Source organism: Pezoporus flaviventris, unplaced genomic scaffold (genome assembly GCF_033815535.1).
Source record: "Pezoporus flaviventris isolate CSIRO_AGI_PZ_B2104156 unplaced genomic scaffold, CSIRO_AGI_Pfla_v1 ptg000031l, whole genome shotgun sequence".
NCBI lineage: Eukaryota > Metazoa > Chordata > Aves > Psittaciformes > Psittacidae > Pezoporus > Pezoporus flaviventris.
Window position 1 is genome coordinate 67,081,502 of NW_026892579.1, and position 246,201 is coordinate 67,327,702.

The following is a 246,201-nucleotide window of genomic DNA, read 5'->3' on the forward strand; positions in this document are numbered from 1 at the left end:
ATACAGGAATCACTTGGAAAATACACAGATGAATGAGATCACAAACCAACTATAAACAGAACTATAAGGTATTAAAATCCAAAGAGTATAAATCACAGCAATGCTCAGAAAATTAATGAAAACCACCGTACCTAATTGTATTTTCCATTTACGAAGCAACTTTCCTCACGTGGGAGTCCAAAGGCCCTGACAGAAGCTGCTTGTGCTGGGTCTATGCTATTCCAGCAGCACTGCACTCTGATCTCTGCAGAGAGCTGTTCAAAGACACAAACATGATATAGCCCAGGGGGTGCAATATCTGAGAACAGTTCTGCACTCCAGCCTCACTTTCCTTTTGGATTATTACTTTTTATTAGACTAAAATGGGAAGTGCAAGCTCAAGTCGGGGAGCACATCCCCATTGTGAGAGCGCAGGGCAAATTCAGACCAACAAAACTACAGAGCTGAGACCTCAGTGGTGCCCAGAGCTGTTGCCAGGCATTTGACAAAGGAATGCACCTCCCTCAAAATGACTTTCCACAACTGGATAATCCCTGCAAAATCAGTGGGAGTTTTCCACAGGATTTAAGCTGCTCATGGAATTTCCAGCATCCAGCCCAAGGCCCCAGCAGCTCGTAGGTGAGGTTGTCTGAGTTTCTCTTATAGAATCATAGAATAGTTGGGGTTGGAAAGGACCTTAAGATCATCCAGTTCCAACCCCCCCAGTTTCCAGAGCTCCTCCAGCAGGATTGGGCCTACCCCAGAGAACAGCACTTACAAACAGCAGTGCCTGGAAGGCTGAAGAGCAGCCACCTGGGATCCGGCATCCTCAGCGGCAGCAGCAGCAGCACACAGGAAGGCTTGGCTGAAGATAGGGAAGCAAATGCCACACATAGATCTAATGCGACAGGATGCAGCCAATTCCCACTGCAATTTGTTCAGTAATTATTCTCCATTCCCTGCATACATTTGAGAAGCCAAGAAGATTAAAAGCCAGTAGGAAAACTTTTCTCCCTCTTATTTCTTTGGTAAAATCCTAATTTTCTCCTGCTTATGGCAGTTTTACTAAGCCAAAACCCCTTCGGAGTTCAGTTCTCCTTAGAAGTAAGTAATCTCTCCTCTGACCCAGCTCTCTGCCTCCCAGGCTGTTGAGTTTATTATCAGGTTTTGATACAATGGGAGTTATGTTTCATAGTGCAAAGGGTTTTCAGCTCTGCAAACCTTGTTGCTAAACATGCATTAAGGCAGACTACAAATCAGATTCATAGAATCATAGAATGGTTTGGGTTGGAAAGGACCACAGGATCATCCAGTCCCAACCCCTGCCACAGGCAGGGACCCCTTCCACTAGAGCAGCTTACTCTAAGCCCCTGTGTCCAACCTGGCCTTGAACACTGCCAGGGATGGGGCAGCCACAGCTTCTCTGGGCACCCTGTGCCAGTGCCTCAGCACCCTCACAGGGAAGAGCTTCTGCCTTATCTCCAACCTGAGCTTCCCCTGTTTAAGTTAGAGCCAAGCAAGTTAATAAGAGGATAAGACAGGGTTTTTCAGTGATTCAGATCTGTGTTTGGTACAGGTTGGCTCTGCCTCTGTTCTTCTCAAGGTGACAGCTCACATTTCAGCATCAGTCTGCTGACATGACAGAGGAGAGGGAGAAGCACTGATGCTGTGATCCTGATGGTTACAGGTGTCAAGAAACAGATGTTAAATTTCAGGCTAAGATCCCTCCAAGCTGTGTGCAACAGATTCTCCAACAAAGGAGCAAGTGCTGTGGTGTCCTCCCCCCTCATCCTTGCATACCACATGGGAAGAGAACATGAAATGAGATGTTAGCTCTTGAAACCAGATGAGCTTTGACAGGTGAGTGGGTTCTTCTCTTATTTGACAAAAGAAGTTCTATATGAACCTTGGAGTTTTCTCTTCGATGCAGACAGACTATAAATAATGGAATGACCAGGCTACAGAGACAATGGCTTTGCCCTACCTCTATTCACGTGTGACACAACAGGCAGGATGGAGCCGAAGGAAAACAATCCCTATGCAGCTTGCCACCATTCACTTTCTTCCTAAGTTTGGATGCCAGAGAGGGACTCTTCCTCAGGGGCTGCAGTGACAGGACAAGGGGTGATGGGTTCAAACTGAAACAGGGGAAGTTCAGGTTGGACATAAGGAAGAAGTTCTTTACTATGAGGGTGCTGAGGCACTGGCACAGGGTGCCCAGAGAAGCTGTGGCTGCCCCATCCCTGGCAGTGTTCAAGGCCAGGTTGGACACAGGGGCTTGGAGCAAGCTGCTCTGGTGGAAGGTGGCAGGGGTTGGAGCTGGAGGAGCTTTAAGGTCCCTTCAACCCAAACCATTCCATGATTCTATGACTCTAAGTTTGCCCTCCCCACCTCTCCCTTTCTTGTTACCAGGACACAGAAATTCCCATCTATGACATAACTGCTTCCTCTGACTCAAAAAAAAAGACGTTTTGTGCTGAAAAAAAAAGACTGAAGAGGGTGAAGGGATGGAAGCTCCTGTCTTGATGGGTGGGGACTGTTGGTCTGGGGCTTTAACAAACATATACTCAAAGCCAAAAGAGCAAGGTAGGCTTTAAGAGCCTGGGTGTACTGAGAAGTCACCTATCTGTTGGTCAATCAGCTCTGACTTCCTTTTATTGAGGAGCAAGAACTGCAAACTGCAGTGCTGGGGACCTGCGGCTGCCAGCTGGTTCAGGATCTGGAAATGAGCTGCTCCGCACTGGCCAGCACTGTTTTGGTTTATTTTTTCCTATTTTCAGCCTTTGACTATATGAAAAAAAAAGGAACATTTTGGCAAGCATTAAGAGCGCAGGAACTGCTGGTCAGCAGTCTCGCTATTCCAGCATCCTGGCTCTGCCAGCAGCTCTCAGGAAAACCGTCCTTCCTTTGGTCAAGCTTTACAGGTTCCTGTTGTCACCGGGGCCCATACAAACATTCCCTCATGGCTATGCCCCTTGGCTAAGCACATCAAATAGCCTTTCCTCAACTTTGAAGGCGATCCAAACAGTGGTCTCATCAGCCTTCTTTACTGCACACTCCTAACCTTTGAGGAATGTCACTGTTTCTCAAGGAAAACCTCATGATTTTCCACTGACACGTTTCCACCTCTGAGCAGTACTTCTGTCCTCATGCTGGGTCACAACACATGAAGAATAATAAGGTCTATCCCCAGATGAATTCCTCACCCAGTTTGAGCTGTGACACCTATAGGCACATCCTAAACTCTATTATACTTCCAAATCCTAGGCAAGCTGTAACACATTCTAACACTTCTTTTTTCCTTCCCTCTCCTTACGCTGCCATCCAGGCTTTCCAAAGGAAACACAGCAGTTCTTTTCATGAGCTTTTGAGTAGTTCAGAGGCTGACACTCAGCCATGCAGTAATTCCTAGAAAAAGGAAAGCAGAACAACTGAACATTTGAACTCCCACAAATAACCTCCACAATGATTTTCCACATGACCCAGAAGAAGTATTTTTAGACCCAGCAAAGTAGCTTGATTCTCCATTTCCCCTCAGTGCTGGTGATGTTGGAAAGGACATACAGCAAGGATGAGTATTATTCTTTCTCCGTGATGTGTATTCGCTTGGAAAAAGCTCTAATTCCTAGAAGTACCAGCCATGAGGAAGACACGCTGTTCTAAGCACTCTGTAACTTATGGTAAGAGCTTCTGCCTCCTGAGAGTTTACAATCAAAACAGATGGAAAGGAGAAAACAAGGGGATAAGGAGTGTGGTTTGCAGGCAGAGGATCTTCCCTAGTTTCCAGTTTAGCCACTAAACTGGTGTGTCCTATCCTTGTGTGAGACAGGACAAGCCATCAGCCCTTCTAGACTGAACCTTTACTGCCTGTTCAACCACAAGTATCCTCTGCCTTGACTATTTCCCTATGAACAGAGAGGTTCTGGCAGAAGCACTCAACTGCAGCCCTTCTGTGAGGCATCCAAGATCCAACAGGGAACTTCCCTCCATCCCTCATTCTTGTTTTCAGCCCCTGGTGGGGTATGAGGTGCCACTGGGTACTCACAGAAGAGGCTCAGTGGTGCCCATCAGCCCACTGCATTTCCAGCTTTGACTTCAGAGCCCACTGAAGTTCATGCTATTTCCATCACATCCCTGTTCTATCCACTTCTCAGCCAATACGTGCTGCTCAAAACCTCAGCAAACAAAGAACACTTCTAACCAGCTTATAGGACCCACCAGCTCCTGAATCCTATCAAACCTCCAGTGCTAAGGGGAGATACCCCATGTGCTGTCTTGCACCATAGAGCAATGCTTCCTACACAGATTTACTTATTTGCTAAGCTCTTACTTCATTTCTACAGCCTGAGGCCAATGAAAGGTCAGTGCCAAATGCTGTGCAAGCAGCTTTCTCAGCATGAAACTGCACACCAGTTTCATTTGCATGCTGCAGTAAATGAAGCCACACGTTCTATTTACTCATTATATTACAGAGCAGCACAAGTGCTGGTGCATGGAACTGAAATGTGCTGCAGCAAACGGCTGTGGAGGAGCTATGGCAGTGTGTGACACATGAATTCCCAGGAAAATGCGGCTGCTGTGCACAGATGGGTGATTTTTGTGCCCATTATATTCTTTCAGTGAGACAGAAGAGGATCTGGGCATTGACAGCTTCTGAGATCAAACAGGAAAAGAGAAGAAGTATAATTCCGAGATCAAATATAAAAGCTCCTGCAGCTGCTTCAGCAACTGTTTGAATCCCTGTTTAGCAGCTAATAGCAAATGTAATCCAAACCTGGTTTTAAACCACCCATTTATTTCTCACAAACCTTCTAGAATTGGTACAAGAGCACTCATTTACCCCCATTGAACCAATTTCTGCTGTTAAACAGATTCCATTCTTACTGCTTTTTCCTGAAGGCTTAGCTTTTCCACATGACACTCCCATGGGATCTATGAGCTCCATTTCAAGACCCTGAAAATCAAGGGGATGCACCAAGTGGTTACAATAGGTTTGGGATTTGGGTCTAGGATCCCAGCACAGGTGAACCAGGACCTGGTTCATCTCTGGGCTCTTCCTTCACAGTAAAAGCCCATCACAACCTCCCATAGCACTTAAACTCCTATTTCTCGGAATAAACTCGTCCTCACAGACCTTTTGGTGCTGTGACACAGCTGCAGATGAAACACCTTGGCTCAGCAAAGGGTTCTCTTCAAAGCCTTCACTTCTGCAGTTCCTCCCTTGTGATACCCAGCAGACACATCAATAGCAAAGCTGATATGGGTTCAGTATCTATATTTAATACACGTTTGTTTCATCTTAGATTTATTGCAGATCCGTAGAACCTAAGAACAAAAGAATTTAAGGCGGATCAGAAGGAAAAATTCCAACTATGGAATTTTTAACTTAGGAATTTTGTACAGTGGATTTTGAGGTCTCATCCAAGATAGCACAGAAGCACTTCAGAAACTCATGAAACTCCGTAAGTCATCTGTCTGTTACATGTAGACACACCACACAGCACGATACTTACTTTAAGCAGTTTGCCAGCCTCAGAGAGCGGGACTGGGTCAGCCTGAAGAAGAGAAGGTTCCTTAAGGGGAGACCTTAGAGCAGCTCCAGTGCCTGAAAGGGCTGCAGGAAACCTGGAGAGGGGCTTGGGACAAGGGCCTGTAGGGACAGGCCAAGGGGAATGGCTTTGACCTGACAGAACAGGGGAGACTGAGCTGAGCTCTTAGGCAGAAGCTCTTCCCTGGGAGGGTGCTGAGGCGCTGGCACAGGGTGCCCAGAGAAGCTGTGGCTGCCTCATCCCTGGCAGTGTTCAAGGCCAGGTTGGACACAGGGGCTTGGAGCAAGCTGCTCTAGTGGAAGGTGTCCCTGCCCGTGGCAGGGGTTGGAGCTGGAGGAGCTTTAAGGGCCCTTCCAACCCAAACCATTCCATGATCCTATGATTCTATGTACTAATTTGCACTTTATAAAAGGTTATCTTGCTTTTATCCTCATTTTACAGTAGAAACAGTTACTGACAGACTGTAGGCATGTCACGGGAGAGACCTGTGCCTCCCTCCCCAACGTGCAGGGCACAGCTCAAGGTTTGGACCTACCCAGAAATCCATTTATTGTGAAAACACACACAGAACTATTCCCAGGAAGCATCTGACAGACGAGATCAAGCCACCTCATCAGCCCTTCCTCATTTACCCCCACGCACGAGCCCTTCTCTGCCCTGTTCTGGAGAAAATGAGATTAATTTTAGTACAATGTGCTGTGACATTACTGTTGTGTTATCTCAGCGGGGAGCAGGCTGCTGGGAGAGCCGCTCTCGGCAGGGACCTAGGGCATGATCCCACCAGGTGCTGCACTGCTCTCAGAGGGAAAACTCACTGCTCGTGCTTAGAAAGACCTTGGAGAGAAGTTAAAGAGTCCAAGGGGAGTGGGGAGGTGAAATACATTTTGGGGCTGGGCTCCAGCACCTGGTGTGTAGCACATCAAAGAGGCTGAGGGTGTCTCTCCATGGCAGGAGCATGCTGCACCCACAGCACAGGGCTCATGGTACCCTGGGCGAGCAGCAGCAAAGAGCCAGATGTCAGTGCCTGTACCTCCCACTGCAGGCACTGGAGTGCCACTAAGCTCACAAGGTCTGTCCCCATTGAATCCACAGTGACCAGACCCCTGCACAGGGGGAACTTGGCATTAGATACAACATCTTTATTCTCTTTGGGATCAGTCTATGAATTGTCTCCTTCCAGTGAGAACCCACAGTGGGATGAATTTGCATGTAGTTGCTCTTTCAGTCTGCCGATCAAACACAGCAGTTCAATCTGCAAAAAGCAGCAGCAGCAGTCAGACAGAATTTAGGGAGGCTTTGGGGATTTTTTTTTAGAGGGTTTTTTAGTTGGTTTTCCTTTTTGTACCTCAGTGAATGAAAACTCTGATTCTGGAGAGCCCAAGAGAAAGAACTCAAGCAATCGTATCCACATCTCCGTGAGCGTGCAGGGTCAACACGCCAGATTCTGTTTGCTTAGGTGGCTCTCATCATTATCTGATTCCTCTCTCTCCCCATGGTTAATGGCCGTACCAAGCAGCACGTTCCATTTATACAAATAGCATTTTAGTTCTTTAATTAAATCACAGCGTAATCAGAAACAACTGAAGAGGCATCACCGAGGCACAAGACGGAACAGCTTGTAACACACAAGCCACGGTATTAAGGCTGTAGATGATTTTCATTTGTTTCCTTATTAAGGACCATAAATGAAGCCTTATATTATTTGAAGATGCTTAGAGAACATAGGTATGAGCACTTGGTGGTTAATCACTTCCAGGCAGGAGACTAGTGGTAATTTCTTTAATTACAGTACAACTAATCAAACACAGAGAACTCCAAGGAATCGGCCGGTTCCTATGGATTAGACTGCAGGGGTCCCATCTAATTTCAGCGCCTTAACCCATGATTTCAACTGGTGTAGTTCAAGTCTCTCTGCAGAACAAAACCCGAAGCTGCACAGCAGATGGTGAGGTGACCAGGCCATTTTCAGGGGGTTTATTTAGTACAGCTACAGCTGAGGTTTGGTGGGAAATGGCTGTTAACAACAAAGTGAAGTTATCGAATGAAGCCCCTTTCCATGGAGTTCCTATAATCGTTTTGAGCCTCCTGCAAAACCAGAAGCTTCATAAAGTCTTAAAAGTCACCTAGTTTCAGCCTCTGTTCAGAAGAGCAAATACAATTGTCCAAGCAAATGCAATGGTGCAAACTGCTGCTTTTGTCTGGTTTGAGGTATCAGTGTTTAAGGCTGGAATTTTTCTTTATATTGCTATTTAATTACATCTATTTAGGGATTTTTAATGTATAAACTAAATATTCAGCTGTCATGAGCTCAAGTTTTCCTGCATTTTAAACTTGCTAATTTTCTAATGATTTTTAACATGTATTTTCACATCTTTAACAGTCTGTTCTAAAGTTAAGATGTTGATCCTTGGCTAATGCTGACATAAAAAGAGACCAGTGCATCAGGAATCAGAGAAGACCTAAAGAATCTTAAATGTACTCCCAGTGACACATGGAATAATAATTACTTTTACATGGTGCTATAATAGAGGAGGTAATAGAGGATATTACAGTGCATGAAAATAATACCCTGCCTTTAATCCAACATATGGTTTTCATGAAAGATGAACTGAAATTACAGAGCAACCAGGGGAAAAAAGAAAGGGAAGGCAAGCGAGTGAACACAGGGACAGAGAATTTACTACCTTAATATTAATGCAGAAGGAAAAATACCTCTCTGTCAAAGCCTATTCACACAAAGATGAAAAGTTAAGTTTCAGGGAAATTCCCTTCATCAAATACAGGAGTTGGAAAGAATGTAAGTGGGATCCTTTATTTTCCCCCCCCCTTAAACCAGACAGGAATCACCCAAAGGCTTTCAGATACCCCTAGAGTTTTTCCCCTGTGAGTTTGCAACATGTATTTCTGCATCTTGATTCTCCAGAGAACTTGGTACCTTCCCGCTAAATCTCATTTATAGTCCAGCCCATTCTCACCTTGAATATTCTAGGAGCCTTCTGACCTCAGGTGCACACAGTTAGTTCTTGGTAGTAATTTATCTTCTCCCTCTTTCCAGCTAATTCAATTACTTCTTAATTAATGAGACAAGACAAAGAAGAAAACAAACCTAGTGTATCATCAATGGGCAGAGTCAGGGAATTCACCTGAGAGGGCTCTCCAGTGGACCCCAGTGACATGAGGGATGAATGGGGCATCTCAGTGCCAGCCTCCACAGTGGCCCTGATGCAACAGGACTGGTTATATGCTACCAGTGTTCACTTGAGCTGCTCTTAAGCTTATAGCCAGTGGGATGGGATTCATTCATCCTCCACCACCTCTGCAGTAGGACACCCTGCACAGAACAGTGTACATCTGCTACCTCTGCTGCTTGGGGCAGCCCCTGGAGTGTGACTTCCATTAGTGCCTCACCTCAGCACACTCACTGCCATGTAATACCTGGGCTTTACTTCTCCAGCCATCAGTCCTCTGCCCTTTTTCTGGTCTCTGGTGTCACCACAGAGCTCCCTCTCCTACACATTTTGCTGTGGAGCAATGCCAACACCCAGATACCCACCAAATCAAGCTTGCTTACAGACAACACTGCCTTGCAAGTCTGCTGACAACCTTTCACCACTCCATATCCATTAAATATGGATTAGAGACGCAAGCAGAGCATTGAAGAAGTAATTACTGTGTACTGGTTTCTACAAAGGCAGGAGACAAATTAGTTGTGAGGTAATTATGGGAGAGATCTTTTCAGGACTTCTGTAAAAGGAACAGCAACAACTGTAAGGATTGATTTTAAACACGAGTTTCCAGCCCACCCTGTTACTTCATCTGATTCTCAGGCTAAAATGTTCAAATACCAAGTTAGAATAACACAGTTCAGCCTCTAGTAAGCACAAGAAAGTCTATTTCATAGAATCATAGAACCATGCAACTTGGAAAAGACCTTTAAGATCATCAAGTCCAACCATTCCATTTCCTATTATAGAAAGAGTTTGATAGACTCCAAATAGTTTGGCTTAGAAGGGACCTTTACAGGCCATCTACTCCAACCCCCCTGCAATAAGCAGGGCCATCTTCAACTAGATCAGGTTGCCCAGCCCCACATCCAGCTTTATTCTTTTACATGCTTACTTAGTAGCAGAGAACAGAAATGACGTTTCTGCACTAAAGAAGTTTCACTTCTACATCCCTTCTACATCCCTCATCCCTTCCTGAGGAAGGCCAACAAAAGCACTTGTTTTGCAACGACAGCACATGTGAGAGCAATGGGCTATCAAATTGAAGACACACGTGTTATAACACCAGGGGTGATGTGCACACACAGCAGAGCTACAAAACTGAATCCACTGCTACAAAACATCAGACAAGAGGATCTGAACAGTGTAAGCAAAGGGAAGTTGCCACAGAAACTACAACTGATCAGGAAAAGTTCCATTCCCAGGTTATCACCAGCAATTGGGGTTTCAAAAGACTACCAGAAAGTTGTGATAGGCTCTTTAAGATATGAAAGGACATCTCCTCCTCAGCCTTTTGGGGACAGCAATACAACCCAAAGCATACAAAGGATTCAATACCTGGCATATCAGAACCCTGCTTTTCGGGGTTACTCAGAACTGCAGCACAGTGGCAATGTTCAGGGTCAACTAGACTTTTAAATGTCCTTGGAGCAAATGAAATGAGGAAGACGACTGATCTGTGACTGAAGAGATGGACTAGGAACTAAACACCTCTTCCTCTTGGGAGAGCAGGGCAATTTTCCTGTGTCCCAATTCCCCAGTTAAATATAGGAAGAATGACACTTCGTTATCTCATATAGATGATATAAAACCACAGACAGCAGCAGCTCAGCATAGGCTGGGAACTGATCACTGAAGTCAGAACTGAGAGTTAACTCCGAAATCTGCTTATTCCAGAAACGTGGATCAGAGTTATCCAAGGGAAGATGTAGCACTGCACATGAGTGCAGTGAAGCACACTGTTCTCCAAGGCTGTGCAGCCCAGAGGTAAGGAATGATTTGCTGAGAAGCTCTGCTGACTACTGAAAGGTTTCATCAGATACGTGGAGGGTTCCCAAAATGCTTAAGCAGATATTGGACAGAACATTCCTTCCACTATCTGCACACTTCACAGCTTCTGCTCCCTGTACTCTTCAAACAGCCCACTTTGCTTTAGTTCCAGCCAAATAGGATATGAGAGGGAAGTGGAAGGCAAATTCCACTGGTCCCAGAGCTCCAGGGAGTCCTCCTGCTTTGTTCGATTGCTCCAGTAAAAGACTTGCTCGCCTGCAACTTCAGAGCTGCTCAGCAACTATGCACTACATGAAAACAGGTTTTTCCTAGATTATATTTCCCATAATAAAATGCATGTCCTTCAACATCATAAACAGAATATTGTTATCTCCAGTGCAACTGAATGATGGTAGAAAAGGTGATTTCAGATAAAGGGTAGTAGAGAAAGCGGATGAGCCCTACAGAAATGAACCTTCTGTAAGGAGGAAGATGTTGCTGCTATCACAGATTGATTTAAGTGAAAATTACTCTCAGCCAGAGCACTGTATAATCCAAGTTATTCTACAGAGGTTGCCATAAGGTGCCACAGCTGTAAATACATCAGCAATCACCTGGTGTCATGCACAGACTCATGGAAGAGCCCTTCTAGTTGCTAGCTCAAGAACCAAGTCAGTGTCAAAGACTGGGAAGAGCTGAGCTCCACAGTAAGTCTCAAATGAACAGTTTACACCCTGCTTCAAGACCCCTTGTTTTTCTCAAGCAACAATTAAAGATACCCCAAGTTCTCCACTACCATCACAGCTCCACTCTCTGTGGAGCACTCTCTGGTGCTACCATATGCTTGGCTTAAAAACAAAGACAACTTTAATCAAGGCTTATTTGGCCACTGTACTATTGGAATTAAGAGATCACCAAAGGACCCAGTTTAGCATAACAACAATGAATAGGAACCATTTTGGCATAACAGGGAAACATCAATTCTGACTAATGAGGATACATCCACCCTTTGCCAGCTGGTTAAGTGGTGCTTGCCCAGATGTTTAATACATGCAAACTACTCAAATCCCATCTTTTAATTAAAAAAAAAAAACATAAAAATGGGGATGCTCAGCTAAAGATGTCTGCTTCATCTGCTTGTTCAGCCTGCAGAAGAGAAAGCTCAGGGCAGAACTTAAAACAGTCTTCCAGTGGCTAAAGGGGGTACAAGAAACCTGGAGGGGAGCTGTGGACAAGGGCCTGTAGGGACAGGCCAAGGGGAATGGCTTTGAGCTGACAGAACAGGGGAGACTGAGCTGAGCTCTTAGGCAGAAGCTCTTCCCTGTGAGGGTGCTGAGGCGCTGGCACAGGGTGCCCAGAGAAGCTGTGGCTGCCCCATCCCTGGCAGTGCTCAAGGCCAGGCTGGACACAGGGGCTTGGAGCAAGCTGCTCCAGTGGAAGGCGTCCCTGCCCCTGGCAGGGGCTGGAGCTGGAGGAGCCTTAAGGTCCTTTCCAAATCAAACAACTCTGGGATTCTGATTCACCCAATGTCACAGACATTTTATTGTTTCATTTATATCTTTGAAGCGTAATTCTGAGCAGTGTCTTCTCTGGTCACTGCACTAAAGGGGATCCCATTGTATTCATACAGTGTCACATACTGGGTATCAGATGAAGCAAACCAGCCTGGTCAGTGTTGAGCTGCCATTGCCACGTCTTGGTTATGTGCAGCAGTAGAATACTCTCTGCTGCTAGAGGCAAAACCACAACCAAAGGAATTGCTCCATGTAAAGCAAGGAAAAATGATTTGTTTTCCCTTGATCCACAAGAACAGGAAACCTTTCCAGGGAGGAACGAGCCCACAGCCAGCAGCAGACTATTCCCTCCCTGTGCCTGCTCGCTGCTGGCCAGCGCTGTGGGTCAGAAAGGAAATAGAGCACGGGCCTTCTCCTGGCAAAGAGGTGGATTTGAGACAGCCCCGATGTCCATGCTCCTCCTGCACCGTACCTGCCGGGCAAGTGTCTCCCACCAAAGATAAGCCATGCAGCTATTTTGGATGCTCTGCACTCATCCTGCATGTGTATGTGTATTGCCTGTAGGAATAAACTCAGCGACCACTGTCAGGAAATTTGTTGAAGGAGCAGCATTTCCTAGCAAACTCACATTCATAACTCTCCCCCGAAACAAGGCTTCCAGTATAACTGTGGTAAGAATCTGGTCCAAAGGAAGCTATGCTTATTTATATTCTGGAGACAGATTTGAGCCCTTAGTATCTTGTTTTCCATATTAACTTGAACAAAGCACGCCTTTTCCAAGGCTTGCTAATGAGCCTAGCATACTTAGGGAAAAAATGTAAAATATACAAACAAACTCACTGTCAGATGGGTTTTTCCAAGGCCTGGCCTGAAACACAGAGAAATAAGAAATAAATGTTGTGTCCCTCCAAATATCTTACAAACTCTGACGAAGAAAAAAACCCCAGCCTTGATTTCCTGGCCAAATCTCCCAGCTGCTTTTGCAATCCATAATGGGCCTGGCTGAGAAGCTGCTTCATTTTTATAAACCCAGTTCCTTTCCACAAGAATGTTACTTTAATAGCATCCAAATCCTGATTAGGTTGTGCTTCAAAAGCAAGCGCTGTGAAAAGACGGTGCCTTTTCCTGCAACCCACTTCCACCCAGCATCCACGAAAACACCTCTGGGGCTCTTATGGAAATAGCGTGTCCCTTCCAGCACCAACTTTGTTACTCAGAGATTGGGGTGAGTGCATTTGAGAAGATAAATAATAGATCAAGATGGAAAGCATCTAAAATGCTGGGGATCAGTAAAGCTGTCAGAGCATGCAGGGCACTAAACCTTCACAAACCACATAGCTTCAGAATTCAATATATTGATGAACAATCGATGCCAGTTCCAAACTGACAATATCACTCCAAAAGCCAGAACACACAAATGTCAGGTTTGGATGGGGAGATTTCATTGCATTTCCTATATTTCATCAGTGATGCTCAGCATTGCATCCTCAATATTCTTCTACCTTCTTGCAGGTGTAGCACTTCCAAAGATTCACTTGCTAATGGACTTTTACTCATAAATTCATCAGTAGCAGGTATTTTGTACCCGAAGTGTTGTAAGCAGAAATCAGACAACATCTTTACTATATATGCACAGTTATTCAAGCACTTGTATAACTTCTGTGTGCAAATACCCACGTTGCAAATACGCGCGCGTGTTGTGCTCCCACTCACCTGAGCACATTCTCCTCAACATTAGGTTCTTCCTGTCAACCTACACAAAAATAACCATATAGGGACAGAATGCGTTTCTCAGAAATGCATCTCCTAGCCTTGCCACACAGCCTTTTTCCACTTCCAAGCTCCAGTCCTCAAAATAGCTCTGAAATGGCTCCAAAAGGCTGGCAGGACACAAAGCAGCTTTCACATGCGACTTGCAGCCACTTGGTTCTCACCTACCAAGTGATGGTGAAGGAGTATGGAGAAGTCTTGACCAGATTAAACCTTTCCTCCACCATATGCACCACAAGTCTGTGTGTAGCTACTTCTCATCATGTGCTTTTCTTCAGCACAGACACCACACTTAGTGAACACTGTAAATTCTGATGCCTTATAAACATTTTCTGAAGGGCAACACAACAGATCTCAGCCAGGGTACCTCTAATGTTTTTTGCATACAAGAAACAGCCCTCAAATATATAATCCATGGAAGTTTGCTTGATGAAGTTAAAATGCATCACATTCAATCACACCTGCATTTGCAGATTGTCCTTCAAAGAAGCTGCCTACCAAGGTTAAAAGCAGCCACCTGAAATGGGATTTAGGTGGAGATTTAGCTTCCTCGGATTAAGTTCTCCAGTCAGTCCTTGCTGGGAGGAGCACTTCTTGCCACACTTCTGAGCACATCCTCACTTTCTGCTGTAGAGCACAAGCCACAACCACCTTCCTGTTCACTCATCGTTAGACAAGAGGCCAGCTCAGTAAACCAGACCTTCACAAACCAAAGGGAGAACAAAGGCAGGGCAGACTCTGGCATATAGCAAACCTCATGAAGTCTCCCATGGTATGATTTGAACTGAGTGCCACCAAGCCCTTAAAGGCACCCATCACCAAAACAGTGAGACAGCAGCAACCTGGAGCTCAGAAGCTCCCATCTCCTCACAAGTGAGCCCTGTGGTACTTCAGGGAGCATCAGCAGATCTATGGGATGAGGAGGGCTTTGAGAATTCCAGCGTTTGCTGCTCCAAAAATACCCTGTTTGACCAGGCTGCTGTCAGAGCCCATTCCTACTAAAACAAACATTTAACATGTGCAAATACTAAAAGATGAATTTCCTGTTTGAACAGTCAGCACAACAGAATAGTGCCAAGAGAATCATTGCAACATCTGTCAACGTAACCAACCAGCTACCAGCCAGAACACAGGACAACCGTGATCCACCATCGAGAGACAGACAGAATGTCCCAGCAAAGTCTTCCTATAGCAAATTCCACCTTGGAGATGAATGACTAGCAGGAAAAGGGGGGCAAGCAGGACAGTTGCTGTGATCTCCTACCCTTCCCTTCAGCTTAGGAGTGAAAGCACCTTTGGTACTCTCTAGAGATACATGAGAGAAGGAAAGGAACCACCCTCTGGGCAGTGACAAGTTTGGGACTTGTCACTGCCCCAGGTTGCTTGTGACCACGATGCCACTTCCCCCCAGACATCACAGAATGGTTTGGGTTGGAAAGGACCTTAAGATCATCTAGTTTCAACCCCCTGCCATGGTAACATCACAATAACATCAGTCACCAGAGCTTACAAGCCTGGCCAAATGCCCACAGTAGATATGTACAGACATTGATTGCCACGATGGCAATAACAAGTCATTAAGATTAACAAGACTATGCTTCAATTTTTGTTATTTTAAATAAATATTTTCAAGGTCTTTGCTCAGTTTCAAAGCATTCACACATTCATCATCACTCTCTTTGAACCAAGTGATAATAAAAGGGTTTAAGTTCGGAGGGAAAAGGTGTTACTGTTGACAGCTCATTGCATGCTTCTGCTCAACAGAAGTACTGTGTGCTGGTTCCTGCAGCTGGGTCAGCGTCCTCACCATTGCCTTCCTGCAGGACAGCATGGGCTCACTCTCAAAAGCTGTCTGTACGTGCAGTGGGACACATTCATGCCAGGGGAGATGTCACTTCATCAGGAGAAATGATGCTGATGAAGCTGTGGGGGGGTTTAACCTATTTCAGGAACCAAAAATCCCTCTACATCCCGAGTGCCTGAGCAGTTAGTACAGTCGCGTGCAGCAAAAGGGTAAATGTTATCAATCTGGCTTTACAAATGATGTAAAAACCCAGAGGAAGCCAAATTAAAGCTTCTCTAACTTAAGAGCTAAAGAACCCTCCAGTGCCAAGGAGGAGGATTCTGGCCACGTAAGGCCAGGGGAGTATTTCCTTTGTGAACTTGCTGCCAGTGGAAAGCTGGTGAAGGATTTTCTGAGCCAGTTCTTCCTATTGCAGCATGTGGAACATGCTGGGCGGGGGGGGAGAAAAGAAAGAAGAAAGAAGGAAAAGAAAGGGAAAAAGAAGTGTGGCAGAGCAGTTTATAATACCTCAACTAGGATGTGCTGTAAGCAATACATATGCTCATAGTAGTAAAACACAGCTGATTTCCAAACACTCTCGCCCTGGATACCTGCAGGGAGAACCCAAGCTCTCTGCAATTCCAGCCCCAGCTTGCATACTTGGGATTTGTAAATGCAAACGGAGCCCTTAACTTCCCAAAAGCTTTTTCCTGTTTCTATTTTAAACTAAAAACAGCCACTCAGAACTTGCCATCAATCTCTGCAGGCTCAGGGCACCTGAAGCACCAGCATAAAATGTTGTGTTTGTGATCTGCTGCAAGTTTGCTGCCCGCGTCTGTAATGTGAGAAAGCCATAGGAAGTACAAAGAAGCAATTGCCATTGCTCAGGACTGACCCTGCATTAGCGTAGGTGACATTTGCAGTGCTTTACACTGTTCCCAGCTTGCTCCCACACACTGCCAGTGGGAATTTCCCTTGCTTCCTTTGGGAAACCACCCCCAGACAAAATCCACCTGATCATAAAGAAGTTCTTCTCAATATCCAAGCTCAGCTGTATTTTTTCCTTAATTTTACCTTGCCCGTCTTCATTGTGCTTTTTTCCTGATTTTAAATTACTCCTTTATTAATTTGATATTTAATGCTCTCCCTCTCACTGATCATAGAATCCCAGCCTGGTTTGGGCTGGAAGGGACCTTAAAGCTCCTCCAGCTCCAACCCCTGCCACAGGCAGGGACCCCTTCCACTAGAGCAGCTTGCTGACCACCAAAAGAAAATGCAAGAGGCCCTGATCCTCAGTGGAAGTTACATTCAGAAAACCCCAAAATGAACAAAATTGATGAATGAGAGAATTCTGTACATCGCCAGCAGGATAAACAACCCCCACCCCTCCCCTGCCTGACAATTACCCTTCTTGCCCAACAGCAAAACCTGCCTTGATTCTATGATCTTGAGAGTCTGGATGCAGTGATGTGACAAGAAGTTTGGAGGCTGGGGACCCAAATGCACCTTTAAACCCAGAGCGGCTGCAGAGCAGTTTCTCGAAGGCAGGCCACGCAGTGTGAAGCAGCTCAGTCCAGCTGGCTGAGTGATCCATACAGCTGTGGCTTCCCTCAGCTCTTCAATAAAATATTAGGGTGTGTTTCCATTGTTTGCTCGCTGTCATCAGCCCATCCTTCAGCTGACGGAGGTTAAAGGCTATGGAGATTCCTGGGACAGCTGTTTGGTAATTGTCACAGCCAGTTCCTTGGTAACCCACAATCTCAGGAGGTAGATTCTTGGTTGCTAAGCGATAAATTCAGGTAAAAAAACCTTTTCCTGGGTTTTATTACAACAACAGGCTCCAACTGTAGAGTCTGGAGCTGTTTCCTTTTCTTTTCCTTTCTAATTCCCAGGGATGGGATTTAAAATTATTGCTGAATAACTTTCCTGGGCTCTGAGGCAGCGTTCAGCACGGATTAAATGAAGTGGCACTATATTCTGCTCCTATTAAACTGCATAAACCCACAACAGACGTCCTGCAGCGTGATGCAGCGCGTGTAGTTAATTTGCTGGGTGTAAGAGAGGCACTCCCACAAGAACAGGCTGAGTTAAACAGGCCTTCCCGCAGAAAGGACTCTGTGTTCCTCTTTCCTTCCCTTTTCCAGTTTGGGATCTCATTCCCATCTTTAGGAAAGTGCAGCATACAGGTTTGAGCTGAGCCAGATGCTCTTGTGACTAACGCTTGCTAAGCAAAGCAAAGACCTTGCTGCCCTTGGCAGCATTAGAGGGGTCAAACCTCCACATGTTCCCTAGCAATTTTTCCCACATGTGTGTCACAAGCAGGAGCTCTCAAACATCCTCCCAGCTTCAGTGCCAGCTCTCGGTGTTCCTTAATGTCCCCACCTATGAAACAGAGATACTGGCAAGCCTTTTTAACATCACAACCTTATTTATGAAGGCTTTTGAGGATGAAAACCTGCTCTTACCCAATCTGCTGATGTTTCATTAGCAGAGCTACAGTTGTGCTCAGTGGGGATGGCAAGTGGTGGGTGAGAGCGAGATGGGGTTAACTTGTCCCTGCTGTCAGCAGCTCATCCTCACGGTCCATGTGTGACCCCAGCATGGGCTGGCTCCCAGGGCAGGCTGAGGGCTCTCTGTCATGGGGAAAAGGGCAGCTGCTCTGCCCTCACTGCTCAGGGGATGGTTAAGGTCCCTGCCTGCCCCAGCTCCATCTTTCACAAACAGGCTTTGCTGCTCTGTTCTTCTCACGTGTGCTTGCCACAAGGATATTATTATTGGTTGCTCCAGGAAAAAAAGCCCTTCTACCTCTTGTCTTTGTTATTAGTTCTCATGTCCATCTTCAAGGAAATTAATAAAGCAACACTTGCCTTCCTCCAAAAGAGAGATGCAGGCAGAAGTTGGCAGTATTGGCTACACTAACCACAGCTTGCTAGTACAAAGCAGGTCAGAAAAGGGCTGTGATTAGGGTTTGGCTGCTGGGTGCACAACGATGGTGCAGCATGGGCTTTAGGAGCATGGTGCAGATGTCCACAAGATTTGTGCAGCCATTTACATGCGTCTACCAGCAAAGCACCAGCCTCCACCAAAGACAGTGGTGACAGTCCAGGGAGTAGCTGACTTCCCTTTCTGGGGCTGTCTGACCAGTGGGAAGAAACATAGAACCACAGAATGGCTGAGGTTGGAAGGGACCTTAAAGCTCATCCTGTTCCAACCCCTGCCATGGGCAGGGACACCTTCCACTGGAGCAGCTTGCTCCAAGCCCCTGTGTCCAACCTGGCCTTGAACACTTCCAGGGATGGGGCAGCCACAGCTTCTCTGGGCACCCTGTACCAGCGCCTCAGCACCCTCCCAGGGAAGAGCTTCTGCCTAAGAGCTCATCTCAGTCTCCCCTCTGGCAGGTTCAAGCCATTCCCCTTGGCCTGTCCCTATAGGCCCTTGTCCAAAGCCCCTCTCCGGGTTTCCTGCAGACCCTCTTTAAGTACTGGAAGGCTTTTATAAGGTCTCCCGAGAGCCTTCTCTTCTCCAGGCTGACCCAGCCCAGCTCTCTCAGCCTGGCTCCACAAAATCCAATCATACTTTTTGTAACTGCCCATCTCCCTGCAGAGCAGCAGGCATGGCCTCTGCTCTAATATCTGAAGGAGGATGATGTGTTGGTCCATGCTGTTGATATTCCACTTTCTTCTGGAAAACCCTGGCAACACTGAGATGGTTTCCCAGACACTGGAAGGACTGCTGCAGGACTCTCGAGTGACTCATGTTCCTTTCTAGGACTAAGGTGTTCTGACCCTCACACAATAACCTCTGATATGGGAACAATTAAGCTTTCCAGAGTTAGCACTCTGACATCAGGAACTTTCAGACAGGATTTCTGCAGCCAGTTCTGCTATAAATCCCCAGTGAATGAGACCAGCTCTTGCCTCGCTGTCAGACTGCCCTTTTCCCTTGACAAGTGAACTCCTCAAGCCATACTAAAAAGCTACTTCAGCCAGTACCTGAGTCAGCACCGTGGGGACCAGTGTGATGCACGTGTGCCGGCTACACTGAGCGCAGCATCCATCCTTCCACACAAAAGACGGGCAGCAAACACAGTGCAGCATCTCAAAGAAAAGGAAAACCACAGAGTGGTGATGGTGAGGAACAGGTAACCTGTTTCTCTGTTGTATGTGTGCAGTGTCTGCCAGGCTTCCAACCAAAACACCCTGAGCTGTGATGCAAATACACCTTGCTTCAAGAGGAGCACAGACTACAGCAGAACTGCTTTAACCTAGGTAGGCCAACTGCCTTGTGAAAGCCCAGACCTCAGCCTGGGTGGCTGCAGTAGAACATGTACAAGGAACCATGCCCCTACAGAAGATGAGTCCTAAAAGCCTGGGAAAAGCTTGGGATGAATTCTGAAAGCATTTTGTGTCCTGACACTCTGTAAGAAACCAATGAAAGACACTTGGCAGTATTCAAATTTAGACTAGCTTTTCTTTAGTATTTCTTCTTTGTGTTATAACCACTGAACTGCTGGTGCTCGGCTGATAAAGGATACCTCACTTAGCCAAATGACCCTCCCTTTTTACTACTAAAGGGTAAAGGAGTGAACTTAGATCAGAAAATTGGTTTGAATGAGTAATACAGAGACACATAACGAACCCTTCTATACATAGTCACTGTCACAAAGATTACAGAAGGAGGGTTCTCATTCCAATTACTACCAAAGTTACCATCAAATAGAATGAAGAGCTGGCCTGTGTGCATACAAAAGCAGTAGGAAAGTTATGCTTTACAGCGAGACAAAAGGCCCAGTTTTCAGTGATACATTCCTGGGGAAGCCAGCAGCTCATTTGCTGATGGCATAACAAAAAGGACAGAAATGATTTTGAATCCGAAATTCATGTTTCCACTGGTCTTACTTGATTTCTTTATTTTTCAATTGCATATTCCAATCAGCTGTAACACGCATCTGGAGGAAGAAAGCGCATTACAAATTATCCTTACTGATCATTTTAGCTTTGTGCTCAATTTCTATAGCCCCAGGAACACGACAGCTCTAAAGCTGTATTTCTGTTTAAGGTGTTTGATCTGCATGCACGCAGCAGATAGAAAATGTCACCTGCTTTGGATGTGCAATTGGCAGAAGTCAGGTGCAATGACTTCAATGGAGTGCCCACAGCACCTGGTGGCACACTGGAGCCTAAAGATAGTGGAGGTGAAAGGAAGAGTGGGCAGCGGCTTTCAAATGCAATAAACCAGCACAGAAGCAAAACACAGTGATTGGGAATGGCACAGGGTGGGCATGGGTCACATTTTGCATTATAGGCATTAAAGAAAATACACACACATTTCAATACATCTCATTTAACAGTGTTAACAGATCTGATTAAATATAGTCATATTCTACAGCCACCTATAAACCACCATCCTGAGCCATTCCACCTCCTCTGCAAAATGGGGGAAAGTAACAGTATTGACACATTGACATATTGATTCTATGATCAAAAAAAAAGGGAGAATACTGGCTTCTGTGTAACCTGAAGCTGATCCAGCACCTACAGAGTCAATGAAAACATTCCTGTTGACTCCAGTGTGCTTTGGATCAGGCTTTTAGTAAGAGAGAGTCTTATACCAGGGAATCCTCTATTACTGAAGGAGAACAGCTCAAACCCTGCCTCACCACCTCATCTTCCTATTCCTTAGAAACACTTTTTTGAGGAAACAAGGTGCCATCTTTTGTGAGACATTTCCAGGCAGCTTTGAATGCTGAGGAAAATTACCTGGATGCAGCAATCACACTGCTAAGGGGACAGTAAACATGTTTCAAAATGCCACGAAGACCTACCTCAAGAATTAAGCACAATATTCCAGCTCTGTGCTATGCAGGATGGAAACAAATGTCCATTTTCCTCAGCGTGTTACCCTCCTGTGCTTCAGATTCATTCCTTCCCTTGAAATGGCATTATTTTCACGTTATTCTTTGGCTTTTTGTTCCGGTTTCAAACCTAATTAAACTTGGAATAATTAAGCAATGCCTCCCTCAGAACAGCCAGGCCCTGCTTCTGTTTGCTTATTCTCCTGCTGCTTAGCCCATAAGCCTACCTAACGCAGTAGTGATTTAACAAGCCCCGACTTTTTGGGACACAGTAGAGTGGAACAGAGAAGGGGAAGATTTTTCAGCCTCACAAACCTTACAGCAGCACCCTCCTGCCTTGTCATTTCTGTACCTTGACAAGATCTCCAGCAAGAAAATTTTTGCATTTTCAGCCTCACAAAAACCATGGGTTCTCCAGCAATGAGGCAACGGAAAAAATCAATACTTGCCATGTACCATGTAACCAATAGAATAAGGGCAATGATTTATGTATGGATGGATGCAGACTGAATCAGCTGGGGCCTCAAACAGAGGGAGAGAGAGAGAAGGAGAGAGAAAGAGGTGTGGGGGTGAGCTGGACTGCAGTGATTATTCCTACACTATGGCCAGATATTCTTTTTCTTCTGCAGCAATAATCCCCTTCTCTAGCACTGCAGGACATAGAGGAAGGACTTGCAATGTGTGGAATTATCTGATGGACCAGCTTTTCTCTTTTTGCCTCAGAATAATGATGCTATGTTGAATATTAAGGTACAGTAAAAATAAAGAAGAATGTGGTCTGCAGTCCTTCAGTCTTCCAGCTACCTCCACCCTAATAAAGACCAAGCCAGTGGGTCAACAAGAACTAGTTTAAAGAGAGTCAAATTATCAACAGGATAAAATTGTACCATCACTGCTTCCTGACAAGAAAAAGCAGGAAGGGCTTACTGAAGAGAACTACTGTGTACCCCAGGAGTTTCTGCTGAGGATGTAGTTGTGTAAATTGGATTACCAGGGATACAGCACTATAAGGTATTTAATGACTGTGGTAACTTTTAGGATATCTAATGCTGCTGTTGATTTAAAATCAAAACCTTCAAACTAAAAGATTTACTTATGTGTCTGTGTGATGCAGCTACCAATAAACACTTATCCAAACTATTTTCGATGCTTTACTGCTGTACTGTTAATGAATATCTAGTAAAATGACTTTGAAGTGACAGTAATGTGCTACAGAAATGTCAGATGATTTTATTAAAAACACCTCCTGTCTAGTTTAAAATAACCTGTACACATTTTGCAAGGCTTTGGCTGTTCTGACTGTATTTACATTTCTGAGAATCAGACGTTCATTCAGTACTTTCAATATTGCACTTTGCTGAGAAGTAATCTTGTTATAATTAATATTTCTGCTGCAATTACCACCGATGACCGAATCGATTCTCTTTTCTTTCTATAACATTTGGACAACATTTAACCCGTGGGATTGTCAGTTTTCCTCTTGGAAGGCATAACATTTTTAGATAATGCTATAGAACAATAGGAGGCCACTAGTTAAATACACCAGTTCTGCAACGTGAGATCAATTAAAGCTTTAAGACTCGTGCTATGTTTAAAAGCTTTGTGTTTTATAGATGTCTGTGAATGTATGAGGTCAGAATAACACAGAAATCATTCCATTTCTGACTTCCCCCAATGTATGTCTGATAATGCGCTGGCGAGGTTAATCAGTAGCTACCAAATTGCATGTGGATGCTTTATGGTGAAAATAACAACGAACATACAAAGCCAATATTTAACTGCAGTATAAATAGGGGCTTGCTTTCTAAAGAATGTCACTGTATGTCACCAGACTTTGCACCTGAATTTACATTTCTGACTATTCTGCTTTGATATTCCCTCCCTAGTTCTTTCACATAAGTTATACTGTGCCTAGCAGAACATACACTTGTATGGACATATCAAAATAACAGTAATGCAGCAAAATAATACACTAGAAATAGAGTTTTTATTTCATTTCCCATTCAGTTGGCAATGGCAGACAATATATTTCAGAGAATGAAAGTGTGGAACCCATTATAAAGCAGAATAACTACATACAGCTCGCTCCGAATTCAGTCAGAAAATTCTTCTTGTGGCAAACCTGAACAACAAGAACAACCAAAGGGTCCTACACCCCTCAGTCCTTTGTCTTTATGAATCCCACAAATTAAAATCTTAATAAATTAAAATACTTAAGGCTTTAGAATTATGTTAAGCTAAAAGGGGAAGAGATGCAGCCCATGTACCAACTAAAGCACGACAGAACACAGTCCACAAGTGAAGATGCCTTAACAACTTCTAACGTAGAAATAATATGATTTAAGGGGGTTTCTCAAACTCCTCCAAGCACTGAGGACAGAGGAGGTTATCAAGAGGCTTACCTCTGAGCAACAACTGTAATTCTTCTCCTCCTGTTTTTTCTCTCTCTTTATTCAACAGAGCATCAGAAACTCCATGGATGATGATGACTTTCTTGACTTTTGTTGTGAGCTTCAGCCAGAATCCATGGACCTACGGCATTTGGAAATGGAGAGGGAATACCATGAAAACCTTGGCAACAGCAGAAGGGAAAAGGTGGGAAGATCAACAGAACAGGTACCAGCTCTCCACAGCACCACGACCAGGTGAGTTACACCAGCAAACAATGCTTCAGAGCCAGGGAGATGTAAATCATTGCTGAAAATGAACGGAAGCATGTTGTCTTCTCGCTGGACCTACACTGCTTTGGTAACTTGAAATACAAGCTCAGGTAGCTAAAGAAATCTGCCCAAGGCTTTGGTCAGTTACAATTCACAGTTGTACATGTATATAGAGCAGACAGTTCACTTTAAAGCGACAGACAAGTTTATGGGTTATAAACCAAGGGCAGGGTGCACTATCACTAGTGCAACTCTGCACCCAGACGTAGTGTACTCTGTGCTCAAAATGTCAAGTGGCAAAGGAATTTTAAAACCGGAATAATGTTGTTACAATTAGGAAAAATGAAGAAAATGACCGTATTTGCAATACAGAAAATGATTTTAATGTCCAAGTCTTTCTGATGTACAAATCAGTGTTTGTTTCTACCAGCTTACTATGTTCTCAAGTTACCATTTGAAACTAAAGTTGACGAGTCCTCTCAGGGTGAAAACCCAGAGCTGCATTAATAAAAGCTGACAATAAAAATATTGGAGAGGAAAAAATATCTCATTTACCATTGTAAAAGAAGGAGAAGACTTTAATACCATGTTTACTGCAACTCATTTCCTTCGCATGCTTTCAGCTTTGATTAGAAGAAACGCACAGTCAGGGCACAGGCTTGCTCCCATTTACACCAACAGTGAGATTATCAGTAATACTAATCAAAGGATTTCACTTGATACCTTCTTAGTATTTTCAAAACTTGTGCTTTGGCAACAAGACCAGAAAAAGGAGGCTGGTGTTGTAACAAACATGTTAGTTTGAATTCATTTTCAATGCCAGGATGCATACGACTGTCTGTTAGTACAGAATCACAGAATGATGTCTTAAAACGAACGTGCTGAAATTGCTCCTTTCTCTTAAAATCAATACAATGATTTAAAATTGTTTAGAAGCCCCCATTGAAAACTTCTTCCTACATCAGTTACACCACTGTGATTTGTCACATGAATAAGGAAATGTCACAGAGTTTACCTGATTGAAATGCTTTATCGTGCCTTAGAAACTGCGACGCTGTCCATCAGCAATACGTATGGGTTTGATGTCTTCCCAGTCTTTGGCTTTGTGTGGTCAAAGAACCAGGGATATTTGTTAGGGTCTGCTAAACTGCTTGTGAAAATGTGCACACTGTCAGACCCAGCTGAAACTGCCACTGACTGGGGTAATGAACAGCACCAGCCTCAGCCTAATGCAGACCAAGGGGAGCAGCGGATTTAACCAAATGCGATGTGTATTGCGAGGTGTCAGATGGAATAAACAGCAAAAGAGGGGAAAAATTCAAACCAAAAAAGCATGGTAGAACCTGATTTGCAAAACACCAGCTACACAAAAGCAGCCCCCACTCTGCAGATAACCTGGTGATCTCTAGGCAAGGCCTCAGTGCTGTGAAAAGAAATGCGACAAGAAAAACGAAGCTTGTTATTTGCTATAGAACAAACCCAAAGTGCTTGTGATCAACACACTTGCTGACCAGTTGGAGAGCTGGTGGTTATCACCTGCAATTACTGGACCTGCATTTCTTCCTTGCTCCCGTTTCCCATACTTACAGTGTGCAATGTCTAATCGCTTCTTTTATCTCATGGAAACTATCCCAGCTCTGTCAACAGCTCCTGAATTTTTAACGCCGTACCCCCTTCCTCCCTCCCGCTTTTATTCCTCCTGAAATTTCCTGACCCCAGATCTTAAGATAGAGCAACTTCCATGGATTAAACAGTTCTATAGGAGCCACCTAATAAAACACTATTAATTGTAATAGATTTTTGTTTCTTCTTCCAATGATATTTCCATGGCAACATTTTCCCATTCTATTGTGGAGGGTGTTCTTCATTCCCAGAGCAGGTTAACCACAGGGCAGGAAGGGCAGGCTCTTGGTCAGCCTTTATTTTCTCTGGTCCTTCAACAAAGGTTAGTTGAGGTCATCAGAAGCCAAAGGGTAATTACTTTTCCTCAACAGGGTTAAAGTCACACAGATTGCTATTGAGACAACTGTATGGATGACCTTCAGGTTTTTATGCTCAATCTGCTTTGCTTTTAGCACAGCAAATGCTCGTAAGGATAACAGAGAGGGGGAAAGCCCAAAGAGCTCCACACCGGGTACATCTCCCCACTTTTCAGCTGCGCTGCTGAATATTAGTGCAATTCTTAATGAGAATGCAATTAGGTGAGCCCAAACCACAAAAGGGGTGAATAGTGATTAAACATGAAAGCTATCAATTGCCAGAAAGGACCTGTTCCATGATTTCTCTATTCAAGGAATTTTAATAATTTTCCTACTCAAATGTTTAGGAGAGCAAACACCCCCATGTTCTCTGTTTCACTAGCTTCAAATTCATCACTCGTGTCACCTGCTTCACTCAAAAGAATGAACTGGGATTGCAGGATTTAACTGGGGAAGACTTTAGTGCTTGGTGTGTCTGGCCTATCTCCTTCTTTAGGCTTCCTATGGAACAGTGTCAGCTCAGGAGGGTGGTGGAGATGGGGGAGAGAAAGCCAGACCTGAACTGCAGAGAAAGCCAGAGAGATGATTTGGGTAAAGAAGGATTTTACATGGATTTAAAGGAATAAAGCAGGCTGGTGGTATACCAGTGTCTCCAGCAGAATGTGCTTAGCTCTCACCCTACATAAAGAGTGGAAATGCACTCAAATTGTAAACCAGCTTACAACAGATAAAAAATCCCAATGTCTAAGAGCAAGAGCAACCTCAGTCAGTGGATCTGCACCGCTGGTTTGAATCACCAGGCATCAGGCAGGGCCCTGGGGTGTTTGCTTGGTCTCTGGGTACATGGGCCACCCAGACCACTGGAAGCTGGTGTGCCCTGGTCCACAGCCCCTGCCCCAGCACTGATGGTCAGGCAGAGCTCTCTGCTCCTTCCACTGGAACCTGAACATCCCCTGTGGCTTCCTGGGCACCACTGATCTCATTACTAAAATTAACAGCACTGGGTTGACTTTTTGTGGTACACTTTTAAGTAAATATTACAATAATAACAGTCAATAATGCAAAGAAAGAGGGGTGAAATGGGGGGGTGTCATCTTTCCCAGCCTTAGCTTTAGCCTCCTGTGTTCTGACTACTCTTTCCAAGCTCAGTGTTGACCAAAATAAATAAATAAATACTAAAAGGATCAGGTACTGATCATTAAGATGTCCATTATAAATCAGGGAAGTGCAGCTCAGCTGCTTGATTGATGGGTTACTTTGTAAACTCAGCAAAAGGTATAAATAATCACAATGCTGATAAATGACAAAGGGAAGATTTGGTAATCAATCAATTCAGATGGGGCTAAATGGAAGAATAATGCATCATTTATATTTGGCCATATTCTACAGTATGTAAATTATTGAATACTTGCTATACCACTACGACATCAAAGAGGTGGTAGACAAATAGACGATCATAAGACACAGCTCTCAGACTCTAGCCCTGTCACGCTGTTTAACCATCTGCACTACAGTGTGCTGGGGGCAAGCCAAAGGACCTCAGAAACTTTCTTCTCTCCAGTTCTTAACAAGGGCAGATCTTTCTTTGTTCAGAAGCTACGCTTTGCCAGATACAGCTACTGCTGTAATTCCTGTAGAGAAATCACATTAAAAAGCACTACAAATAATATCATTAAATTAAGGATAAATGCATTTATAAGGACTGTCCATCAAGAAAGAGCTTAAAACACAGGAATCTCAGAGTTAAAGGCCTATATATATTACATCCGTAACATGTATGTATAAGAGAACCAAACATGTTATGTTATGGAAAGCTGTTTTTAAAAGACACTATTAATATTAATTCCACTATGAAATGACTCTATGTGGCAACCAGATAGTTACAATGTGTTCTTAGCTCTGTAATCTTGCACTTCACTAAATTAATTAAGATTCTGAATTTGTTGGATTGTGACACTGGAAGAGTGTCATCCCAGACAGAACAAGGCACAGGTTTCACTAGCACCAGATTTCTAAGACGGAAATGCTTCCCCTTTCTATGTCATTCCTATTCCCATCAGTTACCAGCCTCCCTGCAGCCTGGGAAGCAGCAGTGGGTCTTTTTCCTGTAAGGAAATGAGGAATTTTCAACTATTTATGATCCAACATTCTGAATGTCCCAAATTCTCACTCTCACTCCAGTTATAAGTGTTCAGGACCCCTCTCCCTTCAAGCCAGCCTACGGGAGCTGATACAGAGCAGGACAGGCACAGGAGTCGTGAGCATCCTTCTGTCTTTCTGTCCTATCTGTCTGAAGAATCTGGGCTTTCAGGATAACATGTAACCATTCAGGGACAGACTGAAAGATCCAGGGAAGTTCTTGATCCCGCTGCCCTGGATTAATCTGCTTCCTCACGACTCCTAAGCAACGACAAGGACCACAAAGTGCTGACAAGGGCAGGCCAGAGAGCCAGGGAACATCTATTCACTACTTTTTCATCATTAGTTTAGACTATATCCTATCCAATATCATTCAGATAACATCCTTACAGCCAAATGCAGGCTTTCTGAGTTGGTACTGAATCACTAAAACCCACAGTGACGCAATGTACCTACAAGCACTTTTATAGATTTAAAAGAAATGGTAAAAAACACTACAAAAATAGGAATTTCAGCTGCCTTTTCCATTAGTAGATAGCAGGGTACCAGAGTCACTAGTGATTTGTGAGTGGTTATTTGGATTCACTTTGCATCTACAATGACTGAAAATGGCACAGCCTTGGAGAAGACAGACTGCACAGGCATTTGTTTGCTTTGCAATCATCCTCTTGGGTTTCTGTTGTTGTTTTATAACGAGCAGAGACTGCAAAACAGCATCTCTGAAAACCATCTGGTCTTCAGAAATGTGGACTTCTCTCCAAAGAACAGCCTGGATTTGTCACTCTGTATCTGTGCCCATGTAGCTCTAAAATTATACAGTGTTTAGGTGAAAAGAACAATTGGAAACCCCCGAATATTGAAGCTGTTTCCTGATGTTTTCTCCATTTCCCCTGCTTCTCCTGTAACACCTGCTCATGACCTCAGAGTGCAAGTATTTCCCAGGTGGGACACCTGAAGTGTAAAGCTCTTTCATGTCATCAGGCAGCAGAGACCTCGATGCTCAGAAGGCCTTGCACAAGTGTGAAAACATTCTTCACAACACTGAATGCAAAAGAAATTATTCTTTCTATAACACAGAAGGAAAGAAGAAATCCTGCTGGGACAGTGTGTGTGTGTGTGTGTGTGTGTCAGGTGCCTTCCTGGTCTCTGTCTTATCCATGGCTACTGGAGAGGGACTCTTCATCAGGGATTATAGCGACAGGACAAGGGGTGATGGGTTCAAACTGAAATAGGGGAAGCTCAGGTTGGAGATAAGGCAGAAGCTCTCCCCTGTGAGGGTGCTGAGGCGCTGGCACAGGGTGCCCAGAGAAGCTGTGGCTGCCCCATCCCTGGCAGTGTTCAAGGCCAGGTTGGACACAGGGGCTTGGAGCAAGCTGCTCTAGTGGAAGGTGTCCCTGCCTGTGGCAGGGGCTGGAACTGAGTGATCTTAAGATCCTTCCCAACCCAAACCACTCTATGATTATATGACTACTCTTAAACTCTCTCTTTTCCATTAGTTCTCTTGGGTGTGTTGACTTCCTTGTCACAAATTCTATAACCAACAGATGTTATTAGGAATGATGCCTTATTCTGAATAAAATACCATAGAACAGGCCTTCCAAAAACTGAAGAGCAAAGCAAGTTTGCTTCTCCAGACTTGGGCTCTAAATGGCAGCTGGCCATGTAGAGGTAGAAGCCTGAAGTGAATCACTATAATCAGTACCAGAGGATCACCTTCCATAACATGCACCCAACAGCAATACACTTCTCTTAAGAGAGTATTAATGTATTTTAGGTAAAAACTACTGTTGTGTGAGTCATACAAAGAGAAGTATATTCCAACTGAAGTGCTGCTGCTTTCAACCTGGGCTTTCAAAAAGCACATTTATGGTGCTCTCAGAGCAGAAGACGTGTTTTGTATCTCACAGCTCTTAATCTGCAATGCACAGCTCCATCTGCATCACCAGTGCAGGTGATTGCTGCTAGCACAGTGGAAAAAAACAGCTAGGAAACCTGGCTTGGAGCTGACGGAGAAACTGTGGCACCCAAAGTGTCATAAAGGAAAGGTAAATAGGTTTCCCAGATGGTAAGAGTGGAAAACGTGCAAATAAAGCAAGCTGACAAATTCACATTATCTCAGAAATAACCAATCTTCCCATTTAACAGTAAGACTTGGAAATATTCATAATGTGCCTTGGGATTGACTACTGCAGTCTCTGACTATCACAGGCTTGTGCCTAATGGAAAGGATGTTTGTTCCTGAACTTTCTCAGAGCTGACTTTTGCTTTTCCTGGCCTTTATCTGAGCACAGTGCAGATCAGAGAGGCCTAGGATTCCCACACGACACACAGGGAGCCACAGGATACACTGCTCCTCTCTCATTCCCGCTTCATCCCTTCAAGGTCTATCCTATAGCCAACAGAGCTGTAGTGTCACAGGCTGGATAACTCCCTCTCACAACAGGCAAAGAAGAGATCACTGCTAGCCTCATAAGCTACCTTCTTATCTTGAAACCTTGTGCCACAAAGGCAGATAGATAGGGAGTGGACTGTGGGATCTGTGTGCTTATTTGACTGTCACCTGAAAAACCACATGCAGGAAAGCCCCATACCCTAGTACAGCAGTTATCTGGTCACCTATGACAGATATCTTCCTTCAGCTGCGACCCTCAGCATCTTGATTTTCTGTCAGCTTTAAATCCCAGCTCATTAGAAGAATCACTACTCCTCGTGATTCTTGACTTTCACAGTTTCTAATTAGCCTTCATAGTAGTCTATTACCCAAATGAATTGTGATATTCCACTTGGTACGTTACATGAAAACAACCGACATTCCCATTTCTCCTTAGCATCATTTACCTCACAGTACTGCTGTCCTGAGGGTAGCACATTTTAACTGCGCAGTTTAGTCATTCAAATGAAGAAAGGTGAAAGGAAACAAAGCCAGGTTGAATATTAACTCCAACTTTCCTTTCCAAAGTTATTCCTCCGATTAGGAGTCTTAATTGGGAAGATCTGTTCCCAAAGCCGTACTTCCTGAAGGTCTGTACACGAGATAGGCCCATGGGAACTGCCCACACAGCTTGGCACAGCCCTCACTCACGTGGCAGTGGTAACAAGAACAGTTCTCCAGTCCACACTGCAGATCTCTGCTCTCTATTCTGACTGCAGCAGCTGTGGGGTCATTCAAGCAGAACTCACCGAGAGGTAAGAGATGCACGAAGATGATCCCTAAGTTTAGAGGAAGTTACTTCCAGAGGGAAACTAAACTATGAAGTGTAGGATGATGAGGGCTGGCTTTCATTGCAGGAGATGAGTGAATGGGGTATTTCTTCCAACTAATGTAGGTTTCTGAATGTCATGGACCCCCCAGGTCCACATCTGTTCAGTAGCACAGCAGTTCACTGAAAACTCCAATATCTAACAGGTCACCTGTGGAACTGCTCAGTTATCCATGCTGGAAAACTGACAGCAGGCTTGAGTGTTATCTGGTTTGGAACAAAAGTCACTTTTGTCTCTTTTTGTGAGCTCAGCCTGAAGACCTGAGATTGACACACCACTGATCTTCCTCGAAATAGAGCACCAACAGCTTGTAGAGGGTGGTTCCCTTTAGCAACCATAACTTGAGCAACAAATCGTAACTATTGTTTCCTCCACCTTCATCCAGTGCAGCAGAAACAGTGTTCTTAATTTGAGATTCACAAGTTTAAGATCAACAAGCAAAATTTTAATCTCTTTGTTCATTTTACTGCATTATAACAACTCATTCAAGTTGCATCACTGATGCAACCAAGGTACACTACAACTACTATCAGTAGTAATTACTAGACTGTGCAGTCTTACAGCCCCTGCACCCAATTTCAACAACATCAGGAAGCCTTTACTGGCCACTACCTGTAGCCTCTCCTAGGGACTGCAGCACATCAGCACAGCCAAACCAGTCAGACCAAACCTGGAGTCCTGTCTCTGGCAGTGGCACAGAGCAGATGCCAATGGGCAAGGATAATGATCATAGAATCATGGAATGGTTTGTGTTGGAAGGGACCTTAAAGCTCCTCCAGCTCCAACCCCTGCCACGGGCAGGGACCCCTTCCACTAGAGCAGCTTGCTCCAAGCCCCTGTGCCCAACCTGGCCTTGAACACTGCCAGGGATGGGGCAGCCACAGCTTCTCTGGGCACCCTGTGCCAGTGTCTCATGATGTGGCAAAGACATGGTGCAGCCTCCTGCAGTCTGTGGTTCTGGCAGTGCTCTGTTCACAGTCACCACTGTATCCACCAACTCTCTCTTCCCCCAGTCTTTGTCTCTGTGCTCACTGTGCCTTGCAGCACTTTTTAAAGGTTTATTTTTCTTGTCTTCTCACTCTAATCACCCTTCTTGAAGTGCCCTCTCTGTTTCCCCTTCTACTACCAGCTCATTACTACATCCTGCCCATCTCTTTTCTGCCACACCTCTCACTACCGCACTGAGCCAGGTCAGGTAACCTGCCTCTAATAACACATCTGAGTGGAAAACATGGCTTTAAAATATAAAATCCTCTGAATGACCAGAGTTGCTGGTCCACACTGATGATCCAAAAGGCACTAAAATACGTATTATATTAGATTTTCTTCTTGCTGCTCTTACTAGAATATTCACAATACTAAGATTCACAGAACTAAATCAATCTCATCCCTGTGTGCAGTGTTTCATGCATGTATTTCTGCGTACAAGAGGCATTTCTGCCTGCAAAGCAAGGTTATCTCAACAGTTCAGCATCATGCGCACATCCAAAATGTCCTCTGAGGTGCAATAACACAAAAGCTTGCTTAAACAGCACCAAAACATTAACAGTCTTTTGTGAAATTCTATGGTAATGTATATTTGCAATGGGGCAGATTTCTTCTCATACCCACCACCAATCATCTGTCAAATAACTGCTTTAGGAAAGCAAACTAGCAGGATGCAAAAGCATTACTGTTTAACAATCAAAATTAACCTCAGATAGGGATAAAAAGACTTTAAACTGTGACTTTTATACATTATTAACTGCGCATGACTTTCCTATGGCTGCTGTCCTTGCCCACAGAAATAGAGGATTCAGAAAATCAGTTATGTCTTCATCCTGTAGATCCCAAAGCGTTCTTACAGAGTTCTTACACATCCCAAAGAGCTCTTCTATAGTTCTGAAATCAAACTTGCCCATTTTAGTGCCCACCAGGCTTCTATCGGCACTCAGCACTGTACAGGAAAGATTCTCAAAGCAATACCTCTCTAATTTCAGGACTGAAATATCAAGATCTAGATTAGATTCTGTGGCATGGTTAATAACTGCCTTAACAAAAGCTTCCCCTGCTCCATTAGGCTTGTTGTCAGCTACTCCCCTGGCAGCAGACAAAGAGTTAACGTCAAAATGCATCTCCCGATACCCCGATTGCCTTTCCTCATCCATTGTTTCCAAACTTCTTTTGAATGGCCAGAAATTTTCTGCCTGAATAAACTCCCAACAGAAAACAGGAGCAAACAGCACAACGAGGCAGAGAAAAACTGCATTGGCAGCACAGAAAGGAGACCTGGTGCTAAAACCACAGAGTTCCAGCACAGCATTCATTGTGCAAGTAATGTAATTACAAAATGCAAATTTCACCCTCTTGAATCAACGTTAGTTAAAGCTAGCAACATTCTGTGCAATACCCTGAATCTGGCAAGTTTAGGGGATTTGGATGACTTAATACTCAGAATGGAAAAGAAATGAGCCCAACTCTTTGGAAAGCTGGGACAAAAAGGCTTTTAAAAATAACAAACCCCTCTTTTCATAGCACTCCATGTCTCAGCTTTCCTTTACACTGAAATCTGACGCTGGAAGTAGTATTTGTCACTAACACATAAGAGCTTCTCATTTCAACCTTCTGTTTTGATCACTCGTAGCATTCTCACATGACTATTGGTAGTAAAAATATATTCTTACACAAACCAAGAGCAGTGCATTTCAGTTATGCTTATCTATCGATTCAGTTACACTTGAATTGATCTCAAATTGTTTCAAGCAACTGTTCTGCACCCAAAACACCACATGAACCACAGAAACCAGATCAATAGATTTCAAGTGAAATAATTGTTTTCCTTTGTAAGACCCCCATTACTTCTTGAATGCAGAAGTGTTTGATTGACCTCCAGGAAAGCAGCAGATGTGAATAAGCCAAGCACCTCAGGCCTTATCATTTAAAGTCAGGCCTTGAAAATTACAGGGAAGTACACTGAATGTGCTTGGGTTGCTGTGGGAAAAGCACAGCTGGAAAAGCTGCAAACCTGCATTTTGCTCTGATAACATGAGAAGATATACATGGTAAATCCAGGCTTTTAGAGTTAGTCACTCCTGAACACACAGAAAGATATTTTATTAGCTAAGAAATGAATTCAAGGATTCGTGACTGACTGGTTTTATTTTCCCAGTATCAGTGGTAGCGAGGTGTTTGTCCTGTTCTGTGAGATTTCACACAGCTGTGCCACTCAACTCACTTTTCATAGTGTCTTACTACATAATGTTGAGGCTTTGTGAGTGCAGTCACTTCCAGATTGCCCTATTCAGACCTACAAGGAAAGAGGCATAAACCAGCGCAGCAGCTGAGGAAACTAGGGTGACCCCATTAATTCTGCTGTGCAGATTTATTCCAGATAAGCAATTTATTGGGGTGCCAAAAGCGAGATCTTAAGTGGTACTGCTAAACAGAGGGAGACGGGCTCTTCTAGGGGCTCAGGATAGGTTTAGACAGGGCGCTGACCTCCGTGCAACACAGGCAGCCCTAGGAGATGAAATGATAATGGTATCCCCAGGCTCTCAAATCTTCCTCTGCGTGGTCAATGCTGCTCCCTTTACCTCTCTTTCCTACCTTTCTCTGTCCTCCCTACCTGGAACATGCCCTTTTGCACAGAAGAAAGTGTCCAGGGACCATCATCTTTGCCCGCAGCCATGGGCAGGAACAAAGTGCCTGCAGAGAACTGAGGGAGAGTGTGACTGGAATGTGTTGGAGTGAGTGGTATCTGGGGATGTGGGTTGGTGGTACAGGACCGAGCAGCTGGACAGAGGGTTAGGACATCCTGTGATGGTGATTATGGGAAGGCCTTGCTAGAAGTCACAAACTTGATGGGCTTGACCTGTCAACCTCGGCCCAATATATGCACACTCCATTAGACAGACTTAAAGAGCACACAGCAGGAGCAAAGTTACTGCTTAGGTAATGCAAACATGGGTGTTCCCCCAACAGGCATCAACAGCAAACAACAAAAACCATATGTGAGCCTACTCACAAATTGTAGTTTTAATACCCAATTCTATTTGTAGGTAATTTCTACCCTCAGCTGATGCTTTCCGCCACAAAAGAAGTAGGAACTGGGAGTACAGTGGTGTGGTTGTGGTCTTGGGATGAGCTGCTGTCCCTAGCACCAGTCCTGCTGGAATGGGAAATTGTTATTGCTTTTCATTAGACTGCAAATAAACTAAATACATTCTAGCTTAGGGTATTTTTGTAAGGGAGCCTTGGTTAGCTCCTTGCACATATTAGACCTGATCTGAGCTTTACCCTTTTATGAGTGCCATAAACTGCAAACACCTTGTCATAAACATTTGCAAAGGTCAAAGCAATTGCAACAATTTTGCTAAAGAGATAAATGGTCAAATAAAACATTGAATTGTTAATTCCCAGGTGACAAAAAGCTGCAGGAGTCAGATCAATAAGAAGACACACAGAACGGATTCTGGGATAAAGGGCGGGTCAACCTTGAAGTGTTAATAACTTGCTCCTATTATTTTGCTCTGGCACATCATGTGTTCTAGCAGGTAACATTGCTGTTAATAGCAAATTAATGTCCACGGATACACAGAAGGAAAAATGGGAGTCGGAGACTGTTGAGACAAAAAGTTTGGAAAGGATTTAGTTCCATTAACACAAGGAAAAACAGTGACAGGTGATAAATGACAGGAAAGCACAGTTTTACTGTTATTTCTAATCTAATGTGTTAGTCAATTCTCTTTCTCTCTGCAAATATTCTCTTTCCGTCCTTGTTCTTAATGCGTGGGCTTTATTAAACAGTCACTGTCAAAACCATACAGGCTTATGTGAGTTAAGAGAATTGTAAGTATATTAGATGACAGCTGAGTATGTTGAAGCAGATGCTCAGCTGGTTTGTACTGCCTGAGCTGTTGGTATGGAACTGGGGTGATTTGTATTGGCCTAAAGTCTGCCCCCCGGAATACATTAGTGTTTGTGGAAGGGCAGTATGGAAATTAGCATCCTTGGCAGATATGTTTGTCTAAGAGAAGAGAGAACCTTTCTTAAGTACATAAAAGGGTGACCATAATGTTCAGCATTTCTCTCTGCTGAAAACACAGCTACTTCAGCAGTAACTCCTCCTTTTCTTGGGGAATTCATGCCTTTCTGCCCACACTGGCCATTCAACTCAATAAAATGCAGGTTTGGAATTGCAAACGTAGAATTGATGCTCAAGATTGACTACATTTGCATAAAAGGTCTCTCAGGTCAAAACAGGGGATATGGAAAAGGGACTTAGAGAATCATTAGAAGGCACTGTCTGTTCTCTCTAGTCCACCCCATTCAATATGGTTTTATCGAATACTGTATCTTTTATTGCAGCCCAGCTATCGAGTTAGCTGGGCTACAATAAAAGTCAGATAAACCACACTTTGTTATGAAAACTACACCCCCCCCAGTTTCATGACTGTCTTTAGATGAGATGATTAATAGTTCTCTCAAATTGTTAAAATTCCCTTTCCATCTTATTCACAAAATTCCAACAGGAGCATGGAAGTGTCAAGTATGTTGCTTGAAACTGTGCACTGAGTGACTGCAGTCTAGCAACTGGCTCTTAGTTACCAGTGCAGTGTCCCTGCTTCAGTGTGAGGTGTCCCTGCCCATGGCAGGGGGGTTGGAACTGGATGATCTTAAGGTCCTTTCCAACCCAAACCATTCTATGATTCTATAATGGGCTCCTATTTTAAGTTTATTTTGAGACAAATATTAAGGGAAATTTCAGGCTGTTGGAAGGAAACCACCTGAAGAAGCTACTTCTCAAAACTATTGCATGTTTAGACCCTTCCAGAGAAGATGACAGGTTTAAAAGTTATATACCAAGGAAATTACCTCATTACCTAATTAAGAGACTTTTCTAAAGAGAACTGTAGTGATAGGATAAGGGATAATGGGTTTAAACTGAAACAGGGGAAGTTCAGGTTAGATATAAGGCAAAAGTGCTTCCCTGTGAGGGAGCTGAGGCGCTGGCCCAGGGTGCCCAGAGAAGCTGTGGCTGCCCCATCCCTGGCAGTGTTCAAGGCCAGGCTGGACACAGGGGCTTGGAGCAAGCTGCTCTAGTGGAAGGGGTCCCTGCCCGTGGCAGGGGTTGGAAATGGATGAGCTTTAAGGTCCCTTCCAACCCAAACCAGGCTGGGATCCTATGATTCTATGAGTAAGCAACTCCTGGAAGTCAAAGCAGGAAAAATGTCAAAATCTATCAGAAGTCAGTAACTCCTGATACGCAGTGAAAAATATCTCCCAGTATCCATGGGAAGGAACCGAGATACTCCAACTACCCCAAAGCATTTTGCAGTGGTATAAAATACAGCCAGCAATGGCTGCATCGATCCCACTGGACACGTGAAGGCAAACGAGCATTTGAAAGGTCAGTAATTTTACTTCTGCCAAATTGGATGCCAGTAATTTGTGTAAGTCTGAAAGCCAAATATCAGGGTAAATTCCCCCACTCATATGTAAATGTAATCACCTCTAACAGCAACCTCAGGGCATCTGGCATGAGAAATGCAGAGAGAGTGCTTAATCCCATAAAGCACGACAGACTAAGGAATACACAGAAGATGCTACATGACAAACACCTATTTAATGTGCTATAAATGCCATGAAAATATACTTTGAGAGGAAATTTTAAGGTTCTGTTAACTACTTATTAAATGAAAATAAAACTCTCCTTTTCTAGTGCACTTCAGAAACGTTAGATTGCATAAATCCCATTTTAATGGTTAAACAAAAATTGACTCATTCTCCAAGTCAACTTTAAGGTGTCATTTTTCGCCTTAAAAAGAGAAAAACACATTAAAGGGTTTTTCCAGAGAAGATATTTTCACTTTCTGTCTTCTAAAACCATCACTTGATATATATACAGCATGAGGCCTCCTGGCTCACACAATTAATGGCAGTTATGCCACTAAAATTAATGGCTAAAGGATCAGGACACGGTTAGGTTTTTCCTAGAGTATTTAAAATTTAAAGAGACTTCCACAATTCTAATCTAATAGTAATAAATAATAACCACTAAGTGGGTCTGTCCAACATGGGGAAGGAGATCTGGCAACAGGAACGTAATTCAAGCTACTGCTAAAACAGTATTGCTTGTGTAATCAACAGACATCCTCTGAAGACACATGAAGAGCACAAAGGGACCTGAAGTGACATCCTGCCCCGCAGCAGCTCCTCAGGGGGTTATAGGCATTGCAGCAGAAATCCCACTGCTTTCCAGCCCTATTCTGAGACTCAGGCACCAGGAAGCTGCCCTGATCCGTAATTTTTCCATTGCCATAATTTCTTTCACCATCCTTTCTTATGAAGGTGGGGAAAAAAGACTGAAGGAAAATAATACACTGGAATCTGCAGGGCAAACCCCACCGTCCTCCAAGGAAACACCACACATGCAGTGACTACTGTGTGGACCTTCCTCTGTCCACAACCATTAGGAAATGAGCAGACAACACTGACAGGCTCAGGGTTAGCAGGATGTGAGACCTGCCAGTAACACTTCACTCCTCTGCAATATCACAGGCACCCTTGACTGCCTTTTGCACTCCAGGGTAGAGGAGAGAATGTAAAGTTCGAAACTCCCTTTGCTTTTGTGTTGCTGTTACTGTAAAGACATCCATGTCATGGGCCTGGATTTCAGGCTGATGCGAGGAGCACGTGCTGTCAGGCCTACAAAGAAAGGAAGAAGGGTTCATTTGGGTTGCCTTAACTGAAAAGGTGATTTAAGAACAGGCCACTGTTGAAGAAAGAACCTATTAGGGTGAGAGTCTGTAGGTTTCACTATAGTTTCACCCCCCTAGATACAAGACAGATCTGTATAGCTGTTATTAAAGGGCTCTGTTTCATGTCTCCCTTCTAATTTTGATAATTTGATTACATTGTATGACACTGAAAACATATAAATGGGGTGCTTCTACCCCAGATCCATCCTAGCATCTCCACACAGTACTACCATTTTGATGCAGTTTGCTTTGTTTTCCTATGAATTTCTAGGGTTTTGACTTTCATTAGAAATCATGTGCTTTAACCTTGTATTTGTAGGCTGACTCAGCCTCTATCAAACCAAACCTGACTGTGTCAAACCAGCCATTGAGCCAGTAAGTTTGTGAGAGGTTATGGAGCCACGGCAGTAGAGAAAGTTTTCTCTGGTAACAAAGGAGAGAATAAGCTGGTTTTACAATCACATCTATTTACTAATTTCAAGTTAGTTCAGACGTAACATTAGTAGCAGCAGTACTTGTATCACCTGAGACACACATGGAATACAATGGTCTATGTTTTGCCTGTCACTCTTTTCACCCACACAAGCCACTGATTTAAATATCTATTTTAAATCAACGTCTCTTTGCCCTGCCAAGAGAGGCAAATGAAGAGCACTTCACACACACCATCTAGTAATCCTGATGGAATACAAATGTTAGCTTACTGAAGTAAATGCCACTTCCTAAATAACCACAAAATACAACATACCCCTGAGTGATTGCTGCACCAGTTTAAATGCTCCAAAATGCTAACACCAGTTTTTAGGAATGGAATAATATGCTCACAGACTGTAGTAGCTTACACAGAAGAGCTCCCGTCTCTCACAATGGAGCCTGGCATGCTGAAGTGTAACTAGTTCGCATGCAGTTCTATTAATTACAATCAAAAGAACGTGATTTAACCTCGTAACTGTGGCCTTTTGAAGAAGAGAAAGGCAACTGCTGTGAAAGTGCACATCTTGTGCTCTCCCAGCTTTTCCTGTTCCATTAAAAGGCCCCCGGATCTCCCCTGGGACACAGCACAAACCAGCAGGAGCACGCAAAGACCAGGTGCTGCAGCTTATTGCAGCTGCAGTGCATGTAGAGGGGGAAAAGCTACTGCTGATGCTCACCATGCCTGATAGAGCCACTACCTGGAGATGTTCCATTTCCCCCCAGCAGCACCTCTTTAAAGCAGAGCTGGTCAGATGTAACAGTCACTCATGGTTAAATTACTAGCAAGGTTCTTTCTGGAGAGACGTGGCCTGAAGCCCATTTGTGCTTAGACAGAATCCAGCCCACAGTACATCACAGCAACAGTGTTCAGGGCAAAAACAAATACATAAATGTGAATGTTGCTCAGCAAGTGTCTGCAGAGAACAAGAAGCCAGAGCATCACGCTCTGTGATAGTACCGCAGCTACAACACGATGGGAAAACACACACTTCACACTGCACCACTTGTGAACAGTACAGGTGAATGGTGAGATAACAACTACATGTATAATTAAACCCGTCAGCTTTGACTGGACAATGTTGGGAACACATTGTTCACTGCCCCTATCTTGTTCTCTCTTCCTCTCACTTTCCTTTTCCCTTCTTTTCCCCTTTCTCCTTTCCTTTCTTTTGTGCCCTTCCTGCTTATGCTGAAGCCCCTCCGGAAAGGGGCTTTCTCAGTACCAGAGACAAAGGGATTCAGCTCTGGTTTGTCCTTGTGCAATACCACAGCAAACACAGGCAAGGTGGATGACAGCAATTGTTGTAAGGAATCTGTAAAAATATGTACTTAACATACAACCATAACAGCCCCCTGATGTTAGACAAGTCATGACATCAGCACCAGCTTTTGTTTGAATCGTATGGAACAGATGCATGGAATCCCAGACTGGTTTCTGTTGGAAGGAACCTTAGAGCTCACCCAGTCCCAACCCCTGCCACGGGCAGGGACCCCTTCCACTAGAGCAGCTTGCTCCAAGCCCCTGTGTCCAACCTGGCCTTGAACACTGCCAGGGATGGGGCAGCCACAGCTTCTCTGGGCACTCTGTGCCAGCACCTCAGCACCCTCACAGGGAAGAGCTTCTGCCTAAGAGCTCAGCTCAGTCTCCCCTCTGGCAGGTTCAAGCCATTCCCCTTGGCCTGTCCCTCCATCCCTTGCCCCAAGCCCCTCTCCAGGTTTCCTGCAGCCCCTTCAGGCACTGGAGCTGCTCTTAGGTCTCCCCTTCAGGAGCCTTCTCTTCTCCAGGCCGCCCCAGCCCAGCTCTCTCAGCCTGGCTCCAGAGCAGAGCTGCTCCAGCCCTCGCAGCATCTCCATGCCCTCGCTCCAACAGCTCCACGTCCCTCTTGTGCTGTTGCCCCAGAGTTGGAGGCAGGACTGCAGGGGGATCTCACCAGAGCACAGTAGAGGGGGAGAATCTGCTGACCATGCTATAACAGTTGGCATCCAAAGACAACCATATCTACAGCTACAGCCATTAGAGTCACTACTTGATCTGCCACAACAGTCCTTTGTAGACCACCTACTTGTGCTAAAAGGGTACCTTTTAATAACCCTTATCAGAAAAAAAGGCAAAGTGAACATCCGAGTTCTGAATCACCTCCCTACTTCTGCCACCAGCCCAAGAGCTTCCTGGTGTATTAAGCAAATTGCATGAGTATAAAAGTGCAAGGAGACCAGAATTAAGAGCTCATTAAAACTGAACTGCTGACCTTTTAAAATGGCAATATAGAATTGCTGTGCCTACAGAAACTGTAAGGGGGCAATAAAATTGCATTAGAACATTTTCAGTCTGTGCTCACAGTTAACCACGGAAGTCTTCTGCTAAATAAAAGCAAATTGAAATAATGGCATGCCACTCAGTAGAGGCAGAAAAACATAATATAGTCAAAGGAGGCTTAGGCACGTTGTTTAAGATATGTAAGGGTTTCTGCCTTCAGACACTGAACAAAACTTCATGCACAATTATACAGCCTCTTTCTATGCTTGGTTACAATCATGTGATGTGAAACCCAAACATTCCTGACACAAACGTCCAGCTGGAGTCACAAAGGCAGCTTCTTGGAGGCAAAACACCTCCAAGAGTTTATGAAGTAGTGGGAGAAAAGACAAGAAGGCCACTAAACATCCTCATTAGGAACTGCTGTGACATGCTAGGTTGTTAATAGTATGGAGCTAATAGAGCTGACACTGCAGGGTCTAATACAAGGTGAGAGGAGCTTTTAGGCAGAAGCTCTTCCCTGTCAGGGTGCTGAGGCGCTGGCACAGGGTGCTCAGAGAAGCTGTGGCTGCCCCATCCCTGGCAGTGTTCAAGGCCAGGTTGGACACAGGGGCTTGGAGCAAGCTGCTCTAGTGGAAGGGGTCCCTGCCCATGGCAGGGGTTGGGACTGAATGAGCTTTAAGGTCCCTTTCAACCCAAACCGTTCCATGATTCTGTGATCTCAGTTCCACTGTTACCCTAAAAGGCACAGGCTGGTGGACAACCAGCTCAAAAATCAACAACAAGAACCTTTCCACTCCTTTCTCCTAAGTATTAGCAACCTCTGTGGTTCAAGAGTCTGACTGTAAAGCAGCAGTTTGGGCAGGCAGGAGGTATGGGTACCTGCACCAGAGAGACATGGCAACCACAGTTGCAGAGCCACACAGGTAACTGCAGATGCACCTCATACGGCCCTGTGCACTGGAAATCCAGGACACTCCTTTTGTTATATTCTTATTTCCATGTGCGCACTTATGTCTGCAATAACCACTCTGCCTTGATGAATTATCAGTAACACTTCAAAGAGAAACACTCACTCGTGTCTAAAGTTCCAGCAAACTTTGCCCAGGTGCCCGTTTAGAGCTGAATATAAACTAATGAGACATAAAAATGTCCCCTTGGCAATTCTTTCATACTGCAAGGGGGGGCATTTCTTCTCTGCCAGCTCCTCTTATTAAATGTCCATCAATGGGAAATTTGGAGTATCCTTTAAGTGTGTTTCTTTGGGGAAGCAGCTGAAACCTCTGAACCGTGCATCACATCAACCCCCTTTGCTAATAGCACCGTTCATGTAACTTAGTTTTTCCAATCCATCTTTTCAGTTTGGGGTTTCAGCTGTTTTCCCCTACTTCCCGAGGCAAGTTATATACCTGTTGTTAAAATCTTTAGGAACACAGAATAATTTGCTCTCTGCCCAGTGCCCACCGAGTTTTTTGCAAACAGCAGGATTTCTTTAATGCTTCTGATTGAATTTCCCTACTTTCTCATTTAAGTGTAGAAAAGCAACTCCTATTCCGCACCCCTCTTAGCAGATTGTAGTAAAAGAGGAGAGAGGGGAAGAAAAAAAAACCCTCACTAAAGCTCTGACAGATGGTACCCAGCGTTTGACTCATGCTGGGCTCAGCAGGACCTATAGTTTAGAAGGTTAGAACTGTCAAAAAGACTCTGCTTATCAAGTGAATAACAAAGTGGGGACTGCCAGGCTGTTTCCTATAGAAAACTCGTGTTTTCCTTGTAATTCCCAGCTATCTTCCTGGTGCTTCCGAAACTTCTGAGGAGCAGATGCATGCTTTTCTATTTAAGAAACAACTTGGAAGCTGACATCCCAGGAGCAGCCGGCGGCACAGTAGGCCTGACTTTAAGAAGTTGTGCCCCCGTGCTAAGTGTCAGCGCTGCGGTTTGGGGACCTCAGAGGGGATTTGAGAGCAAGGAGAGAACTCTTCCTTCCCATTCACCTTCTTTTGCAGGCGGGGAACAATCACTCTTTAATTCTTCTCTTAGATTACTGCCCCAGCCTGAGGCTGGCTTTAGCCAAGTGTAAACTGTGAGCAAAGGCAGAAAGGTCTGAGCTTCAAGCAGGCTTTCCTTTTGAAGTCACTTCCATCAGTCAGCATCTATCCCAGTACAGAAGTACCTAAAGTGACCGCAGATGTTAGCGAGCAGACTGAAAGCACTGCTGAAGTCTGGAGCAATGCAAATAAACAGTTAACAGCTTGTGCCCGTGCTATCTGGTAAGTATGGACTTCTCAATTCGGGGGTAGGGGGGGAGCTTGCTGGTAGCTGTAGTGTTACTGTGGATATGTGACAGGCACTGTTATTAATCACTGCTCTAGCACTGTAAATATTCTTACTGCTTTCCGAAAGTAACAGCAATTCAGTTGTTAAACAAGGACATTGTTTTAATCAGCAACTGGTACCAAGTTAGCAGCTGCTATTCAACAGTTAGAATTAATGAGATAGTAATTATACAGCAAAATGCAACCAGCACTCAAGGCTCTGTCATTGCCTCTTTTGCTTTTTATTCTCAGCTATGAAAAATGAAGCAACTGAGCTGAGATTTGAACTTTACAGAACGTAATTAATTCAATGTGGATTCACTGCTGTGCCTGGAATCAAAGCCGGGTTAGAAAAGACTTGAAACTAGTTTGGGACTGAACGGGGAAAATCCTGGGTTACAGTGAAACGGAGTCACAGGCATGCAGAGCGGTGTGGCTACACACAGGGTACTGGCTTGGGTTACCCTGCTGCCAGATAACCTGCAGCAGAACAAATGCATGGTCAAAGATTCTCTCATATTTACTTATTAATTGATATCACATTGATCTTAAGGTAAAGCCATAACTAATGTGATGATCAGAGCCTTCTGAATGTGGCAGTCTGTGTTTCAGAATGTTTCTACCTAGTTTGTGTATTAAAAACTTGCTTTGAGCAAGGGAACAAACAATCAGGTTAATTCTTGCAATGGTCACTGTAAAGCAAAACTTCTGGCCTGAAATGTGGCTAATTTATTTAAGTGCTTATTTATTTAAGGCTCCCCCCCCCCAAATAAAAAAAAGAGAGGGGGGAACACAGTAAGCTTTTCTCTTTTCTTTCTTTTTCTGTTGCTTTTCTCCCTGCCTTACCTTGCCTCAGATCAGTCCCCATTCCCCAATTCAAATGTCTGCTAACGAATCATGCAGAGATCATGACAAGAAATATATCTGTCCAAAAATGCTTGATTAAGATTTTATGCAGCTCAGTCACAAGCTCAAGTGAAGGAATATTAAGCCATTTATTTGTGAAACATATGTAAAAAATGAGCAAAGTTCTCATCCATCACTCCAGGGCATACATGCTGTTCCCTTGCAGAAGCTGCAATTCCCATCCCCTTATTCAGCACAAACCCAATGACCTACAGAGACATCTCAGGGAACAAGGAATTGTTCTTCTGTCTCCTGGGCTCCATGCAGCCAGGTAGTGAGATTCCCACAGCTCCCTACAATGTCTCCTCCAGGAGCTGACTGAAAAGCCCCTGGGCTGCATCAAACTGCTTTGTGCTCTGCACAAGGAGCCCTAGTGCAGGAGCTGGTTTTCTGCCCTTTCCCCTCCCTGCAGCAGGTGCCAGAGAGGGACTTTGCCAGTGAGTTAGCACTTACAGAAGGGACACTTTGTCCACATCTGTGGTTATTTACTAGACTGACCTTTGAAGCAGCTCTGCTCTGGAGCCAGGCTGAGAGAGCTGGGCTGGGTCAGCCTGGAGAAGAGAAGGCTCCTGAAGGGGAGAGCTGAGAGCAGCTCCAGTGCCTGAAGGGGCTACAAGAAACCTGGAGAGGGGCTTGGGACAAGGGCCTGTAGGGAAAGGCCAAGGGGAATGGCTTAAACCTGCCAGAACAGGGGAGACTGAGCTGAGCTCTTAGGCAGAAGCTCTTCCCTGTGAGGGTGCTGAGGCGCTGGCACAGGGTGCCCAGAGAAGCTGTGGCTGCCCCATCCCTGACAGTGTTCAAGGCCAGGTTGGACACAGGGGCTTGGAGCAAGCTGCTCTAGTGGAAGGTGTGTGCCAGGGGTTGGGACTGGATGAGCTTTAAGGTCCCTTTCAACACAAACCAGTCTGGGGTTCTACGACATTTCCTGCGTTGGTGATGAGTGATTGCTGCTGTCATGAGATGTCCACCACAAAGACTGAGCAAGCTATATAAAGACTAATACCTGTAGCAAAAATGTGATGTGCAACAGAGAGAAGACAAGCAAAACCACTTTCATGGACAGATACAGGAGGGAACCTGCGTTAAGTCTACAAATAAAACAAGAGCTAGTAATGAAGTCACACTGGCTACTTCACACAGGAATGCCCAAATTCCTCTGGAAAAAAATCAATTCCAAACTGAAAAATCAGTGTTCTAATAAAGAGCCACAAACACCATAAGCCTCAGAAAATTCATAGTCTTACTCACACTTGTATTTCAGTAAAGGATGTCCTGGTTTCAGCTAAATTACATACTTGCTTTCTTCTGCTGAAATGATTCAGTCACCAGCAGCCTCACTGCTCCGTACCTGTTGTAAATCTTTGGGTACAGCTCAGCTGGAGCAGCAGGAACTTTGTCCTCACTCTCTCCACATCTGCCTGGGATACAGCTAAAGCCCAGGGGTATCCAAGCTGCAAGAGAGGTATGTACTTTGGAACAAAGGGAGCAGATGGGCTGGCCTAGAACACCTACCACTGCTGCACCTTTAAGGAAACTGTATCTGTGAAATGGGACATTAAATACATTCCATGAAGGCCCTCAATTCTTTCATTGTTCTCCAGATCCCCAAAAGTAAACCCCAGAATCAATCATTAACCACAGTCCTGAGGGCTTGAACCTGCCCTAGGCTTGAGAGTTAATGTCATCTGAATCAGGACGGTTCCTCGTACAAGCTTGCGATGCTTTGTTTTGTGCCTATTTTAGATCACACTGCTCAAAACAGGTTGTCTGCTTTGTTAAAGCATCTTTGTTAAAGCAAATTCCCACTGGCAATGCAACAGAAGCATTTCAGAATGTCTCAAAAAGAGGATAAAGGCAGGTTTAACACTCTTTCCAAGAGAGGAAAGGGAGCCTCTAATCACAAGCTTCCCAGCAAGTCATTTAAACATTATTTATATTTATACCTTACCCACAGTAAACATGTAAATAGCTCCTATACATGTTATCAAGCAGACAGGAGAGGGAGCTCTCTCTTCATCCCACCCGATCTCGAATGGATTTTGCTGAAGTGATTAAAATCCATCCCCATTTTTATCCTATGTCACATGTCACTCCTGTCCTGGAACTTTCTCCTCTTAACAAACAGCTCTGTAACACAAAACGTTCCTGTGTCCCACAGAACAGGGCTTGGGATGGATGCAGGAAGTACATTTTTAAGGCACTTTTAATTTTGGTATAGGAAAAAATGAGGATGTAATTGTTATTTACAACATTCTCCTTCCCTACATATGGATACAAACGCATACTCTGCATGTATGTGTGCGTTGTAACTATACTACTTATATATGCTTATACCAGAAGTATACTACTACACTTTCCAACTAAAATACTAAGTTATTTTTCCTTATCACCATCCTTTACGTGTTCACAGATAATTTTGTATTTATCCTGAAATCCATCAGACCAATCTAAGAAATCTGATAGATCCAAGTGTATTTTTAAGATAAATCAATCTGAATCAATCTGAAATATCAAACGCAAAAGAAATAGAGAGAAACAAACCCCAGCTAAAACAAAGACAAAAGAAAGTCACAGTAACCTTAATATCTGCCTATTCTCATTGTGTTTATTGGAAATCTTTTTTACATGGTCTTAATTCACACCCTGGCAACAAAACTTTGTCAGCAGAAATGCTTGTATCAGCATCTGGATATAATGCTAAAAATCAAACCGTGGGTTACATCTGCCTCGCAAAGGCTTTCTAATCAGATTTACTTAATCCGTTTGAAAGAAAAAAACCCTGGTTTTGTCCCCCAATTTGTTGCAACATCTGAAAGTTCACGAGGTTACGACCCCTCTTTAAGACAGCATCTTCCACCACCTGCAAAGAGCCCAGGAAAGCAGTCTGAAACAATAAAACACGTGCTAGTTAAGCGTTGCCAGGGAAACAGTTCTGCTTCAGCACGGGGAGGGGTCAGCCCCACGGTGGCTTTGTCTAAAGAAGACATGGCCCAGCTGTTACTAAAGGACCATTGTTGTAGATCATCAGGAAATAACAGTCCGGGCACCAGCTCTGCCCTATGGAAGCTTCTGTTTTCCTCACTGCCAGAGGTACAGCTCAGTCAAACGATGGAGGAACAGGCCTTTAACAACCTAAACTGAAATGTAGTAATAGTAAAGATACTACAGGCAACCCATCAATAGCAAGTCATTGTTAAATGCATACAAATCCATTCTTTCCCGCTTTCAAGGTGGTGATTTTACTAATGCATCACCCTCAAGTCACTAGGTGGCAAACACTAACTATCCCATCAGAAAGCCTCAGAGCCTGAAGATTAAGTTATTCTTTATGCGTACAAATGAATCAGCATACAAAGACAGTTCTGGCTTCCTTACATCAAAGGGGTAGGAAGGGCTGCAGCAACAGATTGGTCTCCAGTTCATTCTGGTTTCTTTCAAGGATGAACAATACTTGATTTCATTGTCTCAAAACACAGCATCACCATCTTCAGTCCAAAGTCTCATCTCCCTTCAAAATGGAATTTGGCTGACTACACTCATTAGAGGAGTGTTGTGCAGGTTCTGTCAGTTGGGTTTTATGTTCCATAACCTCAATTTATTTCTGCCCAAGCTCATTTCTCTGATACTGAGGATGTGGTGAGGGGGAAATGTGTGTCTCTGTGTTCACTCCCACTTCCCCAGTGCTTCACTGGCATCATCAAAAATGACAAGAATTACTTGTTCTCTAGAAAGAACCTTTTCAACCTCTCCTGATAATCTGCTTAGCAAGGCCACAAGCTGGTTTGCCTTTGTACTGTAGAAGCAGTTGCTGTGAGTCACCTCTTACAGAGGCTTTTTTTTGCATGGATTTTTCAAGGATAGGGTACAAAACAGCCTTTCACTTCCAAAACACAAAGGAGAAATAAATAGTGCTCTTTAGGCTCCTCCTAAAGCACACTGAAGATTTGCCACAGCAAAAGACACCAAAGATCTGCTCCTCGTCCTTCAAATTCTTTGGATCACTTTGCATTGGCAAAACCACGTCTCTTAAAAGGAAAGCTCCGCAGCAGAACTGAGTAAATTCATCTGAGGTTTTTACAGCTGCTCACAAAAGGAGTATTAAAGTAGGTTAAAGAAGGGCTTTTTGTCTTCTTTATTTCTTGCACTTACTGTCTGGAATTAGCATAAGTGTTAGGGTACAGTCCAGGATTAATCTCTTCTCATTTGTTTGTGTTCTTTTCATTTTCTTAACCACCCGCTCAGTACAAGTCTATTCATAATCTGGGCCTCAAAGAATGCCCGATTTACATGGAAAAATGCACAACAAGACATAACAAGTGGGAGAGTCAGAAATGAGGCGAGAACTACATCGGCTGAAGGGGAGAGTTTTGTACCAGAGAGCCTGCACAGGGCTGCAGCAATCAAAGGGGTGGTGGTGACTGAAGGAGACTAAAACTTGTCTCTTTCTTGCCCAACACCAACAACTACACAAAAGAAGGACAGAGAGAAGTGTTCACAGAAGAGGAATTGCTGCCATTTGATCACCAACAGATTGAGTGTTGAGAAGGAAAGGGGAAAATTACTGTTGCTACAATAGAGACCAAGAAAAAAACTCATAGAGGCAGGGGCAAGAAGTTCACAGAAAGTCAGAGGAAAAGTGGTGTCCTCTGGTACAGCCAGACCAAGTCCCAGGCGATTGTGAGGCATCCAAAAAACAACCTTTGGAAGATGGGGATCCACACAGACTGGGAATGCAGTGTCAGGACCAAACCATGTTTCAATTATTATTAATAGAGTCATCTAGTCTTGAAAACTAAGGAGTTACATATGGTCTTTCCACAACAGAGCCTCCTTCAACAGCAATCCAGTGTAAAATATCCCATGGACTAGTAGAAAGAAAAGATTTCTCTCTCTTCTTCAACCTGGATATAAGTCGCAGACTGGGAAATCTCTGCAGGCAAATGTGATGTCTTTATAGCAATCTCACAATTACCCGTAGAGATTCTACAATCTGGCATCTTCGTGCACTGTAATTATAAAGTTTGCACTTCATGCTCAGCACCTCTGCTGAGTTGAGCTGATTTCAGTCCAAATTGCCTCAATGGCATAGAGCTGACTGCAAGCTATTTTCTTAATACTTTTCATGAGCCAAAAGTTGAAACCAAAAGCATAAAAGCCACATAAATTAACCCACTGGGCACTGGAAAACTACTGCTAACATCTGTCTACTAAAGGACAAAGTTGTTATAGGTTCTGTTTCAACTATATGGGGTTAATATTCCAGTAGTAGGCTACACCTACTGTTAACTGAACCTGAATCACAACTGGGTTTTCATGGGTTAGTTCATGCACTGCTGGATGGGCTCAGCTTCTTAAAAATGACGATGCTTTGAAGAGCTGTTGGGTTGATGAATGTTCTGAAATCCAGCTTTGGGCACAGCAACAGCAAGAAAAAGTCACTTTGAAAGAAACTGCTCTGTTTCAGATAAGGGAATACCAATGCAGGCCTTCAGGAACAGAAAAAGGTTTTTTCCTCACTTAAAATGTTCCTAGAACTATCTGATATTTGGGAAGTTTTAGCTCATCTTACTTGAACGACATTCAACAGATTCATAGTTGGACAAGTATTTACGATGGCTCAGGAAAGCAACAACTCTTAAATGTTCCTGAATCATCCTGCTCAGAAATGCATTCCTAAAAGCTTATGTGTGCACAGAAATATTCCTATGCCATACATACACATGGCTTTATTGTCATCACTGCTTTCAGAAAGCTGATGACACCATGAGCTACACAGTGGAGCTGCAGAAGGGTTGTGCAGTTTTAGGAGAACAATACAGATGATACAAATAAAGCTCACAGAAAGCTGACTCCACACGTTCTGTTGGTGCTCCAGAGTTAACATAACACTGAACTGAATGGGCCCAGCTCACCTCCCAGTGACTGTACCATCATTTGTGCCAACTTACTCCAGAAGATAGACCTCTGGAAAATTCACTCCACCTGAACAAAGCATATAAAAGCTGGACAGGAAGAAAATTTGGCCTGAAAGGACATTGATGGTGATGCTGAGCTGTTCCCGCAAGAAGAAAGCAGGACTGCAGCCTTTATCTGGGTTGCGAGTTAGATAAAAAGACTTTGATCTTCTTGGTTGCTGTTATGCTAGAGGACTTCCAGAAAACACTCATGATTTTGAAGACCCATCATATCCACTTGCAATCCTGCTGAGAAGTCAAATGCCTACCTGGGCTATAAGGATGTCACTTAGGTTTAACTTCAGCTACTGTGGACTTAGGCAAAGTCGAAGTGCCTCTTCCTCTGATCTTGCTGCTTTGCTACTACTAGCTCCAGTGGAAAGGAGAAGCAGAGAGGATGTTGGTGTTTTCAGTGCAGGGCACTATTCCAGCAGGAGGGCACATAAAACAAATACTACTTAGATAGAAGAACAGTCAAGAGCAAGACATGAAGGCAGGGAAAAGACATGGCTGGAGCTCTCATTTTAAATGTGTGATTCTCACACATTTTATTACTTCCCCGTTGTACACCTCCTCTGTTCTCCCTATTTACAAGAGCTGCATACTTAGTCTGCACAACAGCCTGGCTATGTGACTCTCTAGTTCCCAGCACTTCCCAACAAACCACTTTTCTTCCAGGAGAGTCACCACCTTTAGTCTAGATTGGAATGTACATAAAGACTGAAATCAAGGTATGAGTCTAATCTATTCTTCTCAAGCAAGTGTTAACTGACAAATGATGAGGGCAAGCATGTGCAGCTACCACGATTACAGCTGATAACTGTGCGTGCAGCTACAATTGGCATGTCAGCATCTGCAAATAAAACCTGCGCTGTTATCCCAGAACAACTCCGAACAATAGCAAAGCCCCATTCATTTCAATATCATGATTGTTTCAACACAAGCCTTAAACACCAGTTTTGGGACTGGAGGCAGAATTGCAATTGGAACTGACGCATTTTCCCCACGCAGATCCTTATAAATTATCCTTACTTTTATTATGTTGTCTACTATGTCTTCACAGTCTCTTTTAATAAGCCATAAAATGTGTTGGGCAATAAAAACATCAGTTACCTTGTATGATTCTCAAAAAAATTATCTGACTATTCCACACTAGCATTTTAAATCCATCTTCAATTATTCAGTCAGCCCAAGCCCTGCAGAGATATCAATATAGTGCAATGTATATCCAAAAATGCTGTTGATGAATAACATGCAGCCTCCCCATCCATTCAGATTCAGAAAGAAATGCATCAAAGAGGAGCTACGCTGACAAATCCAGCCCTGAGAAAGAAATCAAAGCCTGATTGCAAGAACTGACTCAAAAGGGTGCTACCATCACTTTGGGCTAATCTAAAGTTTTAATCCCTTGATTCTTCTCATACCATTTATTTTGTTACTGTTCTGATTAAGAGGCTTTGGGGGTTCATCTGGTATTTTTAAGTTGCTGACATCATCCTAAATACTTCTCGTCTTCTTGTGCTGCCAGCAGTAACTGTGCTTTCACACCTCTAGCCTCAGAATGCTCCCATTGTAGCAAGTGAAATATCACATGTGAAAGAGAAAAGCAAGCTTTTCTGCAGGTTTTCAGATCTTATCATAAAACTGGAGTAATAATGCCAGTAATGTACATTTATTGTTTTCTGGATAAAATCTGGGTGAAACCAAACCAGGCTTTCACACTAGATTCTTATGCTCTGGATTCCTCCCAAAGCCTTTCACCCTCACTCTAATGACCTCTTTCTATCTACTTGTTTATTAGCTAATATTTTTAAGCAAGACAAAGATTTGTCAGCCAGCACTAAAGCTATGGAGCTGTTTTGAGCCCATCATGATGAAAGAGTGGAAAATGAAACGGGACATGTTAAAAATTCCCTTTTTACAAAAAAAAAAAAAGAAAATTCTTAAAGACTTGCCACCAGTAAGGGTAATGGATGAACTGGTAACACAGCTCTTCTGAAGCTGCACCCAGTCAACATCGTGATGACCAACACCAAGTCCCAGGGATCTCTTTCCCTGTAGAGTGCCCAAGTTTCGATACTGACTATCTATTAGTTATTGTTGTTATTGTTTTACTGTTAGCACCACACAGAATGGGATCTCTGCTTACTATTTAGAATCATAGAATCATAGAATCGTTATGGCTGGAAAGGACCTTAAGATCATCCAGTTCCAACCCCCCTGCCATGGGCAGGGACACCTCACACTAAACCATATCACCCAAGGCTCTGTCCAACCTGGCCTTGAACACTGCCAGGGATGGAGCATTCACAACCTCCCTGGGCAACCCATTCCAGTGCCTCGCCACCCTAACAGGAAAGAATTTCCTTCTTATATCCAATCTAAACTTCCCCTGTTTCAGTTTGAACCCGTTACCCCTTGTCCTGTCACTACAGTCTCTAATGAAGAGTCCCTCTCCAGCATCCCTACAGGCCCCCTTCAGACACTGGAAGCTGCTCTGAGGTCTCCACGCAGCTTCTCTTCTCCAGGCTGAACAGCCCCAACTTCCTCAGCCTGTCTTCATACAGGAGCTGCTCCAGCCCCTGATCATCCTCATGGCCCTTCTCTGGACTCATTCCAACAGTTCCATGTCCTTTTAATGTTGAGGACACCAGAACTGCACACAGTGCTCCAGGTGAGGTCTCACAAGAGCAACTCCAAATGTAAGCAAAACCTTCCTTGTATCTGGACTTCTCATTAGACATTTTCACTGCAAGTTGTAATACAAAAAAAACTGAAACCTGGTCATTCGATCTTTGAGTTGCAAGTTCTAAACTCTTTTAGACACTCTTACACTCATTTCACAACCTTCTTACATCCACGTATAAAGAGATGACAAAGCTGTGCCAAAAGATCATCAAGGTTGAAGAATCAAGCAGTTAAAGATTAGGAAGTGCCAGAGTGACGGTTGTCTATGTGAGATAACTCTGTCCCCTCTGTGCCTTTGCAGTGTGAGATAGATTTTAAATGACAGGATTACATGTGCCAGAGCAAGATAAATGTTATTCGACCATAAGGTTTTCGTGCACCACAGAAAAGTGAGAGGACCCCAGTCTTTCAGGAACTTGGAACAGTTTCTCCTTCATAGAGAAGTTAGGAGGCAGAAAATGGATGTTTAACCTTGGAAAGACATCTAACCTCTCCAGGTACCTTCTGTATGTACCATTAATCCATATTTACACCATGTTGTAGTAATACTTGCCTAAATTCCTACCCAGATGTGGTCTCCTCCTGTTCCTTTGGAGCTTTTCCTTAATGAAAGTTCTACAAATACACATTTGAAAGCCTTAATGGCTCACACTGAATCATGATCTAACAGCCACCCTCCATCCACTGCTATTTGACTACGATTTCAGTGCCATGTCAAAATTGTCTCTGCATAACAGTGAGCACTGCACACAGGGATGCAAGAAGAGTTGCTACAAGAATTTACCCACATGGTTTGGGTTTTAACTCTTCTATCATCAGTGGAAAACAGTTTAAGTACTACAGGAGAAACACAAAGAAATCTGCATTCCCAGTAGTGCTGTGTTTAGTCACCTGCTATACAAGAAACAACAGCAGAGATATACCTTCTGGCTCTTGTGCTTCTCCTTTAGCCACAAGTTTTCCTCCACTTCCACAGATCTACCACAGATGAGGAAGTTTGCTCAGGCCTGTATTCATCTGGAACTTTGTTTGGGACTTTCTGTATCACCTGATGCCTTCTTTTGTCCAGCAAATACTGTTGAACTGGCTCAGCAAACATAATCAGACCTCCTGCTAAGCCTACCCCGGGTTTGTTCCAGTGGAAGCTGTTTTCTCTGAGGATTTCTGAGTTGTTCCCCTGCCAGCATGCTCCAAGGCTGCACAATGCACAGAGAAAAAGCAGCACAGCTTTACACCACTGATGGTACAGGCTGTATGCTGTGGGCCTCAAGGTAAGGAAAGCAGCTCAAGCTTGCAAAAGCATCTATCCAATTACATACCCTGCTGCTTGCCAGAGGGCTTGTGCAGGGGAAAGATTCCTTCAGGACTTGCCTGTGGCCATGGAGTCTGCCCTCCATCAGCCAGAGGATGCTATTACCTCAGAGGAGCAACCCCATGGAGCAGATGTGGTGTGCATGTGGTGTCTGGACTGCTGCTTCACCCGCTCTGCAGCTCTCCTCAGTGCACTGCAGCCCCAGGGATGGGATGGGGTAGGGTGACCCTCATTGTCTTTATGATACCACGAGCAGAATATTGCCCACAGGGCCTGCAGGGAGAAAAGCAGTTCACTCTCCTCGCTAGCATGTTCTGCTGGTGAAAACAAGCCACGATGAAATATGAAGTGAATGATCTTGTTTATCATGTTCTGCAGGTAATCAGTTCCATGAAACAAGCTTATATGTGACTTCATCCTTCAGAAAACTTTCGTACAGCTATTTTCTGAACACTCGCTCAATATCTACTTCTAACCTCATCAAATGTCTCCAGTACATCTAACGTCTTTGATTCCTGCCTGTTCTCCTGCACAGTTCTGGCATTTTATTTCTAAACATAGGAGATTTACTGACAGAGCTCCATGACGAACAAACACAAGAGCAAGGTTTGGCCATAGTTCTCTGCTCAGATGGGCTCCCATGGTTTGAAAGCACTGATGAGCAGAGTTACAGGAGCACGGAAGGAGGTAAGTGCAAGGAGCTGAAGAAACATGCACAGCATTTTTCCATGCTTTACATAAATGCTTTTTGCTCACAAGTTAGAATTCCCTTGAATTTATATTTTATTATATTCCCCAAGAATACAAGAGAAGCCAAATAAGCAGAGGCTGAACCAGAAGGAACAAGTCTGCTTTATCAGTTTACACACAGATTGGGGCATGCCAAAGATCACCAAATAAACTAGTTCTCAGCTCAACAAATGGAGTTGCTTAATAATACTTCTCTCAGAGAAGATGCACAGAGACCCTAAATGTTTTAATGACAGATCTTCACAGTTCCAGGTGTTGTCTGTGGAATTATGCCATTTTTTCCTGTGTAGGACATTCAGGGAAGGAGCTTAGCTGACATGAATCCACTTGCAGGCCTAACCTGGACGGCTGTGAATTGGCTTAATCTCAGCTGGCAACTGTGAGCAGTTCATAACTCTCTCACAGTTGTACCTGGGATTATGCTAAACACAGCAATTTCTTTGCTCTAATGGATTAGCAGACCTGTGTGGCACCTTTATCACACAGCCAAGAGATACTGTTGCAGTACACAAAACCCAAACACACCATGCACACAAGATGAACCTCATGGTTTACTCAAACCATTAAGTACACTGAGCTCCAGACCTTGCTTTGATAACTCCTACCCTCCCCGCTTCACCACTGCAGCACAGTACCTGTGTTAACTGGGTTAACAATTTTTTCTAGCATCACATCTCATTTCAACCCCAGTGAACATGTTACAGGTAAAAATACCTTCTGAAAACACTGCTCTAGCACCAACCTATGGGGCACACAATGGCTCTTCAGTGTTTAATCCGTCACATCTTTTTCAGATAAACACAGTTCTGTGCCCAGGCTTTGCACCTCATCCCTGTCTTGTCACAGGTTCAAAGATCCATGTTCCACCATAACCACCATCTACACTGAATGTTCCATTACCCAAAACGACTGCAATCAGTTTTCCCCACATTTATGATCTTCGTAATGTCCCAGCTCAAACCAGTTAGGATCCTTGTGACTTTTCAAAGCTGAAGTTCACATGCTGGAGAGGAACAGATGATTACCTCCCATCTCAAGAAACACTGCTATCATGTCTGTATGTACGATACCAAGCATTACTGTGATGTGTGGAAACTGAGTTGTACAACTTCCTTTATGTAGTTCCCATTTCACTCTTGTTTGCCTTTAAAATGTAATTAGAGATACCATTACAAATAAGGAATTAAAGCAGTATCTTCTGTCTCTAAATCAACCCCATTAATTTAAGAAATCATCACAGTTCCACTATAAAGTCACCACAGACTCTGGCTGGATATCAAAGATGATTTAAGTTTGCAAGCTACTAAGTAATCAAACACAAATCCTGTTATGCTGAACCCCAGATTCAGTATCATGTTAAGCAGAGACACTCCAAATACCATTCCCATACTTTCCTACGCTGTTAAGCTCCTTAGCCACAGTTAAAATATTATCATTCGTGTTTACAGTGCTTGCAACTTGCAGCCCAGCCTAAAGATACAAAAATCAGTGCAAGGTTCCCATTAACATTAGATGGCTTTAGTCAGCCTATGGATACCCAGCAGAAAGGAGTATTATATACATGCACACGATGATATTCATTTCAGCACAGTTTTACGGCTTAAAGCTCCAGATGGCCCATCCTTAGGGATGTCTCCCTCAGTTTTATTTCTTTGTGAGGTTTCAGGGAACATCTGTAGTCTGCCAGAAAGTATTTATGTCCCACTAAGGATGAAAGGAACCTGACAAAAGATGGCTCCCTGATGTGCAGAAGTTGGTACTCAGGAAAACACGGGTATGACACAAGTTCCTTTTAGTCCTGAAAAACTAAAGAAGAAAATCATTCTGAGATGAAAATGCCCTCTCTGGAAGAGCCCTGGTGGAGTGATGCCATTTCTAACCCAGTAACTGTTAATGGAAGTACCTCTGATGTAAAAGTGTTCCTGATGTTTATATGGACTCAGTTATCACTCTCATTAGTCACCAGATGTCACCAGATATGTTTTCCCCTACAAAATGTTCTTTACATTCCACCATTCACTGTAAGCATTATCCTTCCACAAGTTCATTGAAGTGTCTAGAACACTGTGGGACACAGAGGGCAGAACATTTTAAGACAGACCTAGCAGACTGCATGGCATCTGTGCCATGGAAGCAGGAACAAAATGAGTTACAAGCTTTTATATATATGCTCCTGGATCTATGGACTGACACTCTTAACAGCCGACAAGAAAAGACCGCAACCTGAAGATGCATTTCAGGTTCATTTTGCTGATTCTTACAAATAGATTTGGAGGTATTAGAAAAAAATAACAAAACATGTGGTGGCTAAACATGGCTTTTGGTCAAATGTTTGATTACTGTTCAATCAGGCCTCATTTTCAGCCTTGAAACTCAGGAGACACTGATTTTAACTAAAAAAGAATTAACTACGTCTTAGAACTGATCTATGGTGTGACAAAGCATAAAACGCACTCTGAACGGGGCAGAGTGGGAAGAGTTGGCAGATCAGAGGCACAGGACGATGTTGATGTGTCAGCCTCTGTTGTGGCATATTACAGGGAGCTCTAACCTGACTGACCCTCCCTATCAGTGTAACAGAAATACAAACCCGACTATCTCCAAAATCGCTGACTTCATTCTTACCAACAGAAGTGGGTGAAAGCAGAAATCTTGGTGTATGAGGGCTGTAATGACCTCCTAAAACGCTCCTTATATTGTGTGTGTTTCTCAGTACAGTAACTTCTACAACAAATGGGCAGACATACCTGGCACACACTCATCCAGAGGAAATATAGAGGCTCCTTATCAAGACTCAGGTCTGAAACAAGATTATCCCTTTCAAATGTAGTGTTTTTTCTAGATCCAGAGAATGGGTGAGAAGTAGGACAGTAACATTAGAGCTGTAGCTCCCAGTGCCAAAATGCTGCACGCAGAAAGCCCATACACTGTGGCATAAGGTTATAGTCTCTCGTGAATTTCACAGCTCATGCCTGCCCTGCTGCAAGCATACATCCTTTCCTGCAGTTTGAGAAGCAGAACACACTTGCTGACTAACTTGTATTAAACTATTCAACCAACCAACCACAGTTTTTAATGAAGTAAAACTTGTGTAAGATGCACAATGCTCTCCAGAGTGCTACCGAGAATGGTTCTTGGTAATACTTAATTCTTGGATGAAAGATGTAAGTTTCCTACAATCCTGAGTGGTGCAACTGAGCAGTTTTCTTCCTCATACACTCGTAAAGCTTCAACATCTGAAGTTTCAGATTTAAAGAAAAGACATTAAATGGGAGCATTGCAAGGCTAAAAATTAGGATGCAACCAAAACCACTGCAGAGTTTTTGATGTCGCAGATACTGCATCAGGAACTGATTGGATAATAATCAGTCACCATCAGTTCCTAATGCATTGCCTTCAGCATCTAAACAAGCATCTCAGAGGTTCCAACACGAATAGCTGCAATACTGCAATGAGATATGTGCTAAATGTCCACCTACCAACAACTTGGCAGCTCTCTCACAACCAGTATTAACTTCAGAGGGAAATCTAAAGGTACTAGTGCTGTTCAGTGGGACACCTCACTCCCTCCCACATAAGGGCAGTGCAATTAGAACCGGATTGGAAATGTAAGGAAGAGACTGTTCTTGCTTGAGGTGGTTACCTCAACTGTGTATTTCTCTTCGTATTTATAAGCCATACCCAAAATATAAAGTTAATGACAACAACAGTCACTTACACCTTATTTAAAAGTGCTGCAAAATTATTTACAACCTGCTTTGAATTATGATTATATCTGCACAAAATATACATACTGATGTATAAGACCAAATGAAAAAGTAGAGAGAGGAATCTTTTCTTCACTGATGAAACAAAAGCCACGCTGAACTGGAACACAGCAAAGCACAATTACCTCAGGAACTGAATGAATTATATCCAATCTTAATAGCATGTGACATCTGGGTAAGTAATAGGCCACTTATTAAATATTAAGTTGTCAGATCTTAGCAGCTCTGTGGGTTCTTGCATCCTCAAAAGTAATCTGAGCCTTGACTTGGACCTCACCTGAAGAACACAGCCCTCACAACACAGTTTCTATTAACACCACAACTTGTCAGCTGAGCACTGGCTCAGAGCAAAGCATCCAGACCCTCCAGTACATCCATGGATATGTTGGAGGTCTTGTATCTCTATCTTGAGTGCATCTCATCCCATGTGAAACTGTGATCACCAACCTACAGCAGGAATGTGGATAAGTGAAGAAGGAAGATGTACAGCAGGATATCAAAACTGTCAGTGAACGTACGTGTATTAACAGCTCACAGAGGAAACCTGGCAAACCTCACCTGCACTCTGACAGGAAGAACCTCACCTCCACAGTTCTCTGAGGGGAAAGTGGATGCCTAAGAACTTAATTATGATACAAGAGTCAACTGACATTGCTTACTCATTATTCTTATTCAGACCTGAAGCTCAAAGACTTTAAATACAACTTCCTGGCTGTCTCCTCATGAGTTTTATTCCTTTTTTCTACTTAGAGATTAGCTTGGCCACAAACTTTGAATAAGAACAGGGATCTGGAGCTCAGCTCAGTCCCTACAAATGGTGTTTTATCACCCAAAGGTGTGTTTCATTATGTTACATTTGTAGGAAGCAAAATCTATATTCAAATCCTCAATCCAGAATCCATGTATTCAGAGACGAGAAGTGCTGGCACAGGTCCACAGGTTAAATCCTTGGAGTGAACCATTCCACAGAGAGAGAAATTTGCATAGCACAGCAGCAGTCTAAAGGCGCCATCGTGCATGCAGAGACACGGAGCACCTTCAGAAAGGCAGGAAACATGGCTTGTGGCAAGAGTAATTTTAGGAGTAAGACAAGAAGCCTGAGTAAGCAGATGTTGTCTACAAGGTCAGAAAGGTAAGCACCAGTTTCGCAACGCTGCAGTTTATGCAGTGACACAGAACTTATTCCAGCCCCTAAGGGGAACCAACACCACCTGTGGTGGTTTGTAGCTGGGATCAGATTCAACTGTGGCCTACAGTCTCCTCCCTTCATGCAGATCCCAGATTCCTGCACATGGAGACGGCACTCAGGTTCTGAGGGAACAGGCTGAAAGAAATCAAAGCAGTTCCTTAGCCTTTTTTTCCCCTTCCTAGGGAAATATTTCAAGCCTACCAAGACTTAAACCCACTGTCCTTTCATGTATATTCTCAATATTGGCTATCTTTGTTTTAAAACACTTGTGTTCAAGGGGGAATAAACCAAACATTTGCATTTATTACTTTATTCTGACCTTTTCTAGCATCAAAAAAGTATCCAGCACATCATGTGTGAGTGAGGGCGCAGTTCCATAGGCCAAGCATACACAAAATGTATATGTGCTGCAGAAAGAAGCTAGCAATGAAAGGATGAAATAATTAATAGTAATAATTAATAGTCATATATGCATTAAGTATTTTATCTGGAGAGGGGAGAAATGGGTCCCTTTTATTATGCTTATTGACTCACAAGCTATTTCTGCAGGAGATACACTAACCTGGGCAGCTGGCACTGTGCAGACACAGGAGCAGAAGTGATCCATCACCACACGCACATGCAGAATTACATGACAGACACTGGAGTAGGTGCTGTGGCCATTTTAGTGGCTTCCCCCATGTCCATACATCAAAGAGCAGGTATATTTGAGACATTAGAAAGAACTGAGCTGTCTGTAATCAGCAATGCCTGGTGCCACTCACGCTCTGAGCTCATGGCACGCAGTTACAGACCTCTCTTGTCCAAGACTGTCATTTAGACAGAGGCTGTGCCAACCCTAACCAGTAAGAGTCCATCCTGCTCAGAAATGTTACAGCCACAAAGCACACAGCTGCTTTTCCTAGCTCTATGAAGCCACTTTTCCTTTTCTTTGGTCAATCTTTAACAAAACTTGTATTTTTAAACAAGCCATAAACTTCAGTTTTGCTAAATGTGAATGCACTCTGTGAACTTTGTGGCCATATAGCCACAAAGAAAGGAAAGGCAGGGGGAAACAGAGAGAGAGAGAGCTCTTACAACAAAAGCTCTAAAAGTTATTAGTCCTTTTAGGTTTTATCTTCATTTACTAGTCTTCAAGGTGACTATATCCCTTGACAGTAGACCTGAAGTGCTCTGAAACCTAGTGATATGGGGCTGTTAACATCATCAAGTTATCTGTGCAGCACAACGTGAAGTTCCTATACTCTAGACTTTCCAGTACTGGGGAGTGGGACTGGCAGATCCTTTCCCTTTGGTCCCAGATACCCACTAAGGACTCAGCCTGGTATTATAGGTACCTTCAGGTCCTGGTCAGCCTAAAGAGAAATTCCGTGAGAGAGCAAATGGGTGGGAAGGCTGAAGGGAGCTGATGTCATTGAGCTCATACTGTAATCTAATTCTAGATTGTTTAGGCCTCCCATCTCTCATCCTCTTCTTCTCTTCCTGTTTCTAGGAAAGAAAATAGCCTCCACCCTGCTAATGATCCCTCAGGGGAGGCAGCATCAAGAGGCAACAGTTGCTGCAGCAGAGAAAAGCCATGGCTGCTGCTGCACACAGCATCAGGCTGAGAGCATCCAAAGCCTGCAGAGAGCAACTGATCTAAGTGGGTGAGGAAGGAAGCCTCCCCCATGGGAACTCAGCTGATTCAGGGAGGGAGGGGAGCAGCTTTACAGTGAAAACAAACCACAGAGCTTCTCAGAACCCCAATAATGCCTATGCATCCCCCAGAGAGGATTTGCAGAAAGACAGAATAAACATACTTAACAGAAAGATGCATGGTTGGAAACATCACTTAAGCATGACGTTTCACAGTGTAAACACAGGGCAGAGGGCCTGAGAAGGTCTCACTCTGCATCCCCACCAGCAGCCAGCGATGGACTCCTCTCACTTTGCCTTTTCAGCACTTCTTTGCCTTCCTCCTCCCTGCTGAATGCTTAGGGCCAGCTCCTGAGCTCCCTCACTGAAGCTCCTGGAAACATAAGGCAGCAAAAAGGAACCATCTACTCTTCTTCCATTACTCCTTTTCCTCCCCTTTCTCACTTCAATCCCAGCTCAGCTACCATCCCATCAGCCTGCAGTGACAGCCACCAAAAAATGGCATTAACTGTATTTCTCCTTACTTATCTTTATCTCACTGTCAAGAGAGTACCCAGTACTTCTTGCCCTAGGAATCCTTCTTCTCAGAGAGAAAGAGAGCCTTTCCATTACTTGCTCTCACTCCCTGGGTCAGCCTCAGCCAGAGGGCAGCAAGCAAATGTGATGCTCCACCAGGTTTGTTAATCACAGGGCACCACATTTGTTTGTGACAGGTATGACCTGGGAGCAAAATGAAGAGGGAAGGAGGAGGAAGTATTTGATAAGCCAGAAATTACTAACGTGTTGAATCTCCCACCCTGCTCCCACTGCTTTTGGAGGCAATAAAATCCAGGCTGGAATTTCCTAGGAATCTATACAAACATAAAATGAGGCACTTACTGTAGGCACGTGTTCCCTACAATAAAAACTACTGCAATGGTGTCAGACCAAAGATCCAGCTAATTCACCTGTCAGTAACTAAAACAAGGTGCAGGAACACTGGTGCTTTCCCAGTGTTCTTCCAGGCTCCAAGAATTTGTGGCTGGTGAACTCCCCAAGACATACATTCCCATTTAGCACCCCTAACAAGCCTTTTTTTCATGAACTATCTTGTATGTCTTTAAACCCATGTAAGCTTCAGCATTCACAATATCAAGTCAAGGAGTTCCACAGTTTAACTCTACATAGTAATGAAGAATCACTTCATTTTGTACCTCTGCTCAACAGAGTTTCTTTCAAGCATATATATCAAAAGCAGTGCTTGTTCCTAAAAATCTGTGTAGACTTTACCACACTATTCCACAATTCCCACTGCAAACAGGAGAAAGAACAAAGAAACAAAAAAGCATAGGGATAAGAAGAAGAAGCCCAGGCAATGAGCAAAGAAAAGGTGACTGTTGAAACAGGTCACTGTATCAAAAAAGAGAATCTGTAATTCCTACTTTAGGGACACAGAGAAGCCTTCCAGAGAAGTTTACACATCTCTTGAATTTCTGCCCAAGTATCTCAGGAAGCAGAAAGATGTTTTAAATGACAGGCCCCTCTCTCTCCTGACCACATACTTGGAGATGTTTAGATGCCATATTTATTCCATCAGGCTCATGACATAAGTTACACCCAAGAACTGTGCTCCAGAGATGCCCATTTCACAGTAGGGTATGAGTAACTAGCACGGAGGTCCTCAGCCTCCCTAGTTTTGGTCAATCCACCTCCCACTTGGACCATTTCTCAGCACAGGCAGGGAAGGAGCACAAAGCTGTCCACCCTTTTGGATGACTCTTCAGTCCTGATGGAGCAACAGCTTGGGGCACAAGCTGCTGCAAGCCACCCACACACATAGGTTAATGCACTTTTTGATGATTCATAAACCCAAATCTAACAGCAGAATCAGGCCTTTTGCTCATTATCCTGGAATGAAACACCAGCTCACATTTTTTACAGATGACTGTCAAGGCAAAACCCTGGACTGAAAAGTCCTGCTTATCTAAAATGATTTTCAGCTACACCCTTTAAGGCAAAGCCATGGCTATTAAAAGAAGTAGAGAAAATCCCAGAATCATAATCCTGGAACATTCAGCTGTGCACTGTCCTCTGTGCAGTCTGTTATGTCTAGATTTTGCAGGGATTCTCTGTACAGCAAATGCTATCACTGTGCTACATAACCCCTACTCACTGCGGACTAGTTAAGGATGGATTTGTATAGTCTTTACTGCAAGTTCTTCTGCTTTTAGGTGTTCTTGCTGAGTCTGTAATAACATAGCTTTGAAGTTTAATTACTCTCAACAGTTGCAATCATTATAGTTGAGAGACAGATATATATTTGTATATATACAATAAGCTTGTAAAGTGGGACTTAACTTCAATCAAAAAGGGAAAATATGAGACAAGTTTTATCCATTGATAACTTCAACTAAATCAACTTTAGTGTCATGCACATCAAGTCCAAAGCTCAAATCACTGGAGAGCTGCCTTCCTGCTCCTTTCAGCAAATTCTATTCACTCACTAATTATGAAGGAGAGGAAGAGTTGCCAGTCAAGAGAGGGGGATGCTGAAGATTCACAACTGCTGGTTCATTTACTACTAATATAATGGAAAAAAGATGTGCAGAGCAGCCACCCAGGAGATGAGGTGATTGCCCACAGTGTTTGAAAGAAGGAGTTACATCAGAAGACGGCCACAGAAGGTTACAGTGGCACACAGCTCAACTAATCCAATGCACAGAGCCACAATGAGAGAGCCTGTGGACACAGAAAAACTGCTCTGCCATAAAGATATATTGCCACATTCCCTGTTTTAGAGGAAGGAGAAAGATTAACAACCTGTGTGTCAGCTAACAGAGGACAGCTCTTTATGAGGGAAGCATTTCCAGGAGATTTTATACGATCAATCATTTTCTTTGCTCTCCCCACAATGCTGTGATATCCTTGGAGCTGCCCTATTCTTATTGCAAGAACACAAAGGCAGACACTGGAAATGCAGATCCAACCAGCAGTCTCCTTTCTGATCTTTACTGTTGTTTGCCTGATGACATAAGCACAGTTTTAGGAATAATGTACATAGAAAAACGTGTGCATGTGGCAGTGTGTAACTCCAACAGTGCCTTTGGCAGTGTGTAGTGTAACCACACTGTGGCACACACTTCATGGAGCCAACAGCAAACATAAAACTAGACACTTCCCAGTTCTGCAACTGTGTTTACTCTGAAAGCACCATTTGCTCAGTGAGCACACACCAGCAAACAGGACCACAGGATTTATTTTAGCTGTAATATTTAGTAAGATAAAGGAAATCATTTTTTATAACATAGGACACAAATCTTTCTCCGGCACTGCAGGTGCTGACAGATGCAGAGACACATCCCAGCACTTCTTTGTTTTAAGTCGTGGGCTCAGGAATGCTATTCCATGTCACTGAAGGCTCTAAATCCTTAGCCTGATATAAATAACATCCTGTTCTGATCAGTTTTTCTTACTCTGTGTATAAGTTTCTTATTTTCTCCTATCATTTTCCAATCTATCCTGGCAGCCATATTATTTCTATATATGTAGCAAACTCTGCTGGTTCACATCAATTTATACTGTATATGAACACTTACATACATAACCACACACACACAAAGCAGTGTTTTGAATGTTAAAGTTGCAAGTCCAGACTCCAAATCTCATGAAAGAGCAAGATGCAACTTACACAGTTTTACACACTTAAATAAACAGTTGTTTCTACCTCCTGATGGTGTCTACAGAATAGGAAGGGAAAAGGCATCAAGATTATGTGGGATGCTTAGATCCAAGCTGCTGCTGTAATATAGTGCATGCTGTCCATAGGAAAGTTCAGCATCTTTCCATTTCTTTTGCTAGAGATTCTTCAAATGTCAGCTCTGATGAGGAAACTGGAGTGCTACTTCTTCCTGAAAGCAATACTACAGTTAATAAGTAACTTCTGAATTCTGTGAGACAAAACATCAGGGTAGCACGTGTTTTGACCCAATTTACCCTAACCTTATAAAACTGAAAATCCCCCTCTTTGCCATCTAAATACAGCATGTCTGGTCTCACCAAAGGAAAACCCTCTGACAAAAGCTACAAACTTCTGTCATCTACATCCTTCCGCAGAAACCTCACAGAATTGATATTCCCATTCACAGATAACGACTTTTATATTTCCATTCTGCCCCAGCAAGACATCACTGAGAGGCTTCAGAACTTGCCAGTTGAGAGGCAGAATTTATTGTCTCCATGAATCACAGTTTCAGGCTCCAATAAAAGCAAAGGTCATTCAATGATGTGATAGATTATACCCCATCCCTGAAGCCCGAGGATCACAAGAGCAGCATCTCCTCTGCTAAATCAACAGGAGGGGCAGTTTCAGAACTGTTCTGTCCAGAGACCACCAGGTTTACAAGCTCTGCTGAGAAACCGTCAGCACTGCAAATTCCCCAAGGGCTGCTTAAGCACGGTGCTGGCTGAGCCTGTAACCACCAACAACTCCAGCTGTTTGTGCCAAAGTCCTTTACGTAGATGCACAATTGGAACTTGTAAATTACATGGAGAAACAGCTCAAGCTTAGGAAACTCCAAAACATTTCTCGTTTGACCAGTGTGGCCAGCAGGGTTGTAATTTCTGTGAATCCACTATGTGGGGTTCTTGGAACTTACCAGCTCTGCTGGCAAAGCAGTCACAGCTTGTAATGTCCATGGGGGCAGGAATGAGGTTCAAGGAACTTACAAGCTCCCCAGGGCAGCTGGAGGAACTTGCAAATTCAGTTAGACAGATACCTGGTGTTTGTGGAGACCTGCCAAGCCTATGCAGAAAACAAATCACAGCCCATGACGCTGACAGCTCTTTCCCTGCTGTAACCCACAGTGAGGTCTACTGCAGAGGTGATACCCCCCACTGAATGCCTGAACGAGACTGTGCCTTCCCTTGGAATCTAAGTTATATTCTTGGCTGTTTATCTACAGGGCAACATGAGCTTCCCTAGGGATTCTGCATCTCCTGCCATACGCCTGAAGGATACTCTAAGTGATGTTCTCATGCAAATAAACCTCCACAGGTAGTCTGGTGAAGATACAATCTGCATCAAGTATCTCACACAAAGTAAAACAGACACCAGAGGAGCCAGCAACTGCTTCATGTTCCAGCCTCAGAGCAGTTCTGGAAGGCTTGATGAAAGGTGAAGATGTTCCTAAGCACAAAGCAGTTGCTTGCTCCTCTGTTGACTGTTTTCTTTTGTTTCAGATATCCTAAACTACTTTCTTAACTTTCATCAATGAGAAACATTGAAGCACAGTAACAGAGGGGGACCACTGAAACCAGGGTGTCAAGTAGCTATGCATGGGTGATGGCAACAGATGTGAAAAGCAAGGAAAGCAACACCTGCTCCTGGATATGTTGCATTGTGAGATGGGAAACAAAATATCCCACGTGAAGGGACAGAGGTAACACCATATTATGGAACTACTGTTCCAGGAGTGCCCCAAGCATGTGCACCAGCTTCAACTGCCATGTGCTTGAGCCTAACCCAAGCACAGAGACTGGTAAGTTTTAAAGACTGAGGCTGTTAATATAAGAATATGACATGTGTATCAGTATAGTGCATATGAATTAACAGATACTCTACTCTCTCATCATTACCACAGTCTAACTTGGACTTAGTTATCCCTGGAAGTGTCCATCCCGTAGCTGCCTCTAAGTGCCTGGGAAATCACTAAGTAGCTTCTGTGGAGCATCTGCATCTCCCCACATCAAAAATCAGTGTTAGATACTACCATCATCCTCTTCCATCAGATTCAGGACAGGCCAAAGAACATTCTGACCAACAGGACTGAACCAAGATGTCCATTCTTACATTAAAAGCAAAAGAGGAGCCTTTGGAGGGGACAGTCACAGACATTAGTCAACATCAGCTCACTGAAGAAGAGATTTTGTCTCACTTGAAGTGATTTAGAGAAGGTCAGGACTTTCTCGAGAGTTCTTTGCCTGCGGCTTCCAGCACCACACTCTGACTTCCAGTTACACAGCTCCATTAGAAGCACATTACAAGGGATCCTTTTAGCTCCTAATCCCAGAGATAACCTGGAGCAACACCATCTTCAGTAATTACGGTTCACAACATGGGGGAAGGAGTAGCCCCATTGAGCTACCTAATCCTTCAGCTTTCTCCAAATCTTCTTTGTGTAGTTTAGCACAGAGAAGTCTCTACAGAACCCATGGAGACAAAGAGAGCAAAGGCCCTTACACAGCTGCATGTACTCTTTCTGTGTGTAGGCATGTATGCATGTGCTTTACACAATGTGTACATGTATGTTCACACGTCTGTCCATGTCTTCAGGACTTCTGCACCCAGAAAACTGATTTTTGCCTTCTAAGCATTGTATTCATTAAGAAGAAAACCAAAGAGGCTGTAGGAAACATGAATAAGAGGGAGATGTACCCAGTAAGTGTGGATAAAGGAAAACCTGTTTTATCAAAGCTCCTTAGACTCTGCTTTTCACACTGACTCCCCTTAGCAGAAGCCCTTCCTCTCATTTTGATCTTTTGAAGGCTCTGCATAGGGAGTAACCATTGGTTAAAACAGTTTGTAATCAATTATCTTTACTTCTACTTTTATGCACACCGATATTAATACACACAAAGAAACTTCCCAACAAGAGCCTTCCATACCCTTCTCCTCTGTGTCTCACTGTTCTCTTGCACATATATCCATTGTCATCTCAAAACCCACACTGGAGTAATGCACCTACTCCCAAATCCCCTTATGGCACGCTCTTTGTGAATTTGAAACACTCTGTTATTCCCAGAACCTGAACCTTAAGACATTGCATTGCATTTAGCATTCCTGGTCTTGCCAGGTTGCCAAATCGAAACAGAACCCCCATTTTGCACAGAAATGAAGGTCCAACAGCAGCTTCAGAAAATGCTGTACCAGGACAGAAAGGTTTAACCTTCACTAACCAGCCACATGGAAAGACACCCCTGAAACCATTACAGAAACTCACAGGCTTTTCCAAGTAACTGTATCATAGAGGGTTAGTTAATTGCTCTGACAAGGCAACAAATGAAGCTTCCCAAAGGACACGTTTGTATGCAAGAGCTTGCTACATCACTTATGTAACTTACTCTGATTCTTTTTCATGCAATTTTAAAGAAGTAAATTGACCTAAGGGGGTGGAGTAGTTATAACCACAGTTTAAACAAGAGGAAAATTAGTTTAATTGCATATACCAGGTTAGAATATGCTGGCACTCTCCATAAAGACATTATCTTCCTTTTTAAGGTGAGTCTGTTCAGAGGAGTCATACTTTTGGCTCATTTCTGCATGAAGGTTCCTTTCTTCATGAACCAGAACAGAAGACTATGCAAACTAGAAGTGAAGGAGATTAATGTAGCATTCAGGGAAGAGGTCTTTCATCTAGAAAAGAATAACCCTGGACAAAGCCATTGCTTTCAACAGTCCCAGATTAGGGCAACTTCAGCTGTGAAGCTCCATTCCAATTCCACAGGAGATCTCTCTGCCCAAAATGAGCTCAAGCAAACATCTAAATTCAAACTTCTTTAACACATGGAGGATTTTTGGAACAAGCCCTGGATATAAAGCTTATGGAGCTCTTCCGTACTTCATGGGGTATGAGACTTGTGAAAGACCTCCCCAGAAGGCACCATGCCTGTGCTCTGTGTCTAATACTACACCTTCCCCACTGCTGGTCTGACATTTGAATTGCAGCTATAGAATCCCTTCAAAGATATTTGCACGTTTTGCTTTGCCTTCCAGCACACATTCTGCTTCCCGGCCAGTTGAGCACACCTTATACCGCCATAGCGACACTAGAGGGCAGCTCTACATCTCCAGATCTCCATTATCTCAAGGAGGAATTGATTTCATTGCATTCCTACATTATGGATCCACAACCTATAACTTCGGCTCAGGAATCTTATCAAAGCCGCCTTTGTTTTAAAGCAAAGCACAGTAGTTACCATCTAATTCACCAGTTTATCATGCATTTCTCTTTGGCAGGTATGTGGATTTCAGAAGGAACTATGCCGAGTTGACTTTTTAATGGAGAGCACCATGGAGGAAACAGCTCTTTATTTTGCCAGGGTGCTGTTTGTTTCCATGGTGCATTCCCAATCCAATAGGCTTATGGTATTTCTGCTGCTTATAAGTCCATATGCACTGAACAGCAACAATAGCAATTTATAGGAAACCATGGTTTTAAAGGTCAGCATTCTTTTAATGCGCACATATACTTAAAACCACAAATCTATGTTAAGCAATTTGCATCAGAACAGAACTGCCTGCTTCAAATTTCCTCTGGCTTTATCCTTTCTTATTCTTTTCCCTTCTATCCACTGGATAAAGCTCCACCAGTGTCAGACCATGCCCTCAAATCAACATCTGCATTTAGATTTGCTTGTTTGTATGTTCTCCCCTTTAAGGCTCAGCCATCAGCCAACAAATGATTGCTGTCAATCAGCTCACAGGAGCTCTGCCACATGGGGAGAGCGGTCCCACTTACCTCATACTCAGCTGCATTCCTTCTATGAGCTTTGGGAAAGGGCTGGCTCCACAGGAACTTCACATATAGCTTGAAACAAAGTCTGATTTCCTCAGGGCTCTAGCCACAGATCTGCATGGACAAAAACCAAACGCATCCTTCGAATAAGCCCCACAGAGGTTTGCCATCCCACCCTTTTCTTTTTAAATGATTAAAATGCATCTTTCATTGCCTTTAACTGAGAAGTTCCCCTCATTTGGTCCCTTTCTTCACGGAAAAACCAGTCAGGAGCTGCAAGGATTACTGGTAGTATTATGCCACCACAATCACAGGAAGCATGGATTGAATTTCCAGCTTCACTCAGGGACCTAGTCCCTCTCCTAACCCCACCGACAACACACCTCAACCACACCACACTTAGTTCAAGGGAAAAGGGAATGTTTTCTGGAACTACTATATTAAATTACTATGAGAACACCCCACTAATAACAATAATATGTCGTACAAGTTCCTTTTCCTATTAGAAGGCCTACAAGTCAAGCCCTATAACTGAATCCTTGTACTGGCTATCTTCCAACTATGAATGGAAAAACACACTGACACAAAAGTTGATTTAAAAGACACCAGAGGGGTCACTTCCACATTAGGCCAGATTGAATTTTCCTCACATTTTGTGGAACTCTTCAGGAGATCTGTTATGGCATTCCATAGGTGAAAAACCAGCAAAACATACTCTATAAGAGCCTGCAGATGCAAGAGCTGAACACTTCTTTTCACAACAGACCAACCTACAATAACAAATCCTGTTGCTATTCACAAGAGAATCATTGAGTATTGCAAAACTTGATCATTACTGATTCATGACAGCTTGAGGAAAAACATCAGCTTAAGTAATCAGGTCAGGGCACTGCTGGTGACCACAGTGTTGGCAAAAGAAACCATTTCTGTCTTCGAATCTTTCATCAAAGTTTAACATTTCACAGTATTTATCTTTTAGCACTTCATTGCTGCAGATCAGTAAACAGCTAATAGCTTGAGAATGAGATGTTAAATTGTGAGCAAACATCTCTATTATCTCCTAATTCACTTACACTGTTCATGCTTTACATTCAAATTAGTAAAATTACTGTTAGGATCCCTAACAGTTATAAAATAATCTATTACTGCTGTTAAGAGCTTCACAAGGTGATTAATGCCTTACATAGCCTGACACTCAAGGGATGCTGTGTCACATATCACCAACTGGGAGTAAAGATCTTGTTCAGATCTTAAAGTGGACAAAACCCCTACTTTTTTTGAGAAGGAAATCGATGTGATCTTCATTTCCTCCTGGAAAATGAAGGAGGAAGTCAAAGCTTTTCTCTACTAAGGATGACTGCAAACAAATCCATCCCACTTTCTCCCACACCTTCATGATATTCTTTCTCTAATCATTCTGAATAGGCAGCAGTGTGGTGAAAGACCTTCTGACTCCAAATGAAGTATTGCAATAGCTCTTACTTACCTTCCTAAGGTGCACACTTAAAATAACCTAAAACCTAAAGCTGACAAACTGTTAATCCACCCCAAGTAAAGATCTGTTCTGCTGCAGAGAAGATGCTCTCCTTACCCTGCACCTACCTATGCTAAATGGGACTTATACAACAGAGTGTGTTCTGGCAATTTAAACCCAGCCCATAGGGGCCAACTTTCAGGCATCATAACTTGCTACACCTCAGGCCTACATCACAGATACACTTCCTGCATCACAGGAGGCTTTTACTAAATAACAGCAGCTATGTTGGAGACAGAAACTGAAGTTAACCGGATGAAGTGCGTCAAGAACTAATTCCATCCAAATTAATGCCCTGTGCAAAGGCATAAGCTGTGAGTTTCTACACAGAATTATTTGTTATACAGGTTTGCTCTAAAATAAATGTTACGTGACTGTTAACTTTGAATCATTATTAGCTCTAAAGGCACATTGTAAAACCACTCAGCTCCACCTTCAGAGAACAAGATTACACATCTCTTACAGTTTTCTGCTAATTATGGAAGGAAGGAAGATCTTTGATGGAAGGCAGGAAGCTGGAGGAAGAAGAGCTGGTAAGACTGTTTTACAGTCTTCTTACAGCTGTCACTAGAAAGTTTTCACCCATTCATAGGATTATTTCATAGTTTCAAGAAAACTCATTTTCCTCTAGTGATACCTGTAAGATTTAGGTGCTGCCTTCACAAAAGCAACATTAAACAAGACAGAATTAAATGTCATATTTGCAGACTTTCTAAGTGGACAGACTGTATTAAACACAAGGAACTCCCTTCTAAGACATGTCCCTGTAGATGAAGCGAGGACTCAGTGGCAGAGCAGTCTCAAGTGCTTGGATAGTGACTGTCAGAGTTCAGAGTACATTGCCTGTTACTTGAAGCCCCTGTCCTTAGTTTTCACTGACCTTGTGATACATAATAATCCACACACACTCACAGACACCAGTTACATTCTACTTCCACACAGGGTGAGTGCCAGTCCTGAACTGATGCTTCTTTTGAATCAGCATAACAAAGGGAACCGAATAAAAGCATGGGGAAAATAAGGAAAGGTCCTTCTTAATAGTTGCAGTGCCACAGTCTTAGGGCCGAAGTCACCTCCATTGGTTTAGCACTTTCCCCTTTAAGGAAGCAAGGAATTTACCAGCTAACAGTAACTACAAATGTCCCCCAAAGCCATTTTGCACAGTTACAAAAATAGAACAGGCTCTTAACCCACCTCAGTCAGACCACACAAGGTTCAACACATCTCCAGTACAAGGCAGAGACAGAATCTGACCCCTGCCCTAAAGCAACAAGTGCCAAAAAAGGAGTTTTACAGCAATCAATCAAACAATCTACAGCAACAGGCTTAATTCATACGTAGAATCATAGAATGGTTTGGGTTGGAAAGGATCTTAAGATCATCCAGTTCCAACCCCCTGCCACAGGCAGGGACACCTTCCACTAGAGCACCTTGCTCCAAGCCCCTGTGTCCAACCTGCCCTTGAACACTGCCAGGGATGGGGCAGCCACAGCTTCTCTGGGCACCCTGTGCCAGCACCTCAGCACCCTCACAGGGAAGAGCTTCTGCCTTATATCTAACCTGAACATCCCCTGTTTAAATTTGAACCCATCACCCCTTATCCTATTACTACATCTTCAAGATGACACGTTTCTTAGTGTCCACAGCTTGCTGAGAGATAGCAGTCAGGAGCTCCATTAACAGCCAGAGATTTGTATATTCAATGCCTCCCCGAAAGATTTATAAATTCCAGGTACTTAATAACTGAGACAGATTGTTAATAACTCAGCCACAATTTGCTGACAAGATGCTGAACTAAGAGTTCTCCTTTGATTTGAGGAAAGCACAGGCAAGCTCAATCGGTTTTGCTTTTCCTGCTCAAGTGGTTTCTTGCAGAAGCTGAATTTATATGGAAAAAGTCTGTTCCCTCTTAGAGATACACATTTGAAAAATGAGTGATGAATATGAGCATAAATAACCAAGGCCTAAACTTCTGACAGACTGTAATTGTTACTTCTAGAAGTGAACATTTCTGCAGGCACAATTCACTGTTTAAAGTGCTGTCAAACATTGCATTTTTCAAGAGTAAGGGAGCTGGAAAGCAAAAACCTTTTGACATAGAATAGGATAAAAGAATCTGGAAGTAAGTATGAGTAAGACAGTGAGTAGGACCCAGGTAAACACATGCGCCTCCTTTGCACTGGTGCAAGTGATTTTTTCCACCTGCCCCCTTCTCTTTTTGTTACTGTTGTATGAATGTGTGGAAAGACACAAGGACAGGCTCGTGCTCCAGCTGTGTGTGACTTGGTCTGCACACAGTGCTTTTCTTGAAGCATGTACCTAACCTTTACCTTCTGTACACTGAAGCCATGTTCAGCAAACCACTTCAACCAAAGTCCAAGAGCCTTCTGGAGGAAATCATAGAATTATAGAGTGGTTTGGGCTGGAAAGGACCTTAACATCATCCAGTTCCAGCCTCCTGCCATGGGCAGGGATGCCTCACACAAGACCATGTTGCCCAAACCTCTGTCCAACCTGGCCTTGAATACTGCTAGGGATGGAGGATTTACCACTTCTCTGGGCAACCTGTTCCAGCGCCTCATCACTCTCACAGTAAAGAACTTCTTCTTTGTATCTAACCTGAACTTCCCCTGTTTCAGTCTGAACCCATCACCCCTTGTCCTACCACTACAGTCCCTGATGCAGAGTCCCTCTCCAGCATCCTTGTAGGCCCCCTTCAGACACTGGAAGGCTGTTACACTCCCTGGCTAACACAGGAAAGGGCAGAAATATGTTTGTGAAGAAGTAATCCCCATGTGGGAACCTCTCCAAGTGTGCTCCACACTGCCACCTGACAGCCCTGGGAGCAATCAGGCTCCTTGGAGGCAGGAGGCAATACCTCAGGCATTGCTCTGCAGCCTCCAAAAGGGACACTTTAATATCATAATCTCCAGAACCGTATTTACGACCTGCAGCTGTGGTGCCAAAGAGGCCCCCCGGCCCCTTACACACTGAGACTATTGTTGGCAAAACAGAGCTCTGAGATTTCTCGAGTGACATAAGCAAGTTAGCTGAACTACATTGGGCTGCTCTGGATGGGGGTGGAGAGGGGTATTTGGTCTTCTTTGTGTTGATCAGATTATTAGGGGCTTTTATCACTTCTGGTGTTAGCAGTCTTCTAACTTTTAATAGCTCTTAAAGCACAGTAAGGTGTGAATGAGCAGGAATTCATTTGTCAGGGCTTTGGGCTTCCAGGGAATGAGAACTTGAACTGATTAGTAAAAAAAGAATCCCCATGTTGCACATAACGTAAAATAAGTATATATTGTAAGTTATGTGTGAGCTTATTACGCAGATGAAATGTTTGGCATTGCTCTGCAGCCACTTAAAAGGGATACCTCAATGACTTAGAGCAGTGGTGCTCCCTCTGTCTCACTCCCAGAGCAAAGCTTTTCCCTGATGTGGTTAAACTCCTACAGAGCACATTTTGGGAGCATACAGGGATATGGACTTCTCATTGCCAGCTTTCAGCTGTATCATCTTCCAGTCTTCTTGCCTTTTCCAGCATTCTGATGCCTTTCTACAGCATGTATCTGCAAAGAGGGGTGAGAGGATATCGCCTTTAATCTCATCTAAAGGAACAACCCCACTATTATTTTTCTTCTGCTTTCTGTACGACAGCATGCAGACCAGCACTAAGTTTAATATTCTAGGGAATTAAAGTGCTCTGACATATATACCCTTTGGTATTAACATGAAGATATTCACCAGAAACGTTGCGTCTCTGGACAGCAATGAACAGGTTAACTGGGCAGGTTGTTTGCCAAGTTCACCCCCACACAACAGGAATAAGAAATGCTGCTGCTTTTCTGGTATTAATAACTTCTTCTCAAAGGGAAAGAAAAGCAAACTCAGAGAGTTCAGAAGATGCTTATGAGACTAAAATACTGTTTAACCTATGTACTGATGCTGGTGCAGCAACTCTGCCCTACAAATCTGTTCTTCTGAGGTCTTCTTCCACAGCAGCTTTTCTGAGGTGGCTCATTTTTGCTGTGCTGAAAGATCACCACACTCCTACACTCCATTCTAGGTCCCCAAGGTTCTGCAGAAAGCATTAGGTTCAGGTTTTGAAATACAGATGTCTGCTTTGAAGGTGTTCAGCACTTTCTGAAACTCAGGAGTGTTCTATGTCCTATTCCAATAAGCTCACGTTTGCCTTTCTCAGAAACAAAAAGACTATACAACAAGAAGAGGAAAGACTGTAAGACAAGAAGAGACACCTCCTGCTCAGAGGAAGGGGAAATTGATGTCCTGTCTGGAGGGAAGATAAAGAGAAGACACAGTTTTTAGTTATCCACACTCATTTTCCTCTCTGAAACATGAATGCTGCAGTAGATGAAGTTCTGCCTGATTCTACTTTCAGCTGAGTCAATGGCAAGGTCCCTAAGACAGGCCCCATCACTGCTGCCTGAAGTCAGCCTCACAGAGAAGCGTTCAAATCGCACTGACTTTGAAAGGGATCTGGGTACCTAAGACAATGAGCTGCCTGGAAATCCTGGATATGTAAAGTGAATGTATTCGCTTCACTTCCCTGTGAGATTTTCTTCATTTCACAGAGAGTGTACCAAGAAATAGAATCATAGAATCCCTGAGGTTGGAAAAGACCTTTAAGATCATGAAGTCCAACCATTACCCCAGGATTGCCAAGACCACCACTAAAGCATATCACTGAAGGGCTTGCCTACAAGGTGTGTTAACACTTAAATAGATTGAATGGTTTGCACAAAGCTTCACGAGAAGCCAAAATGAGAGATGAAGACTGTCTCTAGCATATTCTGGGTAATACTGGATCTGAATTCTGGCGTTCCTATTTTGCCTCTTAGCCAGAGCAAGGAACTGCACTGACAGAGCTGAATCAGAAGCAAGCTCTATGTTCCAGGTACTATCCTGAATATCAGGAAGATTTTCTGTCCCTCAGATGGGTTGCAGTCCTGTGAAGAGGTTCTAGACAATTCTCATTTTAACCAAACTGGTTGAATCCCAGTTACAGCAACAGAATTAAACTCCTGCATGCAGCAATGCTGGTCTTCCAGAAAAAAAGGAAAGAAGGAACAGTGACTGGTGTTATAAAAGCCACATATCTCTAATGATGCAAGTTTCCCTGTCTGCTGTTTCTCTTTTCTGACATGAGAAAAAGAGAAGGAAAATCACTGGTAGAGAGGGCAATGGAATAGAGCTGCTACATGGAGTAAAACGATTGAACGAGTTAATAATACCCATACAAGCAAGAGATCATAGAATCACAGAATCCCAGACTGGTTTGGGTTGGAAGGGACCTTAAAGCTCATCTAGTTCCAGCCCCTGCCACAGGCAGGGCCACCTTCCACTAGAGCAGCTTGCTCCAAGCCCCTGTGTCCAACCTGCCCTTGAACACTGCCAGGGATGGGGCAGCCACAGCTTCTCTGGGCACCCTGTGCCAGCGCCTCAGCACCCTCACAGGGAAGAGCTTCTGCTAAGAGCTCATCTCAGTTTCCCCTCTGGCAAGTTAAAGCCATTCCCCTTGGCCTGTCCCTACAGGCCCTTGTCCCAAGCCCCTCTCCAGGCTTTTTGTAGATAGGGAGACTGCTAAAATTCCAAGTACAACTGCTTTTCAAAATAAAACCTTCACACCGATAGTGCTGCAATTTAAGTTAAGGCCCATATTTGTCATACCTGAAACTCTCACCACATTTAAACATCTTGACCTGTACGGTTAATCCATGAAAACAGACATTCTGAGACTGTGAGTAAACTTTTGTTAAGTTGGACCTCAAAGTTTTGCCTTTGGAAACACTGAGAAAACCCTTGTAAACCATGTTCTCTCATTTTTCAATGGGAAGCCTGAAGTTAACACCACACAAGTACAAACAGGAGTGGTTTATGGCCACAAAAAATATTAACTACTTAAGACACAAGAGGTGATGAGCCACACATGCAAAGTAAAATGGACTCCTACCTCCCCACACTATTACATCCTCACTTCTTAGGTTGCTTCCAGATAAAACTCACACTTCTGATTTACTGATTTATTATAGCTGTACAACAGAGGAAGATGGACAGGCTCTGGGGAGATGCCTTTCTCATTCACTCACTGTCACTCGCATTTGTTTCCACTGTCAAAGGACTGGTACAAACACAACCACCCCATTCTCTGGGCATTCCAATTTCTGCTGGAGTTTACAGACATACAGAGTGTAAGATCACATCCCTATAAACTGCAGCAGCAAAGCAAACTGCATGCTTGAGAAATTGCAAACAAACCACATGCTGCTTCTTTAGGAAAAGTTCCAATTAAAAATGGCAGCAACATTGGACTTGAATATCCTCCGAGCATTGCTCAGCATTTAGAAATGAAATCACAGGTTAGCCTAAGTTAGCCAAAGGCCTCAGCACAACAAAACTCATACAAGAGCTCTTGTACAGGAGATAACCTGAGCGAAATAAAGGCTGAAATTCCAGGCTACTAAATTTCCTAATCCGACCTTTGTATATTTTTCTTGACCAAACTGCAAGAATTACGGGGCAGGAGTTTTCTTTGACGATGTGTTTGTATCACCCATGTATCACACTATGGTAATACAAAGCAGCAAACAAGTAATAACAACAAACATATATTTCATTTTAAGGAGAGGCTTAAGAAGGAGGGACTATGTTCTGTCTCCTTTGCTTCTGACATTTTGGTCCATTTTATCTTCTTGTAATTTCAATGTCTATGACCAGAAACTGATATGACACATTTTTTACCTCTCACTGTTAGTTTTCTGTGAAAGGTGAGAGTAATCTGCTGACACAGTTCTTTCAAATGAAGCCTGCAGTACAGTTAACACCTCACACCACATGCAATATGCTCGAGGTACCTCCCTGGAAGGTAAATAAACTCACAAAATCTTACCTCAAATAAAAGTTCAACATTTGTCATATTTAATCAGCAATAAAGTCAGGTACTTAATTCTTCACAATTTATCCTTCACCAACACTATGTCATTTCCAAGTCGAAACGTGGAAAACATTTTGACATTTGCAGGCAGTGTGGCAGAGAGGCAGCCTGTCATGTTATCAAAATAATTTATGTTCGAGAGTTCCTGTGAGTCCAACGGGAAAATAACATCTCCACCATTCCAGCTCTTAGTTTAGACAACTCCAGTGTTACTCGATACGACATGCTCGGGAAAAGAAATCATCTTAAATTGACAATGATAGTCCCCTAAGCTGACAAATACAAGTTGCTTAAATTCTCTGTGTGCTTCATTTTGTGTTCTTGCGAGCTCTGTTTGAAACAGGAAAAGGGGGTCAGATCTGGGAGTAGAAGAGATTAAACTGCAATTTTGTTTTCCTCATTTTCGGGCTTGCCTCTAATATCAATCTCAGCCTTCTCTAAATTATGTCCAGCTGTCTATGGCCCCCAGGGACAATTCTAGCAGCCAGAATTAGTTGGAGTGCAGTGACATTTTAACCACACACAGTCTTCCTCCAGCCTACCTATCCTTGGGTTTTTGAGGACAATGGAGGGGGCAACAAGCCCTGCAAGGAAGAAAAAATGTGAACATTTAAGTCATAAACACATTGGAGTTAAAGAATGTACGAAAACTGTGGGGTTTAAGGAAAGCAAAAACTGAGATGTGACAGAGAGTTCACTAAAGCAGCAGGGAATAGAGTGCACCATTTGTGGAAGGAGCCAAAAGCAAGTAATCAGGGGCCAGCCTCGCAGGGCTGCCTCAACACACAGCACTGTCAGTGACTGCTGCAAAGGGTTGGCCTCAGCAACACCATGTTGTGTGTTCAGCAAGAAAGGATGGATGGTTTGACTGCTTCCTACATGACATCTTCAGACATTTCAGGTATGTAAATAAGTTGTTCTGCTGCTGAGCAGCTCATTCACATACCTCACACCCTTCTCAACGTTTCCAAGGGTCTAAATCCTGCTATCTTACATCAGTAAAATTTCCAGTGGCCTCAATAGGAAATATCTGAGCTACAACATCATGAACCGAGTCCACTACCTCCATTTAAAGGATTGAGAACTATCCCTGGCAGAATATGGTACTTCAGCGAATGTACAAGTGTGTCTGAAGCCAAGTATAGGATCCATGCTCACTGGCTTTCATACACCCTCCAAAATGATGTTACTGCCCTTTCCTGAAGAACCCATTGCAGTTGTGTGGCAGAGACAGTGTTTCTCTAGGTGGCAAATTAAGACAAATTTTGATTTAATCCATGATCCAACAAGTTAAATTCAGTCCTCTCTGCATGGCAGATATGGCAATGCATTCAACACTCACCAAGTGCTGCTGTCAGTACATGTTAAGTAATGGACGCTACTATCTGTATTCATTAGATTATTAGAAACGTCTGTGTTGCTTCCTGTAAGCATGAAACAGTCAAATTCCAAAATACACTAGGGGGCACAGATACAGATTTACAGTAATACAAGTCAATAACTTAGAGACAATCTAACACTTCAAAGTTGTACCTGCAAAAAATGACATACAGGCTTTAAAGGAACCTTTTTTGGAGCAGGAGAGTAGGTATCAAAAGGTAACTTGTTACATAGGCCAGCATGAAAAATGTCCTAAAAACGTAGCCAACCTAAATTTTCTCTATCACACCATGTTGTTGCTTCTGTACTTCATAGAATCATCGAATAGTTAGGGTTGGAAAGGACCTTAAAATCATTCAACCCCGCTGCCATGGGCAGGGACACCTCACACTAGACCATGTCACCCAAGGCTCTGTCCAACCTGGCCTTGAACACTGCCAGGGATGGAGCATTCACAGCCTCCCTGGGCAACCCATTCCAGTGCCTCACCATCCTAACAGGAAAGAACTTCCTCCTTATATCCAATCTAAACTTCCCCTGTTTAAATTACCCCTTGTCCTATCACTACAGTCCCTAATGAAGAGTCCCTCCCCAACATCCCTATAGTCCCCCTTCAGATACTGGAAGCTGTTCTGAGGTCTCCACGCAGTCTTCTCTTCTTCAGGCTGAACAGCCCCAACTTTCTCAGCCTACAGTAGGTGCTCCAGTCCCTGATCGTTCTCGTAGCCCTCCCCTGGGCTTGTTCCAACAGTTCAGTCACCAGTGAGGTGTGTGGACTGTAAATCCTACATTTTAGAGTCCCACTTACCTGTACACATAGAAACAGCAGTGGGAGAGGAAAAACACTGTCTTCTCTCATCACTACCTAAGAAAAAAGACAGGCAACATACTGTTGTTAAATGTATTCTGAAACGACCAACGTGGCTGTTTCTAAAACAGGTAAGAAAAGAAGCAGTTTGGTTCAGAGACAAAATTAATGTGACCTTCCAAAAAAGAACTGACACTTTACAGATGGGAGATCAAATACAATTTAGCATTAAGAATTTAAGGGGTGATATAGGGAAGCCATTCTCTAGGCCAGCAGTGCCAGAGGCCTGCAACCTAATATGACATTTTCTCAGGAGATCTCAAGCTCTCCAGGCTCTCCTTGGCCAACATTAGGGTGGCAAAAGGGTTCTTTATTTAAAGAACTCATGTTCAGCCATAGGAAGAGAGCTGCGCTGCCACGGCACAGTGCCCCCAGACACAAAACTGAGGTCCTGAATAAAGATCCAGCTTATCCCTCTGTAGAAAGAGTTCCCTGGCACACTGCTCCTCACCAGCACCATGCTACCTATGAATGCTTCTACATCTCTGACATGCCTCTTCATCCTCCCTTCAGCTTTCTCACTGGGTAGGGAAATAATGGTAATTCACGCGCAGAAGTGGCTTTAAAAGTAACGGCTGCTGAAGCTACATGGTGTCTAATAAAACAGGCGTTCCCCTGTGAAGGGCTCTGGGGTTTTATTTACCAGATCCAGAATGGGAGGAGAACACATCAATCCCGCTGTTTAATCCCAGGTATCTTGCCTAGCTGGATGGACGCTCCATACTACTGCTTGCAAAGCCACAATTCAGCCTAAATTAAAAGTATACGTTTATTACACAGGCTTTCAAAACATGCTCCAAGGAGCAAGCCCAGCGCCCAGCATGAGCCCCTTCATCAAGATCTCAGGTAAGGAGATGGCGAAGCTCATTTATACAGATCAACATGTCCCCACACCTCAGTGCTCCGGTATCACAGCGCTGCTCCACACAACGGGGCAACCACACCACAGACGCTACTCCAGAGTCAGGTTACTACCGACCTACTGCCGCCTATGGCAGGTAAACCAACATGGACCGCACCACTTCCCTCCTTCCCACCTCCGCCTCATGGCGCTCCTCAACAGCCGCAGCCCTCGAAGGCCCACAGCACCCCGAGCGATGCCCGCGCTCCCCTCACGTCCTGCCCCGGCCCCGCCGCCCTTCCCCGCCAGCGGCTCCCCTCACGCACCCAACATGGCGGCGCGTCCCGCACCTGCCCCGCCTCAGGGCGCCCCGGCGGGCAGCAGCGCAGGGCCGTGCCGAGCCCGCCCCTCCCCGGCCCGGCGGAGCGCAGGGCCCGCCGCGGGGTCGGTAGGGGGCGTGCGGGGGCTCCGATAGGAGCCGGGGCCGGTTCTATTTAGCTGAAGGCCCGCGGGGTGGGGGGAGAAGAGACGAGACCGAGCGGGCGGGCGGTGGCACCGCAGCGGAGCCAGCGGACGGACGGACGGTAACGCGCCGCCGGGAGCAGCGACCGCCGCCGTCCGCGCCGGCCCCGCCGCAGGTAAGGAGCGGGCAGCGCGGGGTGGCTCCGTGCCGCGGTGCCCCGGTTCCTGGGGCGGGTTTGCGGGGCAAAGCAGGTGCCCGGCGAGGTTCTCGCCCTGCGGGGCTCCCCTGGTCCCCCCTTCACTGCATAGGGCGAGCTTGCACACCAGAACGGCTTCGGCACCCGAAAGGTGCGCTGACAGCGCTGAAACAGCGGAGCGGAGCTGAGCCGCCTCGGCCAGGTAGCGGCCGGGCAGGAGCCGGTCCCGGCGGTGAGACCGGTACAAACACCCGCCGTTCACTCGCTTGTCTTTCTTTGCAGGTTCACGATGTTGACAGCTATGTTCTTGGCTGCTCTCATCCTTATTACAGTGCATTCGCAGGAAACGGAGGAAACCATAACGTACACGGTAAGGTGGAACAGAGCTCGAGGTAATTGCTGCTTTGCAGGGATTCTTTGCTAAACGACCCTTAAGCAAAACCAAATTCCTTGCCAATGTATAGCATGCAATATAAAGTTCTTCGGGCTGCGATGTTAACCATAAAATAAGCCGTTCCTGCACCGAAACGGTGTTTTAAAGCTGAAGTTGACAGGATAGAGCGAAAGAGGCTACAACTGCCTGCTCTGAAAGCTTGTCTGTGCACCGAGCTTGATGAACTGAACGTTATGAGGCTTTAATATTTGTTTAATCCACTTTCCTCAAGACAAGGTCCCTATGGACCTGAATTTGAAATGGATGGAATTTGACAGATAATTAGGTCAAACATTCTTTGGTGTTTTCTTTCGGATATTTGAAGCTGCTTTTAACAAAATGTAAGTGCTTCAGAACTCGCTGCTCTCAATGAAGCATCCGAGCCCTGCAGTGACCACAGGACTTAGTTTCTGAGCTGGTTTTGAGCAGTGCTTCTGCATGGCTTGATAGATTTGCACAGGGACACTGGAAATAGGTTTTTCTTGCAACCAAGTGATAGAGTAAGAGGTTTAAAGGGCTTTTTGTAAAGCTTCTTTTGAACTAATTTGCCTGTGTTCTGCCTTCAGCTTGCATAATACATGTCGTAGAAGGAGTGGCAATTACACGGGCTTGGGCTGGGGAAAAACCCACACTTTCACATCTGATTTACAGTTGTAATCCCTGCAACTTGCTTCATATGGGTGGACCTCTGAATATGTGTACAGGCATTAGCGCAATGCCACACAAGCAGAAAATTCTGCACACATGCAGAAAGTCAGAGAACCACAGCCAAAGGCTGAGATTGTGTCTTACACAAGTAATCCCACTGAAGTCAGTGGGATGGCTCAAGCAAGTCAATATTGCAGAGTTGGACTTTAATGTAGAAGATGGGGCTTAAAGAAGCCTCAAGTGAGCATCCAGAAGCCAGCCATAAAACACTTTAACACTGGGCTTTAGAAGCAATAGAGTTTTGGAGGTTGGGAGTACTTCTCTTCAGAGGCTTCTGTGATTATTTTATAAGTCCCTATATATAAGTGGAAACTGCAGATTTGATTACCTTTTGCAAATCCAGCCTAACACAGGGATCCCATCCCCCTGCTTTGGCTCACTTATTACGTGGTCTTTTTACAAAACTAAGTAGCATTTTCTGTTAAATCTACATAGTTCTGTTAATACCAATGGGAAATGTCTGGCATGCTTATAATTTGGGTTCCTCTACTCCATTTTCAAAGAGGTCTTAGCATTTAGGTGCTTCAATGATCATCAGACTCCAACCATATACTACTACTTAAAAAAAACTTAGCCTTTGGACATTTTACTCTTAGGATGCTACTGTTTCTCACATGTGCATTGTATTCATTTAGAGCCAAATCCTTTTTTATCCCTTTCTATCCCTTCAGCTGCAATAATAGATGGATTTGGCTCCTTGCAGTTAAATAGACAGTACTTCTGTTGTGCATTAGCAGGAATTGGGCAATTCAGTAAGTGCATGAATTAGCTGTTTTCCTTTGGGCTTCCATTCTCATAGCTACAGTAACTTTAGTGTTGTCACCTCGGCATGCGGTCATCCCCTTAGAGATGGAGAATTGTGATACAATTTGCTGTGCACTTACCCCTTTGGAAGTAAAAGCCTCCAAAGCTGCAGATCACTGGTGTCACCTGCAAAAGAAGAACATATTTTCAACCCTGTTGCTGAGTCTGTGTCCTTTAGTAACAAGTTCCTCAAAATAACTTGAGGCTAGTGCATGGAACAAGTGGATCTTGGCATTGGAAGAGCAAATTTATCCCTTGTATAGCTCCTCTGCAACAAGATTTAGCTCGCTTGACTGTGACTAATTACATTAGCTGACTGCATTCTTTTTTCTATAGGACCATTAAAGCAATATCCTGAGCAGCACAAGATGAGTATGAACCTACATAGTATGGCTCAGTTGATTCATTGATACAGCAGACACATTTAAAGTAGCCGGTATCATGTTGATACTTAGTTAATCAGTTTCTAAATGTCACTTGTGATTAAAATTGGCTAGAAAATGTAATGGGTTTTGGCAGAGGGATAATGAAGATGCCCACCCAACTGCAGGGCAGAATAGTTAAAATTCTTCCTCAGTGCTCTAGTCTGCATTGATATGAATAGTTACTGAGTATAGTCTTGTTTGAATTTTGCAAAGTCTTATTTATACAAGTAGTCCTGTTATAAACTCTAAGTCCTGTTATAAACTAACCGTTTATTGTATGTCTCCCAATATAAATTGTTCTTCCTCGACTGCAGCTCCTGGAGTCATGTGATTGCAAAGCATGTGAATGAATTTCCAGCTGCCATGGGATCCTTCCCCATTGCTGGAGTGCTAATGGGAAAGGATGGAGCACGGGGGTCTGGTAGTCCCTCTGGTGAACTGGGAATTAGAGCTGTTCACCCATTGGAAGGCAGGGGGGTTGGAACTAGATGATCTTAAGGTCTTTTCCAACCAAATTCAGAAAAACTTGCTTTTTTTTGGATAACATTTTCATACTGCTCAGCTGGATCCAAAGGTTCATCTATTCCAGAATTCAGCCAATTACGCTTTAAAGTAGTACATAGAAAGAAGTCAAGGGGGCAGTGATGCTTTCCCACTTTGTTCCCAGCCCCAGTAAAACCTACCTACTCACCACAAATGATATCTCAGGAACTTCCCAAAATAGAAGCTCTCTCTGTATATATTTGTTGTTCCTGCCCAGCAGTGCTGTACCAATAGCTGTTTTTCTAGCTTACCAAGGTATGCAAACACTGCATTTCCCTTAGTGTCCAACTTGGAGTTTATTGAAGTATGCTTGATTATTTTTCCAAAATAAGGAATCCCAAGTAGCCTAATATTTATTTTTTCTCTCTCTAGCAATGCACAGATGGCTATGAATGGGATCCTGTTAGGCAACGGTGCAAAGGTACAGTAAATAATCCTTAAAGAATACCAATGGCAAGTCTGTCTTTGCAAATTATCACTGCACCCCCCTGTTTCGGACAAGGAGGCGTGCTTGCATGTCTCATTGTGTTCTTTGTGTTAATGGCTCTTGCAGAAGGTTCGCCTGTTAAAAGCATGACTTGTGTTGTTGCTAACCACAGATATTGATGAATGTGAAATAGTCCCAGATGCATGTAAAGGTGGGATGAAATGTGTTAACCACTATGGAGGATACCTCTGTCTACCCAGAACAGCGCAAATTATTGTAAATGAGAGAGAAGAAGCAGCAGCAGAATCCACTAGTGGTCGAAACAACGTCATTCGACGGACCCCAGCTGACCCTCACCGTGCCCCTCCAAACCCAACTCATCAAATCCAGTGTGCAGCTGGGTATGAGCAAAGTGATCACAATGTGTGCCAAGGTAAGCAAGCTGCCCTATGTTTTCTTTTCAGGATGACTGGAGTGTGTGTAATACCAAATGGAATACCTGGAAAACGATAGCCTAGAACTCTTGTATTCACTAGAATGTATTGTGGCACCATCAAACTGGACATGTAGATGCTTAAGATGCATAAATAAAATACATGTATGTTGTTATATTTCAAGGTACTAGAACTTGCAGTTTGTTTCATCTATTTCACAGTATTGAGTAGAATTAGTTCTGTTCTCTGTAGAGCCTCAAAAGGATAACCCCTTAATGCAAGTAAGCAACTCCAGTCAAACACTTTGGGTTGAATTAATTATGTCCAGGAGAGGCAGTGCTTTGGCTAAAGAGGCAGCACAGCAAGTCATGTTCTAGACAATTTGTAAAGACTTGCAAAACTATGTATTTTTTAGTAAATGAATGCTGAATGGAACAAAAAATTACCACTATGTGAGCATTTGCTTAGAGCAGACTGTAATGCAAAAGAACAGAGTGCTTTTACTATGTATGAGGAATATTGCTCAAGTAGTAGGAACCAAATATCTGAACAGCTTGTGCTCTTCTGATCTCTATAGAAGCAGCTCTGTGCAGACCCTGCCAGCTTCCTTCCAGTCATAATCGAGCCAGCCTTTGAAACTATGGCAATGAAGAGCTTTCATCTGCATGTACATACACCACACACAGTGCCAAAATGCTCAGGGTATTAGCAATGTTAATTGTATGCATTCAGGACCCAGCCTCACAAGCACTACTGTAAACTAAGGCAGTTTCATTTATTATTTTATATAAATAGTTTACTCTTCTACTTGCTGAAGTAACAAATGCTTCATCCGCTGTTTTGTTTCCTTTCACAAAAGATAGATTCTACCCCTTGCTCACAAGCTGGGGTTTCAGGCACGTTAGTGGGATACCCGTGCAAACAGAGGGCAAAACGTGACCCCATGGTTCATCTTTTCCACTTTGTGGCCTGTAGCAGTATAATCATATAAAACAGTACTTGAGTGACTATAATCAGGGCAAGCTATAATATACAGTGGTAGTTCCTTTCTCCCTGGTATTCGTGTATACAGAACGTTATTTATCACTAGTAAGTAAATTCCCTGTCATTCTGAAGCACAGTAATCATCATGGAGGCTGGCAAAGTTATTTTTGTAGGCAAAGCCTCAGAGTTGCATTTCTGGCTTATCTGCTAATGTTCAACATTTCCGTCACTCCAATTCAAGAATGTCAAGCCAAGAACCTACCGCAGGAGGTCAGTGCCGTGATCCCCTTAACCCTGAGCGTTCACTTTGGCTTATCAAGGGAAAAAGCAATGCCAAGGATGGCAAATAGGGTTTATTTCCTTACTTTAACATAGTGAAGTAGCAGCAGAACCAGGAACCTGTGTTTGATCTGAAACCTGGGTTTGATCTGGCACTCCCTCCTTCAGGTGATGCTGTTATGGTGGCTGGCACTCATCTTCACTGGTGAATTGCAATACATGCTTCAACTTTAGTATGTAACAACAGCTTTGACTAAAAAATGCCAGTAATGCTAGCAAACATGAACATCACTTTTTCTTCAATGGCTTTAGGTATATAAATTTGGGATAGCATAAGAAAGGTTAACAACATGTAGTACTAATACCTTACATTCCAAATAAAGGTCAAGAGTTAGGGTTAACTCAGATACCAACAACTGGTTGAGGTTTCTGTTTTGTTGGGAAGACTGGTGGTGATACATTACTATTACTTTACTCTATGCTCTGGCTTCCTGAACTTGCAGCTAAATATTTATATCAAATTCACAAATCTTTGGTTAATTCATAACAACAACTCACTGTTGTTATAGTACCAGAACTTTTAAACCCTCAGACACACAAACTATGGTGAAATCTTGGGCTCGAGTGAATCAGAGTTTTGCTACTAATTTCCTCATGCCAAAATTTCAATCTGAATGCAGAAAGCCTGGGAATATTAATGTTTAAAAGTTGAAATGCATTGTACTGAATGAATTCCAGCTGGAAAAAGGGTAGTGGACAGTGTGCTTGAAAGGAAGGATAAAAGACTTTTGGAGCACTTAAAGAGTGCATTCGACTTCATGATCTTCATGCTTTGCACTGCTGAAAATATCTTATAAAAGATAATCTTGATCAGCAATGGTCCCACTGTGGATTTATTTAATTATAGTTAAAAGACTGTGCTATGATAACTGCTTGAGGCTCCTAGGGAGTGTAACTTACACATATAGTCACACTTAAGCTTGTTTTATTGTTTAGTAAATCAAATATGAAGTCCAGCTCCTTCTAATTGTTTGCAGATGTATGACATTTTCCTTCCAGTCCAGCAGCACTAAGTATTTTATAACCAATGTGAAAGTGTGGAGACCTCTGGTTAAAACAATAACATGCTCTGAGGAGCTGTATTACTGACATCATAGGAGAGCATGAGGGGCCTTCTGTTTAATACAGATGTCCACTCCCTTTTTAAGCATCGGATAGGGAGGGTATGGTAGGCCAAACACATGCATGTTGGTTTGGAATAAACATGCATAAATGACACTACTCCTGTTGGGCTTTAGGAGGCTTCAGTGATGTGCTGAGCTCCACTGTTGGGAAAAGCACGGTGCAGCGTGGCCGGATCCTATTTCTATTGACAGGAATGAGAAACATTCAGAGAGGCACATGATTCTCTGCACTTCTTAATCTACCAAAACATGGCCATGTGCCGAAGTTACAAAAGATACTTAATACCTTCTTAACTTCTGACCTGAAGAAAACAAGTGACAACTCTGATACTTATCAGTGTTGAGAGTTTTCTGCCTGCAGTACATGCTGTTATTTATTGGAGACCACACAGCACATGAAAGCCCCATTCAGGTTGGATAGGGCTTGGAGCAACCTGCTCTAGTGGAAGGTGTCCCTGTCCCTGGCAAGGGGTTGGAACTCGATGAGCTTTAAGGTCCCTTCCAACCTAAACCATTCTGTGACTCTGTGAATAGCACAGATGCAGACTGATCACAAAGCACGGTGCCTTGCATAAGACAATTCCATGGAAATTACTTCAGCTTCCTACGATATAAATCAGTTTTACAACTATCAGTGATCAGAAACACATTCTTGTGTAAGTGTGTTGATGGCAGAAGTTTGGGTAGCCAAGATTTCCTGGGAAATTCTTAGGAATACCACATGTGAGCACTAAGTGCCAGGAACCCCCCAAACTGATGAAAAGATGAGGGGAGGTTATTCTGGAGTAAGATCTCTTATGCAGAAAATGTGCAGAGCCCCGAGTCTGAAAACAAAGCTTCAAGTTAAAACACTTTAACTGTATCTTAAATTCCGAGTTTATGACCTTAACTAATCCCCCCTCTCCCCATGGTCAGTTCCCACTTCACTGCCACTTCTCAATTTGCCTTTACCTCTAAAGGGCTGCTGAACTGGTCCTTAAGTTAGAGTCCCACACGTGGCAACTGCCATCACTAGGGAAGCAACTCGAATGTTCTGACCTGTCATTGTGGGAGCATCATTCCCACTGGGAAGAGCAAAAAAACAGACTAAAAAATAGTTTTAAGCAAATTACTGAGTTAGCTAATATTTGCAGCCACTTTTTTGCCTGATAAAAAGTCCAAGAGCTGCACTCTGTTGCCTGCATACAAGGTTGAACTGGAGTTCTAGGGTGTTGTTAGGCTCTCTGTGATTGGAGTCTGCTCCTATTGAAGTCAAATGAAAATCACCCAATTAATTCAATTTTGTCAAATCCAGTCTGCAGGAAACCACTCCTAGAATGTTAACGACACTTGAACGAAAATAAGACCAAGCCAAGGTACCAGATAACCTGTAAACTTGAGGAGGGAAAAGAACTTTCTTTTCTTGCCTTCCTATCACGCTGGCATTACAAGCAAAGTAGCAAGCATTCTTGCTCCTCAGTTGGACCAGCTACCTGCATTTCTCCGGTCTCTTTATAACCCCTTTGTGCTACTGTGACTGTAAAATACAGGTGGGAGACAGATGGTAATACAGCATATCAATGATTTCTTATAGAGAGAGAGAGAAATGATTTTTTTTCCTGATAGTTCTGCCTAGACTTGGTGGATGTTGCCTGCTTTTTTCCTTCTCTGTTGGGGGAGGAAAGGAATGAACTTGTTTTCTATGCTATGGTTATTTGTCCCCTCAAAATCATTTCAGGGGTCTCTTCATTGGTAGGTCTTTTTTAAGATTTCCAGTACTTTCCAAGCAACTTATCTAGGCTTTTACCTTAAGAAGTTAACTTACTGTGAAGAAGTCAACTTCGTGTAAGTAAGTTAACATTGTTAACTTAGTGAAAATAAGTTGAATAAGCCTAAAATCTGCATCTCTAGATCCCTCCTTTTTTAAGGAGGGAGACGCAAGGCTGAGCAATTCGTATTTTGTTTTCCATACAGAAAACCCTTTCTATTATGTGTATATGTTAGGGATGTGCAGCTAGCAGATAAAGGACATAAAAACTGGGTAAGTGCAGGTGCACTCAGCCTGGCTCTCTGCAGAGCTGCCTCGGGTTCAGGCTGGAGAACCTGGTATGCCTGAAGCAGGGTGCTCACCACTGATGTCTTGGCTGGGTGCAGACTGTGCTTCTGAAGTGCATGGCCTAAAGAGCTCCACTCAACGCGCTTTGATGTGCCTCACTGAGAGGTCTTGGCACATGCAAACCAGATCCCCTCCAGAGGGGGAACTGCACTGCAGGAGGGATGCTAATACATGCAAGCACTAACAAGCCTTCAGGCTCCGGGACCAGACTAGAGAGACTCTCAGAAATGTAGGTGCTGGGACAGTGGAGCCTCCACACAAGCTTCTGTTGTGCTCTTATGAACCCACACTGTTTCCTAATGTAGAGATAACCTAAAATCACAGAATGGCTAGCATTGGAAAGGATCCTAAGGTCATCCAGCTCCAACTCCCTTCTCATGGGCACATCACACTAGACCATGTCACCCAAGGATCTGTCCAGCCTGGCCTTGAACACTGCCAGGGATGGAGCATTCACCACTTCTCTGGGCAACCCATTCCAGTGCCTCACCACCCTCACAGGGAAGAACTTCTACTTTATATCTAACCTGAACTTCCCCTGTTTCAGTTTGAACCCATCACCCTTGTCCTATTACTATGGTCCCTGATGAAGAGTCCCTTTCCAGTATCCAAAATACACCTGTTTCTTACAGGAAACATTTTGGAGAGCCTTTCATATTTCATATTGCACCAAGTTTTCCCCCTTCTTGTATTTAAGGAGAACTTTAGAAAACGCTTTCAGGGCTACTTTTAAAAGAGCCTGAGTTGTGACAAGTTTAGTTCCAGAGGTGTTATTCCCAACAACACGAGACCTGCTGAGTTTGAGGATAGGGTGGGGAGTGAGGCTTTGGTAGGAAAAATAAGCTCTAGTTATCTGGTTTAGGACTCCGTTAATTCACCAAGGTACTTACTTGAGCACAGTTCATAGGTACGTATGTTTGCTCCAGTACTTCAAGTGGAGAATACTTGTGGCCAGCAGTAGCCACGTTAAGAGACTGACCATGCCCTTTGAATAGTAATTCCTGGGAAAAGCCATAGGAATTTTGCAGGTCTAAGAGAATCCACCACAGAAGGCTACAAACTGACAGTTCACAGCTCTTGGTACTGAGTGTTCATAGAAGCCAATTAATTCCTCATACATTTGGGTGCATCCTGCAGAGATCATTTTTCATCAGCCCATCCTGAACCAATTGTTCAAGCTGTTAATGTGTGAAACTGCTGCCTTTTGCTGCAAAGAGCCCTTTCTGGAGCATCTCTTTAATAGTCTTGAGGGACCTGAAGGGAGGTCACAAAAACTCATCTTGTTTTGAGGGCCTTAGGGCCTGTTTTGGGGCATTTAAAAAACTTTGGCCACTCTGAATCATCTCCCCATCTGTGCTATTTGCACAGCTGTGAGTGTCATGTCAAGACCTTGGATAGATCTTCTCTGTTCTTGTCTGACCATTTTACTGTGAACATCCATCACGAGCATAAATACTAGCAGCTGCTTTACTTCCTTGAGTTCCTTACTCCTTTTCCATTATCCTGACCCCTGCAGGAGTATGCTCAGGACACTGCAGCTCAAGATTCATACCATATGCTAACCACACCGAGATTGAGGCAAGCTTCTGAAAGTTGTTTACCTCAGCTTCCTGAACTGTGATTATCCAGGCAAGCCTAATCTAGACTTGAAGTTTAAGTAAACTCATTAGCAGCTCTCATGGCTTCTTCTTCAAGACAAATGGGATTGTGCAGTAGCCCCATTGACTGTCACACTTTGGGGTTTGATTTGTTGATTGTGAAAAGCCTGTTTGCTTAGTAGCTCTGATGAGGCTAATGTTTTGACAGGCAGAACATAGCAAATGCATTCAGTAGGCCTGAAGAAAGTCCAAACCTTCAGCCATCTGTCCTCCTTCAGAATCTCACTCCCTAAGCTGGAGGTCTTTTTCATGATGCAGTCAGGAATAACACCAGATAGCAAAGGAGAAGAATGTGCTTATGTCTTGATCCTGACTGGGCATCCCAGTATACTTAACACCCCATTAAAAGGCACAGAGTATTTATATCTCCCTTCATGGAATTCCCTGTCTCTGTTGCAAACACTGACATAAGCATCCTAGAAGTCAGCAAACCCTACAAGGAGCTATAGCTGTCATCTGTTGCATTCTATACCATCAAAGAGCTTAAAACTTGACTTGTGGGAGCACGAGCTGGCTTCAGTTCCCTGTTTCAATACCTGCTGTCAATGAATTGTGGTTAACAGCATTGCACTGATACCAAGCTTTCCCTAGCAATAACAGCAGAGTGACAGCACCCTGGCAGCCTCTTTTAGCACCTTCCTTGGATAATTTTATAGTGATACAATTGCCATTTTGTGGATAGATTCTTTCTCCCCTACTTCCATGAAAGAATTGCAGCAATGTTCTCAATGTGTTTGCTTTGAGCTGGTCTGCAGTTATTTCATCCTGGGCTGCCACTGCATTACGTATAGTTCTTGAGCCTGCTGAAGAAGGCTGGGTGTTCCTCCTTTCTCCAGTTGTTTGCCCAGGGTAATTTCCTCTCATCCAACCCTTTTTGCTCTGTTTTCAAACCTGATTCAGATTATTTAATACAAAATGAACAAGCTCTTACCTGTGTTTTACTTTCATTTTTGAGTTTGGGTTACCGAGTCATCTTTTCTAACCCTAGAACATTTCTGAGGGATCTCAGCATTACAGACACACAGTTTTTCAAGCTCCAAGACATCTCTTGAGCATTTTTACTGATAGGGCACTAATTTAGCAAACTAGAAAACTGGTTCAAGAGCTGAAGTTTAAAACTGTTATTTTCCTCATTTTATTCTCTTTCCAAGTGATTTTCTTCATTTCTTTCTAAGGAAGATGATAGCTACTGTTTCTCCTCGCCTTTCTGTCTGTGCCAAAATAGTCCTACAGGCAGAACAAAGCTTCCCACAAATACAGAAGTGGTCTGTTTGATTCTTCACTGTAGCACATAGCACTTAGTGAGATGTTTATGTTTCTTTCATATCCTTTACTAAGGAAGAGTATCTCCTGCACTATAGCCAAGTGAACCAGTGTCCACCATTACCTGTTTTTAAGCTTGGTTTCATACAAGTTGAGCTTGGCTGTCTCCTTTCATTATACTTACAGAAAACTTACTCCCATCTTCCCTCTGTGATGCTTTTTAAGCTATTTTTTTCTGGGCTATCACCATTAATGCATGTTCTGTAATAATTCAGACAAGATTTAAGCATCCTTTCAGCCGAAGGGTTCTTATCAAAGAGAAGTTCACCACATACCTGCCAAAGTTCAACTGCTTCTGTGCACCTGCTTGAAAGATCTAAACTTGGCTGTTAAAACCTCTTCTCTCTGTATATGACAAGAATATATTGAATAGGTAATCAGCCATATATGGGTCATGGGTAAAAAGCATGAAATTTCACAAAGATTCTATCTGTTTTCATCTTTAAAGTACTACATTTTGGGTTTTGTAGCAACCAGGCAGCATTAGTTTTGGAGAGAAAGCTATTTATCATAATTCAATATACAGCAAAACATAACCTGAATGAACATATTAAATGCAGAAGAATCCTGCTTGTACCTTCTTTCATTGACATTTTAACTTTACTAAAAATACAAGAGAGTTTGGCAATTACATGTAGCTCGGCATACATGTAGTTACTGTAAATACCTTTTATGCTCATTCACATTTGTGTTTTATTTGTTGATCTGAAATCATGTTAAAAGTTGGTCCTGTTGTAAGTATAGAGGAGAAATCTCATCTTTGTTATGTGTAATTATATAGTAAAACCTGTAGCTTTGAAGCTGAAAAAGTTACTAAACAAACAACATGTGTGACACGCACCTTTATAAGCTACAGTGCTAAGAAAAGGTTCTTCATGCCCGCAAAGGAATTAGACATTTTCTGGCATAATGTGTCCCAATCACATAATTCAACATTTTTAGAACTAGATATTCACTAGACACTTATCTGTTGCTGCTATCAAATACCTGAAATAAGTAACTTCTGCCTGAAAAATGACCCAATACTATTCTGCAGTTAGGTGGTGGGGTTTCATTTCATTGGGGGGGGGGGGAGTTGGTTGGGATTTTGGAGGCTTTGGGGTTTTTATTGCTCAGCTTTCTTATTTTCATTTCTTAATGTCAAAACACAAGTTTTCAGAGAGTGGGCAAAATAGTACTTGCTTGGTCAAGGTGATAAATAAATGTCTAGCCACAAGTAAAATTCATAAACGGAATGATAAAGGATCCAGCGTATGAAGGTGTATCTATATCCTGGGTAGAGATGTTTCTTTGGGAAGCTTTGAATCTGTCTTTATTAACTCCCGATTAAAGAAATCACGCCTTTGAGTGGACATATCTCAGTATCTTTTAAGCCTATTTAAATGGGTTCTCAAAGGGAGAAGACATGGCTGAGCTTTCCTTCACAAGCTGGATTTAATGTGAAGGACACTTCTAGTCTAGTCATGACCCAGGATGACATGATAAAGCAAATCTGACGTTGCACTTGAGCGTGTTCAGTCCATGCCTGAGTGGATGTTCTGTGTGGTTTCCTGAGCACAAACAGAACTTGTTCAAGGATTTTTATCCCCATACGCCTGCATGGGTGGGATTTCTGTTAACAGGTAACTGCTCATAATGTGTGCAGTCAGCCCTCAGTGGGGAGTGAAAACAGCATCCCATGCAGTGATTTGAAAGGTTCCAGCCTGAATGGGTTTTGTCCATCAACACCAGTAAAATCTTCAGCCTGAGGTTTCAAAGTAATCTGTCACTGTCTACCCATGAATTTTTACTGCCAAAAAAAGTGGTGTTTATAAAGAACTGGCCTTCTGCTGGCCTCTGAGTAAATAATCTCATCTATTTAGAGACTACTGACACCTAAATTCCACTCTCAGCTGTAGCTTGCACCAGAAGAACTTTGAGTCAGATTGCTGTGTAAAAGTGGCGTTTGTACAAAGACTGAAGGTTGGGTTTCCATACTTAAAATTCACCAGAGTTAAAGAAATCCAGGGTGGGGGAAATAAGACAAATTACGGGATGAAAATATACCGTAATGCCAGAGAAACAGTGATATCAATTATGGCATACCTCTTAGCGTCAACATCACTACTGTAACAGCTGCCTGTTCTAACAGAAGTAGCTAGGATTGGAAAATGCAAGGATTTTTGAGGTGTAATAGTTTTCTGTATGGTTTTAAAGAGGCTGCAAATAAGCTAACATTTAATAAGGGACTGGCACAGAGGAAAGGAATAAACCATGGCAAAGTGAGCAGAGATTTAGCTGTGATTTTAGCTGCCTTTTGCCCTCGCTGGTAAAACTATCTTGATCAGAAAGATGGAAAAAGCAATCTCTTTCTTGTCTAGATGTACTCCATGGAGATTTTGGGGTACCTGGGCTGCACTAGAAAAGAGATGGAATCAAACACACATTTAGAAGCAACAAATACAGTTCAGGATTGGGAGCAGGTTCACCTAAGTTGATAAAGACAGCATCGTTTCAAGAAATAGATATTACTGAGTGCCTTAAAAAATACTTACTGAATTCTACATCAAATTTGAAGCCATTTTGCTTTGCACCTGCATTACCACGTCTTACTTGTACTTTTATATCTTGTATTTAAAGCACTTTCTTAGTGGGTTAATTTGTTCTCAAGAGACTTTCTTATCAGGAACAAGTTCTCCACTTAACTTTTAGATGATAAAGGTGAACCAGATAAGACAATGTACTGCCTGTCATGCTTAGGGCTAGTTAAAAGCAGTAATATTTCAATGGGCAGTGTTGTGGTTAGTGCATGGTCACATCAGAAAGAAGCAATGCTGTGGAACACCCACATATCTGCCCTTGTAGGCTGTGAAGATATCTTCCTTACTTCATATCTCCCAAAAGTTGTTGGAGAGGGATCAGAAAAGTGTGCAGAATCCAAATGTCATTCCCAGGGGTAATATAAAAGCTCATTTTTATCTGAAGTCATCCTGCTTCTATTTACTCTGCCATCTAGATCTTCTTCAATCTTATCTGGCTTAACGTAAAGGATCAAGACAGACCCTTCTTCCAGCTGGGTCCATCTTCCAGCTTGCTCCTTGAGTAGAAAAGAAGTTAAAGGTGGTTGCAAGACCCCAAGATATTGCCAAAGTTTTAGGCTCAGTACTTTTTACCTAGTGCAGAAGGTACTATATAAGCAGATAAAAATCATAGGATCATAGAATGGTTTGGGTTGGATGCACCTTCAGAGTTCATCTGGTCCAACCACCTCCCTGCAATGAGCAAGGCCATCTTCAACTAGATCAGATTGCCCAGAACCACATTCAGCCTTGAATGTCTCCAGGGGAAGTCAAGTCAACACCACTGCACTGGCTGAGCACCTCTTGGGCTGCTGGTGTTAGAAGTGTGAGAGCCTCATGATGGGGAGAATTATAACCATCCTGATACGGTCTGTGCACGTCAGAAAGTGGGTGCAGGAGAAAACCACCCCTTTTTCCCATCAAAAACACTGTTTGACCATTATTTAAACAATTCAGAAAATATATTCATGAGTTTTAATCTCTTATTAGGCATGTGGAAAATGATGATTTTGAGGATGGGGCTGCTTTTGTTACTGTGTGTGTTTCAAGTTAGAGTATTCCTCTACCAGAAACTGTGGTTCTGCGTGGCTAAAAAAGGGAAAAATCCCCATTTCTAGAAGATATTTTTATGAAAAGGCTGCCTCATTATGTATTTAAATCAAAACCTTCTCTCCATTATGATTACACTCAGATTTCAGCATCCACCACGAACAGAATCTCTGCCTTACTATGTATGCAGATTTATAAGGCTCCAGGCACCTTTGAAATAAATTGAAAGCACAGCCATGTAATAAAGCCAAACCCAGACACTAGCCAAGGAGATCCACCCAGCAACACCCTCGAACACCCTCAGCCTCTTCCCCTAAGCACAGCTTTAGAGCTCTAGTCCTGATCTTGTCTCCGCTTTCTCCACCCTCCAAAAGCTTCCTGGGGGATTCCCCAGCAAGCGGAGCAGGAGCAGCCGGAGCCTGCGAGCGGCTCTTCCTCCTGCACAAACACTTCACTTTGCTGGGCTTTCTTACCTGGGAAACAGCTCGGGAGTGGGGCTGTTTGCAGTCTGCTCAGCCTCTTTCAAGGGGGATATTGTAAAGGAGGAGCAGCTCACAGCAGGAGGAAGCAACAGTGGGGGGGTGAGGAGAGATTTAACAACCGAGGGGAAAGATGTGTGGCAAAACCACACTGAAATAATGGAAGGGTTGGAGAAAGCAGGTTTGCAGCTGCTGTTTCCCACTTTGAAACACAATTCAAAGCTTCATTTATGATGCTGAAAGGTACAGAGAACCCCAGGAAAGGGAGTGCTTCCTGAACTCACTGCTAGAGGGTATCAGCGAAGCCAACAAGCTAAGAACCTTATTAAACAGAAGTCTAGACATTTTATACAGTGAGACCAGAAGTTAAAGAGCAGCAACTTCGAATAGAAAACCTGATTGATATGTTTAGGGCAATCTTTAATTATGAAGGAATGTCAGGATGTTGGAGAGCGACTCTTCATCAGGGACTGTAGTGATAGGACAAGAGGTTCAAACTGAAACGGGAAGTTCAGCTTAGATATAAGGAAGAAGTTCTTTACTGTAAGGGTGCTGAGGCACTGGTACAGGCTGCCCAAAGAAGCGGTGAATGCTCAATCTCTGGCAGCATTCAAGGCCACGCTGGACAGAGCCTTGGGTGACACGGTCTAGTGGCAGATGTCCTTGCCCATGGCAGGGAGTTGGAACTGGATGATCTTAAGGTCCTTTCCAACCCAAACCATTCTATGATTTCATGATGAGGGTAATTGTAAGAAAGTGGACTGGCAATATCTGTACCCTTCCGAGGTATCACATGCTGCCTGATTTGACAAAGCATATTGAGTTCCATTTTCTGTCTTTCAGCATGCGGTGACTGCTACAACCTGTGATTGAGCATAAATTCCCCAAAGCTTTCATTAATCCATCTAGTGGACATCAGATGTTCAGTACTGCAGTGGAACCATTCCCCGCTCTGCAGGCTGCAGAAGGTTGAGGCTGGTTTTAGAGAGCACAAACCACTAAAGTTCCATTGAAAGTTAAAACCATTGGGAAATTTCAGGCAGAAGTTTCAGTAATTCTGACAAAGTGATGTACAAACGATCTGATCAGATTGTCAGCCCTCAACTGCATTTAAACACTGCTATATGGAAAAGAAACCAGGTCTTAATATCAGAACATTTTCATCATAGGAATCACAGTTTGTTATTGTAAGTGTTCAAGGCCAGGTTGGACAGAGCCTTGGGTGACATGGTTTAGTGGGAGGTGTCCCTGCCCATGGCAGGGGGGTTGGAACTGGATGACCTTAAGGTCCTTTCCAACCCTAACTATTCTATGATCCTATGAAGAGCATGCAATACTGCAATTCACTGACATCCTTTTGTGCTACCACAGCTTTCAGGGTCCTGACTTAGGCTCCATTCTGGAAAACATGTGCCTGGAGAAGGAAATCTGTCCTGCTCTGAACAGCTCAGTGGTGCATGGGTTTCCATACTTTAACAAGCACATGCTTTCCACAACACTACTGCTGTGTTTAGTGCTGTATTTGCGACAAAAGCAGCAGCAGCAGCTTATAGCATTCTTTGCATTTACTTCTTTGTTTTAGTATCTCTCATGTCCAACCTCGCCAAAAACTGGCCTCAGCAAATTCTGGCTCGTGGATGCTGTGGGAGCCCCGGGGGCTCCATACACATGCCTCATCTGTGACCAAACAGGGGCTAAGGAGCCATTTCACAGCGCCTTGTCCTCAGGGTGGAGTCACACTCCTCCAACAGCTATGATCAGTAGGCTGAAAGCAAAGTATTAAAGAGACCAAAGGGACCAGTTGGGATTTGCACTGACTGAATGGCCGTTTGGGGGGTTCAGCCAGAAAGAATGATTCTGAGTGTCTAAAAATATGAAAACCAGGAAAAAAAGGCGACACAAAAACGTTGTTTTAATTTGGCTGTAACATTCCAAGCGGGACAGCCGTGGGATCTGCCTGGATCAACCGGAGGCCATCGCTGCAGAGCACCGCAGAAGCTCACGCAATGCCCCAGCTCACACGCACTCCAGCTTTATGGCATGAAGTTCCAGCACTGTCTCTGTCACACAAGTTCAGATTCAAGACAGCATTACTGTTCCGCTGGGATGTGGTTGGGATGGGCTGGGTAGACAACAGCCCTTAAAAACTGGGATGATAATATGCAGGTTTTTCCATTCCTATCATTTGTCCTTAATTTGAGAAATTAAATGCTTATGTGCCATTGTTAACTATTCTTAGCACTAATTTCACAACTTAGCCCAGGGATGACCAAATGGCTTCTTTACAGGGTTTTTTTCCCCTCTCAGTTCACATCTGTCCTGCATTTATTTACTTTGGTGCTTAGGTTGCATAAAAAAAAACCTCTTGTGACTCAGCCTCCATAAATGTTCTAATCAGAAACCTCACTTTACTCAACTACTGCCTGAAGAACACTATCTGAAAAGCCAGAGGGTAGAAAGGTAGTTCCCCATCCTGGTTAATAGCTTCGAGTGTATTTACAACATCATAGAATGATTCAGGTGAGAAGGCAGCTCAGGAGGTCTCTAGTCCAGTGTTCTGCTCAAAGCAGGGTCAGCTCTGAGCTTAGAGGTCATCAGACCTTTGGACCAGGAGGTTTATCAAGTCAGGGCTTGAAAACCACTGTGGATGGAGAGGGCACAACCTTTCTGGGCAGCCTGTTCCACTTCTTGGCTGCACTAATGGTGAAAGAGGTTTTTCCGTGTATCCAGTCAGAATATTTCCTCTCAGTTCACCCTGGATTGATAAAGTCAGACAAGTGAGATGTGCTAAAGATACAGATTATTTTTCCCCCTTCATTTTTCATTATACCTCTAGCTGGTCTGCATCAATCCCTCAATTTTACCTATCAAACTATTTAGACTTGCTTATTCTTTCATCTGGCTGCAGCACAGAGAGGCTGTCAGTCACTGGGGAAAGCTTCCTTCTGCAAGGCACTGTATGCACAGATGCAGTGAAAAAGCTCACCTGAGAAAACTTCCCAGGCTTGTACTTCCACTTGGCTTGCTTTCCCTCTTGATTTTCTTCAACAAGATTATATTGATATTATATAAAATTTATATTAATACTATAAATACCCATTTGGGGTTTTTACCTACTGCCAAGACTACTTCTTAGTGTACTTTTCAGAACAGAAAATTGTATAAAACTGCTGTATTTGTGGGGAAAATGGGTTTGTTTTCTTACTAAAGATGAAGGTGAGGAAGTGCTTTCCATAAGTGAACGGAACACAGTCCTGGGGCAGCTCTAGGTTTGAACACAAACATGTTCAGGGGGAGCAAACTAGGGAGAAGCTGAATGTCATTCCCAGCTTCCCATGACCCGACTCTTGCTACAAGGGAATCTCAGTTTCAGTTTGGGAAAAAACCAACAAACAGGAATATCAATGTGTATCCACAAGCCAGGACAAAACAGGAGAACATACAGTTTCACTGGTTGGTGTCTTTGCTACTCAACACACAAAGCTCTGAATAAATGCAAGGATTTGTTCATACCTAATGCCCACCAAACCTCTTAAAGTACTGGAAGTATATCAAGACTGATTTTAATAAGCAAAACCACTGTTTATACTTTGAAGTATCATATTAAGACACACTTAGTTGTGTTCCAGCATTTAGAGCACATATGGATCCCAGCAATTCCACTGACATCTTTGCACGCACCTAAATTTACACAATTCCTGCACGCTGTCCTGAATAGGAATGAACTGATCCTTCACCTTGTTGCTACGAATTTTAAAGAGCCTCACTAAAATACTTGCCAGAGCAAGCCTGTAATGCCAAGCACAGACTAATCCTACTCACGGGTGGGTAGGAAATGCTTGGAAGTATAGGAGGGAGTAGCCTTGATCTGAAGGAATGGTGCTGTTTACTCAGCTTGCAGTTGCATTGCTGGGAGTGAGTTTGCAGCCTATTCTGCTGAGTATCCATCTGGTCTCACATCTAATAGCACTGTCCCTTTTAGATACTCTTCGCGTCATTTCTGTATCTGCTTCATTCTTTATTCTCTCCTCCTCTTTACTTCAACTGGCAGCAAGTGCCAAAAAGTGACTGAAAACAGCAATTCACACTGTGCTCCTGGAGAAATTACTATACAATTAGCAGCATTGCAACGTGAGTTTCAAAATGCTAATGAAATAAAGCTGCTTCTTTAGGAAATGAGATACTTTATGATTTATGGTGACTCTGAGCAGGATTGTGAGCAGTGCACAGTGCCAGATGGAAAAACACTGTTGCTTTTACTAACCAGATACTTCATGCTACTTCTGTGGGAAGTGATGCCTGGCTTGACTGAAATAATCATATCCTCTGCATCCCCTCTGTAAAAGCTTATCCCTTCTAGAAAGTGGATTGTTAGGATCTGAAAATCAGGTATATTTTCTTCGTCCTGAGGAGCAGAATGATGCAGTGGACATGAGTGGTTTGGGACAGCATGACACGTAGCTGTGTGTTCACACAGTTCTTTCCATGAACTTCTCAGACTCATTTTCTGGCTCGAGAGGCTTTGCTCTCTACTACTGGACATTTTGGGTGAGCACATGTACATGTAATGAGTATGAAGCCTTGTGGGACAAATAAAAATTACTGCACAAATAAGAGTCCTAATAAATCAAGCCCAAGAGTTTGAGGTCAATATGCAGAATTAACCCATTTACTGAACGTTCTGGAGATAAGAGATCATTGTTCTTTGCTTTGAAAAGATTTCTGGGTTTAATATGTACTCAGCCCTTACTTATCTGTTATGCTTTGCTTCCTTTTTATTTTCCTTTCATTGAAAATGAGACCTAACTCCTTAAAAATAATCTGGACTTGATCCTAAAACACATTGAACACTTCCCAGTCCTTCGGAAAATAACAGAATACAAGAACTTTCATGACTTAGTTTTTGTTTCTCTGAAACCTTGAAATCAGTTCAGAAGATCCTATCTTGCTATTTCTTTTCTTCCACAGTGATCTTTTTGCCAGTCCATGAATTCTCCAAAGCATACTAAGAGTCTCTTAGATCCTAAATAAGTTTAGATGCAGATCCAGGTACAGAGGATGTTCAGCGAACTGCTGGAAACCAATCTTGTCATTGGTCTTCCACCAGTTTTTTGCGTATCTATTGGTAGCATGATGAATTACAACCAGCCTCTAAGTCGATGGAGTTGGTTAGGTGCTATATATGAAAGTTTTCAAGCTACTAAAGCCTTCACATTTAGAGTATGTTAAAAATCTTGCCCTCCTCTTCAGTAGTCCCTGTGTGGAAATCTTCTATTTTGCTTATAAAGATCTTTACAGGCCACAAACATCATCACCTGCCAGACTGGTTCTTGCTCTCCTTTGAAATCCTCTATTCTGACACTGTGGTTGCTTGCAAGTGGCCCTGTCTTTGAGTTCAGGGTTTGCCTATCAGCACAACAGCGGAGTCCTTATCCATGACCTTCTGTAGGCCAACGGCACAGAGAAATACAATTACTATGTTAGATGTCTGAAGCTTACACAATAAATGTGAAGTTGATTAGCCTGGGAGAAGTCTTAATGTTGCAATAGTTTGGGTTATTCGAGGTAACACAAACTATAGTAGCATAAATAATAACAGAAGTGGTAAAATTACCAAAACACCTTACTTTAAAACGCTTTAGCCTCAGAGTTTTGAGCAGTTCTTCCCCTAATCCTATTGGTAACATGCTTGTAGATGTTTACTTTTCCTCCACTATAAACAGAGCATCTTATTAATACTTATCTCCTTGCTTTTCCTTTTAATTCTATTCTTTGCTCTTGCCATTAATTACTTGGAAACAATTAGTCTCCTCTGGAGTCATCCTCTGTCAGTTCACCTCTTGCCTCAGCAGTTATTAGAAGATAGCACTTCCACAAGGAAAAGTCATTTATTTTGCCACCCAGCAGATGCATGGGCATGGCATGGACTTTTCCCTTGTACTGCACAGCTGCAAAGCCAAGTGGACAATCAGACATACTGGAATTAAATCCATCTGGAAGGCATTTGAGGCTACAAGACATCTATGAAAACCTTGAGTGTGATTGACAGCTTTTTCCAATAGCTTTGATGGAAGTTCTAAATTGAGAAATCTCTTCTCCCATCCTGCAAGAATTTATGAGCAAACTTTATTCTGACCAACCAATATTGGCCTGTATTCAGCAGCACATGAGGCCCTCATGCTCCCCTGTGGCTCGTGCTCATCAGTTAACCTCTGCAGTGGTCATGGAAAGGCTAAAGTAGATTTTAATCAAACATTTATGACTGTCTACTTAGAGAGTTGTGCTGAGCAATGTGCTGATAATGTTCTGGGCATCCCTCAGGAATGCCAGGATGAGACAGGCTACAAATCCTTGGCAATTAGCTCATACACTCAATTTGCAAGAAGATCAAAACCTGGGACCTTGGGCCTTTTAAAGAGGGAATGGAATAGACTGAAAACCAAGCAAAACACCTGAAGAAAAGACGAAGGGAAGGAAGTGCCTCAATGCTGCCTTTCCAGGAAGGATGGCTAACACTTCCCACTCTTCTTTCTTCCTGGATCCAGGAGTAAGAGAAACATCTCAAACAACAGCGTTAAACAACTTGTCCAGTGAACCCATTAGGGTCCATTCATTTCCTTCCCCAGATTAGCCACAAAGCTAATTCCTATTTATTCCTGCAGGTCTCTGGAGGCACAAAGCCTGGTCTGTATGGGCATCTGTACTAACAGGTGTCCTGCAGTAGATCTCCTTCTACCTGCACAATAGGCTCCGTGCTGCTGGTGCTTTTCAGTGCCTGCCAGTGACCCAGAGCCAAAAGACTTACAGAATCATAGAACAGTTTGGTTTGGAAGGGACCTTCAAAGCTCACCTAGTCCAACCCCCTGCAACGAGCAGGGACACCTTCAACTAGATCAGGTTATAGAATCATAGAATAGTTAGGGTTGGAAAGGACCTTAAGATCATCCAGTTCCAACCCCCCTGCCTGGGCAGGGCCACTTCACACTAAACCATGTCACCCAAGGCCTCGTCCAACCTGGCCTTGAACACTGCCAGGGATGGAGCATTCACAACCTCCCTGGGCAACCCATTCCAGTGCCTCACCACCCTAACAGGAAAGAATTTCCTCCTTATCTCCAATCTAAACTTCCCCTGTTTAAGTTTGAACCCATTACCCCTTGTCCTGTCACTACAGTCCCTAATGAAGAGTCCCTCCCCAGCATCCCTATAGGCCCCCTTCGGATTCTGGTTGCCCTGAACCACATCCAGCCTGGCCTGGGACCTCCACCACCTCTCTGGGCAACCTGTGCCAGTGTTTCACCATCCTCAATGTAGCAAATTTCTTCCTCACGTCCAGCCTGCCAAACATCGAGCAATGGCTAATAGCAGTGCACCCCTCTGAGGGCTGAAATGGTTAATGCCTCCATGTCCTTGGCTCCATTGCCTATGTACCATCATCATCATGCTCTGGGGAGCGCTCGCACTTTGTCACAACCACAAACAGTTTCAAAAACAGCAATTTTCTTTCCTTAGGTTGTAAAGTGCTCTTTCAGGCATTTCAGGAGTAGAAGGGATTGCCAGAGGAGCCTCTCCTCCTTCCATGATCACCTTGCAAAGCTGATTTTCTCACCAGAGTGTGTTTTGCCAACCTATGTTTCTCTCTCAGCGCTGCCTTACCTGTGTTCTGTACATTTGAAGATCGTCTCGAGACTTGCACAGGGCTGTATCTATTTTAGCTATGTTTTTATTGGCAGCTCATGTATACTACCATGCACCCACGTGAACGAAATTACAGAGCCCGGACAACTTTTGTACAGAGTTCCTCTGGCCACAGCTTCTCTGTGGGTTTCGTTTGGCAGAAGTGATATCAAGCAGAAGTCTTTTCCCTCAGCTCCTGATGTAAACTAAAATACACCTTATAAATAGAAAATACAGGCACTGAGAGCGTTGCCTTTGGGCAAACAGCCACCTTTGGGCTATGGGAAAAATCCAGTTAGATATGATTCATAAATATAATGAATAGGGTGCCATAAACTCGCTTTGCTCTTCACAAACAAAGGCACATTCTCCACCTTGAAAACTTAGAAGGGCAGAATGCAGAGGAATAGGGAAAGAAAAACAGAAGGCAAGTCAAAGTTGGGGATTTAAGGGAAGAAAGAAAAATGGGGGCTTGAATCAGAGTGGAAAGTGTAATTCTGAAGAGCATCAGACATTGTGTGGAGTAAACCAAGGGGCTTTGTTGGGCCCGGGATCCCTCTGTGCCTGACTTGTGATGAGCTCCAGCTTTCATTTAGCAAAATGCAAAGTGTAATACATTTCAAGAAGTTAGTTTGTTCTTTTAAGCTTCAGTTGAGTTGAAGGCTCCTATTGATTACAGCTGGAGCTGGATCAAGCCTGAGCTGACTGTGTTCTCCTGGCAGACTCTCACTTGTAAATACCTTTCATCTCATCCAGCAGTGATAATGATGTGCTTAGATGATGTGGCAGCAATTATTTATCTGCTGCGTTAGGCTTTCTCCTTGATGCTGGCCAAGTACCCTAAAGTCAGACCATAGAAAGGGATGCTTCCATTTTCATCAAATCTTATGAGTTCTTCTGAAGAAATGGTAACAGCTCTGGTGTAGTTTAAGTAGTCATTTGTTTCCTCTCTCTCACTAATAAATTTGGGAGCAAAGGGCCCTATTCCACTATATTTAGCAAGTTGAAACACGTTACAAACAACCTTGTTATCTGATAGCACACCCCAAAGGAAAACCCCTCAAACCTCCTGCTTTCCCAGCTTTCTGAGCATCCTCCCTCCTAACCAAAGAGGAAGCCGAAAACAGGGAGCGGTGTCGACCTTGGTTGCTCTCTGACTGGATTTACACACTTGCTTAATACTGTGTAAATACTGGAAAATAAAGCATGGATCTTGTCAAACTTAAGAACTTTGCAAATAAGGAGCATTAGAAACAGCACTAACAGCAAATAGAGCTGAAGTATCTACTGCCAAGTCAGTGAGAGATCCCACGTCCTGCCTGGCAATCAGTCTAAATACATCCTTTCTCCCACTTCAAGTGACCTTTTCAGGTCAGCAATGTTGTGTGTTAGCTTAATATTTTAAAACTGGAACTTTACTGGTATTTGGCCTACTTTTTCCTATTTATTTTCTAAACAAATGCTGGCCACTCCCTGCTCTCGGTAACCTTTTAAGCTTCGCCAGAAGGCTGTGAAGATCACAAGGTAGAAAAAGAAAGCAAAGGAATAAAAATCACACGCTCAGGCAAACAAAAGCAGGTTGCTGCATTCCACCATCCCCACAGCCCTGCAAGCAGGCTTCAGGAGGACTCTCCTTCCTCTAGGAAACACTGCTGAAACCTCAGTTGCAGTGAAAAGCGCCAGGGTTATGGTAGCACAGCATCTATTCCGAGGCAAACCTATGTAACTTCCCAGCCAAAGGGAAAAAAGAGAAGAGCTGTCCCAGTTGCTACTTCTACTTGATTGCTTAAGGGCAGCTGGGAAGTGAGATCCCAAGCCTGAGAGCAGAGCCCATCATGGTTTTAAGGCAAAGTAATTTTGGACGAAAAAATAGCTCTCTCTTCCCAAGGAAACTTCTGGGTTTAAAATGTTCAGTTTTATTTATTACAGGCGCATTGAAAGAACAAAGTCATTTTTTGGTGTCTTTTTTTGTTCCTGAACACAGAAAAAAAAAGTGGCAAAACCCCAGAAAAATTTTAGTTTGGGGCCAGAAATAATAACAATTTTCAGTTTTAAGGTTTTTGGGATTTTTTGTCAGGTTTTTGAAGGAACAACTGCTTCCCAAGCACCAACTTACGATCTTCAACAGACTGCACACCCTCAACTTATTTCAGTTTTCCTCCTTGGCCATCCCCACATTGCCACAGCCCATCATAACATCCCTTGGGCTCATGTGTTGCTCTTGTCACATCCCATATAGCTGCACCCGCAACAGGACATGTTCTTCAGGGCTACTCAGGGTGCACGGTACCACCTCGGCACTTGCTCTTTAGGCCTTCTTCCAACAGCTCTGATTTTTGGACAGGGCCTTGGGTGACATGGTTTAGTGTGAGGTGCACCTGCCCATGGCAGGGGGGTTGGAACTGGATGACCTTAAGGTCCTTTCCAACCCAAACCATTCCATGATTCTATGATTATACTTTGAATCAGAAACAACAGCAGCAAGAGACAGAGGTAGGCAGGTACATAGGAGCTCTGTGGTCAAAAACTGAGCATCAAATCCGATGGTGATCTGACCAGATCACACTGCTCATCTGTGGATAATTAAAACTATCACTGCAAGTGAAAAGCAGCTATGTTTGTAGGGCTCTTATGTATGTGCCTTGCTTTTCCCTTTCAAACAAAGAATGTATTAAAACTTCATTTTAAGCCCTCTTCATGTTAAGAATGACATGGAAAATTGGATTTTCCACTTCTGTTCAAACGGAGAGCCAGCTAATGGGACTTCTTAAGGCCAGGCAGAAGTTTACAAGACACTGTTCCTGATGGGTTTGTTAGATCAGGACTGTACAGCACAGCTTATTTGTGGCATACTCCAACTGATATTGCCACAGAGATCTGAACGTTTGCACATCCACTTTACTTCACTTGAACTGCGCAACCTGAACATTGTGTTTTTCTATCCCAGCTCTTCCAATCCCCTCCCATCCCTAGAGTCTATTTTGGACCAAACCAACTGATGTGTCTTATTTTAAGTACTATTTCCATGCTTTGCTTCTATTGTTCTCTCATTCAAAAGTTGTAGAAGGCGTGAACATGAATTTCTTTAAACCATTTCACTTCATATTTCACAAGATGATAAAATAGAGACCAGTGGTGCCAACTGTACTTTGAAAGTAAACAGGTTTTAAACACATTTCTTCAGAGCAAAGCATCTGTGGGTACATACAGCAACATGCTAAAAGGATCACATAACCATGCAGGAAAAATTCATAACTAAATAATGCCTTCAAAGGCATTTCTGGAGTTGGAACAGCCTCAGGAATCTGCTTATTTATGTAGGGAACTGTGGAGATTGCAGCATGTTGGTACTGCCAACAGATAGGATGATTAGTGCTAAAAACAATATCATCATTTAGATAAGCCTTCTCCTTCTGATAGTTGCTATTGAACTCGACTTGAACTTAAATGTTCTCAGCTAGGGAAATACAGTTATAATTCCTAAACCAGCTCATTCAGCCTGCAAAATCTGAAGGAGGAGATTTTATTGATAAAATTGGTCCCTTTTATTAAGCATTTTAACTCTTTTGTCTTGTATCTTAGGTCCCTTATACCTTAAGGTCCCCTGTTTAAGTTAGCACTGTGTGCAGAAGTTCACTACTCAAAACCATCAAGCTATTGTACTTCAGGCATGGGTCGGATATCACCTAGTGTCTGCTCAGTGCATGGGTTTGCTTGCTGTGTTAGTTAGGTTTTGTTCAGTTGATAACTAGCTGCCCTTACTGTCAGAAGAACATACAGACTATGGTAGTGGCAGACAGACCAACCAGGCTTTCACCTGCCTGCATCCCCCATTGCAGGACCTTTGCCAGCAGCTCCCACACGGAGATACCTCCCTCACCATCAGGAGTCTTGTGCTTCCTCACAAGAGGAATGCTCTGATTAGGACTAAACCACTTGAAGCCATGCCAATGTACCAGAAAAGCAAGATTTTCTGCAGGATCAAAGATGGTTTAAAGCATACTCTGCAGCACATAGTTTGAGTAGAAGCTGGTGTTTTCCTTTGCAGGGACCCAGCAGCTGCCAGTGCAAGTGCTGGGAAAAGGCTTGCAAAGATTTAATGAGCGATTCTTCAACTTCCTAATTAAATAACCACAAGGAGCTTTCAGGCCTTTATTTCCCTAATATTACAGGTTGTAGCAGTAATATTTTGTTCAGTCAAGCCTAGCGAAAGGAAAATGCTTATGAGGGTTTCCAAGGAGAGAAATAAACAGAATGGGAATGAATAGAGAACTTGGAACTTTTAAGTGTATGTAATTAAGAAGAAAAAAAAAAGACATCCTTCAGATAATTCTGGAAACTATTAGGAGATATTCATAATTCATAACCAGTTGTTTGGTTTTCTTTCAAGCAAGGGGGCAGCTTTACATGAAACACTGACTAGCTTTTCCATTAACTTAAATAAACAAACCAGTATGCTTCAAGTTAAGTGAACATCTTTCTCTCTTCGTCCCCCCCCCGTCCCGTTCCCCCCCCCTTCTTTCTTTTTAATAACTGGGTGAATTAGAAATAAGAAAGAGACATTTACTTTCAAATAGGAAATTGGTTTGCATGCTATTTCTTCATGTTAAAAATACTTTGGAACACTCACAAAAACAATGTTAAGCTGAATTTATGGAAGTGTTCCATATCAGTTTTGAAGATGCTATGCCAGATGTCGGGGAGAACTCTTTCATCTGCAATAATGGAATAGTTTAATCCACCCTTGTTGTTTTTGAGTATAGTCCAAGTGTATTGGTCATCATGGGTGGGTGATCCTCACTTAGGCAGGCATGAACCAAAAAGCACAAGTTGTTAGACCTCTAGCATCAAGTCACAAGAAAGCAACAGCAGGAAATACTCTACTGAAAGTAAAAATAAGCCATTGCAATGTAAATCACAAAGTTTACCATTGTGACCACTTGCATTGTGAAGCACTCTGAGACTTGGAGATATATTGCACTGAATTACCGGGTTGTAACTTGAAAGCAAGTATGGCTCCATTTATGGTCTCAGCACAAATAAAGCAAAAAATACCTATTTTAAATTAATATAGATCAAACCCATGGAATATTTTTCTTTTTGATGAGCAGGAGGACCAATAGTTAACATTGTGGTCTTCCATTGGGAGAAAAGTATCCTTCCCTTTGAGCAACTTTAAACATAGACATATACATTAATTTCTGCTCTTGTTTTAAGCATACATGTTGAAGTAACGCTGGATAGAAAATCCTACTGCTGAATGTCTTTGAGGAATAGCTTTTGTGGCCTTGTATCATACTAACACTGTTGTTATAGGAACCATACCACTTCCATTTGGAATAATCACTTTAATTACTGTATTGCTTGAATGGTGTTTTATGTGTCACATTCATTTGATCTCCTATGGTTGTGATTCTATAATGAAGAATATCTTTCTATCAGACACATTCCTACAAGCTGTGTTTAACCATGGCTGTACTGGTGGAGCCTGCAAAAGAGCACGGCATGAACCTGTAATACAGTGTTTAGTCTTTCTCACTTGCCATACACACCACTTCAAGCACGGACAGCTACTGTGCATGAAGCAGGGAAGCAGAATACGTGTTCAGGCACTGATTCAGGTTAAGCACCTCAACTGGTCACCACTGAAATGCTATGCTGAATGTAATGGTTCTAAAGACAGTTTTATGTTAAGATACAGGATAGAAAAAGCATCTTATGCCATCTCTGCCTTCAAAGTCAAAACTCTCTCCTAATTAAAAGCCATTTCCCTTTTGCAATGTGATTTACAGCCTGTGGGGCATGCACTAGAGAAGGCAGGTAGCATCACAGATGAGAGGAAAGGAAGTCATGCATCAATTCAAATCTTCATTCATTTCCCTCCCCCCTTTTCAGCTGCCTGCCACTCCCAAACATGTGGGAGATGTTCTAGTGCTGAAAGCTATGGCTCACTCCTCCATTTAGCTATTTTCTATGCGATAAGTCAATTCAGTTTGGACATACCAAAGACAATACATAATGGTGACAAAGTACTGCAGTCCAGACTTGACTATTACAGCTTCATCCCTTCTTAACTCTGTTGAGTGACTAGAAGGATGCTTTTCCTGTACTTCCATATTCATGAAGTCACTGTGGTTGGGTAACTTGCCTCATGGCAGTTGCTAACAGTTCTCCAAAGGCAGAAATCATGCATCAAGAAACTCTAAGCTGCACTTTGTTTGATCTTCTTTATACATTTTCTACGTTAATGCTTTGCATGACTTCTATTTTGTTGTGCCATGATATCCAGGAATACTAAAAGACAAATCCACAAGGAGCTTGCCTTGCTGTGCTCTCGCACTGCAGAGGGGAAGTGTTCCAGCACGCCAAAAGCAGTCGTGCCGTTTTTCATGAAAATCTCATTCATTTCAACCTTCTACCTCACATATTTGCTTAAAATGTAGGTCTTGGCTCTCACCATCTATTTTTCCTGTGCAAACAAGTATTTGTGCAGGTTACCTTCGCTCAACTGTGACAACTTGTTACCAGGGCAATCGGTCCAATAGACTTCACATCAAAGAGCCAAAGGAAAATTCAAAGGGGAAAGAGAAACAGAAGCAATAAAGAGGAAGTTTATGGGCTGCCACGGAGTTATATAGAACTAGAGACACTACCTCATGACACTACAGGGTAGTGACTGCATTTAGAGCTCAGGTCTTGCTATTAGGAGGTTTTGCCACTCCAGAAGGGAGAGATTTCCCTAAATATTGAGTCTTTTGGTACCTGCTGACCTGGAGCTCTGTAACAGATTCTGTGCTGGTATTTCCCACCGCAAAGCGCAGCCTCCCAACACCAATGAGTTAAAAGTTGTCTGGGCATCCAGCCCAGATGAATAACATCCCAAATGTTGAAGGAAGTAGCAAGGGAAATAGAAAAGCCTTTGACAGAAATTGTTGATAGCTTGCTAAGGCTGGGGAGGGAACCAGGGAATTTGGAGGTTGCTAATGTTGTTCCTATGTGTAAGAAAGGATCAGGGAGGATCCAGGAAACGACATAGCAGTGAGTTTGGCTTCAGTTGCAAGAACAATGTAAGAAACATAAATAAGGGACAGAATACTTGATCTGGTAAAATAAAGTGAGCCCATACTCATAGAAGAACCAGAAGGGTCTGATTTCTCCAAGTAATTTACCTTTAGCTGGTTAGCTCTGAAAAACACTGACATAAAATGCCTTACAGACTGAGGGAAAGCTACAGAGGTGGGAAAAGTGGAAGGTTTTGTAGAATCCTGAGATGAATTGTCCAGGATACCTGCAGTCCTGTGCAGATCACTGTATGCCTGGTATCAGACTTGCTGGTGCCATCTCTTATGTGGGAAGTGGTGTTTGGAGGTCAGATGAATCTATTAGAAAAATAGACCAAGTCATTTTCTGGTGTCTTTCACACTGAGAACTCAAAAAATTTAAACTGATTAACTAAAATATTTATTGTTTCCATTCAAAACAAATGGAGAACAGCTTGGCTTGAGCCAGGGACAAGTGCAACACGGGCACTGGTGGGCTCATTCTGGGATTAGATTGGTATAAAGCATTCAGAAGCTGGTCCATCAGTGCTGCAGTAGGGGCAGAAACAAGAACTCAAATCCCATAAGTTTATTTGAAGAGTCCTCTTTTTGATCTGGTGGAATATTCTGCTTACAAGATTGCTACAGACCAGAATAAAGCAACCTACAAACACTCTGTGACTTGTCTGAACAGATGAAAATCTATACAGACAGGGAGAGCATGAACATGCTGTAGGAAACCACTATATGTTGAGAGCAGTGAGCAGCAAGAAGCTGAGCGCACTTCACACATTGGAGTAAGATAAACAAGTTGTTAACCAACTTACCTAACAAGTTGTTAACCAACAGGAGTAAGACAAAGATACAGTTATCCCTGACTAACAAGTTGTTAACTAACAGGAGTAAGATAAAGATACAGTTATCCTTAACTAACATGCTGTTAACTAACAGGAGTAAGATAAAGATACAGTTATCCTTAACTAACAAGCTGTTAACTAACAGGAGTAAGATAAAGATACAGTTATCCTTAACTAACTCTTGTTAGTTAAAGGCACAGCTCTCCAGCTCCAAGCAGGACACACAGGTATGCACTAGAGGAGAAAAGCTCTAAGCGGCTAAAATAAGACGAAGGATAGATGGGGATTGCATTTTCTTTTCCCTACAAAAGCTTGCAGCAGTGGGGAAATGCATCTCATGAATTTATGTCCTTCTCATAATGATACGAAGCAAATTACAGAGATTAAGCTGTTGCATAAGTGAGCAAGCAGCATGAGTCAGGGGGTTTGGGAAAAATGAGTCACAGCGGGAAGGGAACGGAGCCAGGTTTGGAGCTCCAAGAGGGAGACTGGGAAAGAATTTTATGGATGTAGATAAGAGCCTGACAGAATGGATTGCAGTGGAGAAGGAGAAAAACTAACTAGCTCTAACCAGGGAACCATACACTAGATGTAGAGAAAGCTATAGCTAAAAAGCAGGTCAGGAGAAACGTCTGTACACAAGTGGTGGTTGGAGTGGAGAAGAAGCTGCCAAAGTCAGCAGTGGAAGGACATAATTGTGTAAATCACTTCAAGAGGGAGTGCGGGTACATTTTTGGAAAATGAGGGAATCACTGGGTATAGCTATTAGTGAGGCTTGTGGAATTAAAACTATGAAATGCAAGTTGATTTATATTGTGAAGGAACACGGGAGCAAGCTCTGCTGCCCTCCAGGGTGCTCACATTATTGCTGTAGCACCCTGCAAACTTCAAACAGTAAGTGATGCACATCAGAGCGTTACCTTCACCTGCAAATAGTTGCCAGTATCATAGAATCCCAGACTGGTTTGGGTTGGAAGGGACCTTAAAACTCCTCCAGTTCCAACCCCTGCCACAGGCAGGGACCCCTTCCACTAGAGCAGCTTGCTCCAAGATCCTGTGTCCAACCTGGCCTTGAACACTGCCAGGGATGGGGCAGCCACAGCTTCTCTGGGCACCCTGTGCCAGCACCTCAGCACCCTCACAGGGAAGAGCTTCTGCCTAAGAGCTCAGCTCAGTCTCCCCTCTGGCAGGTTAAAGCCATTCCCCTTGGCCTGTCCCTACAGGCCCCTGTCCACAGCCCTTCTCCAGGTTTCCTGGAGCCCCTTTGAGCACTGGTGCTAAAGGTCTTCCATTAGGAGCCTTCTCTGAACCATGACTGAACAAGCCAGCTCTCTTCCAAAATGAACTTCTAGAATAACCCTGCATAGTACTGCAAGCAGTGGTATTTGTGTTAGGATGAGTCACTGGGGTCTGATGGCCGTATGTACCATGGTACAGTTGAGGACTTCCATAAACAGTTCTGAAAAAGCAGCGTGGCTTCCATGTAATTCCATTGAGAGACCAGTGCCCTCAATTGCAATGTTCCTCCCCCCACTGCTCTATTGCCTCTGACTTTACATCAATTTAAGGTTTTTAGATAGCAGTAATCATTACAACTTGATAGAGGCCCACACCACCTCACCCATTTGGGGAATGGTATGGTTTGACCGAGCACAAGCCTGCGGGAGAAGCAGAGTATGAGATCCATATAATTAAAGACTGTGTCATGACGCTTCATGGATCTGAATGCAGACTGGTCAGAGAACCTGAATGCTGTGGTTTGCAATTCCCAGAGTACTTTGAAATGATCATGTTCTTACAGTGTAGTATTCTGGATGTAACACCTATAAACAACATATGGGGATTAAAGTAGTCAATCCAAACTCATTTTACAAGTTCTGTTAATATTTCATAACTATTTCAAGTACAAATAAATCCCGTAAGAAGCTTGTTTTTGAGTGGCCTATTGAAAGGCTGAATCATTATTGGAGTTCAATTATTACAATGCTCAAAACACGGAAGGTAGCCCAGCTCCATTTCCAAATCAAATTAATCTGCAAAAGGACTGTTAGAGATGCTCAGGCTATTTCAAAGGAAATTTTCCAACTACACAGGTTATAACTGTCCAGAGAATAACTATCTGGGAATAAAAATCTCAGCAACTTCTTAGATCAGACCCAGAGCTACAGTGAGTGTAAGGATTGATCTGTATTTCACAGGTTGCATGAATCAATAACCAAATACCATTCAGGTTGTTTAACGATGTAATACAAACTTCCAGCTCTTTTGTGCTGCTCCCTCCAGATAAACCTTTTAAATGTTAGCTGAGATTTGAAAATAGAAAGAAAAAAGGGTAAGGTTAAAAGACGGACTCTTCATTAGGGACTGTAGTGACAGGACAAGGGGTAACGGGTTCAAACTTAAACAGGGGAAGTTTAGATTGGATATAAGGAAGAAGTTCTTTACTGTGAGGGTGGTGAGGCACTGGGATGTGTTGCCCAGGGAGGTTGTGAATGCTCCATCCCTGGCGGTGTTCAAGGCCAGGCTGGACAGAGCCTTGGGTGACATGGTGTAGTGTGAGGTGTCCCTGCCCAAGGCAGGGGGGTTGGAACTGGATGATCTTAAGGTCCTTTCCAATCCTAACTATTCTATGATTCTAAGAGAAGTTCACTTGCATTACAGGTTACCAGTGTGATTTTACCTGGGTGAACATAGGTACGTTTAACATCTAGAAATGAAATCTAAGACATGAGAAAGGATGAGGAATGAGTTGAGGGTGTTTTCAGGCATCACTTACAAACTACTTGCTTAAGGTAGAAGCCTCAGCTATGTCATCAGCTTCTGAAACACTCATGGGAACAAACTTTATCATGATGACACTAAATTTGGACAAGAGGATGCAGAGGAAAGATGCTCAAGAATGAGCTTGTAAAAGCCCATTATTTTCTTTCTAGATCTGTTTCTTATACTGCACTCATCACTGTGGTATCTTGAGCGCTTTCCAGTAGTGCATTAAGCAACATGACAAACATCTGTCACATGTTTGTTCTCTCACCCTCTCCCCAGAGACACAAGTGTGTGCAGTGCAGTGCCTTGTTTTAATTTTTTTAATTATTATAAATACACATGCACGTAACACACATGATTAAACGCTGGTGCTGGGGAGGAGAGGGCAGACAAATTTATCTTGCTCTTAGGATTAAAGCTGGTGACCTCTGTGATCTTCCTGTGGGAGTTTCTATCACACCCAGATCCTTCTGTCTTCAGAGATACCAAATCAGGCTGCTCACGGGTGTCTGCAGCAGGCAGAAAACAAACATATGGATTCTCAATACCCTCATTTACTGTTCACACTGAAGTGCGGGGATTTTGTCAAGAAAGATCAAATGGAATGAGATGGTAGAATTTAAGGGAAAACATGTGCCTTGTATATCCATCATTTCATCCCTGCATGTAATGCAGGCTAAAAGCAGGAATTGATGCAGCTTCCAAACCACTGTCACAGAAGCAGAGGGCACTGTGCAGGAATCTAATGGACTGGGAAAGTCTAATTTAAACTGGGAAAATAATCCTTAGAGTAATGGAATGAAGACCTGGGAGTTATGGATTTCCACACAGAGAGGTCATAACTGGGAAAACAATCTGAAAGCTTGATACCAGAGTGCAGTCAGACCCTGACAGATAAGACAGCCTACCCATTCAAGAAGCATGGACATGTAAGTGGGAATCCCAGATCAACACTGGCACCACCAGTGTAAGGTTATGCTATTTCATATGGGGAGAGAAGTGTGCATGTGTGTGTATTGGTAGACAACTCTGCCTTGGCCACCTCAGAGAAAACTGGAGCTGATCTGCCTCATCCCAAGACCTCCAACATCGAAGCTGCTTCCTTCCTATGACTTCCACTCCTCTATTGCTCCAGTAACTCTCAGGACAGTTAGAAAAAAGACTGTTTCTCTAATGGAGGATGATTCAGGTCACATCGAGTGCCAAGAAGCTGAAGACTTCTCTCTGGGCCTCACTCAAAGGCATAGATGCAGATCTGTGCAGCAACATCACATTGCAAAATCCACCAGTGCTGCTTGCCATACTCCACAAGGGCTGGGCTGCTTCTGGTATCCCACCAATACAATTCACATTTGGCATCGTTTTCAGTGCTGAAAACTTCCACTCGCTTCCTCACCCTTGTATCACTCACAACAGTAGACATATCTGTAATTATTGCAATACTAGAGATGTCAGAACTGAATGTTCCAGCACTGAAACCTTTCTCGCTGCCTGCAGTTCTCCTCCCACTATATTTTACTTGAAGCACTTTAAGAGGATCTTTAGGCCATCAGGTTTCCTCTAACAGCATTGTTTTCTTTGCACAGATGTGAGCAGAACTCCTCCGAGCATGGCAACCTACTGCCCTTCCCCATGCAGGCTAGAGGCTGCTCTCCTGTCCACCTTTACTTCCCACCTTGAGTAAAGTCCACAAACAAACTCCCATCAATTCCATGTATCCATTTCCCCAGCTTGCCTAGGGACTTGCATCTCAATGAAAGCCATCCAAAGACAGAAAAGCCAGCAAAAAGCACCACGGCCATGCAGAGTGACAGCACTGACAAAGCTCTTCTGAAGTCCACCAAGAACACACCACATACTACTCTGTAACAGACAGGGCAGTCACAGCTAATACACAACCCAGTTCAGGATCCTAAATTGAGTAATAAGATTAGGAGAGCTCTAAAGGATTCCTTGAAGCCAGTCTCAAATGTTTGTTCTAAACACAGGTCTCTGGGGCCATAGCATCAAATTCTGCAAGTTTCCAGATCAGGACACAGCCAGCAGTCAAATGCTGCTTTTCAATAGTGGTTTTTCTTTCAAACTGAACTTACCACTGGGACAAATCAAAGCCCCTCAGTGCATAAGTCAATCTAGTTTGCTTTCTTTTAGCTGGAGTGCCTTATTACTCCATAGAAGTTAAACTAAATGGAAATCAGGCCATAGATACAAATGGCAACATAAGGACTTACTGCATTTTAACTGATCTATCTTAAAACGCAACTCGTGTTAAGTTTACTCATATATGAAGTTCTTAAAGATCAAACAGTCTTTGTTCCTGCACACGTGCACAAGAAGGATTTGAACTCTATGACTATCATAGCCATCTAACTCAGCTTTTGTAGAAACGAGGAGTATATGCAAAGCCCAGTGATGTCCTTGCAAAGACTTGCACGGAACTCCACCGTGCTTGAGTGTTTAATGATGTGTCAGGTTGGTATGAGGCAGCAGCTCTAGTCCCTGAAAGTCTTTACACCTGAGAATGTGCTTTTCAGCTGTCAGGACAAAACAACACAGTCAGCAAGTCCTGCATCAACACAGCAGCTTCAGGTATTACACAGAAATGCAAAGAGGGGCCTAACAGAAAAGGGCTTTATTTTCCCTGTGAGATAAAGAGAAGATAGCTGTAAAATATTTGGACATTTGGGGGAAGGGCAAACATTGAGAATTAATTCAAACTGTTGATGGTTTATTTTTTATTGAATCTTGTGGTCAAAATTGTTTTCCTTTGCTATGAGAAAGAATCCATCATTTTTTCCAAAGCACCACCCAGAATCTGCCACTGGTGATGTTCTAACATCCCCAGTGCCTATACAAATAGAGAGGTCAGCTGAGATTTGTAAACTGGAGATCATAAGTTTGAAGGAATTTGTTTATTCAGCCTAGAGTCTCCAAATGGTGTCCAATGCCAAAACTAAAAAGTCCTCTCACTGTACTGTGTCAGGTTACACTAAAAAGCTCTCCAACATTTGGGATGTTCAGATGAGAAAGCAAACTGCAATGCCATTTTCAGCAACCTATTTGTCAGCACATGCAGTTTAATTCTAATTAAGTACCTCCAGCAGTTATAATGAATAGGCAAAATCAGAATGGTGGGGTTCTACTTGTAGAAACCTGCATTTAGTGTGAATTACCCTGAAAAGTATCAGTCTAGTACTTGTATTTTTAGCTATGCTGTTCAAATGCAAACATACCTGAACTCTTTCCAAAGGCTTTAGCAGATTGAATTAGGGAAGTTTTCATGGGAATGACAAGAGGCAGATCTCTTCCTGAGAAGGCCACCACATACCAAGTTCCAAGTCCCTGTCCAAAGTATGGAGCATGGGAGCCATGCAGAAGAGATCACCAGAGTCTCTTTAGTATCAGCAAAACAACATTTCTAACTCATCCTTGAGAAAGGGCTGAACTATGTTTGCTGAAGTTTTCTGCAGTGATTCAGCATTCAACAACCAACCAGCATGAGAAACAAAACACAAGGCAAAAAAAGTCAAATGATTAAATTATGATAAAGTTGCAAGAAGTTTATGGAATGTTTTATAGTGCTAAGTACAAAATATTAATGGTATTTGACAAATAAAAGTGTCTAAATGTTTAAAATAACCATATCTGAAAATAGTTACAAATGCAGTAAATCAGAATCAAGAGTTATTAGAAATCTGATAAGATTTTACATCCTGCAAGTGGAATAAGCCCTGACATTACATCTTTGGATATATCTGAACTTTGCTGCCTTCACTTAGAGGAAGCTAGAAGATACATAAAACATTTCAATAGGCTAAAATCTGTTTTAAGTAAACTTTAGGACTAACATTGCATTTGTTTTGCCTATAAAGATATAGATGAATGTGCAACTGGAACCCACAATTGTAGAGCTGATCAAGTATGTGTCAATTTAAGAGGCTCCTTCAGCTGCCAGTGTCCTCCAGGCTATCAGAAACGAGGGGACCAGTGTGTTGGTAAGTGTTCCTCTGGACTAAATGATTTTCTGTCATTATCTACAGTTGCAAACTTTATATCGATTATAAAGTATATGGGTAAAATAGCTATGTAACTGTGAAATGCAATGGAGTAGTCACTTTATCACAAGGATTAATCACTAAACCATGGAACTAGAAACTATTTTAAGTACAATCAACACTTGGAGTCGATATTCACAAGATTAATTTTGCTAACAGTTACCATTGTGTTTATTGTTTGTATTGGGGTATTGCCTAATGGCCCGGATACAGTCATAAGTCTACTGTAGCAGCAAAGCAGAGCATGTCTTTCCACTGACCTCAGGGAGACTTGAGTCCAGGTCTGGAGAATAAAGCTCTACCTTCACACAGCCCTAATCCCAGCTCTGCAGAGCCCCCTCACACAGTCTGGTTCAGTGCTCAGCTTTATGAGTACACATGAAAGAGATGGAAACTCTGAATGCAGGTATATGATATTTGCAACTTACAAACTGCTGCACTTTATTCTTTGTGCCAAATAAACTATTAGCACCCTTGGGACCTATACAAGTATAGCATGAAATGAAATCCAAGTGCAGTACAAACACTGCATCTTTCCTATTCCATCCTCATTTGGGGACATTATGCAAAAGTGCCATTACCCTGTTCCTGCAGTCCTCCTTCAGCCATTATTCAACACCTCCTTCATCATGATTTTGATGGATGAATTGCTTTTATAGGCACTGCAGCCTTAAGGCTTTGGTTTGTCAGAGATAATAAAAACACCTATGAAATAAGAGAAGCAAATATATACACCATGAGGTGATAGTCAAGACTGCCTCTTAGAAGACACAAGACTGTTTTTATGCAGCCTAGGAGAAAAGCGTTTGGGTTTTTATGTCTTCAGCAGAAGAGGAACAACAGAACTTCAGGTTTTCCTCTTTGTGTTCAGGATCTTGCACTTGAAAGTGTTGAAGAATTCTTTGATTTTTATTTATATTCTCTTCCCAAAAGCCTTGCTACAGCTGTAGGTAGTCACTGCAGGAAGGAAGCAGGGGAAGCTTCAGTCCACATCTAGACTAACTTCAGTTTCTGGGCATGGCTCTTTCTGCAGAGTTCTGAGCCAAGGGCTGTCAAAATCAACCCAAAAATTCTTATCTCTTTCCTAAGAGACAAGGATCAGGCCCTGAACTGTCAAACTGCTGTAAGCACAGATGGGTCTAATTTCTCTCAGTTCTCAGTGCAAGAGTCAGGCAGTTCAAAATGTAGGTAGAGGAAGAGTTTTGATAGGGCTTTTTAATAGCTGGGGTTTATCTCATTATGTTTAGAGCAGGTAAAGCATATCACTGCTGTGTAACAGCACTTTGAGTGGCAAGACCCATGGTACTCACTGAAAGTCTCACAGGACATGTTATAGCAGGTGTTATAGATGAAAAGCAGCACAACAGCACACCCTTACATCCCCATGTGAATACATTTATGCCCCCAAATCTATTCATGAAGATGTCTGGAGAGCAAAAATTCCCTTCTCCCATTTAGGTCAAAACCAAGAGTAACACCTGTGTTACATATTACACACTGACCTAAATTCTAGGTCCATCTGTACTCTTTGGGCTGTCAGTGTTTCAGGATAAAGGCTGTCTTTGGGGATTTTATAACCACTTTGCCAGAAGATGTTCTTGGGGCCAGATCTTGATAGAGGTTCTCCATATGGGAGGAAATGTTCCTTAAATTTGAAAGAAATTTTTCCAGACTATTTTGGCTTCAAGGTAAAGGGGAAAAAAAAAAAAAGTTTATTTCTGACGATTGATTCTGGTCTAAATTCACTATTTTTTGATTCCTTTTTGCTTGTTCACATATTGCAAAATTAATCCTTTCTAAAATACAAGGCTGCAGATAGAAGGAACTTTTCCAACATTACTTCAAAGTGAAGATTTGGCTGAATTGATTAGATAATGCTTAGTATGGATGTGCCTAATCCCGCCAGGAAAACTCCCACTGAATTACAGTCAGATCCTGGAAGCATTTCTGTGCAGAAGTGCAGTGCCTGAGCAGCAAAGCATTGCTCATGTCTGTACTGTATAATCAGGGCTTCAAACAGATCTCAGTCCTGTAAAAGTCAAGGATGGATGAGACCTACTGAGCCTCCTGATTTATTCCTTTTCTACTTCCAAATATCCCTCTGCAATAAGAGTTACAGACAGTCGCTACTGTACGGAGAGGCAGGAATGTTCCAGCATGAGCCTTTTCATTCAGAACCATCCAAAAGACTCCTCTGCTAAGTTCAGCCCTGAAGAGTGACTTCAGCTCTGACAGAGAAAGGGTTAACTTCTAAAGATTATTTTTTCACTTGATAGTAAAACAAACACTTTCCTCATCATATAAAAAAAAAGCCTTGGCCTCTTTTTAAACACATCTATGGTGGAAACAGCTGGAGGTAGGAAACTCAAGATCTGGCATGGATATGGGAAGTGCCTGCCTTTGTTCCAGTGCAAACTGGTCTTATTTGTCTGAGGGTTGAGCCTTTGAAATCTCCCATTGTGTACATGTACAGAACACGGCCTGGATTTCTTCACCAAACTCAAGCAGGCCACAGCTAAAGAAGGCTGCTGCACATACATGAACCATCAGTGCCCTGAGAAATAAGATGCTTTCCGGGCAAAACCGGAGGCAGCAGCTCCTCCAGAGCACAAGGAAACCTTGTAGAATGGAGAGAGGTAAAAGAATGGGCTGTTGCACATTTTGTATGGTTCACAGGTGAAAACCCTGCTCCAGTGCACATTAGGAATGCTGAAACTTGGAAAAAGGCAGCATGCTCCACCTCATCTCCAGGCTAAGCTGCAAGGAGAGGCTGGGAAAGTTCATCCTGCCTCAGACAGCACTAGCTTTAATCTGACCACCTTCCCCTGCACCAGGAGCACAGGCAGGAGGTGTGGCTGCTGCACGGGAAGGTGGGCAGGAAAGGCAGGGAGGGGAATGGGAGCAGAGGCAGCCTCTTGGGGAGCAAACCGGTTTCTGTGGAAGCCCAAAAACCTGTTTCCTTTTCAGGCCCATTAATCTTCTGTCCTCACCATTCCGCTGTTCTTGTACAGAAAACTTGGACTTTTCTTAATGGAGCTGAAAAGATTTAGTACATGTTAAGAGTTCTGTGGGGGAATTCTTAGGAAAAACAAGAGCTGCAAGCCACACTCACTGTGTTGGTTGGTGTTACGTCTGATCAGGAGAAATCTTGGTTGAAAAGTAGAACATAGTGGGGTTTACCTATGCAAAATAAACCAGACTAAGCAGTACTGTGGAACTGAATAGAAAATGAAGTTGGAATGTGGACTGATCTCATTGGAAGACAATCATCATAACACAGATTTTATAAAAGAGAAATTAAAGTTATCATAGAATGGTTTGGGCTGGAAAGGACCTTAAGATCATCCAGTTCCAACCCCCTGCCATGGGCAAGGACACCCCACACTAGACAGTGTTGCCCAAGGCTCTGTCCAACCTGGCCTTGAACACCACCAGGGATGGACCATTTACCACTTCTTTGGGCACCCTCTGCCAGCGCCTCACCACCCTCACAGTAAAGAACTTCTTCCTTATCTCCAACCTGAACTTCCCCTGTTTCAGTTTGAACCCATCACCCCTTGTCCTATCACTACAGTCCCTGATGAAGAGTCCCTCACCAGCATCCTTATAACCCCCCTTCAGATATTGGAAGGCTGCTCTGAGGTCTCCACACAGCCTTATATTCCTGTTAATACCCATAGCAGCAGTACCTCACTCACATAAGCTCCCCCCCAGCCCCACTTTTAATCAAGTGCCATCAACTTTCCAGTTTCTTTGGACACCAGACAGCAGCAGTGAATTGCCATGATTCCATCTGAACTAATGTCTCTCCTTTGGTAACTCAGACATTGACGAGTGCACCCTTCCTCCGTACTGCCATCATCGATGTGTGAACACCCCGGGTTCCTATTATTGTCAGTGCAATGCTGGGTTCCAGTTAGCATCCAACAACCACACCTGTGTAGGTAAGAACTCCTCTGTGTGTACTTACACTCAGTGTAGAGACAAATGCTGACACATGCCTTGTCACAGTTGAAATTTAACTATCTTCCTCCCAACTTAGAGGAAATACCTATCAACAGTAAGACATACCAGCTGCTGTATTGAGAGGCTGTCCTGCAGGTGATCCAGTACAGGAGGGTTAGAGAGTAAATTGGAACCTTAGTGAAAAGCTGTTATTTTGTTGGTGCAACAGTTTTCCAAAGAGCATGCAGTTTGGCAACTGGAACCCTGGAGGCTTATATTCATTATCTAACCTTAGATTTATTCATTCTTTCAGCTGAGGTGGATTGCTTTGCATTGTCATTGGCTTTCACGATATTATTCCCAGTTCATGCAACAAAGGCTGGGACCGGAAACCAGGGGAAGCAGTGCTATACCTCTGCATTAGTGTAATTATCCTCAGCACATGATAAGCATTAGTGATGAAAGAAAACATCTAAGTCACATTAGAATATCTATAAGGTAATGTTAAAAATGAAAACCAGGGTCACTTTTAGTGACCCTTTAGAACTGATCCTCCCTTTAGTAGTAAAACACTAAGGGAAACCTTGCAGAGAACTTTAAGACTGCTGTTAAGTTTGAAATCATAAGTTCTGTTCTAGAAGAATTAGAGTAATAATAAAAAGGTAACTAGTGAAGTGCAGAGAGAATGGCCATAAAACACAAAGAGATTAGTGATGGAGATAGTTCTTTATGGCTATATCTAAAAGAAATCTATATTATATATGTATTTTTATATAGATAGATAGAAAAATTGATCTGGGTTTTCCAGCTTTTACCATTACTTCCAAGTGTTGCCATATCTTATCCTTGGCACACAGCATAGGACTAAAAGAGGAATTGCTGGTTTTCACCAAATGATAGGGTACAAAATTGACCATGGACACTACATAACCATGTGGCCTGCTGTTACTTATCTGACCCTTTCCATAGCTCAAATACGTAGCAAGGTATATCCTTACAGTTAGACTCACAAATCCATGACAGCTCCAAGTTCACCAAATGCATCACCAAAACACCTCTTCTGTGATTTGCTGGCCTCACAGCCTGATAATTCATGCTCCTAGTAGGAAAGGTGAAGTAAATCTTAAGAAGAAAATTTGTAAATGAATGGCTATTGCATCAGGACAGACTTTGACATCCCAACAGTCATCTGGCAGAAGTGGTACTTGATACTACACCAATCGCATTGGTGTTACAACTTCAGCATACATTGAAAGCAGGTCTATATTTCACAGAAGGAAAACAGAGCTGTGGCTTTGGCTAGCTTATTTAATTCTTGACCAGCTTATTTATTCCTTCTGGTAGCATTACCATGATGAATACTCTTTGCACTGTTGCCAGAAATTAACTAAAAGGAGGAAGAAAAAAATCCCTTTGTAATCAGTTTTGCCCTATTGCCATTCATTTTCAAGACTAGGAGGTTCAACATATAGAGAATCCTCCTTATTGTTTTAGTGCCTGATCTTAGTCATCTTTGTCAGTCTTTAGCTGTATCTGTAAATAACTGAGGGATGCTGACATCAATAAGCATTCACAAAACCCATGAGCTCAAGACCTTTTAAAATGCATCTCTCCTCTACTGATTATATCTGATACACACAAATATGAATGGAATATGGGAGGAATACATGGGAAAACACAGAATAAATAACAGAGGAGCAGCAGTTAGTCAACAGCCTGTGAAAACAAGTGTTATAGATTCCAGAGTTGATTCCAGTTATATAAACTTCCATTAAAAATTGCTTCTCATACCAGTGTTCTCACATATGTTCATAGGATGGGCACATCATGGAAAAAACCCAGCACAGAAACATACCTTCCCCCAATATGGTCTAGGTCTTTGAGCATTGCAAAACTCCACTGGCCTCAAAGGCTCATGTTATAATTGTAATGGAATTTAAAAGAACAAATTTTAAGAGTAATAAATAGCTCCAATAAATCCTAACCACTGCATGCTGAGAGCTCTTATCAGTATGTGTTCCTTATATCAATTATTTATAGAGACTTGGCATTTCATACCTGAAAAAAAGAGCCTGGAATGTGGAGTTTAATAGCCACACTGAACATTTTTGGAAGAACCCATCACACATTAGAATAACTCTCATTCCTGGAAAAATACTCTTTTTGTTACATGGAATGTAAAGCATAGATCTGACATTCCAGTGATGCAGAATCTATATTGATACAGCCAACTGAGCTCCTGCTAAGCACTAGACCCAGACTAAGGACTAACCCATTTAATCAGCCTTATACCAGCTACACAGGATGAAGATCTGTAACTTCTCCTTTCAGACATCAACGAATGTGATGCCAATAACCCATGTGCACAACAGTGTTACAATATACTGGGTTCTTTCATCTGTCAGTGTAATCCAGGGTTTGAGTTGAGCAGTGACAGAATCAACTGTGAAGGTAAGCGATTTGTGTGTCTTGGAAGAGGGATTTCTTGGTTTAAATGATTTTCCCAGAGGTCTTTTTGTGAACTAAGAGATAATTCGAGTGGAGCCACCCTGCAGGTGCAGTTTATAGCCAAAACCTTAAGATATTTAGCTTTTCTGTTATAAATGTGGTTGTTAATGCACATCTTAGTAGCTGCACTCAGGTACACACAGGTACAGGTATCTCTCTTTAACAGTAAGTGCAAAGCAGGACAGACATTACTACGTTTCAGACCACAGCTGGGAAGAATAAGGCTTCTGAATGCTTATTTCACAAACTCATTGGACTTGTGTGTGGTCTAATGCTGATGACCATGAAATGAATCGGAAAGGAATGCAAACCAAAAACAAGTGCAAGTTTGTGTGTTGTTGAGCTCCTCTGAAAATAAAACCTCCCATTTCTGATTTTAAGGCAGCGACAATTGTGCTTTTGAGGGGCTTTCAAGCCTGTGTATCCAAACAGCACGTCTCCTGATGATTATACAATCAACACTTTATTTCCTCTGCCAGAGTCTCCACAGGGGTTCTCTAATCTCCTTTTGGACACATGATGATCTCACCCGTAAAGCCAATATCCCTTCTACCAGTCTTTGAGCCAAAGAGGGCTTTTTGGTTTACCACTGCCCTGCTAAACAAGCTAGCAGAGCTATTACAGATGCTCCCACTCCAAGCTTCTTAAGCTAATCCTATTTGCAAGTGAACAGAACAGGGAGCAGCAAGTATGCAGCCTCCAAGGACAGCCTTGACATGGAATCAAGAACTGGGCTCAAACCTCAGAGGCAGTAGGAGGGAGTTGGGTTGTTTTCCAAGCCATTCCCTAGTTTTGATAGGTTTAATTTCATTTCCAGTTAATGGCATATACTGTTCAATTCTGTTTCACATTACACTTTCTAGCAAGGGACTGATGGTTACACAAGGATTTAAACAAGCAAAAGAGAATGGTACGCACTGATTGTAATTTGAAGACAAAAAGAGGCCTTCCCCTCTTCCCCAAAGAGCTACTCCGTTAGCGTAGGGCACGAGTACAAAGGCAATATTTTTGCCTTACTAACTAATCTCCCATCTGTGGGGGTTTGTGAAAGTAACCACATTTTGGAATACTGAAAGAATAAATTCCTTCAAGACTTATTTTCCCAAATCTGTTCTGAAGTCTAAACTTAGCTTCTGCCTCCTCAAATCCAGAGTTCTCAACGTTGTTGATAAAACACCAGCAGAACTTGCCCTGCTATTTGCAACTTTATGGTGTTAAGCAGTACATTTCTGCGCTTTGCTAACTCCTTCCTTTTAGACAGAACTCTTTTCTTTCCCTGTTACCAGAATTCGGCCACTATATTTAGTTCTGTAACAAGGTAAAAGTTAGACAACGATACCTTTAAGCTCTTCTGTCTCTGCAGACACTGACGAATGCAGAACTTCAAGTTATATATGTCAGTACCAGTGTGTCAATGAACCAGGAAAATTCTCCTGTGTCTGCCCTGAAGGATACCAGGTAGTAGGAAGCAGAACCTGTCAAGGTGAGTGCCCTCAGCTTAGCAGCCTCAATACTGCATTAGTAACACCACCATTTCAGGCAAGGCTAAGAATGCTTGCTATCTAAATATTTATATCTCATGACATTATGCTAGCAAAAGATATGTTGATAAAGCATTTGATGATTAATTGCATCTCTTGTATTAATTCCTGCTTGAATCTTGCAGCTCAAACTCTTAAGTCCTTCAAATTCCTAGGACAAAGTGTCAGTTCTTGCAACCCTTGGGTAAAACTGGTGTTGGATATCTAAGTAGAAGTCTAAGTTTCAGAGATGAGATAAATGTCTCTGGAAAAGGAAATTAGAGCATTTTTTACAGACATTAAATGTGCCTTTATATGATGTTTCATTTTATAGAGATTCCTAACTCCAGCCACAGTAGAAATGAAAGATGTTTCTTCTGATAACAGGAGGGAAAAATAATACACAAGACTTGAGCAGCTTTGATAATCTGTGCTTAGAAACTAAATGTTCTGGTGCCACCAAAAGCCAGGATTTTGAAGTCTGGGTTTTCTTCACTGGTACTAAATGTCTCTGTATCTTACGAGAGAATATTGCAGAACATACTAAGTGCAAGAACTATTGCTTCTGTCATCCAGAAGCCAATTTAATAGTCATTATCTATAGAAAGAAATAGGTGCTAATTGCTGGCAGAAGGGATGAGAAAATAAATCAGGGTTTATTAACATTTTTTATAAAATCCAGATTAATTTGCTAATACTAAATATCATGGGGTAGCATGACCACGTACATCAGTTTGTGCCTTCCATAACTAAACCCTTTCTGTGACTGTGCATTTCAGGAGATCATGTAGGTAGATACTAGTGGGGTTCTGGCACTAGCTGGATAATAGAGCATTAATACAGTGTGAGTCTGACAGTCCCGACCTCCATTCAGGGTTATTGTCCCAGGCACAAAAGGAAGCTCTGCTTGGGACAATGAACAAGTTTTCCTTATTCCTTTCAAAGCTATTTTAGTTTAACTGTAGCCATTAACTAAGCATTTATACCATCAAACGAGAAAAGGTGGAAAAACCACAATTTTTCCTCAAAACCTTTTTCCTCTGTCTGCAAGGTATCTTCTGCTATGAAATCATACTTTGCTACTTAAAAGCTTTATAGTATTTCCACAGCTGTATTACGGTTAAAGCATACCTTTAGTCAGCAAAAAAAAAATCTTCAGACTTAATTTGTCAATAGACACATTTAATGTGTTAATAAACACATTTATCCCATTTCTGCATAGGGAAAGCCTTTCAAGCCAGGCCTCAGAAGAGCAGGTAAAGAACAAAGAACACAGGAACCTGTTGGGTTTCAACAGACAGGCAGGTGGTTGTTTTGAAGACACTGTGTTTGGTTTTGCAGCAAACTCATTTCCATCTGCTTTGATATGGTCCCTTTTCCTTCCTCCTAGATATAAATGAGTGTGAGACCACTAATGAATGCAGAGAGGATGAAATTTGCTGGAATTACCACGGAGGATTTCGTTGTTACCCAAGAAATCCTTGTCAAGAGCCCTATGTCCTCACATCTGAGAAGTAAGAGGAGACAATAGTCTTTTGTAGAATGATCCTCATCAGGCAACATGAGGAGACACATTAGAAAGCAAATACCAAGTGTCTGCAGCTATCAGTTTCATCCTTTTGTGTCTTCCAGCCGCTGTGTCTGCCCTGTATCAAACACCATTTGCCGGGAGCTGCCCTACTCTGTGGTGTACAAATACATGAGCATCCGCTCCGACCGAACGGTGCCCTCCGACATCTTCCAGATCCAGGCAACCACCATCTACCCTAATACCATTAACACATTCCGGATCAAGTCTGGGAATGAAAATGGAGAGTTTTACCTGAGAGTGAGTATTGGTAGGAGTAGGACCCTCAGCAGGGGATAAAAACCACTGGGTTATAACACCAAAAGTTGCGCTAGTGCCTGGCCTTTTGGCAAAGCCATCAAATGGCCCTGAAAGAGTATCACTGCATCCCAAAGTTGATCAAATTTTGGGTCTTCCTTTTCAAATGTGCTTGGTTTCCAAATTTTAAAAAGCCTTTTACTTTTCTACCTAAAAACGCTACATTGAGAATCAGCCTGCTTCTTTCAAATGAACACAATGCTAGTAATGATCATGAATATTTACCAACCTTGGGATACCCATGTCAAATTCAAATGAGGTACCTCCATGCTTTTCACTCTGAACCAACAGCCACACGTGTATTTAGCAGAGGATTATAGAAATATTCTGATTACAATAATCACAGAATCCCAGCCTGGTTTGGGTTGGAAGGGACCTTAAAGCTCACCCAGTTCCAACCCCTGCCACAGGCAGGGACCCCTTCCACTAGAGCAGCTTGCTCCAAGCCCCTGTGTCCAGCCTGCCCTTGAACACTGCCAGGGATGGGGCAGCCACAGCTTCTCTGGGCACCCTGTGCCAGCGCCTCAGCACCCTCACAGGGAAGAGCTTCTGCCTAAGAGCTCAGCTCAGTCTCCCCTTGGCCTGTCCCTACCTGCCCTTGTCCCAAGCCCCTCTCCAGGTTTCCTGCAGCCCCTTCAGGCACTGCAGCTGCTCTCAGGTCTCCCCTTCAGGAGCCTTCTCTTCTCCAGGCTGCCCCAGCCCAGCTCTCTCAGCCTGGCTCCAGAGCAGAGCTGCTCCAGCCCTCGCAGCATCTCCATGGCCTCCTCTGGCCTCACTCCAACAGCTCCACATCCCTCTTGTGCTGCTGCCCCAGAGCTGGGTCAGGACTGCAGGAAGGGGGGGGGGGGTTCTTCCCAGAGGGGAAAATCCCCTCCCTTAACCTGCTGCTCATGCTCTGGGGGTGCAGCTCAGCACATGGGGGCGGTTCTGGGCTGCAACAGTATTAACAATATAAAATATGCAATTTAAATGTCTCATTTCTCAAAAAAAAAGTAAGGAAATCAAGAGCAGCTTGGGATGAGGCACTGGTTTGTGGAGTGCTAAGTTCAGGGTAGCTTACAAGGGCTTTGTGTCCTGATTTACTCCAACCTTCACTTTCCCATAGTGCTGCAACTATTTCAGAAAACCACAAAAGTTCAAGTGACTGACGACAGCAGCATTTCCTGTTGGTATCATGCAGTCAAGCAGATCCACATGAATGAAAGTGTCCCTAACATCTGCTCTTTGAGCTTTTTTTGGGGGGAAGAAATCTGATTTTCTTGAACGCTTGTAATATTTGCAAATCCCTGGAAAATCCTTTTTGCTTCATATATGGGCTTTTCACTTAGTAGAAGAGAATCAGCATAAAAAGCTTCAACCAGAAATACATCATTGGAAGGTTTTTCTATTTTAACTCAAATCTGAAGATGGAGGGAATGATAGTAAATTTCAAAAGTATACCTAGAGATGGCATTGCCTATTTATGCCATGTTTCCCCAAGACAGGAATATGGAATTACTCACCGATATCTCACTTGTGGTATAACCTATAACCCAATGCTTTTCCATGGATGTACTACACATCAAGCCCTCATACCTACCCCCCCTTAAAAAAGAAGAAGATATCACCAGCTCTAGTTTTGGGTTAGATCTCAGTCTAGCCTTTAAACTGAGTGTCAGACTAACAATTCCAACCTTCTGTTGCCACCCAACAAGAAGTCACAGGCCTTAAATAAGGAAGCGTGTGTTTATTCCTGGCAAGGGACTCTGGTAAACAAAGGCTTACTTGGAAGTTATTGTTGTACAAAAACTTGGAGCTGGGTCTGGGATACAGCAGATGGACTGGATTCAGTTTGATACGTAGTAAGTGAAGGGAGAGATGGAGTTTACCCTTTTACTATCACCTGTAAATGATGAAGCCGTTTAACAGACTGGCAGCATGCCACAGACAAGGTCTGTCAGTGCTCCCTGGCAGCACTATCCCAAGCTGGGAAAAGAGCTTTGGAGCAGTACAAGATGGGGATGGCAACAGGCACACCGGTTGCAAGAATTCCCAGTGTTTACAAGAGGAGCATGACTTCTAGAGCGCAAGCATTGAGACAGGCTTAGTTTCTCTCCACTGAACAAGCTACATCCCTGTTAAAGACATTAGGTCTCTCTTGTTTTACTTATTCTCTCTCTGTTTTAAAAGCTGATAGATGGGGCTAAGAAATAAAGACCATCCTGGGATAGATTACCAATTCCCATGTCCTTGAGGAGAGTCAGCATAACCAGGAACAGATTTTGCAGTGCAGTTTATTCCTCTGAGCCCTGGTCAGGTAAAGCTTTCCCTGCAGCAAAGCCAGGTGTGAGATTAGTCATGGCTGTTTCAAAACGTTAAAAGAATACTTGCATTGTGTATCTCTGTGCTGAGACAGAGCATTTTTACAGTGTAGTAACACCCCAGCCCTCTCCTGATGCAACAGGGGACTCGTTTTAGGTTGGACTGAATTAAACTGAGTGGTTTTCTGTTGTTCTTTCAGCAAACAAGCGCCGTGAGTGCAATGCTTGTACTGGTGAAATCACTCTCAGGACCAAGAGAACACATTGTGGACCTGGAGATGTTAACAGTCAACAGCTTGAATTATCGTACCAGCTCGGTGTTAAGATTAACAATAATAGTGGGACCTTATGCATTTTAGTGGTTTTCAATAACCCTTCACTGGCACTTAAAGCAGCCAAAGAATATTCTCTTAAAGAAAGCACTTACTATTTTATTTATAGAGTTTGCTCTCTTGGTTTTATTTTCAAGATTTGTTTAGTAAGTTGATACCTGTAATCCACACATTACACCTGTAATTCAAAATTAGTAGATGTGTTCCATAGTATAACATGGGCATTGTCACTTTCTGTATAAAGATTTAAATCTTTTTTATTACCTTTCTTGGACTAGATACATACCCTGCTTTTGTATGAGACCTGTATGTTCATACTCTCCTGTAAAGCTTCACACCCCCTCCCTAGGCAAATAGGTCATGCAGTTAAAAGGTGATCTTCTGTGTTGTTCCGATTTTAAATTCTAATGCAGCTACACTGACAATCTCAACAAGAATAAATGACATAGTATGAATGATACACAAGGAATGGTTATCTGATAAGCTAAAATGTATTTCTTCTTTTTAACTACTTTGTAACAAAAGCTAACAGTCAATAAAAACCTCTTTCTGTAGACATTTATGTGCTATCACAGTTGGTTTTTCTAATCTGGTTTGGAGGCGAGATGGTAAGAAATGTTTGGCATTGGGTTTTTCTATGCAGATTGTGCTAACCATACCATGGAATAACATTCTGCTCCCTCCAAGATAAACAGACCATAGGAAGAAAACTCCAAGAAGGAAAGAAACTCCAAATGGAAAAATCACCGCACAAGGCACGTGTGTCTGTACTTTCTCCTGAGAACACTGTTGGTAGTTACTGGTTAGAGGGACACAGCGTTTGCAGACAGAAGTTAACATGCTACTTTCTCCAGCAATATTATGTTTTATACTAAGAATTGAGTGCATTTGCTTAGTAAGTTATATCATTGTCAGGCACTCGGTCCTATTTCTGCTCTTACAACTCAGATGTATCATGTACAGTGTTCATAAAGTTTATTTCTAATTCAAGAACTAATAACACCTTTTGTAATATGTCAAATCGTATTTCTTGTTTAAAAATGTACTAGTTATTCCTTTGATGTACAAAATTTTTAATAAAGATCTCTTACCATATTGAATTCAGTCTTTTTTCGTGGTAGTTTATAAGTACATTAGAGGGGTGAATTGGCAGCTACTGGGGAAGTCAGCAAAGACCCATTGAGTTCTCCAGAGTCAGAAGGACCCAGATGTTGGTCCACACAGTGTTAGTTCACGGAAGACTAAAAACACAATTCTGACGTAGAAGGACAAAGGCATTTCCTAGTGAGTTTTAGTTTTACTGACATTAAAAGAGGATAAATACACAACATTCACACATAGTTGCTGATTTACAGGAAGGAGCCTCTTTTCTATTTAAAATTCATTTTCTATAGAATTTATTTGTGAATAGCATCTGCATTAAACACAAAAACATGCATTATACACAAAAAAATCTGTGGGTGCAGACCCACAGTTTCAAACTGAGTATGTCAATCACCATCAGCGATTGCTTTCAAGAGATGTGCCCAAAGCAAAAAGCTTGGCTGGAGGACTTGGCACCCAGAAGTCCTGCAACAAGACAGCCAAGATTTGCTCCAGTGTATAACTTAGAACAGGCCACAAAGGCTCTGGTTTAGGGTGACACATCCCCCACGCTCAGACAAATTGCAGAGCAGGACCCCATTATCCAATGATTATTCCTTCAGGCACTCATTTGTGGCTTTAAACAAATACGTCTTCTGCCAGAAGGGACAGAGCACATGGGTGTAACAAGCCAAAAAACCAGTGCTGGCTCTGGGTCACATTTGCTTTGCCTGGGGCCCCGGAGCTGTGGGGTGAGACCCCAGGTAGCCTTCACCCCCTTGGCAAAGAGAAGCTCAGCAATGCAAACCCAGTTGCTTTGTAGAGGGATTTAACTGGCATTTTCCATGGTGAAAATTCTGTGATACGGAGAATTTGGCTTGTAGGAAGCTCCTTCCTCTCCCCAGAGGGATTCCTCCCCATTCATCATCGTTACAAATCTGCTCAGTTTGAAAGGCAACTCCTCACCCCGCACATGTACTAAGCAAAATGCCTCCAACCTCCTCCTCCCTGCAGTTCTTGTGGCAAGCAGGGAGGCTGTCAACTAACATTTTCTCCCCATGTAATCTGTCCTCACAGAGGAGCAGTGCCTCAAGCATCCCCTTCACTCCCCAGCATCAGCACTCTTCTTTTACACCGACGTTCAATTCCCCAAACTGTGTCATTCAGCTTCTCCCATTCCAAGAAACTATCAATTTTGTTGTTTCTATTTAAAATGGGCAATTTTCTCTTGATAGGCACCTGGTGGCTTTGCCTCCTTCAGTCCTGGGACCTGCAGAGCACCAGGATGGTCCCTGTAGCGAACTAAGCAGCCACAAATCATCCCCAAGCTGCCAGACTCTGCCTTAAGGAGTTCATGCTTTTGTTCTACGTTCATGCTTTGCCAGTATTTATACCAATTACATCACCAGCACTTTTAAATCTGTGCTTAACTGACAATCACCCAAAATTGATCATTCTATATATATAAAAAAATATCTATATACTTCTCAAACAGCATGAACAGCAGAGGTATTGTAGCTTGTACATGTGCCCAAGCCATATTCCGCTCACTGATTCCTCCACATCTCATCGTGCTCATAGACTTGGCTTAACCCATTCTGCTTTCACACATTGTCCTGCCAAGCACCTCTCTCGCTATCTGTTTGCAATATTCATGTCTATATAAGACCACTTACAGCCCAAAACAGCCAAATCAGAGCTTTTGTCACACAGCTCAGGAGCACAGATCCAGCCACTTGCCACTATGGTGCTGTGGGTTGGTAGAGACCTAAAGGCAGTTGCTGGGTGTGGGCACCACTCTCTGCACATGCCTTTAAATCATGGTGCTCTTATGGAAGCGGGGAGCTGAAATAACAGCAGCCCCTCCAAAGCAAAACACAAGCAGGCAAGCAGAGCAAGCCAGGCACTGCAGCACAAGTTGGAAGGGGGTGCCTGGTATTGTTTTGGATAGGGGTGCGGTACATGATCCAGTAAGAGTGTCCAAGAGAATCCCATAATAGCAATGAGAAGATGGTTCAGAGCCCGAACAAGGAGCTTTTGTACATCACACCCTGCCAGAAAACCTGCATGTTGTTCGGAGGAAAACCCACAGGTTCATCCCATTCTCCAGGAAAGCAGGACTTGATGTTCCTTGCAAAGGATATTGAGCTGCAGCAAACATGCAACATGAGTTTGAATAGCTCCTTGGGTTAAAAGGGACACTGCAACACCAAGAAATCATATGAGAGCAAAGTGTTTCACTGTATCCTACTGGCATGACCATCATCGATAAGACACTCCAGGAAAGATTCCCATATAAATCTCTGTCACTGCTGGAGCAGAATCTAAACTAGGCTCACATGCAAAGTTTAGTATCTTCTGAGAAATAAAAAACAGGGAGAAAAAAAAAAAAAAGAAGTAAAAATAAAAATAGGACTTTGAGTAAACAGAACTTAAGGAAATAGAAATGCACTTCCCCGAGACCACCTGAACAGAGTGCAGTGGGATTATTTTGTTTGGAAGGCTCACAAATGCAAGTTTATTGTTGAATCCCGTTTCCATGGCTGCAAAGAGTTGCTTGTGTTTTGAATGATCATCCGTGTTTCTAACTTTATAACTCTCCTATTAAAATATAGAACAGCTGCTGCCCCACTCAGCTGTTCGGCACATGGAGCCCACCAGGGACAAAGCCCACTGTTAACAGGGAGAATGATTCTTAACGCCCTCACATTTCTAAACCTCACCATCATCCCAGAGAAATGGCACATTTCCACACTTCCCAGCTGGGGGAACACCTGCGTAATGCACAACTGAACTGTGCTGCATCTGGTACCAAACCCAGTTTGATTTCATCTGGCCAGCAGAAAAAGTTATCAGCCCCAGCAAACAGAAACAGGGCAGAGGGAGCTGTGTTTCATATCTAGGGAAAAGCAGATGTGTAGTTAAGATGTTTATACTGCAAACATTTCTGTATATATTAGGAGGAAAGAGAGCTGTTTAATAAAACAGAGTTGGTTTACAGTTGCCAAAGCAAATTTGAAGGACAGTACAACAGCTTTTGTCATTTCTGCATGGGAAAAAAATACAGCCTGCCTTTACACTGACATAGAGCATGTACATTGGACAAGTAATTCTATTTTTTCTCAAGTAAAAGGTTTTCTTAACTCTTTTTAAAGCCTCCCATTTACTGTGTGTACTTGCTCAGCAGAAAATGCTGCAAACATTGTGTCACAACAACATGACAAAGTATTATTAAAGGCTTCCCCCCATTTATTCTCTGGTATCTCAGCAAACACCTTGCTACTGAATAAAGGGCTGTGTGGCCAAGGCCCAGCAATGCTTCCTGGAGATCACAATACTGGACTTAGGTGAGCTCCAGGTTTCTAAGAATCATGGAATGGTTTAGGTTGGAAGGGACCTTAAAGCTCATCCAGCCCCAACCCCTGCCATGGGCAGGGACACCTTCCACTAGAGCAGCTTGCTCCAAGCCCCTGTGTCCAACCTGGCCTTGAACGCTGCCAGGGATGGGGCAGCCACAGCTTCTCTGGGTACCCTGTGCCAGCGCCTCAGCACCCTCACAGGGAAGAGCTTCTGCCTAAGAGCTCAGCTCAGTCTCCCCTCTGCCAGGTTCAAGCCATTCCCCTTGGCCTGTCCCTCCATCCCTTGTCCCAAGCCCCTCTCCAGGTTTCCTGCAGCCCCTTCAGGCACTGGAGCTGCTCTCAGGTCTCCCCTTCAGGAGCCTTCTCTTCTCCAGGCTGCCCCAGCCCAGCTCTCTCAGCCTGGCTCCAGAGCAGAGCTGCTCCAGCCCTCGCAGCATCTCCATGGCCTCCTCTAGACTCACTCAAGCAGGTCCAGGTTTGGTTTGTAACCAGTCACACAGTCCCAGTTTGTGCTGTTTCTGCTCTTGCTTGAGAGAGACTATTTCACTTCTGATCCAGAATCCCAGCAGCCCCAGAAGCTACGTCTGTGCTCTGCATCCCTGCTCCCTCCCAGAAACACATCTGGATAATTAATATTTTTAATTTTCATATTTCTAACATTTCTCAGTCACTACACGCTATGTATATACCCAAACAGGGGAAACATTGCTCCTAACATGCTTCAGATCAGATCTTTGACAGAAAAAGGTGCAGCCCTCCAAGACTTCAGCAGCTCCTGCCCTGCAAACACACACTCGGGCTCACTCATTGCACAGCTTTAATGAAATACCTATTTGTTTTCTCCCCACCCCACCCCAGAAGATACCCCCTAAAGCCTCTGCAGTTCTGGTCTATAAGCTCACTGTGCAAAGGCATGTTCCATTCCCATACACTCAACACAAGCATACAGAGAGGCTCTCACATTAAGCAGCCTGCCAGCTGGGGTGACAAAAGTAACATATTTATACTGTTCAACTCTCAAACCACAACTACGAAAAGCCACAGAGGCACCTCAAGGTCCAAACCCTGCCGATGCCACTCCAGAGACATCTGAACCTGCGACTGCCTCCTCTTGAGGGTCACGTTTTCTTCTTGCACTTGGAGTGTTTCTGGAGTATCTATGTGCAATATATAGGAATGTTTCCTATACAGAATATATACAACAAACACCCAAGTGGGAAGTCAAAAGAGCGGAATTCTTTCAGGCGGCATGGAAACTAGGAAAACAAACAGATTTGGGAAGCTTGGAGCACGGGCTGCAGAGGGGGAAGCCAACATACCAAAACAGCAGGGTAAAAGGCATTATTAAAATCAATAAGTCATCCTCGGAGAAGCCGAGGTTGTATACGAATGAGGAAAATAGAAATGTTCTTGAGATCTGGAAGGTCACACGTAAAAGCAAACAAGGGAGGCCAAAAGGAGCGACTTGCAAATGCCTGGACCAGCAAATCAAACCTCCTCCAACCACAGCAGAAGCAACCTCCCTGGAGGCTGGTGAGGCCAAGGAGTGAGCCACACATCACAGGAACGGGCAAAAAGGTTAATGCCATGGCAGGAAAACGAAATGAAGCTTTCTATCATGTTCCTGGAGGAGGAATTTGGCAATACCACTATGCCAGAGCAACATACCAAAGGACCTGCCTCCAAGTAAGAAGTGGATAGAAGAGGGGGAACAGCAGATTTTACTAATGATATCCAGTTATTCAGGTAAAGATGAGCATCCTCTGCCTTTATATGCTCTGAATATTGAGCAAAAAGTGCCAAATAAAACCAAAGCGGATAAATGCAAAGTAATGAACGTAGGGGGGAAGTTATCCCAGCTTTATTTGAACAGCAAAAGCCTCTGGATTGACCAGCACCTCTTGGAATAGTATCAAAGTCATGACAGACCATTCAAAGGAAACCACAGCTCCAGAAAGCTATTTCAGCATCAGGAATAACTGGGATGTAGCAGGGAATGAAGTTGAACATTTACAGAGTCATACAAATCCACTACATCTTAAGCACAGCATGCAGTTTGGGTCCCATTTCCTCAGCCCCTTCTTAGGGCAGGATGTTGGGGATGACAAATCTCAGATCAGCCTGAAAAAGAACTGAACGAATTCAGATCCATTAAATGTGTGGCTGTCCTGAGCAGCAGCTCTTCCTCTGGCACCTGCAGGCACAGGGGAAGCATTTTGATGCTACATCCATCATTTGCATTAGTAATGTTCTTGTGTGGTTGGTGTATTCAGCCCATGGTGACCAACCATCGCACCCAGCACAGAGGTGGCCATAAAGCCACTAAAGCAAACTGAGCAGCAAATGTTTACAGCAGAAATCAACTTCAAGGGAAGAAAACTTAATTTCTGCCCAGTTTAAAGGCACTGCCTGGGGGAAGGAACCAGATCATTGCTAACAGTGGTGTTTCCAGGAAAGCCATTTCTGGACACACCTATTAGACATCAATTGACCCTTGAAGTGATTTGAAGTCTGAGGCTGAAGTTGTGTTTGCTGCTTTCTCCTCCCCAGTGAACCAGTTTCCAGTCAATTCTGCAATGCACGGGCAGCCTAAAGACTACTCCCAATACTGAGTAGGGCTGTTTTGCTTCACGAGAGCTTTGAACACAGGCAGAGATGGGAAGGCAGTGGAAAACATGAAGCAACATGCTGCAAGGCCAGTGATTTTGTACTAGAAACCAAATCACAAGAATCAAAACAGCAACATGAAACTTCAATGGGGTCAGAAGATTTCTGCCTTTGCCGAAGAGGGAAAACACAAATTATGCAGTGAATATCTCCAATAAAGTGCTAAAATTTCATGGACAATCAAGCAGTAATTTCTTCTAATGTATCACAAAAGGCCACAGCTTCTTCTGTTCTCTGCAAACATGGAGCAGATCAAGCTGACATATGCTCATGTCCTATGAGCCAGGCCTGTGCATCACTGTCCCCACTAGTGCTGGGAAATAGACAGAAACCACACTGAAACCTTTGCAAAAGCATCACATTTTGAGAGCTCACTCTGTCTCTAGGCAAACTGGCTCCGGTTCAGCTTCCCACTTCCATCTGGAAGCTTCCCCCCTCTCCCACAACCCTTTTTCCCCTTGATATAGATAGAGGCATCACTGGTGTTAAAATTCCCACCATACAGGTTTGAAGCTGCTCAGTTCCATCACAAGTAGATGTTTTCAGGAATACGTTTCCTTGCTCAGTTTAAGAATCTCTTCCCTCCCCCCCCCCCCATTTGTGGAGTGGGCAGAAATTAAGAGGCCACAGTAACATTTGTGAAGCTTCAACACATGCTTTGCATAAAAGGCTGCTTGCATACAAGCGTAAAGAAAAGCTTCATTCACATCATGGCCATCAAGGTTGAAATTAAAGCTCCCCTAAAAGATCATGCACACATACACATTACAGATGTATGATACATACATGCAGTGCTGATACGTAAAGAAACAAGGATCCAGCCAGTACCAACATCCTGCTTAAATCCACCTGCCTGTGAGGTACCAACATAACCACGTCTATAAGCTGGCAGCTTGTTGGCACAGCCTTCTCCTATCCGATTCAGCAGCTAAGTCACTATTCACCTTGACATCATTTGATGCTTGTACCTAGGCCAAAATCCCTAAACCAGGTTATTGTCAATGTTAAGTCCAGTAGCTTGGTGTGTATTTCTCTTCCTCTGCTGTGGGAGATGGCATCAGTTCTAATCAGCTTAGGGAAATCACACCATACACATGTATCATTTCCAGATTCTGGTTTTAAGTTCTATGTAACTCTATTATTGAGTTCCCAAGATATTCAGCCTGAGCACCAAGTGCTCAAGGCACATTTTGGAGGGGCTGGGACACCCTGGACCCACTCTCGCCCATCTTTACCTTGCCTCTTCCATAGGCTTTGAGCACCATCCCGACACATTTGCCTGCAGCCTTTTCTACCTGAATCCAACCCTTCCACTGCTGTGACAGTGTTGCAGGGATATTTTCCTTCTCTGGATGGTCACATATTTCTCCACCTTTGGGCTTACCCAAATTTGCACACACTCAGGCACTTGAGGTCAAGGCTTTTGCTCGGATTGCTCTTGACCACCACCGTCCGAGCTGAAACCACTGTGCTGGGTGGAAATACTACCTAGATGTTTAGAAAGATTAGCCTGACTCTGAAAATGAGACAGTGCTTTCAAGCAGTGTAGGATATGTGGTGACAGGGGGGTGCTTTCTCACACCGCAGGCCCCCATATCCCCCTGCTCAGCTATGCAACCTGGGCTATTTCAACAGCTGTCCTCAGCAGATGCTTCCTGAGGTTGCCTGGAGTCTCAAAAAGGATGTAAAATATTTGTAGTAATTCCCTGAACAAACCCAAGAGGCTTCCTCGAAGCAGAGTCCTCAGTTCTGTTGACTTGTGTTTTTAAAAGGTAATATAAATTCCACTTACGCTGGTTTGTTTTGATGTTGAAAATTGGTCTCCATAGACATGGTTGAAATCATGCCCTGAAGCGCTGAGGCCGAAGCCAACAACCACACAGGCCTTCGCCAGGACAGAGCTGAGGAGGCTTTAAAGGTGCAAATGCCATCCTTGCCTGTCACAGCAGGACTGGGAGGGTGCAGGGGAGACCAGGCAGGGACAGGGTGCCCCACCACAGGGGGAAAAGCCACAGTGGTGGCCAGGCAGACACTGGGAGAAGTCTATAAGGATCCCCTCTATGTTATCCCCCAACCCAAAGCCTCATCTCACTACTCGCATATTTCCTTCAGAAGGGGGCAAAAAGCCCTAGAGAGCCCATAGAAAGACTAAAAACTATATTTGTATTTATGTCACATATATATGTATATATGTGCCATATCCCTGCAGAAGCTCCCTCTTCTAGGGACCATGGTGGTGCTTGCCAAGCAGAAACAGCAATAAAAAGAAATAAGGGTGAGACAAGCAGGGGGAATATATGGAGAAAGGACAAGTCGAGGGTTTTATATGGAAACTTATATCAAGGGTAACATTCCTGTCTAACACAAGCATTTTAATACTTCCGAATGCAAGCCTCAAGCCAAAATCCAGTGAGGTCTGATGTTACGATAGTGTTTAAGTTCAGGGATGCTGAACGTTTTGCAAGAGCTACAGGTTTTCTCAGTGCCAAAACCCATCCAGAAGAACAACAAAAAAGCTTTTAATTCTCCCCCAAATAACCCCACTGCAATGTCCCAGCATGAAGCAGTCACAAAGCAGAAATGAGTCCTGAGGCACCAAACCGCCCAAGTTGATGTGAATATTGGGATGCGCAGACCACTGCAAAACCTGCCTGCCCCATCCTGATCCCAGGGGAGTGAAAATAGAGACAAAAAGCAATAACCTATATTTGAGACAAAAAGCAAGGAATAACTTGTATTTGAGAAAAAGTATTACTTTTATTAGACTCTTTTCTTCCCTCTTCTAGCTCTAAGGCTGCTGCTGCCTGCTTCCACCACCCCAGGGGCACTGCTACAGCCTCCCTGGCACCTCAAAGCGCAGGGAGGAAGCAGCCATCGAGGATTTTCTCTGAAAGCCCAGTTCAGTGGTGAACAAAGCTCAGGATTACCCTGCTGAGGGCAATATCAGGCTGAGCTCAAACCAGAAGCCACATTCCCCAGGTCAGCAACGCAGCGAGCGTGAGCTCACGCGAGCGATAAACTGTTGGGAACAGCTTGTCCCAGAGACGCTGCTGCTCCTTGCTGCTGCCAAGGCCCATTTCTGCTTGGTTTACGTACCATGCCAATTCCTCCCAAATAAGATTAAGCTGCCTTGAGGCAATTTCAACTTACACAGCTGATATTTGGAGCATTTTCTCTGTTCTGCAGCTCTGGCGGCACAGTCCGTGTGCTGCCGCTTCCCCTCTTCACCTCGTGTCACCCTTGCAAAGGCATTAGGTCCCATTTAAGAGCTCACACACCTTTTGATTAGTCCCTTTTGGGGCTTTGAAACATCAAAAGTAATTCAAGGGATTCAAGAAAATAATATTTCACTGAAGAGCAGAACTGAGCCATCAGTACCATACAACTCTGCAGGGGCATCAAAGGGATAGCAAAGTAGAGGACCTCTTCGCTTAGATATGGCCAAACTAATGAACAGCTCCCCTTTACGAGACTGTTCTGGGTTCATTAAATCCCATTAGGTTATTACAAGGTTATAATACATCTTAGAAACAAACAAATGAGCTTCTAAGCGTAAAAAGCCTCATTTCAAGACCATCCTGGGTGGCTTCAAGTTAAAAAGGCAGATACCAAATGAAAAGAAAAACTCAATAATCCAGAAAGTCTCCAGATTCCTTATTTGTTTACTTATGTGACTGCACATGAATAATTCCAGCCTAGCACAGGCCTGTTTGGGTGCCAGATCTTGTTTGTAAGTCTGCTCAGTGAAAGGCAAAGGTACAGTTGAACTTGGACTCTATGCAAGTACCAGCCAGCCATTCGCTTCCATTGCTAACCAATTCTTCTGAAATTGGATTAGATGTAAAGCTCGATCCCTGTAGTTGTTGCTGGTTATTGCTGTGAGGAAGAGAGTTATTTATACACAACTGCTTGGGCTCAAATCACAAATACAACTGCATTTTCTGGCCAGAACAGTAACTCTATTTGATGGAGATGTGTTTTTCTGCATTAAATCCAGGTTCTATACTCACCAAGAAGATAGAAGATCTAAAGGGACATTTGTGTGCACAGTGACCACGAGCATCGTGATTCAACTCAACAAAACACCAAGAAACTGGGCAGGTGCATCTCCAAAGCCAATGGTTAAGCCATTCAGATGAAGCATAGTTGTATAACAAAGTAAGTTACAAACAAGACTATGGAAAAACTGAGGAAAGAAACTTCCAAAGGGTTTGGCATCATTATTCTTAGTATTCTTAGCTGAATGCATTTTGCTTCAGTTCCAGTGTAGTCAGATATTCAAATACAACTTGAACACCATCTGTTTGCCATGATCCAGAGACAACAAAGGTTGGAGAGCACAAATCACGAAGATGGCAACAGCTACACACAGTTTTTGCCTATACAATCAGTTTGTACCAGACCAGGTCCAGGATCCACAAGAAAGGCTGTTGTCTACCTGTAACACTGGAAGAGTTTCCTCTAAAAGCAGACACATTTATAACAGAATCAGCACTAGGTTGGTGCAAAGAATAGATTCACAAGGAAAAACATTTACAAGAATATCAACGTTATCAATTCCTCCATGTGAAGAGTCCATGCTCAGGTCTCTGGACCAGCACAGCAGAAAGCACTGGATTTACAGCAACTGGTGAGGAATAGCTTGCAAGACATCTGCATGTGAACCTGTGCTACAGAGATCATTAGTTTACTCAATAACATCTCCAGTGTCTTCACTACAAAGTAAGAGTGCTGTTTCCTGCATTTGTGAAGCTCTCAGGCCTCAAGATACCTGCTGAAGTTCTTTTGGAAGGTTGGCAAACCAAGAACATTAAAACTCTGTATTCAGGAACTAAACTTCAGTAAATCAACTGAATACAACAGCCAATAAAAGCAAGAAAATCTAAAGCAAACTCTATTGCAATAACCAATTTTAATGTTGTTAATATGGCAAAGCTCATCGCAACAAATCACAACTGAAACTTTCCTCCACAGTATTATTTAGGGCAGGTTTTGCTCCACCTAACTCGGACAATGGGAACAAGGTGCATGTTTTCATGGAGTATAGGCAAATTTGCAGGGAACAGGAGGCTGAGGCAGTGTATCCATAAATCAGCTCAATCTGGAGGCACAGTTGTGGTCTCACAAGCATTTGTGCTCCTAATTTTGTAGCCAAGACTTGCACATTTCCCTGAATGAGAATAATTCTACACAAGGCTTTGCTCAGCATTGAGACCAAAGCCTACGCCAGCCCAAACCAGCACAACCAGGCACATAGGGTGCCCCATCCCATCCTTCTGCCATCAGCAACATAGTCAGGGAACACAGAGATGGACACCCAACAGCCTCCTCAGGCATTTTGGGATTGCAGTATGTGTCCTGCTGACCTGATTGCAGTATGTGTCCTGCAGGCTAGGAGGTGCTATCACCAGCTGCCTGGTCACGGAAGAGAAATTCCCTCCAGGAAGCATTAACTAGCACCCAGGAAGAGGCAGGTACTGAACACAGACCCCAAAATGTACCTTTAACAGTATTTTACTGCAGTCCTCAAAAGCATAATCCCTCCTGCATGTAAGCAAGGCACAGGAGCCACTGGTGATCCGGGCCAGCCCTGGCCAGGGATCCCATTGCAGAGGCCAACAATCCCCAAACCTTGCAGACTCAGCCAAGAAATTCAGTTTTGTTCCAGCTCAGCCACTCAGGGTGAGATGCTCACAACCTCATGGAGGCTTTAAACCCTTCCCCAGGGGTGAGAACTCAGCCCTAGCCCCAAAACTGTGTGGCATGGCAAGCCAAACTCCTTCACAGAGCGCAAAGCAGAGGCAAGAGAGGATTCTTTTCACCCTTAGGGGCTGCAAGTTCACTGGTGCCCATCAGCATCTTACACTGTACCACTGTTCTATGTAGAAACTGCCGTGCAAGTACAACTGGCCACATGCTACTGCCAGGCAGGCATCAGCTTCAGTATGGTATGCAGAAAGTGAAATAGCTCAAAAGAAGAGATTAAACTCAAGCACTAAAATGCTGATTCTGGTGCATTTGAGAAACATTTTGCAGCCGTGCAGTTAAAGCCTCTAACACAACACACACCCACAAAGGCAACATCAGAGATACCCTGGTGGGGTTTTTAACATCTCCTTCTGCACACTTGGCCACAAAACCCAAAGCTTCAGGGTCACTGCCACAGGGAAGCTAACATGCGCGTGAGTGATGGGAGTGGGTTACAGCAACAGCCAGGAGATAGGTCTACATGGCATGAGCTTTTGATACAGCAGACTAGAGGTTTTATTAGCAGACTTGTACAGCTAGTCCTGTCAAAAATACAAGTATCAGCCCAAAGCAGGTTCAGAAAGAAAATACAAGAGATTTCCAGATGACAGCTTGTTTGTCGATCACGGCAGGGGCAGAATTACATCTGTGTGAGGATTTGGCAAGTAGAAACTACCCAACAACTGCTTGGAATTGGAAAAAAATATATCATTGAGAAGATTAAGTAAACAAGAGTACATAGCTAACATGATACACCAGGTATTGCTGCCCTGAGTTTGTGTGTTTATACTTGCCTGGACGCCCACAATCATTTTAATATCTTGAAAACAGCAGTAACAATTAAAAAGCATTTAATAATAGGTGTGTTTTTCAGAAGTGGAGTGTAATCTCGCAAGCCAAAGACAGTGATATAGATCACCTGCCCTAGGAATAATATGTTGAGAGTTGTTAATAAAGAGCAGTCCAGTGACACAGAGTTAAAAATCAGAGCGTAGCACTGAGAAGCTCCGGCCTTTCCTTTAGATGCTCTTTACACCCACTACACAAAGACTTACAAACAACTTACAAAGGTTAAATTGGGAGTTTAGGATGCTTTTAGGACAAGGCAACACCTAAAATAAAGCTCACAGCCAAACACACAGTATGAAGTTAAAGGAGATAAACCAAAGGCTGAAGTGGAATCACTGGAGTGTTATCAGCTGTGGAGCAGATGCCACCACGAGCTGAAGTATTCCCTCTGTCTCTACTGCTTTGACTTCTACAGCTGCTACTACCCTATCAAAATGTTATATGCTGTTCTACACATTTCAGGTCCTAAAACACGTTAACTATACTTAGTTTTAAATGGCAGATATCCTTATAACTATTAACATCATCACTATTCTACTACTAACAACACTGGTATTTTTCAAGCTAGTTGCAACTTGTGTTAGTAACCATATTAATTCCTTTACCAACCTTGCTTTCAACAGCACAGAAACGTGCAAGTATAACTACAGTAAGTGTTGATGGGATTTATAACTGGGTCCTGACTATAAATCATGCTTTTTATCAGCCTTAGAAACTTTTTATTGCTTTTTTCATCCTTCATTTTAAAGCAGGGCCTATACCAAGGTGTAGCTCTTACTATGTGCCCCGAAAGATAAAAGATATTATGTCTCCTAAGCAAAAGTAAAAATGAAAGTAAGTATTTAGGGATTCCAAGGAGTCATTTTGAAAAAATAAGTGTATTTTGAGGCTATATTTGTGTTCATGGTAGAATTGGAAAGCTCAGTACAAAAGGCTTGACCGGCCCCACTGAAATCAATGACATTTGTCACAGCAGAGGATGGAGCCAATGCACTGGAAATAGATCAAGGGCATGGCACGGGCTGACAAAGTGCTCCATCATTAGCTCTTAATTTAAGCTTAAACCTCCTTTATAAGGTGAGTGGGTGAGAACAGCAAACAAACCCCATATCAATCACTACATCCCCACAGTTCTCAACTCCTATTTATAGTTTGACTTTGAAATTATAGGGGAAAAATGCAAACCAGCATGCCAACAGGGAACGAGAGGGAACAGATACAGCCCATAGGACTCCAAGCTGTAAGGCTGCTGCTTTATCTCAAGTGTGCTGTCCACCGCACACAGCACTGCTGCAAGTTCAGACTTTGTCAATGGCCAGCTTTTGACGAAGCTGCAAAGACTCTTTCCTTGAGTTCCACAGAAAGCAAAAATAAAAAGGATTCAAAGGATTTCATGCCTATTTTAATCATTGACAAACTGTAGGCAAGCCATCATTTCTTGCCTTCTTTCTGATTTTCACATTACATCTTCCTTCTCTGACACTACCAAAGCCTTTCCGCATGGCACCACCAGCACCTTTGAGGCTCCTGAGCTTTGCTCTGTTAGAGATGCCCTATTAATCACTGTCTTTTTTATTTTCTTACTTGAAACTGCTTTTTAAAGTGAAATCACTAAGCTAAAAGAAAGTATGTCCAATGTGAAAGTCTAAATAATCATTAAATAGCTAATTCATATGTCACATCCACAGCTAAATCATCACAACCAGCTTTTCAACAAAGGATTCTAAGAGTTCCAAATGTACCTTTTTGATTGTGCCATCACCTGACAACACAGATCAATCATTTGGCCTTTCAATCACCCGTCTTCACTCCATGCTCCATTGCCAGCTTGAGCCATGCCATCAGTCCTCATTGCTGCCTTCCTCCATCCCATCATCTTACTTACCTTTTACTCATCCGTTTGGTTCACTAACCCTCAGCCTTTCCGCATTGTCTTGCCCCAAAACAGGCAACATCCTCACAAAGTGCTGCAGGACAGGCGCAGACCCCAAATTCACATCCACACTCCCAAGTGAGCAGTGTCCAAAAGGATGTCAATCAGGCAAATGCCTCCTCACATGATAGCAAGGGACAGCTCATGTTTCTCCCTAACAGAAAGAGGAAAGCAGTAACGGAAAGACATCAAGCCTTAAGGTGTAATTCCTTTAAAATTTGTGAAGGATTTAAGGCAATAGTGAGTGTAGCCCCACTGGTTTGTGGGTTACCACACAGGAAAATCCCAGACTATGACAGGTTTTTACTTTTTCAATGCATAAAATAATATTTATTTCATTTTACATGCATTTTCTTTGCACTGCATGCTGGACCAGACAGCTATTTGCCCATCAAACAGGGATCTCTGTTTCAGAAACCACCTTCCCAAAAGGATGCCCACCCTCAGTCTGCCACTGCCATTTGCTCAGTTTTCAGCCCATGGCAAATAATTCAGGGCCTCAGGTTGTTTCAGAGCTATTTGTATCCTTGATATTTATCATCATTCCTATCATAATCAGTTAAAATCATACCTTTGGCTCTTCACAGCCAACAAAGGTCTGCATGGCTTCACAGGTTTGTACAGAGAGGAGCCCTAAGCCGTGCTCAGCCCTTGGTTGGAACACTGGGGGAGAAGTTGCCAGAGTTCAAATCATTTTAACTTGGGCACACAAGAACTAAATCAAAAGCAAACCAGCACACACATCTGGAAGCTCTGTGCATTGCACATGGCGTTCACTTGCATTTCTTTCTAAATCAACTGAAGATACAGGTCACAAAAGTCATTTGTCATGTTAGAAGTGGTGCTAATTCAGTTTTGAGAACAGGTATCTAAAAATCATCCCTATCAGGCAGTGCTTTTGCATTTATGTTAAACTCTGGCTGTTTTGTTAAGAATACAGCGCTGAATGCTTAGAGGTCATGTAAATGCCTGAAAAAAAGCTTAAAATCACACCTCTAGGTCCTCCTTTTTAAACCAGTGGCTCTTCATCCGCTCTTCACTCTGACTGCCCAAAGGGGACACCACTGTCCCTTGTAAACGTTGTAGAATTCACCATTTGTGCAGATTTCCCCCTTCATTTCAAATAAAAGAATTGTTTTCTGTGCCACTCATTCATCCCTGCAAGTGAAAAAACTATCCATGTTTCATTTGATCTCACTGAAGAGCCAAGCTGGGGGGTTGTGTAAAGGATTAGAGAGCGGTGTGATAATATGCAATGAAAAAACAAACTTATTTTCTAGGGTTCCACAAATATTCAGTCTATTTTCTGAAGTTTCCAAGCAAGCTGTGGAGGGGTTGTGTGGGCAGAAGCTGCACTCTGCAGGAATCACCACAAAACAGCCCTAGCACCGCTTGGACTGCACCAGAAGCGAATCCCTTGGTCAGCTCACCAGTGCCACCCTACGGCAGAAGATTAAATAGAAAGAGATACACGAAATAACCAATTTTAGGGTCTTTTTCTGGGCAGGGAGCTCGCTGCAGATGTGCCCAGGGTAGTATCAATTTCTTCACCATGGAAAGCAACGATGAGACCCCTCCAAGGGTCTTCCAAAAAGACTCCAGCAAAGACACGTAGCACAAGGGACAGTCTCTGGGATGAAAATGGGAATCTTCACAGGCTCTGGAGGAAACATATTGTAACCCAGAGAACTGTTTAAAACCAGTAACTCTCACTGGAGATGCTCATCCCTCTGATTTTCTCCCGAAGCCAAAGATGAGTAAGCAACACATCCAAAGATAAGAGAAACTTTGTTGTCAGATGAGGTAACTTCTAAAGCCTTTTACTGAGCTTTGCAGGGCACTTCTCAGCCAGGAGTTGAGAAAACAAGAGAAAGGGACTTCTAAACATGAACAATAGTGCTGCCTGAGACCTCCAGGACCATCACTGCACTGCTTTGAGAGATGCTCTTCCTGCTTGCAGGCTTTTCTTTATTAAAAGACTCTTTCCCTCTATATTGTTCCTCCACCCTCACCAGCTGCTGCCTCAGCTAAAGGCACTCTCCCACACTCATTTACACCTGGTAGTACTCACCCAGCTTTCAAAAGTTACTCCAGTTATACCTCTCCCCCCACTTTATGACATTCCTCCTATTTCCAACCCAAATGCCCTCGTTTATGACAACATAACAAATTAAAAGTGTTTCAGGTCCATCTACTCATGCCTTTCCTCTGTCCATGAGCATCTCTCAGCACAAGCCTTAGCCCCAGCTCAATACCTACCCCCAAAGCATATTTACCACTTCAAAAGAGGTATTTACTTCAAAGATACTATATAAATACTTAAAAGAAATATTAGCAGATTCTCAAATGCTACACCAAATAGGCCTACACATTTAGTAAGTAAACACACATGTATACAAATACACAAGTAGTAAGTAAATACACACATACTTACAAACAGGGCACCCATACGGTACCACTGCCTGTCCCAAACACTGACCTCAAATATTCTTGTTTCCAGGGAGCTGGGCAAAGAGAAAGCAGTTCAACAAAAAAGTAGCATGAAATATGAGGGTAACTTCTTGGAGAGACTTTGTTACAGAGAATAGTTTTCCTTTAAGCAGGGGATGGAAATACTCATTAATACAATCTCACAGCATGTGTGGATAATGATTTCAGAGGAACATGGACTTAAGGCATCAGATCAATGAACAGGGGTGGTTTACCAAACCAAAAAAAGACCCAAATCCAGGGCTTCCAGAAGCTGCTACAGCTCCACTTCAATACCTGGCCAAGGACATTAATGTTCCTGGAAAGAAGAACTACAAACCATATCCTTCCTTCCAAGTAGTATAGAGGGGTTTCCATCAGCATATATAACAACTGCTATTAGAAACAGACACCCCCCATCATCCCACAGAACTGCTCCTGCCAGCTCACATTAACACATTTTAGTCAAAGCCTGTGCACAGTAAAGCCCCTGCACCTGCATTTACAAGCTTTCACTACAAACCCTCAGTTTTAGGACTGCTCCCACTCAATGCATCTGCTGAGGCTGTTTCTAACCTGCCAGGAGGCTGCAAAAGACCCAACTTCCCAGTTGTTGTCTTTTTCTCCTCACAGAAAGTGTATCTTAAAGCTGACATCCCATACACCAGCAGGACACCTTGGTTTAAAAGTTTGCTAAATATCAAACCAGTTGATCCTCAACTTAATACAAAAGATAAGACGAAGATAGCCCAGACAGACATGAAGAAGTCTCTCTTGTCTGTGTCGCTTTCTACCACAACTAGGGGGGAAGCAAGTGCTTTCCTCAACTCTTCCACTAGTTTCAGATTTCTCAGTAGTAACAGTCATGACTCAAATGTCTTGAAAGCTTCTTACTCAACAGAAACATTATAGAGTGTGTCTATTGCAAGTGTGTATATTGGGTATAGTAGATAGGATGTAAACACATAAGCTGTTTATATGCACACTCCTAACTACTTTTCTTAAAGAAAAAAAGAATTTCCTCTGACAATTGTTCAATCCTCTACCTTAGCTGCACTTTATACAGTGCAAAAAATATAACTTACTTCAGAAATCACAGCACTGGTCTAGGAAAAAGGGATTTTCATCTGTAACTGGTTTTCACAGATTCAAGCACCCACTTTAGAAAATCCTTGGTTGTAGACATCTACAACTTAGTCAAAAGACCAGCAATGCTTAGGATGATTACAGGTTCAAATTTACCTACATCCTCTGCTTGAATTGATGCTCCATTCCCATAAGTAAAGCACACACTGAGCTGCTACATCACACCTCCTTCCTGCTCAGGAACACAGCAGTATGGAACTCCCAACTACCAAAAGAAGAAAGCACCTTCGGTGCTGTCCTAAAATAAGATGAGACACAGGTGCCCCACAAAGATAACGCAAGCCAAGAGTCAGACGACTGTGGCTGGGTAGTTTACTTGATGCAATCAACCTACCTTCTTAATTTTACTCTGAAACCATTTAAATCAAAGATTTCACCTGCCACAGAAGCTTTGATTACTCCTCAAATTAGTTTTCTGAAGAAAACAGTAAGATTTAATCAAGTAATCACTGCAGCTAATGCAAGTTTAATGAAATTCTAGCAGCATCTGAAAGCTATCACAAGAGATACAGCAGGGAATTCAGGTAGAGCTAAACATGACAAGAATAGGGGGAGAAGAACAACTGAAAGAGAAAAGAACTTTCTTTAAAATCATGCTATTCCAATGTATGTTCTTAAGGCTTCTTTACAAAATCAGAATTAGAGAGATATATCCTACTAGAACAAGTTTACTAGTTCAAAATGTTACTGGCTCAGGCATCGCATGTGAACAAGCACCTGGGCTATTTAATGCTGGCCCTTGTCACATCCCTAATTATTCTTCAGAGCTTGTAATGAAATCAGTAGCTTGATATATCCTACCTGTGTGTGGTGCTATGGCTGGGGTACTACTGGAAGCTTTGTTGGAGCAGTAACAGGCACTATTTCTTTCCAGCATTGTCCTTGTCTGCAATAATAACAAAAAGAGGAATATTATTATTAAGAGGGTTTATTTTATTTTAAGGTAAGTGCTATCTTTATCATTCCCTATGAGTTGCTTTCATAGAGCCAGATTTGTGTAATGGGTTCCACTTAAACATTAAATACAACAAATAAAATAGTAAGTGCATGTAATTTCCCATCAAAACCATTTAAGGAGCACAATTTAAGTTTATGTTCTATTTTATACTATAAGATTAAGCCCAGGAGAAATTAGGACAATGAGAAGGCACCCAGTGGAAGAGTGTATGCCAAATGGTAGCTGCTTCTTGCCACAGAATTTGACTAAATGGATCATAACTAACTTCCACACAACTTGGGAAATTTAACATAAGCAAGTTTGCTGCTGCTATCACATAAGTTGCACCAGCATGCTTGGCGAGCTGGAGAGGATGGGGCACAGATGTACAGGCTAAAAGTGAGCTGCTTAAGCCCATGATGGTTACAGAACACGTACACTCCAGGATTCTCATTTTGGTGAGTGTGGAAAAAGCTATCTAATAATTTTGGTTTAAGTCAAGAGCTCTATTTTCAATGCTCATGGCTGTTTGTGAACTGTTTAACTCTTCTCATGCATGTTTGAATGGAAAAAATAACAAGGTTGATCATCATTTTTAAAAGCATCATCTGAAGAACATTTTGTTATGTTTATTCTGGACTTTTTTACAACCATACATAATCTCAGCTATAGAATTCAGTCTTTGGTATGAGTCATGTGGATGAATGGCTTTTTTTTGAAGCTGAAGCATATATTTTGCATGGCTGCTTCTCAAGAGTTTAAAAGTTATGGCATTTCTTTAAGAACTCGGAACAACATCAGAATAGTTATGATTGTGTAGTATCACTGGTGACAGAGCCAGGAGGACAACACGCCTCAGTTTCTTTTACCTGGACAAAGTGTCACATATTTATAGTAATGCAGAAGTGTTGTGTGCTAGTTACTGTTGACAGCAGAAGTGTTCAAGAAAAACACTTTTCATGCTAATTCTGTGTGGCTTTGTCCTTTGTGGTGAATGCACAGTGCCTGTTAGAAAGATCTTCACTTATATATCACTTTTAAGTCATCCCCATGTATTTCTCTACACCTTTGTTTCAATTCTTTCTAACTTCTGCAACCTCAAGATACATACATAGCTTTGCATTCTCCATGAACTGCTGCCCTGCTGTCTCTTCTTTGCTTGTCATTTATATCATGCAATTCTCTGCTTTAAGTATGTTGGCTTCCCCATTGAATTTGGGCTTTAAAAGCTCCCACTGACCACCTCTGTGCTTAACAGAAGACACCACTTGTGTTGCTCAGGTCTCTTGTATTATATGAATGCTTCCAATCACTCCTTTACCACTTCTAGAAAATCAAATACATTTTAATGTATTTGAACAGTATAGAGCTTTGAAAAGTTATTTGCCATGAGCTAGAGAACAACAATTTTAATAAGTAATAATGACAAAAATCTTTCCAAGCAAATCCTCTGTTTGTCAGCAGCAAAGCAAATGTGAATTCAGACACACACAGTGAACATGCTTGCTCTGCCACCTAAAATATTTTTGTCCCAAACAAAACTGCACCAATGACTTCTAATCTGGCTAAAGCTAACAGCCCTTTGACCAGGTCAAATCCTAAGTTTCTGGATCACTCATTTCTCTCTTCTGTGTTTTGCCAAAAAATAAGAACCACATTGGCACAGAAGTAAAATGATTACTTGGACAGTGCTCCCAGCTAATGATGTGTTTTCTATACATGCAACTTTAATAGAAAAATACAGTTAACAGATTGCTATACAAGTAATAGAAAAATAGCATTAGAAACAAACTAGTAATAAATAGCATCAATTTTATATTAAATATCCCCCAAATTTAAACTGTTAACTCCAGATGACAAATGAATTTAGGGTGAAGTGTGACAGTTTGTATTCATTTAATCCTACATGGCTCTCACTGTTGGAGTGATCAAGTCTCCACTATCGTGTTACTGTTCAGTTATGCTCCCAGACATAAATAACAATAATTACTAATCTTTTTTGCATTGTGCAACTAAGAAATAATGTCTGAGAAACAATTACTGTAAGGAAAAAGCACTCTCCTGTAAGTGTAACCTTTGGATACACTCTGAGCATGTAACAGGGCAACAAATACTTTAACTGACAATTCTTTGTGATAAGCACTAACAACGGATGTAACCCTCCTCTTGCACTTCGAAAAATAAGGCAGAAGCTCTTCCCTGTGAGGGTGCTGAGGCACTGGCACAGGGTGCCCAGAGAAGCTGTGGCTGCCCCATCCCTGGCAGTGTTCAAGGGCAGGTTGGACACAGGGGCTTGGAGCAAGCTGCTCTGGTGGAAGGTGTCCCTGCCCGTGGCAGGGCTTGGAGCTGGAGGGGCTTTGAGGTCCCTTCCAACCCAAACCAGGCTGGGATTTCTGACCTGTCACATGTAACACCGTCCCCACGCCAGGCCCTGTGGCTGCTGTCACTCAGCAGCAACACTGAGGTGGTGGCAGCCGGATGAAGCTTCACGGGTGTGAAGGTGCCACAAGGTCTCCTGAGGCACCAGTGGCGGGAAGGAGGCTGCAGCCATGGTGCAAGTGTGCCCTCCCTCAGCCTGACCCCCATTTGTGCTCGTGGCCACCCACATTTTAATTAGTTTTAGCTCTAAAGCTGTCTCTTTAGAGACAGGGGCCTCCGTGGGGCTTTTTGCGTCACTTTTTACCTCAGACTTCCCGGGCCGACTCCGATGAGGAGCCGTGCGCGGGCTGACCCTCCTCAGCCGCCGTCGCCGGCAAGGCTCCGCGCTGCGGAATCGAAACTCTACCACCGGCACCAAAGCCAATCCGCTTCCACCTTACTGCGCGGAATCCCCCTCCAGCCGCTTCCCAGAACCAATCGGATGGTGGCTACCGGCGGGGCTTGTCTCGCCATGGCCGCCGCCACCACGAGCTGCCGCCGCGCCGCGCTCCGCGGTTGGGCCCTTGGCGGCGGGGCCGCGGCGCGATGGCGGCGGCCGCTGCTGCCGGAGGGCTGCGTGCTGCGGATGGCGGCCGGGGCCTGTCGCACCCTCACGGTGGAGGTGGGAGGCAGGTGAGGGGGTCAGGAGGCGGCTCTCGGTACCGGCTGTGGGTCGGCGGGTTCAATAACCGTGAGGAGAAAGTGCCGCCGGCAGTGCTGCTGCGCTGTGGGAACGGGCAGGGGTAGCTCCGCACGGAGGAGGGAGTGTTCTGTGGCTGAGGTGGGGAAAGGGGCTCTGTGGGTGCCCGAGTGGATTTCCCTGTTTGTGCGGGTACAGCGGGTGCGCACTTTTGTTTTGTAGCGGTAACACAGGCTGAGAGAGCTGGGCTGGGCCAGCCTGGAGAAGAGAAGGCTCCTGAAGGGGAGACCTGAGAGCAGCTCCAGTGCCTGAAGGGGCTGCAGGAAACCTGGAGAGGGGCTTGGGACAAGGGATGGAGGGACAGGCCAAGGGGAATGGCTTGAACCTGCCCGAGGGGAGACTGAGCTGAGCTCTTAGGCAGAAGCTCTTCCCTGTGAGGGTGCTGAGGCGCTGGCACAGGGTGCCCAGAGAAGCTGTGGCTGCCCCATCCCTGGCAGTGTTCAAGGCCAGGTTGGACACAGGGGCTTGGAGCAAGCTGCTCTAGTGGAAGGTGGCCCTGCCTGTGGCAGGGGTTGGGGCTGGAGGAGCTTTAAGGTCTTTTCCAACCCAAACCAGGCTGGGACTCTGTGAAGACCAACCTCCACCTAGAACAAGTGGATGATTCATCTTTGGTATGATCAAAATATCTTGCCTCTATGCCATACGTGTGAGTTCAGGTGAGATCCAGTGTAGCTGCAGGTCTTTGCTGCAAGGTGACGAAGTAGGACGTTTGAGCCAAAAGCACTTTTAAGGGGACTTTTGGACAAAGAGTTCCAATTTCTGTATCTATTGGGGATTTTTGTGTCCAGTATGAAGTGTAGCCTGTATTCTATACAGCCAGTGCTGTAGATGAACACAGAACTTACTGGAAAATATGTTTGGATTCACCATGAGTAATAGTTTATTTCTTTCCAACAGAAAGATGGAATTATCTTCTGGAAAACTGGCGAGGTTTGCTGATGGATCTGCTGTTGTTCAGGTAAAAAACAGTCGAAATTTGGGCAACTTCATTATGTCTGCATCTGAACAGTCATTGTTAGAACATCAGAGCCTGTTAAAAAGATAGAGAGCCTCAAGTGGCAATTTAATCCCTCATTAACCAACAGCTGTGTTTTGGAAAGCAAACAATGGTTTGAAGCATGGATTTATGTGGTTGTTTTTTTGCAAAGAATGTTCAGGAGTTTTAGTCTGAATAAGTTTAGGGATTCAGGCATTATTTTGTTTGCAGGTCATTTCATTTTATTTCTTTTTTCTCAATCCAGCTAGGTGACACAGCAGTAATGGTCACAGCAGTCAGTAAAACCAAGCCTTCTGCATCTCAGTTTATGCCATTAGTGGTAAGTACTAACGACAAAATGAGTTTTGTGATCATCAGTGGTAACCTTAGCAGTGGTAATGATTGAGTAGTGGAGTTCAAGATGCTGGGGGAATGGGGAATGCAAAGAGCAGATTACAGACTCTGGACCTTGGAGTAGCAGTCTGATAAAACGACTATGTCTGTTTGTGAGGGATGAGTGTGGATGTTGTCTATGTTGACTTTAGCAAGGCTTTTCACAGGAGCCTTATGAACTTCATAGAACAGTTAGGGTTGGAAAGGACCTTAAGATCATCCAGTTCCAACCCCCCTGCCATGGGCAGGGACACCTCCCACTAAACCATGTCACCCAACATCCAAGTTCAGCTCTTACATTTCAGATGTGTGGAAAACTGGTTGGGTCATGAGGCTCAGGGGGCTGTGATTGTTAAGGGTTAATGACTTATGCTCAGGCTGAATAATAGTTCCTCAGGGATCTGTCCTGGAACACGGCCTGTTTCGTACTTGTAGCAGTGCCCTGGAATCCCTCTGAACTTGGGGTGCAGTAGTGCTCTGCGCAGCTCAGACTGGGAAATGACTGGCCGAGCAGTCTATATTCAATGTAGAATGGGAGGGTCCATTTGAGCATCAAGATAGAGCTTGAATAATGTCATCTGAATTCAGAACTGACCTGTTCTGAGCATTACAGGCCTTTGGCAGTGTCCCTTCTAAACTGAATGAATCTGTGGCTCTGAAATAAGTGATCTGTTGCCTTTAGGAATCCCTGTTTTGTTTTTAAAAGGTTGACTACCGCCAGAAAGCTGCTGCAGCAGGGAGAATTCCTACGAACTATCTAAGGAGAGAGCTTGGTTCCACTGATAAAGAAATTCTTACAAGCAGAGTAATAGGTAGGCTGCAACATTTCATTTACTATTTATTTTAACTGTTTTGGAATAGTTAAATAATATGGGTGTTTGAAAAGGTGGTGATTTCTAACTGCTGGTTGCAGAGTTGATTTTCAGTAATGTCAGAGGGAAACAAACTTGTGGTTTCTTGTTTATCAGTACTGATTTTCAAAACAATGCATCACATATGCTGTGTGCATATGACTTTATATGTAAGCCTGGATCTTGAGAAAGCTTGTTGTCATGTTTGTGGATATTAAGATGTCATCCTAACTGTAGAGATGTTACCTCTGCCGTTGCCCATCTCTGGATGGATGGAAGAGGCAACCAAGCTAAACTCTGAAATACAGAGGCAGACTTACTGATTGGTATACACTCATTCTCTTCCTCATGATCCTGCTAGAAAAGTTATTTTCATCATGGCTATTTCCATTCATGCATAAGAGAGCTCTTTGGAATCCAACATTTACATATATATGTATCAGCATCTTAAGGCAGCAATGAAAACAATTAGGAGAGGGAACGGCCTATAAGGCCCAGGCTGTTACACAGAGTCCTGTATGCTTCAGACTGAAATAAGATTAATGGGAAATCATGGAAACATGCCTTTGTTTTTCTTTGAGGACTGTGTCCCTTAATTGAGGGTACTTCTGACTAACAGGTTGTGTGTACCCTAAAGCATAGACTTTTCCAATGGTTTGTTTGCTCACCCAAATACCTCTTATTTCAGTGGCAGAGTAAAATATTAGACTTGATTATATGTCATGCTACATTTCCGTCCGAGTTCTCTGCCTTTTTTGTTGGTGTGGGTCTCATTTAAACCATTTGTCAGCTTCTCATGAGGTTATTACAGTACAAACTGAATACTAACTACTGAAACCCAAATAATTCTTAGACATTGACTATTTCTTTTGCAGATCGGTCAATCAGACCACTCTTTCCAGCAGGCTACTTTTATGATACACAGGTAGGTCGTGCTCATTGTCGTTAACTATAGTTACCTTCAGAATGGAAATCTTGGGTATAGCCAGTGAAAATTACATGACCTAGGCAGTGTTTTAAGTAAAGCAGTTTCCATGAGCATCAAGGAAGGGTTTATACTTTGAAAAAGTCTAATAGAGAAATGCTGCTTTTTAGTTTGTTGTTTCCTTGTCTCAAATTATTTTTATTACATACTAGTTTCCAAATTTTGTTGTAGAGGAACAACATTCAAATATCCTCTGTACAACAGACGAAAGAAAAGCTAATACTCTCTATTGTATGATATGATATGCATTTACATTAGTGAGTTTTCTGTGAGCTTTCCAGTTTAAATACCTGATCAAATTTTTACTTGTAATATAGATTTGTATAAATCTGTGGAAAATTTTGCTTTATTGTCCTTTATTGACAGCTAATAAAAATGTGTAGGTCAAAATGATTCATTGTCTTTTATCTTATGCCAGATCCTTTGTAATCTTTTAGCAGTAGATGGTGTAAATGACCCTGATGTTCTGGCAATTAACGGAGGTAAGAGGACTGCTAAAAATTGCCTGCTTGTGTGTGATTTAATATGATCCATTATTTCTAATACAGATTTTTATCTCTCCATTCCAGCTTCTGCAGCACTTGCATTATCTGATATCCCATGGAATGGTCCTATTGGTAAGTGACTATTTTGAAGTGATGGATGATTTGAACATAATGGAAGGCTTAAACCACAGTTCATGCTTTCTTTTTTAATAAGACTCTGAATCTGAAGTCCACTATCTTTTGTTTCAAGTATTGAAAATAATTTTGCAATGGGTAGGGTTATTGCAATTCAGAGCATTATTTTTCCTGTGCTACATGTATTTCTGGATGGATTTATAGTCCAGAAATAGTATAATATAGAGACCATTCACTTTAATTTTTCTTCAGAGAAACTTGGTCTTGAAAAACACCATTTAGAAAACAGCTAGATAGGAATACAGCTATTTTTTTCCAGGAACTCAAGCTTAAGAAGAGCTTTATTTCATTGTGAATATTTTGGGGGAAATGATCTAGACAAAAGTAAATATTTAGCTGTGTTTTCCTTTCACCTGCCTGTATTCTAGAAGATGTGCCCAAATGACTTAAACCCCAGCAGTCTTACAGCCTTGTGTATAGTGTTACTCAGCATTATATGCCTTACCAGAAGAAATTCAAGAATAGATAATTCTGCCTTACCCATTTGTTCTTGGTGTATAGCTAACATGCTGCTATTTAACAATGAACCCTTGGCTTTAGAACTTATACATCTAAACCCAAAAATTACTGTAAAATGGTGTCTTAAAGAACTTCTGTATTATAACAATAATAATCTGGAGTTTCTTTGTAGGTGCAGTAAGAGTAGGACTGGTTGATGGAGAAACTGTTATCAATCCAACTCGAAAACAGTTGTCTTCTAGTACTTTAAATTTAGTTGTTGCTGGAGCTCCACAAAATCAAGTTGGTAAGTAAGTTAATGATTAATAGCTGTTGAGGGCTTGAAAATCAAGTTAGTGTCTCTTTGAAGCTCTCCTCATCTTTGAAACCTGTATTTTTACACAGTATCAGGAGTAAATAAGAGTGGTAGGTTTAACTTTTGGTTAGATAAAGTAAATTCCATTGTATCTATCCAGTTCAATGTTAATCTGTATTTCTTCAGTTGAGTTAGATTGCTTTTGAGCAATAAAATAATATTTACTTTTTAACTTTCCATTCACAGTTATGTTGGAAGCAACTGCTGAGAATATATTGCAACAAGACTTCTGTCACGCCATCAAAGTAGGGGTGAAGCAAACCCAGCATATAATCCAGGGAATTCAGCAGCTAGTGAAAGAACGGGGTGTTGTCAAGAGAACTGTTCAGAAGTTGTATGTTGCTCCTGAAGAGATTGTGGAACGTGCAAAGAAGTACGTCCAGACCAAATAATTTGGTCTGAATTCTGTGAAGTGACTCAAACTGGTTATTTAACCAGGATTTAATTTGCTGAGCTCTGATCAGACAGTTGGGGGGGGGGGGTGTGGGGTGTTTAACAAAATAGCATGTTTTGAATGTTCAGTACTTGTTATGTTTTCCATAGAACCTTAGTACCACAGCCTTCAGCTCTCTTTTACACTTAGTGAAAAGAACAAGTTAAAACAAGCACCCTGAAAACCCAGTGGAGGTAGTGTAAGTTAGTATGCCCTTCCTGTGGAAGGGTGACAAGAGAAGTTGGGATGTTGTCTGGTGGAAGTGATAACTAATTCCAGAGAGCTGGCAGGAGAGCAGGCAGGAAATGCAGCTGGAGCTAGTAATGTTTATAAATGTCAGCCTGGGGCTTTCCTACTGCTAACGAAGACATACATTTAGTCCTCAAAACCTATTTATGTAAGTGGTTTATAAGCTGTGTTTTCAAAAGTTCTTTCTTTTCTTCCCAAAGTCTTGCTTCCAACAAGATCTATGCGGTGTTCACGGATTCAGGCCATGATAAAGTAAGTGGTCCATTCAAACATGATACAATTATTAATATCATAATGAAGCTGTAGTAAGATACAGTTCTTTAATGATAATAAGAACTCTGCAGTAGTTATAGTAAATTGTTCTGTAAATTCTTATATATCAGAATATAAGTTTGCTGTATGAAGGTGGAGACTCCCTTTTTACAAGGAGTCACATAGAAAAGATTAGAGATGCAAGTTACTCCTGGGGAGATTCTGGTTGGAGAGATGAGGAAAATCTTTCACAATGAGAGCATCAGTCATTGGAATAATCTCCCCAGAGAGGTGGTAGGTTCCCCAGCATTGGACACGCTTTAAGACTGGGCTGGACAGGGTGCTGGGACATCTTGTCTAGACCATGCTTTTGTCAAGAAAGGTTGGGCCAGATGATCCCTGAGGTCCCTTCCAACCTGGTGTTTGTGTGACAATCCTAGTCCTTATTCCGTGAGTTTTACAGAATTTCAAACCCAACAAAAACCCAACAACTTGCATTCTTTTGCTCTGTAGAGTTAACTGGCTGCAAATCATGTGTTCTAGATTTCTAGAGATGAAGCAATTAACAAAATAAGGCTTGAAACAGAAGAACAGCTAAAAGGTAGGATTTTCTGCTTTCTTAATGGTTAGAGAATGCTTACCTGGAGCTGATGCTACTTAGAGCTACAGTGTGCTGGGCTATTTTACTAAAATAGCCCAACTATTTTAGTAGAAGACACATAAAATGCATTTTCCAACTTGAGATGCAATTTCTTTTTTATACCCAGAAAAATTTCCAGAGGCTGAGCCTTACGAAATCATCGAATCCTTCAATGTGGTTTCAAAGGATATCTTCCGAAACCTTGTTCTGAATGAATACAGAAGGTAAGGAGGTCAAACTGCTACTGAATAACATTTCTGTTGACTTTCTATCCAAGGCTATAGTTTCGTTGATCTCATAATTTCTGCTTGTTACTTTAGGTGTGACGGGAGGGATTTGACTTCCCTCAGAGATATTAAATGTGAAGTGGACATGTTCAAAATGCTCCATGGATCAGCCTTATTTCAGAGAGGCCAAACACAGGTAATATCTTGAAACATCAGAGACTAAATCAATTAAAAGCTGATTTGTGTCTTTCATTGTCTTGGGGGGGAGGTGGTTTGAGAAGAGAGCAAGTCCAAAGTTGTATCTTTTCACCCCTCCGTGTAGATTTCTATGTTAAAGATATTTGTTGAAACAAAAGCTTTTAATGTAAAACATAATCCTGTTTGCTTTTAGAAAAATGGGTGACTCAGTGAATGGGTCATTGGTGTGCAGAGCAGTGTTGAACTGTGCATCTTTTAAAAGGAACTTCACATGTAACATGGACTGAATAGGGAGACTGTACCCCAAAAAAATCATATTAGTGAGACTTCTTTTCTCTTCTTTGCTTAAAGTGTCAGATGTTGTTGGAGGGATTAAAGTAAAATTGTATGTGAGATTGGGTCTGCTATGTTTTTATAGCTCATTTTCCTAGAAGACTGTCAGCCATTGATCTGATTTACTGCAGGGAACACAGGGAGTGGCAAACAGTGATTTACTTCTCAGTGCTGTCCCCACTAAAAATAACACATACTGCCAGTCCATCTGATAAACAGGTTTGCTCTTTTGCATGACATCTGGCCCAGGCTCTTAAATGAAGTAGTGTGCTTTTTAGGGAGCAAACTGTTCCAGGTTTAAGAAGCATTAAATTACTAACTTTTAAATGTGATTGTATAATCTTTGCAGATACTAATACATTTGTGCAATGAAGGAAGAGGTTTGCAGATGACAGCGTTTTTGTTGCTGAAATCATTCTTTTTGATTCTTCATATACAGTAAAAGGTGGCAATGATGGAAGTGTGTATGAGCAGTTTATTTACCCTTTGTCCTTTTATTTTAGGTTCTCTGTACGGTTACATTTGACTCTATAGAATCAAGTGTAAAATCGGACGTTATCTCAACAGCAGTGAGGTATGCTTCTCTATGGTGTTTTCTCAGTGGTAATAAAAAGAGGGTGAGCGTTTAAGTACAGTTGATAAGTTCCTTGATCTTCGCTGTCCATATCCATTAGGACTGAAAATGTGTAAAACTAGACTTTGAAGTGATCTTGGCTATTGCTTTTTAAGGTGGCATTAATTCCATAGATGCACATTTGAAAGTGGGAAGTATGAAAAGTAACAGCATCCAGTCCAGCTGAGACAGAAGGGAAATAGTGAATTACTCTTGAATCTGCAAAACTGTGTCCGTATGTCAAGCCTCTTTAAATAAAACAGTTAATGAAAGTTCATTCTCTCTTCATTCCAAGTATTTATCATCACACTTGGAACTTGATATGAGTTTACTCAATCCATTTCTCACAAGTTTGGCAGTTTTGCTTGATAGGTTGGATGCATGTAGCCCATGAAGTGCTGTTTCAAGTTTGGTTTGAGTGGAAAGCAGGCTAAAATGCAGATAACTGGATGATGGGCTTTCCCCCCCCCCCCCCCCCCCCCCCCCAGCTGTATCAGTCTATCTAAACATTCTCATTTTGTCTCAAAATAAAGAAGTTCAGAGGGTGAAATGTGTTCTTTGTTAATGGAGTGAGGAAAATTTAACTTGCCATGTAGCAAGTCCTTGTACCATTAACATTTTATTGCTGAGGGCTACCCTGTTGAGAGGGGAAACTCCTTCCCTTTAAAGCTGCAGTTCAGTGATCTCATCCCACCAGTGTGGGAGGTTTACATCTTAACTGAAGCAAAGCTGACACTCTTTTGGCCTGGAGCTGTTTGTCCCTATTCTGTAACTTTGGTATTCTTGGAAATCAGTTCCTGTGTTTAAATAATGGAGCTTAATTAGCAGTCAGTGGGTTGCTTCATCAATGCCTCTGTATGAAACTGTGTACAAGTCTTGACTTGATGCAGCTTTCTTCATAGATGAGCTTTTTGTCTTTATTGCTGAGTCAGATCTTCTGGTACTTTAGTAACTTTTTTGAGCACACTTTTTGTTTGAATCAAAAGCTATTTTGTGGTTACAGAGATTCTCAGTTCTTCTGAGTGCTGAAGCTTCTGAGTCCGTACTGCATTGTGTGCAGTAAGATGCTGATGTTCTGAGAGTTTGATTTTTTGTTTGTTATTCTTCCTTCAGACACACCAAAACCAGCATGTAGCACTGACGAGGCCTATTCTCTTCAGAACAGCCAGGAGCACTGTTTTAATGATGATGATGATTAACATATGGGGGTTTTTCTTTGTAGACTGTGCTTTTCAATTTGTTTTCTACATAGAAAAGCTTAGGAAAAATGTGGGTGATCAGCAAATCTATTGATTCATGGTTCTGGCTGGGTTTATTTGTAAGCATAACTGCATGTGATCTCACAAGTTGCTTATTGTATTGTATGTTTGATGGCTTTTTTTTGACATGCTCTTGTTTTTAATTCTTAGTGGAATAAAAGATAAAAACTTCATGCTGCATTATGAGGTAAGAGCTTTACTGTGTCCCAGCTTTCAGCATGATTCACAGAAGGGCTTTTAAAGGAGATACTGATCACTTCCAAGGACACAGATTATCTCTAGATTTGCTAAAGCTTCTAAATTAAAGTTCTTACGTGAATTTATATTGCACTTTATGAACAAAACTGTTGGTTTCCTAAAAAAGCACTGTATAATAGGTAAATTGCCATCTGATACAGTCTTTTTAATATCTTAACATTAGGTGAGCTCCTTAAGAATGGGTTATTGCTGAAAACAGGATTAATCTGCTATATTATTTTTAGTCAACTCTTAATATGTTCAGCTGACATACTACACCAATAGTCCATAAGTCCTTTTGCATCTTGGATCTCTCTCAGCCTTTTGAAGTTGCCCAGAGTATTTCATACAGGCAACAGGCACACCTTGTCCTGTTATCTGTACGACAGAAACAAGCTTTCTGATATGTTGTTTCTCAAGTTTGATTGGAGTAAACTTGTTGTGCTGTTTCTCAACTACTTTGTGACTGCTTTATTTATTGGAAGTAAAACAGAATGCTCCATCCCTGGCAGTGCTCAAGACCAAGTTGGACGAGGCCTTGAGTGATGTGGTTTAGTGGAAGGTGTCCATGGCCATGCTAGGGGGGTTGGAACTGGATGATCTTAAGGTCCTTTTCAACCCTAACTATTCTATGATTCACTAATCACTACCTAAAGTGCTCGTGGTTTCAGACTGACTAATAGAACTCCGTCTACAGGACGGAAATAGAAGTGTGCTGGTTTGATTTTTTTTTTTTTTTTTAATGTGTTTTTACCATAAGATTCTCCAAAGCTTCAAAGGATCTTTTCTAAGTGTATGTTTTAAAATAATCATTGAAAAAAACCTAGCTGATTTTCTCTCTACACATTTTTTTACTTTGTAGTTTCCACCTTATGCAACTAATGAGATTGGCAAAGTGAGTGGTATGAACAGAAGAGAACTTGGACATGGTGAGTTCAGACTAGAGCAGTCCCGTGCTCCTAAGCTGTAATGTTTTATCTGATTGGTTTTATTTATGGGTGACTTGGTGTTTTTTATAACCAGGTGCACTGGCAGAGAGAGCTTTGAAACCAGTTATCCCTCAGGATTTCCCATTCACAATACGAGTTACTTCTGAAGTCTTGGAGTCAAATGGTATTACGGTTTTCTGACTTTTAACCTAGTGCCAGAGACTAAATTTGGTTCTTCAAAAAGCTCAGGTTTGAGAAGCTTGAGTTGTAGGCATTATAGTTAATACATTTCATTTTTAACATTCTTAATCTTGATAGCTCTGTTACCTGAAGTACTTAAAAAGGATGTATATGGTCATGAGCAATGGACCTTTCTTTCACTTTGTGTAGCAGCACAGTACCAGTATGAAATGTAAACGGGAAATCTGAGTTTAATAGTATTTGGGGGCATTTTTATGCTATGGAGTGAGGAAAGTAAGTCAGCATGGATTGAGCCCCATTCTTCAGTGTTTAATCACAGCTCGTACCCTCACTGCCTGAGAGGTAACTTCTCCTGGCTGTCTGTATTTGTTCTTTCCCATCTCCAGTCTGGGAGAGAGCTCTCTCCATGTCACGTCCTTGCAGATGCCCCTATGTGTGTGGCAAGAAGTTCCCTGAGGAACTTCTCACTAGCAGTGCAGTGAGATGAGGTGGCTGGGAGAAGGGATCAGTGGAGAGAGGGGGTCCCATTTGCAGCTTGCAAACCCACAGATTCTTCGCCTAGAGTATTTATTAGTGATGCCTGTTGAGCTTTTTTGGTGTTGGTACCATGAAAGATTCAAACTGTATTACCCATTTCTTGTTAAAATACTTCTCCCACAGAGAACTTCTAATTGCAGTTATTGATGGTAGTATAAGTGCTGCTGCACAGGATTTTCTGGAGCAATTTAAGTTTCAAGCTGTCATTGAAGGATATTCCTGGCAAGTTTTGGTTCAGGTACTTCTGACCAGTGTTTAATACTTTCTTTTTTCTCTGTATTCTAACTCCTTAGGGTCCTCTTCAATGGCTTCTGCATGTGGTGGAAGTTTGGCGCTAATGGATGCAGGTACAAAATACAACACTTAATAGGATAAACTACATATGATAGAATCATAGAATAGTTAGGGTTGGAAAGGACCTTAAGATCATCCAGTTCCAGCCCCCCTGCCATGGGCAGGGACACCTCACACTAAACCATGCCACCCAAGGCTCTGTCCAACCTGGCCTTGAACACTGCCAGGGATGGAGCATTCAGAACTTCCCTGGGCAACCCATTCCAGGGCCTCACCACCCTCACAGTAAAGAATTTCCTCCTTAGATCCAATCTAAACTTCCCCTGTTTCAGTTTGAACCCATCACCCCTTGTCCTGTCACTACAGTCCCTAATGAAGAGTCCCTCTCCAGCATCCCTATAGGCCCCCCTCAGATACTGGAAGCTGCTCTGAGGTCTCCATGCAGCTTCTCTTCTCCAAGGCTGAACAGCCCCAATCTTCTCAGCCCATCTTCATACAGGAGGTACTCCAGCCCCTGATCATCCTCGTGGCTTCCTCTGGACTTGTTCCAACAGTTCCATGTCCTTTTTATGTTGAGGACACTAGAACTGCACACAGTGCTCCAAGTGAGGTCTTAATGAGAGCAGAGCAGCAGGGCAGGATCACCTCCTTCGACCTGCTGGTCACGATAATGTGTTACAGGATCTGGAAATGACCAAAGGTTATAAAAATGTCTTTTTATTTACCACTATTAGGAGTTCCAGTATCAAATGCAGTTGCAGGTGTAGCCATAGGGCTCATTACCAAATGCAGTCTGGAAAATGGAGATATTGAGGACTATCGTTTGTTGACAGACATCCTGGTGAGTGTCCTAGCACTGCAGTGGTTGTTGCTGCTTAATTCTCTAAATGCTCTCTATGGCCTTTTTTGTAGTGTTTTACCCAGTCAGGCCTGGAACATGCACTACTGGAAATACCAGATAGTTTCATCTTCTCTGTTTTGTCTCCCAAATTCCTTCCCTATTTCAAAAAGTCTCGCTGAAATGTCTGATCATGTATCTCAGTTTTTTGTAATTACTCAGTTGTTTCTTTTAAGCCCTCACAAGCTCTCTTTCCAATCAATTTTGTCTTTTCTCTGCATTAATAATTCTTGAATAACTTACTGAAAGCCACAGTATATTGAATGGACATAGGGAAAATTGCTAAAGGGGGAAGAATGAATGTTATCACACTGCTGCTGCTGCACACTGGCATCCACTGATAGTGCAAAATCAGCTGTGGACCAATTATTCAGAGCTAGTCCACAAAGCTCTGAAGAGAGAAAGAAGCAGTGTTAATCCTGGGCAGCAAAATAAGGCTGAAGAAAACCATGCAAGTCTTGGAAACAATTCCAAGTCTGCAGAACTGCTTGGTGGCTTATTGAAACACAGGATGTACTTTTAGTATAGTGAGACTTGACACTGGGATTAAGTTACTCCAATTTGTTTTCTTTCTGTCTATGCTGGTAGGGAATTGAAGATTACTATGGCGATATGGATTTCAAGATGGCAGGTACTAATAAAGGAATAACTGCCTTACAGGTATTGTAACATCAAATCTTCCCAAAATGAAACTGTGCCAAGGTATCTAAACCTTTTCTTGCATGCTGATGTCGCTTAACCCTTTTCCTATTAGGTTGATCTAAAACTGCCAGGAATACCAATAAAAATTGTAATGGAAGCTATTCAGCAAGCTACAGGTAAGTCCGTATTTGTATTTGCACCCATTTCATCATATAAGATGATAAATTATACTAAATTCTAAGTTTTATGAAACTAAATAATATTTATTTTTGCTGTTCTTGTTGTGGAAAAGCTACTTTCTTCAGAAAGAACTGGTCTGGTTTGGGTGTTGCCTGTCATACTTCAATACAGGCACTTCATACCAAATAAAGAGCTTTTTGTTTCACAGGAGAGTGTTCAGTCTCCAAAACTCCAGGCCCTTTCCACCGCTGTTAAGTTGCATGTTATTGTACACGGCCCCAGTGACAGTGTCTGCTGCTCCTGGGGTTCCTGTTACTAAACCAGAACAAACTGGTGTGGTTCTAATGGTCACCAGTTGGGTACAACAAGTATTTTGTTTGGAGAAGTTGCAGTAAAATCAGTGGCATAGCAAACTAATGTGCAAAAGAGGAGCATCAGGGTAATACATTGTGAAATGTTTGCATGCAGTAGTTTGTGTGTGACTGATACAGCATTACTGAGCCACCTCAGCTGATAACATATCTGTCATACAGTATTGAAACAAATGTGGTAAGTTGGGGGGAAAAGGCTTGCTCTTTGCTGTGCAATACATCAGTAAAAAGGGCTGATAAATAAACTCCAGGCTAACTTTAAAGTAACTTTACACCAATTTTTAAATGTCTTTTGAGCAGTGGGTTCTTAGAGCTGATGTAAAACCTTGTGTTCATGGTTAAGATCTAGCAGTTTGATTCCTTATGAGTAACACAGGTAGTGAAGGCTGAGGTGCAGGTTTGTGCACGGAAACTGGGATTGCTTTTGGTTGGTGAAAGTTGGGAAGGGGAGGAAGCATCTGAAATGGATTTGGACTGACACAAAAGCACCTTATTGCATGGGTTCTAAGTCTAACAGAGTACTGGTACAAAAAGAACAGCAAACTCTTTCTCATTTACCATAAATTCAGCTATATTTACTATTGAAGTTTACTGCTGTCTGTATTCTGACCCTTATTAAAATGTAAGAACTCCTAATTCCTATTCAGTGGTGGTTTACTTGAAGCAGCTCAGCTAAAGTTCCAGGCCAGTGTATCACAACTGATCAAAAGTACAGCTTATCAGCACTCTGCTTCATCTGAATAATACCCTGAAACAGAACTGTATGTGTGTTCTAGGCTGCATAAAATCATTGAGTGTGCTCAAGGGATGGAGTTTATATGCTCAGAGCAGAAGGTTGTACTGCCTGAAATGTGTTAGGTGTAACCATGCTACGTTCTCAAGTTAGGCAGGAGGCAGGTTTCTATGTATGGATGTTTATCTACTTTATAACAAAACCTACATTTATTTTCATACATTCATTTTCATCTTACACAAAACTCTTTACTTTGTCCTTCCTCCTCCTCTCTCCCTCAACCCCACAGCTGCAAAGAGGGAGATCTTGCAAATTATGAACCAAACACTGGCAAAACCCAGACCTAATAGGAAAGAAAGTGGACCCGTTGTAGGTAATGCTCATTGTATGTTGATATGAACTCACCTATTTTATAATTACCTTTTAGCAATAAGCTGCTGCTTAAACCAGTTGGTTTTTAATGAATGTCTGTTCACTGTTGAGGTGAATTTGGGAGGGTTTTACTGCCATGTGGGACAGCAGCAGTAAACTGCTGCATACCAGAAAACAGAATTAAACTGAAGTTATATGGAACAATCAGAGTGGGTAAAGGTGTCAGTATTGGTACGGCTTAAGGTAATTTACACTCATCAAAGTGTTTCTGTTCCATGTTTTCACTTCAGGTCTACAGTGTAATTACATCAATGTTCAGCCAGTACAGCAGCTCTAGAAGATTAAAACCTAAATGAACATGACATAGTTTGTGACAGCTTACAAGATGATTATATTAAGCATTTCAAGAGTACTTCTACATTTTCTTTCAGAAACTATCCATGTTCCACTATCAAAAAGATTAAGATTTGTTGGTCCTGGGGGCTATAATCTGAAAAAGCTTCAAGCACAGACTGGTAAGACATTCTTGCTTCCTCTGATATTATCCTAACGTGCTATTAGCTTCTCTATATGAATATTGCTAGTGTGGAGCTTTTGGTTAGTGCATCTTAGTAGCATAGGTATTATTAGCACGGCTATTGCTGAATCTTAATGCTATCTTTATGCCCTTTTAGAAACTGTAAGTAGCTGAACTTAAACTTCCCAGATTTTTCTATAGGCCATCTCCATGAAACTGGCATTTGTGCTTCAGCAATGACCTAGTAAGTAGACAGGAGGAAATACCAAGAGAAAAGGGCAGTTTTAATTTGTGCTTTATGCGGCAGGCTGCAAAACACTGTCTTTTCAGACTTGTATGATTAGGTGTTCCAATGCTCGGTACAAAGTGAGTCTGTGCTGTGTCTTGGGTAATAGATGCATGTGTCTTGAAGTGCTGATGTGGCTGAGGTGAGGTGAGCTTCACCTTACTTAACTTGTGTAGATTCTCTCTGTAAAACTGCTTGCAGTTTGTCTCACAGCAGGAATTCCCAGTGTGGTGCATGTGTCATGGTGCTTTTCAGGGCTTAGGGAAGATGCAGTTGAAGGGTTGCTTAGGGGCAGTTTTGCAGATCATAGAATCATAGAATAGTTTGGGTTGGAAAGGACCTTAAGATCATCCAGTTCCAGCCCCCCTGCCATGGGCAGGGACACCTCACACTAAACCATCTCATCCAAGGCTTCGTCCAACCTGGCCTTGAAAAAGATAGTGTTGAATGCAAGGTATAAAGCTAAGCAAGTGTGATCATGAATATGCTGAAGTGTCTGTGCAGCTGCTCTGCCTATGTACTAAAGCCTTTTTGCTCTTGAGGTCTTAATGAGTGTGCAAAATCATTTTGCTCTATTCAAGTCTTTACTGAATATAACTTCTGCTTGCTGAAGCAGTAGCACTGTTCACCTAAAACCTCTCATTCCATCCTCTTTTGAAGGTGTAACTGTAAGTCAGCTGGATGAAGAGACATATTCTGTGTTTGCCCCCACCCCTATTGCCATGCATGAAGCAAGAGAGTTTATCCGTGACATCTGCAAAGATGATGTAAGGGAGAATTCTGTTGTTGGCTCTTTCAGTTTGTATTTGGTGAACATGTATCTGACTGGTTTCTCTTTTCCCCCTACAGCAAGAAGTGAATTTGGAGTTCGGTGCAGTTTATACAGCCACAATAACTGAAATAAGGTATGAAACCTGCTCTGGAGTTAAAGTAGAAATCAGTTTATGTGGCTGTATTCCTGGTACCTAAATATGATGTAAAATGATTGCCAAACCTGTATCAGTGACACCTGCATCATTCCTGGTATTTTCTTAGCTGAAAATACTCTGTTTCTTAGTATGTCTATTTATTTTTGCTGCTTGTCTAGTTATTGGGATGTTTGTATAATAAAACCTAAGGCTTTTTTGTCTTTGTATCTGATGTGGTAGGAATTTGCTTTTCACTTCTCAATCCAATAGGTCTTGCAAAAACTGCATGTCCATACATACCGAAATACACTGTCCTGAAATAACTGATTTCCATGCACTCCCAACTGAGGAAAAATGAGAGGACATGTTATGGTTGAGATAAGATTTTTTTTAAAGGGAGGAATAAAAACTTGTTTATGACAAGTTTTCTAATGCTTGCCTTGGGGTCAATATGCAGAGTAAAATACATAGACCTGTATCAGTGCTGTTTTCTGTTGCAGGGACTCTGGAGTGATGGTAAAACTGTATCCAAACATGACACCAGTGTTACTGCATAACTCACAACTCGATCAGAGAAAGGTAATGCCTGCTTAAGCAAGGACAAACTGGACGCTTAGATTTGGTTTTCATCAGTTCTCACTAAACAGTCTGCTTTAGCTGTAACACATGTGCTATTGTGGAGAGTGTTTTCATGTTAAAAGCTGTGTTAAATGAGCAGCACCTTTTTGGTTAACCTCTGCTGTACTTAGAGCTGCAAACAGCCTAACTATATGTCTACTATGGTTTTATTCTTTGTGCTTTCATGCACATCACCAGGTTCTTTAGATCTGCAGTCCCTTTACTATGTAACACTTAGAAACCTGCCGTTCATAAGGTAGCGTTGAGTTGCTGTGATTGTCTGAAGTGTAGCATGAAGAATCCCTAAAAGAAAGAACTTTTACAGCTAACACAATCAGTCACACTGAAATAACCTCTTCCCAAACTCACTGTGTTCTAGATTAAACATCCAAGTGCCCTGGGATTAGAAGTTGGACAAGAAATTCAGGTAAATATTTCTCTAACTTTAAAATGCAACCAAACTGTTGTTGCTATTGTAGAATTTGAGTGAATTGTTTGGTTTTTTTTTTTGTTCTGGTGTGTATAAAGAAAGTATTTTCCCTGTTACATTTCCTTTCTCTGCTGGTTAAAGGTCTGATCATTTCAAGTTAGATTTATTGAGTGTCCAGCTCTTGCTATTAGGGTACCACATGAATTGAATTCAGCAGCAATATAGGCTAAATGGTGCCTGTTGTTTATGGCTTTGCTAGCATCACATTGAAAAACCAGACCAGAACACCACCTTTCAAGGAAAATTCTATCTCCAGCTCTCCAAGTTGATCAGTCTGAAAGTGGTTCGTTTTCCCCGCAGGTTAAATACTTTGGACGTGACCCAACTGATGGCAGAATGAGGCTCTCACGTAAGATTCTGCAGGCACCAGCCACAACCGTGCTTAAAACCCTGAGTGACAAAAACAGCATTGTCCTGGGAGGCACCGTTCCACAGTCATCAACTTCATCCCAGTGACAGGTAAGGCCATAGGAACAGCTTCAGGTGACTCAGTACAGTGCTTTCTTTACAGCTGTTGTGAAGAATTGTATCAGTCTTGGTTTTCTACAGTACAGTTACCCTTCAGTGGTGTGCAAGTACTGCTTGCCACTTACGTTGCAGCATGTTGTAAGTTATCCGTGGCTTTATCTCACCCTTTTGTGTGCTGCAGAGGTAAAGAGCTTGATATTTAAAACTGGTTCAAGTGCCTTACAGTTTAAGGCATTCTACACAGCCTACTTCCTCCAGTACAAACTCATTTGTTCATCTGCAACATCCATGGGAGCATTCCCTCTTCTCTTCCTTGCCACCCTTTTTTTTAAAGGGGGGGGTAAAGAAGGAAGGTGAAGAGAAGAAAAAAGAAGATGCTTGTTTTGAAAGTTTTGAGTCACTTAGTGGAGACTTTCTCAGGCAGTCTCAGTTGATGGAATGCCCAAGGCTCTTCCCTAGAACTAGTTTTCCAGCATGTATTTGACTGTTAATAGAGTTATCATAGAATCCCAGCCTGGTTTGGGCTGGAAAGGACCTTAAAGCTCCTCCAGCTCCAACCCCTGCCACGGGCAGGGACCCCTTCCTCTAGAGCAGCTTGCTCCAAGCCCTGGTGTCCAACCTGGCCCTGAACACTGCCAGGGATGGGGCAGCCACAGCTTCTCTGGGCACCCTGTGCCAGCGCTTCAGCACCCTCACAGGGAAGAGCTTCTGCCTTATCTCCAACCTGAACTTCCTCTGGTTTAGTTTAAGCCCATAAAAAGAGTTCTACCTTTCCCCACGCTGTTGTCTACATTGGTTTTCATTGGGAATCTACTATAACACAAAGGTGTCTGATCATAAAACCAAGACCAGTTACGCAGTGAGACTGGCACACAGGAGTGCAATGCACCAGTGGTAACTTGAGGCCATCTGTGGCAATCTTTAGGAATGGTTCACAGCCCTGGAAGAAATTAAAATGAATGAATGAATGAATGATTTGAAGGAATGTGTGAATGCTGTGCCCTGATACGAGCAGTTGGTTACTGGGGATTTTCTGTCTCTTTCAGGAAGCAAGCTGGGATAGTTGATGGAAACCCAAGCGACCTTTGCTACAATCTGTAGATGTCTGCACAAGGATCTGCAGCTGGATGGTAGTGAATCATACGTTAAAACAGACACTATTTATGCTTCAAGGTGATGTGGAACCTCAGAGTCTTCAAATTGATTAAAAACCCTTTTAAAATAAACCCAGAACCAAGCGATGCTTTTCTCACGTGTAATGAGGGTGAGGTGAGGCTCTTAAGAGCGTGGAATTGTGTAGGCTGAAGAGCAGTTTACATTGCAGTGCTTAGTGTTGTTCTCACTGTCCTCTCAAAACTGTAAAGATGAGAAGCAAGTATTCCTGGGAAAAGGAATTATCCTGTTACTTGGTTGAGACACACGCTTGATCCGAGTTTTACTGGCTTGTCAGGGTGCAAGACTGAAGTGTTGAGCAAAACACAGAGACTTGAAGTGATGCCTTTAACATGATCGACACTGTTTCACACGAATACATCAATAACTGTGATAGGGTTCAGATTGCTAAAGTGTCCGAGCAGAAGGGGGACAAAATGAAGGACCTGGCTGAAACATCATTATTATCTGGGTTCATTAAGAATTCATTGGAAAATACATCATTAAAACATTAAAAATGATTGGTTTGGAATAAGCAACTGATGGGATAAATCTTCCCCCTAAAACACCCCTCACTAAGGGTGTCAGAATCCCTTTGCTGATTATATTCCATCAGTGGAATATGGCCTCTGGAATCATTGGCCTCTTGTAGCCTTCAGACCATTCAGCAGGGGCTCACAGAGCCACTCGGTTTTCTCCTGCGAGGTACAGGTTTGCAAATGAAAGAGGGGAGACCCTTCTGCTGTTCACCAGTTTGTACTTGAGCCAATACCAACTTCCCACCTGATGGCAGGTGGGCTCTGAGCCTCTTGAAAGGAAAACCAAAGCACTGGAGGGAGGAGAAATGTGAATGTACAGGAACAATTGTTCATTCTTTTCCTTTTTTTATTCTAAGTTACAATATTAAAGAAGAAAGAACCGACTGTGCCACTCCTGTACTCGTGTCTTTCATCATATGAGATGCGAAAGGTTTTCCTTAGCAGTCTTTTCCTCTTTGAGGACTGTGATCTCAAGGAAGCTCTGGCTGCCCCATCCCTGGCAGTGTTCAAGGCCAGGTTGGACACAGGGGCTTGGAGCAAGCTGCTCTAGTGGAAGGTGTCCCTGCCTATGGCAGGGGTTGGCGCTGGAGGAGCTTTAAGGTCCCTTCCAACACAAACCAGGCTGGGGTCCTGTTTCTTAGTAAGAATTCCAGTGTCCTTGCTTTACTATGACTTAGTTGATTGAGACTGTGTTCATTACTTATCCTGGACTGTGTTAATGATATTATGTAGGCAAATGCTGGTGTCCCTGAGGAGAAGCAGAGATGTTTCCACTTCCCATAACTGTTCTCAGAAGCTGACCTCCCAAATCCAAGTGGTTTTCCAAGGTTTGGTTGCTTTTATTGTAAAATCATTTCTGTGGGGCTCCATTTGTAGAACAGATGGATGCTCCAGTTACTAAAATATTACATAAAATACTAACTTTGGAAGCCTTTTTTTTTAGCTAGCACATTACCAGTAGGATGCTTGCATGTGAATCCATGAAAATCAATGACTTAGGAGCCAAAAGAATCCCATTCTTTCCTGGAAAGGCGTTTCCTACCTGCAGCAACAGGAGCACTGTTTGTGTGGTAGGTGGTGGTCTCAGTAAATCAGCTATTGCAGTGCTTGGGGGACTTTGTTTCATTGATGATAAAGTAGGAGAAAGACTCCTGTGTTCCTGTGGCAGGACCTGTGCAGTCAGCCTGGCTTGGGAGCTGTCTGGGAGGAGCACACCCAGCTTACCTTCACCTGAGCAGCTCCAATGGAGCCAAGGCTGAGTGAGTGTGCTGGTGTGAGCCCTCCTGGAGGGAAGGCAGGCTGGCTGCACCCAGGCAGTAGCAGCAGGTTGGGCTGTGGCAGGAGGTACTTGGCTCTCTGGTGCCATCAGCTGTGATCAGAGAGCAGGTAGGTCGATAGTGCTTGAAAGCAAGCTCAGCCTCACTGCAGTCCTTGTGTTTTCATGTTGAAATGGTGATTTTTGTCTACTGCCCGAGGTAGCTTCTGGAATGACCTGTCTTAAATGGAGCCATTGAAAGGAATTGCTTTGGAAAGCGAAGCTGGGCAGCTGCACCATTCCACCAGGTCAGGAATGCCTTTATTTGACAAAGCTGAAGTATTCACACAGGCACAGAGCATCGGGAGCTGGGGTGGCTTTAAACACCAGCAATAAATATTATGAGTACTGTAGTAAAAGCATTAAGAGCTGGCCTAATTGTACTTCTGGGATTACGTGCCAGAGGGAGTGATACAGTCTCTTCATTCCACTCCAAGAAATTGGACATGGTTTAGGAATAAGTTGTCTGTCTTGCTTCTGAAAACAACAGAAATCAGAGCTCCCTGCTGCTCTGTGTTGTGACAATGAGGATTTCCTCATTGTCTGCAGCCTCTCCTACCAAAACCCACTGTTTTGCTGAAGCCCCCCAGATCTGACTTGCTTTTTATTAGCAGAGATGACTAGCTCATGCTGCAGTTTCGAACATGCCAGGCTGCAGAGGCCTGGATGCAGTTCAGTGCAAAAAGGAGCCCTATATCCGAGGGTGTGCAGTCTGGGTGTGTTCTGGGATGGTGGTTTTCCAGAGGTCATTGATGTCATGCCTGGAGAGAGCACGGATTTATTTCAAGCAGAAGGAATAGTTTTTATGCCAGTTCTTGGCTTGTGTATCTCCTGTTCACCATGATAGGTAAGAATGTGCTTCAGAACATGCTGCTGTGGTTTCTTGCTGTTCTGTGTCCCTGGAGAAGTACTGCATCTCATCTGCAGTAGGAGAGGTCACGCTTAGCTTTACACACTTGGTGTGAAGAGCTAAAGAGCACTTGTAGAAGCCTTGCAGAGTGGGAAGAGCGTTTGCAGCGGCAGACACCCTGAAGCAGCAAGGTGCCGTGGCCATTGGGTTTTGTCTTTCTTCTTGTGGATTTTGTGTTGGTTTCACTGAGGTCCAGTGGGTATAAACCTTGAGAAGATCAGGCCATGTAAACCTGGATGAGATGAGGCCTTACACATAGCAGGGAAGGCTTATGTGGAACCCAACTGTAACCTGTTTAATGTGACTCCCAAGCCATGGGTGGTGAAACCATCAGTGTAACGTGGCCTTTTGTCCAGTTACTGACTTACCCTACCGTCTGTTTCTACACAGTTTCTCTGCAGTGGCAGAAATGTGTATGTGATGGGGCTTGGAGGTGTATTCCAGTTGCCATTGTCTGCAGCGAAAGCTCATGAGTGTGTCTCTTCAGTGGCTGTCACACTCAGTGTGCTGAATGGCAGTAACCCTTGAGAGAGGCCTGTTACAATGGATGCCAGAGCAAAAGCTGTCTGTAACAGAGGGAACTTCCCAAGCCTGCCCAGAGAATGTGTGTTTAACATAGGGAAAGGTGCCTGTGTATTGTGGTGTATGCCATAGTGAACCTTTTCCTTCCCTTCCTCCAGAACAAGACTGAACTCACACCGGAGCAGCACCAGGCCCGTAAGTAAGAGCTGTACCGGTGGAACTGCTTTCACCATTGGGCAATGCTGGAAGAGCCTTGCTTTGTCTGGGAACAGGACCCGCCCTGGCCTGGGGAGCTCTTGTCCTCCCATCTCCCCTTCCCAGCCTGAGATGATGTTGTGAGGCACTTTGAAGCCTCCCCACGTCCCCAGTGCTCCACACAGCTTGACTCCTTGCATGCCTTTGTGTCCTTTTCCCTCATTCCCATGCAAACGCTGAGATGTAATGATTTGTTACTCTTGGTACAGAGGAAATTGGCTGGTTTTTGTATGGAAAGCTGAAGATTTACAGCCTGCACAATGCCTGAGAGGTCTGTCTTACATTGCACAGCGTCTGTAAGGACGCACATTTCTCTCATTGGGAAGCTTCACAGACCAGCTTCATCTTCCCTTTGGCTGCTGAGCCTCCTGTACGGCTGTGCATTGAGCATCATGGGGCAGGTGTTTGCTGGTGAGGGGTTGGAATGGTGCAGAACAGCCTCGCTGCTGCTCTGTGGTGCAGGGGCACCTTTTCCTCCAGCACTTCCACACTGTCCCTGTGTGAGCATGGACTGGGCTGAGACCTCACCCTGGTGTGCGTGTGGATGTTGCCCACTGCTGTGTGCCGTGGTGGTGGTGCAAGAGGGGATGCCTTAGGGAATGCCCAGTGTGCAGGATGTGTGTATGTGTGTGCATATATATATATATATTTTATATATACAATAGTAATTTTAAGGGTGTTTTGTAGAGGTGAAGCTGTTCTCATGGAGGCTGTAAACACACGGGACTGAATCACAGATTCAACCAGGCTGGAAAAGCCCTTCAAGCTCCTCCAGTCCAACCGTTCCCCAGCACTGCCAAGGCCACCACTAACCCATGGCACTGAGGCCTCGTCTCCACGGGCTGTGAACACCTGCAGGGACGGTGACTGCAGCCCTGCCCTGGGCAGCCTGTTCCAATGCCTGAGCACCCTCTGGGGCAGGAATTGTTCCTCAGCTCCATCTAAACCTGCCCTGGTGCAGCTTGAGGCCGTTTCCTCTCGTCCCGTCCCTTGTTCCTTGGGAGCAGCCTCCTCTCCTCCCGGGGCCCGCGGGCGGTCCCTGCCGCTGCCCCGCCCCGTCCCGCCCCGCCCTCCCCGCCGCAGGTTTGTTGGCAGCTCTCGGCCGCCGTAGCCCCTGCGAGGGGAGCCCGTGGCCGGGCGGGGAGGAAGAGAAAGGCGGCGAGAGTCGGGTTACAAGATGGCGGCGGCGCCGCGGTAGCTGCTGAGGCGGCGGAGCGGCGCCAGCGAGGGCCGTGGCCGCGGCGCTCTGTGGCCGAAGGGGAGCCATGGGAAGCGGCGCGTTAAAGGCCCCGCGGTGCCCCTGAGCTGCCCGGCGGCCCCGCTTCCCCCTCGCTCCATCGCCCTCCGGCAGGCGGAGCGGGCCCCGGCGCTGAGGCCCGAGGCCGGGGCTGCACCATGTCGGACACCCGTCGGCGGGTGAAGGTGTACACCCTCAACGAGGATCGGCAATGGGACGACAGGGGCACCGGGCACGTCTCCTCCACATACGTGGAGCGGCTGAAGGGGATGTCGCTGCTGGTGCGCGCCGAGTCGGACGGTGAGAGCGTGGCCGGCGCTGAGCGCAGGCCTAGGCCGCCCGGGCCTCCTGCATCGCTCCCCGGGGTCCTGGCCCCGACCCTCGCCTGTGGGACCGCGCCGCTGCGGGCTCGGCTGCCGCTGTCCCCCCCTGCCCTTGTCCGTCAGGGGAGACCCCGGGCTCTTTGTTGTTATCGTTGTTGTTATTATCCCCTTTATTCCCTTTAGCTCTTGGCTCCGTTCGGTTTCCTCCCCCGTGAGCCGCAGCGGTGCCTTAGCTCCCTCCCTTACCCTACCCGGCAGCATCTTTTTGGGCTGAAGGAGCTCGTTACATGTGGCGACATTTTGTTCGCTTTCAGGGTGATTTTTGACTGCTCTTAAAGTGCTCTTCCTCCTCCCATAAAAAGTTGCTTGCTTATTTATGTTTTTCCCCAGAAATGTCGTTTCTGTCCAAGTTATGGGGCATCCCTTATGTTCTGTTGCACTTTAAAGTCACCTTAAGGTTCTTCTTTGTTGGGGGGGGGGGGGGGGGGTACAAGCTTGCCGCTTTGTCAGCCAACAGGTGCTAATGTGCTAAATAAACCACCTAAGCCTGGTGTAACTTACTGCCGAGTTGTTGCCAGGATACATACACTGCTTGCATACACAAGGTTTAGTCCCCCGGCTCACGGTGTCCGGATGATTCACTTCTGAAGGACAGTTGAAGGAAATAAAAGCAAACGGCCCACGTGGCTCCTGTGGGGAAAAGCATTTCTGAGCTGGGCAGCATCTTACCTGGTGCTGGTTGATGTGGGTTTGCTGGAAGGCCTGGGAACAAGCTGATTGTCACCCCAGAAACACTGCCCAGACAATTCGGCTTTAAATTAGAGGAGAAAAATACATCTTAATATGGGTCTTTCTGTTGTATTTTGTCTTACCTGGCTTACGCTAAGGAATTGTGTTTAGGGAAGATGGTTCTGGACGAAGCTGAGCATGTGGCACATGGGAGGTGGTTGTAAGGTGTGTGCAGATGTTTCTTTTGTTAAACTCGGTGTCTCTTCATACCTTTTGCAGGTTCACTACTGTTAGAATCGAAGATAAATCCAAATACTGCATATCAGAAACAGCAGGCAAGTATTACTGCTGGGCTTTAACCTTTATGGTTACTGATGCTGAGGGATTGGTTTATGCTCTGATTGCCTTTTCCAGGGAAAAAGGGAAGTGACACGATGTGGAATTGTCAGTGGTGTTTTCCATATAGGTGAACAGCTTGCTTGGAAGCCTGGATGTGCTGTGATACTTTGCATTCTAGAGATGAAAATGTGGGTCTTCTAAAAAACCCTTGTGGACTTCAGGCTCTAAAGAGACTATGTGTGATCCAGATAGATACTGACCTTATTACGGGAGAAACAAACACAAATGCCTAACTTCTCTCTCCCATCCCACGTCATGTGAAATAATTGTTGAATGAGGAAGGTAGAACGTGGCCAGTTCTGTTGCAGCGTATTTACTTCTGGAGTTCTTCGTCTGGAGATAGTCTTTGTGGGACTTCTTTCGTTGTTGCTCTCAGTTTTTGTTTGAAGCCTTGAAAACTGCTGCTCTCCTGAGTGAAGTGAGTGACCATGGTGAGACTTACTCACGTGGTTGCCTTTCCTAGGGGTAAGCCTTGTGCAAAACGGAGCCGAACAGTTGGGAGTCATTTTTGTTTCATCCACTGAACAAATCAGCTTGCTAAATCTCTTTTGCTTCTGTCACTTTTAATGTCTTTTCCTTCTTTGTGCATGAATTTTTGGTGTCTCTGCCTGCATTGTTCTCGTGAGTGTTACTGGGGTTCTTCCTGTCTCTTCCTTTGTTCTGCAGCAGATTCTGATCCTTTTGTTCAGTATTTCACATTGTTCTCCATCATTAGGGTATCCAGAAGTGTTTCAGCACTAGAAAACAGGGATTTTGTTCTTTCTAAATCACAAAGAGACGAATCTTGAAGGATTTGGTTTGTTTTGGTGACAAGGCATGCTTTGAGAACTTGAGGAAAGAGCTTATGTCAGCTCTTGAGCGCAGGCTGGCTCACTTTAGGTTAGGAGCAGGTCGGAGACTTGGGCCTGGCTTTTCAGCAAGCTGCTTTCTGTGGTTTCCACCTTTTACTCAATAGGTGTTGGTGGTTTTAGCTGGGGTGACAGTCATGGCCTTTCATCAGAGGGTGGTCTTTATGGAGCACTGCAGAGATCTGAAAGTCAAGAGCCTCTAGCTGCTTCCTGTTTAGTGGAGGAAACCGATACGTAATGAAATATGAGTGCACATTATGTTGCTGTGCAAGCTTAAAGCACCTCCTTTTGCAGCCTGTTTTTGTAACTCCATACAGCTGATCATTTGAAAGCCTTTACTTAATGGGTAGCAAAGTTTCAAGTGACTTAAGTAGCTTTTTGTTGTCTTTTTTTCTTGAGGAAGCCTTTGTGGGTTGTAGTTTTAGGCTTATTTTGGTTGGCTTTTATTACTGATTCTAATGCTTTTGTGACTCTCTTGAAGAAGTTTGGGTTAGGGTGGGTTTTTTGAAGAGGAATAATGATTGGGGATTTCCAGAGACAACTTCTAGGTTTGTCTGACCTCTGAAATCGTGCAGCTTTCAGTTGACAGAGCTCTGTCCTCCAGTTTTATGTGCCTCTTTCTGAGTAGAGCAGTAAAACGCAGACCTTAATGTAGCATTCCTGTCTCATTGCTGAAAGATTGGTGTATTCAAACCTGGGCATCTTAGGAACAGATCCTTTTTAAACCAGTGGAAAGATTTAGGCAAAGTGTTTTGGATAACCAGAGATGAAGAGGGGTGGACTTTCTTCAGCATCCTTATGTGCATGTTTGATATCAGTTGCATAGGTAGCCTGAGGACCTGGAGGCTGTACTGATGTGCCCAGGGCAGGTACTTGCAGGTGAATGGCAGCGTGGGGGAAGCTCTCCCTTCACTTCCAGAGTTTAGTCTCAGGTTGTCATTAAGGTGCTGATCATTTTGGGTTTGGAGAAAACCAGGAGATGGTGCAGCTTGATGGAGAGGAAGCGTCCCCTCCCCATACGTTTGTTTTCATATGAATCACTTGAATAGACTTACAGTGTGGTTATCACGTTGTGATTTGCATAGCAACACTCTGAACAAAGAGAACCAACTGATTTCTAGTTGCTGGGTATCATTGTGTGATTCCCAGGATTGCGCTGTTTGTGTTCAGCAATGCTGTAACTATTGGCTAACTGAACAGGGCAGGCCTGTGTCTGCCTTCTCACATCGGGTTTGTGGTCACCAGCTTCTGTGCAGAATCCAGTTCTGCTGGGTGCTGGGCAGACTGTCATTGTGGCCTCATTCTCAAGAGAAATGGGACTTGGATTAGACACAGCACACAGCATGAAAGAATCTCTAATGGCATGTGTGCAGAGAACTCTAGAGCCTGAAGAGCTTTCGAGCCCCTGGATTTCAGGGTGTAGGCTTTGAGAGTTTCATACCTCCACCAGACACCCTGTGTTGGCCAAGGAGCAGGTCAGCTGCTTCTGGAGGCTCCAGCAGGAGCAGTTGAAGTTGTTACCACACCCAGTGTTGTTCCACCCTGTGCTGGAGGTTACTGTTCCCTGGCACTGTTGGCAGCAGAGCGTGTCCTCTGCTGGAGTCAGATGGATCCGTTCCTCTGCTTTGTTCCTCCAGCTCCGCTCCGAGGGTGGCAGTTCTCAGCTGCGTTGGCTGCACGGCTCCAAACTGCTGCAGAGATCCTGGCTGTGAGCACTGCCTTCTGCTGCTGACTCCTTGAGCTGTGCCCTCTTTCCAGAGCTGAGATGAACAGTGTGTGCAAATACTGCCTCTTGCAGAGCTGCCATGGCTCATGTGGCAACAGAGCAGTTTGCTCCAGGCAGAATCTGAGTTCCTTGAGGCTGGGATGTAACACAGTTGCAGGGGTGTTATTAACAACCAGCCTGAGTGTTGCCAAGGGGCTGCTTCACTCCTTTTTCATGCCAGTGTGAGTATTGGTGTTACTGTGTGACAGGTTCCATGTAGGAACTGATTCCACTGAAACACTTATTTTTGCCAGAGGGGTGTGGAAGAGCAGATGCTGTGCAAACCAGGACCAACACCAAAGAGGGGTTGAACGCCTCTCTTAGTTTAAGTTGTTCTGAATTCACCTCTTTGGTTTTCTATTGTGTTTGATGGAATTAAGGAGCACTGATTGTCAGTGGGGCACGTCGTGGGTGCTGATCTAAGCAGGTGGAGTGGAAGCCTCTTGCAGCAGCTAGGCCCAGAGGATGTCTGTCTGTGGGCTTTGTGGGTTGTCTTAGGTCATGCAGGAAGTGTGTGCCAGATGGGTAGGTTTTCTATTGATATTAGACAATTATTTTCTGACTAAACCATCTTTCAGAAGTATTTTTGGAGAAATGTGACTTGTGCTGTGTGTGGGCACCATTGTAACAAGCACCACTCAGTAACTCAAGAGTTCGCACCGGATTTCGGGTGCAGCCTTGATGGATGCATGCAGTCATTTTAAGTTACGGCACTGTTATCTCTTACCTGAGTCACTCTGGGTTGTGAATAAGAACTTCTTGTGTGTGTCCTTCTTTGTTCATTGAGGCACCTCTTGAGTCTCACATTACCTGGAAGTGGGTTGATTTGGAGCGTCAGGGCAATGGTAATCTTGCAGAAGGTTTCAAGGTAAACATTTCAGGTTTTGGGTTTGGAACAGCCATAAAACTGTACCTGTGAACACTCGTGTTCTGATTAACCTCTGAAAGAGAGCCTGGCCATGGAGCTGATTGGACTTTTCACTGCCTGCAGCTGACAGTTACTGTTTTTCCATGAATCCCAGTTCAACTGCTCGCTCTAAAAGGGCACATGGAGATTCAGCTGTTGGCGAGGAGGAGGTGAGGGTGGACAGCTGTAGGCACAAGCCATGGCAGCTATATGAAGCTGTACCATTTGCTCATGTGAATCACAGCCCGAAAGCAGAGACACTACTTCTTCATATCTGTGATTGTAGGATAGAAGTGGAAGTGTAATGTAGGACACTGCAGTATAAATGAACTCTCATAAATAGCATTAAAACCGTAGTGCAGTGAGCTCAGTTCTTTCCAGAACAGGGAAGGAATATATAAACATGAGAAAGGGGAGAAAAACTGAACTTGTGCAAATGGTTTTCATGTGACCTGTGATGGTTTTGGGAGAAGGAAGCTGATCTATTGACCTGTTGGTAGGCACTTTCAACAGTGTTGCTGTAAGAAGAAGATGTTATGCTAAACTATCCTAAGGAAAAAAGGAAAAGGCAAAGACATCCCCCTCCAAAACACAACTGCAGATGGATATTGAGAGAGGCTGTAGAAATGAAGAATTAACGCCATATCAGCAGTGCTGATTTTCATGCCTGTTCCATAGTGATAACTGTACCTGCAGAGTGGTGCTAGTGGAGGCAGAGGTGTGTGTTTTAGATGGCTGTGCTGGTGGAGGAGTTTCTCTGCTGTCCATGCTGTCAGCAGTCCTGTCCCAAACACTAGTCCCCTCTCATCTGCCAGTGGAAATAGTGGCTCCCTGTGTATACAGAGTGCTCCCTGACCTGTGTAAGCACAGAAGTGCATTAATAAAGATCTGCTTAAGCATCTAACCTGATTTTGATCAAAACCTATTAAGGAATGCTGGCTGACAGGTTCAAGAGTAGCAGCAGTCACTTGGTAGTAATTGTTTTTGTCCCTGTCTTTGGTGGATACATGAAGGATGGTGACAGGGTAGTTGTATGATACCATGTCATGGGTTGGCCTTTTAGCCTACTGGATACCTTACAAGTAGCAATCAATCAGCTTCATTGTCATCACCACACAGATAGTAACCAGTCAGCTTAATCATCATCACCTACATTGCACATAACAGTCAGCTTCCTGGTTTCCTGTCACTTGGTGCACAGGGAGAACCAAGAAGCTCTTTTGGAGTGAAGCTGTTAAGGGGCAGTGGCAGGGTCTGTTTCTCGTTGCCCCTGCAGTTTCCTAAGGTGTATGAGGTATCTGTAAGCCACTGGGATATTGTTTGGTTCTGGTTGCTTAGCTTAAAGATATCACTTTGAATATTTCATTTACAACAAAAGTCATGCAGAAAGTAAAGACTTAGAAGCCATTGTGAGTTGCGTGGTGAGCATTGACCTTTGTGAATGAGGGAGGTAAATTACTTTATTGACCATTCAGCAAGGGCTTGCTCATGGTTTGGTTTGGGGTTTTTTTTTAGTCAAGAAACTCGCTGGAATGTGGAACTGTTTTGCTGGAGCTCATCAAATGTACTGCAGCATTAGAGAGATGTTCTGTTTGCACAGTTTGGCATGAAGATGAGTTTACTGTAGGATGCTGAACTATTATGTGCTGGGTTTGGCTGGGATAGAGGTATTTTCCTCCTCGTAGCTGGCACAGTGCTGTGTTTTGGATTTAGGATGAGAATAATGCTGATAACACAGGGATGTTTTAGTTGTTGCTTACCCTGAGTCAAGGCCTTTTCCCATGCTCTGCCAGCAGAGAGAGAGAGGCAGAAGAAGCTGGAAGGCAGCAGAACCAGAGCACCTGACCTGAACTGGCCAAAGGGATATTCCAGACCATGGAACCTCAAGCTCAGTACAGAAACTAGGGGGTAGTTGCATGGGAGCTGTGCTTGGGTCAGGCTGAGCATGCATCAGTGAGTAGTGAGCAACTGTGTTGAGCATCACTTGATTGTCTTGGGGTTTAGTCCTCTGGTTTTGTTACCTCCCTTTTCTTCATTATTATTATTATCTTTTATTTCCATTATTAAACTGTTCATCTCTCAGCCCATGGGGTTGTACCTTTTCCCAGCTGAGTGAGCTGCTGTGTGGTCCTTCGTTGCCAGCTGAGGTTAAGCCAGGACAGTTACATATCTGAATGTGGAAGCACAGGCTTACAGTCCTCACACTACAGCAAGCGTCCTAATACAGCCTCATAAAGAAACACTTTTAGTTTATTCATAAATTCCAGCAAATCTTCCAGACATACTGTGCAAATGATTGATGGAGCCAGTGGTAACAGGAAGAATCCTTGCTCACATGAAAATACCTGTTGGCAACTCTTTGTAGCTTAGTAAGAATTTCTGTCTCACTGTATGTTGTTTAACTCAGAAGAGAATAGATTAGCATTAGTTTGGCATTATTTCTCACATTGGCAAGGCTCTGTTAAACCCTTTTGAGGAGGAAACACTGTCATCTTGGGCTTTTGTTTCTACTGTACTAAATATGAAAAGGCTTAAGTCATTACATTGCAGGTTTTCTTCATCTCCTACATTCCCTTTCCAAGACTTTTGGCGCACAATTATGTTGTGGAAAAATGTCATTATAAGTGTTTTGGCTATGAAAAAAAGTGTATTTAAATATCTAATAGGTAAGGTAGTGGTCATAAAATAGCAAAAAGGGAAGGTGATGTCCCTTATGGAAGAAAAGGCGATTTAATGTTTTAGTGTCTTAAAATCTGTTTGGACAAGTGTAACTTTAATTTATTCCTTCTTCAAGCCTATGACTTAGGAGAATACAGGTTGATACTAAGTGTGGACCTGCTTCAGCATCACTTATTTTTCTGCTTTTCTCTTAAACAGGACACCCTGATTGTTTGGTCAGAAGCAGAGAACTATGATTTAGCACTGAGTTTTCAAGAAAAAGCTGGTTGTGATGAAATCTGGGAGAAAATCTGCCAGGTACAGCTCACTTTACATATTCTGTTCCTTCCAGATGTTTTAGTGACTTCATGTATTTGTGCTGTGATTTTTCAACCTACTTTGTAAAATAAGCACATATTCTATTATTTTCCATGGCTTTTCTGTGTCAGGTCATAGGTTGCCACTGTTGACACAAGTTGTTGTTTTCATAATTGGATTTCATGCTTCTGGAAATCAGTGCAGTGATGAAACTCAGGTCTTGGGCATTTTAGAAGGGTTGGTTTGTTGTCTTTATTAAAAAGGGGAATGCCAAAGTACCGCATTTTAATTGTCCTTCTCCCAGGTGGCCTGTTGGAGCGTGGTGGGCCTGAAAATGTGTTGTAATGAGTAAGGATGTAGATGATTCACTGAGAGACAAAGAGGTGCTGTAGGAGCTCAGAATTGTCAGTGACATTTACCTAATCAAGATTTAAGTCTTGCTGAATATCTGTGTCTTATGGATGTTTCAATCTTCGTTAATTCATTACAAAATAGTTTAGATCTGCTTTCTGGAAGTAACAAGTCAATGGAATCCCACCTGAGTGTACTTAAAAGAGGAAACCTGGGCGTTGGTGTTGGAATTCGGTTTACTCTCAGGTTTTGAAATGATGCAATGTGAAGCTGTTATCTAAAGGAACACAACTCGGATTTCCTACCGGTTTCCCAACTAGGCCATTTAGATGCAGTTTAATCTTGGTGTGCTTTGGGATACAGTGTTTTCTCAGCCAGTTCTGAAGTGCTGTTGTTGAAAGGAACTGATGCTAGTAACGACAAGTAGATGTGTCTAATACATAGTCCAGGTTTTAAATTGGAACTGAGGCGGTGACCAGTCTGAGAGGAAGGTTTTTGTGTGATCAGACCATGTTTGAGAAAACGAAAGAAGGTATTCTGATGCCCTTCTTCTTTATGCCTTTCTGTGCTTGTCTGAAGGTTCTTCAGCCTTTGTGACTGCAGGGATGCTGTTAGGGTTTGGTTTTATTTGGGTTTTGATACTGTTGAGGATAATCATAGAATGGTTGGGTTAGAAAGGAACTTAAGATCATCCAGTTCCAACCCTCAAATAATAGCAATGACTGGAGAACTTAGAGTCAGTGAACTTAGTCCTCTGCATGGCCAAATGTTTTCCATGCAACTGAAGGTATAGAAGTGCTTGTGCACATACTGTTTCGTTTAGTGACTTGATGATTTTTATCTGTGTTTTGGGATGAGTGGGTAATTGTGCACACTCTCTCCTTAGGTCCAAGGTAAGGATCCTTCAGTGGAAGTTACGCAGGACCTCATTGAGTCAGAAGAGGAGCACATAGAAGAAATGCCTGAAACTAGTCCTTTGATCGACCTTCCTACTTGTGAACTCAACAAGCTTGAAGAGATTGCTGACCTAGTTACCTCTGTCCTCTCCTCGCCCATCCGTAGGGAAAAGCTGGCACTGGCCTTGGAGAATGAAGGCTACATTAAAAAACTACTACAGCTCTTCCAAGTGTGTGAGAATCTGGAGAACACCGAAGGCTTACATCATTTGTATGAAATTATTAGAGGAATTTTGTTCCTCAACAAAGCAACTCTGTTTGAGGTGATGTTTTCAGATGAGTGTATTATGGATGTTGTTGGATGCCTGGAATACGATCCTTCTTTGGCTCAGCCAAAACGGCACAGGGAGTTCTTGACCAAAACCGCAAAATTTAAGGAGGTTATTCCTATAACAGACTCTGAACTCAGGCAAAAAATCCACCAGACTTACAGGGTACAGTACATTCAGGACATCATCTTGCCCACACCGTCTGTTTTTGAAGAGAATTTTCTCTCTACCCTCACTTCCTTTATTTTCTTCAACAAAGTTGAGATTGTCAGTATGTTGCAGGTAAGTGGGTTTCAGTATGCTATAGATGGATCATCTGTAGATAACCTCTAGCTATAGTTTCACAGTCAGTTACAGCTCTTTAACACTGTAAGTTAATGATTGATGTTTTCATTTGTGTAACGGTTTCAGTATTTCCCCTTACTGTATTTTAGAAATGGTAAGATTTCAAATAACAGTAGATTTTCAGGAAACAGTCAAAGGTTCTTGCTTCACAAGCACCATATTGAGCATTTTGAGCTGGTTTTATGTAGGATTTTAGGGAACAAGCAACTTTTTAACACATAACACATTCTGAATCTGATTCAGAAGAGCATGTTTGGAACCGTTCCTGCTGTACTACTATTACTTTATGGTAATTTCAAACGTTCATGTAATATATATATGTATATAATTTGTTGGTTTTTTTCCTTCATATTGATATCCAGAAGTACTAATTAATTAATGATCAGCACATTACTACATTGAAAAACTTACTGCACGCTTTGTGATCAGAAGCAGGCTTAAGAATAGTTAGGTGTGGCAACCAGGAGGGCCTGTGGAAGGAGCCTTGCTAAAGAGCTGAGTGTGAACATGACAATTGGGGTATTTTCACTTCCCATTTTGTTGTGCAGACTGATGGATACCCAAGTGGATTTATTCTGTTTCTGGCCTGTGTCCTTAGGAGAGAATACCACAAAGCTGTGGGGCTTGAGTGTGGATAGTCTGTGAAATAGGAAGATACATGAGAGGAGAGTGGTTGAAATTGTGGAAGGAGAGGGGCACTGGAGCAGTGACATTACCATCAGGAATATTGCTAAAGAATGCCATAGAGGACTGGGGAAAAAACCAAAACTGGAGAACTGCAGAGAATTGCCTGAATAAGCTTTGGGGCTTCTTTCCAGCTTCTTTCTGCTGTTCAGCCAGAAAATAGAAAGTAAATCCCACGTGCAGAATTAATGACTTTGTGTTAAATAAAGATGTCCCTTTTTATTCTTTTGCATGTATTACTGTTAGTCTCCTGAGGCCACAGTCCTGTTTCCAGTTAGGGATATTTAACTCTGTGAAGTTCTTTATTTTTCATCTAGGCTTTACTGTACTGGATATTTAATTGTGCCTTAACAGAGCACTATGGTTCCCTGTTACCTGCAGTACTCTCTGGAGAAGGTTCTGAAATCCTTTGTCAGTTCTTTGCTGCTCTGTCGCTGCTGTCCTTGCCACAGTGGAGAAAGGATGTGGCACATAGGGCTGCTTGTTTTGAAGACTTGTGTGATGGTTTACAAATAATGTTGATACTTGGATCCTTTGAGCTGCCTTGAGAGTTGCAAGCTAAGGAAAAAGCATGTGTGAGAGAGATAGTGTGGAAGAGGAGGAGGGTTACATGGTAGTGTGGACCTCAGGTCTAAGACTGTTTTCACAGTCCCCTGGAATAAATCACCTTTTTGTTGTGGCACAAGGACTCTAAAGCTCCTTTGGGTTTGGTGAACGTGTTGGAAGTTGTCTCACCCTACATGCATCAGCAAAGCTCCCTATGAGAGTGGAGTTTATAGGAGTAACAGGTTGTGTTTGCTGTGGTAGTAAAGCTCCTTCCTGTGCTGTGAAGCAATAGATTCCGGTGCTGCTGTGGATGAAGGGCATGGGGTGAGCACGGAAAACAACCCTAGATCCATCCTGTGCTTAGGATATCAGGACTACACTGTGCAGCAGCCTTAGACAAGCAAGAGATGTTTCCATTTCCGGGTGTTCTGCAGCAGGGAGTCTGTAGCCTGTCTGAGGTTGGTTGTGGTAGGGTTATTTTTTGTTAACAGGCTTAATTAAGCTGTAAAAGGCAGAGTGAACTTCTTGGTGAGTGTATGTTGTGCTCTCTCTGAAGCTGATTCCAGGTATCATTTGGCTGTAAAGCACTTCTTTCCCCACCTTTTACAATTTTCAGTAATTCAATGGTGAACCTTTGGCTGGTATTCCTGTAACTGGAGAAATTCTGTCTTCTGTCACAGCCTAAAAAGCAACCAGGTTATAACAGCAGCACACAGGAAAACAGAGAATAATCCCCCTCTGCATTATGCAATGTAACGTTTCTATATCTATTTATTGGCATGCTGCTATTCCATTCGTGTTTGTTCAGTGCATAAGTAAAGTTTGCAGAGTTGAATCAGCAGTGATGCATCATTTTGTAATGCTGTGGCGTAACGTTACTGTTTGCTTTAGGATTTGTATTGTGTTTTAAAAGGTAATAGAGGCAGTTGATGTGAGAGAATGCCAACACTGTTTCCGTGGAGAGAAACTGATGTACAGAGCAGGCAGAAAGTGCCCCAAGAGCTGAGAGATGATGTTCACCCTTGTTTTCTAGTACCTCTTGATACTGAGCAGTGGTGTGACTTGAAATGCGTAACAAGAAGTGAAACGTTGTCCTATGTATACTTTAAAATAAGTAGTAGAGGATCTGAATATGAAAAGCAAGAGATACTCAAGTTTCCCAAATTGAAAAAGCTGAACTACAAGTGGGGGGAGCTTTTGCAGCAAACTCATCATGTGTTCATCTAGGCACACACACACATAGGTGGCTGGACAAAATGCTTGTGATTCTGCAGACCCAGGATAGGGTAACTGCTACACAGGACATGTTAACCCTGTGGTGTGAGCAGCATAGGTGCAGCAGGTAAAACTGTCTTGGTTGGCAGTTTCTAGGGTATAGAAAGCAGTTAAGAGTGTAAAAAGGCTTACACTTGCCAAAATACGTGTTCCCTGTAAGGTTTCATGAAGGTGCAGGGAGGGAGCCTGGAGCAAAAGTGATAGTCTGGCACAGGGGGCCCGGAGAAGCTGTGACTGCCCCATCCCTGGCAGTGTTCAAGGCCAGGTTGGACACAGGGGCTTGGAGCAAGCTGCTCTAGTGGAAGGGGTCCCTGCCTGTGGCAGGGGTTTAGAACTGAATGAGCTTCAAGGTCCCTTCCAGCACAAACCAGTTTGGGACTGTGTGAAAGACTGACATTGTCTGTAGTTTGGGACAAATCAAAGGTCGTTCAGAGAGCAGTTTCTGTAGTTATCACCTATTCTCTGCCTCTAGCACAGAATGAATCCTGAAATAATGCACTGGAAATGATCCTCCTGGGTGTGTGCTCCTGCATTTCCCTTTTTGTGATAAAGTCGTGGAGGTGTGGAGAGAAAAGGAAGAAAAACTCTATCTACCAAATCTACTAGTGCATGGGGTTTTGTTTGTCATTAAGTTTGACTTCCTGCAGTGTGGGATCCCATAGAGATGGGTGGTTTGTCTCTCCAGAGGCATTGTGTAAATCCCGTTCCTCTTATGTGTCATGCAGGAAGACGAGAAATTTTTGTCTGAAGTTTTTGCACAGTTAACAGATGAAGCTACAGACGATGACAAACGGTGTGAACTGGTAAGTCAGTGCTCGGGGTGGTTCTCTGAATGCTTTAAACTACAAAGATTACGTACAAATAGGGACAGAAACTGTGCTGCAGTCACTGGGGCGTTTCTGTAACCCCAGAACCATTTCCAGTGTAGCTCAGTCTTCCTTTATGTACTTGCTAGACAAATAGTTCTCACTCTGATTTGTTTGTTCTAAGTGATAAATTTCTCGTTGAGAAAGTACTAGCACAGAGCTGACATCCTAGACTTCAGGGTATAGTTTCCTCCAAGTATTCTTCAATGTACCACATCACTTCTGTTTGTCAGCTGAACACTGCTTTTGTCACTATTCTTTGTGCATTCAACAAAGATCTTTTAAGTCCTATGACTGAGGATTGCCACTAGTCCCTGAATATATGTATATTGCAAACATTATTTCTCCTTCAATATGTTTATCAGCTTAAATAGCCTTGTTGAAATCTTGCTCTTGGCAAGGGAAGCATCTTTGGTCTTCTCAACGAAAGGCACACCAGGCAGGAGGATAAACCCTTCATGTGCTGGCTGTGATAAAGGAGTCACCACAAGGTCCTTGTGTTTCTTTCCTAAGTCAGTTTCAACCCTTAAACTTCTGTTAGTTCATTTTTACTGTCTTTAACTTTATTGATGTTGGTGAAGGTGGGAGGAGAGAACTAGAATAAACCGTTTTCTAGGAAGGACCATGCCAGCCAGTACACAAACCCTGTTACACATGGTAGTAGTTTCTTACTTCCAGAGAGTTTCCTGAATCAAATACACCTTAAATGACTTTTTCCCTGTTGCAGGTTAACTTTTTCAAGGAATTCTGTGCGTTTTCCCAGACATTACAACCTCAGAACAGAGATGCATTTTTCAAAACTTTGGCAAAGTTGGGAATTCTTCCAGCCCTTGAAATTGTAATGGTGAGTGAGAACTTAGAGCTGATGTTAACAACAGTAAACACCCCACACACACAGCCATTTAACCATGTTTTCAGTGCTGCTTAGTCCCTGTGTGTAAGTTTGCACAGCTTCACTCTGCTGAAAGCTGAAGTTTATTCAGCTTCCAATTCAGAAGCCAAAAGATATTTATTCCTAATGCTATTTTACTTTGCACACAGGAGAAGTCTGTAGTAAACTCAGCGTGACAGCTGAAGGCTGCTCTTTCTCATGTGGCAGCTTGATGGGTGTCTTTTCTGTTGTTGTTATTGGGAGGATGCCAGAGAAGTATTTTTAGCTGATCTTGACCTGTTATCATGTTCCTATCTTAAGATCACCTAATCCTGTCTTTGCAGAGGTCTAAAGCAGATTAATCCATCTTAATCAGCAATGTGAGAACATGGGGTTTTTCACTCCTTTGGTTGGAGCAGCTCTTGCTGCCTGACTCTTGTCATTCATGTGCCAGTGCTGCTGTGACTCAGAAACTGTAAATTCAAGGAGGTTTATATTGTAGAGTAACAACCTGTGAACTCCCTGAAGGACATGGGCTGTTAAGATGTTCAGTGATTAGATGAACCCTAATCTTATTATTCTTTTCCAGGGCTGGACCAGTCCAAATGTTTCCTGTTATGTCAATATTTTAGGCTTAGGAGTTCAGTTATCAGAGAAAATGTCGTGCTTTAGGGGAAATTATTAATTCTTGTCTATAAATGAGCACAGAAACTTCTGTATGAATTGATTTGTGCAGTTGGGCCTTTTGTATGAAATCAATAAACTGTGGATAACAGGTACAGAATATTAGTGTCTTACGTATTCCAGCAAGTAGGAGAGAAATGATTCCTTCCTCATTAGGGCTGTTGGATTCACAGAAAGCCTTGCACCTTTTCTAAGTGGGAAAATAGATAATAAATGCCAAACTTGATTTACTCAAATAAATTGTCCTCTTTTTTTCTATTAGGGAATGGATGATCTGCAAGTTAGATCTGCTGCTACAGATATATTTTCTTATCTAGTAGAATTTAGTCCATCCATGGTCCGAGAATTTGTAATGCAAGAGGCTCAGCAGAGTGATGATGTAAGTAGAAGTGGTTTGGAGTTTGAATATACTTTGAATATACAAGTTTTAGAGCTAATAGGGAAAAAAAAGCCCCACAGCAAAACCAACCTCTGCACAGTGTGGGGTACAGTTAGCCCTGGAATGTAGGTATTAGGAACATGAGAAAATGTAGATCTAAAGTACTAAGATTTCTGAGCATGTTGGTGTTCCCAGTAATAAGACTGTATTTGAGCCTGACAATGATTTTAGGTGAGAAGGGTTGTGCAAAAAAAGAAACCTAATACAGAAACTCATTCTGCTGCTGAAACTGTGTCTGATTCCCCTGTGGTTTGCTTGGGCTCTGTTGCAGGATATCCTCCTCATCAACGTGGTCATTGAGCAGATGATCTGTGACACCGATCCCGAGCTCGGGGGTGCTGTGCAGCTGATGGGGCTTTTGCGGACTCTGATAGATCCAGAGAATATGTTGGCCACAGCTAATGTAAGAAAATCCAAAGGGGTAAAGGCACTTTAATGTCTGAGCAAAGTGGTGTGCTGAATTTAAGCTAAATTCATCACACTTTTGATGAATTTAAGTGTGAATTTAAGCTAAAAGTTCCATCAACTTTTGATAATCAAAAGTATGTGGCATTGTACAAGTATTTATGCAACCAGGCAGTCCTGTGCTTCAGTGAAACAGCACCAGTCTGGTCATAACTCCTCTTAGCTGATGCATAGTGAAAGAAGAGAATCTGGTAGAGTTTGCTTGCAACCAAATCAGTGTTTAAATACCAGTGGCCCAATTAAGATGCAACTTGATCCAAGTAGTGCCATACCAAAGGTTTTATTTGTATTGTTGGGGTCCAGATTGCACACGTGTTCTGATGTTGCTTTAAAACTTGTATCACTCCTTTGTTTCAGCTGCTGACATTCTGAATCCAAACCGAAGTCCAATGTATTTGTAATTAAATGCACACTCCGTGTAAGAAAACAGATTGTACTCTTAGTCCCATATCGATACACATATTTTGTATAGAATGCACCAGATGATACTTGTTCAGTGTAAAAAGGTTTGCAGGTTGTTGTGGATAAAATTACTGCATTTAAGAACAGTTTAAGCAAATTCTGCCAAGCACTTTGAGTCACTGATGTATTTTCAGTGTATGTTTGCATCCGTGGTGGGGATTGTTTTGGTGATAGCTGGGTTGGTTTGATGTCTCGCAGATCTTTTCCCAAAATAAAGAAACAGATCTTTCTTTAGTGACAGTGTTGCAGGCCCAACCAAATAGATACAGCCAGAGCTGAAGGAGTCCATAGAATTCTTTGTTGGCTATTTCTTAGGTTACTGTTTCTTATTTAAAGGGTTATATACAAATGCCAGGGTCTAATAAAGGTATTTTTGTTTCAGAAAACAGAAAAAAGTGAATTTCTCAATTTCTTCTACAACCATTGTATGCATGTTCTCACTGCACCACTTCTGGCCAATACAGCAGAAGATAAATGTGAAAAAGGTAACGTTCATTTTTCCCTTTAAGTCCTGTAGTGTTTCCTGGTAGCAGGGCTGAGCCCATGGTGTGAGCTGGGAATACACTTGCTGAAACTGGTGTTCCCCCAGTGATGGGGTTCTGTGGGCAGAGTTTGAGTAGCTCTTTCTTTACAGCTTTGAGCATTAATGTGTATTTACCCTGTGCTTTGTGACAGATGTGTCTCCTGGATGTGCTTTGTTACTTGTGTACTTATTTTACTAGTATAATTTTAGAGGATATTTGCTGTAAAGCAGAGAGTGTGTTTAGTTGAGTGGTAATTTTATCTGAAAGCTTACAAAACCCTGTTACATCAGTGGTTACGTGATTCCAGGTGCTGGGTGCTCAGGTGATGAACTGCTAAGACTGGTTTTCCCTTGGCTGTATATAGAAATGCTAAAAGAAAGCTCTTCAAAGCAATACAAGTGGAACTCCTTTCTCTTGTTTCCTTTCTAACTTTCCCTGGCCACAGTAGCAGAACTGGAATCTCTTTGGGCACAGCAGATAACAAACACTCACCAGTTTGCCTCTGGTGCTTTGCATACTGAAATGTAACATCATTACAGCCTCTTCAGTCCCTTTGTTCCCAGTGTTCTTTCCAGAGACTAAATCAAAGCCATATGTAGTTGGCAAAAACATTATTTCATCTCACCCATCTTACATTAAGTCAAAAATAAATGGTTTATGGGGTTTATACAAACAGAACTTGCAGGGTGTCTGTAGAACTCGTAATCTTATTTGAAAAACTGAGACCAGGCACTTTTTTTCAGCCTAGGTAGGAATAATGTTCCTAAGTCTTAGATTGTGTGTTTTCACCTGATTGACTTCGAAGCTTTGCAGTGTAAATTGACTATAAAAAGTGCATTTTTTGCTGTATCTTTATTTCCCTGCAGCTAACAGAAACCTGGGATTCGATGAAAAGTTTGAACTGATCGTTTAGCCCCTTCTGTTAAATATTGGCAGTGTTTGAAAACCTTTTCCTGATTTTTGGCTTTCTTTTCTCTTTGTCAGATGCAGTAGTTGGGTCCACAAAGAGTAATACAGTTTGTCCTGGTAAGTTTTGACTGAGTTTCTAAACTTGTTTTGTTTGCTCTGTGTGGTGGTTTTATTTAAAACAACCCCCAAAACGTTAGGTATGTCCACACTTTATCTTTTAAATAGTCTTTATTGAAGTAGGTGCTGGTGCTTTGCTTCACCTGAGATGATGGGAAGCTGAAGGAATGATCTTTCATGTCATTTCCAGCCCGAATCGTTCTATAATTGTATGATTTTGAACGTTTTACCTACTTTTGAGTTACTGGATTTGGGGTTTTTTAGCAGAACATGTACTAAGGAGCACGCTGAGCTTTTACAGGCTGGATTTTTATCTGTGCAGGCTTTTTGAGCTTATGAAAAGCCATTGCTAACTAGGTTCACAGGACTGCAGGTCTGACTGGCTCTGTCCTGTTAACTGCATACAGTCAGTCTGGATTGCCATAAGCAGTGAGACTCCACTGGTCCTGGACAAGCCCTGCTGCCAGTTCAGGGTGATTCTTGTGACTGAGGGGGAAAATAAAGCCAAATTCGTGGTGGTTGTTTTATTCTGTCCCAACATCCCATTTCCTAAAGCAATCCAGTGTCAGGAGCTGGAAGAGCAGCCGAGCTTGGTGATGATTTGGTGCATGACAGTACTTTGATTTCTTTATATAACTTAAGGCATTAACTCTTCCTGCAGATAATTACCAAACGGCACAACTGCTTGCCTTAATTTTGGAGCTGCTGACTTTTTGTGTGGAGCACCACACATATCACATCAAGAACTACATTATGAACAAAGATTTGCTAAGGAGAGTACTGGTCTTGATGAATTCAAAACACACGTTTCTGGCCTTGTGTGAGTATGGAGCTGTTGCAGTTTCCTTCTTTGAGGCATTTTAGGTGCTGTTTGGAATGTGTAGGAGTAAAAGTTTATACTTCAGTTCCAAATTCGTGTTAATTTGCTGTTTATGTCTGACTAGCTGTTAAGTAATGTTGAAGAAAAGGTGGCAGATGCCTGTTGATGTAGACCGGTGCCATTGTGGTGGGAGGAGGTATATCTTTTGAAGTCCACAGTGATCCTCAAGTCTTGATGGCTTGAGGATCACTTGTGATCAGGTGTCTTATTTAAATGGAAATACTGTAATTTCTTAATGTCAGGAATGTGGAGAGCAAAGGAAACGTTCTGAATTTAAAGATTAGGGACTGCTTCCAGGAGGGGAACACAGAAAAGCACAGGAATGAGCTAAGAATTTAACTTTGCTTGTGCTGAAGTTTATTGCTGCTGTATATCAAACAGAAATTAATGGACCCTGGTCAATTCAAATGGACAGGGAAGTCAAAAAAAGACATAAAGGTTACCTGTCAGCCAGTGCATCTTCTGAACTATCAGACAGTGAGTTTTAATGCTCTTGCTTTGGGGCACGTCATCTTCTTGATGACTGCAGGTTTCTTTCCAAGAGGAGCAGGTTTGGAGTCCTGGCATGTGGTTATTAAGTCCTTGAATTTCTTTCTTCATACAGGTGCTCTTCGCTTTATGAGGAGGATAATTGGCCTAAAAGATGAATTTTATAACCGTTACATCATCAAGGGAAACCTGTTTGAACCAGTTATAAATGCTCTGTTGGATAATGGAACTAGGTACAATCTGCTCAACTCTGCTGTGATTGAGCTGTTTGAATTCATCAGAGTGGTAAGTTGAGCAGCTCTTCCATGTATGTGATGCCTCAGGTAGAAAGGCTGCAGATCTTTCCCTGAAACAGAGTATCACTACTTAAAATCACAACCTAAAAATCCCATAGATGAATATCCAAATAGAGAGGAACCAGTCAGCTGCTTTGTGCTTGTTTTGCTGCATTGTCCCGTCACGGACTTGTTTCTGGACCACACTTTGAGGAATTCAGTGAAGTATTTTATATGTGAGTAAACCTGGAGAGAGGCTTTGGACAAGGGCCTGTAGGGACAGGCCAAGGGGAATGGCTTGAACCTGCCAGAACAGGGGAGATTGAGCTGAGCTCTTAGGCAGAAGCTCTTCCCTGTGAGGGTGCTGAGGCGCTGGCACAGGATGCCCAGAGAAGCTGTGGCTGCCCCATCCCTGGCAGCGTTCAAGGCCAGGTTGGACACAGGGGCTTGGAGCAAGCTGCTCTAGTGGAAGGTGTCCCTGCCTGTGGCAGGGGTTGGAGCTGGAGGAGCTTTAAGGTCCCTTCCTACACAAACCAGGCTGGGGTTCTATGGTTGTTGCCTCTAAATCAGATCAGTTTGAGTGTAAATGTGAATGATCGTTGTCCTTTAAAATCTGACACATTTGGCCAGTGTCAGCTTTGAATCAATAGCTCTTCCACTGGCAGTGTTTGTGGGAACCCTGTGGATGTGGACAGGGCAGACAGGATGAGCAGGAGCATCCAGTTGGTTGTATTGTTGGGGTGCAAAACAAGGACTTGTGACAGCTTCTGAGCCTCTCAGTGCAAATGTTTCGGTGTGTGGGAGCTTTCTCAGGGAGTCTTTGTGGTCTGTGAAAATGAAGGGTGGATTTTAGTCTTAGGGTATCCTAGCTGCTGTCTTCCAGCAAGAAGGAAATGTGTGGTGTCTCTGGGTGACTTCCAGTGTGGTTGAACATTAGATTGCTCTATTTGGTGAGCCTTGTTAGAGGGTGAGTGACCAGAAGGTGCCTCATCCCATGGTGCTGTTTTAGTTACTGAGGACTGGAAAGAGCTTAAACCTCTGTGGAGGGCAGGGCACAGCTAAACTCAAGAAGGTTAATCCTAGATAGCAAGCATCATGGTTTTATCAAATTATCACAGCTAGAATTGGGACAGTACTGAGTGTATTGTCTGTTTATAGGGGGAATTAACAGTTAATTCTCAATCTTAGCTTTTTTATTAATTAATAATTTATTAACTAATGTGGTTACTTCACATTCATTCTTTACAATCATGATTTGACTCTGGACAATGATCCTCTTACTTCTAAAACTAAACTCTAAAGCTTTCCCAACTTCTGCGTGTTAATATTTGACTCTGAAACCCTGTTCTGTTCCTCTGCAGGAAGATATTAAGTCCCTTATTGCACATATAGTTGAAAACTTTTATAATGCACTTGAATCTATTGAGTATGTTCAGACATTCAAGGGACTCAAGACAAAATATGAGCAAGAGAAAGACCGACAAAACCAGAAGCTGAACAGGTACGACCCAGGTTAGGTAGTCTGAAACTTTCCTTCTTCCCTAAATGGCAGATGAAGGCAGAAGGATGGTATTGGGGTGGTCCTTGATTGCTGATGAAAGCTTCTCTAGTCAGAGTAAACCCCAGCTGACTTGCAGTGTGGCCCTCCTGAGGTCCAGATCCTATTTGTCAGTATATTAAATGTCATGTTCAGAAAACTCTGAGCTTACAAAGAGCAGGATCTTCTGTCACTCCCAGTTAGGATCCAGTCTGCCTTCCTGCCAGCTGGGGTTTGGTGTTGCTTACGGTGATGCTAGGCCCAGGGATGGAGCTGGACTGCTTTGTCAGGTGCATTGAATGCACTCTGAAGTGTGAGAAGCCACTTGTGATCCCAGCTGAGTGTTAACCAGCAGGCAAAACTGGAATCACTTGTCCTGTGTCTCTTACAGTGTTCCATCTATATTGCGTAGCAATAGATTTCGCAGAGATGCAAGAGCCTTAGAGGAGGATGAAGAAATGTGGTTCAATGAAGACGAAGAGGAAGAAGGTGAAGCTGTTGTGCCTCCGGTTGAGAAGTCCAAACAGGAGGATGATTTTCCAGATAGCTATGAAAAATTTATGGAAACTAAAAAAGGTATTGGCTCCATTTCAGCTTTTCAGCACCGGAATTCTCTGTGGCAGATGCATGGGGTGTCTTGTAAACAAACCAGTTGCACATGCTCTATATCATAGGAAGGAGTAAGGGTATTCATTGTAATAATGAATATTAGGAGGTAATGAATTCCTAACATGTCTTTGCAAGTTAGCTTAGGATTAAAGTAATGACTTCAGTTGCTCCAAGCATGCATCGAATTTAAATGACACTCGGAAGCAGAACTTTGTATGTACTGTGTGTGCTGGGTGAGCAGTGTCCCTGTCTCTGCAGCATCTGTGCCATTCACAGTCTGAATGCTGGCGTGCTCTCCGTGAGGCTACTGGGCAGCTGTTGATTTAACCTGAGTTAAAGAAATAAGATGGGTTTTGTGCTGTGATGTGGATTGTGCTCCATGGTGTACAGCGGATACTTAAGTGTGACACTGTTTGTCCTTCAGCTAAGGAGAGTGAAGACAAAGAGAATCTTCCAAAAAGGACTTCAGCTGGGGGATTCAAATTCACTTTTTCCCACTCAGCCAGCACAGCCAACGGTGCAAACGGTGCAAACAGTAAATCTGTGGCAGCTCAGACATCACCAGCAAGTTCAAACAGCTCCTCATCAAAGAACACAACCCTGACCACAGCGGTGACAGCCACCAAGGTGGGAGAACTTGGACAAAAGCTGCTGTCCTCGTGTAGGGCACAGAGCAGCATTGTGAGGCTTTACCTATGGGGTGTGGTATGGTATGGGTAGAGTCAGGACCTGCTGGAGCGAGTGCAGAGCAGGCCATGGAGATGCTGTGAGGGCTGGAGCAGCTCTGCTCTGGAGCCAGGCTGAGAGAGCTGGGCTGAGTCAGCCTGGAGAAGAGAAGGCTCCTGAAGGGGAGACCTGAGAGCAGCTCCAGTGTCTGAAGGGGCTGCAGGAAACCTGGAGAGGGGCTTGGGACAAGGGCCTGTAGGGACAGGACAAGAGGAATGCCTGTAACCTGGCAGAGGGGAGACTGAGCTGAGCTCTTAGGCAGAAGCTCTTCCCTGTGAGGGTGCTGAGGCGCTGGCACAGGGTGCCCAGAGCAGCTGTGGCTGCCCCATCCCTGGCAGTGTTCAAGGCCAGGTTGGACACAGGGGCTTGGAGCAAGCTGCTCTGGTGGAAGGTGTCCCTGCCCGTGGCAGGGGTTGGAGCTGGAGGAGCTTTAAGGTCCTTTCCAACCCAAACCAGGCCGGGATTCTGTGATTCTTTTTGTGTATGAATTCATCCAAAGTCCTATCTAGTTAAACCCTTGCTAGTCTGGGGTAAGGTTTAATTAAGTACTAGATGGGACTAGAGTCCTTTGGTGATCTGGTAGGCACAGTTTAATTTCACATCTTCCACATAATGCCCAGTCCTTCCCTTTTTTAACTGTCCAGTTAATGCTCTGTGTGTGCGAGATGTTTTTTTTCTGAATTATGTTAGTGCTCCTCCCCATAGGGGAATTATTAAGGGTTCCTAAGCAGATGAAATGCAGTAGGTGATCCCTCTGTTCCCTCTTACTCACTCATGCATTGCTTCAGTCTTCAGCTGTGAGCTCCCAAGAGGCTACAGAACAGCGAGTCCCCTACGACTGGGCAGCAGAAGGGATGTGCTTTGTGCACATGAGATATGTGTCAGAGCTTAAAAAGTCATTCCTAAATAATCCTGCGGCCAGATCCAGAGGCATGATTCCAGTATTTTTTTTAACCTCAAGGTTCTGAAACATTCTCAAGACAAATGGGTCTTGAATGAAAAAGGCATCACCAGGAAACCTTCTGCAGCAGGCGTGGGTGTCCTGGGCAGGTTGGTGGGGGTTAGGATCTAACATTGCCTGTTCGTGGCTATGCTTTTCAGTGTGGGGTTTTCTTTTTTCCTTCTTTCTTGAATCGGCAGGGAAGCCTGGTTGGCCTCGTGGATTATCCCGATGATGAAGATGATGACGAAGAGGAGGAGGCATCTCCAAGAAAAAGACCTCGTTTGGGTTCATAAATGAAACCAAAACTTTGGAATAAAAACTTTTTACTATGGGGTTTCAAATGCTGCAACTGTTTTAAGAGCTAAAAAGGAATCTGATTCAGAAAGCTTTCTCCCATGAGTATATAAGATAATACAAGGAGTAGCAAAAGAAACTCGGTGTATCAGCTAGAAAGGGTTAGTTCTGTCAACACGAAGCTTCCAAGGAACTGAATATCTTTCTAGTAAGTCAGGAGTCTGCCATTCAGGCTGTCAGCAAAATGAAATCAAAAGCAGCGGGTTGGTATTCAGAGAACCTGGATGCTGGCTCCTCAGCGAGGAAAGGCTCAGGTGTCGGGAGGGCAGGGAGGGAAGGGGGTGTAAACACTTTTTAAATACTATTGCAGGGTTTCCCCAGTGTTTAACAGAACTAGGAGAGAAAAAAATAACAATTCAAGCTTCAATTTCAAACCTGGTAATCTTAATTTTGTAATGGTGCTGTCCGTTGTGTTCTTTTAGCAATGCCTCTTTTAAAACTTAAGGGAAAACTAACTCTGTTTGCAGAACAATCCAGATTTGGGGACCATTTCTTAGCAATTCAGTGACGTTTCTTGGGGTTGGTCGGAGGGAGGGACACTGCAGTTCCAGTGCATGTCGAGTTGTTTCAACCAGTTCAAAAGAAGGTTTTCATTTGTGTTTTTCAAGAGGAGCAAATGGAAGCTGGATGCCAAACAGATGGTTTTGCTTGGTTTTCCAATTCGACATCCAGTAATAGCCATGCCAAGGAACAGGCGCTTCCACAGTACCTCCAGGAGCTGCTCGTGTGGCAGCGGTGCGCCGGGCCTTCGCGGTGGGAAGGATCCCGATTGGAATTGCTGTCTGGGATGTGGGGTGAGCTGTCTCTCCATGGAGCAGCAGTGTTGGTGAGGTGTAACTGAGGTGGTCATGGGCAGCACTACCGCACTGGTCACCGCCACGAGCTGAGCAGCGGTTTGAACACCAAAGTCACTTTGGACCAAGATGAAATTGTTCCTCACAGAACACCGGGCTCTGAGGCGGGATCCACGAGCAGCACCTGAACCTGGGTGTCACACGAAAGCTGCTTTTTTAACCCATCAAAGCACATTCCACGTAGGTGACAAGTCGAGGTGAGTTGGCGGCGAGTGGATAGAGGCAAACAGTGCAGGTTTTATGTCCAAGAGCAGCGAGTGAACTGTAAATATTTTAATGTTAGCTTGCCCACGTGTGATCTGAGATCATGAGGAAGCGAAAGGAGATTTCCCAGTGACAACTGACGTGTCAGAGAGGTTAAAACCAGCTGCAGTCCACCGCATAGATCACTCGTAATACGTGTTATGGGTCCATTTCTCCTGGAATAGTTTAAACTGAAGCAGTTTCTCTGTTTTGGAGATTTTTTGTAGGTAGTTTTAGTTTTAGCTATTGTTTGGAAAAAGATGGGCTGTCTGTGTAGATATGAAGTATAGTTTTTTTTTCCATAAAACAGAAGTTTATTTTGTATTAAAAATACCACTGTACTTGTTTTACACCATTTGTATACATGTGGTGATATTAATGCTGAACTGTAAAATTCAGGAATTAAAATGTGACCCTGTAATTCCATAAGTATTGCTTTGGTTTGGTTTGTTACACATGGGAAGTTGACTCTGAATTTTAAATGTGGCCATTTTAGAGGATTTTTAAAGTTAGTTATCCATGCAGTTTGGAAAGTAACTCTATACCACTAGATGAAATCCCAAAGGGAATGTGTGAACTCCTCCCAGTGCATAAGCTAGCCATGAGCATTGATGGACGAGTGGACCTGGGGACAGTGGTGGTGCCCTTTGTGGCTCCAGGCAGCCAGGAATGGGACTCCTTATTCTTCACCCATGGAATGAAGTGCTGCTGATGCACAAGGAAGTGTTTGCTGTTAAAGGGGAGCTGCAGCAGCATCGTCGTGAGTTGGTGATCATCTGCTTTCCTTCCTGAGGAGTCTTCTGCCCGTTGTAAAGATGATTTAACTTCTTCCAGCACCACACATGCCACTCGAGAGGTGTATGTGCCTTTACTAACCTGAGGCTGGAGAATGTCATCTGGTCTGTGGACCTGAACTGTTCTGATGCTTTCACCACTACCCAAACCAAGCTCTCCGAGGGTCTCTGCCTGAACTGTGTCCTTCCCCTGCTCACCACCACCACGTCTTGTCCCTCAAGTACTGGCAGGAGCTTTAAAACCACACTCAGACCAACATGAGGATTTTTACAGCAAGAATAAGAATGTAATGAATTTTTATAGTTACTAGAAGCAGACTGTGTAAAGTGGCATTAGATGTCCCATTTAAGGAAAAGCCCTAAAATCCCTGTAGCAGATGAGGTGCAGCAGCACCCTTTTCACCTGGGTCTGTCCCCCCTACCCTGTGGGTGCTGTTCCCAGCCTGACCTGGTTGGTGCTGCTGGGTTCTGCCTGCGGGCAGCTGTGTTCCCGTGCCTGGAGTCCTTCCACTGCTGCTCTTTTGGGGAAAGAACAGAACATCTGCCAACGTGTACCAGTTATAAATGCTATTTTAATAAAAAGTTACATGAAATATGAAGTGTTTCGGTTTGTTCTTTTAATGCGTGTTAAGTGTTGCAGCCAACTATGCAATGATGCGGTTCGACATGGCCTTGAGCAGCCTGGTCTAGTGGAGGGTGTCCCTGCTCGTGCCAGAGAGTTGGAACTGGATGATCTTAAGGTCCTTTCCAACCCAAACCAGTCTGTGATTCTGTGACATTGTGCAAAGGGTATTGTCCCAAGCCTGTCAATGCCAAACCAGTAAAGAGTTAACTTGAAAAGATTTCCACTTTGAAACCTTCCTGAGCCGTGCAACTAAAGCAATTAGTTGCATTTATAGCAAAATTAGAACTAAAGACTGGTAAACTGCCCCCAAAATACCTAAGCCAATGGAATCCTGAGTTTCTATGTAAATGCCTGGACTCCAAGTGTTACCTTCATTAAGAATAAGATGGTTGTAGTTGCATTTCCTTGTTAAATGGGACTTTATTACATCGTGCAGATGAAAAACAGTTTTGGACAGAGCCTTGGGTGATTTGGTCTAGTGTGAGGCGTTCCTGCCCACTGCAGGGGAAGAACTGGATGATCTTTAAGGTCCTTTCCAAGGCAAACCATTCTATGGTTCTAGATGCGAATAAAAGGAACCAGGTTCTATCATTTTAGAAATGAAACGTTCCTAACTCAGAGCTGTTCCTGTAGGAATTACTTGAACAGATCTCGGGATCCGCTTTTGCTCTATGGAATACCGAAGTCTGAGGCCAGTAGTTTAGAAACTGATCTGTGTGTTGCAGTGATACTGAACGGCTGAACGTGTTCCAGTGAAAGTGAGTTTCCAGCATTGTGGAAAAGAAGTGCTTTTAGTGTATTTCAGTGTCATTTTAAATACATACAAAGTACTGAGTTGCCTGTCTGCAAGTTCTAGAAAACTAAGTGCAATACTGAAAAGCAACTCCATTCAGTTGCTGGGTCTGTAACTTACTCTAAAAACATACTGGTGTTCTTGGGGTCTGCCACGAGCTGCTTAAAATTACCGCTTATTGATAACTTCTTCCTTTAGCTTTTCTGCCAGCATCTTCCTCTTCTGGAGCAACTTCTGTTTCTCTTCGGACATCTCCTAAAAAGCAAAGTGAACAAACACTGCAGTGAACCACAGGGCAAGTGCTGTCGGTGGCAAACCTGAGGCTGCCTCACGGGCTCTCCAGAGTGATGTTAAACCGTGTTCTTATCCCGTGTTTTGTGAAGTGGATCCCAGGATGTGGGGAACTGGCTCTGTGCATCCTTCTGCCTCTTTTCCACTGCACTGTACCGCTCTTCTTGAAAGGACTAACCTCAGCTTGAACTGGTGCTGCTTAGTTGTGAGGGGAGTTCCCCACCAACTTTGGCATGTTCTGAGAGTGATAAAATGCTCAGCAACTCTGAGAAACACCTGAGGCAACACAAGGTTTTAAGTACATGCTCTGCAGTTATCACATTGATTTGTGTAAGGTTTAAGGTCTACTAGTTTCCTCATTTGTGTGGAGAGTTTTCAGGCATTTCTTTTCGTACAGATGTACATCAGGCCTGATGTGGTAAATGCATTAAGTTGTACTGACCACAACATTGGGGAACAAAAACCAGTTCTGTTATTGTTTTTCCTCTGAAGACGACCTCTGTACTGGTAGGGGTTTATCCTGTCATAGGATTCTGTTTTCACCCTGTCCTATGCCTCCAACTCTCACACAGACTTGGGTTTATTTCTATTGGAGGCAAATGGGTAGGTGACAGCAGTATCCATCTTTCAGAGTGCTTTGTCTTTCTAAATGGTATGGGGCTTCTATTGCAGTGGTTGATGGTAGAAAACAAGGATTTCTTCATTTGGAACTGGCACAAAACTCTCAAATGAACAAACAAGGAGAAAACCAGCATTTAAGCTGTCCATAAATATAATTACCCCTGAGGATTTGATGATACTGAAGCAGGGTAATGCTGACTTAATCACTGAAACTTCTAGCCTGTAAGCTGCTTCAAAGGTAGTAACTTGAAAATGCTGCCAGGTACAATACAACTGTTTGAATGTTCACCTCTTTAGGAGGTGATTCCTCTTCTTTCTGTGCAGTGTCTGCTGGTAACAGTACGTTGTTTCTTGACTCTTTCTTTGTAGCCATCAGCATGTCTCGTTTTTTCTTCAGGTAGTCCTCGCGTTGCTTCAGCTCCTGCTTTTCAACCTCTGAGGAATCCTGCAATTGGTTTTTAAATAGAGTTTGAAATCACTTTTTGGAGTGCATGTTCTGTCAGATAAAAGCATTTACATCCTATTTGCCTCCAAAATCACTAGGTGAAAGAAAAAAATCCAAGTTGAGGTTTGAAGCCAGAGCTGTCTACTAAGAAATGATCACAGGACAAATGCTGAGTACTGGGTTCTATTCTAAAACTAGAACGATGATCCGAATGTCATGCAAATTAAACCAGAAAATAGTGTTTGCACTCTGTGTTAAAAACAAACCCAAACTAAAACCACCTGATTAAAAGAACAGAAAATATATAATTAAATGTAATACTGTCTTCAATATATATTCAAAATGTAATCCTGTCTTTTTGTGTTCTAGTTCTGAGTTTGGGGTTTTTCCTTCTTTGTTTTGAACTTACAGGTCCTTTCATCCCAGCTTTTTGTGCTGCATTTTCGGGACACTTTCCAGCTGACCTTTTCTTACTGTCGCCTTTCCCTTTGGTGCCACATGGCTGAGGTGAGCTTTCTGCTCCTTTGGGTGACGGGCGGACGGGTTTTAAGTCTTCCTTCACGGGTTTCTGAGATTCCTCTAAGTAGCAATGGGAAAGAATAGGAATAGATAAAGAAATTGTGTTTCTTCCACCAGGGAGATGCCTCTTCAAAACCCAAAGACTTCAAAACATGAAAATCACATTTATAGAATCATGGAATGGTTTGGGTTGGAAGGGACCTTAAAGCTCATCCAGCTCCAACCCCTGCCACTGGCAGGGACCCCTTCCGCTAGAGCCCCTGGGTCTTAACCTGGCCTTGAACACTGCCAGGGATGGGGCAGCCACAGCTTCTCTGGGCACCCTGTGCCAGTGCCTATTGGAACACTGAATATGAAATAACGTTCCAGGCATTTGACAATTTATAATTCATTGCAGTAGAGGTACTTACGGTATAAAGCATTATTTAATCTTTCTCAGAGTGCAAATACAGTATCTGATTTTTGAAAGCTAGTAATAAAAAGGGGAGAAATTGTAGGCCCCTAAAAAGAGAGACTTTGGACAAGGGCCTGTAGGGACAGGCCAAGGGGAATGGCTTTAACCTGCCAGAACAGGGGAGACTGAGATGAGCTCTTAGGCAGAAGCTCTTCCCTGTGAGGGTGCTGAGGCGCTGGCACAGGGTGCCCAGAGAAGCTTCCTCCAGTTGGAGATGACTTAGAACATCACTGAGTAATAAAACGACTCTGGTTGGAGGCATTTCTGCAGGTCTCCCACTGCAAATATCCTGCTCAAAGCAGGGTGGACTTCAAAGCTAGGATGCTTTCCTCACAGCCTATCCAGCCAGGTTCTTCAAACCTTTATATGCGTGGAGTCTTCCACAACTCAAAAGCAGTATCACATTGCACACTCAGCATTGCACCTTGCCAGATTACCTAATCGAGGTCTTGGAATTTCTTCAGGATTGTGAGCTCCCTCGCTGGCTTCCTTGGATTTAACAGCTTCCCTCGAATCTCCTGGAACACTGCAGGTAACAGCTGGTGACTTCGTTCTATCACGTGCCTTAAATTAAAGGAGAAACAGGCAAAACCAAGCATTCCATTTCCTGGCACTACAGTCCAGCTGTCAACACAAAGAAAGCTCCCAAGAGAACTCTGAGATAGAATGGAATGGAATAGAATAGAACAGAATAGATTAGAATAAGACAGGATAGTTAGGGTTGGAAAGGACCTTGAGGTCATCCAGTTCCAACCCACCTGCCATGGGCAGGGACACCTCACACTAAACCATATCACCCAAGGCTTTGTTCAACCTGGCCTTGAACACTGCCAGGGATGGAGCATTCACAACCTCCCTGGGCAACCCATTCCAGTGCCTCACCAACCTCACAGGAAAGAATTTCCTCCTTATATCCAATCTAAACTTCCCCTGTTTCAGTTTGAACCCGTTACCCCTTGTCCTGTCACTCCAGTCCCTGATGAAGAGTCCCTCCCCAGCATCCCTGTAGGCCCCCTTCAGACACTGGAAGCTGCTCTGAGGTCTCCACGCAGCTTCTCTTCTCCAGGCTGAACAGCCCCAACTTTCTCAGCCTGTCTCCATACAGGAGGTGCTCCAGCCCCTGAGCATCCTCGTGGCCTCCTCTGGACTTGTTCCAACAGTTCCATGTCCTTCTTATGTTGAGGACACCAGAACTGCACACAAAGCTCCAGGTGAGGTCTCACGAGAGCAGAGCAGAGGGGCAGGATCACCTCCTTCACCCTGCTGGTCACGCTCCTTTGGATGCAGCCCAGGATACGGTTGCTTTCTGGGCTGCGAGCGCACACTGAAGCCGGCTCATGTTCATTTTCTCATCATCCAACACCCCCAAGTCCTTCTCCTTGGGCTGCTCTGAATCTCCTCTGCCCAACCTGTAGCTGTGCCTGGGATTGCTCCGACCCAGGTGTAGATAAAACACTGTTGTTTACATACATGCTGCATTGTCAAAGTGAACAAAAGCAAACTGCCTATTTTGGTTTACTAACAGGACGGTTCTTACTGCCTTACAGTCACTATTTTGTGGTTTAGTTCAAAACCTGTTCCCTAAACAACAATGGGAGTTTGGGATATTGGGTAGACTGTTGTTTCCCAAAGAGATAATTTGGAGTTGGGCTTTTTTTGCCAACTTAGCAAACCTCTGTTGTCCACCAGAAAAATACAGTGCAATAGGAGAAGCAGGACCACACAGCGAAGTTTCCACAGAAACAGAGAGATCCTCAGCTGAATGGGAACAACAGGTCTGGGTAATCTCTGACTCCATTGAGTAACACCTGGACAACACAACCCACGTCTCAAAATAGTAAAGACAACTGGGATTTGCCCTGGAAATGTCTACACTGTTCCTCAACCATCTAATTCATGTCAAAACCCTCCAGCATCCATCCAAGATTGAATTATGTTGTATTAAGACATTCTCTAACAAAACCATATTATTGAAGAGTAACTATCAAGGTAAACTTGACTGGGCCTTTTTATCAAGAACATTGATATTCTTGGCTGGTCTATGCAGATTTGGGTAAGCCTGCATTTTAATACAACTTCAGTTCCTAAAGTTTGACTTTCCCAGTAGTTTTGTAAGAAATCCAGTCGAAGAGGTGACTCGTTTCCTGGACTGTCATTGCAATATGGGAAGGAAGAGTTTTCTCACCACTCTTCTACAGTGTCAGACACTGGGGCAGGGATTTAATTTGGTAGAATATCACAAGTGTTCAGGGCTTGCTTTCAATAGCATCGCTACCACGGGTTTGAACCGGGGAGTAGGATTAGCAGCACGATGTCAACAACAAAGCAGCTGCATTTGGTCTGCAGGTGCTTTCCTTTGTCAGTTGAGGTTTAAGGAAGTGTTTTCTCTTTCAAAATGTATTATGCTCCATTTCCTAATGGCAGAAAAGACTAGCAGGGTGATTCTGCTCTCTTCTGAAACAGCCCCCAGTTCCAGCTATGTGTGTATGTCCTCCCAGGGAAAGGGACGTTTATTGCCACTATTCCACTGCAGTTGATTTCATAGAATCCCATCCTGGTTTTGTGTTGGAAGGGACCTTAAAGCCCATCCCCAACCCCTGCCAGGGCAGGGACCCCTTCCACTAGAGCAGCTTGCTCCAAGCCCCTGTGTCCAACCTGGCCTTGAACACTGCCAGGGATGGGGCAGCCACAGCTTCTCTGGGCACCCTGTGCCAGCGCCTCAGCACCCTCACAGGGAAGAGCTTCTGCCTAAGAGCTCAGCTCAGTCTCCCCTCGGGCAGGTTCAAGCCATTCCCCTTGGCCTGTCCCTACAGGCCCTTGTAAAAACCAATTTCAGTTTCAGTTTGTTGCTGAGCAATTGCCAATTGAGCCCATCCCTGTTTACATTCAGTTTTCTGAATTCACCTTTCTATAGAGTTTACTCTGACTGAGACCAGGTGAGGGTCTAATTTGGAGAGGATTTCTGGCTCCTGGTGATGAGGTTCTGGCAGTATTGTGCAGACTTAATGAATAACTTCACTGTCTATGAAGTGATCCTTAAAATTCCTGAAGGATTATGAATGCTGTAATCTCTAAGGAGCTTATACTTTGAAGCCTCTTTGATCTTGACAATATTAGTAATTCAGATGTTCTCTGGATCTGAAAGGTTGACATCCGTTAGCAGGATTTTGGAACTCCGATACTGGAGTGGGAGTATGCTTTCACATGAACTGCACCAAATGGCTGATGGTGTCAATGCTACCATCAAGAAAAACATAAATAACAGACCTTTCCAAGAGCAGTATCAGGCAGACCCTCCTGACAGCCCCTTTGTTTGCTTAGGATGGTACACACGGCCTTAAAGTGATGCAGCTGACACCCAGGACAGAAGATCAGAGTATTCCTTAATCATCAACGTAACTCATCTGGAAAGGTAAGATACTCACTTCTTCAGTCCTCTTTCTTTCTTGCTCTAGTTCATATTCTTCCTTAGATTTTCTGTAGCACAAAATACAAGTAAATGCTCAAAACTTCTCCATTGTTACTGACTTTTAGGTAAATTTAGCACTGCTTAAATATTTGAGGACTATCAGAACCATTATAGAATAATTGTTCGTATACAAAATACTTCCATGACTTAAATTCAGATGCACTCTTAATAGAAATACTTATGATAACCGTACAGAACCCACCATCCTCAGTCTGTCATTGGCTGTGCAAAAACAATTGTGCAAGAATTTCCAGGGCTTGTTTCATTTGCTCCGTTAAAGTCAAGAAGGGAAGTATTTTCTGAATACAGAGGGAAAACAGCATGATTTAATATGTGAATGTATTAATCTGCTATTATTTGTCTATGTTTATATATATGTGAACTGGGAGTGGAGGAGTATCTGTAGAAGTGTATCAGTCCTCACACATCTTCTTGGATCACAGCAACAGTCATTGAACACAGCTAAGAAGGAAAGGAAAAAGGCCTACTGAAAAAGCACACTTTGTCTTCCCAAGGCTTTGATGTGTAGTGTGTTCCCTGAATGGGTTACAGCCAGTGTGCTCCTCTGGTCCACAGACATCTAACCCACGTCTAAGTCTACTTGTAGATTCAGGGAGAATGGAAATGATGGGGCTCTTCAAGCTGCACATCATTCCATGCATCCACCATCACCGTGGAGCAGTTATCTCTCAGTCTTTAAATACTCCTGATCACACCCACCATCTAGCACCATTCATGTTCTCTTAGGCAGGGCTTTGCCAAGAACATTCATGTCATCTATAAGCTGAAGGCAGTTTCCTAGGAGAGGCTGGAGCAGTTATGCCCTACGTACCTTTCTTTTATTGTAGAACAATGGACAAAGTAGAACTGATTCATTTTTTACCTTAGAACCTCCCTCAGTATTTTCATTTCTTCTTGTTCAATTTCACTGAATACATCAGAACCTTCCGTCAAGCAGTCAGGCAAGACACCTACAGAAATCATGGCAAAATTTATGCATTTCTCTAAAGAAAGTTATTTTGTAGTCCATTTGGCATCATCTTCAGGTAGCGAACAGAAAGAAAACAAACTCAAACCCATTCAATTCTTCCTCTATGTAACTGCTTCCAAAAAGACTCTATATCCTGAGCATCACTGCTAGCAGCAAAAAGGCAAAGGTTTCTGACCCATAAGGTTCAGACATGTGAGGGTAAAGCATAAGCCATACCCTGCATTGACCATGACATGGCATTCCCCACAGACTCAATTGGGCCGTGGCCAACTGAACCATTTTCACATTTAGCTGTTACACGGAAGTTGACATTCAGAAATGATTCTCAAAAATCATCACGCAGGAAGGAGACAAAACAAAATGGTAAAACTGAAGACATGAAATAAAGGAGCAGGTAGATGAAAATCCTTTCAGAAACATCAGCAGAGCAGCAAAGCTCGGTGTAAATTAATTCCTCTTCTTTAGAAGCATGTATTAGCATGCTGGAGCCATAACTTCTGCTTTCTGGGTTATTCAGATGCAACTGCAAAGCAGGCACAGCAGATAGTACAGCATCATTGATAATTCGAATTATCAATATTGCCACTGTTGATGAACTGATGTAATTGCTTTAACACCCAAAATTATCACCAAAATTATGTACCAACAAACTAAGTCAAGTTTCACAGCGAGATTTAGACAAACAGAGCTGAAAAACCTGTTAATTTAAAAAGGACTATAGACAGCTCTCACTGAGAATACAGGCCAGGGGCTGAGTATTGAAATCCCAGCCCCAGTACCATCAGCTGCATGTTTTCCATTAACTTGAACTGGAGCTGAACCAGTGCTCCATCCTCGGTTACAAAAGGATTACGGAGTCATCAACAGAACACTGAAAAGATGGAAGTGAAACCCCACGCTCACCACTTCTTACCATTCCTTTCTTTAATGATTCGAAGAGCTTGCAATTGCATTTCAATATTTTTCTGCACCATCATTTTTTTAAATAGTCTAAAATCTTCTGCTGCCAGCACCGTTTGCAGGATGGCCTGCGGGGAGAAAGCATGCCCGGGGTTAAAAATCATAGAGAAACCGTAACCAAGACAGGCTGCTTGGAATGACGTGAAGGTTTAAATTCTGTGGAGCATGTTTTTAACACTTAGATTTAATTCTCCTAGCTGTTTTTCCAGCCATACAGGTTGAGCTGATGGTCAAGAAAATAATTTGATGGTTTATGTCTTGAGCTCAATATGTCTACAGTAACATTAGCACAAAACCTGGAGCTTTCCAGTGTAAGTTGCCAACCGCAATGTGACTTCCTGCGTAAATGCAAAAGCTGGAGTGAGGAATGCGTGCTCTGAAGAAGCTGGTCACACATCGAGGAGGAGGTGTGTCAACAGAGCCCAGCTTCAACTGGCAGCAGAAGCTCCCACTGCTCTGCCCAAAATACCTGAGGCAATTCTGAAAGGTCTCTTTGAGCAGGGGAAGAGCTGCCCAACCAAGTCTTCTCTTCTCAAGGCCAGTGTTCCTCTGACAGATTTTACTGTTTTATGATAAAATCAGAGGAAAACGTCTTTTATTTTACGGAATAGATCTATTTTTTAAGTGTGTTGCTGTGAATGACTGAAGACTAACATAATGCTGACAAATATGCAAACAAAAGTGGCAGAAACACCCTAAGCTTAAGAGGTTTGCTTTAGAAAATATAAAGCATAGAAGATGAATCTCAGAAGGGGTCCGCCACACAAACAGCTGTCATTATTTTCAAAGTTCAACTAAAACCATTATCTTTTGTACAGTTACACTCTTAAAAAGAAAACTTTGCAAAGTTTCACCTCCACCCTGCTACGTTAGTGAAAACACAAAGCTAAGAAGTCAATCTCTACATTCCTTAACAAAGGGAAATACCTGGGAAGTATGTGTCTTTGCAAGAGGAGATGAAAAAGCTTCTTGAAATTTCTCTTCATTAATTCCCACTTCTTTAAGATAGTCTTCTAATAATTTTTCAACCTGAAAGAAAATACAAGCCTTACTAATTCAGTTTGTCTCCCATTATTGCAAGTTAATTCAAAAGATTTATGAGACTCATTAGCGAACAAAACACAAGTTACACGTGTCAGACATCGTGTTGTTGGGCATTTTAACTTGACAGAAAAGATCACAGAACCATAGAATAGTTAGGGTTGGAAAGGACCTTAAGATCATCTAGGTCCAAGCCCCCTGCCATGGGCAGGGACACCTCACACTAAACCCAGGCCTCGTCCAACCTGGTCTTGAACACTGCCAGGGATGGAGCATTCCCAACCTCCCTGGGCAACCCATTCCAGTGCCTCACCACCCTAAGATGGACATTACCAAGCTTTAAGTACAGTATTTTAGCTAGTGGATATGTTAATTTTAATGAAAAATACGTTACACAGCATAACAGATATGACTGTGCATTGGTTTCTTTTCTATTTATCTTGTGTTTAAGCATGACACCTGTGACTCGAAGGATTTCTGAGTGACACCTATAACAGGCAATACTACAAAATTCTGAATAACAAAGATAGCCCCATCAGGAGTTCATCTAAATCCTACTTGTAACGTTTTAAATTAGATTTCTTAGAAACCCACCCCACACAGTGAATAACACTCACCAGAGCTTGGTACTCCTGATAGATTTCTGTGTAAGACAACTTGCTTTCTTCTTCATCATCAAAAACTGGGGGGCAAAACACACACACACATTTTAGAGTTAGTGATGCACCACAGACTAACTTACGCCTTAAAGGATTAACCTTTACAAGGTTATATATTGGATCATATTAAAACACAGGCCATGACTGATAATAATAATAGTTTCCACACATTCAGGTTAAGCATATACTCCCGGTAATTTAATATCACTAAATTTCAGCCCAGGAAAACGTATCTTCAGAGTAGAAGCAGATTTTTAAGCAAGCTGAGGATTCAGCAGATCTGGATGCTAAAAAGGGAGGTTTAATATGTTTTTAATATCAGGTTTAATATAACTACCGTGCGAACTTGCATAAGGTTGTTCTAAGGTGGTAGATGACAGACATAAAGCAGGAAATTTCTCCCTCTCTCCATATAGTTACATGGAGGATTTATTAATGACTTAAACCAAGTTTCTTTTAAATGCTATTCATTTAGCAAGAGCGAAAGGGATGCAGGAAATCAGACCCTGTCTGCAGAAAAGAGATAACCCCAAAGAGAAAACCTGATGCAGGTAGGTTATTTTCTAATGATCTCTATCCTGATTCAGACAAAATGGGCATCTGTAGAGTACAGCCCATATTAATCATATTCATATAAGTTCGTATTAAAAACTCTTGACTGGAAGTATCAAGCTAATGGTCTCTACACTGCAGAATAGATGGAAGAAGCAGAAAAGAAGGGAAACCGAAAACTAGGGTTTGGGAGGTTTTAATTCATGGGGTTTTCATGTCAACAGGAACAGAGGTAATGTCAAACCCAGCAATTAAAGCAGAGGCTTAGCAATAAGACTTCCTCAATCCCCTTCAAGATTAGCCACTATATGTTGGACAAGTCACTTCCCACGTCCTGGCTTTGAAGTCGTTTTAAGGATGGGAATTCTGCTTAAATATGTGAATGAGTGTGATTTATTCTCCACCTATACCCGACATCTCTGATGGAAGATCGTGCTGATGCACAGAGGATTAGTCTAACTTTCACACCCATATTGAGTGACTTTTTAAAGGCATAATCTGGAAAAGCAACATTTGCTTTGGTTTCAGTTTTGCCCAAAGGAATTATTTTTTTTTTAGAACAGGATTAAAACAAAAGCTTTAAAAATATCTAGGAATAAATTCAAACGGTAGAAAAGCACTATAAATCTCAGTTGTATGACCAAACAAGAGGGTGAAGACACTTAACTGCCTCTATTGTCTTCTGCATCTCTTCCTGGCCTCTGGGGGATCTCCCTGACAGCTCTTCCAGTCCCCAACCTTTGTCTTAGTTTCACTGTTCCCTTTTACCTCCTGCTGTTCCTCCCCACCCTGGGCACCTAAAGAAGGGGTGACACAGGGATGTTACTCCGCAGCCAGTGTCCACACCAACAGCTAACCTCACACTGCCAAAGGGATGCTTCCGAGTCCTCCTCCTCCTTCCACAGCTACAGGACAACGGGGAAAGCAGGCTGGAAAGCCTGCACAAACTGCTCTCTGTTCTCAGGCTCTGAACTAAAAGGGGATGAAGTTAAGTTCCAAGTAAAGCAAGCTGCAGTCAGCATCTCCTCTGAGTTAAGTGGCATTAAGGAGTACTTTGACTGGAGACCTTGGATTGTCTTGAGCCATAGCTCCTAAACCAAGTAATCATCATTTCCTTTAAGGTTCTGGAACAGTCTTCGATCACCTGAGGGGAACAAATGCCTGAAGCAGCACTGGATTGAGGTCAGCCAGGGGACCTGGATATCCTGGGAGACAAGCTCCTCATTTTCCTGCTGAAGCTGGAAATCTTTGCCAGGACCCCTCAAACAGGATGAGTGTTAAGTCTCATTCTCCTTGTCGCAGACAAGGTAAGCAAACCTGAGGGAACTCTCATCTTTCTCCCCCAGTCCCCAGCAATATCTGCTTATTCCTTTGTCTTTATCTTCTGGTGCTCAGAGCTATTCTCAAGTGTACCTATGTCCAAATGATGTTTCGTTTAACACCTTGGAACACGTGAATAAAACTGAAAAGCCCTCTTGCCTTAAGTACGTTACCCACGGATTTCACTTCAATTTTACAGCCACATAAAAGGAGATTAATCAAGCCAGGGAGAAAAAGCAAGCTATCAGCAGATACAAATCCATTACACTCATTTCCGAGTCGTAGCAAAGCCCTGGCCTAAGTAACTGTAGTGCCAAGGTAAATGCCTCACGCACCAACTGCCACCACTCGCATGGTATTTTTGAGGAATCACAAATTACTGCCGTCTTATAAAATGTTGCTCATTTGCTTGCTCAGCCCAAAGACTAAATGCTTGGAGAACGAAAGGAATTCTTTCCTGACAAAATACAGCAATGGGATCAGCACCGTACATTTATAGAAAGGAAAAGCAAGCAGCACAGGTATCTGCCACTGAAATTTCAAATGTCTTTAGCTGTGCCTCTTATCAACCCTAGCATTGCACTTAACACTTCTTTAGCTTTTTTTGCTAAAAAAGTTGCCCAATGCCCATCTGTAGCACAAGTGATACCTTGGAAGATCATTTATTCAAGGGATTTCTCTCCTTTGTTCCTCCAGGTAGAAAGCAACACGGGGCATTGGCCACTGCACAAGCCTGACCCACACTAAGTGGAAATTTACAGAGGTTCCCCAAATCTTCTTCCTGCCAGTAAACGCCCCTCAACCTTCTAAAGAGAGATCATTGCTCCAGAGAGGGACAATCGATTCCCTCGATCCCTAAACTGGAACTTCTGCATGATAACCAAAGTGCGTCACGGTGCTCAAGCACTTCTCAAGAGAAACTTCTAGTCTAGATTTCACTCTGTCTTCTTCACTGTAAAGAGTCCAGCAGCTTCACCCTTCTCTTTTCCCAGTATACAAGGGAAAGCTATTCACTCATGAGGCCCTGGGTGACAGGGTTTAGTGGTGGTCTCGGCAGTCCTCAGGTAACAGTCGGACTTGATGATCCAAGGGTCTTTTCCACCCTGGTTGATTCTATGATGTGATGATGATCTTGCTTGGAAAGGGTAGAACTGGTTCAGGGTAACTGAGAAGCTACTTGTTTAGAGGCTGGTCTGAATCAGAGCTGTGTCTATTTCACTGAATATGAAATAAAACCTCTTAATGGGCCCTAACAAGAACAACTGTACAAGAGAAGACAGTGCCCCCCCTGAACAACCATTACGGAAGCTGCTCCGGAGCCCACAGCAAGACGAAGGGGAGGAAGGAGTATGCCCAAGCAGGTACAATATGTTAATAGTAAGAACCATTGGTAAGTCCCTAGCAATAATGAAATGAAATAAACGAAAGCCTTCATTTCATGACATCTGTATTTTAAAGTTAAAATTGCTAGGAGTCCTACGTCCTGTCGGGTGATACTGAAGGGACAGGTTTACTCACAGTAGCCATAGAAAATGATCCTAAATTAGTCTATGGCAACATGCTTTAATACTTCTCATGTGTGGGCAAGATCACGGGCTACCGTACCGTGTTCTCAAACATGTGTTTGAGACCTATACCCGTCTCCTCAGGCACCCTCTCACGGAGCAATAGGTCTGCTCCAGTCCCCCTCTCGCTGTCTGTACTACCCAGGCCATTCCCCAGCTTATCCCGTGATTCCCTCAGGTCCTTCTTGAGGAAGAAAAGCAAGTTCAACTGGAGTTGCTTCTGAGCTAAGCTGATGCCTAGGATGACCTACAAAACACAACCGGTAGCCACTGGCTTTTCAGTGCTATCATTTTTTGAGAGGTATTAACTTATGGTTTCTCATCTCTTAACTGCCAGCTGCAGGAATTTAACTGCCTCCTACCTTCTGTCCCACTGACCAGTGATTTTAATCGTGCTGTCCAGCTTCCTGGGGAAAACATTCAGCTATGGGAAAGCATTAAAGGCCTCTACCCCCTTTCTAGCACACCAGGGTATTACACAGCAGAGCGCAGGACCCGCTCGGGTGCCACACTATAAGCTCATGTCATAATCCCCTGTACGAGCTAACGAGCGCAAATTGCCATAGCCTGACTAAAGGCTTGCGGGGGGTCACCGACCTTCCCGGATCACCCCCCCATTCCCCCCCCCAAAACCGGTCCCAAAGCGCAGGCTGTGGCTAAGCAAAACCCGACGATCCTGCAGCGGGGATGCTCCCGAGGGGCGCCACGGACACGGACCGGCCGTGCCAAGCGCCCGGTGCCCGCACAAACCCGCGGGGAGAGTCACCCCCCGTGCGCCCGCACCGAGGCCGCTCCCCGCTGCTCACCGTCGCACTTCTGCTCCATGAACTCCAGGATGGGGATGGACCAGGCGGGCCCCCGCAGGAACCCGGCGATGGTGTCCACCACCCACTCCAAGTCGCCCTCCTCTTCCTCGGCCGCCATAGCCGGGCCGGGTCCGCCGCGGTTGGAGCGCCCGCCCGGCTCTCCAGCAACCGGCGTCACGGGGCGGGGCGGAGCGCGGATGGCGGCCGCGGGAGCGTAACGGGGAGGCGGGGTAGAGGTGTGCAGGGCCGCGGCGCCCGCTGCGACCGGGTGGGGATGCTCGCCGTGGAGGTCCGGGTACCGGGAGTTAGAGCGGAGCTGCGGCGCGGGGCAGGCGGTTAGCGCCGCAGGGATGTGAAGGGTGATCCCGGAACCGAGAACTCCCGTTCGTCCGCGCTTTGTGGCGCATGGAGCGTGCGACCGGCAGCTCCTCTGTGCCTCCGCAGCTGCTGTACCCGCTGCGCCCGTTCCAGACGCCTGGGCTGAACGTGGCCCTCTTGGGGACACGGATACCTCGGCACAACTCGTAACTAACACCCTGAGGTGTCAGGCTTAGGAAATCATTTACAAGGCGATGTGTAAGAACGCTGACTTTAAAACTGAATCATTTAGGTGTTCTTTCTTAGGGCTGGTATTTGTGGATGCGTTCCTTTTATCCACTAAAATTAATGTAATCTCCGTCCTTGTCTTGTTGCGCTGCTGGAAGACTGAAAAGGTTTCCCTAATGTTTAAATGTGTTGGCTTTCGAACGTTTAAATTCATTTCCCTCCTTATTTTTGTGTGTGTGTGTTGCTGGCAAGTAAAAACAAAACAACCCATAACAACCAAAACTCCTTGAAATCCATTCATCCCTTTCTAACTCTGCCCTTGTTCGAGGTCTTTAATGCAGGAAAGGAACCAGCGGTACCGTGATCGCTGCAGTTGATGACACCAGGCTCCACTCTTGCTCTTGCTCAATAAAACCCCTCATAGTCATTAATGAGATTTCAACGCGCAGAAAGACCCAGGGCTGGGTGTACACTGATTTCTTTTCATCTCGGTGGTTATGACTTTGTGCTGTCCTCGCTGCAGAGAAATGCTGAGCAGCCGTGCTTGACTTCATCATTTTAGAGCGATGCTGCCCTCAAAGGTCACTAACTCCATTCACACCATCAGTGCTTCCATTTCAACAGCCAGCGCTGTGGTCTGCAGCTATTGGTAGTAGGAAGGTATTGCTTGGAGAACAGCTACCTCAGATTTGATTGTTCACGTAACTTAATCACTAATTCAAGCTTACATAAGTGTGAAGTATGTTCACCTCTCGCATGCACCCTCATATGGGCAAACGCCCACCATGAAATGAAATTGGGAAACTTGGAAAGGCACCGGCCAGGGCTCAGACCAGAAAATCCTGGAGTTTTATATGTTTCTTCTTTGAATGAAGTAGGTAAAAGCCCATCACAGACACACGTGCTTGGGAGCCAAAGAGCATCTGACATTTGGATGTGACTTCTCAAAAAGGCAGTGTGTATTTCCAGACACAGCGTGTTTGTGCCTCATACCAGAACTCACAGCATGTACCTCACTGAGCAGAAGAGAGCTGAAAGCTGAAGGCTCTCCTAATTTCTGTAGTCACTATCGATAGTGAGATTAATTGCAATAAAGAGGTGATAATGCCAGAATTAGTTTTGTTCTTTGCATCACATGCTTACATATCAGTGCACGCAGCTGTACTATAGGACATGCCCAAAACCTCTGGCTTCTCTTGCTTCTGCTAACAACATGCTTGCCTCTGCGGAGGTAAGCTGAGTTGTCTCAACATGCTGAGAAAAACCTGCGTATTCTTTCAGCATGGGTAATCTTACTTTTCACTTATTTGTGGCATGAAAATGAAAGCATTTCATCACAGTAACAAGAAAAATTGCTGGAGTAATGAATATGAGGGAATTCCAGCCACTCTAATCAAAAACATTTTATCACCTTTAAGAAACTGCCCAATGTTATTAAGTTATATTCTTAAATGTCAGGGAACACTTGAGTTAGTCTTTTAGTTGTAACAGCACAAAAGCTAGAGCAGGACATGCTCTCCCATCTGACTCACGCAAGAGCAATTACTGTTCCATCTTCTGTCTCCTCTGGCCAAGGAACCATATCAGACACTTTGACAGACTCTTGGTTCATTGCTTTTTAGATGCAGTGACAACCAAATTCTGACATGCCTTTCCAGTCTGCATGCTGCTGAGATCTTTATGGCAGCACCAAATCCTCTTCACCTTCAGTGGGTTCCACTCATACGCATAATGCATCAAATCACAAAGCCGAAGGTATTCTATCTCCAGTCTCTCTTCTATCAAATAATTCTTGCACTAATAGAGTATTAGTAGTACTAGTAATCTGTAACAATCTATAATAATCTATAATACTGTACTGTGTCCAGTTCTGGTGTCCCAGACATAAGAAGGACATGGAACTGTTGGAACAAGTCCAGAGGAGGCCACGAGGATGCTCAGGGGCTGGAGCACCTCCTGTACGGAGACAGGCTGAGAACACTGGGGCTGTTCAGCCTGGAGAAGAGAAGCTGCGTGGAGACCTCAGAGCAGCTTCCAGTGTCTGAAGGGGGCTACAAGGGTACTGGAGAGGGACTCTTCATCAGGGACTGGAGTGATAGCACAAGGGGTGATGGGTCCAAACTGAAACAGGGGAAGTTCAGGATAGATAAAAGAAGCTCTTCTCTGTGAGGGTGGTGAGGCACTGGCACAGGGTGCCCAGAGAAGCTGTGGCTGCCCCATCCCTGGAAGGATGCAGATGGTCAAAACTAATGAATTTGAAAAATAAAATAGAAAAGAGGCAAAAAGTGAGGGAGAAGAGCTTTTAGCTACTGGGAAAGCAAAGGTTGTTTTACATCACCTTTAACTTCTTCCTTCTAGTCTTTTCAGTGTGGATAATTCTGGTAATGTCTGAGCAATGTTGAGGCTATTGGCAAAGGTGCAATATTCAGATTTACAGTCATAGTAAACAGTCTTATTATTAATCTTTTATTTAGGCTTTCATTCTTCCATCCACCTAATTTGTAATATCTAATAAATAGTTTTACAATGGCAACAACTCTAAAGATTTTCATCTCACTGAATCCAATACAACTTTTCCAATTTGCTTTTATAAATACCAGTTTGGGAGGGGGTTTCTTTTTTTAGGGAATAATCACATCTCCGAAAGGGAATTCCAGTCTTGTTTTACAAATCTGACCTCAAAGAGAACCCTGATCTCAAGCAATCCTATAGCAAACTGTGGTGTAAAGGCCTTTTTGTCCATGGAGACTGTGGGCCTGTGGACCCTGAAACTGTCGTGCTCTCCGCTTTTCCTGGGTAGCAAAGGTTTAAGTAGACTGTCCTTGACATATTTTTATGTAACTTCGCCTTCAAAACTTCTAATAAAAGAGATTCTATCACCTTCCCTGTATCCAATTTTTCCTATTAAACCCACAAATACAGAGCTGTTAAATTTAATGGGAAGGCCATGGGAAAACAGTGTAATTGTGTCTTGAGCAACATGTGGAAAAAAGGTACATCCTACACAGTATTTAAAACGTACAAAGTGCTGTGGTGTTCTCCTGTGTTACTTTAAAAGAAATTGAATAGGTTTCAAACTCAAATTATGACTTGTTAAAGCCTTTACACTTGTGCAGCTTATACACTTTTAAGCTGGTTTTTACCCCAGCAAAACATGAACAGTTCTGCACATCCACAAACCAGGTAGATGAGGCCCTCAGTGACCTCAGTGGCCTTGGCAGTGCTGGGGGAATGGCTGGACTTGATCCGGACTTAAAGGTCCTTTCCAGTCTGGTTGGTTCTGTGATTCTATAAATTGCAGGCCAGAATATTTATTCATATGGCTATATCATGGGAAGATGGGCAGAGCTTCACTTCCCATGTCAGCAGGGAAGCTCTCTTGATTATTAATTTGTGAAGTTAAACCTCAGTACTAGAGGTTTGCTCAGATTGATGAGCTCGTGTGCATGTACCTTCTCTTCATCTTCTGCCTGACCCCCCAGAGGAAAGCAGCCTGAAGTCAGGAGGCAGACCATTAAGAAGAAGCACATTTCTCTTGTCTGGGAGCTCTGTCAAGACTTGTTTCCTGACCACCCAGCAGCAACGTATTTGCTATGAGGAAAAAGGAACCATGGGACGCTGCTTTATGGCAGCAGGAGTGCTCTGCCAAAAGAAACTCTATTTAGATAAAGCAGCAGAAAAATTATCTACCAAATACTATCTGCTCATGTATTCTGATTCACAGAGCAAACCCTGTCAGAGATAAAGCTCTGTATCCTATTTATCACACAGAGGTCTCATGAATGTTAACATACATATTCCCATTTGCCCAGAAGCAAAGCCAAGGCACTTCCTTGCACATATTTTTCATTCTCTTTCTTCTTTTCCCCACACAACAGCACATGCAAAAATATACTAAAAATGCAAGTAAGTTCATCATTTTATTCTCCTTGATTTTTCACCAGGAAGAAACTAATTGTGTTCCAGCAAGTGCAAGGGGGTTTCTGTGCACAGTTTAACAAGCACTTAGGAAAGTGCTTTGTACTCAGCAGTTCTTACCTAAAATATTTAATTAAGCTGTTTGCCAATTAAGTTTGTACAACACAGCCCCTGGCACCTCATTTAGCACATGAACATTCTCATCTTTTGCCCAGTAATATTTTTCAGTCCAACAGGCAGAGTTAAATGTGACTTTAGCATAAAAGGTTAGAAGTTATAATACTAATTGGGCTGGGTTTAATTGTAATTACTTATTGATGAGGATTTTGTTAAATATGATATACTTCAGTGACTTCATTTACTTTAGGCAAAGCTAAAATAGAAGTGAAATTGGTTCTAAGGAATGCAAACATATTGAAGAAGTGCTTAAAGTCAAATAGAGAATCATGAGTTATATTAGTTTTCCTCCCCTCAGGGATATTGAACTGCAGGAGCTTCTAAAGATCTTCCTATTTAGGTCATTTGTTTTATAAAGCTTGTCTTTTCTCTTGTGACTCAAATCATAAAATCATAGAATGGTTTGTGTTGGAAGGGACCTCAAGGCAGTTCCAATCCCCTGCCACGGGCAGGGACCCCTTCCACTAGAGCAGCTTGCTCCAAGCCCCTGTGTCCAACCTGGCCTTGAGCACTGCCAGGGATGGGGCAGCCACAGCTTCTCTGGGCACCCTGTGCCAGCGCCTCAGCACTCTCACAGGGAAGAGCTTCTGCCTAAAAGCTCATCTCAGTCTCCCCTCTGGCAGGTTAAAGCCATTCCCCTTGGCCTGTCCCTCCATCCCTTGTCCCAAGCCCCTCTCCAGGTTTCCTGCAGCCCCTTCAGGCACTGGAGCTGCTCTCAGGTCTCCCCTTCAGGAGCCTTCTCTTCTCCAGGCTGCCCCAGCCCAGCTCTCTCAGCCTGGCTCCAGAGCAGAGCTGCTCCAGCCCCCGCAGCATCTCCGTGGCCTCCTCTGACCTTGCTCAAGCAGCTCCACATCCCTTTTGTGCCGTTTTATACAAGTGTAAGGCTGTTTCAGTAGAATTCATCCTGCACTAGAGTCCATTCCTAGCTCTCCTCTTCCAAAAGCAGGGCATGTACAAAACACATTCAGGAGTTTCACTGTCCAGGAAATGTTCCCTTTTTCCCTAGTGCAGAGCAAGACAACAGGAGAGCCCTGCTACAGGTACCAATTCTCCTTTGGTCATCCTTATCCACACCTTCCCATTGCTGGGGTGCTAAAGAGGGAACCAAATTGTTTTCCTCCATTAGTGTGGGGTTTGGAATAGCAACGTGGCTCCTTCTTTACTCCCTACTAAATCTGTGCACAAGTCCAAAAGAAGGATTTACTAGCGACACAAAAATACTCTTAATGCAGTGTCTTTTCTCTTTTATCCTGTCACATTTTTCAACTGTCTTCTCCAATAAAAGCATCAGAATTGACAATTGAATATTTTTATTTAAAGTGACCCTGCTGACCCCAACCTCCCCAATCTCTGTTTTCTAAGAGCTGTTATCGTTCATATTTTATGTTTTTTTATAATGCTAATAATGATTCTTAGCTGAATTGTCTAATCTTGAAAGCATCTGAAGTGTCCAGCATCTAATGAGTTCACCTTCTATGTTGTGGAAATAAGAGATACTAAAAAGTACAAGATGAGTTATTTCTTCTCTCTTTAAGGTTTTTTTTCACTTACACCCTTGCCACAACCTGTAAACCATGCACATTTTAACCACACGTTCATCCAAAAGTCTATCCATACATTTGATTTCACATATTTTCCCAAGGCAAATTTTGTTCTTCATTTACCCAAAATAGGATTTATTCACATATAGACATGTATACTTTTCAAAGGAATTTCCCACACACATTGACTAAGTATTTTAATAGTATTTAGTAATTTCTGTAGTGCTTTTACCATTTTTTTTTTCCTGTGGCATGTGCACATCTTGAATTCTAAAAAGCCTCATAATGCTTTAGTTTTTTTCTGTCCAGTTTCAGCTGTTATTGAGGGAAGATGAAGTAGCACAAGGTGAATTCTGTGGTTTGAGTTGAAGACTGGGAGCTCTGTTATTCTGATCTCTTCCAGCACTGAGTTCTGCAGCCAGACCAGTTACACTACAGATCTGAGATGTGGCTGTTCAAAGTCCTTGGAATATATTAGGAAAACCATTTTCCTACAGCTCTGGAATAGGTTTTTACCACTAAAAGGAGATCTCCAATAAGGTCTTAAGAACCTGTGTTGTTATTTAACCCACCCTGATAAGAAACTCCATCCCTAAAGCAGAGAAAACTTTGCTGAAGTTCAGTTTAAATTGAAGACACGTGTTTGAAACAAATTGGTGTCTTCTAGTTGTTTCAATGGAAAATTCAGACCTGGTTGTCTGAATTGTCAGAGGGCTCTTCTGGCTGATGCTGGCAGCCAGGGGAGTGGTGGGGGAGAGGAGTGGAAGCTGGCCCATGTGAAATGACAGCCAAGAGGCAAAGCGTGGAACAAGAGAGTAGTTCACCCTGTGGTGTGAGGCTTCACTGTTCTGTAAATCAGGCAACATTTCCAAGGCTAATGCTTTCACTGCTTTAGGCTCCTGCCATATTCCAGTCTAACACATGTAATCATGGACAAGTCTAAATCTAAATTCCAGAACTCCATGGAGCTGAAGCTGACTGCTGCTGTCATAGTTCTAAGCTTTTGAAGTGTTTTCTCCTCCTGAGCAGCACCTCTTCCTTGCAAGGGCTACATTTGGTCTTATTGTTCAGCCAGTGACTGATCTCAGGCATTCACAAAACTAAACTGGGAAATGCTCCCTTGTGACTCTTCATTCTGTGACTAATTAAGACATGGCCCTTCATTAAGCTCCACATGGATGAGTTTTCCTGCCCTTTTGGAGTTAGAAGTGTCTCCCACTGTCCTGCTCTAAGCAGGAAGGCTGTCAGCACGTCCCTGCCAACACCACAAAGCGTTGTGGATGTTGCCAATAAAACCAGCCTCATGGCCTGGTCTAAGCATTGGTATTACACAAACAGAAGCATCTTCTGGGTCCACACTACCACAGTTGGTACAAGTTTGTAGCATGTATCTAGAGGTCTTAAAGGAATTTCTGACATTTATTGGGAGTATACCACTCCATGCTTCAGTGCTCAAGGCCAGGTTGGACAGAGCCTTGGGTGACATGGTCTAACGTGAGGTGTCCCTGCCCATGGCAGGGGGGTGGAACTGGATGATCTTCAGGTCCTTTCCAACCCAAACTGTTCTGTGATTCTGCGATTTTTGTGCTTAGAGCTGCTGTAAAACAGGAGTATGAATAGTGTAAAACTTCTCTCTGAGGTAATACTGCATTTCAGTCTCACCAGCAATTTCATGTCATCAGTATAATTAGATTAGGATTGATTATTGTGAAGTGGGTTACAGTGAAGGACTCTGAAGATGGCTCTGAATGCTGCCATTTTCCTTTTGAATTTGAACATAAATCCTGAGCACAAATACACTGTGATATTTTAAACACAAGTAAAGGTTAAAATAGGATTTCTGTTCCTACAAAGTGCTGTTTCCTTCAGCAAGAATTTAACTGAGACGAAGAATCTGTTTTTCCCTGCCACAGAAGGAGCTGTCAGAGAGTGTTAGGAGAAAGACAGAAAGAGTTGCTGCCTCTGGGAATTCAGGCCCTGAAAAATCACAGGTCCATCCTGAATCTAGTGGTAACAGGAGGATACTGTCCCAGGGGATTCAAAGAATATAATAATACGATGCTTGTTTTAATAAAAATTAAAATAAGAAACCTCAGTTTGAACAGCAATTGTATGTTTTCTTGACAAGATTTATTCACGGCATTGTTTCTCCACCAGAGCTGGCTGTTTGATTCAGTTTTGGGCAGAGATCTTATCTGAAGGTCAGCACACAGATCAAAGCTGTCTCCATGTAACACAGAGTGATAGGTCAATGTAACTCTGCAATTTACTTTGTCAAATTCTGATTAATTTTGACATTAGTGAATCACCTAGTTAATATATAGTATATATAGAAAGTATATATAGTATATAGAAAGTATATATAATATATAGAATCCTAACTGAAGTAGCATGAAGGTAACATCCTAAAACATACTTTAACATATTTTTCAGTCTAAATTTTTTGTTTGAAGTCAGAAACCAACTTCTTCATTTGACTAATGCAGTCTTATGTTAACAAAAAGATGCTCCCAGATGTATTACTTTCTCAGGATGTGTTAATAACTTTTATTTACCCAGCATCACGGAAGCATGTGTCAGACCTTCAAATTTTGGATTTAGAAGCTATCAAGCAACTTCTAGTTATATTTGTCAGTAGATAAAATTGATCTCAGCTGATCTGTCCCTATTGCCAGGGCCCTGCGTGCATGTTAATCACCCTTTCCAGCCTCACCTGGCCCTCCAACCTGTCCCTCCACCCCTCCAGCCAGGCCTGGGAGCCCCATTTGAGCTTGGTCAGTACTGGTTCTGCTGTCTGAGTTCTGCTGGAGGTAGGTTTGTGTTCAATTCAGTCTTTCCCTACTCCTGAGGTTCTTTCTGGTTCTGCTCATTCTCCTCAATTGTCTGAGGCTTGTTTTTTGGGTGTCGCTATCCTTTACTATCACCAGCTTTGGCCTGCTTGTTTGCTGCAGAACTGTACCCTGGCTGGTAAGGTCTGTGTCCTCTCTTGCATGGTTATGGCCTCAAACTCCTCTAGAGTAGCTCTACTTCTGCTGCTCTCTGTTTTTTTATTTTAGATGCATCCAAAATCTAAGCAAGTCTACTGCAACCTCTGCTCACTGGTATCATGAAAGCCTTTCACAAATATGGTATCTCACAAACACAGTATTGTTCCTCATGGAATGTTCAGAATGGCTTTACACTTACAAGCTAAGTATACTCTACAAGGGGTTTCAGACTTCAGTGTTGAAAATAGCCGTTGTTCATGCCTTTCATGAAGAGAGCTGTTCACTGCTTCTCTGCTACTCAAACCAGATTAGAGCAGGAAGTGAGTATGTCACAGAGGCTCCAAGCTCAGTGACAGACTGTGCTGGAATTCTTTAGATAGTACAAATACTACTTTTTTTCCTCAGATGGGCAAAATGCACACTTCTGCATAGGTTTATTTGAACGTATGTCAGTTTTGTGGGATGTGAATGAAGATATCTCTTACCCAGTCTAATCTGCCTAAGTATTTAGGCTTGGAGCATGATTTTAGTTTTGAAGTGAATCTCCACCGAGCGTGTGCTAATTTGGTTTACTCTGCCAAATACTCATCACTTCCTAAAGAGTTCCAATGGCTGGTTCTTGGGCCAGCTTTGAACCATGTGTGAGCTGGTTCAGGGGGACCAGCCTAAAATGACCTTTAGCTAAAACTGCAGTACATGATATTCTCAGCACTGTCTCCTGATTTTACTTTATTGGACTAAATTAGTAACTAACACAGTCTTAGCTTTGGTCATAGTCTGCACTGAACCTTACTGACAACACAGTAATATTTGAACTCCTTTAAAGTTGACTGAAGCATGAATCTGGGTTTAATTTTTGCCTAACTAGAAAACTTATGTTCCTAATTGCATTAAAAGCAGATAAATTGGTTTAAATTCATTAAGTTGAACGAACTTTCACTCTGTCCCATGTTCTAATCTAAAAGAACACAGGAATAAATTGCCAGATGCTAAGACACTTATTGAAAGTAAGAGTAGGAAAAGTTCAGGGAATGTGACTGCCACAAGTCCTTGATGATAATAATAGTTAATTAAATTGTAGCCTCAGTAGTTGTGTGTGGATTCTGGGGAAAGATCTTGTGTGGTCCTGAGGTTGTGAAACTTTCTATGCAAGTCCTCTCTTGACATCTTCAACCAAGTGGCATGGAAGCTAAGCAGAAAGGCTTCTATTACATACCAGCTAGTTTCATTTTCTCTTCCGTTGTTAACACTCTAGGAAATATGCATTTTAATTCCTTTTTAGAGCTTTCCTTAAAAAAGACTTTAATCTTGGGATTACTGAAGTGTAACCTAGGGATATATGGAAAGTGAAACTAGAAGAGATCTGAAGGCTGCTCAGCCTTGGAGTTTCATACTCCACATAGTGCAAGGAAGAGTCTTGGAGGCAACAGTTAGGGACATGAGTTTGGTCTGAGTCAGTCTTACCACAGGGTTTGGCTTCCAAGGAGGCATTTAGTACTGCAAAGACGAAAGAGCTGGTTCCAGGGGCTCTTTGGAAGGACCTAAGAGTTTGCATTTCTGATTTTGATTACCCACATGTTTCAGTTGCCCCCAAGAGCTTTGGCTAATTGCATTGCATTGTTGACTATAAAAGCCAGGAAAAACAGAAAGGACAATGCATCAGAGTGCTTCACAGAAACTGTGCTTTACACTTCACAAAAATCAATTGGATATACAAGAAAGAAATACTTCAGTGGAGATACAGATGGAATTGTTTTGTATAGAGCATAGTGTGTCCTGTTTCATAGCTTTCAGATGTACAGAACTTGCAGCAAGTCAGATATTGGAGGAATTATGCAGATTAAATTAGCAAAGACATATGCTGGGGAGCATGACTTTATCCCATTCACCAATGTGTCCTATCTGTCTTGCAGGTGTGGAAGAGATTCCATGTTAATGCTGTGGCTGCTCACTGTTGAGATTAAGCCACATGTTCAGGGTGACACACTAGTGCCGGGGTGACTTCTGGAGATCTAAGCAAAGCTCATAAACTATAAACTCATTGCACCAACACATTGGCTCTCATCACTGTTGCAGTCGGCCTCCCAAAGCTTGCAGGTTTGGTGGGCACTGCTCAATAAGGTTTTTACAGGGCTCTAAGGTGCTGCTTAATGCGGTTTATAGCAGAGGCCCCATTTGGAACAGAGAGAGAGAAGAGGCTGTGGTGTTACAAAGGGCTGGGAGCTGCTGAGCACTATTTCCCTCAATATCCCGGTGAAACTACCATATCAGTACGTGTGACAACAGGAAGGCACGATAAAGCAGGGTTGAGACATGAAGAACGGAGTCTTTCACAACTTTATAACAGACTAACTGATAGTAGCCTAAGCAGGGCTGCTTGTGCTCCTCCTTGGAAGACAGGCTGACTGTAGAATTCCAGTGCGTGCATGGTTTTCATTAAGCTTTGTGTAACTTTTCATAGTTGATTTTTATGGAAGCACCATGAGTTATTTATTAAGTAGTTTAAATTTGTGGACTGTGCATTCAGGATATGGGATTTTTACTTGTGCTTTAATGTTATGATTTAAAAACAGCATAGTTTCCAACTTTTTCTTTTTTTTTTAATAGAACATTGATTATCAAGTGATGCTGCGTGTAACTTTGTGGGTTATTTTGTGACTATCATGGATTTCCTCACAGTAGAACTCAAAGCTGGGAGCTATGCTGTCATTACCTAGGATTTAACTTTATCCACTGTCTGTTTTACACATGCTTTTTTAACTTTATCAAACGTCCTAGGTATAGCAAGTGTATAAAACTTCCACATACTCTTTACAAAGGTGTGACCAAGCAGGTTATTTGGATTTTGTAGGAAAGAAGACAGGAAATGAAGTTCTTGGTGCTTAAAGATTTTACTGGGGCCTTTTCTTTCCAGTCCTAGTTCTACCTTGGGGGAGGGTGAAGACTGATAAGACACCTTGCTTTTCAGGTGAGGGGATCAGAGGTCAGCAACTAGCTTTTGTTTTCAATAGCCTGAAGGCAGAAAGGCTGATAGGACATTCTCAGATAAACTGCTATTCCTAGTATGAAAAGGCTTTGAGGACCTTGTAAACTAGGCTCAGAATTCCTTCCCTCTTTGTTACTGGTTTTGGTAAGAGGGGGGGGTACTGTTTTGGGGTTGAGGTTTTTGTTTTGTTTGGGGGCTGGGGGCACATTTATGATGTTTTCTTAGTTCCCAGCACTGGGATTCCACCACACCCAAGGTTCCTCCGAGCTCAGTATCAGCTCTTGAGATGTTTGCCAGACTTGGCTGCAGTAGCCAGCTCTCTGCAAGGTTTTCTGGTGTTCTGCTGTTTCACATATTACCACAGTGGGCTGGCAAGCAAGTGGGCTCTGGGGCTCATGGGGTGAAGTTAATCCATGCTTTTGCACTCTTGCAGAAATCCTGGCAGGACTTTAGGCCATGATGAGAACTGGATGGAGGACAAGGGCTGGGGAAGAATATTAGAAATTGCATTTGAGACTCTGCTGGGAGTTTTAATACCTATAATGTGTTTGGTTTGATAAAGTAGAAAAAGTGCTTGTTTGGGAAAGGTGACAAGAGACCAGCAAAACATATTTTGGTGCTACAGATCAGAAGACTCCTTCCTGACACTTTACTTGGATGGATAGGCTTAGCTTACTATTTTAGAGCAAACAACAAAGCAGCTCTGCATTGTAGTGCCAGAGCAGTAATAGAGCACTTCCTGGACTTAAATTCAATTTTACATTCCCTGCAGATATACACATGGTTTTCAGTGAAATAAATGGAATTTAGTATGTTTGATATTAATATTATTGGCTCCTTGCTGTTTGTATTCATTTTTGTGCCAGAATAATTTTATATGAGAAAAATATGTCTTGAAAGGTTTGTACAGATAAAATACAATACTTTTTACTCGGAAAATGCCTCCAAAAGGCCTCATGTGGTGTTCTGTGCTGTACATTGGTCTATAAGATGATAGACTGACTCAAACTGATCTTCACATAATGTTTAGCTCCTTCTACCACCTTCTGTGGTAGAGTTTTCATCTGTAAATCCAGGATGCCAGAGGGAGGAATGGATAAGAAAGAGAAGTACTTCCAGAATGACAAACTGAAGCTGAACCAATATGAAAGGATGGGATGGGAGCTCAGTAAGTCATTGAAAAAAAGGTATTATTTAATCCTGAAGACTGTAGTGATGGCTTTTGTGCCAGGCCCTCAGTGCATTTACCACCAAATACATGAGTGAGTGGGCTTGACACTAAGAAGTCGGGACAGGGAGCTCAAAATGATAAGGTGATAGTTCGCTGAATGATGTTTTGGTTGACTTGATGACTTGAGATACACAGAGCAAGACTGATTCTAAAGAGAATCCTTTGTAGTCACCACTTTTGCATGCTTGATTAGGGAAGAAAAATCTCACATTTACCCAACATGCTAGTATCTGTTAGGATTTTTTTTAAGGTCTCCTTTGGGTCTGTATCATGAAGTGTAATGCCAATGGCATGAGTCACAAGATAAATGCCAACAACCAACTGCAGAGCTGGATCTTTGGGTGTGCATAAGAACTGACAGCTGGCAGATAAGGGGGCTGAGAGATTTGTTATCAGGGTCTACTTCAGCATGTTGCTTCTTCCTCAGGGCTCAGCTCGTCTCTTGCATAAGACTCTTTAAATCCAATGTGAGTCCTGTAAATACAAGAGATGGTGGACCTCTAATCATGACACAAGATCATAGAATCAACTAGGCTGGAAAAGACCTTTATGATTATCAAGTCCAACTTTTACTCCAGGACTGTCAAGGCCACCACTAAACCATGTCACATAAGCAAACTGTGGTTTCATGAGAAGGGCAGTTGTGTTAAAGCATGTGGATGACTGCAAACTAATGTATAGCTCTGAGGCATTGATATGAATGTTAGCACCAACTTACTACACCATCAAATACCTGCTTTCTAACGAAGGGTCTGTGTAGTATCTTGCCAGTTGCTGCAAACTGAGGTTTGCATCTTGTGGATGAAGATCTTTTCATTGCTCAGTGCAATTAATTTGTTCCATTCCCCTATGCAGGCACACCCTGTAACACCAGCAGCTCTTAAAAGTTTAAGATCAGCAGTATTTTTTTTCTATATATTTCATAGCATGGTAAATGCTTAAAAAGTGTGTGTTTGGGAAATCATTGCTCTCAATGATTGTTTCCCATATTCCTCTAATGGTATCTATACATAATCTATACATAATAATTTCTAAGGAAGAAATTCTTTCCTGTTAGGATGGTGAGGCACTGGAATGGGTTGCCTAGGCAGGTTCTGAATGCTCCATCCCTGGCGGTGTTCAAGGCCAGGTTGGCATGGTTTAGTGTGAGGTGTCCCTGCCCATGGCTGGGGGGTTGGAACTGGATGATCTTAAGGTCCTTTCCAACCCTAACTGTTCTGTGATTCTATAATTATTTGGCAATGTGATAAGAGCTTGTGTAGATGTGCCAAGCAATGTTTAAATGAATCTGCTGAGACACTTGTAGATACTAAGCTGTAACAGCAGAGGCTGTGCAAACCTGCCGGGGGCTCCCAGTGAGCATGCAGAGGTGAATCCAGAGTTGCTATAGCTATGCTCCCACTATTTGAAGTGGTTTATTGGTTTCCAGTTTGAGCAGAACTTGGAGCCACAGGCACACTTGAGCTCTGAAGACAGATGTATCCCGAGTCCAGTTAGTGCCTCATCAGCATTAGTAGGGTGAAGGAGAAGGCCTGAGAACTTTGTCTGCTTCAGTGGTCCTACAAGTATCATCCTCAATACAAAACTGCAGAATCTGTCCTATATGTAGCTATACATTTTTAGGTAGAGCCAACATTATACAGAGGTTTGGAAGCAACAAGGCTTGTTTACATCCACAGTAGCCTAATAGAAAATCTGTAGAAATATCTGAAGTGTGTGCAGATTTCTGGGCCTTATTTGTATGTAAAAGTACTACGTTTAGTTAACCTTCTACTTGGTCATCCTCTAGCCACCTAGTCCTATGCATGTATAAAAAAACTCTCAAGGGGGCACTCTTGGTTTAAGCAAAGTATAGAGTAGGTGTAGTTTCATCTTGATTTCCCTTTCTACATTGGCAGAAAAGCTTAAGGAGCTTCTAGAATGACTTTCAAGTCACAGTTAAAATAAGCTAAGATAAAATAAGAAATATTAAATAAGTGTTACATAAGGTAAAGGATCTTTGTTCCTATAATTCTGGTATAAAGTAAATTTAGTTATATAATGTCTACAGCCAGAGTTCTTATTTTCACTTAAAAGAGGCTCATACTAGAAATGAAGGCTTATTATTTAGAAATGTGATATTTACTTGACTTACCTCTTTCACTGTTTTTATTCCTTCCGCAGCTACAAGTTTTTGGGTGTAAGAACAGTGGGAGAATCGACTGTCACTATATATATTATGGGATTTCCTGCTGCTACAGACTAGGAAACTTAGATTGTGCAGACCCATAGTGAAAAATGTAATAATTATAGGAAGAATATATTTAGAAGCTTCCTACCTGGTGTCTGTTTCCCAAAGCCATGATAGTTGACTGCATTTTGTATCTAAATCTGGATGCTATTCAGCTTCTTTTACGACCTCTGGAACAGTCAGATTGCTCTTTGTTGTCAAGACCCGGGATAATTATTAGCTCTTCAAAGAGCAGACACATAAATATGATGTGATGGTACTATCTATCCTAATAATGCCATCACAAAACAGCCCAAGAAAAATTGGCAATAAGGAAAGAGAATGACATTAAACCTCTATTTTTACTTTCTTACTGTTGGCTTGCTGTAAGAACATTTAGTAGGTAAAACTGAACTATGTCTTGGGCCCTTGAGTGAGAAATTCCTTCGAAGAAACAAGCCTTGTATTCTTCACAAGGAGGATTAGCAGTTCCTAAATGCCTCACTAATTTCTTAAACACAGGCCCTGTTGCTAAAGGAAACTACAGTGCTTCTAATACTTCACTGTTACATGCTTCCACTTAACTGCATCAGGACAACACAGAAGCAGTAAAAGAAAGAGCTCGACAGAGCAAAAGAGCTGAGCTCGGAGTGTAACAGTTACGGAGCCAAGCCAATCAGAATTATTTGCAAGTGTATCTCTATTCAGGGTAGAAGGATCAGCTCTAAAACATTAAAAAACAGCCTCACAAGCTGGAGGCACGTCCATCATCTTTTTAATGGAACTATGGATGAATTGGTTGGAGTATCAAGGGTTCACATGCTGATCATTTGGGTTGGAGGTTACTTGTAGGCTATTTCCACTATTAGCATCTGAGCCCTCTGCAGCAGCTTCTGTGCCAGCTACTAACGGCTCTGCCCTGCGCCACATGCATCACCCTGGGACGAAAGCTTCAGCTCCAGCAGAGAGCTCATCAGAGTCAGAAGACCTCTTGATGTTTCGAGATAATCATTATTATTAGTGCCAACACCCCTTTTGGGTGACTGTCAGCCTAATCTATAGCACCAAATTGGCTATCCTCATTTGTTAATTAATTTTGTTCATAAAATCCTCCTCTGAGGGTGAGGGAATAAATGTTACCATTAAAGACTTAAATAGGCTTTCAGATGAAATGCAGCAACCAGCTGCAGGTCAGCAACAAACCATTCTTTGTTAAGGTGTTTTCCTTTTACAGACATACAAACTGAATAATCTCATCTTTTTAAGGTAGACTGTTAAGGTGGACTTCCATCATCAGATCTATCCTATAGGTCATAGTAGCAGAAAGGGATAATAAGGAATGAATTTTGAACCATTTGTTATTTTGGTATAGCATTTTCTGAAACCCCTGTGAAAAGGGCTACAATGTTCTCTTATGGTTAAAATTTGCTGCATTTTTTGACCTGTTACTAATATTTTAAAGTAAAAATCTTAAGCAAAAATAAACCCTTTCTGACCCACACAAGAATTATCAAGCAGGAATCAAGACCTATATATACAATATTTGGAATTATAATCTTACCCAGGTTATTAAGGTAAATCTTTTTAACTGTCATAGAAAAATACTTAAATACAAATTTTAAAAATGAGGTAGATTTGGGTACAAAATGCCATGGTAAAATATCAGAAGACAAGAGAAAGGGAAATGGCCAAGGAGTTGAAATTTAACATGTGATGGTGGTTATTATTTAAACTGCTTCTACTTATTTTTCTACTCAGTATAATGGTAGCTATCACAAAGGGATTGTATGTTTAGGAGGAACCTTGGAGTTCATTCTGAAGATTACACCTAATAGGCCACAGAAAATCTGGGTGTTGTTACTATGCACCATTAACTCATGCAGTAGATTTAGTAGAGTGAAGATGATATGAACATCTTCTGGTAACTGTGTGCTACTGAAAACAGCCCTAGTGTCCACAAAACCTGCTCTGAATTCTGAGGTGCCTTTATGGAAGTAAGATGAGCTTTTACTCTGTCTGGAAAACTGCCCACTGGAAACTGGAGCAACAATTTTCCTGGAAGTACCCTCTTCTTAATTGCTTTTCCTTGCAACTCATGTACCATGTCTCTAGGGTCGAGGTAGACTCTTTCATCCCACTTCCTCATGTTCTCTCAGTGGTCCTGCAGGTAAAACACAGGGTGGCCTGTGGTGTGTACCCACTATATCCTCTCCTGAGCAGAGTGATAACTGAGATACTGGTTGTCCAAGTGGGAGTAGGGCATATCCTCTTTGTTAGAACTCCTGGAACATCTCCACAGCCAAGACTCAGGCCTGTGGAGAGGAAGAGACTTCTTTCACATTGCCAGAGTTGGCCAGCCAATTCATCCACCGTTCATCCCTCTCCATCTTTCCAGACCATTACTGCCAATGAGTTGGCACACAATGGTGTGTTCCATTAAGTCTTCTGCCACATGGGTTGTGTGCACTGGACTTCATCTGGATCTTTGGATAACAGCTCATTGCTAGCTCATCATAAATCACCTCCAGTACAGCTAACTCCCTCAGGTACTGAATACCTCTCTCCATGGTTGTCTGCTTGCCTGGGAGACATATAACATCTTCCTTGAAGGGATACCTTCGTGCTCAACAAGAGTTGTCTCCAGAGGCTGGGTGCTTGGCCCCTTTTCCAATCACTTTGTCAATGCCCCTTCCAAAGGGATTCCAGCTGCTTGGCTTCCCTACCCTCTAATTCCAGGCTACCTGGCCTCATTATCCCAGCACTGGAGCAGCCAGATGACAATTTGCTTGCCTAGACTATAGCCAAAATCTTTTACCATATCTTGCAGCCCTCTCAGGGGTAGGGATCAGGTGGTTACCATCTTGTTCAAGTGCTGCCTCTTCCTCCTCCTCTTCTTGTGATGGCCCTGCTTCTGGCATCGTGCCCTGTTCACTTCTTCCTTCCCCTTCTTAGTAGGAATTTCCAAGAGATGGTTCCTAAAGTACAGAGATGATGGGAATGCTGAGTACAAATACCAGATTAGCCTCATGACCAGTAATTTTATCGTATTATAAACCAGTGTTACACAGGATATCAACATGATAACCTTAATCTGCGCCCAGAGGTTATAAACAGCACAAGGAACATATACAGCAAGTAAAGTGTTACTAATGCAACTCTGAGAACAAGTGTTACTCTGAGAACAAATAAATCAGCTATTAAACTTAATGTGACAATTTAAATTAAGCTATCAACAGTGACTACTAAACTAATATAATGAATGCTTGTAACAAATTTGTTTTAACATGTTCTAGTTGGATCTGTTGTTATCTCAACCCTTTGTGTCCCATGTTGAGTGCCAGAAAGGAGTGTTGTGGTTTAGCCTGGCAGGCAGCTCAACATCATGCAGCTGCTCGCTCACTTTTCCCTGGGGAGACTGGGAAGAGAACTGGGGCAAAAAAGGTAAAATTTTGGGGTTGATATACAGACTGTTTAATAGGACAGAAAAGGAAGAGAAAATATTAATCATGATAAAAGCATTTGCAAAACAAGGGATGTACAGTGCAGTTGTTCACTACTCGCTGACCAATGCCCAGCCTGTTCCTGAACAGCAGCCTCAGGGCAGCTTTCCCCCCAGTTTATATCCTGAGCATGACACCATATGGTCTGGAATATCCCTTGGGTCAGTTGGGGTCAGCTGTCCTGGCTGTGTCCCCTCTCATGCTCCCTAGCCTCCTCGCTGGTGGGCTGGGGTAAGAAGCTGAGAAGTCCTTGACTTAGTGTAAGCACTGCTCAGCAACAGCTAAAACACCAGTGTGTTACCAACATTATTCTCATCCTAAATCCAAACAGCAGCCTGTGCCAACCACTAGGAAGAAAATTAACTCGATCCCAGCCAAAATAAGGACAAAACCTTTCTGGCATATTTTCCAAAGATAAACAGAAATAGGTAAGAATTCCAATTTTATGTTCATCTCCAATTAAATTGAGTTCACAATTAAACTGGTATTACAGTGAATTGAACCATCTGGACATAATGCAAACAAAGGGGTCTTAACAGTGGCTTCTGAAAGAGGTGTGAATGAAGAGGCTGTTCACAGTTGTAGGTAGCTTATGATCCACACTTGCAAGAAGCTTAATCAGGAATGCTATCTAGTAGGTCTCATTAACATTTTTAATCCATCTTTAGTTATTTTTGTGACCTTTATTTTTTCTATTAATTACTTCAAATATTTTAATATCAGTGTTTTTTTTTAATGTAATGGTGTAGAAGAAGCTTCTACATCATTCTACATCAATCATCTGTGTTTTCTTGCTGTACAAGCTTGTCAAAGGATTTCCCCAAAGGCAAAACAGGGATAGCTTAAAAGCTTTTAATTGTTTCACTGGTATTTCATAGAGAGAAAAGCTGTTTTCAGACGTAAATAATTTGACAAATAACCAGGGGTAAAATTGGACATGAAAATGAATAGATAATCCTGAGGGAGGGAGCTCAGAATAACAGATATGACCAAAATTTATTCTACTACAGTTATATTCTTAGTGCTGTATATTTTTCATTCTTCTTGTGGACATAACTAGGCCCATGTACACAAACTGAAATCTCAAACACAGAAATGTATTCCATCCAGTTCATTATTTATTGACCCTGGGAAGATCCTAAACACCATCTCCAGCTGGTGAGGAATGCCTCTCTAATGAGACATGCTAACATCAAAGGTGGTGCAGGGCTCTGTGAAATGGAAGCTAATAACCTCTGCTGAGCTGATAAATATGGATTTCATGCCAGCATTGCCCAAGCTACTGGGGTCAAGTGACATTAAGACTGCAAAAACGTGGATGAAAGTAGGGAGGCACCAGTAAGAGGCTGTGGCAAAGGATAGGGAGGCAATTACCAGTAACGTGGTGCTGCGTGAAGCAAAGCAAACTGAATGTCATTATAAAATGAAACTGAGGCAACTGGAGCTTGAAGAGGTAAGAAAGTCTTTCACAGGGAATACAAAACCTCTTCTGTTTTGTTCAGCTGAATGGCGAGAGTGTCTATACTAAGGGAAAATGCTAGAGAAGAAAATCAGCTCACCCTTTCTGTATGGTAGGGATCCAAGATGGCACAGTGCTGTTGACACAATTAAAGAGCCTTGCTTTTGTAGCTGTTGATCTGCATATACACAGCTAGCTGTAATAGCTAACAATTAGCACACTGGGCAGCACATTGCTCCTTGTCAGAGGAAATGCATAGAGTGTCCTGTAATTCATCTTTTTGACCCAGTTTGTAAGGAACACTACTTGTACTGGCAGGAACTTGTTTGACAGAAGGCATGTCAGCAAGAGCTTCTGCTCAGTTGCACTCCACTGGCCACAACAGGAGTTAGTACCAAAGCTATTGTCCTGGGTAACTCTTGTCTTGCTGTAATGCTTAACACTTGCTTTTAAGAAAACCCCAATATTTTCTTCATATGCAGCAAATAACAAAGGGAGTTCATAAGCAACATTATTACAATTAGACTGTTTTATAGTTTGCAGATGGAAGTCAAACACACATTTTAATTGGCTAAACCAAGGCAGCAGGAAGAAGATCTGGTTTGTAATACTAAGAGGTTTTTTGTAAGGCAGTGTTTGTCTGACATTCTCTTAGCAGTCTAAGCCTATGGGAAGACTTAGGATTGGCTATTAAATTTAAAAATGAAGATAAATACTTGTTGCTTATTTTTGATCACATCAGCTGACTTGCAGAATGTTACTGTAACTTGCCACAGTAACATTCTGCCAGTCCAACTGATTGAAGAGGAACCAAAAAGCTGCAAACACCTCCCTCTTCAGATGAACAGCAGTATTAAATATAATACTCTCACCAAATGTTTCACAGTTTAAGTACACAAGTAGTTCTTCGAGTAAATTAAGACTTGGCATATGTGCAATTCAGTGATACAGCAGGAGTTAGGATCTGGCTCTACTGTTACAGTTCTACCCCCTCAATATACTGCATTGCTTTCTCTTAAGACGCAATGTACTCAAAAAACATAGTTAATTACTTCAAGTTTGAACTTATTATAATCGAGTCATTGTTTATTTTAACAACAAAGCATTACTGGAAGCCACCCCTGGGTTTGTGTCAATGTGCTAGATCATACTTTTAATTGTAATTCAGTTGAAAATTCAATATCCACGTGGCTAAAAAGGAATAAGATTGATGTGTATATGCTACCTAGGCATGGCTGGAAATGGTAAATACCTGTTTGTGCAACTAACATTCTGCCTGACAGGAAATTCTGATGCATTTGCATTGATGCTGATGCAGAGAGCTGTTCTGGGTTACAGATACCAGCACAGGATGCTCCTTGTCTGCTATCTCTATACCTATTTCTTGCTAATTGGTGTAATTTAACATAACTTTAAAATGCCTGGGATCTGTAAAAATCCTCAAATGGAAAATAGCCACTTTCCCTAAGCCCCAACTCTTTTGTCCTTCATTTTTCACTCAAAATACTGAGGTTACTTACAGTTCTGGCTCGGAAAGTTCCCTTAAAAGCTGATGGGGAATTTTGGTCACATCAGAGCAGACACAGTAGCGGGGAAGAAATCTTCAAGAATTTTGGTGGAATTTCCTTGTTATTCATGCCATGGAGGGATTTCCCTTCTTTCCACTCCTGTGAGACAAGAAGTAACTTTTAGTCTACTGTACTTGTGGGACTTTCGGAAATTCCTGGCCATTCTTAAAAGACTCAACCTCTTAGTGCCCTTACTCTTCGTTTTATATCTATTTCTGATTTGATAGAGAAACAGGTTTCTCCTGGAGCAAGCATAAGACAAGGACAATTCCCTGTTGTTAGCTTGCAGTTTTCACTAGCCACTGCCCTGTTGAGTCAGCCCATATTCAGAGAACTCTGATTTTGACTGAACTTTCAGAATGCTGCTGTGGATCCCAAGCATTCCCACTTGGTTCCTGTTTTGCTCTTCTGAAGCTTCATCAGACACAGGTCCAGCAACCCAGCACTGTGGATCCACAGGCAAAAAACCATCAGCAAGAGCCTTCTGCCACCTCCTTCCTTTCATACGTAGGAGAGGAAGAGAAAACCACTGTGTTTTGCATCAGATGTACACTGGGTAGATTGTTTACACTCTTCTCCCAGAACAGTCCCCTCCCTTTGCTCAGCGTGGGCAGGGCTGATCAGAAATCCTTCAACAAACTCTGACAAGGTAAATGGGGCTGTATGTAATTGTGCTTTTCTGCTGTCTGCAGACTTAAGGCATCATTTTGTGTCCTAATCATTCAATCTTTAGTTTGCAATAAGAGGCACAGGAAATTATGCTATGAGGAAAACAAGTTAAAGTGAGACCATAAAGTAGTTCTGTAATTTGCAGATCTGGAGTCTAGGAACAGATTGGTTATGTTTTCAGTGTCTTCTGTGTACAGTCTTTGTGGTACCAAAGGAGATGCTATAGAAATAGATGGCGATGCTTTATCTGTAGAAGAACAAACATTACACTTCAAGTAACAAGGTTAATGTCTGAATCTGCTCTTTCAGCAGTAGTAAGCCACACTCTGTATTAAATATTAACTGCATTAAATAATCCATTCTAGAGAGTGGAGATGTGAAAGAACAAGACTGTTCTTTGTACATTTTTCCAAATTTTAAATAGGATAATGTTTTAGTTCCAAAATATTCCCAAATACATGTTCCTAGAATGGTTGAAACTATTAAAACTAAACCCAGATGCTCCACCTCAGGGGTGAAGGAGTGGAAGGAGGAGGATTTCAGTCAGCTCACACTCTGAGACACAAGCACCTGCTGTCAGCCTTCTCTAGCACTGGGTCAGTTCACTCAAAGAGCCAACTTCCTCAGCAGGGACTGAATTGTAGTAACAAAGTGCCTAAATTTACCATCTGTAAGGGTAGCATCAAACTTGCTTTTAAGACTCTTCCCAGGTAAAAGTGCTAAAGCAATGCAGCCAAATCTATCACAGTCTACAGGTTATAGTGGTGTTGCTCTGCCACTTGGGAGTAGAGTTGTAATGTTTAAGTTTTAACTGGATCAGTACTCCAGAAGACTCCCATCAGCTATGCTAAAAATGGAAGCCTTCCACATTCAGTTTGGGATCAGAAAAACAACCCAAAGACAAACTTTTCTACCTTTTAATTTACTTCAAGGGATGTCTAAGGCTCAGCAATCAGAGGCAGGGAGATTCCTGTCTTATAGGAAGTCTTCTCACCTCTCTTAGCTGGCTGAACGTTAAACAACTAGTTTGTATTGCTCTGTTGCTGAGCATGAGTGAGCTGGCCCAGGAGACCCACAACTGGTCAAGGCTGGTGCAAACAATGTCGCTAGTCTGTATAGGTATCCTGCTGGTGCCTTCATGAGGACCACTAAAGGCAACTGAACAATCTCTAGATTATCCAATTTTTTTCTAACTATTACTACATTGCAAATAACTTCCCTTTCAGCAACTCATTCTGATGTTTGCATATACCCAAAAATGAGGGAAGTATTCTTACACTCAGTTTGACACAAAGCTTCTTCACAGGTGTCAAGGTCTCTTAGTCTAAAAAATCCCCAAACTTGAAACCAAACAACCAAACCAAAACCGAAAATAAAACTCTCGTGACTGTTTCTAGATACCTTTTCTGAAATCTCTTGTACTGATCTCCAGTTTGAATGAGGAACTGCCAATCATCTGAGATAAACCAACGCACAATGTATTTCATAAGGATGTGCAGTATTTATCTAAGATACAGTCTTCCTGCAGGAACAGTGGCCAACAGCAACGCTGAGAACACATGCAAAAACTGGTGGTGTGGATGGAAGTGAAAACATCTAAATTGTTTAATCAAATCTTTATCTCAATGTTATGGAATTTCGGGATGTTTTTCAAGAACCGGGGAGGGACTCTTCATTAGGGACTGTAGTGACAGGACAAGGGGTAACGGGTTCAAACTGAAACAGGGGAAGTTTAGATTGGGTATAAGGAAGAAATTCTTTCCTGTGAGGGTGGTGAGGCACTGGAATGTGTTGCCCAGGGAGGTTGTGAATGCTCCATCCCTGGCAGTGTTCAAGGCTGGACAGAGCCTTGGGTGAGATGGTTTAGTGTGAGGTGTCCTTGCCCATGGCAGGGGGGTTGGAACTGGATGATCCTAAGGTCCTTTCCAACCCTAACTATTCTGATTCTATAACTCATGAACCAGTTTATTAGCATATGACTACTGTGTGGATTATCAACTTCTGCTACCCAGATTCTTAATTCCTAGAAATTGCTTCATCCCAAAGCCATTACTGCCTCATCAGAGCCCACAAGAAACAAACTGATGAGGCAGGTATGTTGCATGCACTGTTGCATGCTATATACTGTTGTCAGACACAGGGAGCTCAGCGGTTGGTTAGTCAGGCTCTTACAAAAATGCTTTTGTAGTTGCCTTTAGGGGTTAGTAGTTGACTGAGAATTATTTCACCCGTGGATCACCAGATTCTTATTCAGATCCAAGGCTGCAGACTTTTCCTCTTAGTTCTTTTGTTTCACGGAGGACTCTGGGGTCACTCTAAAGATCTGGATTGAGAGGGAAGGACATGACTTTTGCTGCAAATGTGTTAATTGTGTGAATTAAAAACAAAGTCATTTAACTATGCAACTCTTAAATGTTACATACTAATAATTCAAACCCCGTAATTTATTCTCCCAGTGTTTTACTTACTTAAACATTCTCTTCAGCTCCACATGTGGGGAAAAGGTCATGACTGGATGTTTTTTTCGACTCTTGGACCATTAGGATTAATACCATACCCAGTATTTGGGTTAAAAAGCTTAATCTTGTGTTATCTG

General features: G+C 43.1%; 4 protein-coding genes and 2 long non-coding RNA genes across 11 annotated transcripts; 4 read left to right on the forward strand and 2 right to left on the reverse strand.

Annotated features, from left to right (window-relative positions):
• Positions 1–23,708: 23,708 nt before the first annotated feature.
• LOC133273337 (uncharacterized) lies at positions 23,709–153,590 on the reverse strand. 2 transcript variants are annotated; one of them, XR_009744751.1, is made up of 5 exons: positions 153,522–153,590; positions 94,770–94,839; positions 85,223–85,268; positions 70,964–71,074; positions 23,709–23,975 (listed from the first exon to the last, which is right to left on the reverse strand). It is a non-coding gene; the product is annotated as an uncharacterized LOC133273337 (long non-coding RNA). The 2 variants fall into 2 exon arrangements; XR_009744750.1 differs by lacking the exons at positions 94,770–94,839; positions 153,522–153,590 and having other exon boundaries at positions 85,223–86,038.
• EFEMP1 (EGF containing fibulin extracellular matrix protein 1) lies at positions 82,984–134,566 on the forward strand. Its single transcript, XM_061461653.1, has 11 exons — positions 82,984–83,176; positions 83,479–83,567; positions 86,483–86,531; positions 86,710–86,970; positions 120,794–120,916; positions 124,801–124,920; positions 127,253–127,372; positions 128,793–128,912; positions 130,340–130,463; positions 130,582–130,777; positions 133,335–134,566. Exons 2-11 carry the CDS (start codon positions 83,487–83,489, stop codon positions 133,491–133,493), a joined length of 1,353 nt encoding a protein of 450 aa, XP_061317637.1. The 5' UTR covers positions 82,984–83,176; positions 83,479–83,486; the 3' UTR covers positions 133,494–134,566.
• A 2,735-nt stretch (positions 153,591–156,325) lies between the features above and the next one.
• PNPT1 (polyribonucleotide nucleotidyltransferase 1) lies at positions 156,326–175,585 on the forward strand. Of its 2 annotated transcripts, XM_061461654.1 has the most exons (29): positions 156,326–156,708; positions 157,673–157,733; positions 158,017–158,091; positions 158,851–158,956; positions 159,871–159,920; positions 160,399–160,462; positions 160,550–160,597; positions 161,292–161,405; positions 161,661–161,847; positions 162,357–162,408; positions 162,952–163,009; positions 163,176–163,272; positions 163,369–163,471; positions 164,310–164,380; positions 165,829–165,865; positions 166,778–166,844; positions 166,939–167,028; positions 167,876–167,929; positions 168,611–168,717; positions 169,363–169,434; positions 169,529–169,592; positions 170,990–171,073; positions 171,504–171,587; positions 172,536–172,642; positions 172,725–172,780; positions 173,284–173,362; positions 173,781–173,828; positions 174,192–174,350; positions 175,406–175,585. In XM_061461654.1, the coding sequence occupies exons 1-28, from the start codon at positions 156,365–156,367 to the stop codon at positions 174,345–174,347; spliced, it is 2,535 nt and encodes an 844-aa protein (XP_061317638.1). In that variant the 5' UTR covers positions 156,326–156,364; the 3' UTR covers positions 174,348–174,350; positions 175,406–175,585. The 2 variants fall into 2 exon arrangements, 1 of the variants encoding a protein (XP_061317638.1); XR_009744753.1 differs by lacking the exons at positions 172,536–172,642; positions 174,192–174,350; positions 175,406–175,585 and having other exon boundaries at positions 173,781–173,826.
• A 4,623-nt stretch (positions 175,586–180,208) lies between these two features.
• On the forward strand, positions 180,209–206,302 carry PPP4R3B (protein phosphatase 4 regulatory subunit 3B). Of its 4 annotated transcripts, none has more exons than XM_061461656.1 (16): positions 180,209–180,589; positions 181,621–181,676; positions 188,138–188,236; positions 189,474–190,094; positions 193,388–193,465; positions 194,256–194,372; positions 195,346–195,462; positions 195,794–195,925; positions 196,832–196,934; positions 197,958–197,999; positions 198,661–198,819; positions 199,484–199,653; positions 201,005–201,144; positions 201,593–201,756; positions 202,214–202,416; positions 203,656–206,302. In XM_061461656.1, exons 1-16 carry the CDS (start codon positions 180,448–180,450, stop codon positions 203,749–203,751), a joined length of 2,439 nt encoding a protein of 812 aa, XP_061317640.1. In that variant the 5' UTR covers positions 180,209–180,447; the 3' UTR covers positions 203,752–206,302. The 4 variants fall into 4 exon arrangements, with proteins under 4 accessions (XP_061317640.1, XP_061317643.1, XP_061317639.1 ...); XM_061461659.1 differs by having other exon boundaries at positions 180,210–180,589; positions 201,572–201,756; positions 202,292–202,416; XM_061461655.1 differs by having other exon boundaries at positions 180,212–180,589; positions 201,572–201,756.
• Positions 206,303–206,728: 426 nt separating this feature from the next.
• Positions 206,729–220,981, reverse strand: CFAP36 (cilia and flagella associated protein 36). The gene is made up of 10 exons (XM_061461660.1): positions 220,815–220,981; positions 216,530–216,594; positions 215,799–215,900; positions 214,825–214,939; positions 213,804–213,891; positions 212,877–212,928; positions 209,889–210,015; positions 208,888–209,057; positions 208,323–208,478; positions 206,729–207,376 (listed from the first exon to the last, which is right to left on the reverse strand). The coding sequence occupies exons 1-10, from the start codon at positions 220,930–220,932 to the stop codon at positions 207,290–207,292; spliced, it is 1,080 nt and encodes a 359-aa protein (XP_061317644.1). The 5' UTR covers positions 220,933–220,981; the 3' UTR covers positions 206,729–207,289.
• Positions 220,982–232,938: 11,957 nt separating this feature from the next.
• On the forward strand, positions 232,939–237,166 carry LOC133273521 (uncharacterized). Its single transcript, XR_009744869.1, has 2 exons — positions 232,939–234,137; positions 236,932–237,166. It is a non-coding gene; the product is annotated as an uncharacterized LOC133273521 (long non-coding RNA).
• The last annotated feature ends 9,035 nt before the right edge of the window (positions 237,167–246,201 follow it).

Bases quoted from the DNA above. Each gene is read 5' to 3' on its own strand.
- EFEMP1 (XM_061461653.1), top strand. From the start codon at position 83,487: ATGTTGACAGCTATGTTCTTGGCTGCTCTCATCCTTATTACAGTGCAT. The intron at 86,971-120,793 runs GTAAGCAAGCTG...TTGCCTATAAAG, and splicing joins TGATCACAATGTGTGCCAAG to ATATAGATGAATGTGCAACT. The intron at 128,913-130,339 runs GTGAGTGCCCTC...CCTTCCTCCTAG, and splicing joins AGGAAGCAGAACCTGTCAAG to ATATAAATGAGTGTGAGACC.
- PNPT1 (XM_061461654.1), top strand. From the start codon at position 156,365: ATGAGGAGCCGTGCGCGGGCTGACCCTCCTCAGCCGCCGTCGCCGGCA. The intron at 172,781-173,283 runs GTATGAAACCTG...TTTCTGTTGCAG, and splicing joins GCCACAATAACTGAAATAAG to GGACTCTGGAGTGATGGTAA. The intron at 173,829-174,191 runs GTAAATATTTCT...TTTTCCCCGCAG, and splicing joins AAGTTGGACAAGAAATTCAG to GTTAAATACTTTGGACGTGA.
- PPP4R3B (XM_061461655.1), top strand. From the start codon at position 180,448: ATGTCGGACACCCGTCGGCGGGTGAAGGTGTACACCCTCAACGAGGAT. The intron at 180,590-181,620 runs GTGAGAGCGTGG...TACCTTTTGCAG, and splicing joins GGTGCGCGCCGAGTCGGACG to GTTCACTACTGTTAGAATCG. The intron at 198,000-198,660 runs GTAAGTTTTGAC...CTCTTCCTGCAG, and splicing joins GAGTAATACAGTTTGTCCTG to ATAATTACCAAACGGCACAA.
- CFAP36 (XM_061461660.1), bottom strand. From the start codon at position 220,932: ATGGCGGCCGAGGAAGAGGAGGGCGACTTGGAGTGGGTGGTGGACACC. The intron at 215,901-216,529 runs GTGAGTGTTATT...ATTTTCTTTCAG, and splicing joins ATCAGGAGTACCAAGCTCTG to GTTGAAAAATTATTAGAAGA. The intron at 213,892-214,824 runs GTAAGAAGTGGT...TGATTTCTGTAG, and splicing joins AATCATTAAAGAAAGGAATG to GTGTCTTGCCTGACTGCTTG.